This window comes from Plecotus auritus (genome assembly GCF_963455305.1).
Source record: "Plecotus auritus genome assembly, chromosome: 4".
In the NCBI taxonomy this organism is placed as follows: domain Eukaryota; kingdom Metazoa; phylum Chordata; class Mammalia; order Chiroptera; family Vespertilionidae; genus Plecotus; species Plecotus auritus.
Window position 1 is genome coordinate 31,026,622 of NC_137775.1, and position 220,525 is coordinate 31,247,146.

The 220,525-nt window shown below is 41.1% G+C and overlaps 2 protein-coding genes across 15 annotated transcripts; both read left to right on the forward strand.

Moving 5' to 3' along the window:
* Positions 1–20,492: 20,492 nt before the first annotated feature.
* Positions 20,493–21,384, forward strand: LOC308246511 (U1 small nuclear ribonucleoprotein A-like; the record flags this gene model as incomplete). Its single annotated transcript, XM_080664834.1, is given in 2 exon segments — positions 20,493–21,251; positions 21,254–21,384. Coding segments are annotated over 2 exon segments (837 nt in total). The 5' UTR covers positions 20,493–20,545.
* Positions 21,385–42,051: 20,667 nt separating this feature from the next.
* PHACTR2 (phosphatase and actin regulator 2) lies at positions 42,052–211,083 on the forward strand (the record flags this gene model as incomplete). Of its 14 annotated transcripts, none has more annotated exons than XM_080664828.1 (13): positions 42,111–42,500; positions 137,107–137,274; positions 163,642–163,722; positions 168,019–168,177; positions 173,711–173,950; positions 177,876–178,401; positions 184,341–184,543; positions 185,768–185,924; positions 188,567–188,622; positions 193,649–193,713; positions 196,798–196,935; positions 201,455–201,531; positions 209,969–211,083. In XM_080664828.1, exons 1-13 carry the CDS (start codon positions 42,488–42,490, stop codon positions 209,982–209,984), a joined length of 1,899 nt encoding a protein of 632 aa, XP_080520954.1. In that variant the 5' UTR covers positions 42,111–42,487. The 14 variants fall into 14 exon arrangements, with proteins under 14 accessions (XP_080520956.1, XP_080520954.1, XP_080520949.1 ...); XM_080664819.1 differs by lacking the exon at positions 42,111–42,500 and adding an exon at positions 103,727–103,974; XM_080664825.1 differs by lacking the exon at positions 42,111–42,500 and adding an exon at positions 103,727–103,974 and having other exon boundaries at positions 193,652–193,713.
* Between the last annotated feature and the right edge of the window lie 9,442 nt (positions 211,084–220,525).

Sequence of the window (220,525 nt, forward strand, 5' to 3'; positions counted from 1 at the left end):
CTTAGTAATATTCCAGGCAGAAGAAGGTAAAGAGGATATACGTATAAGTGCATCAAGGCAGGTTCATGCTGTTTTTACAATGAGAAGAGGTAGGGAGTGGTCCTCTTACACAATCTAGCTAACTGTTTCTGAACTGGAAACTGTTTCTGTAAACAAGTATGCTTGGATGGTTAGACTTTTGAAGAGAATTTCAGGACCTTGCTGCAAACTGTGGACCAGTAGTGGTGACCAGGTAGCTGGTAGTGCATATACTTTCCTCTCTGATGATTGAGCTGCTGGAATGCATGGGTGTGGCTCAGCCCCTCCCTCCTCAACTCTCCCTGTTACAAAGGCCAGTGGAAAAAAGGGTCACTCAGGACAGTTGGCATTTAGAAGCAGTTCATAGCAACTTTCAGCCCCTCCTGGTCCCTCTTCGGCTTCTGCCAGACATGGGTGAATGGAGGGGCGCTGGGCCAAATAAGGAATGAATGAATCTAAGAACCTAATAATCTTCAGTGGCCTGTGAAGATATCCTGGAATGGGAGCAAGGCTTCCCCTAACATAGAGATGACTGTCCCAATACGGCAAGTGTCCTTGGACTGTTCTCCTATGGGGGTGACTTTGGATCTTGGCTGAAACTCCTCATTGCAGGCATCTGCTTTTATTTTCATCTTGATCAAGTGGGCCAGCTCCAAACATGTCTCTCAGGCCATTACGAATTCAGAGGCAGCAGCACCTAGATCTAACGTAAAACCAGCCTGTTTGGAAATTATTTCTGATCTACTGAGGAAATGGCAGGAGAAAGGAAGGAGAGGGAGAAGCAGAAGATTTATGGGTTATTTATTAGTTTGTGATTCTGTGTGTGTCAATGGTAACTCTATCCTGACATCTGTCCCTCTCCTCATTCTTTCTGGGGGGGAAGTAGGAAAAGACAATGTAGGAAGGAATCGAATATAATTCATTCATGAGCATGTCAGCTAACTACTTCTTCCCTCTTGTACTTTGCCATGTAGCAAATGTTGCCAGTTATTTTCAAATACTTCAAAAAAAATTAGGACAACGATTATGAGGATTGTTATAAAAATATTTTCAAGATGTAGAGTTCTTGTACATATGGGAAATGTTTTACAAAAATAAGCACTTGATATTTTAAACTTTTTTAGTAAATATTACATAGTTTTATTTACTAAAATATTATTCATTGGGTTTTAAAAATTAAAACCAGTCCATTAATTAAATAACTCTACTTATGGAGAGAGATTTTGGCGGAAAATATATTGCAGAATTTCTGTATTTATAAAGAGCCCTGCAATTTTGATTGATATAATCAATATTAATTGATTAGAAACTGAAGCAAGTGTTTGATTCTGCATCTTAAATTAGGCCAATTCATCTATAAACTATGTGACTAGTAGCTATTTATAAATGACCAGAAATTTAATCCAGTTTGGGACAAATGTTTTGAGCTCTCTCAATTTCATTTACCATTTTATTTATTTATTCATTTAATCAACTCTGATTGAGAATCCACTATGAGGAAAGTGTTAGAGGCACAAACATGAATAAGGCATCCTTAATCCCTGTATCTAGGAGCTTATTTCTGTGGCAGAAATGGGCTTGACTAGTTCATTTCCATTACATTTCAGCATAGTGTAGTATGCGCTACCATAGGTGGGAGACCTGACCTAGGCTGGAATTGTCAAGAGAAGTCACCCAAAGGAGGTGATGGATACCTGAGCTGAGTCAAGAAGGATTAAGTGGATAGTGACCAGGGGAGAAAGAAAAGGTCGGTCCAGGCAGGGTGAGCAGTGTGGGGACATAGATGAGAAGAATATAGGGAGCATGAAAATAGTAAAAATCTCTTGATGGTTGGAATATAAAATGCAAGGTGTGTGTGTGTGGGTGTGTGTGTGTGTATGTGTATGAGAGATCAGGGGTGAGTGGGACGAGGGTAATGTCAAGAATTGTTAGGAGTTCCAGGCTTAGGACCAGTGAAGACTCTGGGGAGCTTTAAGTGATGATCTGGCCAGACTCCTCAACTTGGCCATGGGGCTGGATTAATCAGTCTTGGGCCCTGTTAGGCTTAGCTGGCAGCCAGCCTGGCTGGGACCCAGTATCCCTCAAACACAGCAAGGACCGGAGGAGGAGGAGATGCAGCAGGGCTGACCTCCTTCTGACCTTGGCATAATGTGGGTGCTGCTCGTGAGCCATTCTACTGCTCTTGGAGGGTCTGGCCCTCTGAGCACCATTCCTCCATCCACGTGACAACAGTGGTAGCAGTTAGGGACTGATTTGTTAGTACTGGGGCCCATGGTGGTGCTTTTCAACCAGGGTGCTTACAAACTCTCAGACCCTCTGACACCAGCAGCAGGTCCTTGAATGTCTAGAATATTACAAGGGCTGTGATCCCTACCTCTCCAAGCTGACTGCTTCTTGTTCAAAAAGACTGGGTGACCTCACATCAGACGTAAACCGGGTAAGAAGGAATGAGTTGTCCTTAAGGAATAGACTAACCAAATGTTTTCCTTCCATTATTTACATGTTACTGCTTTTATTAGGTATGGAGATAAAAAGATAACTGTGGAAAAATGTTTTAACCTAATTTGGACATGGAATGTTAATAATATGTAGCAAGTTTTTGAATATTAGTTACTATTAAAAATGTGTTCCATACCTTGGGTCTGATATTAATCCTGTAATTCTGAGAAAGTGACATTTACAGGCTATTCATATAAATGTTGAGTTACCCTCAATCCATTCACAGTTTTTGTGGAGGCTCTGGTCAAAAGACAAAATTCTGCACATGAAACGAGGCCCTGTGTTGGGAAGGGGTGGGGTGGAGGTTAAGGACGGCGGGGTTCTGTCAGCGTGCTTTTGCAGGAGGGCCTGGATAGCTCACCTGCTCCTGATGCCAGGTCCAGCCCTTACGTTGCCTGGCCAGCCATTTAACACACAGAAGTCACAATCCTACACACACGCACGCACACACACACACACACACACACACACACACAGACACTAGAAAATAAGCTTCGTGAGAACAGGAGCATGCAATCTTCTTTTTAACTCTGTCTTCAGTGCCTAGAATGTTAGATAGTTGCTCACTTAATACTTGAATGAATAACTGAATCAGAGAGGTTGTTGGAGAAGAACTTGCAGGAAGAAATTCAGGGGCCTGAATAGCAGACACGATTCAGGCCCTACGGTTTAGGTCTCTTTGGAGAAAGGAGCTGGAAGGCTAAACCGGGCTGGATCCACAGGGGCTGCTGTGAGCCCAGGGTGCAGAAGTGACACCCAGTCCCTGCTCTGATCAGCACTCCATGTAGCTGGGCACGGGAAGGTTGCGAGGAGTGCACATCGGAGGGCCTCTGGCATGGCCTTCCTGTTCCCACATGCATGGAGGTGAAATGCCTCATCAAGTGACCCGGAAGGCAGAACATCTGAGGGGAGTGGGAGGTCAGGAGTGGAGACTCCCAGATTCATGGGACAGCGTTGCTGGGGCCCAGGAGCCCTGCATCAGTAGTGGGGCAGGGATCTAGAGAGAGCTGAGTTATTACTGCTCACGTAATAATTAGCTCATTTCCATTATATTTCAACACCTCTCCTTAACACCTGAGGACACTCAGGTTGCTTTTGATATTAACCTTCCAGAAAGAAATTCAGGGGCCTTAATAGTGGACATGATTCAGATCCTATGGTTTGCGGGGAGGCGGGGGGTAGGGGTGGGGAGGTAGGATATACATACAAGAGAATGTCATTCACCTGCTAAAAGGAATGAAATTCATATACATACTACAACATGGATGAAAACTAAGTGAAATAAGCCAGACATAGAAGGACCAATATTGTATGATTCCACTTATATGCGATATTAAAATAGGCAAATTCATAGAGACAGAAAGTAAAACAGAGGTTGCCAGGGGCTGGGAAGAGGGGAAAAGGAATTATTATTTAACAGGTTCAGAGTTTCTGTTTGAGATATTGAAAAGTTCTGGAATTAGATAGTGGTGAGTGTACTTAATGCCACTTAATTACTAGTATGCATATAAAATGGTTCAAATTTTATGTTCTCTATATTTTACCATAATTGAAAATTAAGGCAATAAATAGGAAAGAAATAAATGAAATAATTAGCAAGAAAATGTTCCAAAGACACAAATACAGAGAGTAATTCAAAAGTATGATGACCAGTTAGATGGGATACAACTCTTTATCAAGAGAAGAAAACTCAGTAAGAGTCCATCAGCGTCAACATAGTATTCTCTTATTTTTCTGCAACATTATCGGCTGCAAGCGCTTTCCCCAACATTAAATGAAACCTTTTCTGTTTATGAAATTTTATTTCAAATAAGCTGAGAGAATTCAAATTTGGGGTATTGAGATGCCTTACAAAATTAATTTCATTGGTTACTTTTAGTTTTTAATCTGTTTTAATAATAATATATGATATACAAATACTCAAATATAAGTAATACTGAAAGATGGAAATGAAATAAAGAGTGATAACATGTTAGTGGTTTTATGTATTTTTACTTTCCTGCGATTGGAGCCCTCTGTTACCATCAGATAAATCTTTTGTCTGGATATTGTACTTTTAACTCTCATGCACATTTTGGGGAACTCATTGAAGGGTATTTAAAATTTCCCTCCATGAAGAGTTAGAGAACGAGGAGTAAGCTGTGTGGGGCAGGAGGAAGCACCTCAGAGCTGATGCGAGGCCTGCGCCATGTCAGGCCCACGCGGGGCGGGGCAGCGCAGAGAAGGTGCCTGGCAAATCCACTGCTGGACCCGACGTGGGATCGCAGAGGCAGAGGCTAATGGCAGAGTCTCAAACAGTAACAGGCCCTAAAAATAACCCGTGCAACCCCAGCAAAACGAAGGCCCTCATATGGGGGAAGCGTAATGGGAAACGCATCGATCGGTATTTTTGTCCAGATGCGGGACTAGGGGTCACAGCAGAGCTGCTCCCCTTGTCCCTGGAGGAGGGGCTGTCACCCGCGGGGTCTTCTAGCGAGAAGGACAGCTCTGGTCCATCGATGGGTGTGAGGAGTTTTCTGATTGGACGTGTCTGGGATGGAACTAAAATCAGCTTTCATGCAGCATTCCTTCTTTCATTCTGCTCATATTTAATGAGCACCTACTATATATACCACACATTGTTCTAGATCTCGGAATATGTCAGTGAATCAAATCAAGACCAAGTTCTCTGCCACCCTGAAGCCTATGTTCTAGGGGCGGGGGGCACAAAATAAGGAGTAAACGTTATACATAAGTGCATTATTTAACATGTGAGAAAGCGATATTACAGAAAAAGGAAAAGTAGAGCAGGAAATGGAAATTGAAGCATGCCAAGGGCGGTGTGCGTGGGGCAGGCGGCTGCGTTAGGTGGGCAGGGTAAGCTTTGTGGAGACAGTGATACATGTCAAAGGCCTGGAGCGGGAAGTTAGCAGACGGGAGGAGGAGGGAGAAGGAGGGGGAAGAGCTTCCCAGGCGCTGGAGGTGTGCAGGCCTCAGGGATGGAGCACCCTCTGCTGGTTCCAGGCCGGGTGGTGGCTGTAGGGCCTGCTGGAGGGAAGGGAGGAGGGAAGGGCCTCATCGCCGCCTGTTCTCTGACCCTCTTGCTCTCCTCTTGTAAGGACACTAATGACTATGTGGGGCCCACCTGGATAATGCTCCCGTCTCAGGGTCCTCAAATTAATTGTATCTGCAAAGCTGAGTCTGGAGTTCTGGTTAAGACATCCAGCCTGGAGTTAAACTCTGGCATTTAAAGCCCGTATGGGGGGGACTTAGTGGCTCCCATAATTCAGGACAGGGTGGAACTGGACACTGGATCCTGGATTAAAAAGTCGTCATCATATCTCTTATTCTCCCTCTTTCCCCGCACCCTCCCTCCCACCTTGCATGTCCCATTCTCTTGGCTCTGCGTGTCTGGGATGGGTCCATTTTCTGCTACTACAGGATCAAGCAGGGTAGCCAGTAACTCCAGGTTCGATCATCTTAGTGAGAACCTCTGAGAAGAGGTATAGAACCTGTCTTTTGTGGGACTTACAAATAAACCCCACAGGGCTCTGATAGGGCCTGATGACACCACATGGCTTAGTTGAATAGGGCGTCTGGTGTCACCCCTGTGGATGGTGACTGTTGGTCCCAAGAGAACAAACTGGAACAAGAGGAGGAGCGATTTCCCAGAGTAGAGTGTGTGTGTGTGTGTGTGTGTGTGTGTGTGTGTGTTGGGGAGGACTATTTTTAGAAAAGAGGAAGGGATGTTGGTAAAATAAAACTCTTAATCCAACTTGTTCGTCTATCTCCTTCTCCCAGCACCTCAGAGTAGCTTAAATTCCAGACAATTATCTGTATGGTAATTATCTGTATTTTGCTTATGATATATTCCCTCCTCCTCATATAATTTTTCCTATAAATATGTTAGCATGTAACACTAAAGAGTCGTGTTACATACTAACATAAAAAACACAATCACAATACCATTATCGTACTAAAAACATGTAACATTAATACCATGAACTATTCAGTGTTTGAATTTCCCTCATTGTCTCATAAATGATGGTTTGAATCAGGATCCAAATAAGGTTGATCCATTCTGTTTGGTTCAGAATTTCCTTCTTAAATATGTAGATAGGTCATTTGTCCAAAGCCTTTAGCAAACAAACACTCGGGCCTGTGTTCCTCAAAATCCCCCCGGTCACTTGCCTTTCTCTTGGAACTGTGGCCCTTTTCACTTCTTTCATTCACCACCACTAAGCACCCAAGTGGCTTCGGCTCAGAAAGCATCCGGAGTCATTTTGAAAGAGGCAGATGTGGTTTAGGTGAGTTTGGCTATTGAAAACCCCCAAAGAGCTAAATAGGCAGCATTCCTGTCCTGCTTTCCTTCCTCCCTTTCTCCCATTGGGAGATGAAAACACAGATGTTTCCCCCTCCCCCTCCTCCTCCTCCTCCTTCTCCTCCTCCTCCTCCTCCTCTTCACATAGGCCTTGTCCTCTGTTTTCAGACGCTAACTTGCTTCAGGTGGAAGCTTCGCGGAGTGGGCCCCTGGGGCCTTGCTTAGACAGACAGGTGGCTGAGTTGAGGAATGAACGCCCCTCTGTGTGGCTGGTGTCTGCTTTGGACCTGTCAGTGTCTCTCTCTGAGCCCTCGAGGTTCATGGTGGATTCTGGGGGAGAGGGCTGGAGAGAAGGGTTTTGTTTTCTAAAGGAGCCCTTATTCTTCAGTGTTACATACTAAAATATTTACAGGAAAAATGATATGATGTCTGGAATTTAAACTATTTTAAGGTAGGAGAGAGGAGAAGATAGACGCACAGAAGACAAGTTGGATGAAGAGTTTTTGTTTCACCAGCATCCCTTCCTCTTCAGCCCTCACAAACATGAACAAAGGAGCACTAGGGGCAAACCTCACCTTTAGAGAGGTTTCAGCGATTCCCACAGCTCGCTCAGGGCCATCAGATGCACGGCCGCTGTGCATTTTCGCACATAATTATAACCACATGTACAGTTTTACTCATCTTTCTTTCACTGTTATGTCATTAACACTTCCTTTCTGTTATTCTATCTTTTCCTTTACCTTCAATTTTTAAAAATTCATAATACCCAAGGAATTCTTTCTTGGTAGAAAGATGAATCTACTGAGAAGAAAATGAGACATTTGGAGTCAGAGGAACTGTGTCCCAGGCCTGGCTTTGCCACTAACTAGAAATATGACCTCAGGTCTGTTCCCTAACTTTCCCCGCTTTAAGTTTTCTCCCCCTTTAAGTGGGGACAACATCTCTTCTTTCACAGGGTTCTTACAGAGATTAAATGAAATAATGAAGTTATAGGGCCTTTGTGAACTCTACATTAATATTCAGAAATAATGTGTTAATGTCTTGTTCAGATGCAGTAAGTAAAGTTGTAGACAACAGTCATTCTCTGTTTACCTAAGGTACTGAGAGCAGAGTCCGGAGGTGGCGAGGAGAGAAGGGAATTGTTCAGACTCCCAGCTCAGAGTAGGGCTCGGTGAGTAGCTGCCAAGCTGTCCTTCCTGGAATATGTGTCCTCTTCACACCCTCCGTCCCACATATAAGCAGCAGACAATTGCTAAAGCCTAAGTGGAGTCTTAAGTGCAGAATGCAATAAATACTGGGAGAATCGCTACTCTGATGATCAGTGGAGCTGAGAATCTCAAATGCTTCTGATATTTTCATGAAGAATTGTGACATCTCATCCTGCAGAGGCCATTTTACCTTTAAACGTTAGAATGAATGTGCTGAGAGCTTAGCATGTTTCTGGCATGTTGTAGGAGTCTAGCTGATCTGTGTTCACCTGAATTAACATAGTAACGGAGGAGAATTACGCATACAACTATGGTAATTATCTGTGTTTCTCTTACCATTGAAGAGGTGTTTACAGCATTTCTACAGTATAATAGATCAATATGCACATTTGGGTTTTATTCATCAGAGCTGCAGATGTGGGCTGACAGGACTTCCTATCACTCAGTGCTGTTCCCTGTGCTGTTTCTCAGTTCTTATTCCCAGTTCCGTTTCTCCCTGGAGATGGTTTTCCTCTGGACTAGTCCCTTGATCTCCCCACCCCTTATTTGGCAGAGACTTCTAGTGCTCACTCGTGTCCACGAGAAATGCCTGCACTTCCCTGCCTCCCTGGCAGTTGGGCAGGGCAGTGTGATCAGCTGCCACCAGTGGGCTGTGAGGGAAAGGTGTCGCCTGTGGGCTCAGGCAGTGAGGAGCTCATGAGTAACTCACCAGGCTTTCTGTCGCCCTCAAGTCATCAATAGGGAGGCCACGCGTTCAGGGTATTGCAGCACGTGATGGGAAAGCCTCCATCAGCCTTGGGTCATGATGACCTTGAGTCATCATATGAAGACAGTTTCCTTGGAGAGTCAGTTGCTCACCCCCCACTCCACCCAGAGGACTTTGTGCCATTTGAGAAATAAATTTTGGTGGTGTCAATTCAATAAGATCAGGGATCTCTTTTGTTACTGTGGCACAATCGAGTCTCTCCTGACTACTGTACATTCCATCTCTAAAATTGCCTCAGCCTGTTTTTTCATTTTTAAGCCTTTCCTGAATGTGGATAGTAAATCCTTAAAGTTTTTATATTTCCATATTTTTTAGATTACATAGAAATATTTCCCTAACTCTGGCATGTAAGATGTAATTTTATATGGAACATAAATAGACTTGTTTGTATTTTAGATGTTTATTTACATTTACTGGAGGCCAGGTACATGAAAATTCATGCAATGGAGAGGGGGTCTCCCAGCCCAGCCTCTCACAGTCCGGGAGCCCTCAGGGGCGGGAGGCGACCCAGTGATCAGGGGAAGGCGATGCCCCCATCACACCTCTGCTGCTGCCACTGCTGGCAGCGCAAGCCTCAGCTGGCCCTGGTTACCCGAGCCTCGGGCGGCACTGGGTAGCTGGGCAGCCGACATCCGAGGCTTGCCTGCACCTCAGGCCGGCCCTGGGCAGACGCCATCTGAGGCTTGCCTGCACCTCAGGCCGGCCCTGGGCAGACGCCATCTGAGGCTTGCCTGTGCCTCAGGCTGGCCCTGGGTGGCTGGGGGGCTGAGGGTACTGGGAGGCTTCGGAGGCAGGCACACAAAGCGGCTGGACCTGCCTGGGGGCAGGCCCAGCCGTGCCGCACACCTGCTGCCCCAGCGGGCCTGAGAGGCCTGGGCACCACCATCTTGTGGCTGTGGACGCCATCATCTTTGAGGGTGTGGCAGACAATTAGCATATTCCCTCCTTATTGGCTGTGGGCATCTTTGTGAGGGCATGATGGTCAATTAGCATATTTCCCCTTTCTTAGATAGGATTTGCCTTTTATATATATAGATAATTTGTTTCTATTTATGGCATGTAATTCTCATTTTCCATTCATAGGAGTGTTAAGAAACATTCAAACTTATAAAGAATTTGTGTGAGTTTATTTGAGCCAAACTGTCAACAATTGCCAAGATGCAGAATCTCAAATTTTGAGATAATACTCCAGAGAATGGCATTTTTTTCACCTTGTTTTATACATTACAAAGGAGGGGACATAAATTGGTTACATGAACTTCATTGGTGAGAGATTAAGGAGGCGGGAGAAAGCAAAGTGGGGAAACCTCTGGGATTGGATAAAAAGTAAAATGATAGACACTTCTTTTTTCTTAAGTGAGTGCAGGATAGTTGACAGTCAACAATTCACAGATAACAATAGCAATGAGGGAATCTGTGGTCTATGCCCTGGTGCCATTTTTTGTGCCCTGAGGGGCCTGGAAAAAAGAGAAGTTATAAGTTACCCTGACATTCCGCAGGTATGTTATCTTAGATGCAAAAAGACAATAGGCTCAGGAAAGATAGAAGTTGATCTTTGTCAGGGAGGACACTGGCCTAGGACATGACTACTCACTATAAACTGCTTTTTAACTAAAAGGTTTTAATTTCAGACCATCCTCTGTGGTTACTTTAGGTCTTGCAAGGCTGCCATGCAGGCCTTCCCTGAGTTAGTCAGGTTAGCATGTGGGCCCTTTTTGTCCACAGTAGTTACATAAATATTTCTTTAAAAATAACATTGGCCCAGTGGCCATGGCTCAGGGGTTGAGTGTTGACCTATGAACCAAGAGGTCACAGTTCGATTCCCAGTCAGGGCACATGCCCGGGTTGCTGGCTCCATCCTCGGTATGGGGCATGCAGGAGGCAGCCAATCATGATTCTCTCTCACCATTGATGTTTCTGTCTCTCTCTTCATCTTTATTCCTCTCTGAAATTAATAAAAATATATTTTAAAAATAAATAATAAAAGTAACCTTGGAGAAAATGAAGTGATTTAGAGAAATATACAATAGATAAAAGTGTAATCGGCATGCAGATATAGCAAACATCAGAGAGATGGTGTTAAGTGATTGGAGACTTGGCAAGCACTGTGTATGGTAAGTTATTTGTTAGAAAGTCTTTTAAAGACACTCTCCACCAGACAGGGAGACTTTTATTTTTCACACCCAGTGCTTGATGTTAGATTCAGTAAATGTGTTTGAGTGAGTGGCTATTATTATTATTATTTTTAATATTTTTTTTATTGATTTCAGAGAGGAAAAGAGAGGGAGAGGGAGAGATACAAACATCAATGATGAGAGAGAATCATTGATCGGCAGCCTCCTGCACGGCCCCCACTGGGGATCAAGCCTGCAACCCGGGCATGTGCCCCTACCCAGAATAGAACCTGGGACCTTTCAGTCTGCAGGCTGATGCTCTATCCACTGAGCCAAACCTAGGGCTTGAGTGGCTATTATTATAAATTGTTTTTATTCAGGAACATAAGCAGTTAAAGCCAATCCGGTCCTCTGAGGTCAGCTGTAATGTTTTTCTTAGGCTATTAGGCTCAAGTCAGATTTAACGAGAGATTAGCATTTGTGGCATCATGACATTTAAGAATTAAAATGTGAACACAGTTGACATTTTGAAACAAAGATTTGTCGAGCAGATATTCAGAAGGGACGTTGACATGGATTTGACTGGTTCTTCCTCTTTGCCATCACCTGCGTCCTAACCACAAATGGCCTTGTCCTCATTCTCATACTGTCCAGTGTGGTACTTTGATTCCTCTCATGATGCTGGCTATTAAAATGTGAGTTGAGAAATTATGTATTTATCAGTGACACGGACAAGAAACATTGTTCTTGTGTGGTGGCATCATATGTTTCATTTTTTTTTTTTAATAAATCTTTATTCAGATTATTACAATTATTTCTCCTTTTTCCCACCATAGCTCCCCTCCACCCCTTTCCCACCCCACCTTCTGCCCTTACCTCCCCCACACTGTCCTCATCCATAGGTGTATGATTTTTGTCCATTCTCTTCATGAACCCCCATACCCCTTTCCCCCTGAGAATTATCAGTCCACTCCCTTTTTATGCCCCTGATTCTATTATATTCACCAGATTATTCTGCTCCTCAGGTTTTTAATTCACTTGATTTTTAGGTTCGCTTGTTGATAGATATGTATTTGTTGTTCATAATTTTTCTCTTTACTTTTTTCTTCTTCCTCTTCTTTAAGAATACCTTTCAGCATTTCATATAATACTGGTTTGGTGGTGATGAACTCCTTCAGCTTTTTCTTATCTGTGAAGCTCTTTATCTGCCCTTCCATTCTGAATGATAGCTTTGCTGGGTAGAGTAATCTTGGTTGTAGGTTCTTGCTATTCATCACATTGAAAATTTCTTGCCACTCCCGTCTGGCCTGCATAGTTTCTGTTGAGAAGTCAGCTGACAGTCGTATGGGTGCTCCCTTGTAGGTAATTAACTGTTTTTCTCTTGCTGCTTTTAATATTCTCTCTTTGTCTTTTGCTCTTGGCATTTTAATTATGATGTGTCTTGGTGTGGTCCTCTTTGGATTCCTTTTGTTTGGGGTTCTGTGGGCTTCCTGGACTTGTAAGTCTATTTCTTTCACCAGGTGGGGGAAGTTTTCGGTCATTATTTCTTCAAATAGGTTTTCAGTATCTTGCTCTCTCTCTTCTTCTGGCACCCCCATAATTCTGATGTTGGTACGCTTGAAGTTGTCCCAGAGTCTTCTTACATTATCTTCAACTTTTTGGATTTTTTTTTTTGCTTTTTGCTTTTTCGGTTGAGTGTTTTTTGCTTCTTTGTATTTCAATTCTTTGACTTGATTCTTGTGTTCCTCTATTCTGTTTCTGGGTCTCTGTATAATATTTTTTATTTCAGTCAGTGTATGTTTAATTTCTAGTTGGTCCTTTTTCATATCTTCGAGGGTCTCGTTATATTTATCGGCCTTTTCTAGGATATTCTTAAAAAGTCTTATAATGGTGGTTTTGAATTCTATATCCAGTCGTTTGTTTTCCTCCATTTCTTTCGTTTGTGATCTGATTCTATGACCCCGCATTTTCATTGATTCCCTGAGTTGGTAAGGTAGATATTTGTGCTAGGTTTCCAATATGCCCCAGTGGGTCTGCTTCCCCAGTTAACCTGAGGTGGACACTCTTGGTGCACCCCTTTGTGGACTGTGTGTACAGCCTTGTTGTAATTAAGTCTTTATTGTTGTTGGTATCACTGGGAAGAATTGACCTCCGGGTCAGTTGGCTGTAAGGATCAGCTGTGTCTATGCTGGGAGAAGCCCGGTGCTGGAGACAGCCCTATAGGATTAGACTTGCCAAATTGCAATAGCCTCTGTGCTCAGCTTGGATGGGGTGGAGCCTCAGTCTTGGCTTCCTGTCAGCCCCGCCCCTGCGCGCATGTGCGCTTTCAGTCCTCCGCCTTCCCCAGCTCGAGTCTCCGCCTGAGAGTCCAGACTCCCCCCACAAGAGCGTGGGTCCCCAGTGGCTCGCCTGGAACCGGGGTTCACTGCAGTCAGAACTGGGGCACAGTGCCGTCAGGAGCCTCTGACTCCCCTCCACCAGGGAAAGCCCGCAGCAACCTCCGCAGCCCTTGTGCGCACTGGCGCGGGCGCGCTTTCAGTCCTCTGTCTTCCCCGGCTCCCGAGTCTCCGCCCGAGAGTCCAGGCTCCCCCCACAAGAGCGTGGGTCCCCAGGGGCTCGCCTGGAACTGGGGTTCACTGCAGTCAGAACTGGGGCTCAGTGCAGTCAGAATCCTCTGACTCCCCTCCACTAGGGAAAGCCTGTGGCAACCCCCGCAGCCTTTGTGCGCACCGGCGCTCACGCGCGTGTGCACTTTCAGTCCTCCGCCTTCCCCGGCTCCCGAGTCTCCGCCCGAGAGTCCAGACTCCCCCCACAAGAGCATGGGTTCCCAGGGGTTCGCCCGGGACTGGGGTTCAGTGCAGTCAGAACTGGGGTTCAGTGCGGTCGGAGGCTTCCTTCCCCCTTCCGCCAGAGGAAGTCAGCCAGGCTCTCAGCCACCCTTCCTCTCCGCGCGCACAAAGCCCCTTTGCCGTACCTCCAATTCTCTGTGAGCTTTTCTCCTTCCTTCTAGTTGTAGAATTTTCACTCAGCCTGCTTTCCTGTGGTTCTGGATGGTGTCCGTTCTGTCTTTTAGTTGTAGTTTTGAAATTGTTGTGTGAGGCAGCAGTTTAGGTGTTTACCTATGCCGCCATCTTGGTTTCTCCATATGTTTCATTTTGGATGTAACCAAGATGTTCTTTCTACAATACTTCCCACTGATGGGCATTTTTGATGGTTTTTCAGTCCAGCTGCCAGAGCTGTGCCTGAGGAGGTGAGGCAGCCGCTCCCTCCCCACTCCCCTGTGTTTGTCCCTCTCCCCCTTTGCTCCTCCCTGAGACCCACACATTGCTAAGGAGATTCCTCAGTGTAGCAGTAGCTTTACAGACACCTGCAATGGGAGGGGAGTCCACAAAATGCAAGTGGAGGAGGTAGCGGATCCAGCCACTTGCTCTGGGGAGGGGCCTCTGCACGGACCCGGCACGTGTCCTTTGGAGCATTCCAGCAGCCCAGGGCAGCTGTGCTGTTGTGCTGGCTGTGTCTCTGAGTCTCTGCCCTGCCACCACAGCCTGCCCTGTGCTCCCCTTCCTCCCACGTTCAGGTTCAGGCCCAGGGCCCTAATTTTCCTGACCTCACCGATGGCTGAAAGTGGTGACTGATATTTATCATAATGACCCTGAAATTGGAAAAGTCAAATTATGTTCATATTTGTTCCCTTAAACTTTAAAAAACTTTGTAATTAGCAATAATGTTAGCCTTATGAAAGTGCTGCAAAGCTAGTACATAGGCGTTCTCTTATACCCCCTCACCTGGCTTCCCCAAACGATAACACTTCACAAAACCACAGGATAAGTATTGAAACCAGGAAGTGAACATTGATAAAATCCCAACTAATCTGCAGATCTTACATCCAGCCAACTCTCCCACTGATCGCCTTCAGTAATTCTTGCCTGCATCGATGATTACTCTGGGGCTTGCTACGTGGTGATTTTCTATTTCTATCATTCCTTTTACAATTATTAATTGGAATTCCACTATGAGGAAGAGCTGTCTCATCTGAGCTACTTATTATTCATTAAATTACTCATTTGGATCTATATGGACCCATGGATATGTATTTTATTCTATGTGTTATAATTCATTACCATTGTTACTTAATTTGTTGCTCCAATTGTTGCATATTTGGCTATTGAGAGCTCCTTTCAAGTTGACTCCTATATCCTTTTGACTCGCCCCCATCATTTTTTAAAAGCATTTTCTTATTTTCTGGCACCAGAAGATATTCCAGGCTTATATTATATTCCTGGGCCTGATCCTAAAATCAGCCATTTCTCCTAGAAGCCCTCATTAAGCATTATTTTTTTTTTAAATATATTTTATTGATTTTTTACAGAGAGGAAGGAAGAGTGATAGATAGTCAGAAACATCGATGAGAGAGAAACATCGATCAGCTGCCTCTTGCACACCTCCTACTGGGGATGTGCCCGCAACCAAGTTACGTGCCCTTGACCGGAATCGAACCTGGGACCTTTCAGTCTGCAGGCTGACGCTCTTCCACTGAGCCAAACCGGTTTTGGCAAGCATTATTTTAATATTACGTTTATAACATTCTATTCATGTTCTTTGAAAATTAATACTTACCCTGTGGGAGACGGTTTTCTACCATCTACAGTACTTATTTAATTATGAAACAGGTCCACCAACATCAGATTACAAACGCATATTCTGTGTTGATATATATGCTAAAAAAACAAAACAAAACAAAGAACAGGAAAAGGAAGCCACGCAATTAGGGTTTTCATCAAAATATCTATTTCTTTCTTGGTACTATATTTGTTTTCTGCATTTGACCACAGAGTCAATATCTTTTAGACTTTTCTTTCCTTTTAGACTTTTTTGTTGCCAAAACAAATCCCTTTGTCCCTCACATAAATTTTCTATCACATTTCTCTTCTGCTATCTAGCTCCTTACTGGCTAGATTCCTCTCTCATATTTTATCTTGACACCTCCACTCTGCTGAATTCCTGGCAGAGCATCTCTGTTTCTCTGACCTGTGCACCCATTTTCTAGTCGGTTCAATCAATACATTCAGTTCAATACTGAGGTGGACCAGAAAGTTTCTTGGCTGAAAACAGAGTTTAAATACCTCCATCAACTCTATCCCAATCACGTATTTTTGGAGAGAGAGAAAGAGAGAGAGAGAGAGAGAGAGAGAGAGAGAGAGAGAGAGAGAGAGAGAGGAGAGAGAGAAAGATCACTTCTTTATTTTATTTTATTTTTTTTACAGAGATTTTATGTTATTTTTTCTTTATTGACTAAGGTATTATATATGTGTCCTTTAGCTTCTTACAGAGATTGATTTTAGGCTCCAAAAATGGCTTATTTTCTTTTGAAATTCACAAATCTTACTGCTACAAATCTACTTTTTAAAATTATCACATTTTAAAAACCTAATTTCTTTGTGGAAATTAGGTCTTTGTCATATCTAATCCAGAAGTACAAAATGAAATATTTTTCACTTTCTAATTTGAAATAATTTTACACTTCCAGAACTGTTGGGAACTTAGTACATTGTTTTCTCATATACCTTTCACTCCGATGTATGTATAATTTCCTTATAGGATGTATGTATTTCATTCTATAGTCCATCTATGTTCTTCCCACTCAGAATTAATAGGGCCATATGGTCAACATTTATTGATGACTGCCTCCCCAGTGATTGCCCTTGACTCCCACCAATAACCCTTACATTTCCCTGTGGGGAAGCCAGCTCTGTGTGCATGATCCCCTGTGTAGCTTAGAGGGAATGACCTATTCTTTGCTCCAGGGCTGGGCTCTAGGCTTTGGCCAGTCAGCTTTGGCATGGAGCACAGTTCGAGGGTGTGATCATGATGATATATCTTGCAGTCATAATTGTCAATGTCGGGGAGCCTGCCCAAGTGTGAAAGTAACACCCTTATGAGGGAAGGGCCTAGAGAATTTCTGAGACTTGAGGATGGATGCACCTAAAGCTAAGACCAGCCCTACCTCCGGACTTCAGTTTTGTGAATTAGTGAATTTCTCCTCCTCCCTTTTTTTTTCTTTGCTAAGTATTTTTGGTTTGGCTTTTCTGTAGCTTGCAATGATTGCTATTGATGCAGACCCTTCTGTTCACCCAGTCATGTCATTTGTACCTCTATTAGGATTTAGTTTCATTACTCATCATAGTTCATTAATGTCCAGTTTTCCATAGATTATGCTACCCTTGGAACTGTGCATTAAACCTCCATCTGCTTTTCTGATCTTTGTAGAGGACATAGCACATCCACATAGTTTTGCACTCTCCACCAGGCCCAGGGCTGGATCTACTTTTCAGTAACTGTCTTTGGAAATGTGAATTTTATTTAACAAACTATTTGTATTAGTTTTCTATCACTGCATAACAACTTACCACAAGCTTAGCAGCCAAAACAAGTCTCAGTTTTTGTGTGTCAGGGTCAGGAGCTTGGGCACAACTCAATGAGTTTTCTGTTCCCGGTCTGTCCAGACTGCAGTCAAGGTGTCAGCTGGGCTGTGTTCTCATCTGGAGGCTTGACTGGGGCAGAGTCTGCCTCTAAACTCATCCAGCTGTTGGTAGGATCCATTTCCTAGGGTGGTATGGCTGAGGGCCCCAGCTCTTCAGTGGCTGCTGGGCTCCTTCAGTGTGGCTGCTCCCTTCCTTAAGCCAGGAAGGAGAGTCTCGTGCTCTAGTCTGCTAAGCAGAGTCTTACATAATGTGACAATCACAGAGTGACATCCCATCCACTCTGCCATATTCTGTTGGCTGAAGTCAAGTCACAGGTGCCTTTTGCACTCAAGAGTAAGGGACTACACAAAGGCAGGGACATCAGGAGGGGAAATCACTGTGTGTCACCTTAGAGTCTGTCCTCGCACTATCTTAAATGTTTATGTTTAAAGTATCTTCTCTTGGCTCCATAAGTGGGTTTTATGTCTCTCAACCTAGCTCCCAGGGGATTCAATTCAATACTTAAAATTAGAGCTGTATTTATTTTCCTACTCTGGAGAGACATTGAGTTTACTTGAAATTTCTTTTTCTGAATACCAGTATTTTCATTAGGTTGAATCATTTTATAAATATTCATAGAATGATCCTTGAGAACATGTTTAAATTTTCCAAATATGTTTATGTTCTTTTGACGACTTTACAAAAGCAGCACCTCCTAGAGTTGTTTGCTTTGGAAGTATCATGTAAATATTTCCCAAACAAACCAGCACCTACTCAATAGCAATATTGACAAAAGCCACAAAAGATGATGCACTGTCTCCTACAGATATTTCAGTCCTAAATTCAACAGCTGGCCTTCTGCCATTTGTTTTTTCTCTAATAGAATGATGTTAAAAAAAAACTCACAAAACTCCCTTCCCAAATGTAAAAATTAACACTTTTAATAGGGCCCTGTGAGATTTGGCCAGATTTTTCTTTATCTATGCAGAATAGCTAGATGTGACTGTCTGATTAGATTTCTCAGTATTTACTTGGCTGGTTAGTTATAACAAAATGTCTATTTGGAATATAATGAAGAGCTATAATTAAGCAGATAAACAAATAGTCATCAGTAACTCCGAAAACATTTCCAATCAATAAATTAAAATATGTTTGCATATATTTTCCTATTTCTATGTTTGATTTTATATCTGCTCATTATTTCCCCCTATTTTGGTTGTATAGTCCACGAATGTCCTAATTCCTAGCCACAGTTTATGATTTAATGATACACCTTCACTTTATTTTTTATAAAAAGTCTTCCAAAAGTAAATTGGTTAACTTATTACTAGCTTTACATGTTTTTTTTTAATGTATATAGCTTGTATGACATTTTATAGGCATCAGGTATTAATTTGTTAATGCCCTGGGAAATATTATAGTGATTAATAGTTTATCTATAAACAATCTTGGCAATAAACTGCTTTTATTTATTTTATTTTTTTAATTTATTTTTTTAATAAAACACCAGTTTACAAAATGGCTTTCAGAAAGATGGGCCTGGAGAAAAATCTCTCCCTAGCTGCTGTTTGCAGTTTGGACACCAGGTGGAGCAGTAGTTATACTGATCAGCAAGTGTCCTGCCTGTTGGGCACAGGAGACTTACTGTTTGCACTTAATGGCTTCTATTCAAAAGACAGATGTACCTATAAATTTGTGACTTGAATTCTTTCATCTTGTAAAGTAGGACAGTCATTGCGAAGCAATCGTAGATGAATTACTTTTTGTTTTTAACTACTTAGTGTTTATTTATCTTCCAATCTATTAAAACCATTATTGGGCTGTTTTGTTAAATAAAAATCCAGTCCCTCTTGGGGTCAGTTGTTTTCAGAGTACAATTGATTCTTAAGTACATTAAGTCTTTCTAAGTGGGCATTTGTTTTCAATTTAGAAAAACACAGTCTGTGAACAAATGTTCAAAAAGACTTTAGAAACTTTTGAAGAGTCGCTGTTTTCAGCTAATAGGACATAACTGCATTTCTGGAATGAGATGTCAAAGAAGCCAACACTCTTGGCTGAATTGAATGGCTTTTATGTTGATGGCCAACAGGGCTAAGTAGATGTTATAACGTATATGTCCACAGGGTTTTTCTTTATCTTTTCTGGAAATTTGGAGCATCTTCAAACTTGATGCCTTTCACGTTAAATTGCTCTTTGTGGTAGGGTCTGCAATCCAAGCCTGAATCTCTCTGTTTCCTTTGAATCAGGCAACAGCCAGGGGGCACTAGTGAGCTGCTGTTGGGTGACTTTAGGCTCCTGTGACCCAGCGTGGGAGGCTCTCCTGTATGCATTCTTTTGGATTACATGTTTCAAAGCCAGAAGGTAATTTCCTATTCCTGAAAGGGAACTTTGCTGAATGGCATTCATTCAAAAAGGACCTGTGCTTAAAAATGCAAGAAAACAGAATGTTTACCAGATTTTAAATTTATTAACTTTTGGACTAATGTTCATTACTACCCAAAAATGCTTCAAGTGAAAGGTTTACTTCTAGTATTTAGTTTTTCAGTTTTAAAACATAGGTCGCAAGAGGTAATATTATTCTTTTTAAAATTAATAACCTAAAACTCTTTGAGGACCAAATTTTCTATGACAGAGCTTATATTGTTGGAATATTCAACTCAAAACGTTATACCACATATCACATATACACAAAACACACAAAAAAAACTTCTTTGTCAGTTATATATTTATGTCCTTTAAGTTCTATAAGATGCACATTTCAGAGTTTGTGATTAAACTTTATAGTGTGACCTCCTTTTGAGAAGTTGAATGGAATATAAAAATAATATTTTATTTAAAAGTCATATTTTAAGTCCACCAAGAATTTTGTTATGTTGGATCTTCTGGTAAAAGAAAAAATCAATCAAATTTTATGATGATGATGATGATGATGATGATGATGATGATTTTGGTCCAAAGCCCTGTGCTAAGCAATGAAAAGGTAGACAACTCAGTCTGATTCCTGCCCCTAGGAATGCACGGTCAAGGGCATCAGCATTTTGAAATAAAATATTACATAGTGTGGGGAAATTAAAGGATGATTACAAACAATAAAAAATTATAAGAAAAGGATTCAGAAACGCAGAAGCAGCCACTAGCCGGACCTGTAGCTCCATTGCCCTACCGCGGCACCTCCCTCCATGGCAGTTCCCGAGACCCGACCGAACCATACTATTTATATCAACAACCTCAAGGAGAAGATCAAGAAGGATGAACTGAAGAAGTCCCTGTATGCTATCTTCTCCCAGTTTGGCCAGATCCTGGATATCCTGGTGTCACGGAGCCTGAAGATGAGGGGCCAAGCCTTTGTCATCTTTAAGGAGGTCAGCAGTGCCACCAACGCCCTGCGTTCCATGCAGGGTTTCCCCTTCTACGACAAGCCTATGCGTATCCAGTATGCCAAGACCGACTCGGATATCATTGCCAAGATGAAGGGCACTTTTGTGGAGCATGATCGTAAGCGGGAGAAGAGGAAGCCCAAGAGCCAGGAGACCCCAGCTGCAAAGAAGGCCGTGCAGGGCGGTGCAGCCACTCCTGTAGTGGGGGCCGTCCCGGGGCCTGTCCCGGGCATGCCGCCAATGACTCAGGCGCCCCGCATCATGCACCACATGCCAGGCCAGCCTCCCTACATGCCGCCCCCTGGCATGATCCCACCTCCAGGCCTCGCACCTGGCCAGATACCACCGGGGGCCATGCCCCCACAGCAGCTTATGCCAGGGCAGATGCCACCTGCTCAGCCTCTTTCAGAAAACCCACCAAATCACATCTTGTTCCTCACCAACCTGCCAGAGGAGACCAATGAGCTCGTGCTTTCCATGCTTTTCAATCAGTTCCCTGGCTTCGAGGAGGTCCAGGGCGGCACGACATCGCCTTTGTGGAGTTTGACAATGAGGTTCAGGCAGGGGCTGCTCGCGATGCCCTACAGGGCTTTAAGATCACCCAGAACAACGCCATGAAGATCTCCTTTGCCAAGAAGTAGCACTTTTTCCCCATGCTTGCCCCTACCTCCTGTTTGGGGGCCTTCCCTCTTCCCCTTGGCTCGGCCCCCTGAAGGTAAGTCCCCCTAGGGGGCCTTCTTGGAGCCACGTGTGTGAGTGAGTGGTCACACAGCATTGTACCCAGAGTCTGTCCCCAGACATTGCACCTGGCGCTGTTAGGCTGGAATTAAACTGTTTTTTATGTTTGATTTTCTACAAAAAAAAATTATAAGAAAAGGACTCTAAGGGTTAAAGGAGTTAGGAGAGGCTTTGGGGGAAGGGAAAATTTTAATATTAATGTGTTCATCTTAATCTGTTAAAGGTTGTATAAGATTTTGATTTTTTTTTTAAAAAAAGGAGTGGGGAAAAAAAAAAAACACCCACCAGAAAAAAATGGGCTGGGCAGACTAACTGGGATGAGAAAGCTCCAGGTGAACTTTTAGTTTGGCTGGAGTGACAGGTGAGGAGAAGGGAGATGGAGCCAAGCAGATACTGTGAGCGTCCTCTGTGCAAGGCCTGGAACCACAGGCTGAGTCTTTGGACACAGCCTCTCATCAGGGAGGAGCAGTGGAAAATGTTTGGGTGCCAGAGTGATATCCTGAAAAGTCCTGTTTAAGAGAGGTTACTCTGGTAATCACATCATAGATGGGGGAAGTGAGAGATGAGAGATACATGGAGAGCCTTTGAGTGGTTTAAATATGAAACAGTCCAAGCCTCAGCATAGACTTAGAGAATGCAGCCAGAAACAAGGGCTACATGTGAGGTGTGGTGAGGGGAATAGGGAGTAGATATCATGTTTTAATATGCTAGACTGTGCAGATAAGGTCCCATTGTTCATCTTTCTAAATTAACCTAAGTCTGGTTCAAGGCACCCATCCCTCATTTATTTTGCAACACTGGTGAGTCGCCCACCATTAGTCTACTTGCCAGGCCTCATCCCCTCTTGTGGGTCACATCACGTTGAGGAAGGAGCCTCATTCTCTGCCCTTTGTGGTCACTGTTACTGCTGCTCCTTCATCAGCCATTGCAGTCACGTGCGGGGCTCTGTGGCTGCTGGACGTGGCCCCCTGGGCCTGGCATCCTCGTGCTCAGGGGTGGAAACGTCATAGTCAGATTTACTTGGCCCTCCTTTTCTATTTTTATTTTTGTTAATCCTCACCTGAGGATATTTTTTCCTTCGGTTTTTAGAGAGAGTGGAAAGAGAGGGGGAGAGACAAAGACAGAGAAATATCTATGTCAGAGATACATCAATTGGTTGCTTACCACACATGCTCGACTAGGGCCAGGGATCAAACCCAGGTATGTACCCTTGACTGGGAATTGAACCTGTAACCCTTTGGTACATGAGCCGACGCTCTAACCACTGTACTACACCGGCCAGGGCTGGCCCCCCTTTTCAATGCCAAGCATCCTCCTCTCTCTTCCCCCTTCTTGAATAATTTAATTTACCTCAACTCTGTGGGCTCTTGACTTTCTTCAGGGAGGCAAGAGAGCCCAGAAGTCAAGAGAGCAGATACCTGGCCCCAGGCTTTGCCTGTGTGAAGGGTTGAGTAGGTGCGATGTACGGATGTGCAGGTTTTTCATTGCACAAGAGCATCGGCCACGGGAGGGGGTACGGCCTGAAATCCAGCCCTCACACTGCTTGCCAAGCTGGGCAAACTGCCAAGAGGAAAAGGCGCCCTTTAAAATTTCTGCATAAAGAAGCCTTAAGGAAGGTCCTGATTGAAGGAAAGAAAATCTTACATTTAAGAGGTAGGTGATTCTTTAGTAGCAAACAACAGCAAAAACACCAATCTATGCTAATTACTCTCTTATGTGTATAGTCTATAACTAGATTTTCATTACCATATTATGTTGTTTCTATTTTAGGTTTAAAACAGGTGGTATGGTTATGCTAACCAACACCAAAGAATTTTTATTAGACTATCTCCACAAAATTTTAACATCCAATCATGATATATTCATTTAGCATCTTTTTATCAAGGGCCTGTGCTCAAAGGATGATGGTAGAAAATGAAGGTAAAATGGTGAACTGGATCAGCATGGCTACTGTCTCCACCTAGTTTTTACTCTTGGGGCAAAGGGAGACAAGGCAAGAGGCCAGTGGACAAGTGTGGTGAGAAAGCAGAGGGCGCCCACAAATCAGGCAAGGTCTTGGATGAGAAGCTTGTTTGTGGAGAACAATACCATCTGGGAGGAGGAGAGGGGGCGGGACTTCTTCTGCGGATGCTGGAATCTGCTCTAGACTGGAGCACATTCCCCCTTCCCTTTGCAACAAGAGGATGGAAGGAGGATGAGTGGGTGCATGTGTTCATTATCTGTTTGCTCTGTAATAAGTCATCCCAAATGTAGCACTGGAAACAATGCATTTGTTCTTTCCTGGGTCAGGAGTCCTGGCATATCTTCACTGGGTCCTCTGGCTCCGAACTGCTTGCTCACAGATTGCAGTCCAGATCCGTGCCAGGGCCGCAGCCACTTCCACACTGCACGTGGGGAGGATCTGCTTCCTGCGCACTCACAAGGGTGTCGGCAGGATTCCCAGCTTTGGGAGCGGTTGGCCTGAGGGCCTGGTCCCTCCCTGGCAGTTTCCCAGGAGGCCACCCTCAGGGTGCCACCCTCCGTGTCTTGCCACCTGGGCCTCTCCATGGGGCAGCTCACTCCATGGCAGAGTGAGCCAGCGAGAAAGCAGAATGACAGTCCTGGTCTCCTTGTAACCTCTCCTCGGAAGCGATAATCTGACAGTTTTGCTGAACCCTGTTCATTGGAAGAGAGTCACTTGGTCCAGCTTAAGCTCAAAGGGAGGGGACTGTCCAGGAGTGTGAATGCCAGGAAGTGGGCATCAATAGAGACCATCCTAAAAGGCTGCCTACCACAGAGTGGGAAGGTGGGAATCTGGTGGCAGGAAAGCAGGGAGAATTGTCTGAGGGCTTCCATTTCTCCTGTGAGTTGGAGGACAGTGCTTCTGTTCAGGCCTGTGGAGAGAGTCCCAGTTTGCTGGAGAAGGCCTGAAATGACCGTTGTATATCACAGAAGAGAGAGTTAACTATGGAGACTTAAAAGAATTGCTAAGCAGTTCAGAGCAGTCAGATACAGACCTTGAATGTAAGAGGCGCCATCTATGTGGTTCATGTGGATTTTCCCAGCAGCTCAGGGGGAGGTGAGAAAAAGAACAGACCGTTGGATTCACCAAGTGTTTGTTGTTGTTGTTTAGGAAGGTGCCACTGAAGGGCAGAAGGTCAAGGGTGGTGGATTGAGAGTGGATATTAACTGGATAAGGAGGAAAGGGAGGACTGGAGGTGACAGATAAGTAGGAAGGAGGAACTGAAGGTCTGGGAATATCAAAGAGGTAATTGAATAAGAGAATTAGAACTATAAGAGATCATGGCCCAAGCGTAGCATGATGGAATGAAAAATTTTTTGAAAGTGGCGTCATTGATGTGATGGAAAAGGGCCATCGTGTGAGTGGCTGAAGGAACGTGAAGATCAAGATCACTAAACATGGAAAGTTCAAATAATTGAGAGGCAAAGGTGTCGGATGGGCCACCCACATAAATGTTGAAGTGGCCCAGATGAAGTGGAGGTTACACTGAGCTGGGGAGTGAAGAACAGTAGCGGGAGGTGTAGAGACTCCAGGTGGGACCACTTCTGGCAAGATGGCCCACTGGCTATGCCAGTGGTCGGCAAACCGCAGCTCGCGAGCCACATGTAGCTCGCAAGCCGCGGTTTGCCGCTCTGTTGACTAATGAGTTTGCCGACCACTGGGCTATGCCGAAAAACACTTCCACTACAGAATACTACCTGTAAATCAAAGAGTGCAAAATAGATTCATCCTTTTAAATATCTAACTGAAAAATTTTTTTTTTAAAAAGTGAGAAATCCCTCAGGACCAAAACTAGAGGAAGCTGAAGTTGGATGCCAGAGTGATAAACAGGCACTAAAGCCACCGCCAACTTTTATCAACATCCTGGGGCCTGGGGCGGCGTTCTCTAGTGTCCTGGTGAGCCGAGGATGCTGTCATCTGCTTTCCCCCTATTGACTACGGCAGAAGCCCTGGAAGTGTCTCTAATTGCCCTGGGAAGTAGGGGTGAGGTGTGACCATGACAGTAACAAGCCAATTCCCCTCATTTGTCTGACCCCCAAGTCCCCTTTAAATGAACACAGTTTGTTTCTGCAAGTAGACATGGAGATGACAAGGCAGCTTTCTGGGCATTGGCTCCAGGATCTTGGGTTCTAATGCCCGGATGTGCCACATACACCATGGACAAAGGGCTGCACCCTTATTAATGGGGAGAGGTAGAAAAAAATCGGTCATTAAAGGGACATAAGGAAACTTACCAGTCACTTCCTAGGCTGTGGATGGAAAAATATCTCCCATAAAAATTTACAACTGAAGTCCCATTCTCGTGGAGGTTGGGGCTAGAGTTTATGCTACTTGTTTAGGTCTGTAAATGCCAAGCCAAGCAAGTAACTTCAAGTGGTTCTGGACTGGAGTACCATGGGCACCCGGGTGCAATCTGTAGCAGCTCCTTTCTGGAAGCGGAACCTCAGCCCTATTCCCACACGATGCTCAACTGAACATGAGTTCACAAATCAAAATTACAAAATATACTAGAAACAAGCCTCAAGGAAAGGCAATCAGAAGGAAATAAGGGGATAGAAATCAGGGTCCAAATCATCAGGTACAGACTATGTAAACCACAGGGGAAGAGGATGCAGGCAGTTCGATTCCATGGCAGGTATCTAGAACACAGTTTAGATGTCAAGGTTTTTAAAACCTTAAAAACTTTTATTTAGTGATTTGATTCCTGGAACTTTTTACTAAAGAATGATTAGGTATGGATATATAATGATATTCACCATAGTGTTATTCATAATATTAAAAAAAAAACAACTTGGAAACAATCTTCATGTTCTAAAATTGGGCAATGAATAAGTAAATAATAGAAGTGATAAAGTACTATTCATATTTATAAACGGTTTTAATAATATGGGAATGTGCTTATAACACTGTGAGGTAAGAGCAAAATCAAAAACTGCTTGTTACACATGGTAGTGTCCAGCTCCCCAAATTACTTAGCTAAACAAAAATGTTTTATTCTGTTTAAATAGGTATTTGATGTATTCAGCAGTGGAAGAAAGGGCATGGGAAAATTGATGGCCTTGCCAAGATTTTGTTGAAGGATTCTGCTGTATTGAAAGAGAAAAGTCTACAAGGAATTGAAGCATAAAAATATATAATAGTTTGCACAGATAGGCTTTAATTCCAAACTCTGATGCACTTGAAACATGCAGTCTACATTCACATCCTTGAATTAGAAACACCATACTGAATCTTTCTATTTTGGATATGAAAACTTCTCACAGGATTTAGGAGTTAGTAAGTTTCTGTTCTTGCCTTTGAATGTAATTATGTATCAACTATTTATGCCAAAGGAGCCAGAAAATGGGCCACTTAGGTACCCGTGATTTCACCATGACTCACAGTAGCAATAAAGAGCATTCCTGCACAATCTTTCCATCTCTATGAATTGAGAAGATTCAATATTTTTTACTAAACAGAGATTTAGTTAATGAAAGCACTTGTCATACCACACGAAGATGGATTACAGAAATGCATGCTAGCAGCTATTCTCAGATTGCCACCTGCAAAGAGCCATGTACAAAGAAAACGCAAACCCTTTGTCACTTTTGACGTTGGTAAAACATTGATTTACACTCCCGAGGTTTATCCTGAAGTTGCCCAGTGACACAATGATATGTTTGTGCTTTGCTCAATCACAAAAGTAGAGCAAGAGCTATAGAACACGGATACCAGAGAACTGAACAAGAGCAGAGCTATGTCACTTCTGTTTTGACTGGAAGGCCGTGTGTCATAATAGCAAAAGGGAGGACTGAAGTAGATAGTAATAGGTTCACATGTGGCCGCCCAACTTAATTCATTCTTTCAACAAGTGCTTACTGAATTTGAACCTTAATACATTTCAAACATCCTAAGTGCCATGGATACAAATTTTTAAAAGACATGGTTCTTGACCTTAAGGAGATTTTAATGTGGATTAAATGAAGCCATACATGTGAAGAGACTGGCAGGTAGTAGGGGGTCAATGAAGATGAGTTTTCCTTCCCTGCAGGATAACTCTGCTCACTGGAGGTGGTACTGAGTCAGGGCCGTTTGGTGCAGCAAAGCAGTGGGAAATCCCAGTGTAGGAAGTACTCAGAACTAATAGGCAGGCAGGGAACTAGCCAGCGTCAGGGAGATAGCCTGCCAGTGTGAAGAGCCTCAGCTGCCCTTTGTAACTTCACTCCTTTATTAAATTTTTATTAAGAGTATCCTGGGTGCCAGGCAGAGAAGGAGCAGTGATCAATAGACACAGTCCCTGCCCTCCAGACCCCTCCGAATTCTGGAAGCCTCCTTTGAAGGAATTCTGGTTACTCTGGGTCCCTCTCTGGGTAGGATGTCTGACACCTATTATGGTAGTCCAGGTATTTTTCAATCAGTCAGTTAGTCAATGATTGTTTTGCATCTAACATCTGCTAAGTATATATGCTTCCAGACTGAGCTTCAAAGCTTTTGGGTGGGGAACTCGCAAAGTTGAACTATCAGTTCTGGAAAAATTACAGTGGTAGGTAAAAAATTGCAGTATTGGGCACGTAATTAAGAAAAGGATTTGGCCTTAGAAGCCATTGTTAGAGTTGGGGTGGGTCAGCTCTTGGGATCCAAACAATAATGAGTAGCTGGGACAGAAAACTGGAGACCCAGATATGAACAGAGATCAATGGAAAAGTGGCTTGATGTTTAATCTCACCGTGTTGGACAACAAGTCCCTATCTTGTGAATACAGAAAGGATTGGTCCCAGCCTCAGTTCCGGAGGAGAAAAGGTAAAGAGTGGGACAAGCAGGGTCTGATTTAAGAAGGGCACCACCTTCTCCCCAGGCCTGGCCCCAGACGAGGCTGGCTGTACTTGGCTTTCCTGGAGACCCCAAGGCAGGGTTTCCTTGGCCTGGAAGACCTCAGGAGGTTCAAGTGACGTATAGGATTTGTTGTAATTATTAAATAAACCTTGGTCAGTTGCTACTCTACGATGTAAGAAATGAGCAAATGTGCATTGTCTATCAGCATAGTGACCTCTTCACCAACAAAACCCGGCCCAGTGACCTCAGACTCTGGATGGTATTAGCCATTGCTGTCCTGGGGAGGATCAGTACAGGGTTAGCGGGAATGCCTGAGCTGAGGGCAGCAGTTTCCTTCATGGGGATCTGAGTAATAGGCAGGTAATAAAGACTAGGAGCCTGGCCAGCCGGGGTGGCTCAGTGGTTGAGCCTCAACCTATGAACCAGGAGGTCATGGTTCGATTCCTGGTCAGGCTATCTGCCCTGGTTTGCAGGCTTGATCCCCAGTATGGGGTGTGCGGGAGGCAGCCGATCAATGTTTCTCTTTCATCGTTGATATTTCTATCTCTCTCTCCCTCTCCCTTCCTCTTTGAAATCAATAAAAATATATTTAAAAGTAAAAATTTTAAAAAGGCTAGGATGCCAGCACCAGGGAAGAGCAGGATGTATGGAGGGAGCCATGGAGAGGGAGCCATGGCATTTTCCTCTAAACATCGAGAGCCTGGTTTGTCTTCACCAGATGAAGGAAGGCCCCCCTCTCTAGGCATGCTAGTCACAACTCAAGTGGGAGAAATCTATGAATGTTTAATCAGCAACTGTGGTGTGTTAGATGGGTGGGACCAGGATTCGGCACTAAACCTACACACAGCCCACAGAGAGCAACCGGGAGAAGAGTCTGCACAGGCTCAGGACTGAGAGTGGGGCCCAGCAGGTGGGAACCACCTGTGCACGGAGATGCAGGTGGGACGTGGTGAAAGGGCATGTGGGCAGGGGGATGTGGGAAACCCAGCTAAGTAGTATCAGGAAGCAGGTCTGTCCACTGGAGCAGGATTCCAGCCACCAGGAGGGGGTGAGAAGAGAACTTGAAGTCTTGGGGTAAGATTGATTTACCACAGGCAAAAATCTCTGTTCCAAGTAGAAACTGAGATAGCAGACAGGACAAGGACAAACTGGGAACCAGGTCCCCTGTTTACCTGAGGCTGAGGGAGTGGGGAATTGGGTTAGAACCAGAGCTGCTACAGCCTCTTACCAAGCAGGGTACAGCATGGGCACCCTATAGCTCAGGGAGCAATACAGTAGGCTGATGGTGTCGCCTTGGGAGTACTGGGTTCTGAAAAGGACAACCAGAGAAGGCAGGGATCTCCCCTTGTTATCAATGGGCTGGGCACCAGAATCTTCACAATGATGTGGAAGGAGAAGGAGCAGACTGGAGAATTAATGTCCTGAATGCTTAAATGAGGATGCGGCGTGGGAGTGGGGGGAGGGGGAGGGAGTTGAGCCCAGTAGCAGGGGATTTTAAGCTGCAGCTACTATCACATCATGGAAGGACCGTATTATTTTTTTCTTTAAAACAAAATATGAGCCTTGGAAACACCTTATCATTGCTCGGATGAGACTCGGACCTTCTGTATCCTATTAAATGGAAGACAAGTTTTTCTTTAGGTGCATTTAAGGGCAAATAGTTCCAATCGGCCATACAGCTCAAAGGAACCATGGTATGTCTGATTGTGAGTAGACCTGACATGGGTCAATCATGCTGCATTAGCTGAAATCTATCTTCCTTAAAAGTTCTGAAAGTCTGCACTTCTTCAGTGATGTTTGGCACCCTGTGTCACAATAGTAAAGATTGTCCAACCTAGCCGGTATGGCTCAGTGGTTGAGCATCGACCTATGAACCAGGAGGTCACGGTTTAATTCCCACCCAGGGCTCATGCCAGGTTGCAGGCTCGATTCCCAGTGAGGGTGCAGGGGGGTGCAGGAGGCAGCCAATCAATGATTCCCTCTCATCATTGAAGTTTCTATCTCTCCCTCTTTAGTCCTTTCTCTGAAATCAATAAAAATGTATTTTTAAAAAAGATTGTCTAAATCAGCATATTGAGATTTTTGTTATGGTTGAGTCATTTTTTCCCTGATGGTATTTAGCTAGCAGTTTCAGCTAATTAATCGCTCCTGGTTTGTGAAATCCACAACATCTGCATGAAGACAATCATTTATTAGCCATGGTGGCAAGACATGGTAATTATTCTAAATTTTAAATCAAATTACTTAGCTGCAAGTATAGAGAAATAGAGAGTTGTAATGAAGACTTAGTCCTGTTCAATAGCATTTGATTTTTTAATTGTTTAAGAAACCACACTTTATTTTTTGACAATGAGTATGATACAAACATTAAATAAATTTATAGACTATCTATGCCCAATCATATAAGTAAGTCTATACATTTTTTCTGTCCATGGAATCAAAGGTGTATATTTGATGAATTAATATTATCCAAAGTTTTATACTAAAAGAATATTCAATTTGATGTTATTCTTAACTCATCTCTCAGTAACATGAAATGGTTTATGGTTGTGATCTATAATGAAATAATTATACCAAAGGCCTGTTAGCAACTCATGCGAGATTAAATTGAAAGATTAAATCTGGAGTCTGTTTACAAAAAGCTGGGATACTTTTTCATGGAGATATTCAATAAACTAATGAAATATTTGAAAGGAAGAAAGTTGTTTTGAAATTAAGAAACACTGTTCTTTCATCCATCCCATACTCTACTTGAAGGGTTATTTAGAGTAAAAAATTAGTCCAGTACTCAGCACAAATTCTAAATGTTACTGGCAGTGAAAGATCTTCTAAATCCTTTTATACTTAATATATTGATCTTATAAGTGTAGATAGAATTACAGGATCCTAATTTAGAAGGGTTCTGGCATTGACAAATGTGGAGAAATTTTCCTAGCCATAAATTGGTACTTAGTAACTTACTACCTTGTCAATATGAATATGTATAAGTACTAAAGTTATATAATAAGGGAGAAATAGACCTCATTGGCCCAGTCCTTCTGTCATCTTCTAATTTTTAAAAACATCTTCTTATTTGGAAAATGAAACCATTTCTCCCCCCAAACATTATGGGAGTCCTACATGTAAAACTGGTAAAACTAGAGCTGCTTTGATGAAAACAGCTGAGCTTTCTCAATGGGAGTCAGGTTATCTCTGAGACACCACCAAGGAATATCATAGGGTCTTGCTGACTAGAGTTTGAAAACCATTAATTTACACTAGATGTCCAAAATGTCAGTCCTTAGAGTAAGACTTTCCTGTAATCAACCCAAAGAAAGCAGAGGGAGAAAATAATAAAGATAAGTGTAAGAATTAATGAAAGAGAAGGCAAATATATGAGGATCAACAAAGCCAAGAGTTGCTTCTATGAAGAGACTAATGGCAATGACACACCTGAAAATGTCCATGAGAGACCGAAGAAAAGCACAAATAAACAATATTAGAAATGGAAAAGGAACAGACCTATAGAGGTTGCAGGGATTAAAAGATAGCAAGAGTATATTATAAACAATTTGATTTCTATAACGTTGAAAACAGATTCAATATGCATATTCCTAAAAAATTCAACTTACCAAAACTGGCTCAAAAAGAAATGGAAATTCATAAAGTCCTATAATTATTAACTGATTTGAATCTATGATCAAAATATTTCACCAGTCCCAAAAGATTTTGATGAAATGATGAAAATGATGCTGAGTGAGTTCAACTTGGCATTCAAGAAACAAGTCATTTTAATCATATTAGTTTGCTAGGGCTACTGTGGCAAAATACCACAGATTGGATGACTTAAACAGAAATTTATTTTCTCACGCTTCTGGAAGCTAGAAGTCCAAGATCAAGGGTCTTGGCAGGTTTGGTTTCTTCCCAGGCCTCTCACCTTGGCATGCGGATGGCTGCCTTATGATTGTGTCCTCACACAAGTCGTTCCTTCTTTGCATGGGGTGTCTCTGTGTGTTCAAATTTCCTCTTTTGATAAGCACACCAGCCAGATTGGATTAGGGCATACCCTAAAAGCTTCATTTTAACTTAATCACTTCCTTAAAGGTCCAGTCTCCAAATACAGCCATATTCTGGCATACTGGGGAGTTAGACTTCAACATGTGAAACATAATTCCACCTATAACACTAATACTGCACAAACTATTTTATATTATAGAAAATGATGAAACACATCCCCGGCTCATTCTAAAGCCAGAAAGGAAAAATGACAGACAAATCTCACTTACAAAGTAGATGAAAAATTCCTAGACAAAATGTTTGTAGCCTAACCCAACCATGTATTTACAAATGTAATCATCATGCCCATGTTGAGTTTATTGCAGAATATTATAGTCACTAAAACTCTGTTCTTACAATTTAAAAAAATGCATGGTAACGGTATAAAATTGATAAGTTTGCTAGGACCTAGTGATGTTTTTAAAATGTACTTATTTGAAAATACGCTTAATTTACATAAGAACTGGAATTCTGGGAGGTCTTACATTCATTAAATCCTGTAGGATTTTCATAAACCTGAATTTTACTGTGGTGTCTTCCCTGTTTTTGGGAAGATACCAAAACTAAAGCCTTTGAGGAACTTAGCACCTCGAGGCTGAAGGACCCACCTTCAGAAACACATCCTCGTTTTCACACAAGTCCTCCTGGTTGAAGTGTTCAGAGAGAGTGCCAGTCTCTGACATTAAATGCAGTTTCGGAGCAAATGTCTCTCAGGGTGGGGCGACTCGAATCCGTTATTTTAAGCCGCTAATCAAGAAGAACATCGCGTCTCACCTCCCCGGTGTTATTTATGTGGCTTTACGTGAAATCGTTGTTCGAATGCTAATTACAGGATTCTGGGTTGCACATTCCATAGGCATTTGTGATCACAAGTGGGTGCTGTTGAAGAAGAGAAAGGAAGGAAATACCACCAAGCGACGGCCCTCCAGTAAACTTTTTAGGTTGAAATACCACTCCTGGAGTCCACCTTCCTATTGGGATTTATTTATGTAGTAACAGGAACAAGCTGTCTTAAATGCTGTAGCTGAAGAGCTAAGAAAAAGCCTCGCGTCTGATTAGCGGAGGTCACTGTGGTAGAGGAATTTCGTTCACAAGGACAGTCTATTTTGATGTCTTTGTGTGGGCAGTTCCTTTTGCTCCGTTGTGTGGCTTCATCCTGTCCCCAAGCCCAGATGGCCGTCTTGCCATGTGCTTGTCACTAGGTAGACTGGCCGCAACCACAGATGAAATGGAACAAATCCACACCCCTGGCAGACAAGCTCTACATTTATACCCCACTGACAGCAGGCCAGTATAATTATATTTGTATAGGAAGGGCTGCATTTCTTACAATAATTGTATGTGAGTTTTTGAGACAGTATTTTGAAATGTTAACATATTTTTTCCTGTAATTCTTTGCTCCTTGTGACGTCCCTTCAGCCAGGGCAGCTGGGGCCTTGCACTCACTTCCTTAGAAAAGGGGCACAGGGCAGGATGCCCGAACAGTGAGGCCAGCTCTTGGCCACTGAGTTTCAAAAGCCTAGGCCTGGCATGAGATAAAAGACTGGGAAGAATCGCTCGAGGATAATCCTGAGGCAGACAGGCCCAGACACATTTAGGACACTCTGGAGTGACCCTGCATCAACCACGTGGAGACAGAAAAAGAAACGTCTGCATGGTGTTCTAGGCCAGTTGCTTGATCATGTCACCCAGTGCCCTGCCCCTCAGGGTGGACAGGAGCAGAGGACCAGGGCCCTGTGGGAGCCTTGGCTCAGTTGAGGGGTACAAGAGTGCAGCACAGTATTTCCCAGCTCCCGACCAAGAGCGGCGCCCGTGTGGCACACAGACCACAGAGCCGAGGAGGCTGTGAGTTCAGGAGGGAGGCAGGGCACAGCAGTGACCTCCATGGGCCCCTCGCCTAAGGCCAGTGAAGGTCAAGTGGGATAAGGGACGGCTCAGAGGACTCTGGTATAGATAGACAGTGACCTGGTGTTGCCCTTGCCCTCAGACACGGGGAGTGATAGGGCCGGGAGTGTGCTACCTGGAGCCCTGACCCCTTTCTAGGCCATGCCTTGGGGACCTGGGGTGCTGGAACTCCTGGTCCAAACAGCCCTCAGCCCACTTCCAGGGCCCCCCTGGGCTGGCTCCCCAGCCCCATCTTTATGAGGAAGTGGGCAGACTGCACTGCTGGTGTTTGTATTCCTGGACCACCGGGGTCGCCTAGGGGCAGCTGTTTGTGGGGCGTGTTGACATAAAGTACCTACGAGGATACGAGTGTGGCCTGCAGCTCTCACCGTGCAGGGCGAACCTCGGGGGGCACAGAAGGGTGGGCCTCAGGGCAGAGGTGGCTCTCAGCGTGGCCACGTTCCAGGTCATTATGAAGGTATATTTGTTAAGGTTGGAGGCCAGAACGGATTTTAGTTAACAGTTTGCTAGCTTGATTTTATCACTTGTAAATATTTGGACACATGGGCATGGGGAACCGTGTGCTCATCTTATCTCCGCCCTATGGTGTCACCTTGGAGCAGCGACCTGTGCCCTTGAGCCCCTGCCACTCTGCTTGGTGCCCACCTTCATCCCTGCACAGTGAGTGCTGATGGAATGGATTTGTCAAATAAGTGTGTGTTTTTGACGGTGGTTCGTCTGAAAAGCCATTCAAGGTTAACTGCTCCTGTTTAGAACCAATGGAAATATTCTGGTGGCATTTGGAAACAATACTCAGGCGTTGGCATGGATAGAATGCCACTAACTGTCTTCCAACGGAAGGCAGAGTGTCGCGGCAGCTGCCTCCCAGGAAGTGAGATAGGAAGCGCCCTTGACTTGATTACGGTCCAGCGGGTAAGCCCTGGCTTCTGCCTCAGCACTGGCCTTGGCGAGACCGAGCTGGCCAAGCTCTACATCCTCTGGAGCTTGCCATCCAGTGGTGTGGAGCCAACGGCCTGCGCTTCTGGGCTGGCAGCGCTTGGCTGCGGCTCCTGTGCCCGAGACTGTGCTGGAGCCACGACCAAGGACTTGGACGTGGCCCTGCTTTGCTCTCATTAACCAGCCTGTGGGTGGGGGAATCCGTTCTGGGACGCTGTCTGACACGGTTGGGGCTCTCTTCCAATCAGCTTGCTTTTTAAAAAAATGTATCTTTATTGTTGAAAGTATTGCAGACGTCCCCCTTTTTTCCCCATTGACCACCCCCGCCCCCCGCTCCCCTTCCCCCAAACTTCTTCGCAAACACATCAGCCCAGGGAAGCCGGCCTGAAATGAAGACTATTACATAATGATTTTATGAATAACATACATCTTCCTAATGTCAGTCTTTTCCTGTTACTGTTTCAAACTGGGTTTTAGAAGCAAGCCTGTTTTAGATTCTCGTAGTGAGAACAAAGTTAGAAACCGTTATCAGGTGTGACGCATTTGATGCAAAATATAGATGGACAAGGAATGACGTTCCTCGTTAATAGGTGCAGTTAGATGACAGCCACTAAAATATATATGACCTAAGGTAACTATGTCAAATGACACGCTCAAGGTTAATTAGGTAAAGGAAGGAGTGTAGGTGGTAGACTTCTGATATTCTAGCTTTATTGGGCATGACCCTAACTGGAGGGGTTTGTGCCACATTCAGTAGGTGGAGGGTATTATGCCACATTCACTTGGCTCTGGGCGAGTGTTTTGGTCTGTTGAGCAGGGCTGACAAGGCCTGGGACATCTCCAGGGTTGTGAGCATGCTATGGTGCTGACTGGGTTTGGAGCTTAATTATTTAAATGTTTCCAGACTCAAATGACTGATGAGCTAACATATTTTTAATTCAGACTTGCACAGAGCAAGCTGTACCATGTGCCGGAAACAAACACTGTAGCCTGCCTTGAACCATGCTGAGAGTTCCATGCCGTGTATTGTATTTTGATGTTCACATTTTAAATCATAAATTTAAAACTTTATCCAAATTTTAAGGGGGACAGTGTCTGCCTTAATTCTAGTTCCCCGGTGAAGGCTTCCATGAAGAGAACTAGAGTTTGTTTGGTTGTTGTGTTTTGAAGGGAGAGAGAATGCTGTTAGAATAAAGAAAAGGAATGTTCTACTTAATTTAGCCCTCTAAAGATAAACATTCTGGTGAATCATTGCATGCTGATGCTGCTATTTTAATGCTAATTTTGCAATCTTTTCCTTACTCCCTTCCCGTCTCTGAGTAGGTGGGTTATAGGTAGACTCACTCAGAGAAGAGTCTGTTCTTGTCAGACTCCTTTTAAGTTTCCCCAAGGTTCAAACTATTTCTTATGTAAGCAATAGCTTGGGGGGGTGGGGGGGGGAGGAAGGGGATAGAGGCTCTTAAAATAGTACTTTAAAGAATAAGAGCATATTTGAGAATTATCCAGTCTGCAGAGATTATATAAAGTTAACACAGTTTACTTATCATCAAACTTAACTACCTCAGATGAATTACAGCTAATTTATAGCACTACTAGAGGCCCGATACATGAAATTTGGGCACTGGGCGGGGGGTGGTCTCTCAGCCCAGCCTGCACCCTCTCACAGTCTGGGAGCCCTCGGGGGATTTCCGACTGACTGGCGCCTTAGGCCCGCTCACTGCACTGACCACCAGGGGGCAGCTCCTGCATTGAGCATCTGCCCCCTGGTGGTAAGTGCATGTCATAGCAACTGGTCATTCCGCCGTTCAGTCAATTTGCATATTAGCCTTTTATTATATAGGATGCAAATAGTAATTGAATCTTGATGATCGGTCCTGCAAAACTGACCATGGAAAATACTTTCCCTGTCCCGAGCAAAACAGATTTAGGTATCACTCTATTCCTTGCCACGTCTCAGTCTTGATATCTACCCTGTCTTTTTCACATATGTTCCACTTTCCAAACTGGGGGTTGCGAAGAGAATTTGTTCAGGCTATATATTCCTGGATCAGATTCTGTGAACCAGGTTTTCCTTATACTTGCTGGTTTTATAGCAGTAGACTCATTCACAAGCAGCTGTATCCGCCCTTTAAGCAATAGGTCACCCTTTTGGCCGATGGATGAAGTCTAGAACTCTCTTTTACCAATTACTCAGCACCAAATCAGACAAATGCCTTCCTCTGCATTCTGGTGACCTGGCTGTATTACTGCCAACAATAATATTTTGAGGATTGGCCATAATAAAGTGTATGTAAAGTTGCTAGAAACTGAGTTTTAAAATCCTTCAAGTGATTAAAAAAAATTGATTTGGGTAACAGTAAGTATATATCATTCTGCTTTGACTTATAGTTTTATAATTTCGCTTCTTTTCAGAAATAATTTTAATGCAACATCTTGTTTTCTGTCATCTCTGATTGCTAATGAGACGTCTATGTTGGTCTAAATGTCATGTCTCTCATTTCCAAGATTTCCTTCGAGTTATGTTCCATATCCATTAATTCTTGTCTCATATCCACCTTTTTTATTTCATAGTTTCCTATTTGTTTTTCATACACATTTTATTTCATTCTTGGTTGTGAAGATTTATCCTCCCACTATGCATCTAGGCTTTATAAAGCCACGGCTTCTAGGAATAGATCAAAAGTTTTTTTATTTCCCAGTTTCTTTTATTGAGTTGGGAAGCCCCATTGAAGCAGCCCCTCAGCCTGGTTATGAGTCCTCCTTTCTCGAGTGGAGCTCTTTTAAACCATCACCACGTAGGAGCCGTGCTCCTGGCCTCCCGCCTCTACCACAAAGCACAGCAGTGCTCAGCGGGAGCCTCAGTCAGTGCTCAGTCAAAAGCTCAAAAGCTTTTGGCCCCTTTCTGCTTCATGGGAGTGGTCATCTAGCTTTCCAAGCCCAGCTGTGACTTACCTGTGTAATATTTTATCTATAGTCGCTATGCGTTTGGAGCAGAAGGGTGGTATCCAAGCATGGACTCACCACACCACCTTGACGAGAAGTCCAAACACGTCAGGAGGCCATGTCTTATGGCTAAGCTTCATTAAGGTCTAGACACCAGGCAAAGCTCTAAGCATGCTGAAACGTTTCATGCATTAACATGTTATTTGTCTGTGTGAATAGAAAACATAATCTAAAGACCATGTACAAGGGAAGAGAAGCAAACATTAATGAGTAAATCAGGAGAGCCCCTCCTCCCCCATGCCACCAGAAGGGAAATCTCAAAAGGAAAATAGGAATAATCGAAAACGGGGGCATGCCAAACAACTATTGTCCTAAAATGCAGATGATAGAACGTTAGTTAAATGTGTAATTGGTGTGTTGTTGTTGTTGTCTGCCCAGTTTTTCCTGGAAATACTCTCTGTTGCAAAACTTTCTCCTGTGAACTCTTTTTTATTTTTAATAGTTCAGGGATTTGGTTTAGTACTTAGGAGAGTTATAAATCCAAACACTTTACTCAATGAAACTATCTGTATCCGATAGCGGTTCTTGTAAAAGCAGTGGCCAAATCTTTTCAGAACAGATTTCCAGTAGAATGTTCCCAAAGGAACTGGGAGAGAGCTTGACTACTTCCTAATCAGTAGTCAATATTCTGGCACTTGACTTCTTTGTATGAATCAGAAAGGGAGAAGGTCTATTGGGCTGATCTGGGTGTCCTGGAGCTCTGCTGGGCCAAGCACCAGAATTATGTGGGCAATTCATTCTCTTCATTGTTTCACTCTAAGGAACAGAGTCTAACTTTGTAGAGAAGGATCCCAGTTGGTCCCCTGAAAGCCAAGCCAGTATATATTGGCTGATGATTCTGGAGTTGCTACACCTCTTAGAAAGCGTTTGTGCCACTTGATCTCCACAGCATCTACTTGAACTGCTCTGGGTCCACATGGGCTCAGATTTTAGTCAGAAAAGGCAGAGCATGATCCCACCACCCCTCAGCTCTTCCCTGTGTCCCCCAAATCCAGGTAACTTTCTCATAGAAAAGTTCAGGAATAATAGGAAATGTGAAGAACTTCCCTAGGAAGCTAAGACATCCTCTTCTTTTTTGAGAGAGAGAGAGAGAGAGAGAGAGAGAGAGAGAGAGAGAGAGAGAGAGAGAGAGTGTGTGTTTTTGGCCAGGTGATCACCAGGTGGTGCTCAGTGATACATTTAAAGGGGTTGCTGGACGCCCCTGGTAGCCTTGCCCTTGCCACCTCAGCTGGTCAGACCCAGAGTCACAAACACCTTATAACCAACCTCAGACAAATCATCCTTAAAAATTCAGCCGGAAAAAAAAAATCCAGCTGGAGGCGGGTTGTAGCCTTCTTTCTGTGGGTGGAACAGCACTGAGAGTATTTTGGATGCAAGTGCTCCAGACTACCATTGGCCTCCAACTGATCAGTCTGATTCTAAGAAAGAGGAGGAATGCACATATAGGGACGTTAATGCAAATGGGAACTAAGCTCATATTTAACACATGATGTGGAACATTAGGCTTACTGATACTGCTATGCCATACAGCGTCTGTGGGACAATTAGAAAGGGCCTGGTGAACATTTTCTATTCAGGCTTTTCCCAGCAAGAGCGTATGAATTGTCGGTCTGAACTAAATCAAGGGAGGGAGTGGCTTCTCCCTGGAGCCTGCAGACAATGCTCTACCCATCGAGGCTTTTCATTGTCACTTTGTCTTCTTCTGGTGCCTGGAGGGACAGCGCTGGTGCTGGTGGCAAAGGCAGGGAGACAGAAAGCAGATGTGTTCTTGTCAATGTACGTAGCTTTTAAACATCCTCATCCCTCATAGGCACTCAGCATTAGTGTTATTATTTTTAGACCTCTCTCTCTGTTGCCTACCCCTTGTTTATGTCTGACATCATTGGTAGTTAGAGAGGTTCGGGTACTTAGCAGGTGAGAGAGGGAGAGAGTTCCTGGATAAGAAAAGGGATCCTGTGGCAAAACTCTAAAAAGGATTCTTTTCTACCCTTTTCAATCAAAAAATTGTAGCAAAGGGCCATAGTTTGTCATCTGAAGCCCTTGGGCTCTGGTGTGTTTCCAAATTCAGAATTTTTGCATCTTAGAAAGGTAATATATGTCTGTGCCATATCCCCAGCAGGGTCTGAGCAGATGCCCATAACCAGTAATACCAACATTTCCATAGCAAAACGTAAGTATGCATCCTAAATGAGATAAGTAAAGAATTTTAAATAGCTTCACTTCAACTCAGATTGTGACACAGATGCATTTCAGAGCCAAATGTAAAGGAGAAAATACCTTTAAGATTTTCAGGACCTTCTGGATTTTAGAACTGTGTTTGAGATTGTGGATCTTCTATAAACCACATCATGAGTTAAGCAGTGTTTAATGGTCTCTCCTTGGAACCCAATCAGTGTTTATGAGAAAACGTGTTTTTCAAATGACCAAGAAAACAAACATTTGGAACACAATCCATTTGTACTTTGGAGACTGACTGTATTAATAAAAATAATCAAAAGCCACATTTTGAATGGAGCACACAGCCAATAGAAATATATTCTTATTAGTTAGCATGCACTGCCAGTAGGTAACACTTCTTAGCTACTCTGTTCCAAAGTCTCAGACTTCATGATGTGTTTTCTTTCTCTTTTATATTTCCCAAACTCCTCTCTTTAAGAAGAAAAAGTTGGTTTGCCCTAGATTTCCTCCTGATGATACTCTGGGTAGTTAGCAGTCTTAATCAGGGCACGGAGATGAGGTACGGAAGCCACAGTGATTTCAGTCTCGTGGGACCCAAGCATTTTAAAAACATATGAAGGATTTTTTTGAAATTAATACAGTGACAAGATTGTGTGACAAAATTAAAATACTGGGCATAGACATCTCAGGGTGAAATCACTGAGAAATTCAACTGTTCTGTGAGGAAAATATTTCTCTACTATTTATGATATCATAAATGAAGTATTTTGCCTAAACAATAAAGTAAACCCAAATCCATAGGTAAGCCTGAAGTTACATTAAAAACAAAAATATTTAGAAGCTTCTGAAATGGAAGAGTATATTATAAATAATTTGCAAATGGTTAGTCATTAGACATTCCAATGGCACAGAGAAATGCAAAGTAAATTAGCTGCTTTTCAAATTCAACAACCCTGACAGAACCATCACACTCAGAACTGTTTTTTAAAAACTTGTCAAAAACAACAACACTGTAGACTCTTACTGTACTGTGGATTCATTGCATCATGAGGCCACTGTAATTTTTTTTCACTATATCTGAGAAAATGCAGAAAATACACGTGTGCTATCCTCACATTCCAATATCATATCATAATAGCCACAGGACATGACGAACATATGATTTCTTCAGCACTCGGCCCGTCATTGTGCCTCGATATTGTAAGCAGTCTTAAGTATCTTGGAGGGTCATCCTTCCATAGCCAAATTAAAGAAAAGCCGCGAAATGGTGTTCTCTGTGTTCATAAATGTACTTTTCTTCATGCTCCCATTTCTGTTACTGAGATGGCTTCAGATTGGAACATACTATAGCATCCCTGGACATCTTTTGACCATTGTGTCTTGCATGATTAGTGCCATTTAGTGAAAGTCCTTTGACTTTCTCTGCCGAACTAGGTAGGAAGAAATCCTGACTGGAAATAGAAACCCTAGTCATGATGCAAACAAAACCAAAAAGGAATGACAAGCCTCAGCTTCCTATCATACAATCAGAGCAGAATAGTGAGGATGGCCTTTATTTTAAAATGTTTTATCTGCTATTTCTTGCTCACCTCCAACAACAATAACAAGGAAACTTTAACATTTCACAATGAAAAGTTGCCTGGTCATCCAGTGATGTCAGGGATGAAGGCTGGACCCCATTTAGACCTGCCCCAGAGGCAGGACATTTAGTGTTCACGGAGCTCTTCACCTTTCATTATCTCTGCCTCCCCTGCTCCTGTGTGCTCTGGCATCTTGGGGAGCAGCATGTGCTCTGCATAGCATGTGCGCTTCTTTCTGAAACGTGCAACCCACTCCACACTGCAGTGATTTTTTTTTCTCCTTTGCTTAGAACAGAGGTGAAAACCCCAGTGGATTCAAGTATCCACTTGATAGGCTCAGTCTCTCTTAATCAGCCTGTAATGGAGCTAATGGCTGTTTGTCATCCTTGGAGATATAAATTTCCTGGCGGTGTCTCCTGCAGACAGCGCATGGAGAAGACTGTGTGTGCCAGCAAGGACCGATAATCAGCAGAAGGGCAGGGTGCTTCGTTAGCCAGGAGGAGAGCCGGGCTTCCCGCTGCCAGGCTCCAGGGCTCGCCTGGCCACTCCTGAGACATGGACGATGCCGGTAGGTAAAGCAAGCCTGAATTCTTCCCACCCTCTCGGCTCGTTTGCCATCGGCATCCTTCTCTGCAGGATGTTTGTCTATGTGTTGGTCTTGTCCTGCACTTTCACGTTCGAGACCGGGAGACATGGTATGTGTTAACCCTGCTGCATTGTCTGCAAGGCGCTCCGTGTTTGCTTTGAAGTTCAGGAATGGGGAACGCAGATTATAATTCCACAGTCACCTCTTGGAAGACTACACAGTTATTGTATTTAGGCTGCAGGAAGTGTGCTTTGCTGTGTGATTCTTTTGTGCTCAGAACAGTGGGCGAAAATGCATCTAGTTAATGAAACAACTTACTAAAGGGTGGCAAAAGATGGATGGAGTTAATGAACTGAACAAACATTTTTTCACTGTTACAGTATGCACTGTATAATAGCAGCTGAATGCTTGTGTCTGATGCTTAGTCTTCCTGTTAGGATGAAAGGTGGAAAACGTCTCAATATCCTCTGATACTTTAGTTTCAGGGTACAGACATTTACCCTGAAACATTTTAGTTTCAGTGGCCAATCAGGTGCCTTTTGAAAATGTATTTGTGTTTAATATCTTGACAGCTAGACAAACATGACTGTGGATCTAATGCCACTTAAATGTTTAGCATAAAATTACTTCTCAGGTAGAACTTTTTCTTTGCTATATGGGACTTTTAGAAGACCCATGCGATGGGATTACTCTCCATTTTGGTGTTAAGGATATTAAATGCAAAATTCTCCCCAAAATGTCATGGATTCTCTGTCTCCTGAAACTCATTAGCTCAGTTGCTCAGCTGGTTGCAGTTTTATAGAGAGATGCCCTGCAGCCTGGAGACACGGTCAGCTCTTCAAAGAGGATGCATCATTTACAGCACATGCCCCACAGTAAGATGACTCATTTTCAGTAAAACATATTTGTTTGTGAAATGTGGCTATTTCAGCTCTTGGTTCAGGTAGCGTAGGCAAGCAGAGATTTTGAAGGTTTGTGTTGTGAGTTCTTTCATGAAACAAGGTATCAGACTCTGTGACTAAAATAATTTTGTCTTTGACAATGAAGACATTTACATAAATTGGAACAGTACAATATTAGGGGTGAAAATGTCAGGGTTGTGAAAGGAACAAAACAAATATAACAGGGTGTGTGTGTGTGTGTGTGTGTGTGTGTGTGTGTAGGAGGAAGGAGGCTGGATTGATGTATGTATGCATTATAGCCCACATTTTTGGTCAGTAAAAAAATATGCCAATAGGGCTTGTCATAAAAGCATGTAGGTGTGATATTCCATGACAAGGCACAATTTTAACAGGAACCCCAGGCTTCTCTAATTACAGTGGTAGAGTAAAAAAATAGATAAATAAACTAGAATTCCTAACTTAGCCTCATTTAAAACTTCTGCCACCCACAATTAATTATACTGAGGTCCTGGCAGAATTATCGTTTTAATTCAAGTAAGTGCCTTTCTTAACTGACTCATGTATTTTTTTAAAGGCCATTTAAGAAAAGGAATGAAACTACTATAGCAGCCCCTCTGTAGGTTTAAAAAATGCTAAGGGTTAGGATTTACTTCTTGGTTTTCTGTAGCTTATGGGGATGAGTATTTTCACAATTTGTACTTATATTTATGCTTTCAGATGCTATTAATAAAATACATCTGCTTCTGACACGTTTATGACTATTTATGCACTGTGTTGAGTGGCTTTTAAAGCAGCAATTTCTATATCATTTTAAATTGTAGGTGAAATCCCAAATGTAGGTATGTATACCTTTAAGTGGAATAACAGGCTTTTAAATTACATTATTTGAATATTTCAGAAATGACACTTTTCTCATAATAGTTAATTGGCTGTCAAAGATCACTTTTCATGGTAATATTTTGATGATATAAGTAAGTAGCCCCTTATAGCAGGGACATATGAAAATCACACACACACACACACACACACACACACACACACACACACACACTTCAATACCTTGTATTGACTATAAGGAAGGCATTTAAGATAGTACTGGTAAGTGCCCCCCCCCTCAAAAAAAAATAAAAGCTCTAAATACCTTTAACATTTTACCAAGACACCCACTTAACTTGGGATACTGCAATTTCTTCAGTTTAATTTAAACAAGATAATGATGTTGAATAATTGTCTAATTTTTCCAATCAGAAATGGTTGAGGCCTGGATATCAGAGGCTAGCAGTGTAGAGCTGAGCACCAGCCCTAACAATTGGACCATCCATTTCAGGGAGTCAGGCCTTCTTCAAGGTGGGGTTTGTTTTTGTTTTTGTTTAAACGTAATTTTATTGATTTCAGAGAGGAAGGGAAAGGGAGAGAGAGATAGAAATACCAATGATGAGAGAGAATCATTGATTGGCTGCCTCTTGCACGCCCCTTACTAGGGATTGAGCCCTCCACCCAGGCATGTGCCCTTGACCAGAATAGAACCTGGGACCCTTCAGTCTGCAGACCAATGCTCTATCCACTGAGCCAAACCAGCTAGGGCAAAGGTGGGGTTTGGATCATTGTTAGGCAGAAACACAACAGTGGGCACACATAAGCCCAGTGCCTCTGATTTATTCAAATCACACAGAAGGCTGCATAGGAGATATTTATGTGTATTTTCTGTTAACACATAAGGAAGAGTTGCTGCCTGGGACTCCGGCCCATCCAGTGCCCATGAGCAGGTCTGAGTCCACATGCCGGTGTGCTTGCACCCACCCTCTCCTTAGCAGGCGAGAGCTGACAGTCCTCTCATCTCGGAGAAGGAGACATCTCTTCCCCATAATTGCTGGCGTATGTATTCCTTTTAAAAGCTTTTCCTGGAGTAACAATAAAATATTTATCAAACAGTTGTGTGTAGAATATGGCAGGGCAGTTTTAGCTATATCTAAGCTTTTCTTCTTTTTTCATGTGCTTGTTTCTTCTGGTGCGTTCTATGACTGATATGGCTGTTCCTTTATTAAGGCTATGACTACACCTGCAGTCCGAGTTATTCCATCCCTGTGTTTGTGTCTGCTACTTCTCCACCCAGCCTTTACCAGGCATCCTCACGGAGTCGCTGTGAAAGGTAGTGCTGAGGCAAAGCTGATCAGTGGTGTGTGATTAACATACCCACTGTTTGAAATGTGCTTCCACATTCCGCAGGGCAGAGTAGTCTCACAAGTTCGAGATCATTTGTTGGGCTAATTTTTCCTTGCTTGAGACCAAGATATTTCCATTACCATGCGTGGGTCATAAGAGGCACATTCACAGGTGGCATCTGTGAGAGTCACTGTGTCCTTATCTTACATTCTGCCCCAGTGGCTTAAAGGGTTTTGACTCTTGTACAATCACTGAATGTGGAGAACTTCACTGTCTACAAGCTCCTTGCAAAAGAGACTGAGAATCATTTGAGAACAGGTAGAAGAAAGGTTGGTAATGGTGTGGTCAAGAGCATGAAATAATCCAAGATGAAAACCAGCTCTACCACCTGCATCCCAGTGACCATGAACAAGCTCTCTAAACTCTGTAGCCATTTATTTTCTCATCTACAAGTGGCAACAATAATTTTAACTATCTCAGGATAGTTATGAAGAGAAAATACAGTAATACGCGTAAAGCTTTGGTACAATGGCTGGCATATGGTAAGACTTAAGACATGTTGGCTGTTTAAAGAACCATCAAAAAATTAAAGCAGGGTTACATTATGAACAACTATATACTCTAGCAGGGTGGCTCTAGCAGTGAGACGATGCTGTGGGAAGGTGAGCAGTTATAAGCTGAGAGCAGTCAGGTGGGTGTCCCAAGAGTGTAATTGGAAACTGATGTGGGTGGTGCGATGGGAATGGGGTTGAGGGATGCATTGGATCTGCATCAGTAGAGCATGAGGAGTGGATAAGGAAGCAGGAGGGAGTAGACTAGTCACAGCGGACCTTTGAGATTCCTAGTTTGAGAATTTAAGATAATAGGCTTGTACTATGGAGCACAGAGGAGTTTTAAGGGAAAGACATGGGTTCCATTTTGGAATCGTTGGGTTTGAAATACTTCTGTGTGACCCACTAGCCATAGTAGCTGTTCAGTAATGACTTTCTAATTCACTAAAAGGTGTACACACACACACACACACACCACACACACACACACACACACACACACACAGAGGCATGGGTACATGTGCACACATGGAATTCCTTACTAACCATGGATTTGAGGTAATACAGGGTTGTTTTCTGTTTTATTTAGAGTCTTTTCTATTTTATATGTGATTTAGTTCAGCCCTGTTAACCCCACTGCAGCTAATGCTTCCCTTCCCCCTCTCCCCTAGCCTGTGGGGGAGCCTAGGGGGGTGGTGTAGAGAAAGGAGACTTTCCAGTGCTTCTTGAAAATCTTTCCACACAGGTGGAGATAAGACCAGGCCCAGAGAAATATGCCCCTGAGCACTGAAGTGGTTGGTAAGGGCCGGCTGTTACATAAGCGAATGTAAGCACCAAGACACTTCAGTTCCAGCTCTTCAGAACTTCCCTAGAAGGAGCTACTTCAGCAACTCAGGCTGCCCTCGTGGAGTCCTAAAAACAGAAGATGGCGAGTGGGGAGAATGGTTACCTAATGGAGGAGACTTCTCATGTGAATTAATTTGCTTTGGAAATGAACCCTTCCTGGGATGGTTGGCTATGTGTGAAAACTATATTTGGTGCAATTTAAAATGTTTTCCTCTATTTTCTACTTTCATGATAACTTGGTCTTAGAAGCTGTAGTTTTGTTAACCATGACACTCTTAGACATATAATAATGTTACACAAACATCGATGAGAGAGAAACATCGATCAGCTGCCTCCTGCACACCTCCTACTGGAGATGTGCCCGCAACCAAGGCACGTGCCCTTGACCAGAATCGAACCTGGGACCCTTCAGTCCGCAGGCTGACGCTCTATCCACTGAGCCAAACCGGTTTCAGCTAGTAGATCTTTATGTATGTACTTGTGTATGCATTCTCGAGTGGGGGATTATCAGTCTTGATGCAAGGGAGTGAACTTGATAAAAATTTAGAACAGATTTTCTTTTTAATTAAAAAATAAATTTATCCTTATTCTCTGAAATACCCCTTATATTGTAAAAGTAGTTCCTATTGAACATTTTCTTAGCTGTAAAACAAGTAAATACAGTATTTTCCTTTGAATTTATGATGAAGACCATTGTGCTATTTTAGCACTTTATGGTTCACCAAGTACACCTGAGATTCACATAAATATTTTTTCTAAGGGAGAGATTAAAATTTGATAAATAATCTGCTTTTAGAACTATCAGTTTTAAAAATGACAATATTATTATAGAAATCACTGTACCTTTAAAACAAAATGTCACAAGGAAAAACAGATTCATGTTAAAACATAAAAGTACTCTGAAGGTGGCACTAGATTTTCTTAGTAGTTTTTACTCTAATTGAAGAGCAACTTTGACCTCCTGAGAATAAACCACAGACTTAGCTTAAGAGAGTGCTGAACCAGGACAGTCTTTGTTTCTCAAACAAAGCTTTGTTTCGTTTTGCTTTTTCAGATCATTAGAATTAGTTCTGAGTATTTTTATTCTTTGCAACCACTCATATTTCCAAAGGCAAAATGAATTCTGATTTTTCTATATTGATAAGATAAGATGGGAATTCTTACAAAATGGCTTGCTTGGTTCAGGAAGAACCATTGGAAAAGATACAGAGAACAAGCAAGAATATATTTTGGTGGAAGCCATTTTTAGGAACTAGCAAACTGTTCACTTGCATAAATATTAAAGCTTGATTACTTAGGAATTAAATATCTGACTCATCTATGTCCAGGATATCTCTTCTTTTTCTTTGTTTCTAGCCTTTGGGGCATTTCATTGGTCACGAGCATTACCATCTGGTAATGTGAAGAGGGAAAGGTAGCTAGGACTTAAACCCGCTTTGGAAATGAGTGAAAGTCAATTACACCTATAAGAGTAGGAGTACTATGCAGATGTTTAAAAATCCACACTAACATTTCCCATGAAGTATTAAAAATGGATGATAGCAGATTTTATATGCAAAAAGTTAATTTTAAAGTTCTGTTGTATAAGTCAGGCCTCACAAGCATATATAAAATAACTAAATATTAAGTGTCTTAAAAGAAAAGGAACATACTTTTTTTGAATGTCTGTTATGTCCTTGGCACTAACTTTAGTATTCACTTGTTACATCATTAATTCTTGCAGCCACTCTTATTACTCTGTAAGTAAATACTATTTCCCCAGGTTACATGAGGAAACAGACAAGTAAGAGCTCACTCAATAAAGTGGGTGATTTATAAACTGGAATCCAGCTCTTCTTGACAATAGCAAAATTTAACCCAGCATTTTTTATGTTGTCATATTCCATTGAGAATGGGGAGTCTTCATCAGTGCCTAAGATGTAATCAGAATATATGTTTTAAAATTAAACACGAAATTTCATTCATTGAGAGCAATTTTTCCAAAGGGAAATTCATTTTTAAATATTCGTGTTAAAAGTGATCGTATCACATCTGAATTTGTGAGTATGTCCTTAGATGGAAGTCAGTACATGGGTAAGAAAATACGTAGTTCAGAGTTTCTTTCATAAACATCATGTTTTATATGCGCAAGGATCCTCAGGCCAATCACGAAGGGACTGAGATTTGGCTTATATTCTACGAGCTCTCATGGAGCCTTTGGTTTTAGGAAGGAGTGTGACATGATAGGACTGATGATTTCAAGGCACAATCATCACCATGGGAAGAACAGACAGGAGAGAGGCAAGAATGGAAGCTCCTAAGAAGGAAACCCACTTAGAAGGCTCTCGGCTGGGGTGGTGGTGTGGATGGAGAGGAAACATAACGAAAATCCAGCCTGTTTCAAGGCCCAGCACATATCCCATTTTCATATCTTCCTCAATGGTCTCAAGCCCTGCCTTTCCCCAGGGCACTAACAGAACTCACCGCACAGTGTGTATTTGATGGTAGCCTACCTGAGATCATCCTCCATTTGAGTCTTTTCTTCCCAACCAGACTTGAAGCATTTTGAGGGCAATGGACATATTCACGTGTCCTCCAAAGAGTTAGAGTGCTGGTTCTCAACTTGGCCACACATTGAATCACTTGAAGAGCTTTCAAAATAAAGCAGTCTCTGGGCCCACCCCAGGCAACTTAGATCAGGGTCCCTGCAGTGGGGCCACGCTATTGGTATTTGTTTAAAAGCTCCCGGAATATCTAATGGACAGCCAGGGTGAGGGCCAGTGTTACAGACCCTCAGAAATAGCTGCCGAGTATGAGTAAATTCTCTGCTTCTCTCCCCTTTCTCTTCTTCTCCACCCCTCCCTTCTCTCCTTCTCTCTGAATAGGCCAGTCTAGCTGAGAATTTGTGCTTGGGAATGATCTGCTTCCCGGTGCAATGTGAGGCTGTGACAGTGACCGAGGCCTCCAGGAAATAAGCTGGAAACAAAAGAGCAGAGGCTTCTGGACAACATGTCAGAGTAGGAACAAAGTTGACTGACTGCAGGCTTTCTGTAATCTACGGGTTCGGAGTGTGTGGGCCTGATCAGATAAGGCGGTGATGGAGGGGGCAGTCACCTGCTTCCGAAGCGGGAAGGTTGTTTTCTCCTCTAGGGTCTCTCCAGGAAATGAAATACTGAGTGATTAAATCACTGCAGTGGCGAAAGCAGTTTCTGGTGAGACTTTCACATGTAAAGCTTTAAACTAATAAGAGATGCTAACCATCCTTATCAAGAGTTCATAATAGAATAGGAACATTATTAGACCTCCCAATAGCACTGCTATGACTCAGTCATCACTAGCTGTGTATCTGTGCCAAGCGGCTGGGTCAGGGCCACTATTAGACACCGATGCTATATTTGCTGGATCCATGTGACCCACAACAGGCAGCCTGCTTTTTAGTGATGGAGAAATAGGTCCTGTTCCACCTTATACTTCCCCCTCCACACACACACACACACACACACACACACACACACACACACACACATACCCCTCAGAATGAGTTTCAGATCGTTTTGAACTGACAGTGACCTTAAATATTTAAGCATAGGGATTTCATAACTTGCTTTTCTGAGTATTTTGGGAAATGATGCTTTTTACATGATGCTCAATATATACCTTTTAATGGAAACAGTAAAATTAAAATAATAACTCATCTTTTGTAATATTTGATTTAATATGGTCATGAGGATCATTTGAAAAAGTGTAATTGACAGAGGGCTTTTTAAAAAAAAACACCTCGAAATGTTTTTACAAATGAAACATTTAATATTGGGGGAGCCCCCAGGGATTACAAAGGAGGCTTGGAGGTGACCCTGTTTGTGTTTGTTTGTTTTGCCTATTGCGCCTCTCCTACATGGATGCACCTCACACCCACCTGCTAACTGCCCTTCCTTCTCGCCGTCCCCTTCCCGCACATGTACTGTGGTCTGGCCACTCTGCACTTCTCAATACACCCCAGAAACACACGTAATTTCATCATGCCGATCCTTCTACGTGAGGGCACCATCTGCATTCCCCATCACCACCAGGAAAAGCCTCCACATGGAATGAGACCCAGCTCCAGGGCCCCCTCCTCTGTGGACCCTTCTGCAATTCTTCCGGATGGAGTTAGTGTTCTCTTTCCTCTACTCCCAAACAGTACTCTCCTACCCCTAGGTCAGCACCTGTCAGGTGAATTGTGATGCTGTTTTATGTGTCTGCCTCTTCAGCTAGACCGCAGGCTCCTCAGGGACTCGGCCTCGTCTTCTGCATGAGCTCATCGCCTACTGCAGCCCGGCCTGGCTAAGAGGGCAAATGAATAAACTGGCTGGAAAACAGCCTAAGCTGTATCTTTTCTTGTGCACTGATAGTTCCATAGAAACTGTGGATTAATTTTTACTGGAGTTGAGTGATGTGGCCATAAACCATTTAAAATGAGTAGTGGGGAGCCCATCACAGTTGCTAGTGGAATGAAAATGTGTCTGTCTGTCTACCTCTCTATTTACCCATCCATCTCCCTGTCTGTTTATCTATCTATCTGACTACCTATCATCTATTTTTATCTCTCTCTCTCTCTCTCTCTCTCTCTCTCTCATCTGTCATCATCCCAACCCCATACCAGACTTATAATCAGACTCTCCCATGGAAGAACAGAGAGCTCTTTTAAAATAATGTTTCCTGGTGATTCGGTGCACACCTCTGGTGAGAACCATTGTTGGTCTTAGGAACATAAAATAAAGCTGTTTTTTGTGTGTGTTAAGATAATTGATTAGTCTAATGCACAGAACAAAATAAACTGAACAAAATAGTTCCAGAGACATAGAAGCATGGAACAGACTGTCAAATCTCAGAGGGAAGGTGGGGGTGGGTAGGTGGGAAGAGATCAGCCAAAGAATTTTTATGCATATATGCAGAACCCATGGACACAGACAATAGGGTAGTGAAGGCCTGGGGTGGGGGCAGGGGTGGGCTAGAAGGGGTCAATGGGGGGAAAAGAGGGACATGTGTAATACTTTTAACAATAAAGATATTTTAAAAAAGATTTTTTTAAAAAGATCATTATTGCCAATATGAAAGCACATTATTATTTAGAATCATTAAGATCTTGTGCCATTTACAAAATGCTCTGATGTACCCCATTGGAGGCTTGCGTTGGTCAGTAAATGAAGAAGCACCTCTCATTGACACTGGTGCCTGAAAAGGGTGGTGGCGCCTGCATTTTCTTCACCCACTTACTGTGGAGAGACACTCTAAGGGGTCCATATCATGAACTGAAACTTGGAAACATCATCCACCCAACTTGCCTTTAATTTATCACATGCTGCATGCCTCTGTTTGCATTTTATAGACTTGGGTGTTATTTCCTTAATAATGGAAATTCGACAACCATCCATTTTTTAGGAGCACTTAACTTAGGGCACTTTTACTAAAGGAATGAAAAAGAAAATTTGCCAATCCTGACCCATGAACAGTCGGCACGGTATAAGAGTAAAAGTATCTGGGTTCCTCTGTGAGACTTTAGTCTTCACCACACCCACTTACAGAACGGAAGTCAATTCATTTGCTCAAACAATAAGCATTTTACAACATTCATTAACCTAAGGGTCACTTCTTTAAATTAAGGAAGTTCAAAGACATTTGTTTAAATAACTGTGTGACTATAACTCTGATTGAAAAAAGCCAGAGAGTTGAAAATTAAAGTCAACTTTGTCTTTAAAATCCAGACTTTGTGGAAAACACATTTAGAATGAAGCAGCACCGTTAACTTTTAAATGCCCTGGCTTGTGTCAGGTTTGATCACAAGGCTCACATTCTAGAAACAAAGGTGTCTCTCACGCTAACAGACGTGGGCTTTGTCCCCAGCAGTTTCAGGGAAGGTTTTCATGGAGCCTTAAAACTATAAAAACTCCTAATGTACTTTTGGGCGCCTGGGTTATTTTAAAACGAAATCAAGTCCCACAAAACTGTGTTTTAAAAGCAGGACTAGGGCTAAGTGATTTTGTTTTAGAATGCTGTACATTCGTTAGTAATATCCCTTTCATCCTCACAAAGGCTTACAAATATAATTCATTTCTCACAGTTCTCCAGTGACTGATGTGAACATTTCAAATGGTCAGTTCTGCTTTTACAGACATGAAGCTACGGCCAAAAAAAAAAAGTGTATTTACTTATTTATTTTCAGAGAGCAGCCTCCTGTACTTCTTAATTGCACATAGAAAACTTGGTATTGACATAGAAAAAACATGTCTGCGTGAGTATGTGCTTGGCCTTTGGCCAACTCATGAGGCATGGCCATGGCAAATCTGATTCCCATTGACTTTTATGCAGAAGGAAAGCCAAACACAGTTTACCCTTAGGGCTGCATGCAATATTGTTTTTCAGGGAAATGTGGTTATATTTGTCCTGGGTACAAAGACTGTCTCTGGGGAGGGCAGCCAAATGGCTTCGGTCACAGTGTCCACAAACACAACTGTCTAGTTCGTTATCTGGAAGCTGTCTGTGCTGGGATGTGCACTCAGGTGATGAGGATCGGAAATCAGCTGGAAATTTCAGTAGAGGCTCCTTAATGCAGGGACTATGCCTACAAAGGGCATATGTTTATATGGCAAATGGAGAGCAGGTGAGGGGACAGTACAACCCCCCAGGGAAATGACAAGAGTAGGGCAACCCTAGCGTTTCCCCACAGAGATTGAGCATGGAGATCCAGTTCCAATGTAGCGACCGGAGTACTGGGTAGAGGATTTGGACAAATGAGGGAGAGAGAGAGAGGGAGAGAGAGAGACCCAAGCAGGTGCTAGTTTGTGAGATAGGTCCATGGAAGACTTTGGGAGGACTGCATGGGTTTTATTCTGGCTTATTTGATTTGGTGTGAGCTAGCAACAAAGAAACTTCAAGCTCAGGGGCGATTTCCCATTCGCCAAGTCCCCAGAGGCCCCTGAGTGAGAAACGGCAGCTTGTTGCCATAGCCCAGCCTCTCCCTGGGACAGCCCAGGACTCAGGCAGCCAGTAGCTAACAAGAAACAGACCCTTCAACCACCAGCTTTTCATTTTAATTCATATTGTGCATGAGAATCATTCTTTTTAAAAAAAAAACCAGTATATATTTTTTATTGATATCAGAGAGGAAGGGGGAGGGAGAGAGATAAAAACATCAGTGATGAGAGAGAATCATTGATCGGCTGCCTCCTGCATGCCTCATACTGGGGATCGAGTCCACAATCCGGGCATGTGCCCTGACTGGGAATCAAACAGTGACCACCTGGTTCATAGGTCAAAACTCAACCACTGAACCACGTCGGCCAGGCGAGAATGATTCTTAAATTGCAACTCTTTCTTATGTTTAGTCATATTTACCTGCCTTCTCAAATGGAACATCCTGTAATATTTGGAAGAGTGTGGAAACGTGCAAAGAAATTAGACTCCATAGAAAAGGAGGACACCCATCCTGGCTGAGCCTCCTCCACTTACTAGCCTGGGGCCAGGGGCACATCCATGGGCCTCGCTTTATCCATCTGAATAGAGGGTCCGTTATTCTTGACACTGCTGGAAGTATAACATCAGAACAGACTTGTTTAGTGCCTACATGGTGTCAAATCTTTACAAATATGAAGTCATGTGTTCCTCACAGCCACCTCACAGGTGGCCAGGAGGGCCCCCCTCAGCCTGCATGGCCCCGGCATCGGCACCTGGTGTCCTCAGACCATCGCTGCCTTGTGCTGTTGTCAGGGTTCTTGTATTTGTCAGCTTCCATTTCTCTCCCTTCTCCTAGGCTCTTTCTTTGAGTTTATTGAGGTATAATTGATACACAGCCCTGTATACATTTAAGGTATCTAGCATAATGATTTGTATTACCAATACGGTTGTGATTATTTCACACTAGTTTTAGTCAGCATCTATTCATCTGTTATCTCATATAGATACAAAGAAATGGTTACATGTGCTGTTTGTTATCTTTTGTGGTCTGGGAAACCACATCACGGAGATTGTTATCCTTTTGTCCAAATGTGCGCAGAACCCAGTGAGGGCCTGGGTAGTTTTCCTGTGATTCACACATATGAATGTTTTACTTTTACTTGGAGCAAGTGGCAATTCAGTTTATTTCCCAGTTCTTGTCAAAATCTTCAATGATCCTGCCCCTGCCCTCAGGATAAAATTAAAACTCAAGGTCTCACGCAAATCTCTGGTCTGCTTGGCCCCCACCTTCGTCAGCAACATTATCACCCACCTCTAGTAACACAGCCCTGGGCCCCAGCTCCCAGACTCTGCATCTCTTCTCAGATACCGTGCTCCTGCTTCTCTGCTTGGCTTTGTGGTCTTCTCTCGCCCACTGTTCCTTCCCTGTTCTTCACCCAGTTAAGTTCCTATCTTTTAGGACCTGTAGCTAAGCTGTCACCATCTGGAAATCCTTCTCCATCTCGGTGTAAGGGGGAATTACTCCCTGAGCTCACCTGGCACACATACCATTGCGTTGTCATTAGTTTTTCACGTCCTCTGTCCCCACCAGCCAGGAACTGCGTGAAGTTATCGTCTCCTTGGTTTCCTTAGGCCTAGCACAGCACATGGCACACAGTAGGTATTTAGTACATGCTGGCTGACTCACTGCTTATGCCATTGCTTCCAAGCTGCAAAATGTGCTATGTAGCACAGTGGTGTATTTATACATTCTTATTATGTAATTTTTTTTAAGTTTAAGGAGAAAACGATAATTCGAAGAAAATGCAGTTGGATGCAAAAATGCAAAATGTTATCAGCTTGAGGATGTTAGTAAAACCCTTATATACCCGAAAATAGTTGTTGTGACTATTGATTTTTTTTTTTTTTTGCTTGACTGCCATTAAACAAACTTAGAATTTTAAAATGCATATTTTTGTAGGGATTCCTTGCAAAGGAGGAATGAACATGTACTAATTATAGTAGCAAGTGTATTGAATGTGATATCTCAAGAAGAAGGAAATAGCATATAACTAAAGAAAATATTTTTTCTCTCCCTAGCCAATTTGGCTCAGTGGATAGAGCATCGCCCTGTGGACCAAAGGGTCCCAGGTTCGATTCTGGTCAGGAGCATGTAGCTCAGTTGCAGACTCCCCCCTGGCCTGTGACATTTCTCCTTGTCTTTCCCTCTCTCTTCTATTATCTCTAGAAATCAATGGAAAAATATCCTCAGATGAGGATTTTTAAAAAAGAGAGAAATCTCTATTAAATACTTGCTATTTTTTTTTAAAAAAAAGAAAGAAAATATTTTTCTCAAAGGGGGATTTGATTATAAGACAGGCACGAGGCATGTGAAAGTTGGCTATAAGTTAGGGCTAAAGAGTAATCAGCCTTCAATCTAAAAAAAACAAACAAAAGAAAAAAACTCAGTCTGGTGATCTCTTTATTCATTTGCTTTGAACATTTCCAATTACCTTTTCTAGAAAGAGAAATTTTTTTACAAAACACCTCAAATATATCATATGCTTAAATTATCCCTTGCTCTTAATGTGTGGAGGTAGAAAACAAACTTAGTCATAATACCCAGATGAAAGAGAAATAATTCTGAACTATTGTTGAAAAGAAGTTAATGTAATTATGGCATATCAAGTTGGCTTCATTTTTATGAAAATACTAGAGGCCCGGTGCACAAAATCCATGCACTGGGGGAACGGGGAGGTCCCTTAGCCCGGCCTGCACCCTTTCGCAGTCCGGGACCTCTTGGGGAATGTCTGACTGCTGGCTTGTGGCTGGATGGTCTTCTGCTGCTGCATGGCCTGCCTGCTGCTTGAGCTTCAGCAGCTGCTGCGTGTGCACGGGCTGGGCCACCACGGTCTGTCCTGTGAACTCCATTGAGTGGGTGAGTCAAGTGCGGAGGCAGGCTTACCCTGAATTCCCTGTGTTTCCCTGAGTCACTGAGTTGTTCAGACTGACTGCCTTCTACAGAGAGTAGCACCAGGATCAGGCCTAAGCCTACAGTCAGACATCCCTCTTGCAGTCCGGGACCAGCAGTCAGACATCCCCTGAGGGATATAGCAGTGCACCAAATGGCAGGCGGCGAGGGAGGAGCCTGAATCAGGGCTGGCGCTGCACCGTTCGCTCATGCTCATCCCAGCCTGCTGTGCCTAATGCTGCCACTGCCACTTGGTAGTACTACCATGGAGTCAGGAGAGGCTCCCGCTGTGGCAGCTGTGCTTGCCAGCCATGAGCCTGGCTTCCTGGCTGAGCGGCGCTCCCCTTGTGGGAGTGCACTGATCCCCAGGGGGCAGCTCCTGCATTGAGTGTCTGCCCCCTGGTGGTCAGTGTGCACCATAGTGACTGATCATTCTGCCATAACAGTTGCTTAGGCTTTTATATATATAGATTTTGTATGTGATGAGCAGTGTCAGAAAAGGGTATATCCCAAGCTGTTAGTTCTCATTCCCTGGGAATTGAGAGGGGCATTTTTACTTCATTTTTTTTTTCCGATTTGTTTGAGGTCTTTTGGTTTTGCTTTTTACAATAAGCATACACTGCTTTTAGAAATGTTTAAAGTCAATAAACTATGTTTTAATCAGTTAATGGGGAAGTAGCATATGTACTGCCTTACACTGTGAGATGCATCCCTACACATCAGATATGCTGGGTACACATCAGATATGACATGGGCGCCAACTCCCCCAGTAACTTGGGATAAATGATTTAAGGTCCTGCCTCCCCACCCTGTCCCCAATACAAGCTATTATTGAAATTGTTCTTTTATTAGTCAGAACAGCTGTAAAATCTTGTTAATTTTTATGACCAAGACGATTAATTTGCATGCAATATTATCACACACAAAATATTTTCACTGGATTTGCTTCTGCCTTCCTATGTTGAAAATGGACTTGAGGTATTTGGGTAAAGTAAGCAATTTGGGAATATGGCACCAATCATTTTTGAATGTGGTGGGATGCAGTTTATTTTCATAGCATGGCGTTTTGTTCATATGGCTAAACTCCACCCTGTGTCTCTCTGGGTGGCGGCCTTGTGTTCAAACTGCCTGGGGGGAGTTCCAGGCCAGCAGTGGGACCCAGGGCTGCACTGAATCAGGTGAGTTGCTTCTTAGAGGGGCTGAGCCAGGAAGCCAGAGGGTCAGTGTGGGTTGGCTTGGGAGGTGAAGCTGACCTTGCTATTGGATCCAAGAGTTGACAGCAGTGGTAGAAATGAGAGATGGAAACCAGAGTTGAGAGCTGAAAACAATATCATAATAAAGCAGGAGTCGGGGAAAACATTGTGGGAGCTCCTGTTATGAATACTCGATGAGTGCATTGTTTGTCTCATGGTAAAAATACGGTCACGTATACATACACTAGAATGGGATAAGTCTGTGCCAGAACTGTGTTTATTTTGAGTTTTATCAACATTTTACTTGGCAACTCAGAATTTAAACCAAACTGCTACCTGGGCAGTTCAACTAATGATAGCTTATCAAATACGTCTGTGCTACATATTGATTTTAACTTCACCACATGCAAGGAGGTACAGGCACTTTCTTTGGTGTCTCTTTGTAGGTCACGCAATGTGTCTCTAATAGATTTAGTTTGCTAGTGAGTGTGTGAATTTTGCAGTTGTTAAATGTGACTAAGTGAAACTTATTGTTTTGAATTGCTTCCAAGTACTTCTTCCTTATTTCCTTTAATGATCACAGGTTTTTAAATATAATTTAGATGAAAGACACAGTCAACAAATAGGAATTGAGTACCTACTGTCTCTGGCACCCTTCTAGCTGCAGTGAGTATGGCGGTGATAAGATACATCAAGTCCCTGCTACCATGGCATTCACATTCTATTGGGATAAACAGACCTTAAACAGACAAACAAACAAATATATGATCAAACGCAAGGTAGTGATAAGAACCTGGAAAAAAATAAAGCAGAGTTGTTGAGCAGGGGGTACTAGAAGTGCTGTTGTAGGTAAAGTGAATTTTATCCCAATGCTTGGCCATCAAAATGGGACTGGGTTTCAAAACCTTGGGGATGTTTTAAGCATAGCTTTTTAAAGACTTATATTATCAGTTTGGTGTAGTTTCAGGTGAACACTGTTTTTCCTTATTTCAATCCATTAAGTTTTGTGCTGTTTCAAGTTTCAAGGAATGCCCCAAGGTCAAAGAAAAATGCTAAGAATTCCATCTTGTTTTGTGTAAGGACAGAATGAAGGCACATAATTACATGACTGTCCCCACCCTGACAAACCTGCAGTGGCCCAGATTTGTTGGAAATTTAGCACAAAACTGCATTGTTATCAGAGGATGTTCCCAGGAGATAAGAAAGTCTGGCAGAATTGTCCTGGCAGCTTGATTACAAAAATTTTAAAACATTTCTTCCTCAGTGACAAAGACTCGTTGTTGACTCTTGTAGAGGACAAGTTAGCACATGTTTATGCTGAAAAACCTTTGGTCTTAGTAGCATCTGCCTGACTATGCTTTGCACACCAGCCACCCAAGGGAGAATGTATAAGGTGTGTCAATTAAAGAAGGGCTGGATGGATTTTGGCAAAGACATTAGAATTTCAACAGCCAGAGAGTTTCTTTCAAGAGTCACATTGAACGTGTATACATTCATTTCAAAATTTTGGCATTACTCAAAAACAAATATGGACTTCTGATTTTAGAATTGCCCTTTGAGCCAGATCGCAAGCCAGACCAAAAGTTTATTTATTCAGTCATTCATTGGTTCATTCATTCTGTCATTCGACAAACATTTGTGAAGACTTCTCTCTGCCAACGTGGTGCTTCTTGCTAAGTGTGTGCCAATAGATTAGAGCCATTGCTTTCTTTTGAGTGACACTCTTGTGGGTGTCACTCTTATAGAACTGGAGGCGCTTAGATAACCTTGAACAGCAGAAGGTGGAAGGCCCAGGAGGAAAGAAGCTCTGCCTGGCGAGGTAGGAGAAGCTCCCAGGGGAGGTAGCATTTGGGCTGGAGTGTTTGAAGAACAGGTTCAAGTTTGGTAGGCTGAGGGAAATGTCAGTTTCTGGCAACAGTCTCTTACTTTGTAATTACACATCATTATTTTCAAAACGAAGATGGCATGACTCAGTATGATAACCTGTCTTATTCAGCTGAATGGCCTAGAATGGTCTTGACTAATTAAAAAAAAAATTTACTTACAGGACATGAATATTTTCTACCATTCAATTTCATAAATATTTCCTGGGCACCTAGCCACAGGCAATATGCTATGCCATTATGTAGGAAGCCTTGGAGAATTCAATGGAGTCTTTTCCCATTTTTTAGTTTTTAATATTTTATTGAGGTAAAATTCACATAACATAAAATTAACCATTTTAAAGTGTACAATTCAGTGGTATTTAGTGCATTCACAGTGCTTTACAACCACCACCTACATCAACATATTTTCATCACCCAAAGAAGACTGTATCCATGATGCAGTCACTCCCTATTTCCCCCTTCCCTCAACTTCTTACAAACACCAGCCTGCTTTCTGTTTTTATGGATTTACCTATTTTGGATATTTCATATAAATGGAATCATACAATATATGATGTGTTGTGTCTCACCTCTTTTACTTAACATAGTGTTTTTGAGGTTCATCTGTATTGTGTAATGTATCAGTATGTCACTCCTTGTTTACAGCTGAATAACGCTTCATTGTATAGCTATCCCTCATTTTGTTTATCCATTCATCCACTGATGGACTTTTGTGTTCTTTCCACCATTAGTTACTCTGAAAAGTGCTGCTATGAACATAGTGTAATTGTATTTGTTTGAACGCCTGGTTTTAGTTCTGTGGACTATATACCTAGGAGTGGAATTGCTAGATCGTATGGCATTACTATGTTTAACTTTTTGAGGAACTGCCAAATTGTTTTTCACTGTGGCTGCACCATTTTACATTCCTACCAGCAATATACAAAGGTTCTATTTTTTTTTAATGTTTTTATTGATTTTTTTTTTTTTTTTGAGACAGAGGAAGAGAGAAGGAAAGATAGAAACATCGATGATCGATTGGCTGCCTCCTACATGCCCCATACTGGGGATTGAGCCCACATCCTGGACATATGCCCTGACTGGGAATCAAACCAGTGACCTCTTAGTTCATGGAACTATGCTGAACCAACTGAACCATATCGGCCGGGCAAGGCTTCCATTTTATCCACATCCTGGCCAATACTTGTAGCTTTCCATTTTTTAATAATAGCCATCCAAGTGGATGTGAAGAATTATCTCATTGTGGTTTTGATTTACATTTCCCTTAAGACTGATGATGTTGAGCTTTCTTTCTTGTGTCTGTTGGACATTTGTATATCTTCTTTCCTCCAATTTTGATGGCAGTTCCAAACAAAAGAAGTTATATAAATGTTCCGAGCAATGATAGCCATGGTGAAATAGCTGAAGCACCTCACAAGAGAACTGATTTTAGGCAGACAATATTCATTTGGCTCTGAAAATTATGGCATGATTGTTTAAAAACCATCTTCTTTTATAGTTATTATATTAATTATATTATGCAAACTGTTATTACATTGGTTAAAATATGAACTCATGAGTGTCTTCTCAATTATAAACATTAGCTTATCCTCTGCAATAGCTTGTGTCTGATAAGAAGTTACTCAATTTGAGCCAGATCTATGATCTACCCATTTACTCATAAAGCATTTTGAGATGTTGTTATAGATTTTGCCTGTGTCATATAGTTTCATAAATTTTATACTAGCCAAACGTTTATGAAATATATATATATGTTTGGCTGGAATAGAAATTATGAAGTACACATACACATAGAGATAATATCTCAGGACTAGGAGGGATATTGAACTTAGATTTCTACAATTCAACTCAATAATTATTTCAATACAGCATATTTATTCTATTGCTTCACCAGAAATAAAACTCTACATCTTTTTTTAATATTCCCAGTGAAAGTTGCTGCTCATTTTTCTTCATAACTCCTTAGTTATGTAAAAATTAGACACTTGGGACAAGGAGAGGCCTAGAGCCAATGTTCTTTATCCAGAGAAAGAGAGATGACCCCAACACTATTTGCTGTAGCAACCATAGGCAGACAATATTCATTTGGCTCTGAAATATGGCATGATTGTTTAAAAACCAATCTTATTTTATAGTTATATTAATTATATTATGTACAACTGTTGTTACATTGGTTAAAATACTTAGTACTTTTCATGTATTCAGAAATTTCACATTGAGCACCGACAAGGTTGCAGGAATTGTCTATGATCTGGGAATATAGCAGTGAACAAAACACAGAGCTTACATTTTTTTTTTAAAATATATTTTATTGGTATTTTACAGAGAGGAAGGGAGAGGGATAGAGAGCTAGAAACATCGATGAGAGAGAAACATCGACCAGCTGCCTCCTGCACACCTCCCACTGGGGATGTGCCCACAACCAAGGTACATGCCCTTGACCGGAATCGAACCCGGGACCCTTCAGTCTGCAGGCCGACGCTCTATCCACTGAGCCAAACCGGTTTCGGCCAGAGCTTACATTTTGTCAGAGGAAATCAATAATGAACAAATACATCGGGTAGTTGTAAGCGTGGTGAAACAAAATGAAACAAGGAATGAGGGGCACAACAGGACTGCTGTTGAAGAAAGATCAAGGAAGGTCTCTCTGAGGAAGTACAGATACGTGGAGAAAACAGAAGAAGGGAGCAAAATGTGATGGACAAGCTTCACCCATTTGAGGGACAAAGAGGTATGATTTCAAAGGATCATGGGAGGAGATAAGGTCAAAGACATAGCCCATTTAAAATAGGCCAGTGCTGAACACTTACTCGCAATTACAAGGATAAGTGTATCTGTCCCTATGCTGGGAACCAGGTCTGGCTTCTGGTTCGGTGTCTGTATTCATTTCCTTTCTTTTTTTTTTTTTTGCTGTAACAAATTACTAAAAATTTAGTGGCTGAAGCAACACAAATTTATTATCTCACAGACCTGGAGGTCAGAAGTCTAAAATGTGTCAGGAGGACGGCATTCCTTCTAGAGGCTCTCGGGGAGAATCAATTTTCTTTCTGTTCTGGCTTGTAGAGGCCACTCACATTCCTTGGCTCTTGGCCCCGTTGGCCCCTTTCTCCTTCTTGAAGGCCAGGGACATAGCATCTTCTCATCCTGAACATCTGCTCCTGCTTTTACATCTTCTCCCTCTGACTCTGACCCTTTTGCATCCCCCTTAGAGGGGCTCTCGTGATTACATTGGGCCCACCCAGATAATGCAGGATAATCTCATCTCAGGACTCTCCTGCCATATGAGGTAACATATTCACAGGTTCCAAGGATTGGGATGGGAACATGAGGGAAGGAGGCTTTATTCAGCCTCCCATAGTGGTCGTTCTCAAAGACCACTTGATCCAAGTCTGATTTTTTTTTTTTTTAAGCAGGGCTGGTCCCAACGTTTTTAGGCTATATTTCAGGTTTCATTTTTCAGGTCCTTTTCCTTTACTTTCTGGTAAGAAGATAAATGTTCAAATGGGGAAAAAAATGTTAGACTGCAAATCCTTGAGGGCAGAAGAGATGGCCTCATTCATCTCTTTTCCCCTAATACCTAACAGAGGTCAGAGCACATGCTCAACCCACATAGAAGGTGGTGGTGATGGTTGCATTGTGCAGTGAGGGAGGATGTCATTTTATAGTTTTCTTTAAAATGCCCAGGGAAAGAATAAAGCTCTCTAATTCCAAGTATGAGCACAGATCTATTATATGGGCATCATTCTGACTATATACCCTCTCCCTAAACATGTCTCTGGAAATTAAAAATGTAGAAGGTGGCCATCGAGGTCTGCTGAGAGAGACAGAATTTTACCCATCTCAGAAAGAGCAGAACGTATTTCTGGTACCCAGGCTAAATTTTTCCTTTCAGTGGTATTTTTAAAAACAAGTGAAGTTTCAGCACTTGGAATTTATTTCAAGCCCCACTTTTGGCAACGAATCTGCTAAATATTAAATTAGGTAATTTGGGCTTTACTCCAAAGTAACCACGACCTCTCTGTGATGGAGAAATACAGTTTGGCATCATAATGGTACCTCCACAGAATGCCCTTGAGTATTGGGATGGAAGTGATACAGATCAGTGAGAGCTGGGGGTACCTGGAGGCTGAAGATCTTATCAGCCACTTCATGGGCAGGAGTAGGCTCACTCACCTAGGTGGCCTTTAGCTGGAAGTGTTTTGTCCCTGCACATGTGTCCTGTGCAGCTGTTGATTGTTGAATGTACTGCCAAGAGGAGGAAAAACTCCGAGGAGACGCTTGTTGAAAGGGAGCCCAGAGCAGAGCTGTGTGCTGTTCCAGGACAAGAATTCTCAGCCCTGAGATAATGAAATTCAACTTGAAGGAGCGTTCAGGCTGCTGCTCAGCCTCATCTGAGTGTTTGTAATGTGCTCTGCATTGCTGGAGACAACCTGTAAAATGTGCCGTCTGCAACCAGGGCATCACAGACCTGGTGAGCCTGCAGACGGCATGATCTGAGCTGACCTCTGCAAGGCAATCAGCAGGACTGCTGCTCAGATCTTTTTCACCTCCTCATGGTTTGCATTTTCTGCTAAGGTGATCTCTGTGGCAAGAGGAAGATGGAAGCCTTAGGTACCTGGCTAAAATAAGGTCAACAAAGGGATCTGAGTCTTTCTTATATTAAGAAGAGTACTTACAACTATTCTTTAAGATGAGATCATGAAAAAGTCTTTATTTTGCGATCATTTAAAAAATCCTCTTAGTTTGTATGGATGCAAACATTCAGGAAACAAGATGTGTCTAGAAAGCCACAGCCAGGCATATTGACTCTGCTTTTAGAGGAAATTTAAGAAATACATGTTCATGTATAAAACCTTTGATTTGGTGTGACATGTGTAACTTAATTGCAGTGGTAGAATTCTTTTTTTAAAATTTCTTTATTGATTAAGGTATTACATATGTGTCCTTATTCCCCCATTAACCCCCACCTCCCATTCATGCCCCCACCACCCTGTTGTCTGTGTCCATTGATTAGGCTTATATGAATGCATATAAGTCCTTTGGTTGATCTCTCCCCCTTACCCCCACCCTCCCCTACCTTCCCTGAGGTTTGACATTCTGATTGATGTTTCTCTGTCTCTGGATCTATTTTTGTTCATCAGTTTATGTTGTTCATTATATTCCACAAATGAGTGAGATCATGTGATATTTATCTTTCTCTGCCTGGCTTATTTCACTTAGCATAATGCTCTCCATCTCCATCCATGTTGTTGCAAATGGTAAGAACTCCTTCTTTTTTACCACAGCGTAGTATTCCATTGTATAGATGTACCACAGTTTTTTAATCCACTCATCTGCTGATGGGCATTTAGGCTGTTTCCAAATCTTAGCTATGGTGAATTGTGCTGCTATGAACATAAGGGTGCATATATCCTTTCTGATTCATGTTTCTAGTTTCTTGGGATATATTCCTAGAAGTGTGATCACTGGGTTAAATGGGAGTTCCATTTTTAGTTTTTTGAGGAAACTCCATACTGTTCTCCACAGTGGCTGCACCAGTCTGCATTCCCACCAGCAGTGCACGAGGGTTCCTTTTTCTCCACATCCTCGCCAGCACTTGTCATTTGTTGACTTGTTGATAATAGCCATTCTGACAGGTGTGAGATGGTACCACGTTGTTATTTTGATTTGCATCTCTCTGATGATTAGTGACTTTGCGCACGTTTTCATATGCCTCTGGGCCTTCCTTCTGTCTTCTTTCGAAGAGTGTCTATTTAGATCAGTTGCCCATTTTTTGATTAGGTTGTTTATCTTCTTTTTGTTAAGCTGCATGAGTTCCCTGTAAATGTTGGAGATTAAACACTTATCGTCGATATCATTGGCAAATATGTTCTCCCATGCAGTGGGCTTTCTTGTTGTTTTATTGATGGTTTCCTTTGCTGTGCAAAAGCTTTTTATTTTGATGTAGTCCCATTTGTTTATTTTCGCTTTAGTTTCCATTGCCCTAGGAGCAGTATCAGTGAAGAAATTGCTTTGGCATATGTCAGAGGTTTTTCTGCCTATGGATTCCTGTAGTATTTTTATGGTTTCCCATTGTATGTTTAAGTCCTTGATCCATTTTGAGTTTATTTTTGTGTATGGTATAAGTTGGTGGTCTAGTTTCATTTTTTTGCATGTATCTGTCCAATTTTCCCAACACCATTTATTGAAGAGACTGTCTTGACTCCATTGTATGTTCATGCCTCCTTTGTCAAATATTAATTGAGCATAGTGATTTGGGTCGATTTCTGGGTTCTCTATTCTATTACATTGATCTATATGTCTGTTCTTATGCCAATACCAGGCAGTTTTGAGAACAGTGGCTTTGTAATACAGCTTGATATCTGGTATTGAGATCCCTCCTACTTTATTCTTCTTTCTCAGAATTGCTGTAGCTATTCGGGGTCTTTTTTATTCCAGATGAATTTTTGGGAAGTTTGTTCTAGGTCTGTGAAATATGCCGTTGGTATTTTAATGGGAAGTGCATTGAATTTATAGATTGCTTTGGGTAGTATGGACATTTTGATGATGTTGATTCTACCAATCCATGAACATGGTATGTTCTTCCATCTGTTTATGTCTTCCTCTATCTCTTTTTTCAGTGTCATGTAGTTTTCCGCATATAGGTCTTTTACCTCCTTAGTTAAGTTTATTCCTGGGTATCTTAATTTTCTTGGTGTGATGGTAAATGGGATTGCTTTTTTAGTCTCTCTTTCTGTAAGTTCATTATTGGTGTATAGAAATGCCATAGATTTCTTGGCATTAATTTTGTATCCTGCTACAGTGCCGAATTCATTTATTAAGTCTAATAATTTTAATGGAGTCTTTAGGGTTTTCTATGTACAGTATCATGTCATCTGTAAATAAGGACAGCTTTACTTCTTCTTTTCCAATTTGGATGCCTTTTATTTCTTCTTCTTGTCTGATTGCAATGGCTAGTACTTCCAGCACTATGTTGAGCAGGAATGGTGAGAGTGGGCATCCCTGTCTTGTTCCTGTTCTTAGGGGAAATGGTTTTAGTTTTTGCCCATTGAGTATGATGTTAGCTGTGGGTTTATCATATATGGCTTTTATTATGTTGAGGTATGATCCTTCTATTCCCACCTTGCTGAGAGTTTTTATCAAGAAGGGGTGTTGGATTTTGTCAAATGCTTTTTCTGCATCAATTGATATGACTATGTGATTTTTATCTCTCAGTTTGTTTATGTGATGTATCACGTTTAGTGATTTGCGAATAATGTAACATCCTTGCATCCCCAGGATAAAGCCTACTTGGTCATGGTGTATGATCTTTCTGATGTACTGCTGGATCCGATTTGCTAGAATTTTGTTGAGGATTTTGGCATCTATGTTCATGAGGGATATTGGTCTGTAATACTCTTTCATTGTGTTATCTTTATCTGGTTTTGGTGTTAGGGTGATGCTGGCTTCATAGAAGGAGCTTGGAAGTGTTCCTTCCTCTTGAATTTTCTGGAATAGTCTGAGGAGGATAGGTTTTAATTCTTCCTTAAATGTTTGGTAAAATTCCCCTTGAAGCCATCTGGACCCTGGCTTTTGTTTGCTGGAAGCTTTTTGATGACTGCTTCAATTTCTTCCATAGTTATCAGCCTATTGAGATTTTCAGTATCTTCCTGAGTAAGTTTTGGAAGGTTGTATTTTTCTAAGAATATGTCTATTTCCTCCAGGTTGTCTAGTTTGTTAGAATAGAGTTGTTCATAGTATTTTTTAACAATCCTGTGTATTTTGGTGGGGTCTGTTGTTATTTCTCCTCTTTTTTCTGATTTTGTTTATTTGGGTCCTCTCTCTTTGCTTCTTGGTGAGCCTGGCTAGAGGTTCATCAATCTTGTTTATCCTTTCAAAGAACCAGCTCTTGGTTTCATTTATCTTTTGTATTGTTTGTTGTTTTTTTTCTTGGTCTCTATGTCATTCATTTCTGCTCTGATCTTTATTATTTCTTTCCTTCTGCTCACTATGGGCTTTTCTTGTTGCTCTCTTTCTAATTCTTTGAGTTGTTGAGTTAGATGATTTATTACCATTTTTTCTTGTTTTTTGAGATAGGCCTGTAGAGCTATAAACTTCCCTCTCAGGACTGCTTTCATTGTGTCCCATAGTATTTGCATTGTTGTGTTTTTATTGTCATTAGTCTCCAGGATGTTTTTAATTTCTTCTTTGATCTCATTGATAACCCAATCATTATTTAATAGCATGCTATTCAGCTTCCAAGTGTTGGAATTTTTTGGAATGTTTTTATTGTAGTTTATTTCTAATATTATGCCATTGTGGTCTGAGAAAATGCTTGATATGATTTCAGTCTTTTTGCATTTGGGGAGACTGTTTTTGTGACCCAATATGTGGGCTGTTTTTGAAAATGTCCCATGTGCACTTGAGAAGAACGTATATTCCGGGGCTTTGGGGTGAAATGCTCTGAAGATGTCAATTAGGTCCATCTGATCTAGTGAGTCATTTAGAATTGCTATTTCTTGGCTGATTTTTTTGTCTAGAGGATTTATCCAGTGATGTCAGTGGTGTATTAAAGTCCCCTACTATGATGGTATTGTTGTCGATCTCTCCCTTGATATCTTCCAGGAGTTTTTTTTTTTTTTTATGTATTTGGGTGCTCCTGCATTGGGTGCATATATGTTTATCAGGGTTATATCCTCTTGTTGTATTGATCCCTTTATTATTATGAAGTGGTCTTCCTCATCTCTTGTTATGGCCTTTACTTTGAGGTCTATTTTGTCAGAAATAAGTACTGCTACCCCAGCTTTTTTTTCATTTCCATTTGCCTGAAAGATGTTTTTCCATTGCAGTGGTAGAATTCTGACTAATTTTACCCAAATTTTACTCCTAACCTGAAACATCTATCCACTAATTATGGCTCAACAATAAATTTACGAATTTTTAATAACTTAAAAATGACTTTGTAAACAATGATCATCCTTTATGTGTTGTTACAAAGATTAAGTTAGTTAATATTTGTAAAGCCCTATTCCTGACACATGTATTTATAAAATAAATTAAGATCATGAGGATGAATTCCACTTATTCAATACTCTTGATAAGGCAAAGTGAATTCCTTTGTTTAATGAAAGCTTAATAGAGCAGGTCTGTATCATGCTAATTCACTTGGCAAAGAAAGGATCCTTTGCACCCTAAGTCTCTCTCACAGTAAGTTACTCATAGGTCGTCTTAATAACTAGTGCCTCGTGCAAGGCATGTTTTCAGTGGTTGCTTCAAACAACACAAGCTGTAGCGATGACCCTGCCTTCTCTCCCTTCAGCACCAGCCTTCCTTGTTGAAAGCAGGAAATTAAATAAAGTACGTCACACAAAAATTGAGCACCCATGTTACGCTTTAATAAAAGGGGATTTTATAAAGTATCTCCCTTCTCGTGTTTGGGCTCACTTCCAGGAGATTTAAGCTCTTAGAAGGAAATCGGTTCTCAGGCTCCTTGCTGGCCCCATCTGCATGGCCCACAGTTGTGCCGCACCCATGGTACACCCATTTAGCAAGTACTAAGTTGAATGAACTCTGTCTCACTCTAATAGGGAAAAGACCAGGCCCTGAATCTACCCGGGTTCCTCACCTATAACGTCCAGCTTCCTTTCTAAACCCCACAAACTGGGTTTCAGCAACAAAGGCAAGGTTGCAACCTGGTCCTTGGAACTCTGTGTGCATTTTAGAAATATTGAGCTTCTCATAAATGCCTGCATTCTAAAAAGCATCATTAAGCGACAGAGGGAGTAGGAAAGGGCAAATGATGCAAGCCCTATGATTCTTTATTCTGCAGTGCTTTTTTTTTTTTTAATCAAATCGGCTTTATTTCTAGGATGATGACTCTATCTCTGTTATGGTACAATGCCATTTAGTTTGGAAAATGGAAACTAACATGTAAAAATAAGGAGTGATGGGACTGAGCTGGAACACAGTGGCACAGATTGGCCTTTGGAGCTCGAGAAAGGAACTGAGATGGTTCACTTCCCAGCCTGCCCCACCCCCCAAACCACCTCAGCCTGACCCTTCCCTGACCTGGTGGTAAGCCCATGCTCAGTAAGCCTTCTTCCAGAATTGGAGAAGCAAAAGTACTTTACCCTCAAGAGGAGAACTTATGCTGTTTCCTTATCCCCATCTCAAGCAGTGGCTAAAACTCACGTAGAGGCAGTTAATTCTTTGGGGTTCACATAATACTGTTATTTAGACTGTTTCTATCTGGGGGAGAACAACTTTTTATAGCTTATTCTGGGTATCTATAGTTTGCCTAAATATTTGTTATTTTAAAAAACAGTTTAGACCCACCCCCATGTATTAAAATAACCTAGCTAGAATTTATAAATGTAGACAAATAAATATTTTTTGGGTGTTTGGCTTACTTTAATTAGTAAACTTTATTTTTTAGTGATTTTAGGCTCACAGCAAAATTGAACAGAAAAGTACAAAATTGAACAGAAAGTACAGACAGAGTTCCCATGTACCACTGTGTCCACACACGTACGACTGTGCCCACTGTCGACATCCTGCACCACTCTGGTACGTTGGTTACAATCGATGAGCCTACACTGACACATCATCACCCAGAGTCCATAGTTTACACTACAGTTTGTTGGTGGTGTACATTCTAAGGGTTTTGACAAATGTGTAATGATATCCACACTGTATTATACAGAATAGTTTCACCGCCTGAAAAATCATAAATACTAATCTTTGTATTGTCCCCATAGTTTTGCCTTTTCCAGAATGCTATGTGGTTGGAATCATCTAATAGCTTGATTGGCTTTTTTAACTTAGAAATTTGCATTTATGTTTCCTCAATGTCTTTCCATGGCTTGATAGCTCATGTCTTTTTAGAACTGAATAATATTCCACTGTCTGGATATACCAGAGTTTACCCATTCACCTATTAAAGGACATCTTGAATGCTTTAGAATTTCATAATTCTGAGCAAAGCTGCTGTAAGCATTGATGTGTAGGTTTTTTTGTAGACACATGTTTTATTTTTATTATTTTTATTGATTTCAGAGAAAAGAGGGGAGAGAGAGAGAGATTGAAACATCAATGATGAGAGAGAATTATTGATTGGCTGCCTCCTGCACGCCCACCACTGCGGACTGAGCCTGCAACCCGGGCATGTGCTCTTGACTGGGAATCGAACCCAAGATCCTTCAGTCCGCAGGCTGATGCTCTGTCCACTGAGCCAAACCAGCTAGGGCTCCAGTTGTTCTTTTTAACATAAACTTGAAAAATTAACTTTTTAAGATGAACTGTAGGTTTCAGATTGAAATAGAAATAGTCTTGGTTTAGAAGCAAATATCGTACCTATCAAGGCAGTATGATGAAACGACGATGACAATTATATTTCATCCCACTTTTAGAAAACACTAGTCCAGGCAGATGTGTCCATAGACTTATTCTTACTGCCCTACAGTAGGTCTTCATTAGGGAAGGAAAATAATCTCATGTAGAAAATGGCCTAGAAAATTTTAAGTTCCAAGTTCCATGTTCACCTTACTCTATGTAATTCTTTCAAGAACAGTATTTTTCTTCCTTGTTGGTAATCCAACAATACAATATAATTATTGAATTGCAACTCCTTTCAAGGACAGTCTTCATATATGTTCTAAGTTATTTTCAGGAGAGTTACAGACTAATAGTGTACCATTCTCTTCAAAGGCTGTGAATAAACAAATACATTTACTTGCTGTCTGATCTTGCCAGTTCTGTTCATTCAATGAGAGAGCAGTTTTGGTGAAAACAAAACTTGCCATTTTTATTTTGATATGTAATATTCTATAGATTTGAAAATGGTATTTATATACTCAGAGACTATTGAAGAAGAAGTGTTTCGATTTTTAAATTGAGGTGTTGGGGCCAGCTGTGACTCATGCTACTGATCAGTTTTGTGTTCATTATATGATAAGTGTTCACAATTAAGGAGTCTGATGCCAGCAAGGCCAAGCCCATTAGATGATTTATCTCTTGTCTGTTCCATTGGAGAGTGAGCCTCGGATTCATGCCAAAGATGATAAAGGCCAACAGCATCTGGGTTATACGGTAAGGTGTCAAGCTGATGACTGCAGCTGGGCATGTGCAGATGCCGCAGGCAAATCCTGGGTGATTTGCATGCCACACATACTGACTCACTGCATCTGGCAGGCAGAGGAAACAGAGATTGCAGCAGCTATAAAACATGGTCTTGTTCCCATGGGATGTCATAGCCACAAATGAACGGGTCATTACAAATTTAAAAAACAGCACCAATATTTTAAATCTTTTTAAAAAATTATTTTTAGGAAGGACAAGCTAATTGAGGCAATCCTAGAAACTAAAGTAATTTCTATGTACAGAACATTTATTTGCTGGAGGAAATTGAACCTTTTAGTTTTATTATTATCATTAAGATGGTAGACAAGAGTGCTTATATATTTCAAAGTATAACATTTATCCTTTTCACCTTGTTATTTGCAAATAGCAAGAGTTATATCGTTTATATATAGTACTAGGGGCCTGGTGCACAAAATTCGTGCACTGGGGGAGGGAGGGTCCCTCAGCCCAGCCTGCCCCCTCTCACATACTGGGAGCCCTCAGGGATGTCCTACTGACGGCTTAGGCCCGCTCCCTTGGGGAGCGGGCCTAAGCCACAGTCTGGCCTCCCTTTGTGGGAGGTGACTGGGCTGATCAGGGAAAGGCACCAGTCCCATCACCCCATTGCTGCAGCCACTGCCAGTCACCACAGCCACCAAGGTGTTTTCATCAACACGGACTCCAGTCCCTTCACCATGAAAAAATGACAACTTTCTTAAGACATTTTCAAGATGTGTCTTTCATAGGATATGACAGTTCTTTCCTTTTTTTTTTTTTTTTTTTTTTTTTTTTATCCTCACCTGAGGATATGTTTCTATTGATTTTTAGAGAGTGTGGAAGAGAGAGGGAGAGACAGAGAGAAACATCTATGTGAGAGGACACTTTGATTGGTTGCCTCCTGCATGAGCCCTGACCTGGGCCCCAGCCAGGGAGGTGTCTGTAACCTAGGTACATGCCCTTGATCAGAATCAAACCCAGACCCTGCTGTCAGCAGGCTGAGGCTCTATCCCAGGGGTGGGCAAACTTTTTTACTCGAGGGCCACAATGGGTTCTTTTTTTTTTTTTTTAAATAAATCTTTATTCAGATTATTACAATTATTTCTCCTTTTTCCCCCCATATCTCCCCTCCACCCATTTCCCACCCCACCTTCTGCCCTTACCTCCCCCCCACTGTCCTCATCCATAGGTGTATGATTTTTGTCCAGTCTCTTCATGAACCCCCCATACCCCTTTCCCCCTGAGAATTATCAGTCCACTCCCTTTCTATGCCCCTGATTCTATTATATTCACCAGATTATTCTGTCCCTCAGGTTTTTAATTCACTTGATTTTTAGGTTCACTTGTTGATAGATATGTATTTGTTGTTCATAATTTTTATCTTTACTTTTTTCTTCTTCCTCTTCTTTAAGAATACCTTTCAGCATTTCATATAATACTGGTTTGGTGGTGATGAACTCCTTTAGCTTTTTCTTGTCTGTGAAACTCTTTATCTGCCCTTCAATTCTGAATGATAGCTTTGCTGGGTAGAGTAATCTTGGTTGTAGGTTCTTGCTATTCATCACATTGAATATTTCTTGCCACTCCCGTCTGGCCTGCATAGTTTCTGTTGAAAAGTCAGCTGACAGTTGTATGGGTGCTCCCTTGTAGGTAACTAACTGTTTTTCTCTTGCTGCTTTTAATATTCTCTCTTTGTCTTTTGCTCTTGGCATTTTAATTATGATGTGTCTTGGTGTGGTCCTCTTTGGATTCCTTTTGTTTGGGGTTCTGTGGGCTTCCTGGACTTGTAAGTCTATTTCTTTCACCAGGTGGGGGAAGTTTTCGGTCATTATTTCTTCAAATAGGTTTTCAGTATCTTGCTCTCTCTCTTCTTCTGGCACCCCCATAATTCTGATGTTGGTACGCTTGAAGTTGTCCCAGAGTCTTCTTACATTATTTTCAACTTTTTGGATTTTTTTTTTTGCTTTTTGCTTTTTTGGTTGAGTGTTTTTTGCTTCTTTGTAATTCAATTCTTTGACTTGATTTTTGTGTTCCTCTTGTCTGTTTTTGGGTCTCTGTATAATATTTTTTATTTCAGTCAGTGTATGTTTAATTTCTAGTTGGTCCTTTTTCATATCTTCGAGGGTCTCGTTATATTTATCGGCCTTTTCTAGGATATTCTTAAAAAGTCTTATAACCGTGGTTTTGAATTCTATATCCAGTCGTTTGTTTTCCTCCATTTCTTTCGTTTGTGATCTGATTCTTTGACGCCGCATTTTCACTTCTTCCCTGAGTTGGTAAGGTAGATTTGTGTGCTAGGTTTCCAATATGGCCCAGTGGGTCTGCCTCAGGTGACCTGAGGTGGACACTCTTGGTGCACCCCTTTGTGGACTGTGTGTACAGCCTTGTTGTAATTAAGTCTTTATTGTTGTTGGTATCACTGGGAAGAATTGACCTCCAGGCCAGTTGGCTGTAAGGATCAGCTGTGTCTATGCTGGGAGAAGTTCGGTGCTGGAGACAGCCTTATAGGATTAGACTTGCCAAATTGCAATAGCCTCTGTGCTCAGCTTGGATGGGGTGGAGTCTCAGTCTTGGCTTCCCATCAGCCTTGCCCTTGCGTGCACGTGCGTGCCTTCATACCTCTGCCTTCCCGGCTCCCGAGTCCAGACACAAGAGCGTGGGTCCCCAGGGGCTCGCCTGGAACTGGGGTTCACTGCAGTCAGAACTAGGGCTCAGTGCAGTCAGGAGCCTCTGACTCCCTTCCACTAGGGAAAGCCTGTGGCAACCTCCTCAGCCTTTGTGCGCACTGGCGCGCGCGCGCTTTCAGTCCTCTGCCTTCCCCGGCTCCCGAGTCTCCGCCCGAGAGTCCAGACTCCCCCTGTAAGAGCGTGGGTCCCCAGGGGCTCGCCCGGAACTGGGGTTCAGTGCAGTCAGAACTGGGGTTCAGTGCGATCGGGGGCTTCCTTCCCCCTTCCGCCAGAGAAAGTCAGCCAGGCTCTCAGCCGCCCTTCCTCTCTGCGCGCACAAAGACCCTTTGCCGTACCTCCAATTCTCTGTGAGCTTTTCTCTTTCCTTCTAGTTGTAGAATTTTCACTCAGCCAGCTTTCCTGTGGTTCTGGATGGTGTCCGTTCTGTCTTTTAGTTGTAGTTTTGAAATTGTTGTGCGAGGCAGCAGTTTAGGTGTTTACCTATGTTGCCATCTTGGTTTCTCCCACAATGGGTTCTTAAACTGCATGGGAGGGTCAGAACAAAAGCATGGATGGAGTGTTTGTGTGAACTAATATAAATTCAAAGTAAAGGAGCGGAGGGGAGAGCAAGAGAACCGGATAGAACAGCCGGATCTGGCCCGCGGGCCATAGTTTGCCCAAGGCTGCTCTATCCACTGAGCCAAACCAGCTAGGGCAGGATATGACATTTCTTAGCCCTCCAGCAGCGGACCTTCATTTTTTTCTCTAGGAGTATGGTGGAAAAGCCCTAGATCACCTTTTTGGATTCTTTTTTTAAAAAAATATATTTTATTGATTTTTTACAGAGAGGAAGGGAGAAGGATAGAGAGTTAGAAACATTGATGAGAGAGAAACATCAATCAGCTGCCTCCTGCACACCTCCCACTGGGGTTGTGCCCACAACCAAGGTACATGCCCTTGACCGGAATCGAACCTGGGACCCTTCAGTCTGAAGGCCGACACTCCATCCACTGAGCCAAACCGGCCAGGGCTCCTTTTTGGATTCTTATACCCATGTTACTAAGAATATTACCAGTGGCATACAGGGAGCTTAGCCAATGAGCAGTCAGGGGCATGTACCTTTCCTCCGTAGTTCACACCTATCATCTCCGGCTCCACCCCTGTCAAGGCCTAAAGCCTCAGGGACTGGGCAGGGGCCCCCCAGTTTCCTCCAATCCCCGGCTCCGCCCCTGCCAAGGCCTAAAGCCTTGGGTCCTGGGCAGGGGCCTGCCAGCTCCCTCTGATCGCCGGCTCTGCCCCAACCCAGGCCCAAAGCCTCTGGCCTAAGCTTGGGGCCTGAGCAGGGGACCCCCAGCTCCCTCCGATTGCTGGCTCCATCCCTGCCAAGGCCTAAAGCCTCGGTGCCTGGGCAGGGGATCCCCAGATCCCTCTGATCGCTGGCTCTGCTCCTGCCCAGGCCCCAAGCCTCTAGCTGAGGCTTGGGGCCTGGGCAGGGCCCCCCCGCAGCTCCCTCCGATCGCGGGCTCTACCCCTGCCAGGGCGCCAAGCCTCTGGCCAAAGCTTAGGTCCTGGGCAGGGGACCCCTAGCTTCCTCTGATCGCCCACTCTGCCCCTGCCAAGGCCTCAAGCCTCTGGCCAAGACTTGGGTCCTGGGCAGGGGACCCCCAGCTCCATCCAGTCGCCCGGCTCTACCCCTGCCCAGGAGCCCCCTGGCTCAGGCCCTTCCCGGTTGCTCAGGACCCACCCCAGGCCTACCTCAGAGTGACCTGAGTGCTGAGAAAGTTCCCAGGACCCAGGCTGCTGGGCACCAACATATGCAAATTAACCTCCATCTTTGTTGGGTTAATTTGCATACTCACTCTGATTGGCTGTGAGCGTAGCAGAGGTACGGTCAATTTGCATGTTTGTCTATTATTTGGTATATCTTTTCTTTTTTTAGTCCAAATTGGATTATGCGTATTGTTATATAATAACAATTTTTAACCTAACAATATCCATTGGTATGTATGGATGTTTTAAATACTCTTCAATTATTTGGACATAGCCAAACATATTTAACTGGTCCATTTTTGTTGGGGGCACTAAGGCTGTTTCTGTGCATGTTTTCTATTACAAAAATGCCAAACAAAGTACACATATTTAGAAAACTTTGTTCTCTTAAATATGCCTACAGGACAAATTTCTCAAAGTGAAACTTTGAGATCAGCCCAGCCTGTGTGGCTCAGTGGTTGAGCGTCAACCTATGAACCAGGAGGTCATAGTACAATTCCCAGTCATGGCACATGCCTGGGTTGCAGGCTCGATCTCTGGTGCAAGAAGCACCCGATCAATGATTCTCTCTCATCATTAATGTTTCTACCTCTCTCCCTCTTCCTTCCTCTCTGAAATCAAGAAAAACTATATATTTAAAAAAAAAAAAGAAAAGAAAATGTGGGACCAAAAGATACATGCTTTTAAGATTTTGATAGATACTGCCAAGTTGTCCTTATAAAGGTTTCTATCAACTTATACCCTATAAACAATATATGAGAGTGCCTTATTTCCCCACACTCTCAACTATTAATATTTTAAAATACCACCCAAAAGGTGAAAAATTATTTGTAATTATTTTTTAACTTATTTTTGTTTAGTCCTGGTCACATGTACTTCTTTTCTGTGACCAGTCTCTGCATCATTCTTGGCTTTTGCCCATTTTACTCTTAACTTTCTCTTGCTGATCTATAATGGCTCTTTATGTTGAAGATAACATGTTATGCCTTTTCATAAATGATGCAAATGGAGAACTTTTTTCTATGTAATCAACTTTATAAAATTTTATTTATTTATTTAAACCTTGTGGGTTTTGAATCCCATATAGAAAAGCTCTCCTCATCCTCATTTATTTCTAAAGAATTGAATCATGCTTTTTCTGACATTTTGCTATATGTATGAAATGTTATATATATACTAGAGGTCCGATGCACAAAATTCATGCAAGGGGCTCAGCCCTGCCAGCTATGGCGGCTGCCTCAACCCTCGCAGCCCTGGCTTCGTCTGGAAGGATGTCTAGTCTAATTAGCATATTACGCTTTTATTATTATAGACTAGAGGCCCAATGCACGAAATTCATGCAAGAATAGGCCTTCCTTCCCCCTGCTGCCGGCACCAGCTTCCCTCTGGCACCCAGGCTTCCCTCACACCGCAGCTTCGTCTGGAAGGTCGTCCAGAAGGACATCCAGAAGGATGTCTGGAAGGACGCATGGTCTAATTAGAATATTATGCTTTTATTATTATAGATTGCTATATGTATATATGAAATGTATTAATTTTACATATATGAAATGTATCTTTATTTAAAAAGTGAGGTAAGGATCCCCTTTATTTTCTTTGCCAGTGTACTTCTATATATCATTAGTTAATATTCTGATTCATTTGAAATATCACTTTATTATATGTTACTTGGCATATTTCTTAGAACCTCTTTCTAAATTCTTTAGGTCAGTGTTTCTCAAATAGAAGTCAATACATCACTTAAGAGAATCTGTGGTTTGTCAGCAGTTCATAGGAGTTGGTTTCCGAGAAAAGGTGTGATTATAACATTTGATTCACAAATTTAAAATATAAAATTAATTATAATTTCCATGGAAATTCTATTTTTTCTTAATCACCTATTTTTTCTTAATCATTGTCATGACTTTAAACATTGCCCATGTGTTAGCTCATCTTGGCTAGCATGTTTAAAAGGGTATATTTTGTCATAAACAATAAATTTTGGGGGTATTGCTGTATTATTATTTTTATAATGAAATTTGCTTCTTTTTTTCTTATTCCTATTGGGCTATGATATGTTCTCAATTCACAAAACTAGGTGAATGGCTCCAATGTAATTCATTGAAGTATAAAGGTCGAGTCTTTTTGGCTGTCCCATATCTCCACACTTTTCTTATTTGGGGGACACGAGTCTAGCTGAACATGGAACAGATATGCCCTTTGCCATCATCCCTTGGCAGTCATCGCTTGGCATGTGGCCAAGGTGTCACCATCAGATACACTTGCTCCAGGTTTTCAGCCCTGAGGGTTGCCATAAAGTAAATGTCTGTTAGAGATTTTTTTCATGGGGACTGACAGAGTTGAGCATCCAGTGGTGGGTAGGGAGGGTCCCAGAGCTACGGAAGGCAGCAGCATGACTGACCAGTGCATTGTCCTGTGGTGGCATTGCAAGGCCAGTGTCCTAAGCCGGTGGTTCTTCTGAGGATCCTTGCTGTGCCTCGTTCCCTTATTCTTGCCCTAACCTCGATCCATGAGCCACCCAATATCCTTCCAATTAATTCCTTTTTTGTTTAAGTTAACCATTTTTATTGCTTTCAGCCAAAAAGAACCACACAAAAATGAGAGAGAGAGAGAGGAAGAGAGAGAAAAGGGCATGTGAGACATGACATTTAGATTTTCTTTGGCTGTTAGCTCTTGGTCCCTCTATTTCTAGTCCTCATTATGTTGTTGGTGATAAATGTTACCAGGCGGTAGTGTATTTGTTTTCTAAGCACATCTCACCATGATTCTGTTTTGGAAAGACAAATGGTACTTCAGAGAACTTCATAGTGATAGTCATTTCAATAACAGCATCACTGGTGGCTCACAAAAGCAGAACGATATAATGACTCAAAGTTAGTCAGCATGGCTACCCTACTGATAGTATGTAGTGATTCCTAGACTGGATACAGCTTGTGATTAATATCCTCATTTTATCCATGGGTTCTCATGTTTGTCTATATGGATAGATTATTACACAGTGCTACAAACTCCCATAGGAAAGACATTTAGCACAGACTTGTTGGGACAGGAATACTTCCTAGAAAAGTAACGCCAGGATTTGAAACCCAAAGGATGGACAGGGGACCAAAGTTAACCGGGAGACTCAGAATCCAACAGAATAGAATAAGATCCTCTGACAAAAGCCCTGAAGAGAGACACAAGAAGAGCAACTTACTGTCTAGCTGAGCGCAGAGAGATGAGCCAGGAGGTGAGGCTGGAAGGCGAAGCGGAGCTAGTAGAACTGGTCAAAGCCTAGGAAAACTTAATGGATTTTGTATTCCTTCTGATTTAGCCCCAGAATGAATTTCCGATTTGTTTTCTCTTAACTAATATACTACTGCTGGTATACTAATACACAACAGCTTAATTTGAAAAATATTTAAGACTTTTTTTTTTTTTAAATACAAGGGACATTCTTGGGCAGTTGTGTAGTGGGTTAAATGGTGGCTCCCAAAAAAGAAATGTCAATGTCTTAACACCCAGAACCTGTGAATGTGATCTTATTTTGGAAAAAAGGTCATTGCAGATCTAATTAAGTTAAATCTCTTAAGATGAGATCCTCCTGGATTACCCACATGGGTGCTAAATGCCATGCTAAGTGTCCTTGTGACAGACAGAAGAGAAGATAGGGATGCGCAGAGGAGAAGGCATGTGAAGACAGAAGCAGAGATTGGGGTATTGTGGTCAGAAGCCAAGGAAAGCCTGGAGCCCCCAGGGGGTGGGAGAACCAAGGAAGGATTTACCCCTAGAGCCTTCAGAAGGAGCATTGCCCTTCCAGAACCTTGATTTTGGACTTTTGGCCTCCAGAACTGTGTGAGAATAAATTCCTTCTGTTTTCAATCACCAAGTTTGTGATCATTTGTTATGACAGCCACAGGAAACCAGTACAAGTTGTTGTGATGAAATTTAGCTTTACATTTTCTTCTTGTAATGCTAAAAAAGGCCGAGACATTTATGCACAGGACTAGATAACAGTGCTATTTCCACCCATGTGTGGCCGAAGCCACACAATGACAAGTTGTATTGGCATCATTCTGATGGTCAAAAGTCCCTTGATTCAGAATGTCCTTTCTATTTCACATACTATACCCCAAATCCTAGGTGAAGTCAGATATAGTTGGTTGTACTAATTCTGTTATAAGGTAAAAAGTGTTTCCATCAAGGTTCTGTTGCTTTTAGACCTAGTTTCTCCAACACATTGTTACAAACAGGCTTGCTTTGGAAGCACTGTGAGAACCTAAAAAAAGTGACCAGTTGACCAGAGCAAAGAGCAGCTATGTTAACACAAGTAAATGAAATTTACCAATAAAACAAGCATTTCCTTAAGTTGAGGGTTTGAACCTTCCTATCTTCACAACTCTACCGTAATCTGAGGTTCTGGTTTGGGCACGGCTTGTTGGATTGTTTGTGTTTTGGATTTACTTGTGCTCCTCCGAAGTTCATTAGTTCAAGTCCTGACCCTAGTACCTCCGAATGTGTCCTTATTTGGAATGGGGTCCTTGCACATGTGAGAGTTAAGATGAGGTCATTAGGGTAGGCCCAAATTTAATATGCCTAATGTCCTTATAAAAGGGGGACGTTTGGACCCAGACATGCACACAGGGAGAATGCTATATAAAGATAAAGACAGAGATTAAATGATGCTTCTACTAAGTCAACGAATGCCAAAGATTGCCAGCAAACCACCAGAAGCTGGGGGAGAGGCACAGAACAGATTCTGTGTCACAGGACCCCTGGTTCTTGGCTTCCAGCTTCCGGAACTGTGAGACCGTGAATCTATGATGTTTAACCACCCAGTTTGTGGTACTTTGTTACAGCAGACCTAGCAAACATAGTACAGTTTATTCCCTATTCATTTGCTTGAGAATTGTCCATGAGCACCAGGACAATTCAGGACAATACAAAGGAAAGATTCAGATTATATTTCAGGTGATTTCATCCTAAACTATTTAGAACTCACTTTACTAACACTATTACATATTGCATAAATAACAATGAGTTGAATACATCACTGTTCTATAGACACATCATTGGTGAACAATTTATATAAATTTCTACTTTAGCCTGGCCGGTGTGGCTCAGTGGTTGAGCATTGACCTATGAACTGGGAGGTCACTGTTCGATTCCGGGTCAGGGCACATGCCTGGGTTGTGGGCTCCATCCCCAGTGAGGGGTGTGCAGGAGGCAGCCTATCGATTATCTCTCAAAAAAAATTTTTTTTCTACTTAAACCAGGTCTTTTTTAGGGCAAAATATTTCATAAATAATTTACCCAGTGACTGTGATTGGCTTTAGAATTGTATTGGAATAGATATAATCCCAAATCAAATTTAACATTGACATTTAAAATCAGACTTTGTGGTATATATACACAATGGAATACAACTCAGCCATAAGAAAGTATGAAATAGCATCATTTGCAATAACATGGACGGACCTTGAGAACATTATGCTAAGAGAAATAAGTAAGTCAGGAAAAGCTAAAAACCATATGATTTCACTCATACGTGGGATATAAAACTGAAACTCATGAACACAAACATCAGTGTAGTGGTAGCCAGAGGGAAGGGAGTGAAGGGAGAAGGGAGTCCTAATATAAGGTGTCAGAAGATTTGACTTTGGGTGGTGGGCACATGATGCAATATACAGATCTTATAACATAGAAACCCACGCCTGAAATCTATATGTTCATGTTGACCAATGTCACCCCAATCAATTTAATAATAAATTTAAAAACAATAAATGAGGAAAATTTATTTCTACTAAAAAATAAAATAATATCAGACCTTTAGGTAGCTTTAATCTAGCTCTTTAGAATGCTATTAAATGTTTCACTGGAAATGCATATTTTGTTTACAAGCAGAATTTAGTGTTCTATTTCCATGATGGATATTGATATTTGATATTAAATAAAGCACTGAAGAGAAATTATCTATTACAACTTGTTTCTCCTTGTACAAGCCCCTACAAGTACCTCGTGTCATGTTCCTACATATCCAAAGAGATTAGAGGCAGCAGGATTTCAGATCAAAGACTATGCATCTGCCTACCCCAGGGTTTTCAAATTAAAAAAAAAAAAAAGCTCATTAAAAAAAGTAACTCAACAGAAGTCTAAATAAAATGCAATTTTAAGAAACTTAATGTTTCTTAAATGTTGAATATCTGGTACTTCAAGCGATTATTCACACTTTTCCCATTGTATTGAAAGTAAAAGTCAACTTTTGCAAAGAATATTTAAAATATACTGAAATTTTGTATGATAGTGCAGTTATCAATCCGATTTATTGTGAAGTATTTAGACCCCAATGAACTTAGTGGCATTTATATGGACTCATGAATATTTTAGGCTTCTTTAATTTGCATAATAGAACATATTTGTGTGTTTTTTTAATTTAAAGTTAGACTTAGTGTTGGAAAGTACTGTTTCTAATTTAATGTTATAGGTCCAGCATCTGCAAAGTAAAAGAAGGGTGTGTATGTGGAGAAAGCATTTTGTAAGTTTATATTTACTGAGGGATGAATTGCTCATTTGGAAGGGAAAAATTTCTAGTGGATATAATAAAAAGTTGTGCTGGTGTTTATAAGTCTCCATATTTCCCATTTTTTAGAATATAGATATGACAAATTTTGTTTTATGGTAATGTCCTTTAAATCTACAGAGAACAGATACATTTTTAATTCGTAGTGTTTGGCATTAGTAATGAACACTTCGAAGGAAATGATATATGTCTTACTTCACACATTCCACAAAAATAAATTAAAGAGCCCTGACCGGTTTGGCTCAGTGGATAGAGTGTTGGTCTGCGGACTGAAGGGTCCCAGGTTCGATTCCAGTCAAGGGCATGTACCTTGGTTGCGGGCACATTCCCAGTAGGAGGTGTGGAGGAGGCAGCTGATCGATGTTTCTCTCTCATTGATGTTTCTAACTCTCTATTCCTCTCCCTTCCTCTCTGTAAAAAATCAATAAAATATATTTTAAAAAATAAAATAAATTAAAGATTTATATGTAAAAGATAAAAAGTACCAGAGGAAAATATGAAAAAGTGTATTTTTATACCATTAGAGCATGAAAGTCAATTCGTAATTCAACACTAACATCAGAAATCATAAAAGAAATGGTTCAAAGGTTTGTTTGTTTACCTATAATTATAAAACAACCTATAATAATAAAAGCATAATGTGCTAATTAAACCGGACAGCCGAAAGACCTTCCGGATGTCATTCCAGACATCCTTCTGGATGAAGCCGCGGTGGTGGGGCCAAGGCAGAGGCAGTCAGGGGTGATCAGGCAGGCAGGTGAGTGATTAGGAGCCATCAGGCAGGAAGGCAAATAGTTAGAGGTGATCAGGCAGGCAGAGTGTTTAGGGGTGATCAGGCAGGCAGGCGAATGGTTAGGGGCAAGCAGGCAGGCAGGCAGAGGCAGTTAGGGGCAATGAGGCAGGCAGGTGAGTGGTTAGGGGCGATGAGGCAGGCAGGCAGAGTGGTTAGGGGCAATCAGGCAGGCAGGCCAGCGATTAGGAACCAGCAGTACCAGATTGCAAGAGGGATGTCTGACTGCCGGTTTAGGCCCGATTCCGCAGGGATCCCTGCAGGATTGGGCCTAGCCTGGCAGTGGGACATCCCCCAATGGGTCCCAGATTGCGAGAAGGTGCAGGCTGGGCTGAGGGACGCTCCCTCACCATGCGCGAATTTCGTGCACTGGGCCTCTAGTCCTATATAATAAAAGCCTAATATGCTAAGTGTCCAGTCAGCCGTTCAACCAATCAAAGTGTAATATGCTAATGATATGCTAAGGCTGCTCAACTGCTCACTATGACGTGCACTGACCACCAGGGAGCAGACAGTTGACTGGTCGACCAGTCACTATGACGGGCACTGACCACCAGGGGGAAGACGCTCCAACTGGTAGGTTAGCTTGCTGCTGGGATTCAGCCGATTGGGGCTGAGTGAGACAGGCTGGACACGCCCTGGAGCCCTCCCGCGGTCCCTCCCCGGCTGGCCAATCTCCCACATACCTCCCTTGCCCTGATCGTGCACAGGTGGGGAACCTTGGCCTGGCCTGTGCCCTCTTGCAATCCGGGCTGAGGGAGCCCCCCCCCCCCCCCCCCCCGCTCCAGAGTAGACGAATTTCGTGCACTGGGCCTCTAGTACTCTATAAGAAAACATAAATTTAAAACACTAGGGGGAAATATTTATTTACATGTTAACATGTTAGAAACAATTCCATAAATATTCCTTTAAGCCTTTTATATTAAAACTAGAGACCCGGTGTATGGAGTTGTGCACCGGTGGGGTCCCTCAGCCTGGCCTGTGCCCTTTTGCAATCCGGGACACCTCAGGGGATGTCGAAGAGCCAGTTTCGGCCTGATCCCCGCAGGCCAGGCCAAGGGACCCCACTAGTACACAAATCCATGCACCGGGCCTCTTGTATGCATATAAGATCTTTGGTTAATCTCTTCCCACCCTCCCCCCTCCCCCCTGCCCCCTTCCCTCTGAGATTCATCAGTCTGTTGCATGTTTCCATGCCTGTGGTTGAGCATCTGCCCCCTGGTGGTCAGTGCATGTCGTAGCTACCAGCCAGTTGGCCAGTCAGCTGGTTGCTTAGGCTTTTATATATATAGATGTGTACTCTGCAGCCCTTTAATGGGTGTTTAAATGAGCATCTAACATGTCTGCAGGCATAGGTGAAATACAAGAAAGATACAGATTAGACTCAGTTGGGGTCCTCTCAAGAGCCCTAAATCTATGCTGAAACCGGTTTGGCTCAGCGGATAGAGCGTCGGCCTGCGGACTGAAGGGTCCCGGGTTCGATTCCGGTCAAGGGCATGTACCTTGGTTGCGGGCACATCTCCAGTGGGAGGTGTGCAGGAGGCAGCTGATCGATGTTTCTCTCTCATCGATGTTTCTAACTTTCTATCCCTCTCCCTTCCTCTCTGTAGAAAATCAATAAAATATATTTAAAAAAAAAAAAGAGCCCTAAATCTATAGTTTCATTTCCATTCTTGGAGGGTCTATGTCAATATACAGTTCTTTTTAAATTATAAAACTCTATGCCATTTTAAACCTCTAAATAGAGCAGACATCATCTAATATTAATATCATAACATACCCTGAGTGGCCAGATTATTATTATCTCTGAACACATAATAATCTGGCCACTCAGTGTATATAGTATATACATTAGAGGCCCGGTGCATGAATTCGTGCATGGGTGGGATCCGGCCAGCCTGGCCAAGGCGAGGGTTCATGGGCGGTTGGCCGGCCTACCTGCTGGTCGAACACCTGCTCGAGGGGACAATTTGCATATTAGCCTTTTATTATATTGGATATACACTGAGTGGCCAGGTTATTATGTGTTCAGAGATCATAATAATCTGGCCACTCAGTGTAGATCCTTTATTGACTATTTAAAATAACTAAATTACATCATGGCCAGTTTGCCTTAGTGGTTAAAGCCTTGGCCCGTGAACTGAAGGATCCTGAGTTTGATTCCCGGTCAAGGACGCGTACCTGGGTTGTGGGTTCCATCCCTGCCCAGGTTGGGGTGCATGAGGAAGGCAACCAATTGGTGTATCTCTCTCACATCAATGTCTCTCTCTCTCACACCCTCCTCCCTTGTGCCTCCTGCTCCCTTTCACTATCTCTAAAAATCAATGGGAAAAAATATGTCCTTGGATGAGGATTAATAATAAAATAACTAAATTAAGTGACCTCCAAATAAATTTGCTAGTAGTATAATGAGTGGCAGACCTTTAAGATCTAATTAACTTTATTTGGCAGACACATGCCAAAACATATGCATGTATTTTAATATAATACAGTCACTTCTTAGACCTCATCCTTCCAATACAGCTGAAAATGTGTCCCATTTTGCATGATTTATCATCGAACCCCAACTGCCTTTCCTGTGTTCATGGAACTAGTAGGGAAGACAGAATTCCACTTTTCTTGCAATGTCAAGAAGGGCAGATGCACTTTGACCTCAGCTTTAAATTTAACCAAGAATATGGGAGGATTTGAGGCTGCTCCACATACCTCGCAAGGAATTTTCCCCCAAGCACTAATCTCTGAAGAGCCTCAAAAAATTTGCAGGCAAAGCCTTATTGTCTCTTGACATGAAGTTATGCTCAGCATGCTAACTATAAGCCAGAGCTTACTTTCGGAACAGCAAACAACATGTTCCTACTCTTTGTAACGTCTGTGCTAAAATAACAGTCTTGTGATGATGATTATTCTCTATTGTCAACGTTTCTTAAGTGCCTATAGTAGGGGTAGGGCTTGCTTCTTAAGAATTTTAAAATGTGTTTTTAGCAAGGCTTTAAGATTGAATCTTTATCTTGCTGTCACTAATTACATTTTTTCTAAGGAGTAAAAAAAAAAAAAAAAACCCACAGAATTATTTTAGGTCACCATTAAAACGTAGAACATTCTGTGGTGACTGGCTGCTGGTGACACTGATAACTGGAAATACTACAACTTACTGAACCAGGACTAAGTGATATGTGTTATAATGTGCACTTTACACTCTTTTCTCTCATGCAGGTGATATGACCTCTATTTTTCAGATGAGAAACTGAGATTCAGAGAGGTTTTAAAACTTGATGAGTTCACACAGCTAATACATAACAGCAAGATTCAAACCTAGAGCAACCCAACTCCAAATCCTACTATGGACCTTTTGTTTTTTCTTTTTTTCAAAATTCCTGCAATCAGTGGGAACAATTGAATATGTGTTCATTCATTCACACCTACATACCCTAGTCTCTAGGCCTCTGCCCTCCTGGGTGTCCATTTGATTGAAATGAATAAGTGCTTAATATTAGTTAAGTGATATGGGAAAATAGAGAGACAGAGATTCCTGAGAGGTACACTGTATGTAGGGGTAGGGATGGTCTCCCTGAGAGTTTGTTAGCTGAAGGGAGACCTTGGATGAGACAAGGGAGGAGAAAGCCATGGAGATGTTTGGGGAGAAGAGCTCTCAGCCCAGAAGGAAGAACACGTGCAAAGGCCCTGAGGCAGGAACTTGCTGGTGTTCGAGGACTGCAAGGCAGGCCAGTGCGGCTGGAGAAGCGGGGGATAAAGGAGAGCATAAAGGGAAATGAGGACAGAGAGCCATCCAGGGCAGTTCAGAGAGGCTCTGCAGGCCATGGTAAGGATTTACAATTTTTAATTTAAATGTTTGATGGGAACCTAATGAAAGACTGGGCTTTGGGGAGGGCCTGAGTCTCAGTGACCCTGGCCGTAAGGAGAACAGACTGGGGGTGGGGGGGCTCAGCTGAAATAGGGAGTGCAGTTAGGATGCTGCCATGCCCCAGAGATGTGGTGGCCCAGAGTGCACAGCAGTGGGGGTGCTGGTGAGCGCTGCCTTTGGTGTCTATTTTGAGAATTCAGGGTCAGGGGATTTATCACTAACTGGGGATATGGGCAAATCTCAGAACAGTGGAACAATAAGGACAATGTCCAATTAAGACCTGGATTGTTAGCTGCAAATTCTTCCAGGCATCTTCCACATATTTTTTGGGGAACTCAGGACCGGCGACTGGTAGTATTTTGAGATGGGAGAAGACTACTACAGCCTCGACTGCACCTCCCTGAGAGGTCAGCGAGCCACTAATTTGCCTTATTAATTAGTAAGTGTTCATCCTAATTCTAGGTAGAGTTCTCAAATGAATTAAATCCAAAGGATGAGAGGATAATAAGTGGATCTGATCATCTATAAATTGGGAATAACTGAAGTGGGTAGGAAGGTGAGGCACAGAAAAGCAAGGCAGGGCTCATTGGGAGGGAAGGCTGTGATGAGCCGGGCAAGTAAGGAAAGACGAGAGACACAGTGGTGGGGCACTCCGAAGTCGCTCACCAAGACTGAGCACAATCTAACGTGTGGAAAGGAGTGCACGGCTGGTGGAGCTTTCCAGGGCTCTGAAGCACTGATCTCCCAAATGTGGCATGCTGGCCAGCAGCGGAGTACACTGTCCAGCTCCTCACTTTCCCGAGGTAGGCAGACTCGGGATCATGCTTCTCCAGCCAGAACAGGTGCGTGTAGACATGTGGTGCATGCATGTACGTGGGTGCCTACGCAGCTAAATAAAGCCTACTTGATCCTGCATCCCCTCATGGCTACTGAGCTGTTGACTTTGGATGGCCCACACTCAACCAACCACTATCCATAGTCACAGCTTTTCCTTCCATTTTTTTCCCTTTATGTGTGTATGTTTGTCAATAGTAGCATTCACACCCAAGGAGAATGAGGGGTAAGGAGAGTGTGAAATGGGCCTGAGTCAGAAAACATTTAAGAAGTGCAAGAAGGAGGTTGTTGCCTTGACTTTCAAATGTTGGTAGACTTTGTTGATTCTCATGCATTCCTAAGGAGGGGTGTGTGTGTGTGTGTGTGTGTGTGTGTGTGTGTGTGTGTGTGTGTGTGTGTGTGTGTTTGCAGGGTCAAGAGTTTACTAGTGAACCTCAGAATGTTTGGCCAGAAAGGAGTGACAGCCACCGCCTGGTAGGCTCATGTCTTGAAATGTATTTATTCAGCACAGGTGAGTTTGTTGGTTTTGTGTGTGTAATTAAATGTAAAAATCCCCAATAAAAAATTTTTTTTAAGTTCTTTCAAGGAAAAGGCACTTTAGCTAACTGCAACAGCTAGTAGCCTTGAGCCAGAGGAGGATACTGGAGCATCTTCTTCTTTTCCATACCTGCTGGCTTATTTCAGCCAACGGGCATTTGAGCCAGCACTTCTCAGATGAAAACCTCTCCACAGTGACCGCAGCCGTGTTTCCCCTGTGGGACGTGTGATTTGCCTGTCAGTGTTGTGAGCACACATGTGCGCGTTGCTTTTGTTTCCCCAGCAGAGAGATTCCCTCTAAGCTGGGTCAGTTTTTAGTTCTTATTACAAAGTTCAGAGTTTCTAGAATCCAAGTGGGTTGCTAATTCCTGCTGATAAAGGCGAACAGCCCTAACAATGAGTGTATAAACAGAAAGTTAATTGTGAGGTAATCAGAGCTGATGGTGGTCTTGCCAGCAACAGTGATATTCACACCCAGTGGCTGAAATAAGGCTGAATGCCTACCTGGAGCTAACTCTGGGCTGTCACACCTGGACTGTTCCTCTACTCTGGTAGACTGAGTGTGTGTGTGTGTGTGTGTGTGTTCACGTTTTATAATAGTTTCATGGCACTGTGAAATTCAGTTGCTTTTCAGCAGCCAGTCTAAATAGGATAGGTAATTCATGAGCTCTGGGCAGGCACAGCACCCGGCCCCATCTCGGGAGCATCTACGTTATTTCCAGCAAGATTTAGGCCGGAAGCTCCTGGCAGATAATAGAAAAGCACCAGGTGTTGCCAGCAACAGTCTCCTTCTTCTCCCTTAAAAGTTGTGATGGGCAAGTTTCCCAAAGCAGGAGAGAAAATTCTATGATTTAATCATTTCATAATCTGATCTATAATTCTCTTAATGATCAGTACTAAAGGAGCATCTAGGTAGATGAATCTGTAGTTGAATGACTATTATATGCAATGTTTTTTTATACCCAATGTTTTGATTAATAAATAGATGTCATAATAGAAGTAGAAATTTAATGATTTTCACAGGCTTCTTTAGCAATAACTGACTAGCAAAGCATTTCAAATGAATGACTCAAATAGAAAGAGCATGTCTCAGTTTTGTAATCCACAAAAAGATGAGCACAACAGACATGTTAATTTCCAAACTCAGGTTAAAAAAACTAACTGGCAGGTTCCACATGAACAGAGACTTGACTGGCCAGAGTGAAATGTTAAATGTTTTGAATGTTAGATGATCACAGGTTCCATCTGAACCAAGTTTGAAGTGGTTGCTTTTTTATATTGGGGGGGTGGTGGTAAGGGTATAATTTACATACAGTGAAGTGCACAATTTTAAGAGAACCATTCAGTGAGTTTTGACAATTGCATGTACCCATTCAACCCAGGATATAGAATATTCACATGCCCACAAAATTGTCAAGACATAGAAAATTTCCTTCCCCACAAAAATTTCCTTCCTGGCTCCTCCCAGTTAGTCCCCACCAAGAGGCAAACTCTGTTCTGACTTCTTTCACCATCCATTAGTGTGCTCAGTCCTAGAACTCTATCATGGAAGCGTGCCATATATAGTCTTTGGTGTCTAGTTTCTTTCACTCTGTACAATGGTCTTGGGGGTCATCCATTTTGTTGAGTTTATCAGTAGTTTCTCACAGGTTGGATTCCCCGGAAAGAGACAAAGAGTAGCGTGCAGGGCATTTGTTACGGAGGCCTCTTGGGACCTATCGCTTTGAAAGGGAGGCATAAGAAGCAGGGGTGAGCAGAGGGAAAACTGGAGCTGTGAGGCAGCCCAACACCAGCCTCAGCTGATGCCAGTGGGTGCTCTCGGCCCATCGGTGCATGGGTGGTTCCGTGGTAGAATTCTCTCCTGTCAGTGGGAGGGCTGGAGCAAGATGGCAAGTTCTGCCCACTCTGTAGTGATCAGGCATTGAATGTGGGATGCTTCTCCCCAAAAGGGCTGACTGCTAAGGGAGGTCTTCCAGCAGCACCCCCAGGGGAATGGGAATATGTCCTGAAGTTCTGAGAGGGTTTTGGGCAGCACGTCATACAGTTTCATTGCTGAGTTGCAGTGATGGATATAACACAGTATATTTTATCCACCCTCCTGTTGATGGATATTTGGCTATTATGAATAAAGCTGCTATGAACATTCTTGGTCTTTTTTATGGATATATGTTTTCATTTCTCTTGGATAAATGCCTAGAAATAGAATTTCTAAATCATTGGATAAGTATATGTTTAACCTAATAAAAACTGTGAGACCAAATTCCAGATTTACCATTTTACACCCATTCAACAATGAATGAAAGTCCCAGTTGCTATATGTTCTCACCAACACTTGGTGTCTAGTCATTTTAATTATGGGAAAGACTTGAAAAGTTTCCAACCATGTGGATGGTAATGTCAGAAGAGATTTCTGCTTGGATTGGAGTTTAGACTAGATAGATTCTGAATTTATGATATACAAAAGGCACCATTTCATATACGTTGTTATAGCAAAAATCATATTTAACCCATTCACTTTAAGTCCTTTGTTATTTTGGGAGATGTACTGCCACATCCAAATTTATTTCAAAATGACTTTGAATTCTTGAAGTTCAGGTTAAACTTTAATTGTGAACTTAATCTGAAATTGAACCTCCTTAATGATAAGATTCTTCTATACTTGAAAATTTGAAAATGAATTCCACTGCTCAGATTCTTTTTCCTAATAGATTCCTTCAATAAAGTATATTTAGATAACGTGCTTTAATAGTACCAGTTACTATATGCAAGGCTGTGTGCTAACCATGTCACATGTGTTACAATCCTTACAATTAATTTAGGTAGATACCATAATTATCACCCCCATCTTACAAATGAGGAGATAATAGGGAAAGATGGAGCTGCTTCATTCATTCAATAAGCATTTATTGATTGCCACCAACATACAAGGGGATAAGGTATTGAACAAAAAAATAGTTTTCCTCATGGAAATAGAATTCTAATAGTATGAGACCGGAGGTAGGTAGGTAGGTAGGTAGGTATGTAGATAGATAGATAGATAGATAGATAGATAGATAGATAGATAGATAGATAGATAGTAATAGATAGATAGATACTAATAGATAGATAGATAGATAGATAGATAGATAGATAGATAGATAATAAAAACAGTTTCACTCTTGTGCTTTCCGTCCTATTTTTAAAATTTTGGTATAGTAACTAGATAGAATGATATAATATATATGTACATTACACTTACTATTATACTCCTAGACATTATACTACACAGTAGGCATCCACTGCTGGCTAAGAGTTGCGGACATGGGTTCAGATCATTGTTGGAGGATTGAGAATGGATCATAGCCAGGGTCCTTGGAGCTTAGGCTCACGCTTTGAGCCCTAATTGATTTAAGTGACATCCTAAGAATCGCTTCTGTAAGTCAGATGTGCTGGGTGGGGATGGACAGTTCAGCTATGGCAGTATAATATTTTTGAGTGAATAATTATATAGGTTCACAAAAGCCATGTATTTTAATATATAACCTACATTTCTTCTCAACTATTGTCTATAATCTATTTTTCAGGCCCTGCCCCTCTTTGAACTCATCAGAGGGGAAAGTGTGGACTTAACCATCTGGCTTTCTGCCAACTGCTAAGGTCTTCTCTTTCCATTCCATGATACACCTCTCCCTCAATTCAAATTAAACTTCTCGTATATCTGCTTCCTCTCAAACAATCTATATTCCCACCTGTATTGGTTATCTATTGCAGTGTAACTATTACCCAAAACTCAGCAGCTTGAAACAACATATTATCTCTCGGTGTTTGTGTGTTAGGAGCTTAATGGGGTCCTTGCTTAGAGTCTCAGGGTGTCACAAAGCTGCAATTAAGGTGTCAGCCAGGGCTGTGTTCTCATCTGTGGCTTGACTGGGGAAGGACATGCTTCCCAGCTCATGCAACTGCTGGCAGCATTCCATTCCTTGTAGAACGTCAGACTGTAGGCCTGTTTCTTGCTGGCCTTGAGCCAGAATACTCTGCTCCTTATCTCAAGGTGCTCTCCACGTGGCAGCTTACAACATGGCAACTTGCTTCTTTGTAGCCAAGAGGAGAGTATCTCCTAGCAAGACAGATATTCCAATTTTACATAATGTAAGCATGGGCACAGAATCACATACTTCCTTGCCATAGTGTGCTGAGTAGAAGAAAGTCAAATCCCATCCACACTCAAGGGAAGGGGCTTACACAATATGTGAATACTAGGAACCCACCTTGGCATCTGTCCACCACACCCCCAGTGTTCTGAAACAATTCCTGTATTACCTTAGTCAAATGTCTCCTTCCTACAAAAGCAGAGTAAACTAGAACCCTCCCACTGTTAACCTGTACGCTATGACTTGTATGTTAATGAATATTCCTATTTAGCTTTAGCACTGTTAATTGTTTTTTCAACATGTAAGTATCTTTTTTTTTTATTGTTGACACTATTACAGATGTCCACCCCCCCCCCTTTATCCACCTCCACCCAGCTTCCTCCATCACCCCTTCTGACCATCACCACACTGTTCTCTGTGTCCATGGGCTATGCATATATGTTCTTTGGCTAATCTCTTCACCTTCTTTAATCAACCCCCCCCCCCCCGCCCTCCCATTCTCCTCCCCTCTGACCTGGGTCAGTCTGTTCCATGTATCCATGCCTCTGCTTCTATTCTGTTTGTCACTTTATTTTGTTCATTAGAGTCTACATATAAGTGAGATCATATTAAATTTGTCTTTCTCTGTCTGGCTTATTTCACTTAGCATAATGCATAATCTTCGACATCCCTATGCTCATGGCAGCATTATTTACAAGAGCCAAGATCTGGAAACAGCCCAAGTGCCCATCAGTAGAGGAGTAGATAAAAAAGGAACTCTTACCTTTTGCAACAGCATGGATGAACCTGGAGATTCTTTTGCTAAACACTGTTATATTTTAACCAAATCAAATAAGATGTGGAGAAATTGAACAAAGCTTTAACTGGGGGGATTGAAAATGTAAATGTATGGAATCAGTAGATGATGGAAATATTTGGATTATATGTTTTCTCCATTACCGAATTTAAAAACGTAAGTACTCATCAGTAAATGGTATTCCATTGACACTATTGCTTACTGCTAGGACTAACAGTGAACACCACTGTACTTTTATTGCATCCTCAATTTCCTTTTCCTATTTCTCCTGGTGTCTACAGATCTAAAGAGTGCATTGTTACAGATCAGATGAATTCATTCATTCATTCATTTATATGTAAAATACATGCTCAGTGAGCACTTACCATGTGCTGGCTCTGTGCTGCCTTATAAGGGTAAACAAGAATGGCTTCCAATGACACTCAGTCCAGTGCAGGAGATGTTTGAGGAGACAGCCTCGGGATAAATTCCATGTGGAAGTTTCTGTGGATATATATATATTTAGGTCCAGGGAGATTTGACATTTAAGCCAACATGTCTTTGAGAACATAAAATATAGGAGAATTGGAGGCCAGATACTGAGAATCAATCAACCAAATTAGCCATAGAAAATAAAATTGGAGGAAGGATGAGTCCTCCAGATGTTAATAAAAGAGGGAGACGAACAGAGGTTGGAGAACCAAGGCTTTAGGGTAAATCTAGGTAGAAGATGGGGGAAATGCCATGAATTTTTAGTATCTGCAGTGTTGGCCAGCTGGGAACAAAGTTTCACTGTTCACATAGTAATTTCAGTTTTCAGAGTAAAGTATTAGCTATTTCAATATGGACATAAATAATGAAGTACACCTAAATATCCATAGTGCTGTTGCGTGAAATGAAAAACTCCAGGTGAAGTAGGGTAACATTTTACTTGAAAACAAAGCAAAAATTATCACCCTAAAATCACAGACTCAAGTGAGAAATGTATATGAAGGTTGACTATTTTAATAATAAATGTAGCTGAGTATTATTTTTGGCACTGGTTCACAGAAGCAAAGTGTGTGTGTTACTGGTTCACAAAACAATACTGTCTATATCACCTATAAAGACACAATAAAATAATCTGAATAAACGGGGAATTCTTTGGGACTTTATGTGGGTTTTGGAATGTTTATAACACAGCAAAATCCACAGCATTTTATGCTAAATAAGTAAGTAAGTAAGTAAGTAAGTAAGTAAGTAAATAAAAGATCAGGTAAAGATTGCTTCTTACTCTATATTGGGCCCCTCTGTAACTTGTAAAAATTTCCCTTGTGCCTTCTCATAATTGAAAGCCCTCTGCTTAGAGAAGTTGGGGAATGAAAACTCATTAGCAAAAAAGCCTCATTGCTTGAAGAGTGGTGTGTGGATTTAAAGTGGCAGTATTCCAAGCCTATTTTGTATGTCTACTTCTTATTGTGTGATTTCTCCTGAATAAATCTCGTTTTGATGAAAGATTAAGTCTGAACACCTGCAAGTTGCCTCACCCTCCTTCTTGGCTCCCACCTTTTTCACCTATTTGGAGAATGTGTCAACTTTCCTTAATTGAGAAGTGATTTGTAGTTACTGAAATCCATTTCATATTATAAGGTCTCTTCAATCTGTACAACTTTCTCTAGAGGGTTGTTTTACTTGGAGGCATGTCTTAAATTCAGATTTAAGTTCTAATAAAATAAATATGTTTTTAGGGACAAACCTCATAGCTGCTTTTTTCCCCCCTGAGTTAAAATACAAGAAGCATAAAAGTAAAGAACAGTTGAAGTTAAGACTGTTAAATATGAGAAACTACTGATTTTGTTTGTAATTCCCTTAAGGTATCATTTGAAGTTTTAAAGACACCATTGTGCTACGAATAAAAAAAATATTTTTATAGAGAGGTACTTACTCTAAAGGAAACAAAAATAAATAGTGGATATGAGTTTTTCATCTGTTTTTAGTTATAGAATGCTGAGCTATTTAATAATGGAAGTGGTTTAAATAACACTAAAAATGCATTTGTATTTCTCCCTGAAGGCAAAAAAATAAGCTTTAAATTTGCCTTCCTACTAGTGATGTTTCAGTTCTTATAACTACCAGGTAGTTCTGTTCTTCATCTTGAATTGTCTTCAACTACATTCCAATAACTTTTTCCATTAAAAAATGCAGTGTAGATATTTTTACTTTTTGTTTAATGCTATATCTCAAGTATATAGAACAGAGCCTTTCACAAAGGATATGCATAATAAATATTTGTTAGTTGAATGATGAACCAATAAAGAAATTCTTATTTATATAGAACTATCATGCATATATAATAAAGATCCTATGTATTTTCATAGAATATGAATACAATGAAATACACTTGTAACCCAAACGCCCCTTAACTGGTAAATGGATAAACAAACTTTGGGATAGCCATATAATGGAACACTACTCAGAACAAAAAGGAACAAAATACTGATACGTACAAATATACAGTATTAAGTGAAAGCAGCCAGGTATCAAACTACACTTGTGTTATTCAACTTATATGAAATTTTAGGAAAGTCAAAACTATAGGGATGGAAAGCAGGTCAGTAGTTGCCCGATGCCAGGGATGGAACAGTGATTAACCACGATGGAACTCTTTAAGGTTCTCAGAGTTTTCTAAAACTTCATTGTGGTCGTGGTTGTACTACATATTTACCAATATTTGTTGAACTGTTTACCTGAAATGGGTAGATATTAGGGTTTTGAAATTATTCCTCAAAAAGCTATAAGCAATAAATAAATACAGTTAATACTAGCAGCACACTATCAGAATTTAATCTTTCTTTGATTTAAGAAGTGCTTCATGATTTTGAGGTATCTTCAGAAAGAATTGCTGACTCTGTATTGGAAAGATTTGGATTTAGCAGTTAATAAAATTCAGAGCCTTGCCTCTATAAGCCCATGATTCATCCTTAACTCTTGGTGGAACACACCTCTACCAGTACTCACTATTGTAATCATTTACCTGTAAGTCCCAACACCCACTCTCCACATGTATAGTAGTCCCCCTTATCCAGGGTTTCTCTTTCTGCAATTTCAGTTACCCACGGTCAACTGTGGTCTAAAAATATTAAATGGAAAGTTTCCAAAATAAATAATTCATAAATTTTGCATTACTGTCATTCTGATAGCGTGATGAAGTCTCGTGTTGTCTCACTCCGTCCTGCCCAGGACATGAGTCATCCCTTTGTCCAGTGTATCCAGGCTGTATGCATGCCCTGCCTGTTAATCATGGAGTAGGCCTCTTGGTTATCAGATTGACTGGGGCAGAATCCCAGTGCTTGTGTTCAAGTAACCTTTATTTTATTTAATAATGGCCCCAAAACCATCCGCATAACTTTTATTATAGTATATTGTTATAATTGTTATATTTGATTATTAGTTATTATTGCTAATCTCTTACTGTGCCTTATTTATAACTTAAACTTTATTATAGGTATGTCTATATAGGAAAAAGCCTAGTATAGATAGGGTTCAGTATTCTCTGCAGTCTGAGGAATCCACTTAGGGGTCTTGGAACATATCCTCCGTGCACAAGGGGGGACTACTGTGCAAGGTGGGGCAAAAGGAGGTTTACAATTGTGAGGACATGAAACACAGAGTTTATACTTGTACTAGAGGCCCAATGCACAAAGATTCGTGCAAGAATAGGCCTTTCTTCCCCTGGCTGCCGGCACCCAGGACCCGAGCCTACACTCTGGCCACCGCCTTCCGCCTTTGCTCCGGCTCGGAGCCACCTTCCGCCTTCGCGCACTGCCCAGAGGCCCGGAGTGGCCGCTGCCATCTTTGTCACGTCTATTTGCATATTCCCTCCTTATTGGCTGTGGGCACTGCCATCTTTTGTCACAAAGTGATTGTCAATTTGCATATTCTGTCTTTATTATATAGGATTATTAATTATTGCATTATTTTCCATTACAAATAACTGTAAACCTACTTTTGCCCTGCCCTGTATATACTAGGAATCCCACCAGAGAGGGCGTCTGTACCTCACTTACCTTCATGGCCATGCACTAGAGGCTGGTCCTCATGGGAGGCCCTCTGTGAATTCTGTTGGATGTCTAGATGATTATTAATAAAATGGCATGTAAAAGGAAAGCTGCTGGACTTTATATTATCTTGCAATGAAGTTCACATACTATTACCAAAATCATACATATATTCCTAAGGGACTTTTTTCAATTCATACCTCGAATTGCTATAATTAAGGAGATAACCCAAATCCTTATTCTTTTATTTACCACTTATATATTAAATGCCCTTTGTGTGCTCAACATTTTGTTATATTTTAGGGAGGGATACGATGGTTAAGGAAACCAGTCATTTAGACCTTATTTAATGCAATTATTTTATATAAAGTGGGCAGTAATTATTCAAGATGTCTTCAAGGACTGTTCTCTATAGATTTTTTGGTCAATAAAGATTATTAATTTTATAACAGTTGTCAGAGTTTTATGGACAGTGGGTGAGTAATTTGTTTTTCTTATGAAATGACGTGCAGTGCACACTTCTTCTCCTGGGGTGGGGAAAAGTTTTTGCAAAAGGAAATTCCAGCACCACCCCCTGAGGTCTTTATTTGCCAGAGTAAATCTTCCAACTGTCCAGCTCAATCAGTAAGTAAGCACACGTGAGGCACAGCACGCCCTCTACACAAAGGCAGGGCCAAGGTATTTTGTTAATCCTTTTAGCCTGAGCAAGCAGCAGAAGGAAAACTCAGGAAATAGATCACATAAAAATATGAGAACAATAGGAAAGAAAAGCCTGTCCTACAGGTTTGTTTCCTGTGCTAATACTTGTGGAATGTGGTTTTCTGTCCTACTGATGCTTAATATAACTAAAATGTCCAAAGATGTAATTTTTTTTCTTAACCAAAGTTCTCCTTGATCTGTTTATATTTTCATGTTAAAACTAAAATCTCTCAGAATTGTCAAAATAAAAGGCATAGGAAACATTCGGTTGCAATTGCTATAGAGTAGTTTTTTTTAAGTAAACACTAGCTACATGTATAGAATTCCAGGTGAAATTATAAGATATAGTAAAACTGTTTTTCAGTAGTTATTATTTTTTGTAAGAAAACTACTGCCTTTCACAAAATGTACCCAAGTTTTGGGATAGTACAAAGTTTTTAAAAACCAGTAGATATTCTCATTTAAAAACGAACTTAACATTTAAAATGTTTTGCACATCAGCTTTTAGTTTCTGAGTTACATATTCTTTTGCCTGATTGTTAGAACCTATTGTATTCAAATAGCCTTCTAAGTTTAAAAATTGCCCTCTAGCACCTCCATCAGAGGAAGGGAGAAAAGGCAGTTTCCTGCTTTTTAATAAATCTGACAACGGTAAGTAGAAAGAACACAATTAGCTAAAATGCTGCTTTAGATGACCTACGAATTTGTGTTGTTTCATCTGAGCACTGTATCTGGAAAATAAACCTATATTTCTAAAAACCCTATGTGGACAGTTATTAAGTTATAATTACTCAATTTCATTTCCTTCCCACTAAGAAAGGGTTTTCTGAGACAGCAATTTCCATGACTCGAGGAAATGTCAGTAATTCGCTGGATCTCCATGGCTAAGATCAGGAACAAGGGTGGCAAGTACACGAACCTTCACCTCCTTGTACATGACCACCCCCTCCTTGCTTCCCAGGCCACCACTGCTGTGATCAACCATCACACCCTAGGACTCTTCCTAGCCCTTCTCTTCCTTACTGCTGGTGTCTCGAAATGGGCCCCAGCACCGCTGGCAGCAGCTGGGCAAAGCGAACACCCAGGTTCCTGTTCATGGCATTTGTGCTCTTAGGGAGGAAGCTGTCACTCTCTCGCCCACTCCAGGCTTAGATTTGGCCGTCTAAAGCAGGCTGGCAGTGATCTGAGTGACAGGATTTAGAAGTGGTGGCAGTAGTAATTGTTAGCCACCAAATTATAGGTCTGCAATTTGGACTCTGACCTAGTAGGAAAGAAGTTTAGGTTTATGTCTTCTTTTAACTTTTATCCAATAGGTATGGTGATTTCCATTCATTAGGAGTGCAGTGTGACATTGGGCACCCCAGACGAGTGAGCTTGGTAACTCCTCCATCAGACTAGCCAGTGAAACCTGTGTTGTAGGGTAGAATACCTGAAATCTCAGTAAGTGCACCGCTTCATCACAAGGCAAAAACAGTTTCAGGAAGGGGAAATTCCATTAAATCCACTCTTCATTTCTTTCCAGAATTAAATGAATAAATCATCGAAGTTGTTTCAAGGGTTGAAAAATATTTAGACTGGACAGTGGAAAAATCAGTAGATGCCATCCCTCTGTATTTTTAGGAAGGCTTAACATAAATGATTCCTCACACTCCGTCCTCGTATGGTTTGGTGGCAGCGTATTACAAGAGATCAAAGTAGTGGTATGCTGAAGTCAGCTCATACAGGGCGGTTGTTATATGTCCAGGAATTCTGCAAACCAGTTGACATAAATTTTGCAAGTTGGTTGACCACTTGTTGAATTGGCCATTGTAGAAGTATTTGCATCTTGGAAACTGGCAAACACTACACATTGCAAATCAATCTTGTCTCCTACCCCCAGACAAAACTGATTAAACATTTACCAGGATAGCACTAGATAAGAGACTGGCTTAGAAATATAGACCAAAGAGCAGGACCAATGGGATAAATGCTGAAGAATTACCTTCCTCAGAGTTAGATGTCGGCTCTAATCTTGCTTAGCATTTTTTTAAAAAAAATAAATTTCCTGGATAGAGGTAATAGAGAACTATCCGTATTTTTCAGATGACATTAAACATTCCCATAGTTTAAACGATAGGCCCATAGGATTAACACCCAGAACTCTTAGAAAACTGTGAGTTGGCTGAATAATAGCAGAATCTGGGATGAGTAAGGCAAATTTAGGAGAAATTGCTTTTAAATATCCTTGTTAAATGATAACTTCTAACATTTGTGTTAGAACCTAGAAATGAAATGTAGGGATTTCTGTCGACGTTTTCTGTGATCGTTAGAATAATTTGTCAGCTGTGATAAAAAAAAAAGGCTGCTTCAGCGACAAGCCCCATCAGAAGCTCTGGAAATCAACTAGAAGAGCTGGCCCACCCTTCTAACGCAACCCTAGTGCACATTTCCTGCAGCTCTGCTTGACATGCTTCACGAATAATGTAATGGAACTGGACAAGTTTCAGAGAAAAGCTTGCAACCTGATCGGGGGATTATAAGAATCCCAGATGAGGCTAAGATTATATTAACTAGCAAATCATGAAAGGTTTTGAATAAAGTAAATATAGATGGATTTAGGGAATCCTGGAAGACTAGAACTATGGAGTACCACTTTGATGTTTGACATAAGAATCTGTAGAAGAAAATAAAAGAGACACATTATTGTTTTTCAAGGAAAAGAAGGAACTACAGTAAAAATGTTGTACCTCAAAGTTTAACTTTTGTCAATTTTTAAAAATCATCACATGTGGGTATTTTCATGTGTAACATCTAATGTGTATTTCCTCTAATCAATGACCTCCGTTATTAACTAAGCTCTATCAATGGAAGGAAGACTGAGAGGTTCCCTCCTTTCAATTTAGGTTGAACAAACACTTAACCTGGGCTTTTTGTTGTTGTAGTTTTAAGGCAACTTAAAGCAAAGAAATGGAAAAATCATTAGAATTGTTTACTTTTATTGCTAAACCCTCTCAGCTGGGATGTGTTCCCAAACACAACAGTTTTGCACTTTTAAGGAAATTTAGTTAGGATTAATTTCAATATCCTAATTAGAACTCACATCTTATTTAATCCTTAATTTCTTTTGAAAAAAATCAGGGTTTCTTAAGAGTGAATTTGGCAGGGGGGCGGAGAGTAAGAGATCAACCAAAGGACTTGTATGCATGCATATAAGCATAACCAATGGACACAGACAGTAGGGGGGTGAGGGCATGTGCTGGGGGGTGGGAGCAGCCAGGGAGAGGTCAATGGGGGAAAAAGGAGACTCATGTAATATGTTAAACAATAAAGAATTTAAATTAAAAAGAAAAGAATGAATTTGGCAAAAGGAAGTAGATAATTGATTCTAGGGGAAAAAAATCTTTCCCATGATGGAGGGTGGTCTATTTGGGTGTTTAAAACGAGGGCAACTATAATGAAACAAACCAGCAAATATATTTCAAAAAATAAAACAACACAAACTTTAGGGAAAAAAGACTTTCATGTTTTAAGTATTAAATAATAGATTATTTTATTTAATATATACACTTTGTAGCTTTTTAAGAGTTTTCAGTTGAATCTTTAGGAAAACCTAGAAAGTTAAAGCTGTGACAAGTGACCTAAATATATCGCACTTTCTTTCTTTCTTTTTTTTTACTGCTTAATGAAATATGTCCCTCTCAAAAGTGCACAAATCATAGAACACAGCTCAATGGGTTTTCCTAAAGTGAACACATTTATGCAACCACCATCCAGTCTAATGCCATATACCTACATATAAATATACATATGTACACATATCTATGGTTCATAAACTAATTAGGAGGGAAAATTCAAAATGATAAATCTAATCTTTTGCATTTAACCAGATATTTAATCATTCTTAATTTTATCATGCTTTTATAAGGATCCCAGTTTCCACCTTATGTTTTCCTTTAGTTAGAATAATTTTCTTTATCATTTTCTGTGATGAACATCTGTGTTGGTGTTGAAATTTATCAGTTACCTTTTATATGAAAATATTATTGTTTTGCTGTTTTTTAAATTGAATTTTCACAAGTTATGGATTTCTTAGGTTTTAGAGGATTTTTTAAGCACCTAGCACTCTCCCGAGTTTCAGTGGATTATGGTGATACATCAGCCATTATTCAGTGTGCTCTACCTCACTAGGTAATACAGGGTGGGGCAAAGCAGGTTTACCGTTGTTCGTACAGAATAATACAATAATTAGTAAGTATAAGAATAAGCTCTCTTTCTGTACTCAATGACTCTAAACCTTCTTTTACCCACCCTGTATATATGGCCTAGATTACTGATTATACTAACCACCAATTGTAAATACCAAGAGTACTTATATTCATATTTTGAAGAAGACTGAGATTTAATAGAATATTATAGTAGAATTTAATTCAACTTTTAGGCAGTGTGAGCTTCTAAAATAAGTTACTGTTGTTTTCACCTTTTGTAATTTTAAACACCTTACCACATGGTCTGGTAGTCCTCACAGGAGAGGTGGGCATCCTCGGCTTTAGGTGGTAGAGAGCAAGCAACGTGTGTATTTTATTGATCTCACACATAGATCTGTCATTCAGATTTATTGTCCAACCCGACTGGGGCCACTAATGTGTGTGTTTTTTAATTCTATTTGTTGAATGGGAGATAATTTTTAAAACAAGAAAAAAATGCACGCAAAACAGACATCTAACAGTGCTGCAATATTGCAAACACAATGTGAGGAAGGAACTAACTTAAAAGAAACACATTTTCTTAAATTAAGTACCATGACTAAATACTGTAATTCCTTTTCTTCCAGTCCTTAAGGATCATTTGACATTGAACCTTTTCATTTAAAAGGGAGTCGCCTGAACTCTCTACTACCATGGGGGGAGGGGGATGTGCTGGTATCACAGACCCGGTGGGCGCGGCTGGACAGCCCGCGCCTCTCCCCTCCCCACTCCTTCGCCCCCCACTTTCCCCTCCCCTCCTCCCTCTCCCCCTCTCCCCTCACTCCTCCTCCGTAACCCCTGACCCCGGCTAATCTGCATAGAGGAATGACAGGCATCCGCTGGGCAGGATCCGCCGCGCCGGCTGCGGCCGGCCGGGCTGCGAGACCCGCGTGGGGGAGAAGGTGAGGGACGCGGCGGGCAGCTCCGCACCGGCCGGGAAATGAGCGCTTGGGAATCTGTCTGCGCGCGGACCCATGATCGAAGGACCAGAAGAGCCGCGTGATCGCCGGACCTGGCCCTGCGACCCTAGACATGGGCCAGACCTCGGTCTCCACGCTGTCCCCGCAGCCCAGCAGCGGTGAGTCCGGGGCGCACGCGATGCGCTCCCGCGGCGCCGGCGGCGCTGGGCGGGCTCGGGGCGCGGGGACGGTCGGGGGCCCCTCCACTAGTCCTGCCCTGCCCGATCCCGCCAAGTCCCTGGGAGAAACCCGAGAGGTAGCGCTCCCCCGAACTCTTTGTCGTGGAAAAGTGGAATGCCTTTTGGGATCCAGCCGACTGGACCTTAAAGGCACAGGCTCCATTTTCTGCAGGAGATGCCTCTCTTTGGCCATTATCTGAATTACTTCTGAGCCTGAAATTTCCGAGAAACACCATCTGCGTAGTACTGTGTTTTTAAAACGCGAAACTTAGTCAGATAAACGTGCCAACCGGTTTTTCTGTATTTACGCTTGGCTTCTGAACAGACCAAAACGGAATTCTTTCTAGCCTTTCAACTGATTTATGGTTTGTTTTTCGGAGTACAAGAAGTGCTGATTCCCTTCTTTCTCTTTTCTGGCAGAACGCTGAATACTTAGTAACTAACTACAAAAAGTTGCTTAATTGTGTCAAATGGTTCTTGGGTGGTTGATGGTAGACACATCAGCTATAACAATTGGGAACGTATCTCATGAACTCAGTTATTAAGGGCTAACGTTCGTTTTATGGAAACGTGTGTAAGTTTCTGAGTTATAATGCCCTGTTTTAAGTTTCTTTCTTTTTTACTTTTTTCATTTCCTTAAACAAAACAAAAAAAGGGAAGGCAGGTTCCTCTGCCATTTCTCCAGGAGTGCAGGGATAAATAACTTTTTGGTGGCGTTACTTGTGATTGGAGAATGAATGTAAAAGGTACTATTTTGGTAATTCTCCATTGACAATGAAAAAATACTTCAAAGGCCATTTACATTATCCCTTCATCTAATAGATACACTTTTGAAATTGTGTAAATGTCAACAGGATGTTACTGAAAGGAAATGACAGGGCACAGATGAAGGTTTTTGTTTTTTTAAATCAGCTCCAGGATGTCTCTAACTAGATAGAGAGTTCTATCATCCCAAACTCTCCCCACATGGGTTTGTTTATTCTTCTGCAGAGCTTCACTCCCTGAAATATCATAAGCTCTGCTCTGCTGAGGCTTATGTTAGTGCCCTAAGAGAAGGAACCCTCTGCAAAGAAGAGAAACCAGAATCCCCAAACATCACACATAAGTTAATGACAAGGTTGGGCAGCGCTCCAGAACACAGAGAGACTTCGTGTTAGTGGGGGTTCTTATTAGAAGAGTGAATTTTGTGTTAACAAAAATCAGGAAATATTCCATAAGTGATGTGTAAGAAGCAGGGCAGGATCCTAAAATGTGACTGTCCTAGCTCTTACCTAGTACAGAAAAAAACAAAAACAAAACCAGATTGCTATAATTCCTAATTAAACGACTAGTCATGTCAAGAGATTATACAATTTATTTAGATAAAAGTAATTTAGACAAAAAGTCATTCTTGACCATAAAAGATATTTCAGAAACATATCTGATGCTTTGGTTATACTTAAATTGCAGGGCCTCGGTTTAGTTGTCTAAAAGTTTGTATGCTCCTAGCCCGTTTGGCTCAGTGGATAGAGCATTGGCCTGTGGACTGAAGGATCTCTGGTTCCATCCTGGTCAAGGGCACATGCCTGGGTTGTGGGCTCAGTCCCCAGTGGGGGCATGCAGGAGGCAGCCGATCAATGATTCTCTCTCATCATTGATGTTTCTATCTCTCTCTCCCTCTCCCTCTCCCTTCCTCTCAGATATCAATAAAAACATATTTTAAACGTTTGTAGTGAAGTGACCAATCCAGACAACCCTCCAGAGAGGGTTTTTCCAGTTTTGTTTGGTTGATTAAGAGATGATAGTAGCTACCACAAGTTTTAGTATTGAGGAGTGGAGTAATTTTCACATGATATCTACTTGGGTTCTCTAGGTCTATTACTATTACTCCATTTCCCCGAAGTTTTACCATCAGATTCTAAATGGAAATATAAAACCAACAACAACAAAAGAACATTTGGATGTCATATCTAAGTTTTATATTCATGTTGGTATTCTTCTCTGAGTCTGAGAGTGTTATACCTTCTACTCTTCTAAGTATTTTGTTCACTCCTTATTAGCTGTTTAACTGTGGCTTTACACAAGGTGTGAAGATCCTTCTTCTGCTTGTGCTCAGCCATCTACTAGTTGTCTAAGCCTGGAGTCACTGCTGGGGGTCATGGTGGTGAAGATGATTCTCATCTTAAACACTGAGTGGGGGGCAATCTGTTTAGTCTAAGGAATCAGTATCACTGAGTCCAATGGTTTGCACTTGTCACTGGATGTGGGCTTGTGTAAGAATCATCAGTGTAGGCTATAAGGTGGCTTGTTGTTCACTCTCTTGACTTTAGGCTTTTTTGAACCTTGCAGCTTAAGGCCGCATCTGTTTCTCCGGGATCTAGGAAGACCATTAATAATTACTTTTGAAAACATGCAGTTAATCTCTATTTTTTTAAAGAATGTTCACTTTTGCCACTTCTATTTAACATTATACTGTATATGTGAGAGCAATTAGACAAAAAAAAATAAAGAAATAAAATGCATTCAGATTGGAAAGGTGGAAATAAAATTATCTCTCCTTGCACATGACCTTGTATGTAGATCTTATATGTGGTATGATCTTGTATATGAGAATCCACTAAAAAATATATTAAGACAAAAAAAAAAAAAAAAAACCACACCAAAAACTAGTTCAGCATGGATCCAGGCTACAATTTTTGTATATCTATAAACTAGCAATTCTGAAAATGAAATAAGCACACAATTTCATTTATAATAGCATCAAAATCAATAAAATCCTTAGGAATAAATTTAACAAAGGAAGCGTAAGACTTATACACTAAAAACTATATTGTGGAAAGAAAATCTAAATAAATGGGAAGACATCCATATTTATGGGTTGAAAGACTTCATATTGTTCAGATAGCAATATTACTCAAATTGATCTACAAGTTCAATACAATCCTTATCAAAGTCCCAGGTTGGCTTTTTTGCAGAAATTAAAAATCTGATTGATTGTAAAATTCATATAGAAATGCAAGAAAGCCAGAGTAGCCAAAAGAATCTTGGAAAAGAAGAACAGTGTTAGAAAACTTACACTTTTCTGTTTCAAAACTTACTATAAAACTACAGTAATCTAGACAGTGTGGCCTTCTTAATAGACATTTGGTCAATAGGATAGAATTGAGAGTTCAGAAATAAACCCTTACATATACGGTCAATTGATACTTGACAAGGGTGCCAACACAATTCAATAAAAAAAGAATTGTCTTTTCAACAAATGGTGCTGGACAACTGGATAACCACATGCAAAAGAATGAAATTGGAAACCTACATCACACCATACATAAAAATTAACTTAAAATATATCTTAGACCAACATATAAGAGTTAAAACTATAAAACGCTTATAAGAAAACATAGCTATAAATCGATGTTGGTTAAGCAATAGTTTCTTAGATATGACACCAAAAAATACAAGTAAAAGAATATAGATAAATTGAACACAATAAAAAATTTAAAACTGAGTTGCAAACCATATTATCAAGAAAGTAAAATCACAACCCAGGGAATGAGAGAAAATATTTGCAAATCATATATCTGATAAGGGACTTGTATCAATTTTACAAATAACTCTTATAACTCAATAATAAGAAGGCAAATTACCTAATTAAAGTCACTTGTCTTGTTTCAGATCTAAGGGAGAAAGCTGTCAATCTTTTACCATAAAATGCCATATTAGCTGTGGTTCTTTTCATAGATGCCCTTTGAAAAGTTCCCTTCTATTCCTAGTTTGTGAGTGTCTTTATAATGAAAGAGTATTGAGTTTTGTCAAAGGCTCTTTTTTTTTTTTTTTTTTTTTTTGCCTCTATTGAGATGATCAAATGGTTTTTGTTCTTTATTCTATTAATATAGCATATTACATTACTTGATTTTCAGATGTTTAACTAACCCTGCATTCTTGGGATAAAGCCTACCTGGGGATGGTATATAATACTCATAATATTTTGCTGGATTTCGTTTGCTAGTATTTTATTAAGGACTCGACCTGTTATTTCTAAGTACAGGCTAAATAGTTACACTCCCAAATAGTGTGGTTTCTGTATCCTCTGGTCTCATGCTCTAGAAGAGATGAGTCTTCCAGCATTCCCATTGCCAAGAACAGGGCATAGTAGAATGGACACAATAAATGTTTGTTGAGTATATGAATGACTCAACAAATATTCTCAATGAACAGCTTGACTACTTAAAGCCAATGACTATACTAGTATGAATGAAAGCTATGTATTATTTTTATTCATTTTTACTTCAAGAATTGCATGTTACTCTGGCTCTGTTGTCTGAAGGGTGGTGTCTGAATCTAGTAAGCATTTCTTCCAGTCTTCTCAACCCCACCCCACTCCCACTGTGCCGCAGGCCAGCTCTCGACTGCTTAGCCTCAGTCCTTGAGTTGAAAGCAGCGACAAAATCACTCTTCTCATTTTTAGGAGACAAGGGAACACAAGTGAATAAAATATGCAGGATTCCATCTGGACCATGATAGAACCTTTATCTATCTGTGTTTTTTGGTTTCCATACTTTGGTTGGGACCTTATATTTATCATGTTCAGGATATTTCCTTGTAAACCCTGTATAAGAAGAAATCATAAAGGCAAAAATGGACAGTTTATTTTCCTTATTGAAAGTAACATGCACATGGTCAAAAGTCAAACTTTACAAGATGGTTTGGGATAAAAATGAGTTTTACTCCCTCCTAGACTTCCAGTTTTTTTCCAATTATAACCCAGCACATACAACTTTTTTTCATTTCAGTTTGTTTTCATTTATGTATGTATCTTTGTCAAAACACAAGAAAGACATATACTTTCCACTCAAGACTTTGAGTTTTTCAAGTGATATAACTTCAACATATTTCTATATTTATCTCTTTAATCTTATAAACAAACAGTATTATAAATGGATATATCGTAATTTCCTTTAAAATAACTCATGTTTGTATTTTTATATTGTGTTGTTTTTTTTTGTGTGTGTGTGTGTGCTATTATGAACAATGCTGAATGAACACCCTTATCTAAACATCTTGAATGACAGGTACCAGTAAGATCCTAGGAGTGGAATTGCTGGGGCAAAGATTTGTATATTTTATTTTGATAGATGTATATTACTCTCACGGAGGCTTTATCTGTGTATGAGAATTCCTTTCTCTGCACTCTCTCACCAACACTGCATTTCAGAGGATAATTAATATCCCCATTTATAGATGAGGAAAACTAAAGCACAGGAGTTAAGTTACTTGCCCATATTACTTCACCAAAGAAGAAACATAAGAGGCCAATTGGTGTATGAAATAAAGTTTAAGCAATTAAATGGGGGTGGGGGAGAAGGATGCCATTGATCACCTATGAATTTATCAAAGATGAAAGGAAGATTGCCAGGAGATGGTTGTCTTGTTGTAGTTTAAACCTGTACAGCCATTCAGGAGAGCAGCTTGGTAATATATATTAAAACCTTGCCCAGACGGCGTGGCTCAGTGGCTGAGCATAGATCTATGAACCAGTAGGTCACAGTTTGATTCCTGGTCAAGACACATGCCCAGTTTGCGGGCTCAATCCTCAGTATGGGGCATGCAGGAGGTAGCTGATCAATGATTCTTTCTCATCATTGATGTTTCTATCTCTTTCCCTCTCCCTTCCTCTCTGAAATCAATAAAAATATATTAAAAAACACACACACAAAACCTTAAACTGTGCATGCACTGTGACCCAGCAGATTTCACTTCCAGAAGCATATTGTGGAGGAACTAATTGCTTGCTGGAGCAGTGTTTATCAAATTGGAAATAACTAATAGTCAAACAACAAGGGATTTAAAATTAATTGGGATATAATCATATAATAGAATAAGCCCTTTAAAATTAAATTTTTTTGAAAAGTGATTTTCATAATGAATAGCATAAAAATGTGAAGCATTGAGTTTAAAATAATATGTGCATGAAGACAGAGAGAGGAGGGAAATTCATGTAGGTGGAGGTAGTGTGACGGTGATGGCTTTCCCCAGCTTTGGACATGGTCAAAGCTAAGGCTCCATATCCAGTGTCCACTTGGACCCACTGGAATTAACGCCATGAGCTGACCTGCAACTATATTAGCTTTTCTCCAGCCGTCATGGACTCGGACTCAGTTCAAATGGCTGTTTTCAACCAATTTCTTTTTTTTTTTCTTGCAAATTCCATGATGAAAACAAAACTATAGGTCCTAATATAGCCATCTGCTTTTTAGGTTTAATTTTCATCTTTGTCTGTTTAATCATAAAGCGAATATCACTCACTTGAAGAGAAAGAAAATGAGCAAACATTTGAACTTCAATTACTTCTCTTTGGTCCATAGCTCAATAGGTCTGGTCAAAAAGTAATATCCCAAATAGTTTCAGCTTCGATTTATGTTATCTTCAGCAGTCTGAAAGGATACCAGCCAATGGGTGAGTCAGACTTCACCTGTCGCCTACTCAGTGCAGTCGGGAAGGAGATTAAAATCCTGGATCCTTGAGCCTCTAATTAAGCCTCTTTAATTTGGATAGAGGAAAAGTTCCCAAATGTTCTCTTATCTTCAGGGACTTGAGTGTAACAGGCTAACTGTGAGTCTCTACTCTTGGGAGTAAAGAGTCATGATTAGTGGGGACTCAACTTATATAGAAGTGATGTAGAGGGAGAAATAGTCTTCAGAAAATAAACACTACTTGGTCCATTTCCCCCCTGGGATCCCATTTGAAGCAGGGGAACAGAAAACAAAAACAAAAGGTTTTGTTCCCCAGAAGGGAGTGGACAAATAACATTCCTTTTAAAAGTTTGGTGTAACCATTATCCTTTATACTTAGAAACTACCCCTCCATTTATTTTCATTTCATGGGCCTGGATATTTTTATTCATATAAACCTTCTGGCAAGTATAACACTCCAACCCTTAACACTAAGGAAATTTTGGCTGATGATGGATGAAAGTGGTATTTTGTTTAAGAATATTCTGGAAAGCTGTGCTGGTGTGTGCTTGGTGGGGATATGCCTCAAATCCTCTCATTTTTTAGGGGATGTTAAGAAAGAAAAAGAGGGGCACCTTCTTCCAACAAACACTTCCTGAACTAAAGTAATTATGTGTGAGGTAGCTGTGCAGGCCATGGGGAACGATCCACAGGTAAACCATACACAGACCTGTCCACAAGGGTCTGAGCCTAGAAGGCACTCACTAGAGATGTGCTGAAATGAGGGTGGGAGGGAAGGGATCCCTAGAGAACTGGGGGGACAAATCAGGGAGGCCAAAAAGTGTCTAAGGGGGACAAGAATTCAGGCTCTGAGATGGGGAGGGGTGGAAGGCAAGACTGTAATCCACAGGTGGTAGGAACCACTGAAGGTTTTTTATCAAGTGAGAGAAATGATTAGAGCTTTGCATGCAGTATTGATTTTGTTGGGGAGACTGAAAGCAAAACCAAGAGGCAGATAGCAACAATCCAACCAGATGAAATGAGTGACTGATCTGGGAGATGGCTGGAGAAACAGGGGGAGGGTGACGCCCAAATTTGTTTCTGCATCTCTGCCATCTCCCTGATCTCCAGGTTCAAATATGCAACTGCCAGTTTGGCAGGTCTGCTTAGTCCTTAATGGGTGGCTCATAGGTTAAGGTCTAAATAGAAGACTGATTTTCTCCTCCAAAGCTGTCCTTTGCTTGACCTCCTACTTTTCACCAAATGGTACCTCCAACCATTCACTCGTTCTGGCCCGAAATCTAGGAGTCATTTGGGTTTCCCTGTCCCCTTCATATTGATCCACCAGCATGTCTTGTCTATTTTTCTCCAAAAAGTATCTCATTCTCTCTGTTTCTGCTGCCACCATCTAAGCCTTGGTCAGGTGGTGGACTCGAGCTGGTCTCTTGCTTCTGTTCTCAACCTTCTGCAATTCATTTTCCATACAACAACTAAAGTGATTTTTTTCCCCCATGAATGTTCCTTACTCAAAACCTTCCTGTGCCTTCCCGTTGCACTTAGAATGAAATCCAGATTTTACACTGGCCCTCAAGACCATACATGATCCTCTGTGATCCCTGATCCCTGCCTACATTTCCGACTTTGTTTCCCACCACTTTACCTGCCCTCCCCCTTCCCGCCTCAACCCCGTGCACAACTTCGCTCTTTTTCAATCATCAGACAAGCGTAGCTCCTTCTTGCCTACGACCTTGGCAGGACATTGAGGACACGCTTTCTCTGCCTCTTTACAAAGCCAGCTCCAGCAATACCCCCTTCAGAGAGACCTTGGCTGCCCACCCCTCTCCAGAAAGTCTGCCCACCCCCAGCACAGTTATCTCTTTCTTCATTCCCTACCACTCAGATTATCTTGTTTATGTGTTTATTTGCTCATTGTCTCCTTTCTCCAGAGCTTAAGCTCCAGGAACTAAAGGAGGTTAGCAGTCTTTCCCCCCATATATGTTATTCCTAGATATTTGCCTGACGCGAAAACTGTTAGTTGAATAAATGAATAGTTAGGTTTGGCCAGGTTGAATATTAGTAGACTGGTAGGAACTGAGCAGAAAGTTAAGTGGCTCCTAGGAATCATAGAGTTGTTTAAACTGATTCTTTAGTATGCACCTCCAATCTCTGACTAGCATGCTTACCTTGCTAATTATTGATTGTTTGGCTGACACATTCTTACTGACTTCAGAGTATGGAAATCAAAGCTATATCTCCCCTTTTCCTATTTCCTCTGGCCCCATTCACACATTTCCCACCCTCCCATGTTCTCATGTTCCCCACAGGCTTATAGTGCGCTTTTGATTACATGGGTATTCCATGTAATTATATAAAAGCTAACAACTGCTAAGCCTATGCAGACCGTGATTACTTTTTCTTCCCTGCATAGCTTTTGCTTTCCCTACTTGTGATTTCGTTTGCTTGCTAAGGCTCCTATATACTGCTAGGGCCCCAGTGCACAAATTCATGCACCTTGAAAGGAACTATGGGCCTAGAGGCTGTGGTGGGCATAGCCTCCATGCCCCCATCCTCCATGCTCCCACCTGGACCCTCCTGCCATGTTCCCCCCTCCCCCCGGTCTCCTGTCTGCCAGCAGCCCCACTCCCACTGCAGCCGCTCCTACGTGCTGACAGCACCAGTCCCACTTGCACCCACTGACAGCATGGAGCAATGGGGCCAGCGCCAGCAGTGAGTGTGAGTGGGGGCCGGCGCTGTCATTGGGTGCGAGCAGTGGCTGCTGCCCCGATCACCCCTCAGGAGCAGGAGGAGGTGGAGAAGCCCTCAGGGGTGATCGGGGCCAGCAGCCGCCACTCGCACCCGCTGCCAGCACCAGCAGCGGGTGTGAGCAGTGGCTCTGGCACCGGCAGCAGGTGTGAGCGAGGCCAGCGCCAGCAGTGGGTGCGAGCACTGGGTGGGACGGCGGCACGCAGAAGCAAAGAATTTTCAGTAACCACCAGAGGCTCACCCCAATGACAGCGACCGGCACCTCACATTAGTCTGGCACCCCTGCTCACCTGCTCCACCATCCCGCAGTGGCCATTGCCCGCCATGTTCCGCGTGTGTCCCCTGGTGGTCAGGGCACGTCATAGCGACCAGCTGTTCGGATATTCCACTGTCCAGTCTATTTGCATTTTAGGGTTTTATATATACAGATTCCTCAAACCTTTCCCCAGTTACATAGATTGCAATATGTTCAGATAGTTTTGTTATTCTTTCTAATTCGTCTTGAAGTTTATCCATACTTTTTTCCCTATTCTAATTTGGACTGGATTTCCTCTAAACCTACTGCCCAGTGTTGCCCTAGGATCCCTTCCCATGTAGTATTTTTTAGTGGTCTATTTCCTTATTTTAACACACAAGTGGCTTCTTCAGAAAAGCTCATGGGGCATATTTTTTGTTTTACTTTGTTTTTTTGAAACTTTGTATTAGAAAATGTCTTTATTCTGGCTCCTTGCTTGGTTCATAACTTGGCTGGGCCATAAGGTGGCACAAACACCCACCATCACTTTTAATTAATTACGATTAACATTTTCCCTTTATATAAAAGACTATTTTTTTTCACTTTAGCAAATACCTTTTAATTAATTTTAAAAGACTTCTTGGGTGATTGTCCTACAACTCAACTGTGACCTGCTTTTGTTGTGATGATCTAAAAATTGTTTTATGAAAGTTTAAAAGTTTTATCGCTGAATAGATTAAATATGATTATGGTGATAATAGTATGCTAACATTTTAAAAAAGATTTGCATTGAAAATCTGTGTAGAACAATGATTTTCAACTGGTGTGCAGGAATTTTTAAAACATGCAATACTTGACTTCAGTCAGAGCACTGACCTCTTTTCCCTTAGATTTCAAATAAAGAAAATGACAACTGCCAACACAATAGCCATCCAATGTGAATGAATCAAAATTATCCCTATTGGCATCCCTCCTTCTCTAGAGCAACCCTGAGACTTTCCCAGGCCCCCCTCCTTCTTTCTAGGCATTATCTTTGCCTCTCCCGCTCCTAAGCTCCACGGCCCCTCTTTTGCCTCTGTAAATTGTTTCCTGAGCCCATTTCTTCTACAGCTCACTGTTACTACCTCTGTAACTTTATAAATAAACTTCCTCTTATTTAAAAAAATGCCTATTTTTTGGTCAGATGTTATATTTTTGGTGTGCCACGGAATTTTAGTAATTACCTTATGTGTGCCGTTAGACGAGAAGGGTTGAAAATCACTGGTATAGAATAATTACACTTTTCCTTTAATTTTTGCATTTTATTTTAAGGGCACATCATCCTTATAAGATACTGGCCCGGAAGGAACCCTAGGGTATCACATACTGAACATGGGTGTTTCACAGACTTGTCAATAGTGAGAATCACCTGGACGCTTGGTAAAAATGCTCATCTCTGGGCTCCATCTTCTAGACCAGCAAAATCAGTCATTTGGAGAGGGGTCTCAGAATCTGGGTTTTCAATAAGCATTCCAGAAGATTCTCAAGGTGAGAAGCATCTGCTGGGGATTCGCAGTTTTTAAAAGGTGGCTTCTGATGAAAAGTTCTCTTCACTAACAATGTGTATCTTCTGTTGACTTGAGGTAGAAATGAACAAAATGTTCAATTTAAAACACAGATATTCGGTATTTGAGTGCCTTGATGAATTTGGTCATTACCATGCCTTGTTCCTGAGCAGGTATTTCCATTGTCAAGTAAAAGTTTGGCAAAGTCTCATTGTCAGAAATGTTTTTGCTCCTACATACATTTTGTTAGTCTTCTAAGCTGAAAAATAATTTATTTCTCACAATAGCCAGGTCTGAGCCGAGCATAATCACATCTGCAGAGAAAGGGGTTATCAGCAGAATGGCAATTACTGTTTAAGGAAAGGGCTCAGAATTTCTACTCTGTTGCCTTTTCAGGGAGACCCCCTCTGAACCTCATCTGAGGCAGCAGCATGATAATTAAGGAGGAACCTAAGTCAAAGAACAGGGTGTTCCATGAAAACAGGTGTTTCGTAATGAATGGCAGGAACCGCAAGAAAGATATTTGTAAAATAAATTTCTAAAAAGGAGGCCGAGCCCTTTTTTCTCTTTTAGAAATGTGGGTAGCAAATTCTGAAAACTCCAAAAGGAAGCAATCATTTACTTAAAAATTCTTTTCATATGTTCCTTTTTGGACAGTATTTGGCTTTTTATTTTCGCCTCCATTGTACTTCAGTCTCTTTCCTTTGAATGCTGTGCCTTTTTGCATACACAGCCCAGGGTGAGGTACATTCCAGTCAGTCTTATTGGGGTCTCTTCAAAGGTTTTTCTGAGGGTTGCTCAGCCTCCCCGCTCCCCGCGGAAGGCCACTGTTTTCCCAGGGTGTTCGGAGGGGCCTGCCTCGCCTCGCCTAGCCTGGGACCTTCCTTCTAGATGAGAATGTTTTTGACAGTCCGGGTAGCCCACCACCTGAGAGGTTGATTCAGAGTTGCTATTGTCAGTTTCCTGTCTTTGAAGGGGTTTTGCTCTTTTTAAAATTTCTTCTCTATCTGTGAAGTTAACTTGTTGGACCCACCCAGCTGTCTTTGGAGGAGCTGCCTGAGGATGGAAATTTGGAATAAGCCAAAATGAATTAACTAAGCTCATGTCGAATGTTTCTGTGGGCCTAGCTGAGCAATGTTCCATTTTCCTAAAGTCTCCTAAGGCAGAATTGTACACATATGTGCGCAACTGGCGCTCTGTCGCTTGGAAAGTCCTTGGCTGCCGATTTATTCAAGAAAACATAAAAAGAATAAAATCAAACTTGAGACTTTTAAAAAGAATCTAGAACTGCATTCTGTAAAAACCAATCCCCTTTACTTATCCAACCACAGAATGTCAGAAAACACATATACTCATTTTTCAAACAACAATTTTTTTATAAAGCCATTATAAAGTAATCACAGCAGAAGCTTTTAAAGAACCTTTCTTTTCCCCTCTCTTAGGCGCGTGGGGTAGTGTTGAGGTTGAAAGCCTGTGACCTTTCCACTCTCCCTTCAGTGGGTGAATAAATAGCTTTACAGACAGCAGTAGAAATTTGCTGGTACTAGTTTACCATAGCAGAGTACCACAGACTGGGTACGACAAACAACAGACACTTACGTTCTTACAGTCTGCAGTCGAGGAAAGTAGGACTCACAAGTCCAGGATCAGGATTGGTTCTCCAAGCCCTCTGTCCTGGGCCTGCAGATTGCCGCCTTCTCCCTGTGTCCTCACATGGCCTTTCTTCTGTACGTGCACATGTCCATGTCTGCACTTTCTCTTCTGATAAGAACGCCAGTCACATTGGCTTAGGGCCCACCCATGGGATCTCATTTTACCCTCATCCCTGCTTTAAAGGTCTTATATTCAAATACAGTCACATTCTGAGGCACTTGGGGGTTAAGACATCACCATATGAATTTTGGGGGACACAATTCGGCCCATGACCATGTCCTTAAAACAAGTTAACAAACCAGGACCCATTCATAGTGGCCCATAAGCACATTGGGTCCATTGTCTTTTCTCTGGTGTCCTCAATTCCATTTCTTTTTTCTTTTTTAGTATGTTTTTTTATTGATTTCAGAGAGGAAAGTGAGCTGCAGAGAGAGATTGAAGCATCAATGATAAGAGAGAATCATCGATCAGCTGCCTCCTGCATGCCCCCTACTGGAGATCGAGCCTGCAACTAGGGCATGTGCTCTGATCCTACCGGAATCGAACCACGGCCTCCTGGTTCATGGGTCGATGCTCAACCACTGAACCACACTGACCGGACTTTCATTTCCATTTTTTAAATAGATTACAACCTCTTCCTTGCTCACCTCCAACAGTGCCACATGTTTAGAAGTTATGACTTGAGTAAGAGAAGGTAAGAAAGGTGATTAGGTGGGAATCAACCAATGTCACCAGACAATGCCACTTAGGAAATGAAGCATAGGATATAAAGAGTATAAGGGGTAAAATTAGAAAATGTCCTATGTGAATATGATATTTCTGCCATAGTTGTGCAAGAAATATTAATCTTGTGGTTGGAGCACCAAATTGATTGCTTAATGCTGAGAAAGACCAAAAAAATGCCTATCAAGAGTCTAATCCCAGTGTGGTCAGCAATTATGTGCCACCTGGCTGGTTTTAGGTCTTCTTTGAGGTCCCTGAATGAGAGGCACTCTATTTAGAGAAATGTTTTGTTCCCAGATGTCACTCCATCTATATTTTTCTTTCTGTGTTTGATTTTTCTTACTCTGTATGCTTTCACTGTCTTAGATGTGTTTGCTCTCCAGCAGAGTGGCATGTCTCTTCACAAAGAGCTGCTAAAATAAGAAAGAAAATGAGTAAGGATGCTAAAGAAAGGTAGTGTTTAAACACCTGTCAAAGTAAAGCCAAAACAAGAATGTTCTTGCCAGGAAATGCAGCAGCCTCATTGAGTCAGGTTGGTAATTCCAAGAAGACCCACGTGTGACTAAATACATTTGTATTATATCCCATACACATTGTGAAACACCTAGCAGGCTTTCGATGATGGCTTCCTATCTGTCTTTAAGTGTCTTAGAGAACTCTTCACTGGAATGGACAGTGTGGGTGGACTTGTTCATCTTGTCACAAGACATGAAGATAGTGCTTCAAACGCACCCCCACCTTCTTTAGGTTCAGAATTCCTTAATTTAAGTGGAGCAGGTTCCTCAAGCCATTTAAGCACACCAGACTTGGGTGCATCAGAATCTAGCATTCCTAGATCTTCCCTTAGAATTTAAAAGTCTTCGGTAACCTTAGAAATGATTAAAGTTTTTAAGACTTTGTGTGTGTGTCTGTGTGTGTTATGAGAAATACACTTTTATTTTTTTAAAATTTAATAAATCTTTATTGTTCAGATTATTACAATTGTTCCTCTTTTTCCCCCAATAGCTCCCCTCCACCCGGTTCCCACCCCACCCTCTGCCCTTACCTCCTCCCCACTGTCCTCATCCATAGGTGTACGACCTTTGTCCAATCTCTTCCTGCACCCCCCACACTCCTTTCCCCCCAGAATTGTCAGTCCATTCCCTTTCTATGCCCCTGATTCTATTATATTCACCAGTTTATTCTGTTCATCAGATTTTTTATTCACTTGATTTTTAGATTCACTTGTTGATAGATATGTATTTTTGTTCATAATTTTTATCTTTACCTTTTTCTACTTCTTCCTCTTCTTAAAGAGTACCTTTCAGCATTTCCTATAATACTGGTTTGGTGGTGATGAACTCCTTTAGCTTTTTCTTATCTGTGAAGCTCTTTATCTGACCTTCAATTCTGAATGATAGCTTTGCTGGGTAGAGTAATCTTGGTTGCAGGTTCCTGCTATTCATCACTTTGAATATTTCATGCCACTCCTGTCTGGCCTGCATAGTTTCTGTTGAGAAATCAGCTGACAATCGTATGGGTGCTCCCATGTAGGTAACTGTTTTTCTCTTGCTGCTTTTAATATTCTCTCTTTGTCTTTTGCTCTTGGCATTTTAATTATGATGTGTCTTGGTGTGGTCCTCTTTGGATTCCTTTTGTTTGAGGTTCTGTGCGCTTCCTGGACTTGTAAGTCTATTTCTTTCACCAGGTAGGGGAAGTTTTCAGTCATTATTTCTACTAATAGGTTTTTAGTATCTTGCTCTCTCTCTTCTTCTGGCACCCCCATAATTCTGATGTTGGTACACTTGAAGTTGTCCCAGAGGCTCCTTACACTGTCTTCAAATTTTTGGATTCTTTTTTTCTTTTTGCTTTTCCGGTTGAGTGTTTTTTGCTTCTTTGTATTTCAAATCTTTGACTTGATTCTTGCAGTCCTCTAGTCTGCTGTTAGGTCTCTGTATAATATTTTTTATTTCAGTCAGTGTATGTTTAATTTCTAGTTGGTCCTTTTTTATATCCTCGAGGGTCTCGCTAAATTTATTGGCCTTTTCTAGGAAATTCTTGAAAAACCTTGTAACCGTGGTTTTGAACTCTATATCCAGTCGTTTGCTTTCCTCCATTTCTTTTGTTTCTGATGTTTCTTTGTCTTTGCATTTTCGCTGCTTCCCTGAGTTGGTAGAGTAGCTTTGTGTGCTAGGTGTCCTATATGGCCCAGTGGCTCAGCCTCCCTAGTTACCTGAGGTGGACACTCTTGGTGCACCCCTTTGTGGACTGTGTGCTCAGCCTTGTTGTAGTTAAGTCTTGATGGTTGTTGGTATCACTGGGAGGAATTGACCTCCAGGCCAATTGGCTGTGAGGATCAGCTGTGTCTACGCTGGGAGAACTTCTGTGCTGGAGACAGCCTTATGAGACAAGACTTGCAAAATTGCAAAAGCTTCTTTGCTAAGCTTGGATTGGGTGGAGTCTCAGGGCTGAGCAGACAGCAATGGCTTCCCGTCAGCCCTGCCTTATGAGGCCCCTGGGTCTCAGTGCTCCTCGGTAATCGCTGCAAGCACCTCTGAGAGAAAGCCGGCCTCGAGTTTCGCCCGCTGCCAGACAGTCCAGTTTCTCCCCCAATGAATCTGGATTCCCAGATTCTTGCCGGGAACTGGAGTTCAGCGCAGTCGGGAGCTTCCGACTTCCTCCTGCTAGAGAAAGCCAGTGGCACACTCAGCAGTCAGTTCTCTCTGCGTGCACTCGCGCACGCGCCTCCAGACCTCTGCCTTTTGCAGCTCCCCTGATTTTCCGCGCACTCCTCTCTTTTCCCGACAGTCCAGACTCCCTCCGTATGAGTCTGGGACCCCAGGGTCTTGCCCGGAACTGGAGTTCAGTGCAGTTGGAACTGGGGTTCAGTGCAGTCAGGAGCTTCTGTCTCTCTCCCGCTGGAGAAAGCTAGCCAGGGACTCAGCCGCCCGTCCTCTCTGCGCGCGTTTCTCTGTACCTTAGCCTTTTGCAGCTCCTCTGAGTCTCCGTGTGCCCCTCTCTTTCCTTCTAGTTGTAGAATTTCCACTCAGCCAGCTTTCCTGTGGTTCTGGATGATGTCTGTTCTGTCTTTTAGCTATAGTTTTGAAATTGTTGTGCGAGGCAACAGTTTAGGTGTTCACCTATGCCGCCATCTTGGTTTCTCCCTAAAGTTTTTAAGATTTTTTCAAGACTTAACTACAGAAATTTCCTAGAAGTTAGACTAGAGATAGCTGAGATTAAAACAAACAAACAAATAGACATGTCCCAGAAGCTGCATGCAAGACCCAAATTTTGGGGGCCCTGTTCTGAATCCAAAATAATGATGGGGTGTGTGTTGGGGGTGTGCAGGAACACTTAGCCATTAATGATGACTGTCACTTTTAAAGCATTCTGAAGGTTAGAATCTGCTGAACACTCAATCCAGGGAAGGTTAAAAGTCACAGAACATTTGTTCTTCCAAGTCAGAATGCTTCGCCTGGATCCCAAGATCCTGATATTTCAGATTCAAAATTCAGTATCCTAAAGCCTAAACATAAAGTCTTGACTATATAAATGGAAATGACTGATAAGGATTGAACTACTAATTCCTTGTGAGTTTACAGTGCCAGGCCAACCTTGTTTTTATTGCTGGGTACTTCAGTTCTAGGGGCAAAGAGAAAGAGCCCAAGGTTCCTGTTAGGTGTTGAACCAGAAAGGGTGCAAAATAAACAGAGGCATCCTTTAGAATGTCTTGGCCAGTCCAGTGGCTAACGGTTCTTAGTACAGAAGCGTCCTCAGGACGTTGGTATTTCTATTGCATTTAAAGGTGACCTGAACAGCCAAGGATATGAGGTTCTGAGGTTAATGAAACAACTTTTCTTCTCTCTTTAGATTTGGACATTAGGCGTATTTGGAAACAGGAGTAAATGCAACTTCCTGTGTTTGACAGCTATAGCGTCACAGCTTATAGTGCAGGAGTTTCAAAAAAAACAAAAGCAACAACAACTTATTAGCCCAACTAAGTGGAGAAAATTCCATAACTATTTTCAACATGATTCACTAAATGTTGTATTAACTACTAGTAAGTAAGCAACCAGTCTTTTGAATTAAAATGGTGGTTTGTTTGTGGAGTTTCTTTTAGTGTTTTTTTTAAAAAACAGGTAAAGTAGAATAAGAAATTATGCAACTTCCCAGCTGGTGGAAAATAGAGTCAAGTTCAGCTCTAGCCACTCTCTCCCTTTTTTTGTAGGTGATGTCCACCTTCTTGCTTTGTTTCTTTCCTTGGGCAAGGGCATTTCTGCGACAGGATAATGGTGCTTTCCCTTGAATGTTAGTGAGTCTCAGCGCCCCCCCAGCCATTGTCTCGAGACCAAAGGAGAATGCAGGTGTTTCTGTGCAGGAGTCTGTTGGGGGCGGGGGGGGTGGGGAGCGGTTGGGTTTATCCTGGTCACCTCTAGAAGACCAGGAAAATATCTTTCCAAAAAACTTTATTGTCCCAGTTGCTCCAGATAATAAAGAATCCACTTTTATCATTTATTCCCCTCAAAACCTTTTCATGGCACCCTTTCTACTTGCTTGGGTTGGGGAGGAGGAACTGAAGTAGTGAGAGGAGTTGACCTTTATTGAATATTGCTGAGGCAGCATGGCCCTTTCCATGTGTTAACTCTGCTAAGCCTAGCAGCAAGCCAAGGGGTTGACTGTATTATCCCATTCTATGGACGAGGAAAAGTTGAATAACTTGCCCAAGGTTCCCTGCTAGGATGTGGAGGAAGAGCTTATTCAAGTCTTTCTAGCCCCAAGATAATGTTTTTCCTCTATAGTACTCACAGAAAGGTCTGTATTTATAGTTAAAATGACTAATTCTTTTTTTTTTTTTTTTTAAGTATACACAGTGCTCCCAGAGTGCCAAATAAGCTAAAGAATTAAACAAAACAAAAACATTTTCTTCTCTGGGAGTTTTAATATAGAGCAAACGTAAGTGTTCATCATCTTTTTTTTTTTTTTTTTTTTTGGCTTCCCTTACGAGAACTGAAGAAAAATCTGAGATGCCTAATGTGTTTGAAATGTTTAGAGAAGGAAGAAGGAAATGTCAGCATGGTGTGTGTGGAGGGATAGCTCATGAAAAAATTAATTTTCACCATTCATCTCTGTGTGAAAATAGAAAGTTCTTAAAAGATTATTTCACAGATAAACAATTTCAGCCAGTTTTCAGTTATTTGTCTTTGATTAATTGTCTTTTTAAAATTACATAATAAACAGCATTAAAGTCTTTGTTCACCTGGAAAATTTGTCCAAAATGGCTGTCCCATTCTTAGGAGTGTTAATCATCCTTCCTGCTGGCTTTGATATTTTCTCCGTTTCAAACTTTAGTGTTTGTTATATTATCTTTCAAAATATTTGGAATTCTACAGGAAGGCACTGTAGGAAACAATTTCCTCTGTGTGAAAAATCTCAAGCTAAAATAAACCATAGCCTAGTTAGGCCAGGCCTTGTACATTATTGCCAAACATTTGCCCATGATTTAGTTATCCATTTTGTAAATATTTACTAAGTACCTTCTGTGGCCTAGGTACAGGGTGGGGGCACCACCCACGGAGCACCAAACCCTCTGGTCCCTGTCCTCACAGGATTCCTCATCTAGAAGGGAAGACTATTCCTTTTTCTTCTCGTACTTGCTCCCCAAAGAGGCACTTTTTATTCTCCAACTCAATAATAACAGCTATGATCTTTATGGCTTCTGGAAAAGTCGGTGTACTGCAGCTAGCTCCTTCCGAAGTTCAGCTATGGGCTTTTGTTCCTTCATTTTAGTCCGCATTCAACATTCCTTCAGGCCAGTGTTGAAACTCTTAATAAGAATTATATCAGAAAAGAATTTTGGAATAGGCTCTTTGGCTTGTTGGTGGCCTAATTGGATTCCGAGGCTTTCCGCACGGTATTATACCCAAGTCTTGCTGGTACAACTCGTTCCCTGGAATGCTTGCTTCACACACATGTTATTGGAAAGAATGAAACCAAAATAGAACATCTTGTAAGTGGAATATCCTCAGTGACTATATTGGAGAAAAAAAATCAAAATCAACCCTAAAGGCATCATTACTATAAAATTAGTTTTTAAGAAAGCAACTAATGGAATTGTTTCTCTCTCTCTCTCTCTCTCTCTCTCTCTCTCTCTCTCTCTCTCACACACACACACACACACACACACACACACACACACATTAGATGTGTAAACTAAGGAATGTTAGTCCTTTGCTTTTTAGTGAGTTTTAAATGGTTTCGTGCTTAATTTGGATAGGATATTTTCACCTTTTAGACAACATTAGGAAAGTAGACTGTCTCTAACCCTCAATAATTTCCCCCTGAACTTGACCTTAGAACTTGGATACTATTTAATGCCTTGCCTGTCACCAGAACTAATGCTCAGCTGTCACAGTGTGAGCCCCTCCAGTCACCCACATGCCCTGGGCTCCTGACATGCTGTACTTCTACATTGGAATGGGTGGATGCTGAAATGGTAATGGTCAGCCTCCCTCATAGACTGTAAGTCTCCTCAGGGCAGAGATCCAGTCCCTTTTTGTTCACTATTATAGCCCCAGGGCATTATCTTGTTTATAAGAGTTGCTCTAGAAATGAATTATGAATAAATGACTATATTTCACAATAAGCAGATTTTTTCTACATCCTCATCTTTTTTGGACTTCTCCTTGATCCTCTTCCTCATATTGTCTGAAACCCAACTTTCCTTGGTAGTTCTTCCCTGGTAACTGTCTGTATTGGAGTGCTGTTCTTCACGTCTTGCCCTTGACATTTGAGCCATTCCTGCCCATTTTGCTTCCATACTGTGTGTCTTCTCATTCAAAGCACGAGCCATCCTGCTGAGTTTCTCTTCACACCGAGCTGCTGGGCTCACCTCCTGACTTCTTGGTCATTCCTCATGATCACCAGATGTCCAGGCTGTCCTTCTCCACCCCAGGTCTTGGTGTTATCCTGGGGGGGAATTCAGTCCTCATGTGCTAGTCTGTTCTCTCTTGCATCTTCACTCTCTCTTCCCTCCAGGCTTTTTCCCCTCAGCCCATAAACCTGCCTCAGTGTCCCCCACACTCTTGAATTTAAAACAAGTAAATAAACGAAATGCTTTCCTTGATTTGATGATTCTGAGAACAAAAGAAGTCCAGTTCTTTATTGCATGAAGCCTGCTGCCTCCTAAATGCAATCCTTCTCTAAGAGTTTACCGCTGGTCCTAACCTGCCAGTCATGTATTTCTCACTGTCTGCTGAACACCTTCCCGGGCATGTCCTGCCAGCTCATGGAGCTCACGCCGCCCTAGTCTTCTCTCCATGTCTTCTCGCCTCAACATCCTACCACGTCCCCAGAGAGTTTAGGCCCTGGAGTTCTCTGTGACTTCTAGGTAGTTCATCTGTTTCCTTACTTCCCCCTCAGTGTCCCTGGGGTCCATTCATCATTTCCAATCCATTTTCACTGTTCCTGTCCAAGCTCAGATGCCTGCATGGTCACAGTCACCTCTTAACTGAAGGACAAGGTTATAAATCTGGGTGCCTTGGGGACTCTTTATGACTAATTGACATAAATTCTCCTCCCAGCATCCTGCCTTCCATTGTAAAAGCCTGTAGGTTTCATTTCTGCTGTGGGAAGAAAATCCAGAATTCTACATGTGGCCACCAGTCTCTTCACAAATGCCAGCGTTGGGAACTTGGTGTGACTGCCAAGGGACTGTGGAGTAGAGATAGGATTTGTCACGTTTATATGCAGACTCTCAGAGCCCTTACTTATGCACTAGCCTATTGATCTGAGGATATCGGTCCAGATCTAATGAGTTATTTTAATAATACTCCCATTACATTCATCCTCTATGGGAAATTTTTAATAATTTTGCCTGAAGCAGAATTTAGCCGCTTATTTAAAAGTCATGAAATTGCATTTCGTTCTGTTTTACAATCCTATCTAATGAAAGAGTAATATGCAAATTAACCATCACTCCGTTATACCCGCAAGCCACACCCACCAGCCAATCAGGAGCGAGTATGCAAATTAACCCAACCAAGATGGCTGTGGCCACAGAGAGAGCAGGAGGGAGGCTTGGGTTTCCCTGCTGATGGAGGGAGCCAGGCTTTCTGCACACCCTGGCCGGCCCAGGCCTCCACTCCCACTCCATGCTACAAAGTTTCAATTATAGAAGATAAATAAATCCCAACAAAAATGGCGGCAGCCACAGAGCTGGAGAGAGCAGGGGGCTAGGGTTGCCCCTGGTGATGGAGGAAGCCAAGCTTTCTGCACACCCTGGCCGGCCCAGGCCTCCACTCCAGGCTACAAAGTTTCAATTATAGAAGATAAATAAATCCCAACAAAAATGGCTGCCGCCATGGAGCGAGCAGAAGGCTTGGCTCCGCTCCAGGCTACAAAGTTTCAATTGTAGACGATAAATAAATCCCAGATACCAGAGCCTCTGCTTGAGTCACCGGGGGGCTTGGCCGGCCTGCAAACCACCACAGGCCCCTCGCTCAGGCCTCCCCACACCCCAAGGGAACCCCCACCCTGATCTGGGACACCCTTCAGGGCAAACCAGCTGGCCCCAACCCATGCACCAGGCCTCTATCCTATCTAATAAAAGAGTAATATGCAAATTGACCATCACTCCAACACACAAGATGGCTGCCCCCCATGTGGTCAAAGATGGCTGCCCCCATGTGGACACAAGATGGCCACCACAAGATGGCCAGCAGGGGAGGGCAGTTGGGAGGGACCAGGTCTGCAAGGGAGGGCAGTTGTGGGCGATCAGGCCAGCAGAGGAGGGCAGTTGGGAGGGATCAGGCCTGCAAGGGAGGGCAGTTGGGGGCGATCAAGCCTGCAGGGGAGGGCAGTTAGGGGTGACCAGGCCTGCAGGGGAGGGCAGTTAGGGGAAAACAGGCTGGCAGGGGAGCAGTTAGGCATCAATCAGGCTGGCAGGGGAGTGGTTAGGGGGTGATCAGGCTGGCAGGCAGAAGTGGTTAGGGGCAATCAGGAAGGCTGGCAGGCGAGCAGTTGGGAGCCAGCAGTCCTAGATTGTGAGAGGGATGTCCGACTGCCCGTTTAGGCCCGATCCCACCCTGCACGAATTTCGTGCACCGGCCTCTAGTTTCTATATAAGGTCTGCGAGCTTCTCCCCTAAAATTTCATCCCTAGGTGTGTGCTCAGCATAAACCAAGTGGTGATTATCCTAACAGAGGAGGTAAAATTCTCTCTCAATAGTTTTTCCACTGGAGATGTATCGACTTTTTCTTCCTTTTCACAATCACAGCACACCCTCCACACACCAAGACCTGCTCCCTACCTTAGACTTTTGGAGTTGTTGTAGATGGCTAGGGAGGGAAGGAAGGTAGGAACTTCGTTGGTTCCTTTCTTGTTTTTCATCTGTGTAGCAGACTTCTTGCCATTCTTAATTAAACACAGCCATCCTATCTGTTCATAGAGCCCTTTGCTTGCAGTAGTAACAATGCTACTCAGAACTGAAGATGCTTTTGTTTACATTAAAATTGATTTTCCATTTGCAAAGTAACCCTTTCCCACTCAATCAGAATTTCTTTAAACCCCAACTCGGGGTGGTGGCATTATTTACTCTGTTAAATGTCCTGCAGCAAGTCTAGGGGATGTTGCTCATGTCAGTGCATCAAGATGTCACACAGCTGCACAAACACACTCTCATTCTGAGGCCCATCAGCTGCAAGTCAAAACTCTGAAATTCTCGGTGAGGGCTTGCAGGCAGATGGAAGTCTTTAGTAGCTTTTCCCTTTGGGAGTTTAAAAATAATGGCTGCCTCCGTTAGAAAAGCAAGTTAAAAAACTGATGGTATCAAGTTTCTAAAATTAATGCTACAGTAAATAAGGATTCTGTGCAATCAAATGACTGTAGGCAATATAAGTGAGGTGTGCATTCTGCCTACATCCAGCATGAATTTAACTGTGACGACACTGGGCATAGTTTTAGAGAGCAAAACAGTACCTGCCCCAGTTTGGATTAGTCCAAGGAAGTGGTTGGAGTGGAATTAAGTTATTATTCATTAGGGTTATTATTCTTGTCTTCTCTAAAAATAGAGCCTTATTCCCACCCATGACCCTCTGACCCGTTTTGTACAAAGGACACTCCAGAGGCAAACTGTTGAGGTTAAATCCCACTTACCATCTGTGACCTTGGGCAAGTTGCTTGGTCTCTCTGGGCTTCTGTTTCCTCATTTACAAAATGGAAATACTAATCGCACATACTTCATAGGGTTGTAGTGACAAGTAATGAGGTAGTATTTGGAAAACACTTGGAATAGATCTGAATGTGTCCTATAAGATTGATATACTTGGCACAAATATGAGAATCATAGAATTTTTAAAGTTGGAAACGAGTTTAGAGATCATTTAACCTAATTTCAGCAATAAAATATTAGGTTCCTTGCTCAAGGTCACAGGGCTAGTTAAGTAGCAGAGTTGGGTCTGGGACTCAGCTCTCTTCCTGGCTAACAGTTAACCATCCCAATTGGATGGTCAAAACCCAGAACATTAACTGAGATTTATTGCCTCTCCTGATTGTGCAATATCTTCTTTGCTTTTTGTTCTACAAACTTAATGCTCTTTTAGAGTTACTAGGAGGTGCTGCTGGTTCACCATGAGTTCAACTCTCATATTCCCATGAGGACAGCCTTGTAGATTAGGGGGGTGGGGGGGGCTTGATCAAGATCAAGATCAGATGAGCTAGCCTATGTTTCTGCCGCGGGTTAATGATTTGGGAAGCCACACAGTCTTCTTAAGTCTCAGTTTCCTCATATATAGGGCTTTAATGCACATATGTAGAACTATTAAACACGATTGTTATTCCTATAAATGATAATATGGTACTTAGTGTTTCCATGGATTGCATTTCTCAGAATGGCTGCCTGTTTTATTATGCAGAGTAATCATAAACATAAAATTCTATTTACAGGAAATAAACTTCACCTTTATTTTATTATTTTTTAAATTAAATTTATTGAGGTGACATTGGTCAACATAATGATATAGGTTTCACGTGTGTGTTTCTATGTTACAAGATATGTATATTTGCATCCAGAGTCAAATCTTCTGTCACCATATATTAGGACCCCCTTCCCTCTGGGCAACCACCACACTGCTGTTTATGTTCATGAGTTTCAGTTTTATATCCCACATATGAGTGAAATCATATGGTTCTTAGCTTTTTCTAACTGAGTTATCCACCTTTAATCTTGCTTCTAATTTAGCATGGCTTCAGGGCAACCACAAAAGATGACAGAAAGGTAGATGAACTCTCCCAGAGACCTAGTAAAGGAAAGGAGATATTACTTACATTACCAGGTGAAGAAAGTGGTAATGATAGCCTTTCTAAAAAGAAGAGGTGTCTATAAAGCTCATCGTTTTCAAATACTCTGTCATCTGAGGTCTTGTTAAGATAGCATATTTCTCATTTTGTAACTAGGTAGCTGCGCTTTGGAACACGCATGTATTTAGATGAATCTCACATACATAGCATTCAGTTAGAGAAGACAAACACAAAAGAATTGCTGTATAAGTACACTAAATTGACGTTCAAGAACACATAAAAGCCCTAACCGGTTTGGCTCAGTGGATAGAGCGTCGGCCTGCGGACTGAAGGGCCCCAGGTTCGATTCCGGTCAAGGGCATGTACCTTAGTTGCGGGCACATCCTCTGTAGGGGGTGTGCAGGAGGCAGCTGATCGATGTTTCTAACTCTCTATCACTCTCCCTTCCTCTCTGTAAAAAATCAATAAAATATATATATATATATAAAAAAGAACACATAAAAGAAGTTAGCAGTGATGGAAGTTGTAACAGTGGTTATTTGGGGGAACGGATGGGATGGGAAGAAGCAGAAGGATGGGCCTGGAAATGAACTAGATCTTGATAGGGATGGTGTGTGTGTATTCTTATAGAGAAAGAGGAAATAAATATTTATTGGTTAAATTATATAACTGAGTAAAGAGTAAATATCTTCCTCAAGTGACATGCAGTAGGGGGCAGAGCCTGGACCAGATATCAGGTCTGTCTGCTTCAGAGATGGGCCCCTCACCCACTGCTTTAACTTGGTGCTATGACTCACCCTGTAAGATCTAGGGAGACAGGATTCTTGACCTTACAGAGCTCACAGCATAGGCGGGGGCAGCAAACATGATGGTGGTCAGTGATGCCAGCCCCGGGGCAAGGCTGGAGCAAAGGCGAAAGCAGAGCATCCTAGAAGAGAGCAGTAACTCTGAATGGGGGGCTCGGGAACATTTCACAGGGAGAGGGAGACCTGAACTGGGACCACAAAGATGAGTAACCTTTCCCGTGGAAATCAAGAATGGAATGGCCTGCACATGAACAAACCCAGGGTGGTTGACCTTTTAAAGTAATTCCAAGAAATATGTTCTCATCACAGTGCAGTGCTCATAATAGACAGACGATACCTATTTATGGAAAAAGGTAAAAAACAAACTTACAAAATCCTATCTTTTAACATGTGTCATGACTGGGGGTATGAGTTAGCAATTCAGAAACTGCTATACATATATACGGGAATGGGACAGATGGACAGGGAATGTTGGGAGCCAGCTTTCCCACTCTTGGAAAGAAAGGTTACAGATAAGCAAGAGGGGAAGCCAGTGTGAGCCCTGTGGTATTGGATTAGAGTGGGAGACGTCACAGTGAACTTTCCTTTGGCCAAATAAACAAAGAGATGATTGATAGATAGATAGATAGATAGATAGATAGATAGATAGATAGATAGATGGATGTTAGATAGATAGCTGATAGATAGAATGTGTACATTTGGCTCAGTATACATACATGTATTTCCTAGCTCTGTTTGTTCAGAGGACTTGGAAGCAATGATACCCCTGTGAGTACTATGAGCACTCAGTCTTGGGTTCTGACAGCAGTCTCCAGCGAAAGGAATTAGAGAATTTTTCAACTTTCTATGTTTAAATGTATCTACCAGTGCCTAAAACTCTGAGAATAGAATTTTAGAGTTAGAAACGACCTTAGTTGGCACAGAGGAGAATTACTTTTCATCAGCTGATAGTTCCTTTAAAAAATAATCAGCATTAAAGTAAAAGTCATGGCTAAAAATATTTTTTAAATTATTTAGCCATCATCTTCTTAAAACCCAGCAAGAGTAAAAAGAACAGAATATAAACAAGAAATTAAAGAAAAAGAATAGAATGTGAGAAATGTTGCTATAATAGAGTTAAATGAAGGAATTTTGGTGTCTTCAGAGGAAGACGGTTCTTATAACTTGCCTCCAAATTTGCCAATTTCTGTTCTTCTGTCACTTGAAAGAAACTGTGAAGTTCCACTAGTCATTCATCTTACTCCCCAAAAGGAAGAAATTTGACCTAACCCAATGTAAATGCTTATTAGCAGGAGAGTAAGCATCTCCTTCAGACAACACAAGGATAACCACCTGACTTCCTTATAAACAAACCATCAGTCTCTTCTGCGATGGCTCATAGAATCAGTTCACTCTGACCTTCTTGTCCACTTGGTTTTGTGCCCAGAATTGTATATATGCCCCTGTGTATGACAACAAATTTCCTAAGTCACTATGTCAGTTTAGAGAGAAGACTCACGTAGGATAGGAAATAGAGGTATATTTTCCCTAAGCACTGTTCTAATGCTTCTTTGCCATGTGTTCTATGGCCTTTAAAGGGACAAGTGGAGAATGATAATGGAAGCAAAAACTCTAATGCAAATTAAAATGCAGTGATAATATTATGTAAGCATAAGAAATTACAAAGGCATAAATAGCCTAGAAACAATATTTTAAGGAAATAAAGTTTGGTTTGCTTGTTTTTTTGTGTGTGTTTTTTTTTTCCTTCATTTAAGTTCTTGATTTTTAAAATGTCAGGTGTTTGTATACAATGCCCTTTAACCTGTATATTTTTCTGTAGTACAATAAAATCACTATGAGTACTATTAGAAGCATATACTTAGTACAGCAGAGTATTGTCAAAGTATTTTTTTAACCACGTGATTTCTCTCTAATAGTTTTTGTTACTATTGGGCTTCAAAAAATATATTATCATTAACCTTTAGGTATTTAAGGATATTTAGAGGAAAGGTGAGACAATCTTTGCTGGCTACTTTGGCACAAAGTAGCTGTCAGTCTATACAGAATCAGTACCAGGAGTTACTGAGTTTTGTTTTTTTTAAATTTCCAAGTGATCTTTTACCCACAAAACTTGTGAATTGGAGTACTCTGCCACATTTATCTCACTTCCTCAGTGGTTGAAATAATTATGTGTTGAGAAAAATCTAAAATAAAATAAATGTCTAAATTGCCACATAACTACCGAATATTATAAAAATTCTACAGCCGAAACCGGTTTGGCTCAGTGGATAGAGCGTCAGCCTGCGGACTGAAGGGTCCCGGGTTCGATTCCGGTCAAGGGCATGTACCTTGGTTGCGGGCACATCCCCAGTGGGAGGTGTGCAGGAGGCAGCTGATCGATGTTTCTCTCTCATCGATGTTTCTGGCTCTCTATCCCTCTCCCTTCCTCTCTGTAAAAAAATATCAATAAAATATATTAAAAAAAAAATTCTACAAACTCTTTTATTAGATTAAATTTTTCTAAGAATCCATGTCAATCAGTTCTCAGATCTCAGAGGGAAGACTGTCCAAACCTACACTTTATTTTATGTGGTAATTCTCTAGCATCTAGCAGGGGTCCTCAAACTACAGCCTGCAGGCCACATGCAGCCCGCCGAGGACATTTATCTGGCCCGCCAGGTGCCGCTGCCTGTCCTGCTTAGCAGCCAACTCGTCCCAGGCCCGCAGTGCGCATAGGAATTTGTTCATAGTTTTTTTTTTTAAACTATAGTCCGGCCCTCCAACGGTCTGAGGGACAGTGAACTGGCCCCCTGTTTAAAAAGTTTGAGGACCCCTGACTATGGTCACATGTGCATTGAAACTGCTTATGTGATAAATTTCTGTTTAAATGAAAAATAAAACCTGCACATAATCTCTGAATTTTTAGCAGTTGGTGGTGTAGGGAAGTCCTGTTGGGTGTGAGCTTATTTCGGTGAGAAAATAGACTGAGCTGTGTCATTTAAAGTTATTGCATCTGAGTTCAGCTGGTGTGGCTCAGTGGTTGAGCACTGACCCATGCACCAAGAGGTCACCCGTTTAATTCCCAGTCAGGGCATATGCCCAGGTTGTAGGTCCCAGCTGATCAATATTTCTCTCTCATTGATGTTTCTATCTCTCTCTCCCTCTTTCACTCTCTCTCCCTCAAATCAATAAAAACATATTTAAAAAATAAAATTACTGCATTTGAACGATGAATGACTGTATGCAAAATATTTTAAATATTTAAATGATATTTGAAATATTTTGAAGCGTTGATCTCAAGTGTGAAAAGGAAAGTTCTGATGAATGATGGATTACTCTTGATAACATGAAAGTGGGTAAAAATGGAACATTTAAAGCCATCAGGACATGTAGACTTTCATCTGGGATTAACCTGGCTATTTGTTCTTCTCTGCATGTAATGCAAGATTCCGTAGACTTGTGACAAATTTTTAGAAAGTTTCAAACTAATTGTAATGGTAAATTCATCAAAAAGAAAGATTATAGAATTATCTATGGCACTGGCAGTATCCTAGGTGTTTGCAGGAAAGAAGAGAGTTAATGTCCTGTTTATACTACTCCAAAGCAGGTAACAGTCCCCTTCATGGTCATGGTGTAAGAGAAGTACAATGGCAATTTAGCCAACGTTGCCAACACATGGTTTCTAATTGCAAGTGTGGTTTACTATAATAGCCCAATTATAAAATTACAGGGGGATCCATTCACTCAGGAAACAGTATGTGTGAGAGTATGTGTGAGTGTGTTGCTGTGGTCATTGGCACTGGCCCAGGCAGTTTCCAGAGTACAGATAAAGTCAAGAATTGCAAATGCATAATAAAGGGAGATAATGGCTGTTAATTTCTTATACAGTGATGGATTTAGCATTAAGGCTTTCATTTCTCACTTATCAACTACCTCACTCAATCTCCCCATCTGGCATCTAGGGAATTATTTGATTTTTTTGTTTGTTTGTTTGTTTGTTTACTTTTGTTTTCAGGAGAAAAAAATATACTATTCTTAAGTTGTTCTGGTCCAAAGCAAAATTTTTTTCAATCCTCACCCGAGGATATGTTTTTATTGATTTAAGAAAAACAGAGAGAGAGAAAAAGAGAGAGAGAGAGAAGAGGAAAATATCAATTGGTTACCTCCCATAAGTGCCACAACCCGGAATTGAACCTGAAACCTAGGTATGTGTCCTGACCAGGAATCGAACCCACAACCTTTTGGTGTATGGGATAACCCTCCAACCAACTGAGCCACCTGGCCAGGGCAAAACAGAATTTTTATGGAGTGTTAGAGAATTGGATATGTGGGTTGAGAGAAAATGAGAACTAGGATGTGTGTCTATAGCTACAGAGGTGAATTTGGGATGAAAACTTAACTTCCTGTGTTTGTAATAGTCAGCCCTTTCATATTTCACAACATTTAAATGGTTCAGAATTGAGCCCTTCAGCATAAAGTCTCAGTGAAAAAGAAATACCATACACTTAGTTCCTCCCTGGGTTTCCCCCTAGTTTAAGGAAGGCAGTTGGACAGGAGTGAAAGTGAAATAAATAAGGATTTTACTTCTTCACTCTGTTTTGGCTTTAAAATCAGTCTATTCTCTCTCTCTCTCTCTCTCTCTCTCTCTCTCTCTCTCTCTCTCTCTCTCTCTCTCCTCTCTCCCCCTATTGCACTATGGCCAACATGGGCAAGGTAAAATAGGTTAGGAGCCATACACAGAAGCATTTACATTTCTACCTGAAATTAGAATAGACTTCACTAGTGAGAAGAATGGGATTTATCATTCTCTTTTTGTTTGAAAGGAATACTCCTAAGGATTTAGACTAATTGTCTTTTTTTTTTTTCATTCAGTCTAAGATTTTCCTGCTTCTTGGTTTGTCAAGTAATTTTTTTATTGAAACGTAGACATTTTTGTATTATGTGATGTGACTCTAAATTTTACTGAAACTTTTGTTTAAACGGCTTTGTCTGACATCTCTCCAGCATAGGAAGCAAGGGGTGCTACCGCATTACTGCCTGCTGGAGGAAAAATTCCAGGTTCCTCAGTTGTCCTCTGTTGGTACCTGTTGGTGGAAATGGGGGTGGTGGTAACTCATTGTTATTGTTGGGCACAGTGAGATTTTCAGATCCCCACGTGGTCTCCACTGACACCACAATGGGTGGGAATGGTGTTCCCCTGGGCAGTGGTTGGATACCACCCCAATATTGGGTGAAGGGAGGAAGAGAGATACCTCGTTACTGCCTAGTATGGTTGGAAGTCCAAGTTCCCCTTTCGAGGTTCATGAGGGTAGCAGTCTAGTCTCTCCATTCAGCCTTTGCTGGCATGGATGGTCTTAGTTTCTTCTGTGGCGAACAGTAGAGCAGTTATTGTTTAAAAGTTTTCTGTCTTGCTAGGCTGTTCCTTGCCTACTCCTTTGGCTTTTGTTGAGGCCTTTTTATTTTTTTTTATTTTTATTTTTTAATATATTTTATAATTTTTTTACAGAGAGGAAGGGAGAGGGATAGAGAGTTAGAAACATCGATAAGAGAGAAACATGATACATGCCCTTGACCGGAATCGAACCTGGGACCCTTCAGTCTGCAGGCCGACGCTCTACCCACTGAGCCAAACCGATCAGGGCTGTTGAGGCCTTTTTAGTCTAAGGCCATTGGTGACTGCTTGAACGACAAGTCTGGTATACTAGGACATGAGGAAAGAATCTCACTTCCATGTTGTTTCTTGGGTCCTGAGGTCCCAAACTGGTCTACTTCCTCTTCACCTTGCAGAGTCTTCCTATACTGGCTTTATATATGACACTCGGGGTTTTTACCTGTAGTTAGCTGGAGGAATAGGAAAAAGTGAATCTGCTCCATCTTCCTGCAAGCAGAAGTCCTTGCCATTCCATTTTTTGTTTTATTGTTTTGTTTTTCTCAATATTTTGTTCTGAAATGTTCTGAAAATGAAACAGCTGTACAGTTAACCACCACCTATCCACCACTTAGATTGAACACTTAACATTCTTCTAATTTTACTTTATTGTGTACAAGGTGGAGCAAAAGTAGGTTTATTATTGTTCATATGGAAAATGATACAATAATTAATTAATAACAAGAATAAACTCTGTTTCAGGTACTACCAACTGTAAACCTACTTTTGCCCCACCCTGTATTTGTCCATTCCATCTTTCTATCCATTTATTATTTTTAGTGGACATCAGTACACTTCACCCATAAACACATCAGCTTGAATATTATTAATTGGACTTCACTACTTATGGGTTTTGTTTTTTATTCAAGAAAAATGATCTTAAATACAATAATATTACATGCAATAAACATTAAAATTTCAAGAAAAAAAGTGATTTTAAGTATAATAATATTACTAAAACTGTACTAACATAGTATGATATCACAAAAGTTGTAGGAAATATTAAAAACCTGCAAATAATAGGATTACTTCTATTATAATCTAAAATATATTTTCCCCTCTGGCTCTGTTTTTGTTCATCAGTTTATGTTGTTCATTACTTATGCGTTTTTTTAAAGGTAAATTTTACATAAAGTGACGTGCACAATAGCATAATTACCATCTGATGGATTTTGTATAATCCATCCCTTATTGAGATCATTTCCATCACCCCAAGAAGTTCTTCACACCTCTTCTCACTTCTTACCGCCACCTCACTCCCAAGAAGCGATTATTGTTCTGCTCCCCTCCCTCCTTTGCTCCCTCCCTCCCTTCTTCTTTTTTTTTGGGGGGGTGGGGGGGATGGCCATAAATTTATTTTGTCTCCTTTAGAACTTCATATAAATAGAACCACACAGTGTGCACTTTTTGCATGTTGCTTTTCCTCCAGCACAATGTTTTTGAGATGCATTCAGGTTGTTCTGTGTATCAAGGGCTCTTTTTAAAAAGTTGCTAAGTGCTATTTCACTGCAGAAATAACATTCTGTTAGCCAATATGGGCTCATTCCAGTTTTTTGCCATTAAAATGTGATAGTTGGGGTAAGATGTCATCACTATCTTTCTTCTGCTTTGAACATAGTTCAGGGCAACATAGGTTTTGTACCTTTCTAGAGATTAATAACATGACCCAGGCACATAAAGATATGTTCTATCACTCACAGTATCCACATTTCCCACATTTCTTGTTGTTTTCTTTGAGGCTGAAAACTTTTTTTGTAATAGAAGCAAAAGATAGTTTTAGCATTGTGAAAATTAGAATTTAGCCTCTTGGCTCTAAATTTTACTTTGTGAAGGAGAAACTAACTGTAATATTCATTACTGAGAATGCCAAACTAGCCTATAGGGAAACACCCTATTTCAGAAATATTTAGAATACTCTATTTTGCACAAAGTATTGATGTAGCTGTTGCACATAGATTCAGCTGTTTCAAAGACCCATACTTGGTCTGTCCCTACCTATTAAGTAAGCCTCTTGCTTCTCTGTATCCACAAAATGATTATCTAAGGGTACTATAATTTCTGATTCATTTATACTGATTGATATCAGGGGAGTTCAGCCAGTTGGGAAATGGGCAAAGCAGACTTTATCTGAGATTCCAAATAAAGTGGGCATGCTTGCTGTCAACGGTGCAAGAAGGAATGGATGATGTTCTTCCCACTGGCATGACAGCTTTCCCCTGACTTGCTTTTCTTCATGCAGTTGACGGACTGGACAAAGCTTCCATAGCCAACTCAGATGGCCCCGCAGCAGGCTCCCAAACACCTCCCTTCAAGAGGAAAGGGAAGCTCTCCACCATCGGTAAAATCTTTAAGCCTTGGAAATGGAGGAAAAAGAAGACCAGTGACAAATTCAGAGAAACCTCAGCAGGTAGGAATATCATAACTTTGTTAGAAGAGAAGATCAATTGTTAAATTCGTCAAAAGGTGAAAAATTGAGGCTTGCGGGGGTTTTATTCCAGAAAAAAAATTAATTCATATTTAAAGTGAAATTATTTCATTTAAGGATGAAACAACTTTGAATTCTGACTTGCCTTCTTTTTTCTAATCATTTTGGCTTTCTTAGATAGTCTTGTGACTATATAGTTGTAAATTCACATGAAAACTGGTATGTAGGGAGGGGGGAGTAAAATGGAAAATTAGGAGTAGAAATGTAATTTGCCAGCATTGTAGCTGCAAGTATCCAGTCCATGCACACACACACAGACATACTCCAACTCAATTGTATATCTATCTACTTCGTTCCAGTGGCACGATCCTATCTGTTAACTTAAAATTTTTTAATGTCTTTTTTAAAATGTATTTGTTCTGTGGGCAAAATTTGAATGGCTGTATAAAAGAAAAATATTGCTATATTTGTTGCTTAATATTATATTTCTATCATGTCTTTAGGACTAGTCTCTGTCCTAATGGAGTAATAACCCCATTGGTGTGAAAGTTTTTTTTATCATTAGTTTATTTTGTGGATTTTTAAACCTTAAGAATTATATCATTTAGTACCTTTCAGATGGACTCATGGAGGAAGCTCGCTTTAAATCTCAGGCCAGAATTAAGCCCAACTTAAACAAGTGTCCAGTATCAGTGGTATTTTGTTAATATATCTTCATTTAAGTTCAGCTTTTTCCATGCTTATTATCCAAAACAGTCACTTCATCAAAATTCCTCATTGCACCACAGTCTAATATCATCAGTGTGTGTACAGGGTCACAGAGCATGTCTTACTGGCCTGTGCCGAGGTAAGAGCTGGCCTTTCATTTTAGAGCTGTGAAATAAGATAAAAAATACCACAAAGCTTCCTAAAGAAAATGGTCTCTGATGTATTTGCAGCTATATAATATCTCTGAGCATTTAATATCTTAAAATAAATTAGGATACTATACCTAGAATTTGTTTCAAAATAACCCTGGAAAAGGAGTGAGTATAGATGAAAGAAGATTGACCACAAGTTGGTAATTGTTTAAGCTGTGATGGGTACTTGGGGTTTATGATTCTCATCTCTCTACTCACAGATATTGGAAAATTTCCTTAATGAAAAGATAGAAACGGAAAAGAAACTTGGGCCCTAGCTGGTTTGGCTCAGTGAATAGAGCATCGGCCTTCAGACTGAAGAATCCCGGGTTCGATTCCAGTAGGGGGAGTGCAGGAGACAGCTGATCAATGATTCTCCCTCATCATTGATGATTTCTCTCCCTCTCTGAAATCAATAGAATTATATATTTTAAAAAGGAAAAGAAACCTGGCTGAGAGGGAAATAAGGATAACTTGGTCATTGAATCCTCTTCAGTTCCTCTTGGCTTCTTGGATTAAGAGGCAGTAAGAAGTGGTGGGCAGAGTGCTGTGCTGAGTGAGGACCTCTGGGCTATAGTAGTATTCTTGCCACCAAGGTGCCGTGTGACCTTGAGAAGTCAGATCAGAGTTGAATGAGTTGAATTCTAAGGTGCTTTCAATTCCAGATTCTGTTGTTGGTCCTTGACTCCTCCCAACCCCTTGCTGGGCACCCTGTTCTTCCTTGTTCTTCAATTGTGAATGGAACTACACTGGCCTTCTTAAGTGCCTCCTCTCGCGGTTCCCTAAGCATTGGGAGAATCTGGCTCTTCTCGTTACCATGGCTACCCAAGATGGGAGTCAGTCTCTGGACAGTAGCATTAAGGAGAACTGAGAAGACAGAATGGACTCCTCTTCAGTTGTCTCTCTTGCTCTTTACCTGAATCTGTGCCGCTAACTTCTAAAGACAGCTACAACGAAATGCCTCTTCATCTTTCCTGGTCACCTCTTTTTAATTATTTTAACAGTAGGGAGGCTATAACATATTCCCACCAACTCTAAATATTCAGGAAAAGTGATTTTAAACACTTAAGTATTATTTTGTTATTACATATTTACTGAAGATAGCCTGGCCATCTTCGTAGTCTCTTTTTCCTTCTCAAATTGATACAGGATTTTATATAAATTTAGCTCCAAGAAGTTCTTGGTGGATACTATATTTCTAGTTCCTAAGGACTACCAAACTACATTAAAAATCTGAAAAAGTTATTAGATTCCTCATTGGGTTTTTCCCCCTCAAAATTGTGACAAAATATAAACAAGCCTCGTGGATGTGTTAACAGTTCTTTGTAAATCTGCTTCCTATGTTGACTTGCACGATTTCTTTGTAAACCCACACTATGGCTAATGTTTTACTGGAATTTTATAAGAGGTTATCAAGTGTCCAATTATAAAGTATTTTATCATCACCTTAAATGTCTGTTTAGTTTAAGGCTAAATTCCTGCTGAGCTTTGTGAAATGTATAAGTAAGGCCTAGAATGAAGGGCAGCACAAAATGGTAGGTCGTGTTTCTTTCACGTTGAGGGAAGAGGTCACACACAGAGGAAAATCGATGTGGTTGGAAGTAACCAAGAGAAAAATGTTTTCTTCTTTTAATAAATTATCTTAGAAACAGAGAAATCTGGCTGTCTGGATATGACCAAAGTCATGTGCTATCTGGAAAACTATAAAGTACACCTTAGGCAACAGCCACGATATCTTGGGATATGAAAGAAGATGAATTCTTTCCAAGAAAAGTAATTCTTCTGTGTTTTTCCTTCTCCTAAACTCCTGGCTTTATAATTACATGGACATGAATCTTTCTGTGTTCCACTACGCGGTGATTAATACCACTTTTCCTAGTCTGGATTTCTGCTGTAGGAAATTTTAATTGGTAGTAAATGGGATGCATTGCTGATTTATTAATGTCATTGTAATAAATGCCATTGTGATCACACATTCACTATGATGCTAAGAGGTAAGAAGGGTTCTGTCCTCGGCCTGCTGTGGTAGTCAGCTTGTCCTGTAGGCCAGGATGAGTCTGTGCCCCGACTTTCAGCTCTCCGACCTTGCTTTAAATGAGAAAAGCTACCTGTATCTTCACCTCTGTTTGGGCTGGTCTGTGGGCTGTCAGGTCCTAGGGCAAAAGAATGGCCCCTTTCCATTCACACCCCCAGGTGTTTTTCTCCTTTACGTTTCTTTTCTTGAGTGACAGGGCCCTCCTTAGGTGTGGTACAACCTAATCTCTAGGTTCTATCCCTTTCCTATCACCATAACACAAAATGTTACTTACACTTTTTTTCTTACATAATTATTTGTTCCTGTTCTTTCTTTTGGGGGTGTGAGGTAGACTAAGGTCCCTCTCTTTGGATCTTTCACTCTGCTTTCATCTCCCTATACAAACAAACATCCAAAGCTGAGAATTCAAACCCCCTGTCCAAACACAGTTGTGCCTCTAACTGTTTAAAAACCCAACCTGTATCTGCTGCTCCCACTTTCTCTCTACACCCTCATTCCTCTTCCTACAGCATCTAGCACTTCACTGAGGTTACGCCAAACCTCCTAATCACGAATTTAGTATTACTCTCTCATTTTCATCCATGTCAACCTCTACATTTGCTATTGCTGATTAGTTCTTCCTTGATTTCCAGAAGGTGTCATAGTCTTAGTTGTCTCTGATTTTTCTTGCTCTCTTTTGCCCCCTCTCTTCCCTTTCTTATCTCCCCTAAATCTTTGAGGGGAGTTTGCTACGTGTCTTAGCCCTTCTCTTTCTTTTAACGCGTCCTTCCTCATCACATCCTCTCTTCTCAGTACCCACATCTCTTAACCCCAGGTTCCAAGGCACTTTTACCCAAGCATTTGATGGGCAGCATGTTAACACAGAACCCATCCATATGGTCTGCATATATCTACATGGAAAATGTGGTGCTCGCCAGGCATTGACCCAGAGCCGCGTGTTCTGTAGCAAATGAGCCAGCAAGGTTCCTGCTCTCATGGAGCTTTCACTGTAGAGAGGTAAAGTGCTGGAAAATGCTATGAGTGAGCACAGGGGGTGAGGGACGAGGGAGTAGAAAAGCACTGTGTACAAACATGTTCCAAACCAAAACAGATCCCTTGCCAACCCCAGCTGTCCTAGGCATTGCAGATGTGGCTTTGTTTGGCTTCCAGACTTTGAACCATGGGGTTCTTTGACACTTTCCTGCCTGTTACCATCTTCCCATTTGGTTAGTTCTCAAAACCATTTATTTATTTCCTCCTACTTAGGTCATCCTTTCTTCTCAATCCCCATCGTCTTGCCTGTCCTCATCACCTTCTGTCTCAGTTATTGCAGGTAGCCTCTTGGCTGTACTTAGGTATTGGCTGTACTAGCTGTAGAAAGCTATGGAGTGCTAGAGAACGCAGGGAGAGGCTGGGTTCTGGCAGGAAGCCCACGAAGGAAACCTGACTAGCTGGTGAGGCTGACAGAGAAGGTTCTGGATGCCACAGGCTTACCCCAGAGTAAGCAAGATAGCACTTTTCCAAGTCTCAGGCCAGACAAGTAGAACAGTGGGTTCCCCACACCAAAACGACACATGTTCCACCAGGTAGGGTAGAATAACAGAGCATCCAGGTGAGTGAGATTGGGAAATCCAGGCACGCCTTGGTACATAAGTTGTAGTATTCATGGGCAGATGGGGCTGGGTATAAGGAAACAGGCTTAAATAGAGCCTCCATCCTTGGTTATGTTTTGTTTTTATGGAACTTAGGGGATAGAGCTGGTAACGAGGACGGGAATTTACCAAAGGCTTCAGGACAGAAGCTCACTCTACAGGGTGGAACACAGAATGGGTCTGTGGGAGTAGCTTCCTCAGACCCCGAACCTCAGCTGTCAGAGCTCCTGTTGCTAGAATGACACAGCCCAAGACCTGAGAGGGAGGAGAGAGCAGAGGCTGTTGTGGATTTGGGGAAATAGGGAGGCAGAGCACCCATCTCTCCCCCTTTCCCCTCCATATCACTCTAATACTACTGTGAGGGAATCTCATGCAGATGGAACTAGGTTCTGTCCCATCTTACTCATATGGTGTGACTGTCCCCACATCAATTCCTAAATGAATTTCAGATTCCTCAACTTTCCTCAAAGTAACCCAAACTGACCTTTCCTATCTTTATTAGTTGTGGCCTTGAACTTCAGTCACACAAGATCACTGAGCATGCCCTAAGCCTTCTTGTCCCCAGGTCATTCTTCTTGCTCTTCCCTCTTCCTCTGAGCACCTCCTTCCCCAGCTACAGCTGGTGAAAGACTACCACGTAAACAAGGGCCATTATGTCTCTTCTTTCTGAATCTATTGGCCTTGATTCTGCACCAGCTGGGGAGGAACCTCCCCTCCTTTGCTTGCACTGCTGTTATGACAAGTATATTTTCACTTCTTTTCTCGTTTATGTGTCTGCTCCTAACTTACTTTGTCAAGTATTTAAGAGCAGAGACTATCTCACTCAGCTTTGCCCCACTTCAGGTGCCTTATGCAATAATTTGTGCCTGGTATGCACACTTACATGTGCCTTGAATTGCTTATTTATTTCCTATTCTCTGAAACTAAAAATAGAGCACTTGGGTACTTTAGGATTTCATAAAAGAACTTGAAGATTTAGAAACCATACTGCAAATAGAGAGTAATTTAAAATACCAATCAAAAACATCTGTACTCATAATTACAACCATATACAGCTATTAAGAGGCCAATAAAATAATTAGGAAAAATTTTTTCTATCTTTTGACCCTATTTTGAAAGTAAGTTACATTCCTAAAGAAAACCAAGGCAACTTCTCTTCATTAAAATTGTGACTTTTATTTGTTTTCTTAGAAATGGGGAAGGAATGCCAGTCTAGATTTTTAGATAACAGTATTGCAAGTTACCAGCTTTCTATTAATCAGAGTAACTTGTAGAGAGTCATCTGGTAAAAATTTTAATTTACCAAAGGTACTCAGCATTTCCTAATAATAACAATGGCTAATGTTTTTTGAATGCTTTTGTGTCAGTTCCTGCTCCAAGAACTTTATTCACATTAACTCATTTAATCATCAAAACTTAAGAAGTTTAAGTGCTACTATTATTCCACTTTTATTCACGAGGACACTAACACAGGAAAATTCAAATCACTTGCCCAAGGAAACACACCGGATAGGAAGCAAAGTCAGTATTTTAACCCACGCAATTTGGCATCATAGGCAATACTTAAACCATCACGCCATGTTGCATCTCTAGAAGATAACTTCATAGCCAGATCAGTAAGAATTGCTCATTGAAAGATGAATCTAATACATTGGTTTGCATCATATACTAGTTTTTGCCGTAAGAAGGATTTGGTCTCAGGAATTATTTTGGTTCTTGACTGGCTTGATTTTCACAGTGTATACATTAAAAAAAAATGATTGGCAAAAATGATAAAAATATGTATGGTCTTAGTAAAGATAATATTCTCTGCAGCCATAGAGGTGTAATGTTGCTGCGAAGGATGATTTTCTATACCTAAAAAGGAGGGCAAAAATTAGAGGATTTGCCAGGGTGATGTTTGTTAAGGACTGCTCTGGTTGCATTAATAAATGACATCGTTTTTACTTTATCTCGGTCCACTGAGAAGATGGAAGTACTTTCAGATATTGTTCACCCTCACACCATTTTGGAGGAAGAGAAAATGTCTCCCTTTTCCCAATTTGTATAGCGAGAGGATACCTAACCAGCCATAACCATGCAGCACATCCAGGTCCACATAGTGCTCCTTGCTTACATGGTACCCAACACTCACTTGTCCTCTCAGATACCTACTACATGCCAGGCACTGTTACAGTGACACAACAGGAAACGGAGGAGAAGAACCTGCCCTTCCTCATGGAGCTTACATGCTAGCAGGGGTGTACAGAAAGTAAACCCAGTAAGAGAGTATATTAGAACAAGAGAAGAGAAAAAAATAAAGCAAGAAATAGGGAATGTGGGAAGGAAGTTACAGTTTAAAATAGTTGTCAGGGAGCCCCCAGTTTGGCTCAGTGGACAGAGCCTTGGCCTACGGCCTAAAGCAGCCGTGGGCAAAATACGGCCCGCGGGCCGGATCCGGCTGTTCTATCCGGTTCTCTTGCTCTCCCCTCCGCTCCTTTACTTTGAATTTATATTAGTTCACACAAACACTCCATCCATGCTTTTGTTCCGGCCCTCAGGTCCAGTTTAAGAACCCATTGTGGCCCTTGAGTCAAAAAGTTTGCCCACCCCTGGCCTAAAGGGTCCCGGGTTCAATTCTGGTCAAGGGCATGTACCTAGGTTGCAGGCCCCTTTCCACCTGGGCCCTGATTAGGGCTCGTGCAGGAGGCAACCATTCGATGTGTTTCTCTCACATCAATATTTCTCTGTCTTTCCCTCTCTCTTCATTCTCATTAAAAATCAATGGGAAAATATCCTTGGGTGAGGATTAAAACAACAACAAATAAAATAGTTGTCAGGGAAACTTTATCAGGAGGGAGCAACATTGAAGGAAAGAAAAGCACTCAGAGAAATCCTATTAAATAATGACATGCCTTTCCTTCTGTCTAATAATGGTGTTCATACACTGTGAGTGTAGTTCATTATATACTTTTCTCTATCCAATACTTTAACAATGAAAATTCCCCACATTCAGGCACCTCATGATTGTTAATTCTAATAGCTTCAGGGGTGAGCAAAAGTAGGTTTACAGTCAATACAATGATGATAATACAGAAATTAATAAATAATAATACAAGATAAACTGTTTCCTGTACTCACAACTGTAAACCTACTTTTGCCCAACCCTGCATTTCCAGCACCATGGCTTCTGACAAATCACATGATTTCACTCTATACAATTCTACTAGAGGAGGAGCGGAAATCCAAGGAAGGGATTTAACTCTGCAATGTAAACATTTTGTTATGGCTTCCTTTCTTCCGTTTAAATCCAGGAACCAGTCCGTCAGAAAGCCAGCTCCATGGAGCCAAGGTTTACAATCCCTCATTTGCTGGTGGTGCTTTTTGGTGGAGCCAAGTATCAAATCCAACAAAGGATGCATTTGTGAGTGAAAATGATAATGCATTATTGCCTCTGTCTTCAAGCAGTGTCTCACTTACATGCCAGTGGTGGCCCCAATACTGCTTGGTTAGAGTATCTGGAGTGATGAGAATGTGCCCAAATTAATTTACAAAATTCAGTTTAATCCACAGTGCACCCGAAGCCTGATACTATTAAGACCCGCCCATATAAAGCCAAACACTATTTATTGTGACTACAGTAAACCACTTTTTGAGTTTTCAATTAAGGTTGTAAAGGACCTTGTCAGTCATCTAAGTCTACCTCCAGGGCAGCAATCCCGGTCTCCAGCAACCCTGGCTGTAAATGGTCCCCCAGCTTCTTCCTGGGCTCCCAGTTCCTAGCTCTAATTACTGGGGAGGTTTTCTTACATTGACCTGAAACAAATTCTCTTCCATTTTTCTAACTCTCCGCTGGTACTAATGCATATATATCTCCTAATCACATTGTTACATGATGACCCTTCCCATCTTTCCTAACGTTCTTTCACCCCCTTGATCTATTTTCTCACCGTGGGGCCATACTAAGTTGTCAAGATTATTCTGTGAGCTTTTATTGAACACCAGGCCTCATGCAGTGTGTGCTGGGGACAGTGATGAACAAGCCTGATGAGGTCCCTGGCTCATGGCTATTTTTAATGCTAAGATAACATGGTGACTTGCCCCAAAATTCTTATTATTACACTTCACCAACCACATTGTTACTACTTAGAATCACATCCAGAGTAGGAATTCATCTTGTTAGGAAAATGATAAGAACTTATCAGTAGGAACTAAGTGTCTTGTAAGTGTCCAGGGAAGTGACAGTTCCCCGGTGATGGTTTATATTGCATTTCTGCTCATTTAATGTTCCATATATAGAATGATGTCACCCAGATCCTCCTGAGTGATTTGTTTTCCCCCCTATAACAACATGTTGTATGTTGTATTTTCTTTCTGTGTTCCCACTTCTACATATTCCCTAGCATGTGTCACTCTCAGTTCTGTCTTTTCCTGAAGGCATGTGCCTTCCTGATGGTGTCCCAATGGGCCTGCCCCCGCCTGACATTAGACCTCCCCTTTGTATCTGATCTTTTTTGAGTTGTCAGGCATCCTGCCCCACCACGTCTCAAAAGAGTTACTTTCTTGTGTTGACATCTCAGAGCACCTTTATTGCTCTTCTTCTGTCTCTGCCCCCGTTCACATACTGCCCACACTTGTCAGATACTATTTTGTTTCCACTGCTGTTTGTACTGTCCTAGCTACTGTCCTCCTGGTTTCATTCTATTACCTCGGTGCTTTACCTCCCTCCCTCATTCAACTTTGAGGTTCTTTTCAATAGGCCAATCCAGTCAGCTTTGCCAGCCTGTCGTTTCTAGTTTCGTGGACTGGACAGACAGACGATCATTATTGTACAAATGTTACGGTTTACAACGTCAGACGCCATCAATTCGAACAGCTCTACTTTCTTTGTCCACCCTTTTCGTGTACTATGATCTTCAGCCAGAAGAGAAGAAACCCCCGGCCTTCCATGCCTTTCTGTTTCCTACTCAGGACATCTGATGAGCTGGACTGTCTGATAGCTTCTAGGGAAGACAGTGTTTCCTGGTTTAGAAATCAGACGTCTTGGCGTGTCCTTCTTCATGTCCTAAGAAACACACGACAAGAAGACAGCATTCCTTCTGATGAGACCCACCGGTCACACACATGGGTCAGAGCTCCTTCGTGACCACAGATTGGCCTTCCTTGCCAGCTCTGAAGAGTCCTCATTGTTCTCACTCACAGAGCAAATGTTCACTGATCACCCACCAGGAGTCCGGGGCTGTTCTGTGTACAGGGATCAATAGCAAAAGGGGGTGTCCCAGGCTCTGAGCCTTGTCCTCTGCCCTGTGCTTCGGTGTGTCTGGGTGCCACTCTTCTCATCCGCCTCTCTTGCCTGCTGCCCAGCTCCCTGTCCACGCAGGGTGTCAGCCTGCTCCCCACTTCTTTGTGTGAACTTTTGCCTCCTGTCAACCTCTTTCCGGTAGTCTTGATTTCTCTTTTCTTCCTCAAAACATTGCTCTTTGTAACTTCCTTTAACTGTATTATTTTTCCATTCCTTCTGGAAACCGTTCACCTTTTTCAGACCCAAGCAAAGGAATGTGGTCCCCAACTCCTTTAACCTTCTCTTTTAGTGTGAAAACTGGCTTATTTTTGTGGCTCGCCTATGCGTGCTTTCCCTCCAAAAAAGGAAAGCAGAGGTCACAGCCGAGAGATCACTGGAATGGTTTCTGCACAGCCCAGACCTGAGTTCTCCCAAGGTTACCTGTAGCCTCTCCGGGAACATTTCCTGTAGTCTTCCCGGCAAACTGGTTCCCTAGGATTGAGCTTTTTCACTGAGTATCAGTTTGTGTTTGCTAATCAAACCTTAGTCCTTGCAGAAAACATGGATTTTTCCAAAACTTTTTCTTGCCTTTCTTTTGGACTGTGGCCATGGCCAATGAGCCTATGGAAGATGTATTTATTCTTCCTGACCACTCTAATGGTGGACTCCTGAGATTTTCTTAGATGTAGCTATAGTTGGCTTATGTGGGAGGCAGATATACAAAGGGACCACTAACTAGTTCACTCTTTGTCACTGCATTTGTGATCATGACTTTCTTAAAAGAGGTCATTTTCTTGGTCATTCATTACTCTGGTATTTTTTCTGTGTGTGTGTGTATATCCAGTTTTATAAATTTTAATATATGTATACGTTTGTGTAACCACCATTGTAATCAGGATATATCGAGGTTCCATCACTCACCAAATCTTCCTTGTGCTAGTCTTTATAGTCACACCCTACCTCCCCTCCACCCGCCACCCCCTCTCCTAACCTCCGGCAAACACTGCTTTGTTCTTCTTCACTATCGTCATGTTGTTGCAAAATAATAATAATAATAATAATAATAATAATGTCATAAAAATTGGAATCCTTCAGCATGAAATCATTGGAGACTGGCTTCTTTCACTCAGCATAGCACCTCTGGAATTCATGCAGGTTGCTGCAGGTCTCAGTCATTCCTTTTGATTGTTAGGTATATTCTGTGACATGGGTGTGCCCTAGTTTATTTATCCATTCACCTGTTGAAGGACATATGGGTGGTTTCCAGCTTGGGGTAATTATGAATAGAGCTGCTATAAACATTCATGTAAAGGTTTTTGTGTGAATACAAATTTTTGTTTCTCTTGGGAAAATACAGAGGAGTGAGATTTTTGGGCCATAGATTAAATGCATGTTTAACCTTAGAAGTATCTACCAAACTATTTTCCAGAGCTTTGCATTTCTACTGGCAATACAGAAAGTTCCAGTTGCTGTGCATCCTTGTCAGCACTTAATATTGTCATGAGTGGTTTTTTTTTTAATTGTGGTAAAAATCACGTATCTTAAGATTTACTATCTTAGCCATTTTTTAATGTACCGTTTAGTAGTGTAAAGTATATATACATTGTTGTGAAGATCTCCAGACCTTTTTCATCCTACAGAACTGAAACACTGTACCTATCAGACAACTCCCCTTTGTCCCGTCCCCCCAATCCCTAGTAGAATTACCGTTCTACTTTCTACATCTATGAAACTGACTGTGTTGGACACTTCATATAAGTGGAGTTGTCCAGTAGTTGACCTATTATGACTGTTTTATTTCACTTAGTATAATGTCCTCAAGGTTCATTCATGATGAAACATAGGAAAGCATTTTCTTCATTTTTTTAGACTGCAAAATACTTCATTGTATGCACATACAGGTATCTCCCACTTTGCAAACACTCGCTTTACGTCACTTCGCTTTTACAAAATACCTACATTAGGCCTTTCGTGAGGGAAAGGAGCATTCAGCATTTGTTTTGCAGCAGCTGTTACAGAGGCAGCAGCACCCCCAGCAGTGAGCGTGGCCACCAAGCTCCTGCCCCGGGAGCCAAGCTCAGCCTCCTGGCATCAAGCCCCATCGCTCTGAGCTGAGTCTGGGAGCGTGTGTGCTTTCTCCTGTACTCTCCTGCCTTTACTGTTTGGTAGTGTTGTTTTTAGGTGTAACTTGATCACCCTATCTCTCCTCCAGCACTCTTTTTTTAACAGCTTTGTTGAGATATAATTTGTATGCCATACAATTCACCCACTTAATATGTGTCAATCAGTGGTTTTAAGTATTATTCACAACTATGCAACTATTACCAGTATCAACTTGAAACATTTTCATCATCCTAAAAAGAAACTCCATCCCATTAGCCATCAGTCCTAATTTCCCCCCAGAGCCCCAGTTCCATTTTCTGTCTCTGTAGGTTTACCTATTCTCTCTGTTTCGTGTAAGTTGAATCATATAGTACAGTGGTTGGCAAACTGCGGCTCGCGAGCCACATGCAGCTCGTGAGCCGCGGTTTGCCGCTCTGTTGGCTAATGAGTTTGCCGACCACTGGGATAGGGGCTTAATCACAAGGAACAACAACAGCCTGTAATTATTGGAATCGAGAGTCTAGGTCAGTGGTCGGCAAACTCATTAGTCAACAGAGTGGCAAACCGCGGCTCACGAGCCGTAGTTTGCCGACCACTGAAAATACTTGGTCTTTTGTGACTGCCTCCTTTCATTTGGCATATTTTCAAGGTTCATTCATGTACCATGCATCAGTATGCAAGTTCACTTTATTGTTGAATAATATCCTCTTGTATGAATGTACCACACTTTGTCTATCCACCAGTTGATGGACATTCGAGTTGTTTCTACTTCTGGCTGTTATGAATAATGCTGCTATGAACATTTTGCATGCAAGTTTTTGTGTGGACACATGTTTTCACTTCTCTTGGTTATATACCTAGAAATGGCCTTGCTGAGTCACGTGGTAATTCAATGTTTAACATTTTGGGGAACTGCCAAGACCATTTTCCAAAGCAGCTGCGTGATTTTGCATTCCCACCAGCAGTGTGTGAGGGTTCTGATTTCTCTCCACTCTGGGCAACATTTGTTATTATCTGTCTTTTTTATTATTGCCACCCTGGTGGGTACAAAGTAGGGCCCCTGGCACTCTTGGTTCTTCTTTTTCTGCCTTACTTTTTTTTCCCCAATTCTTTATTGTTTAAAGTATTACATGTGTCTCCTTTTCCCCCATTGACCTCTTCCCGGCCGTTCCCACCCCCCAGCACATGCCCTCACCCCCCTGGTGTCTGTGTCCATGGGTTATGCTTATATGCATGCATATAAGTCCTTTGGTTGCTCTCTTACCATCCCACCCTCACCCCTGCCTCCCTCTGAGGTTGGATGGTCTGATCGATGCTTCTCTGTCTCTGGATCTGTTTTTGCTCATCAGTTTTTGTTGTTCATTCTATCCCACAAATGAGTGAGATCTTGTGATGTTTATCTTTCTCTAACTGGCTTATTTCACTTAGCATAATGCTCTCCAGTTCCATCCATGCTGTTGCCAATGGTAAGAGTTCCTTCTATTTTACAGCAGCGTAGTATTCCATTGTGTAGCTGTACTGCCTTACTTTTTTTTCCCATAGTACATTTTATCATGTCACAGTTATAAATTATGTCTATTGTTTATTATCTGGGTCCCCTTCCTACTAGATTATAAATTTCATGAGAATTGGGATTTTTTTTATTCTCTGATAACAACCCCAAAGCAATAAGAATAAGTAGTACCTGGTTTATGTTAGACATTCAATAAATATTTGTAGAATGAATGAATTAATGAAAGACTTTTTTATTTATTTACTGTTTAAAGTATTACATGTCTCCATTTTTCCCGATTGACACCCCCTTGCCACTCCCACCCCTGAGGGCAAGCCCCCATCGCCCCAGTGTCTGTGTCCATGGGTCATGCTAATATGCATGCATACAAGTCCTTTGGTTTCTCTCTAACCCTCCCCCTCCCCTGCCTTCTCCCTGAGATTGGATGGTCTGCTCAATGCCACCTTGTCTCTGGATCCATTCTTGTTCATCAGCTTATGTTGATCATTCTATCCCACATATGAGTAAGATCATGTGATATTTATCTTTCTCTGACTGGCTTATTTTGCTTAGCATAATGCTTTCCAGGTCCATCCATGCTGTTGCAAATGGTAAGAGTTCCTTCTTTTTTACCGCAGCGTAGTATTCTATTGTGTAGCTGTACTGCCTTACTTTTTTTTTTCCGTAGTACATTTTACCATCTCACAGTTACAAATTATGTCTATTGCTTATTATCTGGTTCCCCTTCCTACTAGATTATAAATTCCAGGAGAATAAGGAATTTATAATCTAGTTCTGATTAGCTATGTATGTGAAAAGGATTTTTTTATTCTTCGCTGATAACGATTCCAAAGCAACAAGAATAAATAGTACCTGGCTTATGTTAGACATTCAGTAACTATTTGTAGAATGAATAAATTAATGAGAGACTTTTGATGAGGCTTATCCCATCCCATACATGAGGTTGTTTGCATGTGGATGTTTCTGATTTGGAAAATGCTGGAATTTGGGGGGGGGGGAGGGTAAAGGATAGATGATACATATTTTTAATTCTTTGTGTTCATATAATTGAGAGCTGCTTAAGTGCCTCACGGAATCTTGAAAAACCAAAATAGACAAAATGAATATTTCACCAATTTTAATGGACAGGGTGGGGGCCCATTCCCTCATGAATGGATAATGAACCTGAGTAACCCTTACTGTCTGCTCTGTATGGCAGCAATGTTTTTAAAGGTCACTGTGGAGGCATCAGTGACACAAAGGGGAGGCAGGTGGGGGTTGTGTTTAATTCAGCCATTTGTCCCTGTGTATTTTATTACTGAACCTAATCAGACCAATGAGTGTTAGAGATTCTGAGAATAGAGAGATAATATATAATAATTTTATCATACTTTAATTTTTTTATTCTGTTTTCCTAAATATGGTATTAGATGGTATTAAAACACATTTCCTCTCTATGCATTAAATATGAAGGAGGCTAATAGTCTTCTTCATTCTTTGCCTCCAGTAGAATGAGTTTTTTTCTTGATTGAATTTTTCTACATATAGGTGGATAGAAAGGATCATTATGGCCTACCGATTTATTTATGGAGCATTTATCATTCTTTGTAGGGGTAAAACCCATTCATGGGAAAGAATGATCATAGTGTTAGCTTTTTGTATATTTGTCATGATTGAAATTAGTGGTTTCATAAATATTGAAACCTTCCATCACTGGTTTAAAATAGCCAACTGTACAATGAATGGCCTAACCATCAGGACCCACCTTTCACAGATAAATATAACCCATGAAATCTGATTTCTAAATGGAGACTCCCTTGCTTCCTGTGCGGTCTAGAAAATATGATACTGTTTGTTTAATCCATGCTGCACTTTAGGTTTAAATATGTTGAGCTGTCTAGAATCTGAGGCCTCCACCCTGTCCCAGGGCAAGATAGGTTCTTTTCGGGCAAGTGAACTCAGATAAGCAAGGCTTTTTCACTGAGCCTTCTATGAAAACATGCTTAAAGGAACAGTGATGCTGTAGACTTTGCCGATTTCTTATTGTAAATGACATATTTTAAAGATTCACACCCACTGAGATGAAATGTAGAATTGTTGCCTTGAGTCTCTACTTTTGTCTGCCACAGGTAATTCCTAAGTGGGATATGGAGGAAAGGAGCAATGTTCTCATCCATCTCTTAACAAAAAGGGCTCCCACTGGGATGAGACAGTGTGAGTTTCTATTGCTTTAAGAGAGGATCTGATTGTTTATACGCCTTACTTGGGTGGATAATTTCCTAAATTCATTTTCCTTTGGAGTGGTGCCACTTTTAAACACTTTTAAAAGGCACTAAAGAATTCCTTCTGGCCTGGGTCAGAGAGCCCATGTCAGGAAAGTCCATTATTTTATTTCCTTTGCCTATTATTTCCCTTAGTGGTCTTGTTTTGTTTTGTTTTTTTTCATCCTGTGATACGAATCCGGTCTTTATCACTAAGGGCTCAGTCCTGGAAAGGGACCACTTTTTGGCTTAGACATTTTCCTGATTTGTTTCCCACTTGGAGTATAAATTGTAAGTTTTATTTCTTATTTCTTTGGTCAGGTGAAAGGAGTTTGCACCTCTAGGCTTACAACATTTTTTCGGCCTGGTCTCTCTTCAGTGGCTTTCCCTAACCCAGACTCTCTAGGTTTTGAAATGGATACCCTTGAAGTTTCCTTTATTCCAAAGTTTAAGTGTTTCCTTAGTACCTTTTATAAGACAGGGCATGAGAGGCTATGTAGGAAATATGAGAGAATAAAAAGCATGGTTAGAGAGAAGGATATTGGAAAATAGTGAACACATTACACATGCATGTGGTTAAAATTCTTTGAAAAATCCTTGTGACCTATTTTTCATCTTAGATATATGGCTTTCAGCATTAATGTAGACCCCAAATGTCTTACAATTTAATTTATTTTTAAATTGTGGTAGAAAACACGTAACATAAAATTTACCATCGTCACCATTGTTAAGTGTCTTCTACAGAGCTGCAGCCTAACTCCAGAACTTTTCATCTTGGAAAACTTAAGAACAGTCACCCATTTCCTCTCCCCACCAGCGCTTTCATTTGTTTTTAAAGAAAACCTTAGGTGAACCAAGTGTAAAACATTAGTGACACCAACTAAAACTTAATCACCGATTTAAATCTGATGTTGACATATTGCTGGCATTATGTAGTCCTTTCTGTTTGCTGTGTTTCTCAATTCAAAAAGTTCAATTTAGTTAGTACCCCAGGAGGTTTGAAATGTTCCTTTGAATACTTTGTATAATGTGCTATGTGTGCAACATAAGAAGTAAAGTGTTGTTGTTTTTAAAAAATAAAAGTAAAAAAATAAACCTTTTATTTCTTTTACCCATTTGCAGTTTTATTTGGGATTAAACTTAAAGTAAGAACAAGATACGTGGATATTAACGGTAATGTTCCAGATGCTGTTTTCAATGCTCGTAATCTCCCCAGTTATTCTATGAGGGAGGTTGCTATCATAATCCCCATATCACTAATGAATAAACAGAGGCATCGACCACTTAAATGACTTACTCTAAGTCCCAGGGCTTGTGAGCAGCACAACCATCTTTGAACTTCAGAAGCCTGGCTTGAGTCTGCATTCTTAACCCTTATCCTCTGCTGTCTTCTGGATCAATAGCATATTTAAGTAAAAATATCCATAGGATATTGTCAAAACGATATCTACACGTGTAGACAGGAGAAAATGGAAAGTTGGGGAGGAAACAAAACTCAGATTTGTGTGGCCCCTGCTTTGGGTCAAACACTTTACAAGATGTTTTAATCACCCTAATCTCTGTCCAAGTTAGGTTTTACTACCTCTATTTCCATGTGAGAAGAACAGGGAGGAGGTTAGGGGCCTGCCTGTGGTCACCTGCTGACAGGCTGCAAGGTCTGGATTTGAACTCAAGCTGCATCCTTTTTTAAAAAATTTATTTAATATGTGTTTGTTTATCCAGAGAGAAGAAGGGAGAGGGAGAGAGAGATAGAAACATCAGTGATGAGAGAGAATCATCTATTGACTGCCTCCTACATACCCCCTACTGGGATCGAGCCCACAACCCTGGGAATGTTCCCTGACCAGGAATCAACGTGTCCTCCTGGTTCATGGGTCGATGCTCAACCACTGAACCACGCCAGCTGGGCTCAAGCTGTATTCTTTTTTTTCTTAAATTATTGATTAAGGTGTTACACATGTGTCCTTATTCCCCCTTACTCCCCCATCCCCCCCACTCATGCCCTCACCCCCCTGTATTCTTAAAAGGGCTAGACTGTGTATTTCCTGATCCATTTCCTACTTTCTAGTGTTCTCAATCTGAAGAAGAATGAGGAGACCCTGATGTCACCGTAATACCCATTTTGGAACAGATATGGAAAGGGAAACTCCTGAAAGGGGCGTTTTGTTGAAGTAGAGAGTTAGCATTGCAATCACGCCTTACGCATTAGGTATAACGAAAAGGTACTTCTCCCCAAGGCCCCAACATTTTTGGTGTTTTTTCTTGGAAAATATAAACTTTAGTTGAAGTTATCCTTGGTTCTCTTACAGCAGGATCAAGCGGGAATCGGGTGTTGATTATCCCTCCTGGTTTAGTCTAGGCTTGGACCAGTTTCACCAAGGAAATATTGTTCTTTTACAAATACTGTATATTGTCTTGTGTGGGCAAGATGGTAGGTAGAGAAGGGGACTATTTAAAATGCTCAAGAAAACAAGCTTTTTAATGATCTTAAGAAACCGGTTCTGATTAGCTATGTATGTGAAAAACATGGGTTTGGAAAACATGCCCCCTCAGTCATCTTACTAACTTAAGCTGGTTATTCACATCTATTAGTTTGAGTTGGTGATGTTTTAATACGTTTTGTTCATAGATAACTAAATAAAACAGGCTGTTAAAAATTACACATTAACCACCTCAAAAAAATTGTCATCTTCATTTTAAACATCTGTCCCTTTTGTGGTCTCATCCTGTCTTGGATTTACTATATTTTAATGTGAAGAAAGGAGAAGAGAAACACACAAAAAACGGAAACTTTTCAACACACACAAAAAGGAAACTTTTCGTTCAACTGTTTGAATATGCAAGCACCTGTCGTATGCATTTGTGTTTCCATGAGTTTAAAGGGGTCAGGCTAGAAGAAGGAAGGACACGCAGTGTCTCACGTAGCTCACAAATCCTGCTTCTAATCACTCTCCTGAGATTACTTGTACTTCCGAGCCCATCTGGGATCGGGGACTTGCCCATTGTTCTAGCCCTAAGCATCCTTGGGGAGTAATAACCACAAGTCCCGTGGGTTGATCTGCCATGGCTGATCCCAGCTCACCCCATCTGGAAACACAGGATTTCAGCTGCCGCTGTTTGCACAGGACAAAGATCACCACCTCTTGCCCTGGCTGGGTGGCTCGGTTGGTTGGAGCATCATTCCATACACCGAAAGGTTATGGGTTTGATTCTCAGGGCACATACCTAGGTCGGGTTGTGTACGGGAGGCAATCGTTCGATGTTTCTCTCTCTCTTTCACCCCTTCCTCTCTTTAAAGTAAATTAAACACACACACACACACACACACATACCCTCTGGTGAGGATTAAAAAAATTTCTGGAAGGATTAACAAGGTATGAATAAAAGTGGTTATTTGCTTATGGAGTAAAGGTGGGGTTCAATTTGAATAGGTGAGGGGCCAGTGAGAGAGAGAATTTTTACTGTATCCTTTTATAACCTGAACTGAGAATGTACTACCATATAAAAATTTGCCATTTAAAATTAACTTTTGAAAGCTGTCCTGCTGTCTCACATCTTGAAGGAAAATTGGAAAGCATTGTACCTCGCGTGGGAAAGTTGAAGTCTGTAATTGTCGTATCAGATTGGAGAGTGCACGTGGTAGGCTTTTGGCCGTAGATATCTGGGTTCAACCAGATTCTAAGTATGTGACCTCTTTAACTGTCAATATTCTTATCTATTCTAAGGAAATAAAAACACTTCACCTGTCTTTTGGGAATAATGGAAGGATTGATGAAGCACCAAATAAATGAGGATTTCTATCTGATTTCTAGAGGAAGTTGCGACACTGACTTCAAAAGGGGGGGATATAGATCTCTCCATCTTCCTGTTGCTTAAGACCTGGTCACGTTTCAAACTCTTGAAGAGGAAAGAGAGGGCCTGTGTAGTTCTTCTTTCCTATTTCTGCCTTGAATACCTAGAGAATCTTTAGCCTCTACTGGAAAAATATTCAGTTTTTAAAAAGCATCTACTTAATACCTATTTTGATTAGTCATAGCTCTTCACTTCCGATGAATGATCATAGGCTTAAACAAGGAATTTATTGGTTCATGTGACTGAAACTCGAGAGACAAACAATCTTCACGCGTGCTTGGATCCAGGTGCTTGGAAGCTGTGACTAAGAATCTGTGTCTTTCTTTCGAGTGTGTGTTCCTCTGCATTTGTTTTGTCCTTTAAGTCGGGCTCTCCTTTTGTGGGTGCACATGGACTACTAGCACCTCTGAGCTTATATCCAGCTAGTTTTCACAGCTGCAGAGGTCAGAGAAAGCCTTCCTCTCCGATTGTTCAGCAAGATTCTCGGGCCTGGATCTCAGAAGTGCAGCTTGGGCACATGCCCTTCCCTGAACCAAGCACCAATGCCAGGGAAATAACGGGGCTCCGATTGGATAAGCAGGGAGCCCTAGAGCCCAGGGACGGGGTTTGCCTCACACAAATGACATGGACCCAGAGAGGGGGAAGGTGGTTCCTCAAAGGCTAAAACTCAGATGGGCTGTTTCTAAAAGAAATAAAAAAGAACACAAGACATGCCTTCCCTCCCAGTGCCGACTCCCAGATACACGTCAGTGCACAATATCTACTCTGCAATATTGGTATTATGAGGGTGGAATAATAAACAAGATATCCCTCATAGGAATTAGACTACACTCATGTGACTAAGCAATTACGTACTAGTACATATGTAGCAATGAAAAATGTACATGTGCTATAACAGAAATAAAAGCAATAGCTAACAGTAGTGAATGCTTTCTAGATTCTAGGTGCTAGTCTAAGCACTTCCCTTGTTTTAACTCATTTAATCTCCAAAAGCACCAGAAAGGTAGCAGCTGTTGTTCCATTTTGTAGATGAGGAAACTGAGGCATAGAAGTTACTTAAAATTGCTTTAGGGGCATAGCGAGTTCTTCATTCTTGCTGGTACAGATAGTGAGATCCAACTCTCACTGTTTGAAGAGGACCTAACTTTCTAGGGAAGCTTTTACCCGAGGTGGATAGAGAGCCTAATTCTAGGAGGAAGAAATGAGAAAAGAAGGCACAGAGCCAAGGAGTGCTGCTGGCGATGTTTAGGAAATGCAACAAGTGAAGTTTGACTTTAACATCGGATTTGTGAAGAAGACAGATGAGAGACCAAGTGAGGGAAGACAGGTTCCTTGGGGCCAGTGGTAAAGTGTGGCTGCTGCCCTGAGGCGTTTGGCTGGAGCGTAGTCTATAGGTCTGGGAGGCGGGGAGTGGTGTGGATAAACAAGAAAGTGGCCAGACAGACCCCTGAGTGTTCTTAGGTGGGGATGTTGGCTTTATTTCTCCGCCTTACATTCTCGAGATGTTTTGGAAGATTCTTGTAAATGTCCTGTTGGGTGGCATTTCGGTGTTTGTTTCTTTAAACGACTTAGCTGCGCCTTAGTGAAGGAAGGGTCTTTGAGAAAGGAGGCCATTTCTTGACATCCTGTTTTCTGTCACTGCTGTCGAGGAGAGGTAAAGCCAAGCCAGGCTTATAGAACCCTTTCAGCGCGAGACAAGTGCCCCTCTGTTCCTTCCCAGCGCTACAGGGAGGCCATTCAGTCCTGGGACTGAGCAGATAACATGGCACGCTCATTGAATCGTTTTCTGTTTACCTTCCTATTTTGTTCCGTCATTAAACGGTGTTAGAATTCAACATTAGGACTGTTTTCTGGCCAAAAGAAAACACCAGTGGCTTGTGGACTGCAATATTTACTCACACAGATGCTTCCAAAGGAGTAGAAGTCCTGGCCATGCGTCCGCAGAGAGGAGCTGGTGCCATATGCCCCAGCTCCCCCTCCTGAACGCAGGCTCCGCGCCCAGAGGACATCATAAATCACTTGTAATTTATGATGAGCCCAGGCGTGTGTTACACCCTGCTGGTTGGCTGGTGTCCTGTACACATGATGACTGCCCTTTTCCAGAGCATACAGGGGCCTTTTTCAGATGAGCCGCATAGGACGGAGAGCTGAGGATTTTCCCCTCGGCTGGCCCAGCCAAAGAGTAGAGGAAGGAGAAGACAGAAGACTCTTGTTCTTCGAGTTTTGCCACAAGCCTCACTTGCTTTCTCCTAGATTGGAGGTAGGGAAGGGGCAGAAAACAAGACCATTATCATTATCAGCCTATTTTCTTTTATTCATCTATTCAACAAACACACATATCTTCTGAGTGCCAATCACCTGCAGCGCACTGTTGGGGATACAGCAGTAAGCAAAACAGGGTTTTGATTCTCATCAAGACTACACTGACACAAAGTAGTAGGTTCTGTGTCAGGAGGTGATGACATATTTTGCAGGATAGAAAAGATGGATAAAGAGAGGAAGGGGAACAAGTTATTCCACACTGGGTGTGTAGAAAATGGATTTCTAATAAGGGAACCATGAAGAAAGCGACAGAGTAAGCCATGTGGGTTCTGGGGAAATTGCATCCCAGATAAGGACAGAGGCCACCGTGAAGGGGCCCAGCTGGGGTCAGAGGGGCTGGAACAGAGAGAGCCAGGAGGGAGTGGTAAGGAGGGAGACAGATGAGGCAGGACTAACCTATGGCTCATCTGGAGACCATGCCAAGGAGTTGAGATATTATTGAATGTGAGATAGGCAGCCAGTGGGAGTTTTTGGAAGGCTGATCCTTTTCAAATATGTGAGAAACCAGAGTCTAAGCATGAAGCCAGGAAAACGGGGACCACACACCCGTCACACCTTAGAGGAGTGTGTGCTATTGTCATCAGGATCGGACTGTCAGAACTTTAACTCACCCAGTGCAGAGTGTGAAACAGAAACTCTAGTTTTGCTTAATCTGGTGTAAAAATCACGCATGCTTTTTACTTTATTTTTTTTATTTTTTTTGTTTTGTTAATAGTAGCTGATAGGAGCTTTCTTTCATTCTTTTGCTTCTTTTTTTTAAATTTCTTTATTGATTAAGGTATTACATACATGTCCTTATTCCCCCATTACCCCCACCTCCCATTCATGCCCCCACCCCCCTGTTGTCTGTGTCCATTGATTAGGCTTATATACATGCATATAAGTCTTTTGGTTGATCTCTCCCCCTTACCCCCACTGTCCCCTACCTTCCCTGAGGTTTGACGTTCTGATTGATGTTTCTCTGTCTCTGGATCTATTTTTGTTCATCAGTTTATGTTCACGCATGCTTTTTTAATTGGGGTAAAGGTGAGTGACCATGAGGCATTAGCACAACCGGTGGGAATGCTTTTCATGGACAGACCTCGCTACCTCATCCAGGGATGAGTGTCCTGCGAAGTCTCTTCGCACCCAGCAGTGGTTATGCTACAGCTGTGAGCGGGGCTCCCGACATTATCGCTGTTCTTGCGAAGATTAGCATGAGCTTCGGAGTCAAAGAGCAGATGCTTGGGATCAGAGTCTAGGAGGCTTCGGCAGCCCGCTTTGCTCTCGGTGAACACGGAGGGAATGCGGGCTGTTTTCCCTGCACAAATGTCTCAGTCTAGTCTAGAGCTATGGGGAGCATGAGCTTGGTTAAGGTGATTTCGACTCCTTGTGAGGAATATCTTCCTAAAACTGAGGGAGATGGGTAAATAGAGGGGGCCCCGCCATAGCGCCCACCCTGCCTCTACGTGTGTGTGCAAGCAGGTGAGCACGTCTCGGGAAAGTTCCTGAAATGACTCTTGCTTTGTGTGGCTGTTGGACTAGAATGAACTCTCAGATTCATTCCGATGCAAAACCTTTCCGAGCCTATGAAAGTGTTCAGTGAATGTGCTCTGCAAACATACAGACACTATATAAACAGGAGGCACATATTTTAAGAGATGAAGAGTGAAATACTTGTTCTTCTGGGAGAGCCGTGGTTGGAACTTAGTGCCCTAACAACATACCTTCCACGCTCAGTCGCCTGCAGTTTGTTCTCATTGGCCCCAAACACAGTTATCTGCTTTATGTGTTAAAAATGTGCCCAGCCAGAGACCAAACAAATAGCCAAAGGCATTTTCCTATCAGGGCCCTGTTGGTAGGAGGTAGAGCCAAGGAACAAAGCTGTGGGTTTTGAGTCTTGGCAGGAAGCCAAGCTGCTACTTCAAAGCTCCAGGATTTACAAGGGAGAAAGAGGAGGGATTTTTAGCCGAGATTAAGCTGGAATTAAAGCAACAGAAAATTTAAAGTTAAAATTAAAGCATGCTCTGGAATCCACGATGGAAAGGCAGAAACATTCTGGGCTCTCAGATGATTTTTCAGAGCAAGAATGAAGATTTCAAAGGTGCTTAATGCAGAGATTACAGAAGGACCTTGATTAGTGATACAGGGTCCTACAGCATTTGAGCTGGGTGAGCGTCCTTTAGGGATCATCGAATCTCGTCCCTCGGTTTCCAGATAACGGATCAGGAGCCCTGGAACTTGCAGAGACTGCCTGCTGTCACACAACTATTGTGGAAGTTCTGGGGCTAGAATCTAGGACTCCTGACAACCATTTTGTGGTTTCGGCCACTTTATAGAAGCGGCAAACTATTGAAAGTCGTTTCCGAAGAGCAAGGGGCCGACGCCACAATGACTGCATTCTGCGTCGGCAGTGCAGTTGGCTCCCAGGATGTGGCCTCATCCCAGGCCCAGGGTGCCACCTGCATCCTCAGACTCAGCAGCACAGTCTCTGTCCCCCACCCCAGCAGTAGGGGATGAGGCCTGTAAGAGGCCTGCCTCCCCTCAGAGCCCCAACCAAGCTTGAATGGGTCTGTGGGGTTCAGGGGAGACTGCCCTGGTCAGGGCCCTCCGACCACCTGCACAATCTCAGCAGCGTCCCACAGTGTCATTGTGGGTGTTGCTGTTTGGCTTCCTGTGCTGACAGGGGTTCCCTCCTCTTTGACCAAAGCCTGAGCAAATCGAAGCTGTAGTTAAATAGCAGCTCTCTTTTCACCTAAAAGAACTCCCATCAAAGAACAGGTCCTGCTGGCCCCCCACTCCCAGATAACTTTGTCCGCTGAGATCACAGCATCTAAGTGAGCTGTTGTTACTTCCTTCTGGAAGGGTGGGTGGAGGTGGGGCTGGATGGGTAACCTAAAGGAACAGGGGACGCTTCTGTGTGTGTGTCTCCATTTGAACCTGTAAGGTGTTACCTTTTTTTTTTTTTTTTCACTATTTCTTTATTCACTTACTCATTCATTTTCTTGTTGTTTTACATTCTGATTCTATCCAAAAAAGTTTGACCAAACCTAGAACAAAGAGCACACAGGCGGTCAATAGAATATAAATGAAGTCAGGTCACTGAGGAGGGGGAAACAGATTTCCCCCATGAATTGTCATATGAAATCTGTGTTAAATATCAGCTTTTACCCTGGCCTTTCTGGCAACCAGGTTAAAAAAGAAATACACCAATCCTAGTTGTCAGAAAGGGGAAAAAAATGTTCAATTTCTTCAAGAGAGATTAAGTGTTGCTATTTCGGGGCTCATGGTGTTACTAAACACTTATTGAGGACTTTCTGGTGCTTAATACAAAGTTCCCAGCCCCAGAGCACCCCTCCCCTCCCCTTCCCTTCCAAGTGTCCTTGCTTCAGGCCACCTGGAGCCCCCTCCCTCTCCGCCCCAAACAAAAAACAAGTTCTTCATGTTATCATTGGCTCTGTTTGTGTGTGTCAGGGCATGGCTTGGGGTAATTGTCCAGGTGTCTCTAGGATTTGCAGATTAGAAGGTCTAGAGTCGGAATTGTAGAGAGGGTCAGAATCCAGGCCTGCTGCAGCTACCCAGCGTACCTGTCCTTCCCCAAAGAGCCCTAAGCCCCTTCTCTGGCCCTTTCTGCTGCGTCAGGGTGCTTTTTTGAACAGGGCATCCCGAGGGAAGCGTTCTGTGGGGTACACTTTGGGGAATGTTGGCTCCAAGGATTAGTAGATGACATGCCGTGCATTAATTTTATACACTTTCTAAGGCCCTGAAAGTGGGGAATGGAGCTCGCGGTTACATAGATATATAGGGTCCAGGAACTAATATTATACACATGGGAGGTGAATACTGAAGTGGCACGCTGACCTCCGAAGCTCCATTCTGAAGTTGTAACTGGAATTTAGATTCTTCCAGAAGAAAGAATAAGCAGTGTTGAGAGTCCCACCCCTTTGCATCACTCGACTTCATCTTCCTAAGATGGGATATGTTGGGAGATATAGGAACACTATATAATTTTTTAGTATGGCAAGGAAAAGAGTTACCGAAATCTGATGTGTTGGACTTTTGTAATATGATGTGTGAGAGAGAAAACACTGAAAAAGTCATCTCTTCTCTCTGGGTTACCCGAATGTGTACTGAAAGTTTGCTTATTTGTTGTTTTTACTGTAAATATATTCTCTACATACATTTTATGTTCATAAAAACCTATGTTTTAGAATGCACAATTACTAAAGAAAGAAATACTTGAAAGTGAGAAGTAGTTGATATGAAATAATTTGTCTGGATTCTTGGCCCATCACCATCATTTGGAAGACGAGACCCAGCGGCTGGGTTTCAGACTGGGGGCTCTGGTCGTTGCCCTTGGCCTCATTATGTTGACTCCAGTCACATGTTGTGCTAGACAACTAGAAAAACTGGGGTTTGAGTCCTCAAGTGAACAGAATGAATGTACTTGGAATGTTTTTCATAATTATTTTGAGCAATGACTTGATTCTTACATGTGGTTATTCTTTTTAAAAGTATTAGAAAGGAAGATATCCACAAGACAAAGTAGAGAGGAGCTGATAAGAAGGGGAGTTCTTAAGGAATTGCCTGATCAAGGTGAGGAACTTACTCATACATTTAAAATAATTTGATCCTTCATTCTTTGGTCCTTCTTTCCATTTCCTTTGAAACTTAAGATGATCATGACCTTTGGGAGATAAAGCAGTGAGTCCTGCCCTACGGGAATCTTGCTTTAATTCAGAATGCCTTTGTGGGCTGCAATGAATCTAAGGTCTTCTAGAAAAGAAATTCCTGGTAAACCTAAAGCTCTACAAAGGTGCCCCGTAGCTGGAGATACAGATAAGATGCAAATACTTAAGGGACTGCTTCTTATCTCTATTGTTGAGCTTCTGTCTTTCCATCCAAATTAACTCAGTTGTTTGGTCAAGTGCTGAGTTGTAGCTTGGCTCCTGACTTTGGTTTCTTAAGTCTATCAGTAAAAGTAAAGAGAGAGAAAAGAGATGATAAACATACCTCTCTTGTCCTTTATAATGCACTCAAATTTACAATCAATAAGGCATGAATGGGCAAATTAAAAGTTAATTTGCTTTATCATTCTCTCAAGTAATTTTCCCAGTGTTCTCATTTCTTTGGATCTGTCTCTTACCTTTTCACTAACAATTATTTCCAAATATTTTTTTCTACCTGTATCTGCTTCCCCTTTTTTTCTCTATTCTCCTAAAAAGATAAGAATTAGATGGAAACTGAGATAGACCCTCAAAAGAAGATTAGTTATTTCTCCAAGTAAATAATACTGAATAATTTTCATTGCTCCCACTACTATTGAAACTGAAGAAAAATTTTGTTGCAACATTGTTGATTTACCTCCTGCTTCCCCCCCCCCCCCCCCCCCGCAACATTTACTGGGGTAAATTATTATTATTATACTTTTATAGGAACAAATAATAAGCTATTAAATTGGATTTGAAATAATAGCACATCTCTTTTCCTGATCTATGTTCCTTGCAAAGAAATTAACATCTTTTGGCCTTTACTACTTATAAATCCAATGACACGCTTTTTCCAACATCTGAATAATCCAAGTGGAGCTAGGCAATGTTTTACTATTTTATTCTTGCTTCAAAGAAAACAGGGAAGTCTGGAGTGAATACTACCTTTTTTTTTTTTTTTTTTTTTTTTTTGAGCCCTCACAATTTTAGGTATTTTACTTTGATTTCTGGCCTGTTATATATTTCTCCACTCCATTTTATGAATGAATTTTGTCTTCCCTAATTTTCTATTACTTTGAAGCTACTTATTTCCTGCCTGGGACTTTTAAAAATAAAAAATACACATCCTTAATTTTTTTTTTTTTCCTTGAAGATCGGCTCACAGTATAAAAATTTGTCTCTAATCTCTCTGGAGGCAGGAGAGGAGTTACAAATCCAGTAACAGCTGAATGCTGCCTGGTCACTTCTATTTCAATATTTTTAAAAAGGGGAAAAGAAAGGAAAATTTATGATTGAAACTGTTAATGAATATTAAAGATAGAGATAAAAGTCCCATTTTTTATCTAATTAAAAAATTGTAGCAAGGAAAGAGTATGCTTTTTCTAAAAAACAAGTGGCAATTGTCAATCTAAAGAAATGCTTAGTATTTCTTTGTTTTTATTCTTCCTAACCTGTTACATCATTTGCATGATGGATTACAATTTTATAGACTTATTTCCCCAAAAGTCTGACCTCCTTGACCTTTTTATTTACCTTTTGCAGACTGAACATTAAAAGTTCTAAGACACAAAAGAAGAAAACAATTTTTAACCTAAACATAATGTAATAGGTTTTAATGTTTGGGAAGTCATCAAATACTGAATTTTACTTTCACCTTTTGCAGAGTCCCTGTAAACAACTATAGAAATTACCTAATACTTGGACATTCCCAGTGATGCCTATTGGAAATAGAGTCTTTCCCCCTTTTCTGCCAAGAGCTGGAGAAGATAGATTTCTGTCATTTTCCATAAACAGTTATCTTGAGAATTTCAGTCTGTTTTCAGCTCTAGCCAGAGACTGGAAGCTGCTGTGCTTGGTGACAGTCCCCTCTCCTCTGCCACGAGGATTTATTCATTGCCTTGATCTTCTTGACCTTGCCTTAGCTCTTGACAGTGCTTGTCAATTATGCCCTTCCGTCAAGGAGCCAGATAGGCTGTTTAAACCTCTCCAGCTACGCTGCGTTTGACCTTGTCCCACCCCACTCCATACCCTCCCTCCCAGCTATTATTATTATTCCTTTTAAATTACCTTTTTACACCAAGATCTAACTTTAATCTGAAAGTTCAGCAACTGGTCGTCTCTCTTGAGAAGCTGATGGTCTAGTCCAAGTTCAGTCCTCAACTTCTGGTCTTCCCTTCCGTCCTTTCCCTTAGCTTTAACATGAGGGCATGTAGATGTTTTTGCCTGCTTGCCAGCCTCCTTCCCTTTTCTCTCTTGGTGAACTTTCTAGCCTTCTAAAGAGTCACTCACCTTTTGTTCATACCTGATTTTCTCCTGGTCTCTGTTCCTGTATTAACTATATCTCACATACACTTGTTTACCGGAAAGAGGGGAAAGCCCTCCAACCCTCTCATGCTCCTTGCTTAACCTCTTATTTCTCTGTGTGCTTTAGCTCTTGGTTTACTCTAATCTCAACTCTTTTCTGAGTTTTTCCATTTCTTTGCATATAAATGCTCCTATAATATTTGGTGTGGGCCTCTTATATAACTTGCAGTCTAGCTCAGCATCTTCTTTTGCCTTCTCTGGCTGAGCTTTTATTTTACTTACATACATAATCTATATTTAATTCCCAAATAATATACAAAGCTAGAAAACTTTCTCACACACCAATTAACTTCAGTTCTCCTTTGTTTTATTCTTAACTTCCGCATTTATTACAGGTATGCTTTCTTTTTCTACGGTTTTTCTTTTATAAGAGTAGCTTTATTTCATATCTCAAAGTAAATATCCTTTCATATTGTCAACGATTTTCATCATATGATAATCCAATTTGCTCTTGTAATAATAAATAAGAATATTTTGGTTTCTTTTTGTGTTGACACATACTCTTTAAGAATGTATTGCCTTAATTTTATTGAAATAGTTAGGATGTACTAGCAATGGCATTGCCTTCCATTATTGTCTATTTTATTTTTATACATGAGTCAGATTAGAGTTGTTTGGAAGTCACATGACTAAGCAAAAACTTTGGCATTTTGAACGTGATATAACTTTATGATATGTATATTTTATTTATTAAAATGCCATGCTTGTTTTTGTCAATAAGGCCAGCTGATTTTATTGTGAAGCCAAAGCCATTCACTCGTATTTAGTGAAAATTTGGAAGATGTTCTGTTTTATAATGGTTGGCAAAATAAGATTAATCAGAATTGTATACATTAGCAGTAATTATGCATTCAAGTTTTCTCAGTAAAAACTTCAATTCCTTAATTTTTTATTTTTTGCAATGGTAGCAAAGCCTCATAAAATTTTCCAGGGTTAATCTTTTCAAGCATTTTGGCGGCTGAATGAAGAGTTTCTGCAAAATCTCTTTTCACTTTAGAAACTCCTAGTAATTGTGAACATTCAGGGTTGCAATTGGTTATTTATGATTTAGCTAACATATTAGAAATATTATTTTCAGTTATGATTTTTAAAAATTCTTCTGTAACTACTTTTTCTGCATTTTTTATCCCTAATATTTTCACATTATTATTAGGCCAACTTAAAGACTCTTTGATCGGTTATATATAACAAAGTACATGAGTTCATTTTAATATTTTCATAAATAAGATACTGAAAATATAATTAGCCTTGCTACCATCATTCCTTGAATGTAGAGGAGCAGCTGTACTGTTGCATTAAGTTAACATATCACAGAGGTAATATTCTGCACATGGTAGTGCTTGGAAAATGTCATATCCTCCCACTAATTGTTTGTATGCGTAAGTACATTTCGTGTTACTTGTGTATTTTCATTCACCCTGTGTTTTTGGTGCTTGTTAAAATGTCTGTTCCATTTTTCAGGTTATTCCTTTTAGGTTCAGTTTCTGAATGACAAAGAGACTCCTAGTATTGACTTCAACAAAACTTAAGCACAAGAAGAGAGGGACTCCGCTGCCCGAGGGTATTTTATCTTTAGGCTGATCCATCCGACTATCTGAATGGCATCTGGATGCCCCCTCCATAGCTGCTCCCTCCCAAGATGAAGGATTTTCTAGTTCTTTCATTTGAATGAATTATTTAGTAAAACACAGTGAAATAGTACAGGATGTCTTTGGTTCCCAGGGCCTGAAACCTGAACCCTACAGTCCTAGTAACTGTAAAGTTGGGTTTTAAGAAAGCCATCCAATTAGACATCTAGGTGTTTCTTTCCCTATTTTAGATGGAGATGTAACAGTTAACTTTGAAAATTCAAACGGGCACATGATACCCATCGGAGAGGAATCTACCCGAGAGGAAAATATAGTAAAATCTGAAGAAGGTAATGGCTCTCTAGCTGAAAAAGCACCAGCTCTGGAGGAAAAGGCAGAAGAGAAGAAAGGTAAAATCAAGAGAAAACCCTATTCTTTTCCTTCACCACAGCTCAATGTCGAGAATCGGGTCGTAGGCTCCAAATAGTGATGTTAAGACCAGTAGAGAGGAAAATTTCCGTACACACAGAGGAGAGAAATGATAACTAGTGAAGAGAAATTGGATAGTTTACTCAAGTAGATGCATCCATTTTATAAGCACATCATTTTAATTTTTTATTAAAGAGGGCTAATTACCGGTAAGAGTCAGATGGATGGCCTCTTTAACAATTAGAGATGTCTGGGAATATTATCTTTTCCTCAGGAGCTTTTTCTCAGTATCTTCTTTGAAAAAAAAAATGCCGCATTCAGAACATCTTTCTCTGCTGGTTAGACGTGGCCCCTTTGAGCAGCTCAGCTCAGAAGTGGGGGTGTGGCTGGTGCAGGTTCTAGTCCAGGTTCTAGACATTTCTAAGAGAGACTCAGGAATTGTCCCCAGAGATGCTGAAGATTTGGGTTGCTGTAATGGCCTAGCTTCTGCTCAGTGATTTGTCTGTGCAATTGGAAATTTCAGAATATACCAGAGGCAATTATGCCATTCCCTAAAGGCTTCTTTAAGACCTTGCTTTCTAGAGTGACTATGCTATGGTAGGTTGCATAACTGCAAAATGCATCTTTATCAAGGACCCCCAGAACATTCACAAGTCCCTAGTCACTGATTGATCACCTCTGCATACCACTGCTATTGCATGCAGGCACCTCCAAGCCTCATACTTACGCAAACATGAACTGAAACTCCTATAAAGTAAAGCTTTGTTGAAAGTTCTAGATTCCAATCAGCATAAAAATGAATCCTCAGGAAACGGACTATTTCCTTCTGTAATGTCTGCCTCTGAGTTGGTGGATAGCGAAAATTTGTCAAACCTAGTTTAGGTTCTGTAGGCATTTTTGGAACTCTTAGAATCTGCTGGAAGCAAACTTTTCTTCTGTTCTTGATCCAAGTCCTTCAAAGACAAAGAGAACAAAAGAGCAACCTGCAGACATTGTGACTTAAAACTCATCTACTCTGGAAGTCCATCACCCCTGTTATTTACATGTAAATTATCCTTTAAAAATCTTAGAAGCCTCTAGTAATAATCTGTTAGAAGTTTATTATTTTGCTTTATTCAATATTAAGTATACTATGGGACTTATATTTAGTCTTGTTTCTTTGAAGGACTCTGGTTGAGCTTATGAATACTGATTATGAGAAATTAACTAATATTTTTCAGGATACTACTCCTGAAACCTAAAGAGAAACAGACCTAAATAGGTTTTAAGGAGATTTAGTTGAAAGTATTACTACAAGTAGTGATTTCTTTTTTTTTTTCATTTTTTTATTCCAACTGTCCTGTTTCACCAAACTGTTACATTTCAAATCCATCTGTGGTTCGTGCCTCGTACATCCTTTGTGCATCGAAGAATTGCATTCTTTATTATGTAACAGTGCCATCTCTGGTGCTCACTTGGTCCGTGTGGGGTGTCCATCAGTGGACTGGCCAGACTTCAAAGGAAGCGTGTCCCTTATCAACCTAATAAGAAGTTGCTGACAGTTTTATGTTAATTAAACCAGTAGGCCTTGATGTTCTAAAAAGACAATGGCAGATCTCATAGGTCCATGGATATTTGAGAGATGTTTTTGTTTTCTTATTCTTTACTCAGAATTAGTACAGTCAGTGCCTTTTGGTCAAATAAGGTCCAAGATAGCATCTTGCTTGGCTAGTCTGTACATAAGGACATGAAATGCTGGACATGTCGTCACACCCCCTGCAAGACACATGGCCTCCCTCCCCTGTGTGGATGGTGCACCCACCAGAGCCCCTCTGGGAAGTAAAATGAATGTCACTCGAAACTCACATCACAAAGTATTAAGTTGAATAGGAAATACTTTAATGAACAAAGGAAACCATTTATTTCTCTGTAAAGGTGCCATTTAATTCTAAAATCACCGCAAGATTCACTTTTACATCTGCTCCTCTTCTGATCCCACTTCCTGTTTGAGCTCACTACCTTGCAAATCCACCATCCCATTCTTAATTCACCCTTAATTTGGGGGTGCAGCTCTCCCTTTCCTTTCACAAGAACATTATTTATGCAACTTATCCAAGAGCATTATTTCATCTATTAATTGGTTATGTTTGTAAAACCACATCATGTGCCTTTAAAGCCTGAGATGCTTGTATCTCTTTTTAAGACAGTATGTCAGTACTTTACTATTTGAAACATCAGTGTCAAAAAAAGAACAAAACAAACACACACAAAAAAAACAGATAATAAGTGGCCTTCACACTGCTCTGTGTGTAGGTTTCACCTTAGACATGTGGGTGCTCCTGAGGCTCCCGGAGGCACCTGATTCTGGTACAGTAGTCTTGGGCCCAACACTGGAGACTTTTCCCTGAAGGCCTCCAGAGCTCCTAGTCTCCCATTAGTCTCTCAGCAAGGGCCCTTAAACATAGAAGAGGCAGAAAAACTGATCTGCAATCTGTTAAGTCTAGCTTGGCATTAAATATGAGAAATCTGAAAATTATTTGATGTTATTTCTATTATCGAGGACTTTCAATGAAATAACAAATAATTTAATACATTTGTGCCAACATAATAATGAAGGTCTGCCATGGGTAAGACTTTACTGGGGACCAGGAAAAGAGTGGTGAATGAGCAATGGCCTATGCCTGCAAGCAGATCGTGGCATAGGAGGAGCCCAGCATGTGGTACAGGTGCCAAGCACTCGGAAGGCCTGAGTGCAGCAAGTCGGGAGCTTCCCACGGGGACAAAAATTGGTCCTTAGGAAGATATTTCTAAACTAAGATTTGAAGGAGACAAGAAGGAGGCAGCCGATGCAGGAGAAATGGGGGCAGAGGTGTATTCTAGGCAAGGCAAAGATGCATGCAGTTCTCAGGTTTGCTCTATGTTATCAAACTAAACTCTCCACGTGGTGGAGGGAGCCAAACGTGGAAGTACAGTAAACAGCCATCCTCCAGACTACTGCGTGAAACGGTGTCCTTGTCAGGCAAAGTGAATAGGCAGCCTTTATTAATGAACCTCCTCTGGAAAAGATAATACGCATAGACTCCATCAACTTAATCATGTCTTCAGGTCATATGGCAATAGTTGAAAATGTAACTTGACTGAATTCATTATCTCCCAGATAAAAGGAGGAGTTTGTTTTCTACTAATGTATGTTATTAATAACTATCTGCTAATCAGTCACATTCATTGAATAGACATGATGGTTAAAGTGTTCTGCTTAAAATTTTAGACAAAAGGTGTTTATAATTTAGTCAGAAAAGCATACTATTTGTGTGTGCACACACCCCCCTCAGGAATCACCACAGGGTAAACATAAGCATGGGCCATGTGGCAAACATGCAGCGGTAATTGGTGGTGTTCACAGAGAAAGGAGCGGGCCATGCTTCTCCAAGAGCCGGCCGAGAGTTTGCGTGCACTGTGTTCATTTTCCACCAGGAGGGATTGTCATTCCCAAATGTCATAGAGCGAACCATCTTCTCCTTCCCAAACCCAGAAGCTGGATTCTTTGGGGTATGACTTTAGAATTTAAAGCCATGGGCAGAAAGAGAAGAGATCCATCAATGGTCTGCCATGAAGGCAGAGGGGAAGATTGTGAGGGTTGGTGGTGTGAAAGGGAATAGAAAGAGCAAGTATTATTGGTCCATTTGACTGGCTCTCACCAGACAAAATTATTGGGCTTGAATTCCACACATGACATTATGCTAGGGGCTAACTTTCTAAAAAATGAAGAAGTACTTAAAGAATAGGCTTCTGCCCTACATCAAAAGACTGGCAAGTCAATGTCTAGTTATATGTTTTATGTTAAAACTAGAGGCCTCATGTATGAATGTGTGCATGGGTAGGGTCCCTTGGCCTGGCCGGTGATCCGGGCTGTCTCGCCCAGTCCCCAGTTGGGGTAGGCCGGCTTGGGGGAGGGACTGCGGAGGTTGACTGTGGGAGCACATTGACCACCAGGGGGCAGCTCCCGCAGTGAGCATCTGCCCCCTGGTGTACAGTACGCATCATAGCTACCAGCCGGTCATCCGGCCATAACAGTCGCTTAGGCTTTTATATATATAGATAGATGTTTTAGATTTGCATTAACTTGTGTTGTTCTCAACGCTCACTGACTTTTGTGATTAAGTGGCCTCCTGGTTCAGACCAGGTAGGTGAGGAGAGTCACTGCTCTGCTGGGGAGATGTAATGTATAAACAGAAAGGCAAACACAAAGCAGCCTCTGATGAATGTTGAACCTGTAGCTACAATAAATTCACGTGCAGAAGGGGTCAAGTTGGGCTACAGTGGCTGAGGTGGGTTTCACGGCGGAGGGAGGATAAAAGAAGTTCTACTGATCACCTACCATAGCTTGAGTCGTTTTTATGGTGGTTATATAAGTGGTTAAATGGGGATGTAGAAACACGGGGGAGGGGCGTGAAGTCCTCACTTTATAGGATAGGAAATGTGATGCATGCTAATATTAAACCTTTTCTTGCTCATTCAATAATGGGAGGATACATCCAGCAAAGGCTTAGTCTTGTCTAAACACTGTCTTACGTTTTTTTATTGTGCTCCATGTATAAAGAAATGCTGCTTAGCTCTTTGGACCAGAACTGTATTTTCATGTCAATCAATCGCTATTAGGAAAAATACGGATGCGACTATATGAATGAACATTCTATATCTCCACTTTCAGTAATGAGAGACAAATACTATTTCTCCTTCAGCTAGGCAAAACCTTGTGAGAGGTTCATATTCTTAGATATAAAATTGTTAAATAAAGTTTAACCTTTGTCTTTTCAAAGTTGTTACTAGTGTTTTTACATCACAAAACAAGTTTGGTATTTTTTGGATTCTGTCTGTGTAGTCGTGGCAATGTTAGGACAGGCCAGAGGAAGCTGTTGTAAGACAGGAAGCTGCCCGACCGCACCAGGAGAGCTTAAAAAAACCGTTCATCCTTTGGTGCATTGTGCTTCCTGTAAAGGGTTCCACAGAGGCTCCCTTAGCTTAGAAAGTTATTGGGTTTTGACCCAAGTAAGACACAGCACAACCCGTCTGGTTGACGGGTCTTAAGTTCTGACAGCAAGGGGACGAAGGTAACTGTGGGTCCAGTCATCCCAGGCGGTGAGCCCACACCCCATGGCGGTGTGTGTAATGTGCTGATCAGTCACTCTCGGGAGCCCTTCAATTTTGTGAAATTCAGTGTAGCAATCATGCTCATGCCACCGATTCAAGACTGGATAAACATTTATATTCATCCTGAACGTAACTTCATCAACGTAACTTGTGCAACCCTGTGTTATCACAGGAGCGATCCATGGCCCCAGACAATGCAGCCTGGTTTGGCTTTCAGCCTTTGTTCTGACCCCAAACATTGCTCTCTCTGGTGCAGAACGCCACCCTGGTTCCCAAGGGCCAAGCAGCCGCATGTTTGTATCGCTGTCGCCGTATGTCTCGCTCCTGCTACGTATATGGCGTGTGTCTGTATCAGTCTGCTTCTGTTCACTTTCTCATTTGTAGAGAACACTGAAAACCACTCTGAAACACCGGCAGCTCCTGCTCCACCTCCTTCAACTCTTCCTAAGCCTAAGCCCAAACCTAAGCCCCCCAAAACACCTGTGCCTCCAAAAGGGGCTGCTGCTGGGGCCAGCCCCAAGGGTGACGAAGTGCCTCCTATTAAAAAAAATACCAAGGCTTCTGGTAAACAGGCCCCCATCCCTCCACCCAAGCCAACAAGCCGAAACACGACCCGAGAGGCTGGTAAGTATGCCCCCAGTGGGGTTGAGTCTAGGGTGCTCGGCTCTGGGGTGGGGCTGATTTGGATGATGGCCTTTTGGATGTCTGGTGTCTTAGGGTGGAACACCAGTGAGTTCAGCTTTGACACCGAGAATGCCCAGGAGATTCCTTTGTTGCTATCTCCATCAAAAGAAAGTTGACCAGTTGATTAGTTGACCTCATTAGTTTGGGGGTGAATAGACCTCTTTCATCCTGAGTAGCCACTTACCTGCACGAGGACCTTTGGAAAGAAACAGGAAAGCAGTGTGCCTGGTGAATGGCGATGATCTGATATGACATTATTTACACTTCAACTGGCCTTCTGCCTGTTTGAGTTTATGGGTAGGTTTTTGGCTTGGGTTTTCTTTCAAAATGTCTTAGGTTTGCACATAAAAATGTGACACTGCATCTTTGACATATTTGCTGTATTGTATTGGCTTAAATCTGTCCACGTACCTAGTCTTTTCTCTATTCATAAATGACCAAGGTTGGGTCAGCCCACCACTCTCTATTGAGTCATTACTGTTTCAGCAGAGTTGAAAGTTACATGCTCAGAGCTCCCCCTCGCCCCAAACAAAAGACTTCAATCGGTTAGAAGGAAAGCATCCTACTCGGTGGTTTCAAGTCACTATTGCAAACCACCAGGGGATGTTTTAGTGATCTACAGCGTCTGCAAGTGATATGTATCCAGCACTCCTTTCACATCAGATATGCTTAACCCAAAGGGAGCACCCATCTTCCAGTGAAGAGGAATGAGGAAGCCCACCATGCCACCCAGCTTTTAAAAGACATTAATCGAAGTACACGTGCTGGGTGGCTTTTTGCTGCTAACACGTGGGTAAAAGTCCTGTCTTTTAGCAAACCTTATTTTCACTAAAATCAGCAGCAACGTTCTTGTAATCAGCTACCATGATTTGCCTTGTTGTTGATCTTTTTCCCTTTGTAATTCATACCCATAATGCTGAAGTTTGGAGAGTGGCTTAGTTGACGGTATGACAGAACTCTGAATGTAGATAGATGTCTCCTTCCTTGTGTCCCTCTCTTCGGCCTTTGACCTTGACTGTCTGGGTCTCTTCTAATGAGGGCTAAAGTGAAATGTCTCAGAATGCCCTGCCAACAATGCATTTAGGCCATTTCCTGAGGGACCAGTGCCCTCACATGTCGGCATCCATTCTTGTTGGCATCTGTATTTTCCTCAGACTGCCTAGCACACCCTAGGATCAGCCTGATGTGATACAGGCTCTGATCAACTTCTTCAAGAAAAGCTCCAAACTGGTGGCCTGTCCTTGAGAATTAAGACCCGCCTCACACAAGCCTTTCCTCTCCCTCATACCCCACGTGGTAGCAGCTCGCTATGGGCTCGGCTTGCACTTCATCTTCCTTCTCTCAGAAGAAAGCTGATTAGTGCCAGGGCAGGGGACAGCTTCCATGGAAGATTTTTGAGTTATTTCCAGATATTTTATTACTGGAAGATTTATTTACAGACTCATGATGTTCCTAAGAGAATAGTACAGTCACGTTATCCATTATATTTAAAGAAGCCCGACTGGTCCAAAGTGTATATAAAAATGTTGCTATCCATGGGGCTGCCACAGAGAAATGGTTGCATTGAAGTATACTAACAAGTCCATCGTCAGATAATCTTAACCCAAAGGGAGCGCCCATCTTCCAGTGAAGATCCTTTTTTTTTTTTTTAAAAAAAATATATTTTATTGATTTTTTACAGAGAGGAAGGGAGAGGGATAGAGAGTTAGAAACATCGATGAGAGAGAGACATCGATCAGCTGCCTCCTGCACACCCCCCACTGGGGATGTGCCTGAAACCAAGGTACATGCCCTTGACCGGAATCGAACCTGGGACCCTTCAGTCTGCAGACCAACGCTCTATCCACTGAGCCAAACCGGTCAGGGCTGAAGATCCTTTTGTCAAATATTGATAACACTCCATCAGAATCCAGCTGATATTCCATTTGTAACCATTTAGACCTTTCTACATGGTAATGTTTCACTTGAATAACATTGACCTTTTGGAGAGTTACCTCAAATGCTGTTCTTGATGTTCAGTCAGATATTTTTAGTTCTCAAGGAAAGCTATCGGTTAAGATTCTTCTTCTATTAACTAATTAGTATACACCTGCAGGTGACCAGAGAGCTGTTTGGCACAGTCAGCTACATTGCCCGTGAAATAAGGCAAAATCTCCTATTTTGTATTCTTTCTCATACAGTGTCATGCACTGTGATAACAAAAGCGGTTAACTGGGAAAGGTGGCATTTCTTTTTGGTCATGGCCTTCACTCAAGGTGACTTAAGCAACATGGCTGATTTCAGCAAAGTTCTGTTGGAATTGCTATGTGGAAGGGATTATGTTCAATTTACCTAAGAAAATAATTGAACATGTTTAGACATCAAATCCTTACCATATTTGCTGTGAAAAATAAATTTAGAATGGACTTAGATTGCAGGAGTTTGCTTAATTTGTCTTATAAACAAGTGAAGATTGCTAACTTCAAAAAAGTAGAATTAACCACAGCTGGCTGGCTGCAGGCAAACTGTCCCATGAACCAGTCTATAAAGAGAGAACTGTGAAAAAAAAATAGTATTGACAGGCCAGACTTGGAGGAGGGGAATACTAGTTGTTGTGTATATCTAAAATAATAAAGCCCCAAGAAGCTGTAGAGACTTCTTGTAAGCCTGGGTCTTGTCACCAGGTGAGACTGGCTTCTTGTAGTATATCAGAATTGGTGAAGTCTTCCATCTCATTGTCTATTCCTTTATTTGTTCTTCATGTCGGGACCCTCCCAATTGACTTCAATAAGGTTATAACTAGAGGTAAGTTACAATAACATCTGTGTGCAATTCAGATTGGCTCCACAATACTAACCAGATATTCTCTGATAGCTCTGTGGAAGGCAGTTTAACCCCTCAAGAAAAAGTAGGGGCATACAACATTCTAACAGAAAAAGCAATTAGGAGGAATGTATAGGCCCTAGAGCTCATGAAACAAAAGTGTGTTCTCGTAGGAGTCTGAATGTATTTCCTAAGATCATATAAAGGAAAGGAGAGCTAACCTTTCTTTTCCTGAAAATGGTTTGATTAAATAAAGGCAGCTCTATCCAGAAGTAGGCAAACACACCACTGACAAAGTCCCTAGAGGAACATAAGCAGTTGTCAGATGACCCAATGGTACTCTTTTTCTTCAAATTATTCAAATAGTACCCACTTAGACTTTTTTTGTAGAAAAGAAATGTTTCTGCCTTTGATATTTCACAGGAGACTTGCCTTTTACACGTGGCATGTGCTTTTATTCGGTCCATCACCTTTGCCCATGGAGGTACGGGCCAGCACGGCAGGCTTCCCGCTGGGGCCGTGCGGAGAGCTGGGTTAGAGTTCATTGTCTTAGCAGTAAGATGAGAACATTTGCTTTTGGCCCAGAAAGGAGCTGGTGGTATATACCCCGGCCTCTTCTGAATGTGGGCCACTCCATTCCCAGGAAGACACCATAGAACATGCATCACTTGTGATGAGCTCAGCCTTGTACTACCCCCGACAGCTGCCGGTGTCTGTCCTCTGCACAGGATAGTGTCCCTACTTTGGAGCATGCAGGGGCTTTTTCAGGTCATCCAAAGGACAAGGAGCTGGGGACTCCCTTTGGCTGGCCCAGGTAAAGACTAGAGGGGGGAGAAACAAAGGACCCTTATCTCTTTGGGTTTTGCCTCAAGCATCACTTACTTCCTCTTTGATTGGAGGCAGGGAGGGGGCAGAAAACAAAACCATTATCATTTTCTTTTAGTCATTTTTTCAAGGCATTTTAAAATTTTAAAGGGAATGTTGTTATTGACAAATGCAGCTCAGTTAGCTTATTTTGAAAGTCTTATCTTCTCTGACTTTTAATGCAAAATCTCTATTTTAGCTGGTTCCTCTCATTCCAAAAAGACTACGGGCGCATCAGCGTCACCATCTACTTCTTCTTCGTCTTTTCTCAAAACTTCAAAGGAGACAGTTTCTAGCAAAACAGGGACGGTGGGAACCACAAAGGGCAAGAAAAAAACTGGCAAGCGGCCCACGCCTCGGCCATCCTCAGATGCAACCACTGCTGGTACGTCCGACCTTAAAGGAGAGCCTTCGGAGGCCAAGGTGGAGAGTCTCAAAACTGAGCCAACGGGCCCTGAGACCGAGGAGCCGAGCACAGGCAAATCCAAGTCTGCAGTCCCTCCACCACCTGTGAGCCCGCCCCCTCCTCCCCCCGCCCCACATCTCGTTCTGGAGGAACCGTGCATTTTTGCCGCAGACACTCCTATTGTCCTGGTCAGCAATGGAACCGACCTGCCCGTCCCCACCTTAGACGCCAGTCAGCTTCTTTGGACTGAAGAGCCGACAAACACAACCACTGTCCACTCAGGCACTGGCTTCAGTGTTAGCAGAGAAAATGCAAAATGGTGAGTCGGGGCCCCAACCCCATATTCCCTCTGTGTTCCCCGACCGAAGCTGAGTACTGAACATCACTAAACCATTCTATTGGAGACGAGGGAACCTACTTTGTTTTCTTTTATAATTTAATCTAGTGATTGTTAGATCAACACATGTCATCCAGCCATTGGTTTTGCATAGCCCTGTCCCAGGAAGGCCACGGGCTGGGGACAGTGACCTGGGCCTTTCAAGTACATTTAGAGCTGCCTCATCACTCCTCAGCAGTCCTTTTCTCTTCCCTAAGCTGTTCACTTCTCTTTCCTTGCAGCGGTTATTTTAAGTCTTTACCACTTGTCTAGGTTGCTCATCCACTCCTCCCTACCTTCATTTCAACAAGTTATTTAGCCGTCTCCTTCTCTAGGAAAATAAAAGCCATCAGGAAAGAACTCCGCCAAATTCCAACTCCTTTTCCTCCAACGTCAGAGTGGCTCTGCTGCTTTAACTCCCCACCCAACTAAATGTTATCTCCTCTGTGGAGCCTTTCGATGCTCATCCAGACAGATTTGGTTATTGTATCTACTCTACTCTGACAACGCTTTTTCCTAACTCTGGGACAGAATTAACCAACACGTCTTATTTACCTCAGTATCCCAGCAACCAGTGCAGAAGTTGGTATGCCACAGGCATGCCATCATCTAGTTGTCCAAGCCAGAAACCTGGAATTCATCCTAGGGTCCTCCTTCTCCTCTGTTCACTGCATCTAATTATTCACAGAGTCCTGCACATGTTCTACTTAAAGGTAAATAAGCCATGTTAGCTGTCCTGCCCCACAGGCTGCCGGAGTATAGTGGACACCAATTCTGTCTAGGGAAGGCTTAGACCTCTTAAATCCAGCCTCTTTTCTATTGTTTTAAGAATAAAACCAAATTCACTCTTCAAATCACTTAATTTAATATTTCCTCTTTCAAAAAATCTTAATCATGTTTTAAAACATCGATTTGAATCAATAGACTAAAATATTAACTTTATTCAATTACTGACAGTAATAACCTTCATTGATTGAATGCCTATTAATGTCAGGAACTGTCAGTTACTTAATTCACATAAGCTTCCCTGAAATATTTCTGTTTAATAGGTAAGAAAACTGATGCTGAGAGAAGTAAAATAGTTTGCCCAAGATTACCCAGGTGTAGTCAGTGGCAGAGCTGAGTATAGACCCAGGATTGCACAACACATTCCAGGCCCTAAGTAATTTTATAAGTTTCCAAAGTAGTTGCTTCCACTTCTGCTTTTTTTTATGTGTTCATTCTTGATTTTTGTTGTTTGTTTTATCATCTTGAGCACCACCATTCAAAGGAAAGCCAAGGAATGATAAATAAACGTTAAATTGCAAATTACTTTCTTTGTTTGACATGCTAATAAATGCTATGGGAACAGAAGATGTTGAGATGAGTGGTTATGGTATCCCTAATACTTCCAGCACTTAGCAAATGTCTTTATTTACAGTGAGTGTTTTCCAGCATCAATTCCAACCTTCAGACCTACACAGTCCTTCTTTCAGAATGTGTTTTTGCTTGCCTTCTGTGTGCTGGGCAGTGTACCAAGCACCAAAGATACAAAAGTGAGCAGGACATTATAATTAACACTACTTCTTACCAAAATGATATCCAACATGGCCAGGAAGTAGGGAAATAGATAGAGTATGTGCGTTTATTTTTCAATTCAAGGTGCAGCCTATAAAGTGATTTCTTAAGTGGTCTTCAGACTGAGAGGGCCCGTATCCAGAGGCGATCTGACTGTCCAGCTCACTTCCACAAACATTTAGGGAGGACACTGTGCTGTGCGAAGCGCCATGCTGCGTGCTGGGGCCTGTGTCAGTCTTCAGCCCAAGAACGCGCTGGACTGTCAGACAAGAGCGCTGAGCATCTGCTCTCCATTTCCACTGGGACTGTGATCAGACAAAGTGAGCTTAGGACATAATGAGCCATCCGGGTTTGCATAATAGGTTTTCCTGTCACTCAGGGTAACTACACTGCTTTCCTAGAAGAGAGCAAAGAGATTTTCTTCTTCGTATATTCTTCAAAATAACGTTAAATTACAGTTCATCCCACAGGGATGGTTTGCATTTGCTCTTGAGTTAATGAGCCTGAAAGAAGTAGTCTCCCAAATTTCCTTCCAAATTCTTTCTTCTGTTTTTAAGCGGATATCAGAATTTGAATTTCTGGCTCTTAGTCACTTGCTTTACTTAGAACTCTCCCCCAGTTATGTTTAGTCAACGAATGTGTGAAATCCTGTCGTCTTATGAAGGGGCTTCTGTTTGGAATACAAATATCAGAACTTTAAAGGGGACAAGTGGCCATGTGTAAAAATACCTACCTCTGTTCACACATTGCAGGGTGGTAACTGTTTGGTAGATTTCCCTTCACCGGCAGCTTTATCAGGACCGTGTATGTCTGATATAACTGAAGGCAGAAACTAATAAGCCCATATGGAGCCCATATTCAAAGGGACTTGAATCTGTTTAGTCCATTTCCACAAACATTTGCCGAGTGCACTGTATTGTCTAATGTGCCCAGGAGCCTCCAAGAAATATAAAAGCCAAATCATGAGTTGACTGATATAAATTTGGAGTATACACTGAGTGGCCAGATTATTATGATCTCTGAACGCATATATATATTCGTGCATGAATTCGTGCATGGGTGGGGTCCGGCCAGCTTGACCAGGGGGAGGGGACATGGGCGGTTGGCTGGCCTGCCTGCTGGTCGAACTCCTGGTCAAGGGGAAAATTTGCGTATTAGCCTTTTATTATATAGGATATATACTGAGTGGCCAGATTATTATGCGTTTAGAGATCATAATAATCTGGCCACTCAGTGTAATATTTAACATTAAGTATAACCCATAATATAATATAATAATATTGTTATAACTTATAATACTAAGCATAAATAAAATATCATATAGCATAACATTTAATAAGCAGACTGAGACTGAAGTCTGGGTTCTAGACTGGACTTGCTTCCATGGTTGGGCAATTCACTCATGGCCCTCCTGGGTTCCTGCCCTCCTTATGCTATAGAACAATTGTAAGTTATAAAGGTATGCAGAAGTCTTTGAAAACTATAAAACATTATAAAATACAAGGGAGGTTAAAATAATAATAACAGAAATTAATGAATGAACAAATACCAGGGCTTAATCCTGAAGTATCTTTTGTTCTGCTCTTCAGAATGCGTTATTAATTGGCACATCTTTTAAATGGGCTGTGGTCACCTACAGTTGCAAACTAGAATGGCCTCCAGTGGCAATCAACTAAAAACCCAGACTACGGAAAAGCTTTCCCATAAAATAGATATTCTCCCATTTACAATGGGATTTCACACTGTGGAAACAGTATGGTGGATCCTCAAAAGATTAAACATAGAATTGCCATGTGGCCCTGTAATTCTGCCTCTGTGTATATTGCCAACAGGATTGAAAGCAAGGTATTTGTACACCAAGGTCCACAGCAGCATTATTCATAATAACCAAAAAGTAAAGACAACCCAAATGTTTGTCAGCTGATGAATGGATAAACAAAATGTGGCATATACATACAATGGACTATGATTCAACCTTAAAAAAGGAAGGAAATTTTGACATGTGCTACCAAATGTGTAAATCTTAAAGACATACTAACTGAAGTAGATCAGACACAAAAGGACACATGTATAATTTCAATTATATGAAGCACCTAGAATAGTAAATTTCATACAGACAGGAAGTAGAATGGTAGCTGCCAGGGGATGAGGGGGACAATAGGAAGTTATTATTTAATGGGTACAGAATTTCCGTTTGGGAAGATGAAAAAGTTCTGGAGATAGATGGTGGTGGTGGTTTTACAACAATGTGAATATACTTAATGCAACTGAACTTAAAAATGGATAAAATGTTAAATTTTATGCCATTATATTTTATATAATAAAAAAATGAAATTTTTATTTCCCCCTTTGAAAACAAGTATTCTGGCTGTTGGATTTTTCTAATATGTGAAAAACAGAGACTTTTCAAAACACCTAGGCTTTAACCACAAAGAATTTTCAATACCTCCGACTCTGACAAAGTTTACTTGTTTTTATTATACAAAGAACTGGTTTTGGCTTTTTTTAGTTAGTGAGAATAGCAAGCACATGTTTTCCACTACACGGTCTTTCAGAAGTGTGACATCTAAATTTGGATTCTTCTGTTTATATCAGAAAGCGATTTGAGGATCTTCTGTATCTTAAAATAAAGATTATATTATTTTCTATATAATTTTATGTAAAATATATATTTTTATTCTAGTCTATGAAAATTTAAAAGCATTTTGTATTTATAGTAACTATATTTTATTTTTTAATTATATTGACATTCAGTATTATATTAGTTTCAAGTGTATAGCATAGTGGTTAGACAATCATACTTTACAAAGTGGTCCCCCATATTTCAAGTAACCATACATAGTTATTACAATATTATTGACTATATTCCCTGTGCTGTACTCTACATCCCTGTGAGTATTTGCAACTACCAGTTTGTACTTCTTAATCCCTTACCTTTTTCTTTCTTTTTTTTTTTTTTTTTTAATATATTTTATTGATTTTTTACAGAGAGGAAGGGAGAGGGATAGAGAGCCAGAAACATCGATGAGAGAGAAACATCGATCAGCTGCCTCCTGCACACTCCCTACTGGGGATGTGCCCGCAACCAGGGTACATGCCCTTGACCGGAATCGAACCCGGGACCCTTCAGTCCGCAGGCTGGTGCTCTATCCACTGAGCCAAACCGGTTAGGGCAATCCCTTACCTTTTTCACCCAGCCCCCCACCCCCCTCCTTTCTGGCAACCCTCAGTTTGTTCTGTGTCTATGCATCTGTTTCTGTTTTGTTTGTTCATTTATGGGTTTTTTTTTAGATTCCACATATAAGTGAAATCATATGATATCTATTGACTTATTTCACTTAGCATAATACCCTCTAGGTCAATCATGTCAAACTCAAAGGCTAACATGAACTGAATAACTGAGGCATGCGGCCCACGGGCCTTGAGTTTGACATGCTTGATCTAAGGCCATGCCTGTTATTGCAAATAGTAAGAGTTCGTTCTTATTTATGGCTGAGTAATATCCATTGTACATATGCACTTTAAACCAGAAAGTCTTACCAAGCTCAATAATATAAAAAGATTATATCCTTAGACATAAATTTCTTCTAAAAAGTCCACTTAACTTCCACACATTCCATCTTATGTTGTTAATATAGTCTTAAGACAGGCAAGTTTACAAATGAAGAAGCTAAGCACAGAGAGAAAAAGTACTAAGTCAGATATTCTGGAGCTCCTAGACCAGTGGTGGGCAAACCACAGCTCGTGAGCCACATGCGGCTCTTTGGCCCCTTGAGTGTGGCTCTTCCACAAAATACCACGTGCGGGTGCCCATGTACAGTGCAATTGAAACTTTGTGGCCCATGTGCAGAAGTCGGTTTTCGGCTTGGGCGAGTCTGTTTTGAAGAAGTGGCGTTAGAAGAAGTTTAAGTTTAAAAATTTTGGCTCTCAAAATTTCAAAAGAAATTTCAATCGTGGTACTGTTGATATTTGGCTTTGTTGACTAATGAGTTTGCCAACCACTGTCCTAGACCATTGTTCTTTCCACGGAACCCCCATTGCTATGGGAAAAATTAATTTGCAAAATATAGTTTTACCATATTCATGTATTAACTATATCAGACACCAGCTAGTCTGTCCTTTTCATTTTACAGATGAAGAATCTAAAACTTTGAGGATTAAATAATGCATCCTGGTCTTGCATTTCCATTGCTGGCCTGTACCTGCTTTTTCCTGCCAGCCTGAAGGATGCTCACATGACAAGCACTCCTTCTCATGGTGTTGGCGGTGTCCCCGAGAGTTGCTCTGAGCTTTACACCAGCCCTGTGTTTCTGTGCCTTTGACAGTTTCACAACCAAAGATGAGCTGGGAAAGGCAGCATCTCAGCTACTGGCTCCTGGGCTGATGGGAGAATCTTCAGAATCCTTCAGTGCCCCAGAGGATGAAGGCCAAAGGGAGTACCGGGCCACTGACTCGGACTCCGATGGGCCTATCTTGTACACTGACGATGACGATGAAGAGGATGAAGATGAGGACGGCAGTGGAGACAGTAAGACTTTTTTTCTCAATAGGTAGGGAGGGAGGAGGGTGGTGGATAGAAGCAGCGGCGTTTTATAAAGAATAGAAGCCTCACCAAGAACTGAACATCTGATGTTCTCTTTCCCCTCATATTCCTTTCTCAAATTAGAACTGTGTATATCCTGAGGTGTAGCTTCTGATGAAAGGCCTTTCCAAAAGAGGATTCCATGCGGGGTGGGCAGTGGGGTGTAGATATGCACATTTGTATTTGTCCCAAGAGTCAAAGCTTTCTAAGGATGGAGGCGGTTCTCAGGATAATCAAAGTCAGCCCTTCCCTGGGACCTTTCTTGAATAAAGAGCATCAATGCAGGATTCCCTGGATTACTCATGGGAAATGTTTGAGAATTTCACTTATTTTTTTATGCTGCAGTTTAAGGAGAAGGGAGGGACACATGAGTCAAAAATGACACATACCTCTTAAGAATTAAAAACAATCACTCATCCATGTTAAGATTGTATGCCTTCTAGGAAGGAATGCTAGTAAAGTAGAGAAAGCCAACCATTTATGTGTAAATGAGGGAACTGGAAAGTGCTATTTTTAAAAATTTTCTAAGCAGGATGACTTAGGAGGGATTCCTGAGTTAAATTTATAGATTATGGAAAGTTATTAGCATATTAATGATTAAACATCAGTTTGTCAAATTTCTTTCCATTTGTACTGAACAACAACAAACATTATCATCCATCTGGTATTAACTATCATCTGTGGAGCTGTCAGGAATCTCTGGGGTAATTTAGGATTAAAACTTTAGTATAAACGTAGACTTTTGCCAGAGTGGTTTCTGAGTGGAGGAAGAGGGAAGACAAGGATTTCCTGCACAGTATAGTAAAGGGGCTAAGTTTTTAGACTTGAGAAAGGGAAGGCATTATGCAATCAGTAGTTTCCATGATTCGCCATCTCAGCAAAATAAACTTCAAATACCACTTTCTAAATGATGAGGTGATACTTCCAAGTTTTTCATGGTGCCCCAACATTTTTGTGAACATTTTTTAAAATAGTTCTCCAGTTTTTCAAAATGAACTACATCCAACTAAAAAAGTCCCCCCTCCCCGCCCCAAGGCTAATTAAAATTCCCCTACTGCATGTGGACACAGAATTTGGTCTGGACTCAGTTTGAAGTCCATGCCCCCTGTAACCTGAGTGGCGCCGGCTAAAAGGCTCCTTTTCTGCATTTCTGCCTTTTCTAATCCTCAGGTGCTTTGGCAAGTAAAATCCGACGAAGGGATACTCTTGCTATCAAACTGGGCAACAGACCGTCCAAAAAAGAATTAGAGGACAAGAACATCTTGCAGCGGACATCTGAAGAAGAGAGGCAGGAAATTCGACAGCAAATTGGAACCAAGCTAGTCAGGTAATGGCTGCAGTTTTAGTACAGCACCAACGAACACATCCTTTCCCCGTCCTGTGGTTTCCATCCTGAGGTCATTGTGAATGGCTTTTATAAGGGCACAGCTGGCCTACCTGGTCTTTTAAAGTTGGTCCTGGATGGTGAAGCATTCAAAGAACCTGTGCTTCGGTCCAGCTGGTGAGTGGCTTTGAGGTTGCCAAAGCCTGACCCAGTTGTTGACAGACTTTTTCTATAAAGGACCAGTTTGTAAATAGTGTAGGCTTTGCTGGCCAGAAGGTCTCTGTTGCAGCTGCTCGGCAAGAGCAGCCATAAACAATACATAAACGCATGAGTGTTCCTCTGCGGTGTTATTCATCAAAACAGGAGGCAGCCTCGTCCACGGACTCACCAGCGTTCCTGGGATTTCCAGGAGGCTCTGTCCTGGGCTATGAGACTGTGGAAATAGTAGTTAGCTGCAACGGTCAGCTCCATCCAGGCCAGGTACCCACGGCCCTGATGTTGGAAGTTCCCTCCTTTAACTTCAATAAAAGGTCATCTCATGCCGAAACCGGTTTGGCTCAGTGGATAGAGCGTCGGCCTGCGGACTGCAGGGTCCCAGGTTCGATTCCGGTCAAGGGCATGTACCTGGGTTGCGGGCACATCCTCAGTAGGGGTCATGCAGGAGGCAGCTGATCGATGTCTCTCTCTCATCGATGTTTCTAACTTTCTATCCCTCTCTCTTCCTCTCTGTAAAAAATCAATAAAATATATTTAAAAAAAATAAAAAAAAATAAAAAAAAAATAAAAGGTCATCTGACTTCTCTTCCTGCATCCAGCTTTTGATGATTTTTATTTTTGCCACTAGTGACAGTGGACGTCCATTGAACTGGCAGTTTTAATAGAAATGAGTGCTGAAGCTCTCATTGTTATTAGCAGTTTAAGTGTCAGTTATTTTTCTGACTTCTCCCACCCTGCATACACCACAGGGTGCATTAGCCGGGGGAAGGGGACGGTCTGTGAGACCAGAGCAGGATCTATAAGCACTGCGCAGAGGCAAAGAAGCAGGAACCTTTAGTTCTCACTGTCAGGAGAATCCGGGCACCCACCTTTAAGGTACTATATTAATCATTTATAAGATATCAGTAGTTGGAGAAGAAGAAAAGGGAGGAGCCCTGACTGGTTTGGCTCAGTGGATAGAGCGTCGGCCTGTGGACTGAAGGGTTCCAGGTTCGATTCTGGTCAAGGGCCTGTACCTTGGTTACGGGCACATCCCCAGAAGCGGGTGTGCAGGAGGCAACTGATCGATGTTTCTAACTCTTTATCCCTCTCCCTTACTCTCTGTAAAAAAAAAAATCAATAAAAAATATATATTAAAAAAAAAAAAAGAAAAGGGAGGAAACTCCATAAACAAAGGAAGGATGATGTGTTTGGGGAATGACATAGTAGGGATATGTCGCACAGGATACATGGGTACACGGACGGCACAGCTTTGGGCTGGCATAGATGGTCACTGGGTTTTTTGTGGGCTCACAATTAAGTTAATTTCAAGGGAGCTCTGATGGAGATTAAACTTGAACAAAAATTTCAATGAGATATTTAAAATATTATTGATTTCAATAATTTCTATCACAGCCATAAAAACTTAGAATTGATAGTATCTATATTAAAATTTACCTTTCATGGATATTAATTTGCACACACTCAGCCTACATCCAGAGGAAGTTTTTGTCTGTGATTAACAACAAATTAATAACGTAAACAAGACCCAGAACAAAGTTCAAAAGGGTTCACAGGACATTCAGCTCTTGTGTACAACGAGTTAGCTACTAATCACAAGTGAGCCTGGCTTGTCTTGAAGGCAAATGGGAAGGGCCTAGGTATCTCGAGAACGACTAGTATATATATTTGCAATTCATTGAGGTCACAAAAGCAGTATTTCACTTAAAGCACTATGAAGTGTAGATGGATCATCTCCCAAGTTGATATGCACTCCCAGGCGGCAACCTTTTTTAGATCCGAATGTCTATGTATGAATTAGGGAAAAGGCTAAGCTACTGTAGCAGAGACCGAAATGTGCAGTGGTCCAAACATTTCCACATGTTTATTTCTTTTTTACGTAACAGTCCAGAGGTAGGTGGGCTGTCCAGCACAGCTGGGAGCATTGCTCCTTGCAGCCAGCCAGGTACCCAGGTTCCTTCTATCCTGTTGCTCTTCCTTCCCCAGGGGTATTCCACCTACATGATCCCAGCTGACTCACTGACCATATTTAAGTGGAAGAAGGAAAGGCAGAGAAGGGAAAAAAGTAGAAATTCCAAACACCATTTCTGCTCACATCCCATTGCAAGAACTTGGTTATATAGCCACACGGTGCTGCTCGGGTGACAGAAAGCTATAGCTGGGGGAGATAGGGGAATATGGAGTTATAGTTAAAGCTTAAGGAGTTCTGTTTCTGAAAGGAAGAGAGAGAACAAGTAATGGGGGTTAGTTAGCAGTCTCAGCCACAATCTCTAGTCTCCAAACTAACAGAAAGGACACTTTTATAGGTTTAAAAATTAATTTCTGTTTCTCAAAACATGAAAAACCATAGCTTTGTTTGTTGTTTTATTTTGTCTCCCACTAAGGGGGCCTTGTTTGTAACCTGCAGTATATCTTTTTTGTCATCGTAGGAGACTGAGCCAGAGGCCCACAAGTGAAGAATTAGAGCAAAGAAACATCCTAAAACGTGAGTATCCTGCACTGTACAGTGACTCCTTGTCTAACCATTAACAAGCTCCCTCTAGAGATAATTCGTTTATCAGTAGGAAACCATAGTATATTTATTCATAAAAGGTTGAGATGGCCCATTCATATCACATTTATGTGTCATCGTGTATATAATTTAAAAAATAATTTCTTGACATTTGTATTTCATTTTATGGCTTTGAGTCTGATATCCCCCAGACCAGAGTCATGGTTGTGACAGTTGTTATTTTAAGATGAAATATATTCCATGTATTCTTTCACCTATTAAATAAAAGAAAATGCTCTAGTCTGCTTGCAAATATGTACATGTCAAAGAAAAGGCCAGAAAATCCACAAGGAAATGAATCAAACATTCCTATATTATTCTTAATAATACAATTTGTTGCCAGGTTTAACAAATGACTCGATTTAAAACAGACTCATGGTCAAAGCAATTTTTCAATCTATTTCATTTCAATCCATTTCATTTTCCTTTGTTATGATAACTCTGTTTCTTGAGTTATTTATAATTTCTCAGCACTTACCGAGTTTTCCATTCATTTTCCATTTTTTTTTCTCTATTTTCTTTGACTTGACTTTTCACTCACCAATCCAGTCGTATTTAAATTATTACAGCTCATATGTTAAAGCTATACGACGAATGGAAGCAGTTTGTCGTGCTACAGTGTATTAATGTGGTTACTAACTACAGTGAGTTAAGTAATGGATATTTTTAAATTCAGCCACTGTTTTATATGTCATTAACCCAGTTTCAAAAGAGCTTTTTGTTGTATGAAATATCAAAAAGCAGGGATGGGCCGAGCTCCAGATAGTACTACAGTAGTAATGAGCCACTGGCATGCACTGAATGTTTTTACCGAGGCTTTTAGGGTCAAGGTTGGCCTATCTGGATCATCCCCGTTCTCCAACCGGAATCGTTTTCTTTTCTGAGGGAAAGTAGGGTTTTAATAGCACAGTTATACTAAGACAGTTCAACGAGGACTGAAAACGGAGAGGAATCGCCAGGGAGTTTTTCCCTTGGAATGGTTTTCTTTTTTTTTTCTGGCTCATTGTGCGTATAACTGGGATAGATCTCAAGAAAGGACTTAAGCAACCATCAATGTATACAAGAGCCAGTTTGGAGAGGGAAAAAGTTATGGCTAGAAAAGAAAAAAAAATGGTAGGTCTTAGCTTTCTAAAATAGGATGGCGGCAACATCTAATTTTGACAACAAAACCAAACCAAAAAGACCCATGGCTTTGATAACAGGTTCCCTGAAAATACTTGAATTAACTTTTAGGTAAGCTCAAATGCAGATCATGAGCTCCTCACACACAGATTACTTCTTATTGGACGCCTGATGCAATACCTAGAAAAAAAGGAAGAGCGAATTCTGGGTAATTTGTTCCTGCTCCTGTGAGATAAATAGCGCCAAACCACATTGGTGTTTGGTTGTCTGAGGAACGGTGGGATATATCTGGAAAGTTATCGCACATTGATCTTAAGTGCTGTGTTGGCTTTTATCCCCCACTTTCCTGGAGGTTCGGGAAAGAGTAGAATGCCAAAGTCAACTTCAGGCTTGACTTCAGCCCTTATTTACTTCCTTTTCGGTTTGTTTAAGCATGCTTTTTCTGGAAACAAAAGACACATTTGCAGCCTGGGGAGGCAGATAACTGGCCGGTGGTCTCCTGACATAATATTGTATGGCCAAGGGAAGCAGAAAAGAGAACTGGCGGACATCATCCAGAGCATACATATGACACGCTATTCCACCCCTGCTTGCTTTTCGGTTCTTCCACTTAGATGGCTCTTGTTTGTTTATATCTTTCATCTCCAGCATTTGGTCAGGAGCAGTATGATTGTCTACTTGGAAAAAAGTCTATGTGTGACATGGTGTGGTTTTTAAGGACATTTATTAACTATTTTTTTTTTTCTTGACAAATTAGAGAATGAATTCACAGAATAAAACATTCCTCAGTTCTCAAATCCAAGTCCATCACTAAACCTGAACCAGATGACAATGCTAATAGCTCTGTTTGGAACACAGGACAAATTTTATTTCTCCGTTTCATTCCCAGTATCACAACCTGTTTTATTTCTTTCCCATTTTAGTGCATCTAGCATTTAAAAATACATATAAAGCTATATTTAGTTGCACATTTTAGAACCAGTTCCTTAAAACTGTTAAAATAGAAAGCACGTTTTGGTGCTTAAAAGGTCAACTTTTGCTCAGCAGGAAAAGTGATATATATGGCACACCTTTTTCAGGGCAGGGATAAAAAGATAAAAGTCCACATACTATTTAGCTGTGACCGTTATTCCAGCTGTGTCTTCTGTAGGGGAAAAAATGTACTAGGCCATTAAGTTCTGCATATACCATTTTCTATGAAATTTTTTAATCATACAGAAAAGTTGAAAGAATTTTAGAGTAAATACCTATATGTCTACCATCTATATTCTATCATTGATATCTACTTTATCACATCTTGCTTTATCACATATCTGCCCATCTATTGATCCATCTCTTTTGTGGGGAGGGAGGATGCATTTCAAGTATGTTTATAAATGTATTTCCATTTGCTAAAAACACCCATTCAGAAACAGGTAAAACAATAAAAAGAGAAACAAACCCACAAAAATGTTTGGCTTTTTAAAATCCCATTTTATCTGAATTGATGACTCAAGACTATAAAACTCCAGTCGCTGGTATTTCCGTGTTTCTCTTTGTTCTTTCAGTTTGTTCACAAAACGCTCGGGGCAGCACTCCCTAACTAGGCAGCTTTCCTGTAGTGCACCCCCTCCCCACCCCCCAAACCTCCTGTATTGCTTGTGTGTTTATGGCAAATACTTCCTGTGGCTATTCTGAAATATCCGCCCCTCTCTGCTCTGATGAGAGTTACTGAGGGCAAGATTTGTCAATGAGCCACATCACTTCCTTCATGAATATTCCTCCAGTCTGTTTCAAATGACCAGAAAGGTTTATATCCTACTTTATAATTACCTTCTAATAAATCTAAAAGAAAAGGAGAAACATTTAAAAAAAAAAAAAAAAACCTCAGTACATTTTTTAAAACGAAGTTTAAGATTTAATCTTGACTCTTCGTAAGTGATTTTTATAGTGACCATTTTAATAAGATTCACCTCTAAAACCCTCTTCCTTTAACTTCATTAGAAGCATTAATTTCAAATATGGGGACTGTAAGAAAGCCAGCTCCTGATGTTAAACAAAGACTATCCAAATGGTAAAATCATGTTTATTTAACTCCCCTAACTCCAATTGGCCCTTCTTCTTCTTCTTTTTTTTTAACTTAACTGGCTGCCACATAGATATACAATATGCCTATTTAATAAGGCAAAATTATCTAATATTCCCTTCAAAGATAGGACATTTTGTGTATTTCATGAAAATTGGAGCATTAGTTTTGAATTGTAGTAGATACCCAATTTTTTATCTTTGAAAAGTACCTTTAAAAACATAGCTTAATCACTGTATAGGAAGAATTAACTAAAATGTTTAAGGGTTATATTTTTCTTTCTACTAATAATATCATCGGAGGCCTGATCTTGTAAAACCCTAGTTTGAATAGCATGAGCTGTAAGTTTGGTGTTTGGGTTATACAATCCATATGCCTTATACAGCTCACAAAAGGTAATTATTTGACCCTAAGGATGTATTTTAAGGCTACCTACAGTAACTTCATGGGAAGAAATCTGAATTATAACCAAATTTGTTTGACACTCGATAGAAATATACTACCAGTAACTAGTTGTTTCCTATTCTGCAGGGTGATTTCAGTTTATGTTCACTCTGTCTGAAAGGCAGACTAATCTTCCTTTCTTATCCATTAAAATTATTGTTTCAGAAGCCTGTAGAAACTTTCCCCTGTCAAAATAAGGAAAATTAATAGAGATTTTGCATGTTCAACTAACAAATTCAGATGTTGCAAATATTGAATGCTAATATTTTATTAATGACAAAAATAATCTTAGTGGTAAGTCTATTTGAATTTAAAAATATAATTATTTTTTCAGAGAGGAGACTTTTTACCATTTTAGCTGAGCTTTTATATAGTGTGATTTTTCCTTCAGTAGAATTCCTAACAACACTTTCTAAAAGATAATATTTTGTAAGTATTAATACCCAGTAAGCAAAATCTGTGCTCATTTATTGAACAAATGATGAGCTACGGGAAGCTATGGAGAGAAATTCATCAAATAAGCAACCATTAAAACCTGAAGGGATGTTTATTTCTTTAAAGTTCTGGACATTTTTCTCTTAATCCCATCTGTTGGACAGCATTCATTTAGGTTGGCCATTAAATTGTACTACTTGGTAAAGTACTAGAGAAAGAGGAGACTTGGAAAGTCAAAGTCATGAGAAAATAAATCATCTCCACCAACAGTACACCATAACCCCATTCAGAGCATTCTGGTTCAAAAGCAAAGTCCAAGGAAATGCTTACATTCTGCTTCTATGGAAACCAAAACAGACAGATCAACTATTTTGGTTGGATTTGAATGGAAATCAGCAACTCAGACATGCATCAGATGGTTCTAATTTGTTATTTTGATATGTCTCGGATTTTCACATGGAGGCCAGATCCAGAAATAATTTTTTCCCTGAATTCTGATCATCTGTGCTTGTAAGCCCATGAGATGATCAACAATGAAAGGCTTTCACCAGATTATGGGAACTCTTGTGGGTTTTTGTTGTTGTTGTTGTTTTTCAGAGTATAACAGTAAGTCTGGAAGCAAAAAAGGTTTACAATTAGTAAATAGGCCAGTCATATAAGGAAAAAAATATTATATGTATGTATGTATGTACTAGTATACATATATAAAGCAATATAATTATATATATAATTTAATGGTTGATCTTTCTGCAAAGTATTTTGACAACTTTTTAAAGATGTTGGAATGTTTGATCAATATCTGTTAAAGTCAAATAATTGTGGCCTGATCTACATTTCTGATTATAAAATCACTTATAATAACCAAGTCTTCATATCTTCTCTTCCATTAATAAGCAGAAAAGAATGAAGAAGAAGAACAAGAAGCAAAAATGGAACTTAAACGCAGACTCAGCAGAAAGGTGATGAAACTACAACTGTTAATGATAGTGTGTGTTCTGAGATACAGCTCCTTTTTTAAATGCAAATCAGCTCTCCACATGTAAATCTGGTATTTAGGTATAATTATTCCTGTTAGTCTACTAACTGATCATAGACATTAAAATCTATGTAATGAATACAGTATAAATTATCTTTATATTTATAATTGCATATGTTAATTTTGATGTTAATCAAAACTTTTAAAGTGCATTAGGTGATTATGAAAATAACATGTAATCGGTGTAAGAAATTTTTTAAATGCAAAAGGTAATAAAAAAGTCATATAAACGTCTTCCATTTAAAGATAACCATTATTAACATTTCAATGTTTAGTTTTTAAAAATGCTTACACTTTCCATATAGTCTTGGAAATATTAAATATTTTGTTGCTACTGAAGATTCGCCACTATTCCGTATCTGAGCTGGGTGACTAAATTTTTAAGTGAACTTGATCATCCAGGCTGCCTACTGTAGTGCTACCCAAATTGACAAACAGCTTGCCTCAGACAATTGTTTCCACCATTTATGAAAATATAAATCTGATGCCAGAGCTATCACTTTTTTCTGTGTTAAAATAATAACAGTATTTGGAAAAATTAAGCACTATCAGCACTTACATTTCATTGTACATCTTTGTCCGGTAATTGTTCAGACATACCTTTCACCCCTGGACAAGGCAGGATGAGTGAAGCATGACATCTGCAGTGAAATGTGTGATCTGCCCACATTTATCTGGGCTGGCTGGGGAGTCCGTGACAGATAGAAGAAACAATCCATTCCCATGGAAAAGTAGAGACTGTACTTTGAGAGGTTTTGGTTTTGATTTTTAGGGGAGAAGATCCTTTATTCATCTCTTTTTTTTTTTTTTTCCTCAAAGACACTAATTATTAAACAATGATCAAGCTGAGAAAGACTCTGTAAACTGAATTTTTAGAGCTGTGTCTTCTGGCACTCAGTAGTTGTTAAGTTCCAGCTTTAGATAAGAAGTAGCCCTTCCTTATAGCTCCACACTCACCCCTGACATGCATATAATCTTCTCAATCCAGTTGGGCTCTTCCAGGAGGCAGCAGAGCCTGCCCTTAACTCCTGTCCCCACTTGCCTCCTCTATACAGAGCTCCCTGTCATAGGTGCAGGACAGTTCATACCACTAATAATGACCCTGTCACTGGCACCGTCCTGAAGGGCAAGACTGGATGGAGCCTGGCAGGTGTGGTTCAGTGGTTGAACGTCAACCTATGAACCACGGTTAGATTCCCAATCAGGGCACATGCCTGGGTTGGGAGCTTGATCCCCGGTATGGGGCGTGCAGAAGGCAGCCAATCAATGATTCACTCTCATCATTAATGTTTCTGTCTCTCCCCCCGCTCCCTTACTCTTTCTGAAATCAATAAAAACATACTTTTTTAAGACTGAATGGAGAATTTCTGACCTGTGTGGCCCTTGGTCACTTGCCTTTTGGGCAGTCCCCAGAGGCAAGGGTTTCTCTACCTCCTCAACCCCACCTGTCCTGGAAAGGCAGTAAGAATCTAACAATAGAGATTAGACAGTAACTGAACTGCTTAGATCATTCCTTCCTTTGTCCACTGCCTACCAGGACTTCATGAACTAAAAGGAACTACAGTTTTCATGTCCCAGCTCAAGTGTAGGCCCAGGCCTTTTAAGAGTCTTTGAATGTCTTGAAGGTTAGAGCACTGACTGAGTCCAACCTCTGGTTTTACTCAAAAGAAAACCACGGCCCCAAAACGGGGATGTTTTTAACCACAAAAACATTTTTTTGAGATTGTGCTTACTTTTTCCAAACATTGAGCCTATGTAAATAGGAACGCTTCCACGGAGTACTACTTAGACTGTGGAAAGTCTGGCTAATGCAGGGTACATATATGGAGAGAAAAGATGCTGAATGTGGACCCCATGGGGAAAACAGAAGCCTGGGTCTACCTGTGTGACAATACTAGGACACCTCCCACTGAGAAAGGCCACAGAAGCAGGAACCTCAGTAGCAGAGAGTAGGTGATGCCTGTCAACCAGGGGACCATGTTTCTTTAGTCTCAGAACCATCTCTGCTTTATTCTCGAGCTTGAGAAAGAGCCAAGAGAGGAAAGCAAATACCACAGGGCTGGGTAGATTAAATATAACTATAAATTCTAATTTGACAAAGACCACAGGAGGAATCCATGTTATTAGATGTGTCTTGAAGGTTGCAGCTGATTTGAAGTAGTTAGGGCCCCACTGAAGTGCAGTTCTCCAGAAGGCCCCCCTCCTACATGTCAGCTTTTGTGGCCAAGTGTAAATGTCCAGTATAGGCCTGGGTCCCTAGCCTTTCGTGGAAGAAGGCCATGGACACATCCTTCACTGGACCATTTCTTTGTCATAACTTTGTGCATTTCTGAATGTACAGGTTTAATAAAAATAGGAACCAAGCTTTTTTTAAAATATATTTTTATTGATCTCAGAGAGGAAGGGAGAGGTAGAGAGAGATAAAAACATCAATGATGAGAGAGAATCATTGATTGGCTGCCTCTTGCACGGCCCCTACTGGGGATCGAGCGCGCAACCCGGTCATGTGCCCTTGACCGGAATCGAACGCGGGACTCTTCAGTCCGCAGGCCAACGCTGTGTCCACTGAGCCAAACCAGCTAGGGCAGGAACCAAGCTTTTTATTGTCATTTCTAAAAGGTGCAGGGCTTTCTCCTTGATGCATAATTCAATCCACATCCTGCGTCTGGATTTTTATTGTGCCTGTGGCTTCATGTTCCCTGTGTCAGGGATGACAGACACCTTTATCACAATACCAGGCAAGGTGGAGAAAACAGCGTAATGCACACAGTTGCCAAAGATTGTGACCTATCTAAAAAGGATGATTTTTATAGTCTCAAAATTAGGGCACACTGCTTTCTAGTTCTTATTAGAAACTCCCAAGATGCTGCTGCATTTTCTTTCTTTCTTTTTTTTTTTATATATGTGAAAGTGACCTTATTTGACCATAACTTCAAAGTTCTCTATAGAAAACCACGAGGCTGTAAATGGTTTACTGAACTCGTCCTTTGTCCTTGTCCTCCTGCAGCTCAGCCTGAGACCTACGGTGGCAGAGCTACAAGCTCGAAGGATCCTGCGGTTTAACGAGTATGTAGAAGTCACCGATTCTCCCGACTACGATCGCAGGGCAGACAAGCCCTGGGCCAGGTTGACACCTGCAGACAAGGCAAGAACTCAAGTGTCTTTAGCTATGATTTCACTGACATATGATTTTATTGCTTTTCTAAAAGTGCCAATACTCACTTATACCCACTCAGCCATCTAAGGAGGCTTGATATTATCAGGTGTCCCAATAGTTTTTTGCCTTTCATTATTTAAGCCACTTAGGTGATATATTTAGTACTATTAATGAAGTTCTTTCAACTAAGTCTCAGAAAAAAAACATAATTTTCATGGTATGAAAAATACTGCATATTTGGCCCTAGCCGGGTGGCTCAGTGAATTGGAGCATCGTCCCATGCACCAAACACTTGCAGGTTCAGTTCCCAGTCAGGGCACATATCTGGGTTGCGGGCTCAATCCCTGGTCAGGGTACGTGTGTGAGGCAACCGATCAATGTTTCTCTCTTACATTGATGTGTTTTTCTCTCTCTTCCTCTCACTTTAAAAATCAATAAAAACATATCATTGGGTGAGGATTAAAAATAATAATAATAATAATACATATTTGGTCTCAGTGCTATCTCCTGGAGGTTTGTTTTGTTTCAATCTTAGAAATACCTAGTTCTGGCTCAGTTACTTCCCATTGGTCCCACCCAGCACCATTCTGACTCCAGTCCCACTATATCAACCTACTTCTTTCTGTTCCATATTTTCAACAAAAGCAGTCCCATTTACACTTACATGAAGAGATATTAGGCCTAAACTCTGAATAGAAAAGAGAGTTAAGAATATTGTACATATGGATCACTAACATAACCTATGGGAGGGAAAGAATTTTTTCCTTCTCATAAGACAGTCTTCGGAAATCTCTTTAGCTAGTAAGAGGAAATAACTCTTGGAATAAAACTATGGTCATTCTTTAGTGAATTTTTTAAAATGGGTATTGCATTTCTTTAATTGGCTGTCGTCACAGCTTGCTGACATATTTTTTCAAGCAACCGGTTCCTATAATTCCACATCACATTCATGCCTGTAACAGACTCATTTCTAATTACAAACCAGCACACACCACATGGAGATCTGAGGCAATTATCTGGATGAGTTAGGCTCTGAAGCTTTCTTTACTGGAAAAGTGGAGAACTTGAAGTAAGAAGGCATTTGCATCAGCCCCAGCTTAGTACCCAATGCCCATTTGATATCTACAAAGTCACTTGATCTCCATTTCATTATCTGTGAGATGAAAGTCTTGAAATAGTGTTCAACTGCTTTGTAACAAACCATCCCAAAACTTGGTGACTTGAAACAACCATCTTATTTTGTCCACAGTTTTGTGAGTTAGGAATTCAGGAAGGGCTCAACTCGGTGGTTTGTTTCTGATCCATGTGGCATCAAGGAGGGTGGTGCCTGGGGTTCCAGAATCCACTCCTGAGCTGGCTTCTTCACTAGCAGCAGGTCTTTGCCTTGTTGGTCCTCGGCCTCTCTCTGTATCCACATGGCATCGCATCCTCCAGCGCCTCTGCTTGAACTTGGGTTTCTCACACTGTGGTTTTCCGAGGGTGGGCACATTTTTACATGGCAGCTGGCTTGCAAGAAGAAGAAAGCAAAAGATGTTAGACCCCCCTGGACTGACACAGCTTCCCCTCTGTTGTGTTCTGTTGTTCAAAGCAGTTACAGGTCTCACCCAAGTCCACCGCTGGAGAGAGAGACTCCACCTCTTGAAGAGGGAATGGCAAGGTCACATTGCAGATGAGCATGTGGGATGTGTCTATAAATACTGAATTGGCTGTCTATGTATATGGTCACAAGTGAATTGTAAGTCTTACTAATATAAAGTATGTATAGCACACAATTTCCAATTAAAAATAAACTATACAGTACTCTTTTTGTAGATTCCACATCCCAATTGATTCTTACAGAATGCTTTCATTGACTTTTGCCAGACTCTTAGATCCATAAGCCAACCTACTATTGAGAGTAAGGACTTTGCCTTATTTGTTTTCAAGGCTCCTTGGGTGACATTTCCTTTTTGCACAATCACAAACTAAAATTTAATTCATTTTTTTGAAATGTGTCACAATAATGACATATTCTTGAATACTTTCAGTGTACAAAGCAATTTCAAATATGCTCTTAATTGATTCTAATAATATTATGAGGAATTCTCATTCCCATTTTCCAGATGAGAAAACAGGTTTTGGAGCAAAGTAACTCGCTAAGGGTCACTGCTATTGAAGGCATAGGTAAGACTAGATCCCATGACTTCTGACTCCGAGTGGACTACTTTCCACTTCCTCCACTGAAACGTTAACATTTAGAAAGGAAATTTTAAATGATTTGATGCCACTGTCCATATTAAAATACCTACTTTAAAGGAAGACTTTTTGATAGATGCCAATTAGGTGATTAGTATGGAGCAGCTTGACTGTTTCAGTTCCTGGTTCTAGGTACCAAGTTTTACAGTGATTAAAACAAAGTATCCTCACTGTTCATCTCACTCGTGCAGCAAGATTCATTGTCTTATCTCAGTGGACTCAGGCTCACAAATACCTTTCTTCTTACTTAATCTTTTCTAAAGTTCAATAGCAAGAATTGCTTTTTAAAGAAAAAAATGCCTCTGCAATCACTTCCCAGCCATAGGCTCCCCAATGAGTCTATAGGGGCTGAGGAATAAATTTGAGGAGACAAAGCAAGCTGTGACAATAGGATTTAAGTATTACAGTGAAAGGGGTATTGGGAGAAAATCTTGGATATTGCAGAGTGACCGTGATAGGGGAAAGCCAGAGACAGGCCTCAGGGCTTCCTTCTGTCCTTTTCCTCTTCTAATATTCTTCATTTTCCCACCACGAAGTAGGTTTCCTTATCTGTCAGTGAAGTGACTCTCTGGGACTTGTAATGTCATTCTTTGTTTTGCCTGAAGAGTCCATTTTTTTCAAAGAGATTATGGAGCTGTTTTTATTAGTGTTTTTAAATTCACATGAGTAAACTATTCTTTTTATTATTATTTTAGAGAAGAAGGGAGAGGGAGAGAGAGATAGAAACATCAATGATGAGAGAGATAATCATTGATTGGCTGCCTCCTGTACTCCCCCTACTGGGGATCGAGCCCGCAACCTGGGCATGTGCCCTTGACCGGAATCGATCCCAGGACCCTTCAGTCCACACGCCAACACTCTGTCCACTGAGCCAAACCAGCAAGAGCAGGAAACTATTCTTTGTAGAAAAGTTAGGATATAAAGATAAGCACACAGTGGAAATCAAAAACCATCTGCAATCCAGCCACTATTAATTGATAACTGATGATAACATTTTGATGAGTATCTCAGTTTTTCAGCTTGAAGGGCATAAGCATCTCTTTAAACCCCAGCATTTACATGGCACGGATTATGTGTTCGCTGAATAGTAATAGTGACAGCATTCTGTTTGATATTTTATTTGAGTGGCTTTTAAGTGCTGTGCTGAAACTTTCAATTCTAATTATCTTAACTTTCAATATGAAAGAATAAATAGCAACTGCCATCTCAGTAGCTTTGTGGCAACTGCCTAGGCACTGGTTCTCAACCTTTCTAATGCCGCGACCCTTTAATACAGTTTCTCGTGTTGTGGTGACCCCCAACCATAAAATTATTTTCGTTGCTACTTCATAACTGAAATTTTGCTACTGTTATGAATCGTAATGTAAACATCTGTGTTTTCCGATGGTCTTAGGAGACCCTGCTAGCGGTTCTCAACCTGTGGGTCGTGACCCACAGGTTGAGAACCGCTGCTGTAGAGCCTAAGACCATCGGAAAACACAGATATTTACATTACGATTCATTAACAGTAGCAAAATTACAGTTATGAAGTAGCAACGAAAATAATTTTATGTTGGGGTCACCACAACACGAGGAACTGTATTAAAGGGTCGCGGCATTAGGAAGGTTGAGAACCACTGGCCTAGAGCCATGTCACTGTATGTGGTATTAAATGCAGAACTGACATAGGGAAATGATATTGTTTCTCAGAAGATCTCATGACCTGCACTACCCTTGTGGTCATGGGGGTGACTCATAGATCAGACCCCAGGATGCGTTTAGGAAAGGCCCCCTTCCTCCACCTTGTCGATGACACTTGAGAGAAATCTATCCCGGTTTTAGTTTGCAAGTAGCATGACACTGCATCTAACATACCGTTTCCTAGGAGAAATTAGGAATCCCTTTCCCCAAGACATTTCTTGCTTGCTTGCTTTTTTTTCTGTTTTTTGTTAATCCTCATCCAAGGATATTTTTCCATTGATCTTTTAGAGAGAGTGGAAGAGAGAAACACTGATGTGAGAGAAACACACATCGTTTGGTTGCCTCCTGCACACACCCTGACCAGGGCCCCAGGGCCCGGGTCGGGGAGGAGCCTGCAACCAAGGTACGTACCCTTGACCTGATAAAACCCAGGACCCTGCGGTCCACAGGCTGATGCTCTATCCACTGAGCCATACCGGCTAGGGTTCTCCAAGACATTTCTTAAAAGAAGGCCTGCTTCATTGATGCAGTGTATGCCAAGAAAATATGTGACCTAAGTAACAATTCTGTATACATACTTCCTCCTATTCAGGCAGCAATACGGAAAGAACTAAATGAATTTAAAAGCACAGAAATGGAAGTGCACGAAGAGAGTCGGCAGTTTACAAGGTAAGTGGACACAATTCAGTTTAGCATATTGAAAATGATCAAGGTGGTAAATTTTATGTTATGTGTATTTTACCACAATCAAATTTTTAAAAAATACAGTCTAACACAGTGGTCGGCAAACTGCAGCTCGCGAGCCACATGCAGCTCTTTGGCCCCTTGAGTGTGGCTCTTCTACAAAATACCACGGCCTGGGCGAGTCTATTTTGAAGAAGTGGTGTTAGAAGAAGTTTAAGTTTAAAAAATTTGGCTCTCAAAAGAAATTTCAATCGTTGTACTGTTGATATTTGGCTCTGTTGACTAATGAGTTTGCCAACCACTGGTCTAACATAATATCATCTAATGAACATTTCTAAAATTAAGTCTTGTTTTTTCTCTCAAAGAAGTCTGAGTCATTCTAAAGGGCTATATTTGGTTTCTTTTTCGTTGTATTTTCTGGGTGAGAAGACAAGCTTTTTGAAGAGACTCATTTAACGTTTTATGCCCTGAACAGATGCTGGTGGGAGCCGGTGTAGGCACTTACGTGTCTGCTTTGGTCTCAACAGTAGACATACTTAGAGAGGGGAGAAACTCAGTTTTCAGAACATGTCACTTAAAAATAGGAACCCCATGTCCACTGGTGCCACAGAAGCTCTCTGAAATCCTGCCATCTTTCCTCCCAGCACCCTTCAGGCTTCTAAGCCCTGAGCGATCATGTCATCTGACCCCCACAATTCACAGGTGTTCTGGATGTTTCTATCTCAGAGGTTTACATGCTTTGCTTTATACAACAGGTGTGTTCCTAAAAATGTGCAAGTCAATCAAATCCTTAAGAATTTAATTGTTAGAAGACAAACCAAAATAGGTGATTCCATGGAGACTTCTTTCTGGGAAACATGTAGGTTGGAAACAGCCTCTGGAGGGCAGCCCTACATCAGGTGCCACCGTTAATGCTGAGGCGCTGGTGCCGGTGGTGTTGCTGCTGGAGAGCATGTGGCATGATGGAAGTAGGATGTAACAGCAAACCTCCTCCCTGACGTTCCCGGGGCTTGCCTTGCTCCACAGCTAGTGTTCCTATAATAACAATGTCTATGTGCAGAAGAAACTCCCCTTTCTGCTAGTGACATTTCTTGTTTCTTTTGTTTTCTCCAATGGCATGTTTATTTACTTACTTATTTATTTATTTAGAGAGAGAGAGAGAGAGAGAGAGAGAGAGAGAGAGAGAGTGTGTGTGTGTGTGTGTGTGTGTGAGAGAGAGAGAGAGAGAGAGAGAGAGAGAGAGAGTGTGTGTGTGTGTGTGTGTGTGAGAGAGAGAGAGAGAGAGAGAGAGAGAGAATGCATATAGGACTTTGAGGCATCCTGAATGTATGGGGCTCCTCTCTGTCTGAAGGCTTCATGCTGTCACACTCTATACATAGACCCATCACATGCCAATATCAAGCCAGACCTGTGTCCTCTCTTTTTCTCCCTTCTACTTCTGGGGTCAGGAGAAGTTCTTGCTAATATCTGACACCTGTGATCACACTGTGATAGTAAAATTGATCAGAATAAGGTGGCTGGATATTTATGGTGACATCGAACTGGCTGGGACCTCCAGGCAACTGGGAAGGTGGCATTTTTCATGTCTTTGAGTCCTGACCCCTGAGATGTAATGACTGTATCAATCCAGTCTTTGTCATTCAGAATAATTTTACTTCTCTGTAGTTTTCCTAGAAGTTGTAGTATTTGTTCCCTTCATTTCATTTGATGGCATTATATAAAGAATAAATTATAATAAAAAATAATTAAAATTTAAAAATGCCTTTTTATGGAAGTCCTCATTTTATGAAAAATAAGCATTTATACCGGAAGAGGCTCTTTCTCTTCTGTTGGACTCTATAAACAAGTAAAAAGGAAATAAGGTGCAGGGAGAAGTAAAGGTCATTTCTTTTTCACAGATGTCTTTTTAATGTGAACAAAGAATAGTCTAAATAAGCTTTCAAACAGTATAAAAATTTGTCAAGTAAAAATGAAAACTCCCTTCCGTCCTTCCCCAGTTTTATTCTCATTCTTACCAGTAACCACTGGTGAAAGTTTGTTGTAGATCCTTCTAGACATTTTTTTCAGTGCATTTACAAACGTATATGTGCATATACTGTATATGTACATATATATACACACATACACATACATCTGCCTATATATACACATCCTCAGTCATACACAAAACAACACCTCACAAAATTTTTCCATATTAGTATATATCTTATTAATTTGAATGATTCTATGGTATTTCATAGGTAATATGCCATAACTTCCTGAACAGTTATTCTGTTGATAGTTGTTTATGGAATTTTTAGTTTTTCATTAGTAAAACAATGCTCACTTTTGACTTTCTTTATAAATGTATCTTTTTATGCACACACCAGTATTTCTGTATTAGTCCCGTAAGTGGATTCCCTAGGTCACGGGATATATATTTTTACATTTTGAGAGATACTATTCCGTGACCTACAGTTTACGAGCATGCCTGGTCTGTTAACCCTCACCAGCATTTGGGAGTGATGATGGTGGAGAGGAGCTCTATATTCTAAAGAATGAACATTAATATCCTATTCCACTGATTTCTTTAAAGTTGAGCATCTTTACATACCTTTATTGACCATTTATTTTTAATTCTTTGATTTGTCTTGACCAATATTCTTTTGGGTTGTTTATCTTTTTCTTATGGATTAGTAAAAACTCAGATATTGAGTTACTATATATCACGATACTTACCCCCAATTTATTGCTAACATTTTAACTTTTTTATGGTTTTCTATTTAAATGTTTGCATATTTAAATTTGTCTGTATTGTTATTTTTTAATTTACTGTCTTGTGTCCTAAAGAGGAGGGCCAAGATTATAAAAGTACTAGAGGCCTGGTGCACAACATTCGTGCACGGGGGAGGGAGGTGTCCCTCAGCCCGGCCTGCACCTTCTCACAGTCCAGGACCCCTCAGGGTCCTTTGTGCTGCCGCAGAGACTAGAGAGGCTCCTGCCACTGCTGCTGCGCCAGCCGTGAGCCTGGCTTCTGGCTGAGTGGCGCCTCCCCTGTGGTCAATTTGCATATTAGCCTTTTATTATATAGGATTACCTTCAATTTTTATATGGGTTTTTTTTTTTTACACTAAATCTTTCATTCATTGGGCAATTATTTGGGTTTGTGATTCAATAGAGTGAACTAGCTTTACTGTATTCTAAATCAATAGTCAATGTCCCACTGTGATTGATTTCCCCTCGATGTAAATTTTTTCTTTTAATGTACACGTGGGTTAGTTTCCAAATTCTTCAGTGTGTTCTAGGGAGCTATTGTCTATCCTTGCACTGTGTTACATTGTTTACTTAGAATAGTACATTTTATAGTGTATTTTTATATTTGGTAGGGTATTTTCTCACCTTGAAAATTCTGTTGGCTATTTTTCTGTATTTGCTCATCTGCAGAAATTAAGAGTATGCTTGTTGTGTTCCATAAAATAGTCTATTGATATCTTCATTGTTTAAGTAAATATGAATAGATGCAAATAGGGATGAGCTTCATTTCAAAAGAAAATTATAGACTTTGGGGGGTAATAACTGATATCAAAGGTAAGTTTTAAAAGTTTTCAAAAAATATATTGATTAACACTCTTCCAAATGTCTTTCCAGATAAGGAAACATTAAATATTCATATCACTGAAATGAATATGCCTTGCTGAAGTATTCTTAAAAACTTGGCAGGAAAGCAAATCTCTACTGTTTTTCCATTCATTTCTATTACATCATTAGACTTGCCTTTTGGCTCTGAGACTTATGAAAATCATGCATATGATTATCAAATTGTTTTCATTATTTCTTTTAGGAGGAGAAAGTTTTGGTAAACTCTGCTGTGTCTCATCCAAATGATACAAATATATGATAATGTTTTACATTTAGAAAACTGCTCATGTAGAAGATAGTGGTGTTCTTAGCGCCAGCCACCCTTGGAGGGCATAAACAAGCTGTTGATCATTACCTAGTCTCTTAGATGCAACCTAGATACAGAGCAACTCACTTATTAGCTCTTCTTATTAGTGTCAGACATTATCTCCTTACATCAAGTAAACATTTCCTTTACAACCTAAATCTATTAACTCCCGGGGCATTTGGGGGTGTTAAAAGGGTTGAGACAGCCCTGCTCCCTCTGCCCAGGTACCTCATTATCCAGAGATAATCTCCCACACAGTGATGGATCAGTCAACACTGGAAGGAACCGTTCCCATATGTAGCTTTTATTTATTTATTTATTTATATATATATTTTTGCTTCTGTATCTGGATAGAAACCAAAAACGCTGATTACATTGGTTGCCTCTGGGAAGGGGAATTGGGTGACTGGTATCAGGCATGAGAGGGATTCTTTTCACTGCTCACTCTTTGAGCCTTTTAAATTTTTGAAGCATAGAATGTATTACATAGTCAAAAAAGCCTTGAAAAATAAAGGAGCTATTCCCTGCTCTTTTTGTAAATGAGAAGTTCATCGTGATGACTTTTCCTGAATAACGTGCTGGTGCTAATATTAAATGTGACACTCTTGTTGTTGGTGTACCAAGAGGACACCTTGGAAACCCCCATCATGAATACATCCTGGGACATGTTTGGTCTGTGGCTGTGACGAATTGTAGTGATGCACTCTTTCCTCTAGTTCCCCAAGTTTCTCCCAGTATTTTGCAGATATCTGTCTGGAATTAGAATGGACTTTAGTCCCATGTAACAAGGGTGAGGACCAGTGGGCCCTGAAAGAGTTCATTCTGTGGCCTGACAGGTACCAAGCCCTAGCCTTGGTCCCTTAGAACACTTGCTGCTTATCTGGCCAGCCACATCCTCTATTTTCTCCCCGCTGTAGCTGCCCGCCCACACCACTGTTCAACATCCCAAAGACCATAGGAAGGGCCATTGCGTTCTGAAAGGAGATCGCCATGGCAAAGGAAAGCCACTTCCCTTTCCATAGTAAATAGAATTTCTACAATTTAAAATCATTCTCTAAACCAGGGGTCGCCAACGGGGGGTTTGCGGACCACTGGTGGTCCGTGAGGTCCGAAAGGTTGGCGACCGCTGCTCTAAACCATAAAAGCAAATTGTATAAAAGGTCAGCTTTTATTTAAAAACTAATTTTTTAAAAAAAATAAATTTTGAAATGGTTACAGCTGAGTACTAATATTATGGGTAATTATATTTTTCTTCTGGAAATGCTGTTTTCCAATGTTTTTCTGTCAATGTGTATAAGATTTATAATCAAGAGAACATTATTTTTTTAAAACTGAGTTTTGTAAATAACATTTTTAGAGTGTGTAATGTAGTACTTATATTAAGGAATATTATGAAAGATTAATAGAATCATTGAATTGATGCTCTTAGAATAAAAACAGGGCCTCAAGGGATCGTTGGCATAATGTTAAGTGAAAAAATCGGGATACTGACTGATATATGGCAGCAGTGTGTTTTATTTAAAATTCAGATGCATAGAAAAAATTAGGAAATGATACAAAAAACTCTTAATGGTTTGTTATAGAGTGGGACTATAGTGTTTTTTGTTTTTTTCTTTTCTCTACTTTTCAAATTTTCTTGATGTGGTTATGTTGAGGTGTGTCTGTGTGTGTGTGTCTTTAAAGCAGTTACCTCAGTCTATAACATCTTATGGTACTACTATCTTGGGTGGATTTACAGATAAAATAAACCACTCTTTCAGCTTCCAGATATGCTTATGAAAATGGAACGGGCAGGAACTACACATGAGACCAAAATAAAAATTAGGAGTCCCCCACAGAGGAAGGAGAGGGCTGCTTCTGCAGTGCGCTCTCTTTCATAGGTGCCCCCTGTGCTTGCTTCCTGGACAAAAACCTAACAGCGTTGCCAAATGCTGCTTTACCCACCAGAGTTGAAATCATGGCTCAGCATTTGAAATAATAAAATCCCATCCAACCTGCGGTCTGTTTTCTTGGGTAGAGCACGGAGCTGTGGTTTAGGAGAACCTCCTCATTTGTTTAACATACTAGTAAGTGTGTGTGCAGGACACGCAGACCCTTTTAAACCAAGGGAAAATGAATTATTCAAGATTTCTGTGTATAATAAATAGGTACGTATAGGAAAGTTCATATTTTACATTTGTGAATAATTTTATATTTTATATTACCTGAATGAATTTAAAGGAGTACATTTTTAAAAATAAATTATGGAGGAACCATATGGAAAAGAACTTTTTTATGGGAAAGAAATATTTTTTCTGCATTCCATGACTTACAAAGAGTTTTTCCCCCCTATTTACTTCCTCTCAATAGTACGGAAATAAGGAAAGTGTATTGCAATTTTAACAAGAAGCAGAAATACCAATAATTCCGAATTTGAGTCTCTGGAAAGTTCTTGGGAAAAAAAAAAGAGCAGCCGGGAAAACTTAAGTACCCTTAGGGCACAGTAAATGTATTTATTGCTCCATCAACTGGAAGCCTAAAGCCAAACTGTCATTCTGTCAGATAGGCAAACTTCTCAGGAGGCAAAGCTGAACTTCTTAGGTTTCAAAATAAATGCAAACCACCGAGTGGTAACAAACGGAAGAACAATTTGCATTTTCAGTACCTCTAGCAGAAAATTTTAGAGCTGAATTCGAACATAAGATGCCTAATTTAAACAGGATGTAAGTGCCCTTTTCTGATTGGATGGTGCGAGAAAATGTATGTTTGTTTTTACCAAATCTATCAGCCCATATGAAAAGCGGGAACATTTCTGAACCCCGGGTGTGTGGGCACATGATGCATTCACACTATTAGTTGGTCACCTTCCTCTCTTAGCCGCCCTTGAAGCTGTGCTGATGGCCTGTGACTCCCATGCAATCCAGACTGTGGAGCTCACTCGGCCAGGGGTCCTCAAACTACGGCCCGCGGGCCACATGCGGCCCGCTGAGGGCATTTATCCGGCCCGCCGGGTGCCGCTGCCTGTCCTGCTTAGCAGCCGACGCGTCCCGGGCCCGCAGTGCGCATAGGAATTTGTTCATAGTTTTTGTTTTTTTAAACTATAGTCCGGCCCTCCAGCAGTCTGAGGGACAGTGAACTGGCCCCCTGTTTAAAAAGTTTGAGGACCCCTGCGTCACTAGATTGAGAACTGCTAGCGGGGTCGCCTAAGACCATCGGAAAACACAGATATTTACATTACAATTCATAACAGTAGCAAAATTACAGTTATGAAGTAGCAACAAAAATAATTTTATGGTTGGAGGTCACCACAACATGAGGAACTGTATTAAAGGGTCGCGGCATCAGAAAGGTTGAGAACCACTGCTCTAGTGGGATCCATAGACAGACTGTGTCTGCAGAAAAAAAAAACAAAAAACCTTCCAATGCAAATTTTAGAAATGTTTTTACAGGACACTTTCCAGGAAAATGCTGGGCTTTAGAAGGCTCTAAGTCCCTTTAGGTCCACTTTATTTCCAACCCGATTTTTAATTTACCGTCTTCATTCCACGGACTTTCCCGATGGGAAGAGAAAGCCTCTCGTGTGGTGTTCCCCCAAATTTGTCCTTTGAATCCAGGACGCTGTGGAGTGTTGGCTATGTGGAGCCCAGCAGATAAGGAGAGGGCTAAAATAATGGCTCAATTACGTGAGTTTGTAACGCCTGGGAAAGCTGGACCTCACAGAGAGGGGTTTGCACTGCAGGGAGCTGTTTATTTGTGTCCACAGGCCCCAGGGCTCCTGCTCCCTCCTGGGGTGTGGGCAGTGCTGTGCTCCCTGCATGGAGGGAGCGGTCCTGCTTGTTGCAGACCCAGGGCCATCGCTGGGCTGGCTTTTCTAGTCATTGCAAGAAGTTTGTGCAGGGCCCAGGGATATGAGTTGCCAGTATGAGGTTTTAGACTAGAAGCATTTTAAAAGGTAGAACGTTTAACAAGATAGAAAGTGCAAGGGCAGGCTTACCAAAAAAAAAAAAAAAAAAAAAAAAAAATCATCTGTATGGTTGTGGGCATGCTTAGTATGTTGCCTATAGAATGTTTGGAAGGAAATTCCAGCAGGCATTTGGAAATTCAGGTGTAGAAAGTAGATTTGGAGTCCTCAGCGGCTAAAGGTAATGAAATAGTGACTATTTGTCGATGTTTCCTTGTATAATGACAAACCAGGTGTAACCAGACCTTTCTGAAAATCTCCCTCTGCTCAGTACAGCTTAGAGCACGGTCCTCAAGGATTGCAGTGTTTTGTGTCTCTATTGCTCGGCATCCTGGGAGGATATAATCAGCGTCTTTAGTGCAGGGGCTGCCTCTGCTCTCTGATGTAACGTTTCTAGCAGCATTCTGTTATGACAGTAATTTATAACAGTAATTCATTGGGCGGCTGTCTAGAGCCACCTCTAATTACAGACATTCCCATACCTTATTCACTTCACTGAATGCAGCCTGTGTCCCTGTACCACACACTCACTCAGTGTTTCCATTTTCTTATTTCAGGTTTCATCGTCCGTAATGAGGTGCGAGACTCTTTGGAAACACAGACGGATCATCTTTGGGGGAAGCTGCGCTTCCTAAACACCTGATATTGCATTGCACTGGGATTTGACTGTGTCTGTTTCCATTTAACTTGTGGTGAAGGAAGCGTGTGGAAAGTGCTCCCCACCTGTACAGCCCAGATGTGGCCAACAAGCAAAGGGTTGGGTTTAGTGACCCTGCTGTCCAGCATGGGCACTGATGGTAAGGGACACAATGGTTGCACCAGTTATTCTTCATCAGGGGTTTTAATCAAAGAAGATGAGCAGAAGACAATCGCTGGCTCCCTGTTACCAGAAAGCCAAATTTTAGAGTGCAGGTTAAAGGAGGGGGTGGGGGGGATGGAATGGCTGGGCACTGGTAAGGGGTGGGGGTTGAAAAACAGAAAGAAAGAGAAAATTTCATTATGTTAATGAAAAAAGACAATTGAAACTTAAATGTATTTTTGAAGAAGGCTTTTGATAGCTGAGAACTTATTAAGGGCTTGAGGGTCTAGTCACCCCCTGTGGATTCCTTAGAGACCTGATCCTAGAAGAATATTCTTTCACCATTATGTCGGTGCAGTATAGTACCATTATTTTATATTGTGCCAGTGAATCTAATTGCCACAAATAAGTCTGAGTGTTTTCATGCATCTTTTTCTTAAATGCAAGAAGCTTTCATGGACCTTTAACAAGCATGCTTACCCAAATTCTGTTGCATGCTTTAAGTAGCATAGCTATACACACTTCACTTTTTTTTTAGACTCTACCTAATGCACCAACCTCCCACAAGGATAACAGGACTGGGAATAAAGTCAGATGGGATGTGACCCTCTTAGTCTGTAGCAAGCTTTAGAAATAAATCTTTTGGTCCTTCCCTAGCTTGATTATCTCCAAAGTCAAAACAACCATGCTTGATCTAAGGAAGATAATATCAACAATCACATCTTTTTTAAAATTCTGAATCCAAAATTAAAACTTAAGCAAGATGCAGCATTCTGCCCGCAGTTAGCTTTGAGTGGGACTGCAAAGGAATACTTATTTTCAGTGCTGCATTAAGTTGAATTGCTGCTATTAAAAAGATAAAGCACATGGATCAAAAAAAAAAAAATACTCACCCAAAGACATATAAGAACACAGAAAAATTTTGCTAAATTGAGAATGAGGAGAATCTCATTTTGTGTTTTATGTCTCTGCAGATTGCATCCATAAATATAATATTGACTTTCAGTGCAAAAAAAATAGGTGACTTTAAAGTTATGGAAGGTGTCCCTATGAGCCTACAGTCAGTACTGTTTACATTAATAAACCCTCTATTATCATCTTGCTATTTTCCATGGAGTCACAGGCACAGCATGGCTTCTGCTCTCAAATATGTGACCACATGTAAATACTACCTTGCATTTCACTGTTTGTTCACTATTGTTTTGGGGCCCCTTTTATTAAAAAACACATGCTATGTGTAATAAGACAAAACCTAACTAGACTTCATTTTATTCTCAGAAGCTGTACTAGAATTTTCTGAAATGATTCTGATTCATAATATGGAGGACTGTAATTTTCGATTCCAACCAAAAAGCAAACATTTCGTCTGGTGGATAAATTTGGATCCTGTCATTTATTTATAGTTGATATTTTAAAGAACTCCTTGAAATGAGGGATGATTTTGCTTAAAAGTAAAAAAATAAATAAATAAATTGGCCCCACTTAGTCTATTACAAAAACCCAGGAAGGATCATTTATAACTAAGAAAAGTGACCAGCATTGTTGCACCTCTTGCCGCACTCAGCCACGTGCTGTTAGTGAAATGGCGTAGGATTTCTGCACTGGTGTCATTTCAGTAATAGGATCAGACATATTTTTGCTCTGAAAAAAGGTTTCTGCATGCCCAAGTAGGTTTCTCCGGCTGAGGTTCAGTCCATTCCGTAAGTGCTTACATCCGGCTATAGACATGACCAAGGTTCTCATTTTTCGCTGCAGTCATCCTCTTCCTTACATTATTTTATTATTATGTTGTTGTCTTAGGAAAAATACCAAGGGATGTAATGTTATTTTAATTTTCTATACTTAACAATTTTTTAACAAATCACAAGGCCTCACTTCCATAAAAATGGTAAACATAAGACATCACTGTTTTCACTCACTATACATGTCAAAGGAAGTACCCACTTAGTTGATAAAAGGAACAGTTTTTTCCCCTCTAGTGGTGCATGTAATGCAATTTTTTATTCCTATAATGAGTGCACCCAAACAAAAATGAGAATCTGGTGCCTCGATCCATTGTTTTTCTTGTATGATAGCTCAGATTTATGAACTACCCACACTTTTTCTGCATACTGATTTATATGCTTAGAGAAAATTTTAAGAGACAAGCTTAAAAGTTAAAAAATAAATAAATTAACTGTGGCTAGTCTAATATATAAGACTTGGAACCACCAATTACTTCATTAATTGATTCTTTAAATAAGAAGCTGTGGAAAGAAACTAAGGATTGTTAACTAAGCTGTATTCTGCTGAATAGGCTCTGTTTTAATAGCTAATCCTAAAAGACAGAAACACTGCATACCCACCCCAGCAGCCCATCCAGAGGCCTCGTGCTTGGGAGCCCTGAAAGGACGTGAAGGTGTGAACACCGCCCCCCCCCCCCCGACACACACACACACACACACACACACACACACACACAAACACAATACAAGTGTGCTTCTGCCTGAGCCTTTCTGCAATTTCAGCATTTCTACAATCCAGCCCATACACTGCAGTTCTGCAGAGAAAATAAATGTGTGTGTTAATCATGTTGTTAACACAGCTCCAGATTAGGCTGAAGTGTGTGGGTTTCTCTGAGTCCCCAAGACATGATTCAGGGGAAAAACAAATCCATCTCCAGGAAGGTGCCAGGTAGGAAAGAACTAGACAGACTGTAAGTAGCCATTTCCATCATTCTTAAAATGGAGAAAGGAACATTAGCATTAAGGGATTAAAAAGGCGCCATGGGCTTAGCAACTTCAGGGTCATTACCAATCAGCCTGACAAATGAGACCTCTGGTGAGCAGCATTAATTTGGGGCAGCCTGCCTGATAGTTTCCTGTGTATGTGAAATGTCTTGCATTTTTTATGGTCAATATTGTTCACCCTTATGTTGACGCCTTAAATTATTTACATTAAATCTATAATATTCAGAGAACCATTTTGGGTATTTCAATAACTTTTAAATGGAGGAAAAGGCAAACTCATCTCTCTCTCTGAAAAAAACGGACTTTCTGGTTTTATTTTTATATCCTATATTAGCACAATGATTTTTCACTTATCTTTTTCTACTGGTAGTAAATATATTCTGTAAGTAGAAAGTTCTGAAATTTAAGTGAAGATCTATTTAAAGTAGAGGAATTGAACATACCCTTCAAGTATGATCCAATATTGGAAATGAGAGATAAGTTCTTTAAACCCATAATCCGGGTTTTACACGCTGCAGTTAATTCAATGCTGCATTGGCACTTTTTTAAAAAATACACTAACTTATAGGAGAGAAAAACCTGCTACACCCCTGTAAGTTCCACACTTTAACTCATAACAGCCATTGTATGTATACTTAATGGAGTCAGACACAACTTTCAAAAATTATACTGTATTCACAATAGAAAAATGAGGTCTTATCTACCACATAGTAGTATGCCCACATTTAAACAGGGAAGGTTTTTTTTCTTCCTTTTTGCTCAGAATTTTCTTCAGTGTTACTATTTTGTAAGTGGTCCCAGCAGCACATTTCGCAGAGTGAGAAATCTTTCAGAATAGGTGAGAGGGAATCAAACTTGTACAAGACATATAAATTTGTATCATTGCATCAGTATGGTAGCTCATGCATTTTTAAATTCCAATCATATTTTAAGCCTAATCTTACTAGTAAAAGTATATACTTTGAAACAAAAGTTAACTTTTTCACATCGTTAGAATATGCTGTGAACACTAAGAAACCACTTAGATGCAGTTTCTTACAAAGTTGTCTCTTGGCCACTATTGAGTATTTGCTCTCGACTGGTACTTATGAGTGGGCTATATCAGTTTGTTTTATTTTACTAAGCAGAATGAACTTCTAGAACTAAAGTCCTAGAGGTGAAAAGTAATCATCAAATTAATAGGCCCATCTTCCTGAGAGAAAGCACATTTCTGGCTAGTTCAAACCCAAGTTTCAAAGAGTAGCATGGGACGCTACTATAATTTGGCAGTGACCTAAGGGTGGCAAGGACAAAGGCAGAATACTCCCAAACCATTCTCTCCCCCTCTCTCTCTCTCTCTTTGGGTAATCATTATGCTTTATCTCTGTATGGAAATGTGCACCGCCATTAATATTTCTAGAAAACAACAGAAACATAGGCTACTTAAGCTTTTTCAAAGACAGGGCCATCCCACATTAGCAAACCTCATTGTATATGCTGTAAGATTTCTAGAAAGAAAAGAAAAAAAAGGAGAATCCTATGGCAGTTATTCCCACCAAAAGCCAATTTATAGGCAAGGGGGTCATTTTTAGCTATCCCGGGATTTGCTGCACACACACACACACACACACACACACACACACACACACACACACACACATTTTGCTTGTTGCATTGCTAGCCCAGCTGTACATATGAGCAAAGCACTGTGGGTCAATGTTTCTCAGTGGGGATGCTGTTGGCATTTGGAGCTGGGCAATTCTTTGTTGTACAGAAATGTCCCATACATTGCAAGCTGTTTACTATCCCAGGCCCCTGCTGACTAAATGCCAGTATTATGCCCAGTAAAAATCAAACGTAAAAAGCCTCCCCCAACGTTCAAATGCCCTCCTAGGAGGGCGGTTGCCCCTCCCTTGAATCCCACTGTCTACTGCATTTTAGGGCACACAGGAAATGTGTCTGTCTCAAAACATGTCTCGGCTGCCTTGCATTGCTTTGGGCCCTGAATTGTTTCATCCCTTCATTTTTCGAACCTTCTGCTTCGATGCAGCTTTAATTTGCCCGATCTTCAGGGAGGTGGTTACTGGGCAGCCGTGGCAATTCTAACGGGCATAGGCACTCGGGTAGTCCCTGGACGTACTGAAAGGAGAGGTTTCACAATGAGCAAACTTTCTCATTTTTTGACCTCACAATTTTGCTTCAGAACTACACTGCTGCGCATAAACCTTGCCAATGTCGTGAGGATCCTTGTTTAACCACAAACATGATGGTTGACAGTCCACAGAAACAAAACCCGTGGTCTGTGAGCATTACCATTAGATTTTTACCTGGGAAGCTGCAACCTGAGTTCCAAAACAATCACCCGTTTATCCTATGAAAGAAGCATTTCATCCACATGCCAATGTTTGAATTCCCCCTGTACACATGTAGTCATGTAGCTCAACTTTCCTAGAATCTGTGAATATTGAATTGTGAAGGAAATGTGGGGTAGGTGTGGATTGCATCTGCATTTGCTTCTATACGTCAGTGATGATCTTGCCCAAAACAGGGTGAGTGTAACCTAGTGAAACATTAGTACACTATACTACCAACACCTAAATATACTTACTCTCTTTGTTGCTTTTTATGACTAAACCAGAATATTAAATATGTCTTAAAATGATTGGGATGAACTGTGGCTAATAGAATGGGATTAATTTAACCACTGTAATTTTTTAAAATACTCAAATTTCTAAAACGTCTTTTTTGAGAAGGAGCAATTCAGAGTCGATGAAGGTGGTTATATTGTGAACTTTTAGATGGTGCTTAAGAATTCTTATCTTGTTAAATATCAGTATTTCTTTTTTTTTTTTTTTTTTTAAGAATAAATTGAAGGGAGTAAATGAGGCAGAATGCCACTCCACCCTCAGGTCAATTTTATGGTATATTAAAATGCCAATAATATTTGTGCCACTTACCAATGTAGGGGAGGGGTCGACTTTTCCCTTCCTGGATGCTTTTGTTGTAGTTTGACTATACCATTATGTTGCTTAGAGAGCCTCCACAAGGAGAAGTCGCCATTGCAATGCTAACAAGGGTTCGAAAATAATCTGCATGAATCGGGTCAAACCACTTTCATTACTTAAAATATAGGCACTGATATTTTTATATATTTTTAAATATTTCTTCTGTGGCTTAGAAATGTGCCAATGTGTTCACAACATTCTGAACCGACTTCACCAGATATAGTAACCTACCTACATTTTTTGTCTATAAACAGTCATTTTAAAATAAAGAACTATATTTGGTCGTGTGGTATTTCAAGCTTTGGTTAAAATGATGAGGGTGGTAAGCTGTGACCACTAACAGACTGACTGACTGACTGATTCCTGATTTCCAGTGAGTGGGCTGACCCTACATATTGCACAGGTGTACTCTCTGTGAGTGTAAATAACTGGAACTGTACACCGATGAACAGGACAGTTTCTCTTTTCTGTTGCTGTTGTTCTTGACCTGTACTGTATTATAGAATGTGGGTATAAATAGCTCCGAGTATACACACATATGTATATGTATTCCACTATCGTAACCTGAAAGACTATGTATTATCTTTTTTATTCTGTACTGGTGTTTGTGTTATTTAAAAAGCAAATTTATGCTCTATTTAGTTGTATTATATTATAGGATACCTTGCTGTGCACAATTCCAAGTGCCTTAGAACATTGTTTAGCTTTCTTAAGTATATAAAAATGCATATATGTATAAAATTGGGAAAAGTTACCTCAATAAAATCATTGGGAAATCCCCAGCTTTAGTTTGTCCCAATTTCTGTTATATTCAGACAGTGCTCAGTCTTTTTAAATTAAAAGCTCATAGAGTTCTCACCTGTACGGTAAAGCAAGACTAAGAGAGCTGTTCTAGTTGCCTGTTATTTCAACTCCCCCTAACTGAAAACTTTTTGTATGTAAGACCTTGTGATTTGTATTTTTTTATTTAAAATATCTAAGAATTACTCTTTAAATAGTAACTTACAGTATATTTTTTAAACTTGCTGTCGTTTTATATCTGAGTATATTTGATATTGATGTTTTTATTAACATTATTATGTATAAAAATAAAAGGTAGTCCCTTTAGAGGTCATAATATAGAAAATAGCCCAGCTGCTGTGGTACAGTGGTTGAGCATTGACCTATGAACCAGGAGGTCACAGTTTGATTCCTGGTTAGGGCACATGCCCAGGTTGTGGGTTGGATCCCCTGTGGGGGGCCTACAGGAGGCAGCCAATCAATGATACTCTCCCATCATTGATGTTTCTCTCTCTCTCCCTCTCCCTTCCTCTCTGAAATCAATAAAAACGTATTTTAAAGAAAGAAAATAAACAGACTTCCTCAGTATGCTTACTATTTAATGTATTATAAACCAGGAGAGAGATTGGGAACATATTTGACCAGAAGAGGAATTGGGATATACTTTTCATGTTTTCCAACCTTGGTTACAAATAGTCATTTATTCTCCCTTGACTCCAAGACAAGGGCAGAGGTATGAGGGAGAAGATGAAAAGCAATTTGTGTATCATTATTGTAGACTGAAGATGTATGATGAGAAGATTAGGAGCAAAATATTTAAAAGTAACATCTGAAAAATTGGCCCCAAGTATGCTATTAAAAATTAGCAGTACATCCCCAAGGTAGGTGTAGTAGTTCAACAACTACTTTCAATTTTTGTTCACACTAAAGCAGGTTCTACATTGAAACATTACTTTCCAAAACCCAATGGAGGTAAGAAATGGACAATGTTTTCATTGTATACAATACTTTGATGGTATAGTATTTATTGTGATTGAATGCTTTTTGCTGGACCTCAACTCAGACATCTGCATGCAGATGCTGCTACTGCACTGCTATCCACAGACAAAAGTCCTATTTATGAGTTTTGGAGCTCTTGGTCCTTTAAAAGATGTCGCTATAAAGAACACATAAAATTCTAGAGAAAGGCTAAGAACCTAAAGTTTGTGTGAAGTTTTCTGCTTTTTTGCTTTAAAACAGTACCATTTCTAGAGATTTTAAGGAGAAAAAAAAAATCTCTTAATATGCTAACTTGTCATAATTAGACAAATATCCTAGGGAGGAGAGAATTGGCATTTTCAATGCTCGTTGACATAAGGATTTGTTCCTGGGTGGGCTTTCGACTTCGGCTGGCCCAGGTCAGACAAGCTGGAGTAGAAGGTGCTCCGCATCGGGAAGAATTTGCCCCTAATTGTTCAGGTCGGAACACTCAGCAGTTCTAGCTTAAGCTATGCACCGTCTTCCCCACAGACAGTGTAAGTCCATCATGGCTTTAATTCCGTCCCTGATTACCCCTGAAATCTTGGTAATTACCACTCTGAGTCTTCCCCAACCAATTTATTCTTAATCCTGCTACCACATTGTTCTTTGTAGCGGACAACTCTCGTGTTATTCCTGCTCAGAATTTTCCAGTGAGTTCCCTGTGCCTACTGGAAAACCCCCAGGTACTTAATGGAGCACCACAAGCCAACGTTCCAAATGACTCTCCTTTATGTCTCACTTGGGCCAAATCAAATGAAACTCATTGTTCCTCAAATACATTATACACTCTTCCAATATTACAACTTTATTCATGCCTTTCCTCCAACTAGAATGCTATTTATTAGCATCCCACCCATCCCTCTAGGAAGGATTCACATGTCTTCTCCAGCTATTGCATTTTTAAAATACTCTGTTTCTCTGACTAGACCCAATTCATTTAAATAGCATCCTATTAGATCTGTCTGTTCCACACCACTATCTAGTCTTCATTGTCCCTGAGCTCAGAGTGCTATAGTTGTGCTCAGGATGGCGCAATTAAGTATGAAGAATGAGCTGCAGATGGCAGCTAAAGGCATGGAAAACTAAAGAGCACAACAATGGTTAAACTGGAAGGTCCTTGTAAACCTAAAGGAGATGGAATTTATCCTTAAGACAAGAGGGGTCAACTCGGATAACATCTCCGATTTTCCCTAATTATCCTAGCCACAGTGTAAAGAAAGACTAGATTGGAGAAGCAATATTAGACACACAATGACCATTGATTTTTTTTAATGTTTAATTTTTCATTAACAGTTAACATTTAATATTACATTAGTTCCAGGTGTGTGCATAGTGGTTAGACATATATATAACTTAAGAAGATCCCTACTGATAAGTCTAGTACCCATCTGACACCAGTGGACACCATTACTGTTGCTATAATTTTGCTGGGAGGTGATGGTGGCCTTGATCAAGGTATTAAGTATTGGAATGAAGAGACATAATGAGTTAATGACAGCTGAAGTGATAGTTGCACATGGGAAATGAATAAAGACCAAACCCACATGTCATGTCTAGGTGGAGAGTGGTGATACCACTTGATGAAATAAAAAACAGCAGAGGTAAGGTTGTTGCAAGATGGGAATGGGGGTTCAGGTGGAGGGGGAAAGAGGGTAGGAGGTGTGAAGAGGTCAGGTATTCATCTTTGTATGTGAAATTCAATGTGTTTGAATTGCCTGCCTGTCAGGACGTCCATATGTGAATCGTCTGTTGGATATGAGTCCGGAAGGTCAAAGAAAACATCTTGGCTACGGAGAGGAAGTTGAGAATCATCAGCTCTGTAACGGAAGCTGTGGCAATGGACAAACTCCTTAACAATGTAGCTTAAGACTGAAGAAATTGCTACAATGAAAATTGAATGAACTGTATTTTTGTTGCCTAAATTTGTCTCCAAATCATAAAACTCTTTCATTTACACATCATCTTAGTGCTTTAGATGATATACATATTTTTAATTTAACTGGGTATTACTGGTTAGCATAATTTTAAATAAAACGGAATAGCACCTTATGGAGGGGATTAAGTTGTAAAGGAAAAAATATATTTGAAAGCTTACATTGCCCCAAATATAATATACAGACATATTATCACAATACGTCCAACATAGCCTTTGTTAATGTCATCAGTGGAATGTTTGGTTGGTTCTTTAAGCCAGATATTATTAAGAAGTTATTTTACATTTAGGTGCTATATTGTGTGTTTGTTTTTTAAAAAAAGAACACCTTACCTTTAAGCATAAGAATTGCACTCAGCACAGTGAGATGCTCACTCTATAAGCACAGGGAAGAGGGTGATGGAAAAAATGTAGCAAAATGTCTCAGTTCACCCTCAATCCAATGGAACAATAGGCAGAATCATTCAATAGGAATGTAATCCCTCAATAGTACTAATAGTAGTCTCTCATTTTCTGAAAGCAGAGTTAATATAATTAAATACATGCATGGTCTAACTACCCCATATCAAGTAAAAAAAAAAAGTCTGTAAGCTGAAAGCTAGAATGAATGCAACCAATACATACCAAGAATACCAAAAATGCATTTTATAATTTAAAAGGCACAGTAGAGAAAATTAATTTGGATTAATATTTCCAAAAAGTGTTACCCAATGAAACATGTACTTTTGACTCTAAGAACAGGAGTCTATAAAAGAGAAAGCCAACCAATATCTTGAGTTTGTGTCATTAAAAAGAGTTTTAAAGAATATACAGTTACTAGAGACTAGAAGCAAGTGAAATAATCTAAGCATGCAATATGAAGGACCTGA